At 52.8% G+C, this 225,400-nt stretch overlaps 5 protein-coding genes and 2 long non-coding RNA genes across 11 annotated transcripts; 4 read left to right on the top strand and 3 right to left on the bottom strand.

Annotated features, from left to right (window-relative positions):
• The first annotated feature begins 15,463 nt into the window (after window positions 1-15,463).
• MYO1H (myosin IH) lies at window positions 15,464-80,544 on the top strand. Its single transcript, XM_037156181.2, has 33 exons — window positions 15,464-16,028; window positions 24,643-24,741; window positions 45,759-45,920; window positions 46,606-46,721; window positions 48,059-48,257; window positions 49,171-49,251; window positions 52,096-52,275; window positions 54,557-54,655; window positions 55,672-55,785; window positions 56,090-56,161; window positions 56,999-57,118; window positions 58,118-58,185; window positions 58,972-59,077; window positions 59,374-59,454; window positions 61,442-61,533; window positions 63,052-63,146; window positions 64,541-64,587; window positions 66,433-66,513; window positions 67,172-67,277; window positions 67,983-68,100; window positions 68,713-68,826; window positions 70,974-71,050; window positions 72,407-72,475; window positions 73,803-73,887; window positions 74,754-74,913; window positions 75,419-75,502; window positions 76,274-76,367; window positions 76,567-76,622; window positions 77,354-77,489; window positions 77,803-77,873; window positions 77,994-78,091; window positions 79,056-79,155; window positions 79,851-80,544. Exons 3-33 carry the CDS (start codon window positions 45,795-45,797, stop codon window positions 79,872-79,874), a joined length of 3,069 nt encoding a protein of 1,022 aa, XP_037012076.2. The 5' UTR covers window positions 15,464-16,028; window positions 24,643-24,741; window positions 45,759-45,794; the 3' UTR covers window positions 79,875-80,544.
• On the bottom strand, window positions 41,716-43,883 carry LOC119057429 (uncharacterized). Its single transcript, XR_005084082.2, has 3 exons — window positions 43,661-43,883; window positions 43,010-43,149; window positions 41,716-41,913 (listed from the first exon to the last, which is right to left on the bottom strand). It is a non-coding gene; the product is annotated as an uncharacterized LOC119057429 (long non-coding RNA).
• Window positions 80,545-80,596: 52 nt separating the features above from the next.
• Window positions 80,597-105,689, bottom strand: KCTD10 (potassium channel tetramerization domain containing 10). 2 transcript variants are annotated; one of them, XM_053669829.1, is made up of 7 exons: window positions 105,613-105,689; window positions 98,496-98,709; window positions 88,622-88,791; window positions 85,776-85,865; window positions 85,425-85,477; window positions 83,957-84,152; window positions 80,597-83,228 (listed from the first exon to the last, which is right to left on the bottom strand). In XM_053669829.1, the coding sequence occupies exons 1-7, from the start codon at window positions 105,613-105,615 to the stop codon at window positions 83,004-83,006; spliced, it is 951 nt and encodes a 316-aa protein (XP_053525804.1). In that variant the 5' UTR covers window positions 105,616-105,689; the 3' UTR covers window positions 80,597-83,003. The 2 variants fall into 2 exon arrangements, with proteins under 2 accessions (XP_053525804.1, XP_053525805.1); XM_053669830.1 differs by having other exon boundaries at window positions 80,599-83,228; window positions 85,776-85,862.
• A 180-nt stretch (window positions 105,690-105,869) lies between these two features.
• UBE3B (ubiquitin protein ligase E3B) lies at window positions 105,870-150,994 on the top strand. Of its 4 annotated transcripts, none has more exons than XM_037156155.2 (28): window positions 105,870-106,047; window positions 109,682-109,784; window positions 110,868-111,049; window positions 111,198-111,318; window positions 112,690-112,749; window positions 112,928-113,032; window positions 114,894-114,990; window positions 116,306-116,391; window positions 117,274-117,356; window positions 118,124-118,229; window positions 118,529-118,649; window positions 119,519-119,696; window positions 121,214-121,380; window positions 122,722-122,889; window positions 126,609-126,780; window positions 128,197-128,315; window positions 129,105-129,219; window positions 130,518-130,617; window positions 133,125-133,244; window positions 137,041-137,217; window positions 137,348-137,458; window positions 139,216-139,353; window positions 139,713-139,778; window positions 141,607-141,665; window positions 144,645-144,827; window positions 145,246-145,357; window positions 148,006-148,098; window positions 148,928-150,994. In XM_037156155.2, exons 3-28 carry the CDS (start codon window positions 110,889-110,891, stop codon window positions 149,117-149,119), a joined length of 3,210 nt encoding a protein of 1,069 aa, XP_037012050.2. In that variant the 5' UTR covers window positions 105,870-106,047; window positions 109,682-109,784; window positions 110,868-110,888; the 3' UTR covers window positions 149,120-150,994. The 4 variants fall into 4 exon arrangements, with proteins under 4 accessions (XP_037012050.2, XP_037012049.2, XP_053525756.1 ...); XM_037156154.2 differs by having other exon boundaries at window positions 105,870-106,115; XM_053669781.1 differs by having other exon boundaries at window positions 105,870-106,130.
• A 9,961-nt stretch (window positions 150,995-160,955) lies between these two features.
• On the bottom strand, window positions 160,956-171,934 carry MMAB (metabolism of cobalamin associated B). The gene is made up of 9 exons (XM_037156141.2): window positions 171,760-171,934; window positions 170,573-170,634; window positions 168,755-168,848; window positions 168,538-168,595; window positions 166,404-166,476; window positions 166,052-166,149; window positions 165,660-165,724; window positions 163,911-163,970; window positions 160,956-161,390 (listed from the first exon to the last, which is right to left on the bottom strand). The coding sequence occupies exons 1-9, from the start codon at window positions 171,867-171,869 to the stop codon at window positions 161,297-161,299; spliced, it is 714 nt and encodes a 237-aa protein (XP_037012036.2). The 5' UTR covers window positions 171,870-171,934; the 3' UTR covers window positions 160,956-161,296.
• Window positions 171,935-172,068: 134 nt separating this feature from the next.
• MVK (mevalonate kinase) lies at window positions 172,069-191,247 on the top strand. Its single transcript, XM_037156139.2, has 11 exons — window positions 172,069-172,169; window positions 173,094-173,185; window positions 173,935-174,082; window positions 177,014-177,158; window positions 179,549-179,704; window positions 181,666-181,769; window positions 182,404-182,449; window positions 186,315-186,405; window positions 186,805-186,921; window positions 189,775-189,928; window positions 190,961-191,247. Exons 2-11 carry the CDS (start codon window positions 173,108-173,110, stop codon window positions 191,110-191,112), a joined length of 1,191 nt encoding a protein of 396 aa, XP_037012034.2. The 5' UTR covers window positions 172,069-172,169; window positions 173,094-173,107; the 3' UTR covers window positions 191,113-191,247.
• Window positions 191,248-198,445: 7,198 nt separating this feature from the next.
• LOC119057409 (uncharacterized) lies at window positions 198,446-216,810 on the top strand. Its single transcript, XR_005084078.2, has 4 exons — window positions 198,446-198,593; window positions 200,801-200,877; window positions 202,232-202,499; window positions 216,549-216,810. It is a non-coding gene; the product is annotated as an uncharacterized LOC119057409 (long non-coding RNA).
• Window positions 216,811-225,400: the final 8,590 nt, after the last annotated feature.

Raw genomic sequence — 225,400 nt, 5'->3', positions numbered from 1 at the left:
CCTGTCTTCTGTTCTCTTAATGCAGAAGTCCCCTCAGACATCGCCTGACCTCACCCTTTTACCCTTGGGGAAACTGAGGCTGGGAGAAGGGAAGCGGTTTGTTCCCAGTGTCGCAGGTCAGGAAAGGACCAGAGCTGGGGCTCCTGTGCAGCCACTTCCCAGCCTGGGAACTTCCTCTGGCCAGTCTTTGTCCCCCGGACTCCAAGCTTGGGGTGGCCCCCACATCCCGACTGCCCCCCGGGGTCACTGAGCCTGGCACGGCCATCTCTCTGCCCTTGCTTCACAGAGGGCTGGCCCTGCGCCCGCCACCACCCCGTGTCCCCGCACAGTCATGCTACTTAAACACCTGTTTGGGTGACCCCAGGCCACCAACACAGAGCACGACCGACGTGGGCTGTCATGGTTAGCACTTCTAGCACTCACAGAGCTGTCCTCTGCTCCCTGAGTTCTTGTGACAGCTTCAGGAGAGGGACAGGGAATATACGGCCCCACTTTACAGGTGGAAAAGCTGAGGCCGGAGAGGTCAAAGCAAAATCGTGACCGGGATTTGAACCTGGATCTGTCTGCTTCAGTACCGGGTTGTCCCCAGAGCACCACGGGCCGAGACACAGACATCCTCTGGGGGAGACACCCCTACCCCGAGTCTGGGGCTCTCAGCCAGGCCTGTGTCAACCAAACCTTCCCAAGAGCTGGGTGCAATGTGGAGTCCAAGGCCTAGCCCAGACCCTGAGTCCCATGCGTGGGCTGCAAGGCCCGGGAAGCTGAATTTTAATGCCTCCCAGGTGCCCTGTGTGTGGGGCAGGGGCTCAGGCATAGTTCAGGTGCTGACCAAACAAACCTTGGTGTGAGTGCTAGTGACTGTGTCTCTGTTTTTATATGTGTGTGTGCCCCCCCCCCCCCCCCCCGTCACTGTGTCCGAGGATCCCTGCCATAAAGTCCTGACCCTACTCTTCCTGCCTGGGGACATTAGATGTGCTTCTGAGCCTTCCTGAGCCTCAGTTTCCTCATCTGTAGAATGGGGGCAACAACAATGGAGGCACAGCCTTCTGCCATGGACACCGGGGCACCTCAGTCTCCTGGGCCCGTCCCCACCCCACACATCACTGTCTGGCGTCCCCACCGCCAGGCTGCCCACAGCCACCAAGTCTGGCCTTCTGAGGAGGAGGTCTGTACCTGCACTCAATGCGCCCCTCACCCCCAGCTGATTCCCACACAACTGGGGAGCTGTGGTCCCCACCGGGCTCAGGTGACCCCACGCTGTGACATGGGCGTGTAGCTGGCCTTGCAGTCCCAGGGGCACCGCAGGCCCCAGGTGGGGCTCAACCTTGACCACATCCCTCCATCACACCCCCACTGCGCCTTTGTCCATGCCTCGCATATTCTGTTCCTGCACCAAGGGTGCCTTTCATTCTTTCTCTCTGCACCTGGGGCGCCCCCGCCCTGAGCCCCCATTTCTCTGAGCCCCAGGGAGCACCGCAGTTGGACAAAGTTCCATCTTCCCCTGAGCCCAGCTAACATCCCCAGGTGGGCAGGGGCTGCCCCTCCAGGTCTTGGGGCCTCCCGGTCTGCAGGGAGGAGGCCAGGACGGGGCAGAGCTCACCGCTGGATGCAGGTGGCCCCAGCAGCTCCTGATGCTGAAGCGCCCCCCGAGGGAGGAGCCGTACCCTCAGAGCCCAACACAGGCGTCAGGTGGGTGCTCGGTGAGTTCCTCTAGGTCCAACAAATGAGCAAACAGCCCCAAGCTTCCCACGTGCCCCCCAATCCTCCCCAGGGTCAGGCAGGGTGAAAGCCTGCAGGCAAAGCCTGGGTGGGCGAGCCCTTTGTGTGTGGCCAGCCCTGAGCTCAAGTGGGCTGTGTGTTTGGTCTCGGGTCAAACTCACAAAAGCCCGATCAGGCAGCCCTGGTCGCCATCACTGCCTTCCCACTCGCCAGAGGGAGCCGCTGAGGCCAGGGAGGAGGTGGGCTTGTCTAGGAGGCCCCAGCGGAGACCAGGCCAGTTACGGCCACACTGCCCTTTCCGCCGCCCCACGAGGCATGGCTGCCGACATGTGCTCTCTGCATCCAGAAAATCCTAGCACCGTGCCAGCCAATAGGGAGCCACTAGCCACATGCGGCTATTTAAATTTAAAGGAATTAAACTTAAAACGACAGGCTCGGTTTCTGCGTCCCACCAGCCACATGGCAAGGGCTCGGTGGCCACGCATGGCCACTGGCAGCCATAGCGGATGGTGACGGAGGTTCTACTAGGTGGCAGTGCTCTGAAACATTCTTTTCAGTCTTCATGGAAAAAATCTGTGGTGTCTCTACATTGCTTTATCACGAGTATAAATCTGATTTAGGTTTGGAGAACTCAGATGGACCTCGGAGTGTTAGTGTGTTTCCCTAGAAAAGACACACCCCGGCCCACGCCCAGCAGGGAGGAAGGTGCAGGGAGGGGCTCTGCAAAGCTGGGGGCTCTGCGCTGAGGCGCTGCATAACGTAGTGAGCTCTCCGTTCCAGGAGCATTCAAGCAGCAGCCGAGGAACCTGGTGGGCCCCTGCTGGGTGAAAGAAGAACCCAGCCAGCCTCCAAGCTCCCTTTCAAAGCAAAGACCCTGGAATCGATGACAATAGGGTACAGTCACCCCCTAATTGCATTTCCAAAGTTTTAGTATGCTGGGCCAGCTCCTTTCCCTCCCTGGGCCTCAGTTTCCCCATCTGTAAAGCGGTGGTGGCCGAGTCAGGGTACCACTGGCACTAACTCTAGGAGGGCAGAGTAGCCCGTGGTTAGAAGCAGGTTTGAACCCCACGGCAGGCGGGCCTGAACGCTTCCCAGCTGTGTGACCTGGGGCAGGTAACTCAACTTCCCTGGGCCTCAGTTTCCCCATGTGTAAAATGGGAACAATAACGGCACCCACACTAAATTCGGCATCTAGCCTTTGGCTGAAAAAAGCAGGTCAAACTGTTAGTTCAGGGTTTCAAGAGTGACCCGTAACAAGGCATCTCTCTCTAAGTGGGGGGTTTGTCACCAACGGGGGGTCCTCATCAGTGAGCGGAGAGCTTTTGGGGGCAAAAAAAAATGAAGACCTATCTGGCACTTCCAAGCCTCCTCCTGAATTCAGCAGTTCACCCAGAGCTCCCCACTGCACCCTGGGGTGGGGGGCACTTCTTTCTCTTCCAAGCTCAGCCACACCCATCTTTCCCTTTTTAACACACATGTGGTCACCCGTAGGGGCATCATCACCCCCTTTCGCAGACAGGAAAGGTGAGGTCGAGCCAGGTGACCGTGCTTCTGCAGCCTCCTGGCAGCACTTCCCACCTGCCTGCCCTCTCCAGGCCTCAGTTTCCCCATCCGGGATGCAAGGGGTCGAGCCTCGTCTATCTCTGTGGGGCTGCCACTGGGACCCGCTGCCGGCAGGGCTACCCAGGGTGGGGACCGTAGGAGCGGGCAGCCCACCTCTGCTGGAAAATGGGGGGAAGCTGAAGGGTACGGCTCCGTTCTGGAAGGGTCGGAGCATGGAGTGTCCAGGGCGGGCGGGAGGGCGGTGCAGAGCCTGGGAAAGAGCAAGGTGGCGCCCTGGGAAAATCGCCGCCAGAATAACACCGTCATCAGCGTCATACCCCAGCTGCCCCTTTCCTCCAGCACTTCCCACGGGCTTACCACCACGCGGGCTTCCTGGGTGCCCTGGTGAGTTTTGCTCAGAAGGCTCTGGGCTGGTGAGGAGGCCAGACGACACCACACGCTGCGCCCGCCTCAGCTGGGGAGCGCAGGTGGCTCCCCTCATTGCTCTCTCTGTGGCATCTCAGTGCAGTGTCTGGGAGTATGGGCTCTGGGGTGCGCCTGGCCTGGGTTTGAATCCCACTCAGCCACGTAGTCCCTGGGGGGCTCCCTGTCTGCCTCTCTGAGCCTCCGTCTGTCCTACCGTAGAATGGGGGCGCCAACATGTTTACCCATCTCACAGGGCGTGTGTTTAAGGCCTGAGTGTGACAGTGCAGGTGGGTGTCCTGCTTGTGGGTCCTGCACTGAGTCTTAGAGCTTCACATCACCGCAAACATCCCCTGAGGAGGAGGGACTCAGCATCGAGTGGCCTCTGGGGCACGGCCACCAGCAGAGTGTCTGTCGCTCAGGAAGCATCTGCTTCATTCCACAGATATTTCCCGAACTTCTGCTTGCCAGGCCCCGTTCTGGGAAGGAGACAGAACGCCTTCCATCCGAAATCATTTTCTAACTGACCTGGGAACGCAGAGGAGGGAGAACCAGCCGTGGTGTGCCCACCTTCCAGCCCATCCTTAGTTCTACACCTTCTTCACCTCCCGACAGCCTGGTGGGGGTGGGCGCTACTCAACAAACCCATTTCACAGATGGGATCACCGAGGCCCAGAGAGGGGAGGAGATGCCCCTCGGTCACCAGGCATGTCAGCAAAGGAGCTGGGATTTTAAGCACCCACCCTGGGGTCTCTTCACTTGGCCACTCTGCCAGTTTGGCTGAAATAAGTCAAGCTGTGGGCAGGAAGGGCAAACCACTGTCATACTCTTTTTAGAAGAATCTGCCAGGTGCCTCCATGGTGACAGAGCCATGGTCAGGGGACCCTGTGGTGGCCCTGGGCAAAGGGAGACACCACAGCAATCCATAGCTGCCTCCCTACACTGACCCGGACACCCACCTGATGTTAATTAACAATGTCCTCGTTCAGTCGTGTTGCTGGGAGGATGGAAGATGAGCCAGGGGAGCAGGGCACCAGAGGGGTGAGCCCAGGGAGACCTGGATTCCAGGCCTGGCTCCACTCCTAGTGGTGGGCGGTGCAGCGTTCAGCTCAGGTGCCAGAGGGGTGTTTGTGAGACACCCAGCAGCCAGAGTGGCCTTTCAAAAGGGACACCAGAACCCGTCTCTGTCCTTAAAACCAATCAAGGGAGTAAGAGTCTGGCTCCTTGCCACGATGATCTAGCCCTTGGCTGTCTCCTCCCCTTCCTTCCTGTCCCCTCTGGTCTAGCAAACCTGTTTCTCTTTTAGCTCCTCAAACATTCACATGCTGTCTCTTTGCACATGCTGTCTGTTCCTTATGCTCAAAATGCTGTTCCAGGTTCCTGGCTGGCTTTTTCTCATGCTTCTGGTCTCAGCCTAAATGTCCCCTCCTCTGAGAGGATCTTCCTGGCCACCCCCAAACCCTAGCAGTCCTTCGTGTTGCAACAAGGTGTTCACGTCTACCTGTCTCCACTCCTTCACTCTAGGAGGGCAAGGATGGGAGGCCCTCGGTTTCATTCGGCACCCAGAACAAGGCCGGCAGCCTGTGGGCATTTGTTACCTACCTGCTGGAGAGAAAAGGAAAGAGGGATCCCCCACCCCAACTCCAACATATCTTGCATTCCCTGATCTCTTTCCATTATCTGCCCAGCTGAGATGCCACCGCCCCCAGGAAGCCCTCCCAGACCAGTCTGGCATCTCCCAGTCTATCATCCCCTAGACTAATTGGTGCTATCTGTGTCCACACAAAGCATGAGCCTCCAGGATCCCCCAGTACTTTTACTCCTGGAAGACAGGGATGATTTTGTCTTACACCCAAATACAGACTCAGTGACCAGTCTGGACTGTCATTCTTCCGTACGACAAACACTTGTCCACCCACGAGGAGCTGGACCCCACAGCCGCTGCCCTGTTTGCCAAGGTGAAGTGCGATGGTGTGCTTGTGAAAGAGCGTGGCTGCTGCGTGCACAGGACCACGCACATTTGCGGATGGGTCACAGTGTCCATGGGCATCTTTGCCTACAGAGCTAAGGTCTAGAGACCACACTGAACCCTTCATTTCTTGGGGTCCCTTAAAGTTGACATAGAACTGGGACAGTGGAAGGAACATCTGTTTGGGGTTCAAGTGCCATCTGAATCCCTTTCTAGCTGTGGGACCCTGGGCAAGTCACTTGGCCTCTCTGCACCCCAGCTTCCCCATCTGTAGCGTGGATTAATGATCATGATTCCTACCACAGAGGGTGGATCCCGTTATACATTGGGTGCTCAAACTGCGGTCTCTCCTCTTGCCTGATATGGTCACTGGGAGGGGTCTGGCCAGAAAGTATCATCGCTGGGGGGGTCAGATAACCACCCCAGCAGTGCAGGGGCACGTCTGGCCCTCCCTGGGATGTCGTGGCACCTCCCCTCTGGTCACGAGAGGAAGTTGCGCCTGCCTTCTCCAGATGTGGTTGGTAAGAAACTGTTACATCCCCACAGACTGTCCTTGTTTCTAATGCAGCCTTCACACAGAAGGGATTACGCATTTCTCCAACCCAACGTGTTTACTTGGCTAACATATATCTTTTGTAACCGTTTCCAGGACAAAAAAAAAAACAAAAGCAATCTAGCAAGCCTGATCAGCAGCTCCCAACTGGGCCAAGAGTGAGTCAGGCCCAGGGTCACAGTGAATGTGGGAAGGGCCATCTTCCCTGCCCAGCAGCTGGCACAGTGGGGCTGTCTGTGAATACGCGTTTTGCTGAGTGGAACCACGAGACCCCCAGGCTAGACCCCACAAAGGCTGCCTCTCCTCTCGGCCCGCGGGGCAGACTGAGGAGGTGTTCTGGCACCTCGAGGGTGAAGGATTGTCAGGATGTCGGGATGGTCACCGCCCCTGACAGATGGAGCCCCCAGTCCCCTGCAAGGAGGTTCCGACTGGTGGGCGGAGCCACGCTGACTTGGGGTGAAACGGTCCCCACACACAACTCAAGGGCAGGCTTGGAGGAAAGGCAGGTGGGGTCTGCCCGTCCTGGTCCGTGGGGCAGGATTTCATTCTTATTTGCACATACAGCCCCTGCATTTCCATGGACACGTCACATCTCGGGTGACATTCACCCAGCCGTCCCTCCACCCAACGAACATATTATCTGCTGTGTGTCCCACACTGTGGCTCACGGATGAGAGGACCACCGTCCAGAGAGGAGAACGGGTTTTGCCCAAGGTCACCTAATGTCTTAGAGGAGGGACGGAGGGTCTGGCACAAGGGTGGTGAGGAGAACCACTGAGCAGCGTGGCCCTGGGCGAAGGTGAGGGTGGGAGGAGCCGGCGGCCAGCCTGCGCCCGCCTCCCTGAGCCTCAGTTTCCCAATCTGTAACAGGAGATTACCGGACTTGGCCCCTAGAATAACTCCAGAAGCGGAGGCAGGTGGTTAAAACCTGCACTTCAGCCCCTTCCCGCATGTGTGCCTCTGGGCGGCTCACTGCACCCTTGTCTACAAAGCGTGGCAATGCCAGCACCTTCCTCACGGTTGTTCCCACAAAGACGAAGTGGGGTGGTGGCCCTGCCGAGGAGCTTAGCAGGTGCCTGGCACACAGCAGGTGCTTCGTAACTCTGTTTCTCAGCACTGCTAAGAGTGGGCTTCCCTGCAATCCCTTGAAATGGGGAATCAGCTAACCTGCATTGAGCACGAGCTGTTTGTCACTGTTTGCCGTTGGGAGGTCAGGGCTGCCCCGCCCCCTGGCCCCTGGCCACAGTGTCGCAGGCCGGCTGGGAGACTGCTGCCAGTTTGCTGTCTAGACCCAGCCACTGACTCCTGACAGCTCCCTGGGGACAGGGCAGCAGCCTCCAGATGCTGTCCACTCCCCCCACCTCCTGGAACACAGTCATTGAAAGTTAACGGCTAAACCCGGCCCCTGGGGATGGAAGGACAGGCGGCTGCGTGGAGGGCTGTGTGTGGGCTGGACCTGCAACCCGAGTGGTCCTTGGGAGCCGCTCTCTGAGGCATCAGGGGCGGGGGTGGGGGGGTGGGAAGTCCATAAACTTCTCCAGGGCTATGATACAGGGAGAAAAAAATGGGACTGGTTGCAAGCGGCGGGGGAGTTGCTGTACAATCATAGAAACTTCCCCTCCAAGTGCTCTGTCCCAAGCCTGGCTTAACACTGTGTCTAGCTGGAGGCTTAGAATCCCCCCAATAGCATGCAAATTGGGTTCTCTCATTGTTCCGTTACATAGATGGAGAAACTGAGGAGCAGAGAGGGACAGCGACTCGTCCAGGGTCACACAGCTGGGAGGTGGTAGCACCTGTGCTCCTCACCAGAGGGGCCTGGGAGGTGGCAGCCACAATACTCTCTAGGTGCAGTCACCTCAGGTTCAAATTCTCACTGTACCCAGACCTAGCTGTGCCATCTTGTGAAGCCATTTAATCTGGTTGAGGCTTGGTTTCCTCATCTGCCAAATGGGCGTAATAGTGCCACTCTGATGGCTGGTTGTGGAGCCAGTCATAACGGGTTGAGAAACCACCACTTATGATGATGATGATGATGATATTCTGCCTTCTGGACATGCTAGCTCTTTAACACAAGAGAACAGCCCTGAGCCCCTGTGCATAAGAAGGGTGGGCACCCACTTCCCCAGGATCCTACAACTGGCAAGGAGCAGAGCCAGAAATTGTTACTTAAATCTTGACAACATCTCCGTGTGGTGGGCGCCATTTCTCTCCCCGCTTTATGGGTGAGGCTTGGAGAGCTCCCCAGGCCAGAGCAGCTGGGATTCTGACTGACCGGTGGAGCCCAAGCCGCTAATCCTCAGGCTACCCCGCCGCCGCCTGCCATCAGCCTGGAGCGTCCAGCCTGCTGGCGTCTGTGGGCCACACACTAACGAGAACTGATGACTGATAAAAAGGTTTTATGTAAATTTGCGATTTTGTGTTGGGCCACATTCGTAGCCATCCCAGGCCGCGGGTGGAACACTCCTGACTGTCTTTCACCACTGGAGGGAAGTCCAGAGGTCTTTGGTTGTGTGATCTTGGGAAGCGCCATTTCATTTCTCTGAGCCTCAGTTCCCCCACCCGCACAATAGGACTGGTCAGAGCAGCCTCCCAGGCTGAGCTGAGGCGCTGGCATACAGTGGGCGCTCACAAATTGCTCTGTGCCTTGCCCACATCTGGGGTCCCAGCTCTGCGCACAGCAGGTTCTCAGCAAATATTTGTTTGAGTTTGTGCTTCCTCAGAGTCTCAGGAGGCAGCCTCCCTCTTACTGAGGTCTGCGGTGCTCCCCACAGGGCACTGGTGGGGGCGGGGGAGGGGGAGGGACTTCTCAGGCCAGCCCCTGTCCTGTTCCCACTCCATCCTTGGGGCTGTCCCCCAACCCGAGGACACGGTGCTTGCATGGGAGTGGGGCTGGGGACCAGGTCAGGCCTCCCAGGGCTCAAGGGAGAGAGCCTGGGAGGGGACCCCAAGCCCTTCCTTTTTTTCTCCTAATCCCTCCCACTTACTGTGTGACCTTGAACAAGCCCGTTCTCCTCTCTTGGCCTGTTTCCCCATCAGTAAAAGAAGGGGGCTGGACTAATTGACCCACGTCAGGGCCCTTCTAGTCTGAGGTCTGAAGACGAAAAGGTGAAGCCCTTCCCACCCACCCACTTGTATTTCACTTCATTTCTGTCTGAAGAAGTAATTTATTTTGGCCTAAGTCTCCATCTAATCTATTCTTCAAATACATGAGACCTAGAAGAGAACTTGAGACTGTCTAATTTGAGAGTATCACTGAACTGATAAGGAAATGAGGCCTAGAGAGGGCAAAGGACTTGCCCAAAGTCACACAGTCACGCTTGGAACCCAAAGGTTCACCCAAGGAGGATGAAGCCAACCACCCAAGTTTTGGGGGGCATTTCCTGGAGCACTATTAGGACCACTGGAGGGAAAGCAGTGGCTGCTTTTGTTGTCTTAGCATTCACCAGGATGCCCAGTCTCTAACTCAGGACAGGACTTCTCTTGGAAGGGACAAAAGACTGCAGGCATTTAGTGGCCCCACTGTCCCAGGCTACAGGCTGGACACCCTCAGAGAGACCAAGCTTGAGATCAAGACTTCCTAGCTCTCCTGCCAAGTCACAGAGTTTAATGGAACAATAGTTTTCAGACACCATAAACAGCACATCTCCACGGGAAACAATCATGAAATCTACCGTTCATCATTGCTGAAGCCCTCACCTGTATTCCTGGGGAGTGGGGTGGTGGCTTTGCCCCGAGTTTCGAACAATTCCTGACATTATGGACGAGATGTCACTTTCTATCATCTCCTTGGAGAAAAGACAAGCAGAAAACAAAGCTGCCATGAGCAACGGTGCGGGCAGGGCAGAGACCCACAGCTTTCCCACAGTTCAGAAGGATGGAGCTCAAACAACCCACAGTATACTTGGAAAAACAAAAAGGAAGAAAGAAAGAAAAGAAAAAAGTACTAGAGGATTCCTGAGTGTCACAGGTCACTTTCCCAGGGCAGTTCTACAGGGTTTGAGAAGCGAATGAAGAGAAAGGAATGAAATTCCAGGTTCTTTCGAATGAATGGGGGAAGGGCAGAGGAAGAATCTAGAATCTAAATGTCAAGGCGTAGACAATGTGGACTCGCAAAATAGAAATCAGAAAAACGTGGCTCCCTTCCAAGCCTAAGTTCAGCCGCAGCTCAGTTTTGATCACCTCACAAATAAAAAGCAAAAAGAGGGACGGTTTGGTGTGTCCTGCTTGTTTCCCTGGGGAAGCCAAATTCCCACTTGCAAAAGCAATGATCCCGCATGGCGCCCGCCCTGGAAATACCTTCAGAAGTGCCGCATGCCCTTGTCGGAAAACCCATCCAACCCCCACCCCACGGCCGCCACACACAACAACACAGCCTTAAAAAAAAAAGAAGTGTTCCCTAAGTTTCTCAAACTCCACGCCTGAAATGTACACAGAAACCCAGCAAAGACTCTCAGATCCGCCCCAGAAGTCATTCAGGGATTCCCGGGAAGGAAAAAAAAAAAAAAAATGGAGCAGAATAAGGCAGCCCCCGCAGCCTCTGCGCCCGGGTTTCCAGCCTGGTAATGGGATGCAGGGCACTTCCCCGGAGAAGGGAGGAGGGAGCAAAGCCGACCTTGCAAGGCGGTACCTGGAGCCGATCCTCGCCGGGCCGCCGCTACCCGCGCTCCCGGGGCGGGCGGGGGTTTCGGAGGGGGGACTCCCTCTCGCTCGCCCCTCGCGTTCTGCAATTTGGCCACCGTCGCAGCAAGAACCGTTTTTAAATTTCCCTCTCTGGAGCTGTCCAGCTCAGAGCATGCGCAGTAGCCGTGCGGGGGTCTTTTCCCCTAGGGTCAGTTACAGGGCAGGGTCAAGGGGATGGCTGCGGGCGTTTCCCAGCAGCAGCTGCAGCCTAGCACACCCCGGGGCTCCAGGTGGGGTGGGGCGCAGGCATAGCGACACCCCTCTTCAAACTTTGCCCACGGTGGCAGCAACTACGAGTCCGCAAGCCTACACTGAGGAGCAGTGGGAGGGCGATTTAGGCCAAAAGAATTAAATTGCAAAAGGATGCTGGGTCCATTAAAACTGGCAACCCGTTACTGCCCTTCGGGAAAGGAGGTGGGTGGGTGAAGAGATCTGTTGCGACCCCATCTATCCCCTAACCGGGGGGGACGGGCCAGGAGGCCAAGTCGGGCCCCAGGTAGACGCGGATTCCGGCCACCTGTCCCTTTAAGAAAGTTGCGCCCGCGCGGGCTGGCGCGCGGCGCGCGGCGGGAGGGGACAGCGGCCGGGAGCGCTCGCGCTGGGCGCCTCCACCTGCTGGGGCCGCAAAGGGGGGCCGGGCTGAGCGCCGCAGCCGGGCGCAGGGGGCGCCCCGGGTCTGCGCGCGGCGCCCCCCTGGCCCGCTTGGAGAGTGAGTCGGCCCTGGGCTGGCGCCTTGGGGCTCGCGGGCGGCCAGGACCCGCAGCTGCGGTAGAGGCTGCGGTGCTCCGGGTCCGGAGCCAGGATCCGAGCCAGCCGAGCCGTTTTGGGCTGCGGCCCGCTGGTGCGCTCCCGCTCCCGCCTTCCCGGCCGCAAGGCCCGCGCCGCCGCGGGGCGCCCCGCCCTGCCCGGCGGCCGCCGCGCGAAAGGTGGCGCGGATCGCGGGCGGCGGGCGGGGTTGGGCGCGGACAAAGGTCTCCGCAGCCCCAGTGGAAGGCCCGATTAGTTTGATCTCATGAGAAAAGTTTGCGTTTCTGGCCCCCGCAGTCTTGCACCTCTGTTGGAGTGATTTGCCGTGGTCACAACAAAAATGTCATAGTCTTTATTTATTTACATATTTATGCTGCCTCGTTTATTCTTCACACCAGCCCCTTAGGAGCTAGGATGGTCCCCTTTTTGCCGATGGAGAGATTGAAGCGCTAAGCCATAGTGAGTGGGCAAAGGGCGCAGGGCCATGAAGTGGCTGAAGGGGGTGGGGGGTGCGTCTCAACCGAATTTACAGCCCCTGCGCCTGCTGTGGACATCAGGCCCCAGCATCCAAGGTTTGTGGGGGCGTTGGAGGCTGTCCTCACGTCCTGTGTCCCCAAGCGGACAGGGGGACATGTCTCTGCATCTGTTCAAGTTCAGGCAGGAGTTGGGGCTGCTTGGGCCGGGTATACCTGGATTTCATTTTTCATCCAGGTGGCCCGTGCCTTTGGCGCTGGTCCCTGTCCGGAATGATTTTCTTGTAGCACCTGGGCGCCCTTCCTCCTTTCTTCTTGGCTAGGAGTAAATAGATCGGCTTGCATTCTCTAGGAGGGGTGGGGTGAGGGAAGTAATTTACAGATGTTAGTTAAGGTCATGGACACGAAACTTTCTCAGTTTTCCTCTCTCCGACCTGCATGTATTTAAATTTGTATTTTGATCCATTATAAAGGTAGTCTACAATGCTTCGAATGTCCCTGAAGGACCTATAATTAATTCACCGATGTAGTCGTACAGATTCAAAGCATGTGGATTTATTTCTTTTCATCTTTAATGGAGTTGTAAGTACATGGGGTGACTTGACAACCTCCCTTTGAAGTAACAGCCCTTTTCATTACGGGATCATTTTGTATCTTTAGAGTGGTTTGGAAAGAAAGTCTTTCTTCTGAAAGCCCGTGGATTCCATAAAGCTTTAGAAATAGAAGGCATTCTGTCCCTGAGTTCAGCAGACCCATGCGCCATGGAAAAGAAGAGCAAGGACCCTTCATTAAAAGACAATTTGAAAAAATAGAGAGGATGTTCCGGGCAGCCCTCAAAAGCCCCCTTTTTCCTGCGAACTTTCCTTCTCTGCATGGATTTTTGGCTGGCGAGTGTGATCATTTCATGAAACATTGAGATTTCTGAGTGCTTTGCTTTGGGGTTGGGTGGTGAAAATATTGCTACTCAACCATCTTCTGTTATTCAGAAAACCCAGCTATCTCAGCAGAAACCCTTCCTTTGTAGATTAATGTACTTCCCGCCTTTTATTGATGTATGGTGTTCTCAAGCGTGCTGAATTATAAGTTGACTGCGTGAAATCAGGACCCTAAAAGGGAAGAGCTGTGAATCCTCCTTTATTTCCTTATTTATTTCTCATTCACTTTGAGCGTTTGGTTGTATAGGAGTAGCTGGCTCAGATGTGAACTATCAATATCAAGAGGGAAATACACGAACTCCTTTTCTTTTTCTTTTTTGAAATGCAAAGGGTTTTTATTTTGTTCGAGCTTTTAGTAAGAGTAGGTCTAGAATTAGTACTTAGTAAATAATTTCAATAGTGTTACATTCATAAGTCTCTTGCTGCATAGTACCTTTTATATATTTTTTTCTTTTTAAAAAAATTTTTTATTGATTATGCTGTTACAGTTGTTCTATTCCCCCTTTCACTCCCCTCCACCCTACCCCCCCATCCCCACCATTACCCCCCCTTTAGTTTATGACCATGTGTCTCAAGTCCTTTAGATTCTATATTTCCCATGCTATTCTTGCCCCCCCATCTATTTTCTATCTACTGTCTATGCTACTTATTTTCTATACCTTCTGCCCCCTTCTCCTTCTCCCACTCCCCTGTTGCTACCCCTCCTTGAGATCTTCATTTCTATGTTTCCACTCCTGATCTAGCTGTCCTCTTAGGTTGCTTTTGTTTTAGGTGTGGTTGTTAATAACTGTGAGTTTGCTGTCCTTTCACTGTTCATGTTTCTTTAACTTCTTTTTCTTAGATAAGTCCCTTTAACATTTCATATAATAAGGGCTTGGTGATGATGAACTCCTTGAATTTGATCTTATCTGAGAAGCACTTTATCTGTCCTTCCATTCTAAATGAAAGCTTTGCTGGATAGAGCAATCTTGGTTGTAGGTCTTTGGATTTCATGACTGGGAATACCTCTTTCCAGCCCCTTCTTGCCTGTAAGGTCTCTTTTGAGAAATCCGCTGACAGTCTGATGGGGACTCCTTTGTAGGTGACTGTCCCCTTAGCTCTTGCTGCTTCTAGGATTCTCTCCTTCATTTTAATTTTGGCTAATGTAATGATCATGTGCCTTGGTGTGTTCCTTCTTGGGTCCAAGTTCTTTGGGACTCTCTGAGCTTCCTGGATTTCCTGGAAGTCTATTTCCTTTGCCAGATTGGGGAAATTCTCCTTTATTATTTGTTCAAATAAGTTTTCCACTGGTGGCTGTGCTTTTCCCCCTTCTGGTACCCCTATAATTCGGATGCTGGAGCATTTAAAGATGTCCTGGAGGTTCCTAAGACTCTCCTCATTTCTTTGAATTCTTGCTTCTTGACTCTTTTCTGTTTGGCCATTATTTGCTTTCTTCTGGTCCACTCCATTGATTTGAGTCCCAGTTTCCTTCTCATTGCTATTGGTTTCCTGTGCAATTCCATTCATTTCAATTAGTTTCGCCTTCATATATTTGTCTAATTTGTGGCTATAATCAACCAGTTCTGTGAGGATCCTGATCACCAGTGTTTTAAACTGTGCGTCTGAGAGTTTTGCTATTCCTTCATTGCTTAGATATATAGGTTCTGGGGCTTTTGAGATCTTCTTGAGCCATTTTTGTTCTGTTCGCGCCCTTTAAGTGTGAGAAGCGGCGCCTTGGACTCCCAGGTCGCTGGGTTGTGACGCTGTATGTGGGGGCGTGGTCAGAGCGGGGAAATGGCAACCCCCTCCGCTGTTTCTCACAACTGGGTGAGGAGCAGAGGCTTTGGTGGTTCACCTGGGCCAGGCCACTCAGAGTCACTGGGTTATGACGCTGCATGTGGAGGTAGGGTCAGAGCAGGGAAATGGCGGCGCTCTCCCTGCCGCTTGCTGCGGGGACCCACTGGGTCCCGGTCCAGTCGCCCACTCCCTCGCCTGTCCACCCGCGCACAAATGCGCGACCACAGTCAACATGCAGCCCCGCTCCTCTGCTGTCTCCCCCACAGTCGCTCGCCTGGTTGCTTGCTCGGTGGCTCACTAGGTCCAACCCTGCACCTGGACCCCGCGCGTCTGGATTCCGCACCTGAGTCCGTCTGACCGAGTTTTCCTGTGCAACCCCGCTTCACCAGCCGCTGGTTTCGCCCCTTACCGGTCAGGCTGAAGAATTTGTTGTTAACGGACTTCCGAAAAGTTCAATTTTCCGTGTTCTGCCTGTGTTTTCTGTTGCTAATATCTAGTTGTCTCTAAACTTGGTTGTGTGAGAAGGCCCGGCACATCCACCTATGCCTCCATCTTGGCGGAAGTCCACACGAACTCCTTTTCAAAGGTAGATTGATCAAAGCAATCAATCATCTCAAGTAAGAGACTTGAGCAAAAACATGGCAAAGTAAGAACATACAAACCCCTGCATGTTGTTTGGCAAATAACACTGTTTCCTGGTAGGAACTGGCGTGTAAAGTGAACTAATCCACGATTAGAAAAACAGCAATCGCTGTGAGAGGAACCAATAGAAAGGCACAAGATGCAACAATATATCACCTTCCAGAAATCCTGCAACTTCTACCTCCTGGTTTTCAACAAAAGAAACATCCCAACCTAGAGGGGATTTTTTTTATGAGTTTATCTGAGCCAAACTGACGACAATTGCTGGGAAGCAAGATCGCAGATGCATCACTGAGATCCATGGTTATTTAACGAGCCTGGGGGCACCCGTACCAGGTGATCTCCTTACTGAGCTAAAGATGGCCAATACCTTTATTTCTTTTTTAAATTAAAGAAGGTGAAGCCCGCCTGTTTCCTTAGCTAAATAGCACCTTAGCATTTGCTTCTAGCAAGGGAGAGGTTCGGATTGGTCCTGATTTGGGAGAAGCAGCTGCTTGCCTGCTCTCGAGATTTCCACAAGGCTGATAGAAACCCGGGTCATGAGACCTCTGCCAAAGGAAGCAAAAGCGGTAAGTGTATGGCTTTTTCTGTCTTACTCTGAGATTTGATGCAGTAGAAAATGCTCTAATCTGGGCCTGTGTTTCTGAAGTTCGGATTGCTGAGTGGGTTATCTGTCTGGTCTGCTCAGAGCTAGGCTGCCCGTGGTTTGGCAGGAAACATTTGTTTGTGATGCTGAGGATGAGCTTAAAGCAACTCAGTCATAAGCGGGAGGATCTCGTGTGCATTGTGTGGGCCCAGTGTGTCTATGGTCAGATGAAAAACTAGTATACTAACTCAGCAAGAGTTTCAAGTAGGTTTTGTTTGATTAAGAAGCTCGATTTTATCAGAGGCCAGAACCAATTCTTTTCCCTAAGTTCCTGACTTGCGCTTTGCTTACTATTCTGGTATTCTGGTAATGAGGAGGGAAGGGGGAGTGTGGTCAGGAATATATGATTTGTAGCAATAAACAAACAGCTCCTTTTCTTCCTCTCTGACCACTGGCCGGAACAGTGAACCGAAGGCCATGGCTCTGAAGCAGAAACAGCACAGTGCTTTTTCATGAATGGTTAGACTAGAACACCACAGCCTGCCGCCCTCCCCCCCCCGCCCCGGGGCTGTGTCTGGCTTACAGTAGATCCTCTGGAGATTAAGAGACTTAAAAATTTTTTTTGTTTTTGCTTTGTCAAGTGCTAAAAACCAGCCAAGTGGCATTTTCTTTTAAGAAAGTTCTTGATGGCAAACTTACCCAGTATCCACTCTCCGAGGTTCCGGCCACCCCTAAAAGTAATTTCTGATTCTGGTTTCATGACATGCAAGGGTCAGAGCACTGGAATGAGCCACCGTGTGGTGTCAGACTCAGCTTTGGAGGCGGGGGCGCGGAGTCGGTTTTTTTTCCTGTGGGGGAACATGAAAGGGTACTGGTCGCTGATCTGCTTTGCACGTTAGCATGACTGATGAGTGTATTAGGGTTCTCTTTGGGAGTGCGTTTGTAGAGGGACTGCCACTTATAATTGCCCTACATTTTATTTAATAAAAGGATGCTAAACCCTCGGATATTCCCCAGAAGGGAACACTGCCATGTCTGTGATTCTTGATGCCTACAGCCTCCACCCACACCCAGTTCAATGCTGTCTTGTCCTCTGAATGGTGGTTAGTGGGCTCATGAAATTAAACCTGTTAAAGAGTGTGGCCCATGAACGTGCGCCAAGCAAGTTGCAGGAGATTTTGGTTTTTTTTTCCAAATTGTCTTTCTCTGTCCATTTATAATGACCTCAATTTCATTGTCAGTTTTGGCAGTATGTCCCAGTATTTCTTTATGAAAAGGATTTTTTTCTTTTGAGAGTTTTTCTTCAGTATAAGAAGAATAAAAACCAGAGGCTTATTTTGGTCTGTGACTCCACAAGACAGAATTAAGACCACCATGTTGTAGATTCCAGGGCTGATTCTAGTCAATATAAGGAACGCCTTTCTAACCTTTAGAGCGGCCCCTCGTCTCCTTGGATGGCAGAAAGTGCCCTTGACGTGGCAGAGAATGGGCACCGACCGGTGCAGGGAGATTGACAAACCAGAGGCCAGATGGATTCCACCTCTGAGGCCCACCCAGTGTGGGGGTTCCCCGTCCTCTGCTTCTCATCCTTGAACTTCCATGTCAAGCCCATGTATATAAATAGCAAATTCTCTTTTTAAAAATTTCACATTTTAATTACACTTTGAAGTCAATATTTCATATTAGTTTCAGGTGTAAAAACAGTGATTAGACGTTTATATAATTTACGAAGTGACTCTACCCCCGCTCCCAATAATTCTAGTAACCAGGCACCATACATAGCTGTTACAATATTGCTGACTGTATTCCCTGTGCTGGATTTGCTGACTGTATTCCCTGTGCTGGATTTGACGTCCCCATGACTATTTTGTAACCAGCATTTTGTACTTCTAACCCCTTCACCTTTCTCACCCATCCCCCCAGCTCCCTCCCCTCTGACAACCATCAGTCAGTCTGTTCTCTGCATCTATGAATCTGTTTGTTTTGCTTGTGCATTAATTTTGTTCTTTAGATTCCACACATGAGTGAAATCATATACTATCTTTCTCTGACTTAGCATTATACCCTCTAGGTCCATCTTTGCAGCCATAAATGGTAAGATTTCATTATTTTTTATGGCCAAGTAATATTTATTTATATATGTGTATTAATAAATGTCCATGTTTATTTACATATGAGTATATGCATATGTTATATATGTATTTATATAAAAAATATATCACACCTTTATCCATTCATCTACTGATGGACACTTAGGTAGCTTCTATATCTTGGCTGTTGTAAATAATGCTGCAGTGAACATAGGGTAATATTATCTTTTTGAGTTAGTTCTATGGATTGCTTAGGATATAAACCCAGAAATGGAATTGTTGGGCCATCAGATAGCTCTAGCTTTAATTTTTTGAGGAACCAGCCAGGGTTCAAGCCTTAGCACCATCCCTCCCTTTCCTCTCCTCGGCCAAGGAGTTTTGGGCGAGTTGCTCCCCTCACCTGTTTTCTCATCCCTAGAAAAGGAATAACAACACGCATCTTTCAGGGCCGTGTGAGGCACGGGGGTAGCACCACCACGGGCTGTGTTTCAGGTGATTTTGTATTTCTAAAGGCTCTTCTTGCTGTTTTGGAAGTAGATTCTCCTGGAGAAAACAAGGAATCGATCCAGTTACTTTGGGAAGCTGTCTCAACCTTTCAAACCAGTAGAATCTGGGTTTACCAAACAGCTCTCTCGTCCTTGGGTGGGTTTGAGCTGGCCTTTTCCTGGCATCCAGGGAGAAGTCAGCTTATGCTCCCCTAAAACAATGGTGTTTTAGGTGTAATCAGTATTCAGGGTCCTTACCTTCTGCCCCAACCCACAGTCTCTTAATCTAAACCTTTACTTTCCTTTATCCACCAGGAAATGCCATTCAGCAATCAGTCTCGTACCTGAATCCGGTGATTGATTTAATCTGGCTACTGCGTGTACGGGCACCCCTGTGCTTTGCCTTTTCCTGCTTCATAGATGTTGCATGTTTTACAAGTTGAAGGCAAGACCCTTCACCTGCAAAAAAGAGCAGGGCCGGCTTTATGCAGAGCCTGTTGTTCGGCCTCTAGCTCCATGCCGGGGGCACAATGTATAATTCTGTGTCTAATCTGAGTCTGCATTATTAAGCAGAACAGTGATTATCAACCTATTCCATATTCTGCTTTCCTTGTATGTCTTTTTCTACTGGTTTCTTTTTCTTTTTTAATTGATGACAGAAAGAGATATTGGTCTGTTCCACTTATGGATGCCTTCATTGGTAGCTTCTTGTATGTGCTCTGATGAGGGATTGAACCTGCAGTGTTGGCGTAGCTAGATGATGCTCTAATGAACTGAGCTACCCAGCCAGGGCCTTTTTACTGCTGGTTTCTACCAGGAATCCTGAACCAGGAGTCTGCAGGCCACACACAGCCACAGACTAGCTTTGTTTGGCTCAAGGGCTTAAACAAACAAACGCCTTGAATTAGAAACCAGCATTTTAAAATCCTTCGAGCTTGGATTTCCACCTTTTTTTCCCCAAAACGTGAAAAGTTGCCGACCCCAGGCCTGCCATCCCATGAGGCAGCCGTCTGCTGGTGCCGAACGCAGCTGCTCCATTGGAGGGTCGGCCTGTGCCCCTCTGTTTGCGTGGGCCCCCCACTCCTTATCACTCAATCCCAGTGCCTTGGGCTCCACAAGTTTGTCCTTGAACACGTGTTCCATTGAACACTGTGTTCTTCCTATGACAGTGAAGACAGAAGTCAAGTTTTGAATGCCTTTGTTGCTATGGAAACCTCAGAAAGATCATCAGTAGCAGATAAAAATAATAACCATCCTTCCGGACAGTTTACTCTGCCCAACAGGGTGCTAAGTGCTTTGCACATCCCGCCGCCCAGTTCTCCTTCCCATGCTCAGAGGCTGGCAAGGCGGTGCCCCCTGGAGGGGGAGGAGACCGCTCCAACGCTGCTCCGGCTCTTTCTACCGGGTGGTGTCCGGGGTGGGGTGGGGGAGAGTGGTGTGGAGCGGGCCCCTCCCCGCTGCTTTTCTGCTCTGAGCGGTTTCACACAGGCGGGACACTTAAGGCTTGTGATACGTGGCTTGGGGCGAGGTAGGTCCCTCTGTTAAGGATGCCGCTCTATTCTGAGGAGTTTATGCTTCCCACACCGGCCTTACAGAAGTCACACATTTAGTTCCTGGGGTAGATTATAAGTGTAAAAATGGAGCTGAACAAAGGGGCTTGTGCAGACCCCCACTTTAAAACTCTTAGGTAACTGGATCCAGCATCTCAAGCATTTGATCCATAGAAGGGTGCATTCGAACCCCCCATAAAAAGGTTGGGCAAATAAAATTGCTGTATTTGTTTTAATCCAATAGTGAGGCTTCATTTTTAGTGAAGTAGATGAAATTGTCTTAGCGTTTGGTATCCTTTGTCATGGTTGGAGTAGATTTCAAGTAAAAATACTATTTTGGATGCTATGTTTTGAAATTCATACAGTTGAAACTTCTCATGATAGTGATATCTTCTGCGTCACAAACTAAGACGTGGGCCAAGAGTTTCTGAGGTGCTCTAAATCCCAGTGGCTGGCCTTGGGCGGGTAGCTTGGTTGCTTAGATTGTTGTCCTACACCCCAAGTTTGTGGGTTCTATCCCTGGTCAGGGCACATACAAGAATCAAATAATCAATGCATAAATAAGTGGAACAACAAATCCATTGACGTCTCTGTCACTCTGTCTCTCTCAAATCAATGAAAAAAATTTTTTTAAATTCCAATGGTTGGAGAGTGAAAGAGACAGAACAGTTAGCCTGTTAATAGCTGTAAACCAGCTCTGACAAAAGACCACTCACATTCCTGTAAATCTGTTGGAATTTGGGATTAACTTCCAGGTGGCTATTTCCGTGATTCCGAAAGAGAGAACAGCCAGGCGCTCTGGAAGCCCAGAAGCCTTCGCCACTCCCACCCCAGGAGCCTCCGCTTCTTATTTGCACATGAATTTTCTAATCTGCTGCCCACAGCGAATTCACAGGGGTGGACACCTTCTCTGCTGACTGTGTGCCTATCCTGGACCTGGCCCCACTGCTCCTTCTCTCAGCCCCTTTGTCTATAGCTAATGTAAATTCTTTCCAAATGGCTTACATCCCCGCCCGCCCGCCCCCACCCCTACCTGGGAGATGTATAAACATTCTCAACAATTCCAGGAAGACAGAGTCATTTTTTTTTTTACCTGACCATTGTTGCTGGTGGTTCAGGCTTCATCTCCTTGGACCTGAACTTTTCGTGCCTAATAAACTCTTTCTTTTAAAAAGAGACTTTCAGCCGTGGATGTTAATTTTTGTGTAACACAGGAAAATGAGGAATGCCTTATGATAAGGCATAAATTCTTTGCTTCAAGCCAGCATAGACTGGTTTGGGGGCCCCTCATTTGTCCACAAAAAGGCCTTGAACAGTTCTTTGGCCAACAAAGAATATGCACTGAGATTTTTTTCACTGCAAGCTGCTTTATCCTGCAAACCCCAGCTAACTAACTAACCAACCAACCAATGGGAAGGGCTTTCAAAACACTGCTCAGAGAACTGTTTTATCACTGTTGCATTTTGAGATCCTGTTCCCCAGTAACAAAAAGCAACTTGTTTGCTTCCTAAGACCCCTTCCGAAGTTCTAGACTGTTTTTTCTTTTTTTTTCCTATAAAACAGTAACACAAACGTATTTCAGTGCAACATTCCCTGGACACTTCCCCTTTGCGAGGTAACGAACCTGGCTGTTTGTTTTAGAAATGGTAATGTTGTATTATTGTAACAAATTATACTTAAAAATCATTCAGTGTGAAATTGCAGATTAATCCCATAGGGACAGGGTATTAACAATCAGCCAGCCTTTTGGAGCGTACAGATGGTGGATCTGGGACTCACAATAGGAGCAATCCCTGATTACATGCCTGGGTGTAACGGACGGGACAAAAAGACCTCCCCAACTTCAGCTGGAGAATACAGTGGAGGTCCTAGCGCCTGACTTGTTTGGGATGCTCTGGGCTCTAAGAATGCCTGCGTTTCATCACCTGCCCTACGTGAGATCTGTGTGCTTTGAAACCTACCACAGGGATACGCAGTAGTGTTCTCTCAGTGCACTTAGCTTAACCTTCCAAAATTCCACGAGAATTCGTTTCCAAGAACAGTGTCACGGTGGCGCAGGTAGTGGGGCCGATGTGCCCAGCAAAGAGACCTACTTACCAAAACCAGTATCTGTGTATCAAAACCAGTGACTTTAATCACCAGGAATAAAGTTAGTCGCTGGCCTGGAGGATGGAGAGGACTCTGCGAATTAGAAGTTAAATTGCACCTGAAATGAAAAGTACAACACCCCTGATTTTGAAACTGTCATTCCTAGAAGCCACAGACAGAAAACTCCACGCACGGCGTGCTCGACTTGAGAACGCAAACCGCACATTCGTACACACTGCCTCGAATTTAGACCATGTCGCAGCGAGCGTGTGCCTGGGACTCTGTATGAAGCAAATAAGACTTTATTTCTCTTTATATTTTTAAATAATCGTCCGCTGCAACTTTAAATCAAAGGATAGCCATTTCGATGGTGATTTCGATATATGTGCAACTTCTATGAACATCCAAATATCTCCCCCTGAATCAATGCCTTGATTTTAGACGTAAAGGTGAGAAGAAGTTGTCTCAAGATAGAACCGCAAGGCTGGGCTGTTTCAAGGAGTTTCACACACTTATCTTGGCTTTTTAGGGCATGTCTCTCAAAAGCAAAGTGATCTTTCAGTGAACCGTCGATCCCGAATATTCCTTTTCCACTCACTGTTTTGTTTTGGACTCACAAAAGCACAGCGGCCTGTCTGTCTGACTGAAGAAACTCTCACTTCAGGTGCATGCGCCCCACCCTGGTTTTGCTTTTCCCAAGCCCAGGGACTTGTGGCAGTGACGGGCCAGCTGCGTGATAATGATCGTGTTCTCTCTGTTGGACCAATTAGGTACCGCCTGAGAAGGACGTCACAGACCTGTCCTGAGGGGATGTGTGTAAACCTCTCAGGATTATTCTAGAGGTGGCTTGTGACTGGTCCTTATTTCTGCCTTGTCCCTCAGGTGTTGGGACATATATATATTCCAACTTGTTTATTTCTGCACTTGTGACTTTTTTTTTTGGTGTCAAATCCCCCCCAAAAAATTCATTGCTAAGACCCATGTCAAGGAGCTTATCCTCTTCCTTCCCTGCCCCCACCCAGGAGTTTTAAGGTTTCACATCTGATGTTCAAGTCTTTATCTATTTTGAGTTGATTTTTGTCTATGGTTAAGATAATGGTCCAGTTTCTTTTTTCTTTCTTTTTTTGCGTGTGGCTGTCTAGTTTCCCCAGCTCCATTCATTGAAGAGACTGTCCTTTATCCTTCCCTGTTATATATTCTTGTCTCCTTTGTCATATTATTGGGCTCCTTCGTTGTAAATTACTGTACGCATGAGTTTGTCTCTGGGCTCTCTGTTCTGTCCCAGTGATGCATGTGTCTGTTTTTACACCAATACCATCCTGATTTGATTACCATGGCTTTGTCATGTAGTTAGAAGTCAGGACGTGTGAGCCCTCCTGCTCTGTTTTTCTTTCTTGGTATTTGTTTGGCTATTCGAGGTCTTTTGTGGGTCCATACACATTTTATGATTGTTTTTTATATGTCTGTGAAAAATGCCTTTGGAATTTTGATAAGTGTTGCTTTGAATATCTAGATTGCTTTAGGTAGTATGGACATTTTAACAATATTAATTCTTCCAATCCATGGGTATGGAATAGCTTTCCACTTCTTTGTATCTTCAATTTCCCTCATCAATGCCATGTTTTTCAGGGTACAGATTTTTCACCTCCTTGTTTTGATTTATTAATGATTTTTTTTTAAGAATTGACCTTTTAATTTTTTAAAATATTTTATTTATTTATCTTTAGAGGGGAAGGGAAGGAGAGAGGGAGAGAAATATCAGTGTGTGGTTGCCTCATGTGCATCCCCTTCTGGGAACTGGCCTGCAGCCCAGGCATGTGCCCTGACTGGGAACTGAACCGAGATCCTTTGGTTCGCAGGCCCGCACTCAATCCACTGAGTTACGCCAGCCAGGGCTATTTTATTCTTTTGATGCAATTGTAAATGGGGTTTTTACTTTCTTTTTCTGATATATCATTGTTAAATTTTTTAATTTATTATTTTATTATTTTTAAAGCATGGCTTTCAGAGAGAGGAAGGGAGAGAGAGATGAATGTGTTGTTCTGCTTACCTATGCGTTCATTGGTTGATTCTTGTATGTGCCCTGACCTGGGGTCAAACCCACAGCCTTGGCGTAGCAGGACGGTGCTCTAACCAACCGAGCTACCCAACCAGACCTTAAACATTTAAAGTTTCAAAAGAAGACAAATAGAGATTTTTTGTGTGTGGATGAGTTCATTTTTTATGCTGGTAAAATATGCAAGACACAAAATTTGCTGTCTTAACCACGTTTAAACATGCGGTGTGTAGAATTAAGCCCACCTTGTTGGGATAGCCTCCCCACCACCCATTTCCAGAACCTTCTTATCTCTCCCACCTGAAACTCCGTGCCCTCTTCCGCCCAGTTCCGGTGATCACCGTTCTACGTTCTGCACCTGAAGAGGCTAATCAGACTCCTGGGGCGCAACCTGCCGGCCTGCCCGTACCTGTCCGTACCTGTCCAGGTGAGCGGGTCCACCCTTGTTCCGGTCACATTGCATGTCTCTGCATTGCTTCCTGCCACGTCCCTGTCCCCCCACTTCAATTCCATCCCGCAATCTCGGTCCCGCTCCCATTTCCAGGCTAATGAGTTTAGTTGACAGTCGCGTTCATTTCTTAGTTGAGACAAATGTGCCAGGTTATGTAAGACACACAAAGGAAACTGGCGGAAAGGGGTGTGGGATCTCCCTGTGCTGTCTCGGCAACTTTCCTGTAAGTCTAAAGTCATTGCAAATAAAAAGCGTGTGTACACACACATGCACGAAGTCAGCCACACCTCTTCTCAGTATCTTGTTAAACAACCGTTTAATGGTTACGGCCATTATTAAAAAGTGTTTAACAGTCATCAACACCCCGTTTGTCCAAGAGCGTGTATCTGAATGGTGTAAGCGGCTGCTGGGTGGACCTCGGGCGGGGTTACCCTACTTCCTTATTTAATAACTGGACTCCTAAGGGTATCTTAAGCCTGAGTGACCCGGGCTCTGTTGCCAGGCCTGTCTTGATGACCCTTCCAGGACCCCTGTCCCAACGCGTCCATCAGAGAAAAATGAATCTATTTCAGGAGCTATCAGTCCTCATTATCTCTAATTGGGTCTGGCGGCTGGAGACAGGCCTCATTATTTTTAATTGGGGCCCATCGTTCTAGAACAAAACACCACCCAGTTGCATGCAGATCATGCCTGGATATTTGCTTGCAAGTTCAAAGTGAAATCGCGTGGTAGCATTTCCAGGAAATCCCACTGCAGTCTCTGCTGGTGTTTCACCGAGCTTTATGGGTTATAGTCTTGGGTTATGAAAGCACAAATAATCATTGATTTGGGACTGTCCGTGTTTATGTCAAGGGCGCTTTTTAGCATGTGAGCAGTACTTGTATGCTTGTCTTTCCAAATGAATGACTATTATAACCCTGGACCTAATTTGACAGATTGCTCACTTCGGAATCATTTAAATGTGGTTTTGGCCATGGCGTTTGGCCATGGATAAATTTTTCTTATTTAAAGGGACTCATGTTTGCTCTGTATTCTAATTTACTCTAAAGTAGATAATCCTTCACATATCATATGCTTTTGTGTTTCTTTATCGTCAGCCTGCTGTTGCCAAATCATCAGCTAGTTGTTTCCTGCTTTCCCCAGTAGAAAATCCACTTTGGGAAATGCACTAGAGCGTCCATCTCTGCTATTGGTTTTTAGGATTTTGGGTCGTGCAGGATTTCATAAGGGAAGGCAGTTCCTCCTTTGATGACCCCGGATGCCTTGCGAGGCTTTTCAAGGCTGTTTCCACTCCAGCTGAGAATTCTGAGATCCAGCATGGATCACATCCTTTGGGAGAGTGTGCCCGCGTGGGGCGGGGTCTCCTCCGAGGACCTGTGTTGAGATGCAAAGCCCAGGCCCACTCAGAGCCAAGAGCTTGTCAGCAACGCAGAGCTTCCTGGAAGGAGGATTCTGGGAGCTGCCCTTACTTGCTTGGCCCCCTCAGAGATACTCTTTAGACTTTTCAGAAAAGAGAGAAAGGACCAGGGCAGGTGTTCCCTGGAACGTGAAAGGATCCACAGGTCGGGGGTCCGTTTCTTCAGCTCCCAGGCAAAGATGTCTCCCTCCCGCACTCAGCGTCACTCAGTGTTTTAAAGTTCAGTTTAGTGGGGCGACGTCGGTTGATGAGGGTGTCTAAGTTTCAAGTGTGCAAGTCTGTGTACATCATCTGTACACTGCACTGTGTACCCACCCCCCGGAGTCTAGTCTCCTGTCACCACATCCTTGACCCCCTGCGCCCTCTTCACCCTCCCTGCTAACGCTCTTTTCTCTGGGAACCACCATTCAGTTGTCCATGTTTGCGAGCATATTTGTTTGTTTGTTTGTTTTGTTCGTTCATGTGTGTTGTTGCTTTTGGTTTTATATCTCACATATGAGTGAAATCACACGGTTCTTGTCCTTTTCCATCTGAATTATTACATTTAGCTTGATATTCTCAAGATCATCCATGCTGCTACAAATGACAGTATTTCACCTTTTTTACGGCTAAGTAATATTCCATTATATAGGTATCACATGTTCTTTGCACTTAGGTTGTTTCCATGTCTTGGCTACATAGGGGTACAGTATATATATCTTTATGAATAAATGTTTTCAAATTTGGGGGGGTTGCACTCATTTTTATAATGTAGCTCCTGCATTAAACCTGGGGATCATTTGTTCTTTTTTTTTTTTAAGGCTTTATTTATTTTTAGACAGAGGAGAAGGCAGGGGGACAAGCATCAATGTGTGATTGCCTTTCATGTGCCCCCCTACTAGGGACCTGGCCCGCAACCCAGGTATGGGCCCTGACTGGGAATTGAACTGGCAACCCTTCGGTTTGCAGGCCGGCACTTAATCCACTGAGCCACACCAGCCAGGGCTGTTTCCTTTGCTCTTAATGCTTTCCTATGTAGTGTAGTTCTGTGGCATGCACACATTCCAGTAGGCATTTCCTGCCTGCCCCGCCCCCACTTTATCACTGTTTGTAGTTGGCTCACGATTTCTTCCAAGATATTTTTTTGCTGTTGTTTCTAGTCAATACGTTGGAATCAGTGCTGTCTTTCGATGACAGATTCACCACCTGCAGCATGGGGACTTGTCACAGATCTTCCCACGTTGCCCCTGAGCAGCTGTGACCTCCTTCCCCACCATTTCATTGAGAAGAGCGACGTGCCTGCGGCCCCCTCTGCCCTGGGGCTGCCCGGTGAGGAAGAGCAGAGGCGTGTTAGAGTGCAGGCCTTAGCTGTGGAACGTGGGCACCGTTGCCCTTCGGCGTGTGCAGGGCGTGTCTCTGGTCCCAAAATAAGCTCAGTGTGCCTCCTGACCCCTCTTGAAGAAGGCAGCTTGCCTTCTTATCGGGTGTTTAGGCCTGCGCCTTTGACCTCATAAACCCTCCTGCCAACTTGGTTCATTGTGTATTGGGGGGCAGAGAGAATGGGGGGGACAATAGGGTTTATGTTGTATTGTGTATGTGTATGTGTATAGGAGGCTTTCGAAATCTTGTATGTTTTTCTGTAAAAGAGTGGTTTGTTCATTAACACATCATGCTGTCTGTAAATTTTCAGGGGAAAGAAGTCAGCCACTTGCCCATCCCCCTGCAGCCAACAGCGGGCACAGTTGGGATACTAACCAGCCAATGGGTTCTTAACCATGACCTCAGCACAGAAGCAGGCCCACGCTGGGGGCCTGTGGCTTATACAGGGAGGGGTGGGTGGCTAAGGGGCTGGGGAGAGAAAGAATCAAACTGACAAGTATGAATTGGTTCCTGTTCTGGAAGGGGCCAGCTCTGGGCCTCCTGCTGTTGCATTGCCTCCAATAGACTTCAAGTTGTGTTTTGTTTTAACTTACTGATTTTAGAAAGAGAGGAAGGAGAAAGGGAGGGAGGGAGAGACAGAGAGACAGAATCATCGATTTGTTGTTCCACTTACTGATGCCTTCGTTGGTTGCCTCTTACATGTGCCCTGACCAGGGATTGAACCCACAACCTCGGGGATGAAATTCTAACCAACTGAGCTACCCAGCCAGGACACGTAATTTTTTAATGACCAAGAACACATGTGCTATTTTTGCACCTGACAATGAACAATAATGAAGTGAAAATGAAGGAAACCTGGGAAAGCCAGAGTCTTTATATTGTGAACCTTGGAGTTGCCAGTCGATTTGCTTTCTTGGAGTTTGAGGAAGTTTTCCAAACGGGCCCAAAAGATGATTCCCGAGAGGAAGTTGCTGGAGCCGGATCTGGGCTGAGGGGTGAAGACAGTCTCTCCTTTCTGTGCGTGGCCGAAGGAGGGACGGCGGGTCCCGGCTTTAAATAGATGGCGACTGGTGGTGAGTGTGACTAATCAAAGATCAGCAGTGGCTGTAACGTTATCTCCAGGGAGGTCCGGTTTCCAGTTCTTATCGCTCCCAAGCAGCCCCGGGTGCCCGCAGGTGGGAGGCCATAGGATGCAGTCACTGCCTCCCGGGATGAATTTTTAATGCTGTCCCGCCCAGCGGGCTAGAATCGCCTCACACCTTGCTGCTGAGTGCCCGCCATCGCGGGAGCAGAAGCCAGTGAGAAGCAGCTTTTAAAGGGCTCAGGTGGAATCATTATTAGCAGCACACTCGCCCTCCGTGTGTGTGATGGCATCCAAGGTAATGTGACTCGGAGGTGGCCTCTCTCGGACACCTTCTCTTCTCCCTGGAGCCTCTGAGTGACCCTGATAACTGAGCCACCGGGAGGCACAGACAGAGACCGGGGTTCGTGGATGGGATTCTGAATTTGGTGACAATTTTACTTTAGGCGATCTTTAGACGCTCCCCCCTTTGATTGGCTGGGGGCAGTGTGACCTTTCAGAACCAAAGAGTGGGGTGTGCACAGTTCATTTCGAGTCAGCTTTCTGTGATTCTGCTCTGTCTTCTCAATGCCCAGTGCAGTAGCTGCAGGACACGTGTGACTATCGGGTGCTTGACATGTGGCTAGGGAGGCTGGGGACTGAATTGTAAGTTTTACCTAATTGTCCTTCATCAAAACAGCTCCATGTGGCCCGTGGCTACGGTGCTTGGTGGCGCAGGCAGAACCTTAAATAATAGATGGTAACCTAATGGTGAGGAAAACGGTAGATAATTTTTGCCCTTAGATTAAGACTATTTGTAAATTGCCTTTAAAAACAAAATCCCAGCTAGAGCGTGTTTACTTTTTGATGTTGCACCTTGGAATTGGCCCTGGTAAAGATCAGACCTTAGGAAGCCGACCTAGAGGTATATTCACAGGCTTGTAGACAATGACAGAATTCTCGGGGGCGACGGAAGACAGAGTCTGAGTGTCACAGCTCTTGTCCTTTTCCAGGAGCTACTTAAAGGCATAGCGATGGGGGAACTTGTCCTGTTGATTTACTTGTATGTTTTGTATAACCATCTCGTGGGTTGTCTATTGAGAAGACATTAGCTGAAGGGCTCTCTCTCCTGCTCTGGACAGCCGAGAGGGCCCGAAGCATTTATGCACGTTGGTGTCAGAACAGTGCAGTCGGCCGCAGGAACCGCCTGCACCGCAGAGAAACTCTAGCTACGGCGTGTCATCGATCCAGGGAGGCAATTATCCATTTCTATAGCACCTTGGCAACGGGCACCTGCCAGTGGCCTTGCCCTTGACCGAATGCACTGCAACACCCAGAGGTCCAGGTTGTACTTGCCATTCCTGCGTTACATCCCCAAACAGTGACTCCGGGAAGCGTGCTTCACTGGGAGAAGTGACTCGGTTGGTTGGCAGAGAGGAAGTAGTCCTGTGGCCCCTGTCTCGCAGAAGAAATGCAACAGGTAGGCCTGGCCTCTGGCAAGGTCTCACGTGGCGTTTTCTGTCGTCATGGCAACATGTAATTTATGTGGAAGTGTGCACGCAGCCTTATCTGTATGTTATTATACTTTTTTAAAAATGAAGGGAGCTGTTCTTCCTTAAGTTGTGAATTTATTCCCAGACTCCCTTGGTAAGATATTATTTGAATGGAACTCTAGAATGTAAAAGAACAAACTATAGATATACCTAGCTACGTGGAAGGAAGAATGTCAAGGGCACTGTGTTCGTGACGAAAGGCAACCTCCGAAGGTTATATTCTGTATGACTCCCTATGATTACAGAGCTAGAGAGCAGGTCCCAGGAGTTAGAGGGGGTTGGTGAGGCTAGAAAAGGGAGCATCCTTAGGGGCGGTGGGACGGTTCTGCATCTCGGCTCGATTGCCACGGCGGTCACGTGAGTCTGTACATGTGCTAAAATTACATGGACACACACACACAAGTGTGTAAACCAGTGAGAGCAGAATCAAGTCTGGAGGTTGTCCCAGTGTCCATCTCCTGGACCACGAGTTGCGTTACTTTGGGGAGAAGCTGACTGAAGGGTACCTGGGGCCTCCCTGGACTATTTTTCCAGCTTCTTGTGAGCGTACAATTATTTCAAAATAAAAAGCTTTTTTAAAACCTCTGTTTAGACTTTCAGCCAAGACGAAGGCGTAGGTAGACACACTGTACCTTCTTGCACAACCAAAATAAGGACAACAGCAATTTAGAAACAAAATGACAAGCAGAACTGACAGAAAATTGAACTGTATGGAAGTCGGACAACGAAGGAGATAAAATAGACACGTTCATCCAGACCAGTATGGGAGGCAGAGTTGGGCAGCCAGGTGGAGAGGGGTCGAGGCAGAAAAAGCAGTGGCACCAGGCACCCAAGGCACTCTGGGCATGCAAGACGGCAGTGGGCGGACCCTGGGTGCGCAGGCGGCAGCTGGCAGACCCTAGGCACAGGGCGGCAACGGGCAGACCCAGCGAGGCGGTGGATTGTGGGGGGGCACAGCATGCAAGGTGGCTGGCTGACCAGGTGGTCTCACATTTTGATGCAGATAAACCAAGTGAAATTGGGGAGTGAAACAGCCCGAGAAATCCAGGGTCTTAGCACTGGGAAATTAAGCTTCAAAAGACCAATTGAAAGCACCTGTGGGGATTGAGGCACGGGGGAGACTCCCAGACTCACAGGAGAGTTTGTTGGAGAGACCCACAGGGTCCTAGAATGTACGCAAGCCCACCCACCCAGGAACCAGCACCAGAAGGGCCCAATTTGCTTGTGGGAAGTGGCAGAGGGGACTGAGATCTGAGAGAGAGCTGAGCAAGCACCATTGTTCCCTCTCTGACCCCACCCCTACATATAGCGTCACAACCCAGTGACTGGGTTCCCCTGCCCTGGTGAACACCCAAGGCTCCGCCCCCACAGGTGGGATAAGACAAAAAAAAAAAAAATGGCCCAAATGGAAGAACAGATCAAAGCTCCACAGCAAATACAACTAAGCAATGAAGAGATAGCCAACCTATCAGATGCACAGGTCAAAGCACTGGTGGTCAGGATGCTCACAGAATTGGTTGAATTTGGTCGCAAATTAGATGAAAAAATGAAGGCTACACCAAGTAAAATGAAGGAAAATGCACTGGGACCAGTAGTGATGGGAAGGAAACTGGGACTCAAATCAGTGGAGTGGACCAGAAGAAAGAAAGAAACAACCAAACAGAAAATAACGAAGAAACACAAATTCAAAAAAATGAGGAGAGGTTTAGGAACCTCCAGGACATCTTTAAATGTTCCAACATCTGAATTATAGGGGCACCAGAAGGGGAAGAGGAAGAGCAACGAGTGGAAAACTTATTTGAACAAATAATAAAGGAGAACTTCCCCAATCTGGCAAAGGAAATAGACTTCCAGAAAGTCCAGGAAGCTCAGAATCCCAAAGAAGATGGACCCAAGGAGGAACACACCAAGGCACATCATAATTACATTAGCCAAGATTAAAATGAAGGAGAGAATCCTAGAAGCAGCAAGAGCTAAGGGGACAGTCACCTGCAAAGGAGTGCCCATCAGACTGTCAGCTGATTTCTCAAAAGAGACCTTACAGGCAAGAAGGGGCTGGAAAGAAGTATTCCAAGTCATGAAATCCAAAGACCTACAACCAAGATTGCTCTATCCAACAAAGCTTTCATTTAGAATGGAAGGGCAGATAAAATGCTTCTCAGATAAGATCAAATTCAAGAAGTTCATCATCACCAAGCCCTTATTTTATGAAATGTTAAAGAGACTTATCTAAGAAAAAGATAAAAAACATGTATAGTAAAATGACAGCCAACTCACAGTTACTAACAACCACACCTAAAACAAAAACAGAAACAATCTAAGCAAACAACTAGAACAGAAACAGAACCTCAGAAATGGAGATCACTTGGAGGGTTAGCAACAGGGGAGTGGGAGAAGGAGAAGGGGGGAGAAGGTACAGAAAATAAGTAGCATAGATGGTAGGTAGAAAATAGAGGGAGGGCAAGAATAGTATGGGAAATGTAGAAGCTAAAGAACTTACGACACATGGACATGAACTAAAGGGGGGGAATGGTGGGAGGGAGTGGGTAGGGTGGAGGGGAATGAAGGGGGGCAAATGGGACAACTGTAGTAGCATAATCAATAAAGTATATTTTGAAAAAAGGAACCCTATTCAGAAATATCAGAGATGGAGCCATTTGGAAATGACCTTCAGAGGGAGCTGGGTTTGAGGAGTGAAGCAAAATGAAGAATGAAAGCTGCACAAATGGTGATGCTGATGCGAACTGAGTGCTTCCTGCCACTGGATTGGGCATCACCCACATGTTGGCAGAGACAGTTCATGGGCGGTTCATTCAAAAGCTCACTTTATGCGGATCATCGAGCATTTGCCCGTCTTCTGCAAGTGAGTCAGATGGCAGGGTCTTGGCCCGAATCAGGAAGTTCCCCTCTGAGATAACGAGGAAGAAACTCCTGATGTGTATCCATGTCCAGTGTTCCAGAGGGTGGCTCCTGCCAGGTTCCAAATAAGTCCTCTGCCATGGCTCAAACCTATTTTCATGACTTTCATTTGTTTTTGTGACTTTAGAACACATCAAAGAATCAAAATGCAGTCGGTAATTTAAAATGCTTTATTTTAAAATAAGTGTAGATTCAAAGAGCTGCAAAAATAGCATGGAGAGGCCCCACGACCCTTCACCCAGTGACCTTCAAAGGTTACGTCTTGCGTAGCCATGGTACAATAGTTGTGCCAGGACACGTGATGTCGCTGTGACAGGTGTGTGGTCCCACGCCAGTTTCTTGCATGTGTAGATTCACGAACAACTGCCATAGTTGAGGGTAATTATTTTTACCCTGAGCATCTTAAGTGCTGGTTAATTAAGCTCATTAAGCCTCTAATAGACTGATTCTCACATTTGGTGAGAAGGCAGTTTCACCAAATGTAGGCGAAGTGACTTTTAAGTCCTATATAGGGTGGCTTCAGGGAATAATTAGGTTAGATAAGCTGCCTCTTGGATCTCATTTCCAAGACCTTCATTTTTAATTTTGCAATTGATTTTGGTATGGCTGCTTATTTTTTTTAATCTTCACCCAAGGATATGTTTATTGATTCTAGAAAGAGAGGAAGTGGCAGGGGAGGGAAAAAAAAAAGACATTGATGTGAAAGAGAAATATTGATTGGTTGCCTTCCATACACACCCCAACCAGGGATTGAACCCGCAATTTAAGCATATGCCCTGCCCGGGGATTGAACCCACAACCTTTTGGTGTATAAGATGATGCTCCAACCAAGAGAGCCACCCTTCCAGGGCCAATCCTTTTATAATCAGTCAAAAAAAGAAGCAATACTATTTTAAAGAGCTATAGGCATGGAGAAAGACAAAACCTTTATGATCTTACTTATATAGGAACCTAAAAATGATCATTATAACCGAGCTCGTAAATAGAGGACAGGTTGATCGGCAGTTGCCAGAGGAGGCGATGGGGCAGGGTAGAGGCTGGGCAAATGGAATGAAGGGGATTCAAAGGTACAAAATTAGAGTGATAAAATGAATAAATTCCGGGGCTGTCATGGACAGCTTGGTGACTATAGTTAAGAATACTGTCCTGTATATTCAAAAGTTGGGAAGAGAGTAAATCTTAAAAGTTCTCACCACAAGAAAAAGAAATTTGTAATGATAATGGTGAGAGTTGTTAACTAGACTTATTGTGGAGATCATCTCACAAAATATACAAAAATGGAGTCATTGTGCTGTGCACCTGGAATGGATATAATGTTACAGGGTTGATTATATTGCAGTTTTTAAAAATATGTATGAGGGAGCCCTGCCTGGTGTGGCTCAGCGGCTTGAGAGCCGGCCTGCGAACCAAAGGGTTGAAGGTTTGATTCCCAGTCACGGCACAGGCCTGGGCTACAGGCCAGTTCCTAGTAGGGGGCGCATAAGAGGCAAGCACACACTGATGCTTCTGTCCTTTCTCCTTCCCTTCTCCTAAGAATAAATAAAATATTTTTTTAAAATAGATTTTATTTATTTATCTTTAGAGGGAAAGGGAAGGAGAGAGGGAGAGAAACATCAATGTATGGTTGCCTTTTGTGTGCCCCCCCGCTGGGAATTGGCCTGCAGGGAACTGGCCTGCAACCCAGGCATGTGCCCTGACTGGGAATCAAACCGCAATTGTCTGGTTCGCAGGCCCGTGCTCAATCCACTGAGCTACACCAGCCAGGGCTTAAAATCTTTTTTAAAATGTTTAAAAAATATGTATGAGGGGAGTAAGATCTTTTTTTCCTAACGTTTATTTATGTAACGTATTCGTTGTTGGGAAGCAGCGAGGGCTGCTTAGGCCTTGCGTTTAATAGTTTCTAGTCCCTACTTACACTGAAAAGTACAGCCGTGTAACTGTACATTTTTTTTCCTCCACATGCAACTCCCACAGGGCGTTTAAGGCACCGTGAACCGCTCTGAGTCTCATTAGGAGACCATCTAATCCCTGAGGTCGTTTAGCAGCTTCATTCTGTCAGTTGATATTCATAATTACACTCAACACAGCCGTGATTAAGAGGCTGCAGTCGGAAAATAAAACCCCAGCAGTCTCGCCGTCAAGTGGAAAGAGGGTCCCTCCGTGCGAGGGCTGAGCTGTCAGCGTTGGACAAATGAGACAGTTAAAAAACTTGCAATGTGATCACGCTCTCGTAGTTCAAGTTCGATCCCTGTCACTTCCACAGCCGAGACCCCGTAAGTCAAAGCAATCAGGCCACGCTTGCTTGCCTGAGGTACCTTTGGTTTAAATTGCAGCTGCCCCCCAAGCACTGTCCCAGAACTGGGGCTGGTACCTCGAAAAAAGCTTTCCTGGAGAGCCAGACATGCCTGGCTGTCTGTCTGTCTGTCTGTCTGTTTGTGGAGCAAGCACTGGTCAAGTTCTGCAGGGGAAACTGCTACCTGCTGTTCTCACAGTTCAGTTTTGGCTCGTGTCTGGTGAATGGGGAAGCAGCCACGGGTCTGGAAAGGGAACGTTCCCACACGAGTTCTGAGTGACCATATTTGTCAGCACTTAAGGATGCTGGGAATGAAGTCGATCTTAATGGAGAAGTATCCTGGCTTCAAAGTCAAGGGGTGCACCACACACCATTCGGGATTTCCTTGGAAAAGGTTATATTTGAAATTCCATTGTGTGTCTCTTGGGTGCAGGTGGGTTTTAAATAACATTGACCAGGAGTCTGGGCCCTTCGGAAAAGAGAAGTAGGTGCTAAACAGGAGGTCTCGTGGGGTCAGCACACCTTTTCTGTAGGGGTCCAGGTAGTGAGTCTTTTAGGTTTTGTTGGCCATGAGGCCTCTGTTGCGACTACCCATCCCTGCTGCAGTGGGAGAGCAGTGACAGACACACATAAATGACAGGCGTGGCTGGGGGCCGATAAGTATTTATGGACACAAATTTGAATATCACATTATTTTCTCATGTCACAAAATAAAATTAATATGACATTATAATATAGAATTGTAATAACATAATATCATGCATTCATATCCTACATTAATATATTTTTTTTCCTTGTAGCCAAAACAGGCAGGGCTATCGCTTGCTGTTCTGGGACATAGAACAGCAAAACTGTTCTGCGTGTAGCCCTGGCCAGTGTGGCTCAGTTGGTTGGGCATCATTCCACAAACTGAAAGGTGGTGGGTTCGATTCCCAGTCAGGGCACATTCCTGGGTTGTGGCTTCAGCTCTGGCCTGTGTCTGACTCTCACATCAGTGTTTTTTTCTCCCTCCTTTCCCCTCACTCTAAAATACTCATGGGTGAGGATTTTTAAAAAAAAACCTGTTTTGGTTTTAGAACCTCATTGACCACCGTCTGAGCTGCTACCCGTGGCTTCACTGTGAACTGTGTTTTCTGCCCGAGGACCCACTGTTCTCTCCCCACACCTTCTGCCCCGGGCACCGCGACACACCACGGTGTTCATCACAGTAGTCACAGCATGGTGGCCTAGGGGACCCTTCTTGAGAATCTGTGCGAGCCAGTGCCTATTTGTGATCACTGGTTTGCTCTTCAGCCAGGGTGTTCTGGAAGCATCTAGGTGGTGTGTACACTCTGCGTTACACAGGGTGCCGACTGGAAACCACACCAGCAGTGTTGACGTCTGAACGTACTTCAGCAGGATGACTCATGTCCGTTAATAACTGACTCCGGCCAGGCTTTCACGAACATCAGTCCCCCTCAGCACTTGAAGGAAGGAACCTCTGGTGGTAAACTGCTGTATTTTACCCTGTAGAGAACGTCTTCAGAAATGGCTCTAACAGGAGCTATTTCCTGATCTTTCCTGCTAATAGGCTTCCAGGTCTTTGGGTCTGAGTTTGAAGCTCAGTTTGAGCTCGTGGGCAGTAAAGGAATGTGCGTGGAGCCCACTGGTGTCGGCGTGGAGCACAGTTTCAAACCGTTGCTATTCAGGACGGCTTTCGGTGTCTGTGCCGAGAGGTGGCCTTCTGCTCCAGGAGGGTGGGGGGTGGCTGGGGAGCCGCCCCGAGGACTAACCGAACTGCGGGCCGGATTCCTGGCCTGAACCCAGACGTCTGAGATTCCTCCTGGCTCGCAGGGAACCTGACAGGCAATTGTGTTATGAAAGCTGACATGCTGAATGGGCCGCTTTTCACGATATTCTTTACCTGTCTCTTTGTGTTAAAGTGGGAACAAGCCGAGCAGCAGCGGAGAGAGCCGGCGAGGGCGGGAGGGAGGTGGCAGGTGGGATAAAATCCGCTGGCGGTTTCATGTGCGGAGCCGAGGGAGACCGCGTAACAAGAAAGGCTCGCACAGAACAAATCTCTTTTGTTCCCCGTCATCTTTAAATGAGTGTCAAAGTAGGCAGGGGGGCTTTGACCGTTAACCGCACAATTTAGCCGGCCTGTTGTGTGCTGCGGGCCCCACCTCCGCGGAGTTTCTCAGATTAGAAAAGAGGGCCCCGGCCCCTTATAAATGGGCCATCTCTTGTTCTTTGTGTCCAGACTGCCCAGTGTGAAATCCGCAGTGACGTTAAATGTTTTCTAATGAATAATTACTGAAAGGAAATGGAGGACTATATGTGTAATGGATTGTACCGCATTAAAGTGTTTTATTTTGGGCACAAAAATGTTGTCCTTCACAAGCACGGTGATTGTGGCCCAGAGGCCTTTGTGCCGCCCCGTTTCAATGGGCCGTCGGCAGCTCTCGCCTCCCCAGCAGGGCTCAAAGGCCGCCTTTGGCAAACTAATGTTTTTCAAGATGGCAGCCATGAGACACATGCAGTATTTCAAGTTGCGGGGTTTAAAGGAGTCTTTGGGCTCCGGAGATTTTCTCACTCACTTTGCCCCCTTTTGATTTGGGAAAGTGAAGCGGCTCCTGCCAACCTCTGCGCTGTCCCAGCGTCTGGAGGGTCAGCCTGTACCGCACTCCCGGAGCCTGTTTTCCTAGAAGTGATCAAGGGGTCCCAGGAACGGATGGTCCGCGCTTTCTCTTGGCTGAACTTCATCTTTTTTTTGGGGGGGGGGTCTGGATATGTGTGTGTATTAATGTGAGAGTGCAGAGAATTTCTAATGTCACCTTGCTGTGTGCCAGGGAGTGTTACCGGGAACACCGCTGGGATTTGAGAGGCTACTCAGTGTCTCGCTAAGGACCGAGACCCTTGGGTTTGTGTGCCGGCTCCCGTCAGTTTACGACGAAACAAACGGGGGTTTCTGTGCCTCTTGAATCCGTGTGGAGGTGTCAGCTTCAGAGTTCAAGGCTGTTTCGCTGCCAGGTAGATAGTCACTGCCACAGAGGTCTCTCCGTCTTTCTGTCTGTCTCCCTCACTAACCTCACTAATAATGTCAGGGACCCAGACACGAGAATGGCTGTGATTCACTGATGCTCTCAGGCTAAAATTTCCTGAAAGGCGTAGGTTCGAATTTTCACTTGTCTTTCCTTCATGGGTTAGAGGGGAGAAAGTGTCTTCCCTGGAAGATGGTCCTCATGGAAGATGTGTGAACTGTCACCAAAAATGTCCACAGTCTTGCTTTTTTTTTCCCATGGGGATAATCATATTGAAGTATTGCATTAAGAAAAAAAAAAAAACAGATAAGCGTTTCTCCTCTGTGAGTTAGAGACACGGACAGAGTAGGTCCTGCTCACCAGAGTTGGCCTGAAATCCCTGCTGGTTTTAAAGCTTTAGGCGTGAGACAGCTGCAGGATTCTGTGTTAGAGGGGAAACAAATGAAGATCACCACTTTATTTTTTTGATCCTCACCTAAGGATATGTTTATTGATTTTAGCGAAGGAGGGGAGAAGGGAGGGAGCGGGGAGAGACAGAGAAACATCGATGTGAGAGAGAAACACTGATCAGCTGTCTTCCCTCTGGGGTGGGTCAAACCTGCTACCTGGGTATGTGCCCTGACCGGGGATTGAACCCACAACCTTTTGGTGTACAGGATGATGCTCCAACCAAGAGAGCCACCCAAGCAGGACTGCATTTCTTGTTTCATTTCTCGTAACACACAGATTTCCTCACAGTTTTCTTTAACAGAGGTTTGATCAGATGCGGGATTGACTTGTTTGGGTGAAAAAAAACAACCTTCACAGACAGTGTAGTTTATGATGTCTGTCCGGAATAAGTCCAACCATTGTTAATATAGTAAGAACAGTTTGCATGAGATCAATGTAACCCGGCAGCCAAGGAGAGTGGACTGCAATGAACATGCGTGAACAATGATGACTTTGCCGTACTAGTCAGTGGGGGCGGTAGACACTGTTGAATGAGCATGTGTACTGTGTGGCCGTCACATTCAAAATGACTGAGCCAGTAGAGCAACAGTTCTGTGAAAAATTTTCATTAAGACTGAACAATACTCTGAGGAAACTATTCAGCTGATTCAGAAGGTCGCAGCCATGGGCAACTGGTGATTGGCAGCTTCATCCCAGCAACATGCCTGCTCACGCATGTCTCTTGCAGAGTTTTTTTATGAAACATCAAATCACCCAGATGATTCAGCCCCATTATGGCCCAGATTTGGTGCCCTGCACTTTCTGGCTTTTCCCAAAATTAAAATCACCTTTGAAAGGGAAGAGATTTCAGACCGTCGATGAGATTCAGGAAAATATGATGGGGCAGCTGATGGTGATTGGGAGAACTGTGTGAGGTCCAAAGGTGCCTACTTTGAAGGGGACTGAGGCGTCACTATCCCATGTACAATGTTTCTTATATCTCCTTCAATAAATATCTCTATTTTTCACATTACATGGCTGGATACCTTTGGGACAGACCTTGTACTTCTAGCAGGAGAGGGCTGGCCGTCTTTTCAAAATGTCAGTGTTCTTACACACATTTTCTTAGGAGTTTCCAAAAATGATAATATTCCATTTCTATCATTCTTTCTTCACACATTAGCTGGGACCTTTCTATTAAAAGAAACTTTCCTTAACACTTTGGTTGCCCTGAGATAGAGTTTGGAAAGGAAAGGCAGGATATGTGCTTAATTTACCAGAGTTGCTAACATAGTATCCTCTGAAGGTGACGAGTTTTTAATTTCATAATGAGCTCATAGATTTAAGTATATTTGATGTGCTTTATTCCGTGGTAGTTATTATCCTTATTGATACTCAAACTGTCCCATTTTTGGCCAGTGGGACCCTATTAAGTGGGGTTCTTGAGTCCTCTTCACATGGCCTTAATAGTCTTTGGTAGCTTCCTTCCTGATCAGGGTACCAAGCTGTCTGGGGCTTACCCTATACATTCTCAGCCTTGACCTTGAATCTGCCCAATGAGCCCTGATTACTTTCAGTGGGAAGGTGGTAGATACCACAGTGTGGCACTAGGGGGCGCTCATTACTACCGGGCTGGTCACGGTTTCTAAGCCTTTTGGTTGAGAGCTCACAAAAGTGTGTTTTATGGAATCATTTTCTTTATTCTTTCCCCAGATAATTTGCTGTTAATGCATAGAAATGTCGCTAACTTTCGTATGCTAACTTTGTATTTTGCAACTTTTTTATTGTGTTGATTAGATCTAACAGTTCTGGGGGGAGTCTAAGATTTTTCTCTACGTAACATCATATCAGCTGCAAATAGGACCTGGTCTTACATCTTCCTTTCCACCTCCGATGCCTTCTCTTCCTTTTCATTGCCTTATCGTTCTGGCTAGAACGTTCACTATGATGTAGAACAGGAGTGGGGAGAGCGGGCACACTTGCCTTGTTCTTGATTGTAAAGGAATCAGGAAGGTCGCCTTTAAATAAACTATACCATGAGTTTATTCTGACCCATCAATTCAAATATATAACTAAAGGGTTTATACTTAATCTTATTTTTCTTACCTCTTCCTTTTTCTCCTATCCAAAAACTCCAGTTCAATAACCCAGTCAGTTTTTCATTGGCTTAATTCCACACGGTAGTCTCTAAATAGCAATACCAGTCCTATTGCCAACATGATTATTGAGCACAGCTTGAAAGTTTTGAATTATTTGTCTTCAGAGTGTACGTCACTTGGGCAGCATAGGCACATTATGGTGTTTCTGAGCTCTCGTGAAATAGTTGATCTGTATGTAACTGTACCAGCAACTTGATACACACTTGGGTTCATTTCTTTCATTTTACTCCTTATTTTCAGGGATTAAATTTTATTTTATAATCATGTAAAATATTTAATGGTTTTAAAGAACAAAAGAGGACATCTTCGAAGAACTATTAGCTTTATTTCTGTCCTTTCTGCCCTACTCCCTTCTTCCTTCTGTAAATAGCCATTTAAAAATGTCTAAAGTGCTAAAATTGTTTCTTAAATATAAGCATATATACATAGAGATGTGTTTCCTTCCTTTTTAGGCAAACATTTGCACCCTGTACATACAATTTTCCACCTTGTCTTTTTACTGGGAAATCCATCCTGGACGTGACTTCAGAGTCATGTATAGCAACATTTCCTCATTCCTTTTTAGAGTTGCAAAGAGCTCTACTGTACATACCTATGGTGCTGTAATTATTTTATTACAGTTTCATAGCGGAAGATCTTAAACTAGCCTCTCTCAGAAACTGACAGGCAGCAACAGCAAAAACAAAAAATTGGTAGGACGTAGAAAATTTAGACAACACAATTGACTAATACAAGTAAAAATCTAGCACTCCACAGTCTCAGGGTTTATTTACATTTTGCCTCAAACACAAATCGACCATAGCCTGGGCTGTAAAGAGAATCTGAAATTTCAAAGGGTTTAAGCCATTCACAGCTGAATCCAGCTGGCAGGCTAGCCCTCCAGGACGACCTTCCGAGCTCAGGCAAGTGTTGCTTTGCCGTCCAACGCAGCAGCCACCACTCACATGCGTTGACCAGTGTCCAGGAAATCCAGGAGGAAAAAAGAACACATTAAATGACCCCATAAGAATGCAGTCAGAATCTAGAATGTGGGAAACTCTGTAGGACCGATTGTTCAATTTCTTCACCAAATAACTTCCAAAGGAAAAGGAAAGGAGAGTGAACCAACCTAGAGAACAAAAGACACTCGAGAGAGACATCAGCTAAATGCAATGTCTAGGCCTCCTTTTTTGGGTCCCGATGTGATTAAAGTGAGTATAAAAAGTATTGTCATTAGAGAAAATTTGATTTGGTATCATAACATCATGAAGTTCCCTATGTATGACAAGGGGGTTGTGTATGTATGTTTGAAAAAGGGTTCTTGTCCTTCAGAGATACCTGCTGAACTCTTAAAAAGTGATAGGATGTTGGTGACTGACCTTGAAGTGTGGGGAGGAAGGGAGCAAACCTGAACAAGGGACACCACAGCTTGATGCTTTTGAAGCCGAGTAACGAGTGCATTTGGTTTCTTATGCTCTTAATGCTTTCACGTGTGAACATTTTTCATAAAAAATATTTCACTAGATATAGTCATGGGGCAAATGCTACTTGAAGAAATACATGGCGTAAATAATGGTCCTGGTGGTCGCACAGGTCTGATTCTAAGTGTGGAGGAAATACTCAAATCGTGAAGTTTGGGAAACTTGAGTCAGGGATCGCTCGGTGGTTTTGCAAACTGTCTGTAACCAAGGGGTTCCCCAGACTCATCCGTGTGTCCACGGGCAGCCTGGTGAGATTTTCACCTTCCCTTTAATCAGGAAGGCTCTGCTTTCCTTAACTTTCTATATTGAAGTTTCTCATAGGATTTCATTGTTGCATTCCTTAATGTAGGGGGTTTTGTCAGCTCACTTTGGGCTGCAGGTCGCATAAGGCTGCAGCAGGGCGCTCACTCTCGGGAGCACATCACCCTGCCGTCCCCAGCACAGGGGAGAGAGAAGCGAGGTTCGTCTCTCCCTACCTACACCCTCCACCCACAGGCAGCCAACGTTACGGGTGAAGGTCTAGATACCATTCCAGACTCCAGCTTGTCACCAGTGGAGTCTTGCTGACTACTCACCGATAGATTTTTGCCGTATTATAGTCTTGTTTCTGATCATCGTATTATTAATAGGAAGCCAGAAGCAATTGCTTGCACCACCGACGTTGTGTCTGGCACTGTTCCGAGTGCTTTCCGTGGTTCTGTTCAGACCAACAACCCTGGGAAGTGGGTGCAATAGTTTCCATTTTACAAACAAGGAACAGAGCCAGGACGTGGACAGATGGAGAGACTTTGCCAAGGTTGCACCGCCAGGAAGAGACAGGCAGAAGTGAGAATTGAACCTGCACGAGCTTGTGCGCCAAAGTCCTTGTGTGCAATCACTGTGCCCTTCTGCCTCTCTTATAAAAACCAAACAGAACGAAACAAAACTTTACAATGAGGCTTTTGGAATCACTGAAACGTTGATCTAAATGCATCGTTTTCTACCTTAGATTGTTCTAGTTCACTTCGGCTAGTGTAGAGAGACACCTGGTGGCCACTCTGTTTTGTAAAAACAGTTACCGTGGGAAATTTCAATTATATACAAAGTAGACTGAATAGTATAATACATCCCTACCATACCCTGCTTCAACAGTCAACCCACCATTCTGTTTCCCTTAATACCTCCACCCACTCGCCACACCCTCCCCAGCTGATTATTTTTAGGCTCCTTTTTAAAACAAAGTTTACCTATCTCAAAAATGCACAGCATCATAACGTGCATCTCGACAAATAGATACACCCGTGCAACTCACAGCCCCATCGAGTTAGCGACCATTTCCGTTGCTCCAAAAAATGTCCTCTGCCAGACAATCCCCTGTAGCCGGGCGACGACTGTTCTGATTTTCACCGTAGATTAGTTTTGCTTGTCCCAGGGTTTATATAAACGGAATCGTACGGCATGCGGTCTTTTGTGTCTGAGTCCTTTCACTCGGCATAATGTCCGTGAGAGTCATCCGTGTCACGGTGCCTTCCAGTCCTTTCTTTTTATCGCTGCGCCCGTTCCATTGTGTCGATGGCCCACATCCATTCTCCAGCGGATGGAAAGCTGGACTGTTTCCAGTTTGGGGCCGCTCCAAATAAAGTGGGTGTGAACCTTTATGGTCAAGCCTCTCTTTGTGGGCACATGTTCACACTTGTCTTATGTAAACACCTAGGAATGGAGTTGCTGGATCAAAGGGGAGAGGCACGGTTAACTTCATTAGAAACTGCCAGACTCTCTTCCAAAGTGGTTCCGTCGCTCTGCGCTCCTGCAGCAGCACAAGAGTTTCATCTGCCCGCATCCTCGTTGCTGTTTATTCAATGCTGCCAGTCTGTTGCATTGAAACTGTTCTGGCGGCATCTCGCTGTGGCTTTAATTCACATTTTCCTGATGACTTATGACATTGAGCACTTTTCTATGTGCTTCTTGACCATGTGTCTGTCTTCCTTTGTGAACTATTCAGGTTTTTTGCCCGATTTTTAAAATTGATTTTGACTTATTATTGAGCTGAAGGTGCCTTTCATTCTGGACCCAGATCCTTTGCAGGTGTGTATTTTGTGAATATTTCATGCCAGCCCTGGAGTTGGCCTGTTTTTTTTTTAAGCAGTGTCTTTTGATGAGAAGTTATATATTTGGTGAAATCTAATTTCTAAGTTTTTTTTTCCCTGCGTTCTAAGAAAACTTTGCCTTCCTCTGGGTGCAAAGACATTTTGCCCTGTTTTCTCCTAATAGCTTTATATGGATTTTGCATTTGCATTCAGGTCTGAGATCCCTCTCAAGTTACTATATTAACTGTACATAATATAATATAAAATTACGTTATATAACTACTATATGTAATATGTTATATATCTCATATATATTATGTGTATAGTGCAAAGTGGGGGTTGAAATGCGGTTTTTTTTTTCTTATGGGTATGTACTTGTTCTCGCCCTATTGGTTGGAAAGGTTTTTCTTTTCTGCACTGAATTGTGTTGACAGTGGTTAGTTGTCAAAAATCAATTGACACACACTCTTGGTTACCTGAAGTGAAGGAGTGGGAGTCCCCTAACTTTGTTTTTCCTTTTCAAGGTTGTTTCAGCTATTCTAGAACCTTCACATAGCTGTGTGTGCCAACTGTTCATTTGTCCTCTTTCAAACCCAAATCCGCCCTTACTCTGCGATCATGAAGCCCCACCCAAGCATTTCTCCTTGATGTGAGAAGTGTCAGTAGAGGGCGCTGGAGGGCCGTGGCAGTAGCAGGAGGTTTCTCCTCTTGGCTCCCTGTGCTAATGTTTTGCTTTTCCTTGCTTTTCAGCTGCACAGTGGTGGGTGGGTGGGGGCACAGGCACTGACTGTGGGCCCAGAGCACAGTGTCCCTTGGAGACCTCATAGCCATGACCAGACATTGCTGACTACCTCGCCGCGGTCCTCCCAAAGTAGACATCACACACACCAGACCTCTTGCTATGGCTGTGACCCCACTCTGTCTGCACAAGCTCCAGCCTCAAGTGGCCCGAGTCCTGGACATCTGTTTCCCAGGGTCTTCCCAGCTCAAATGGTGCAGCGCCAGGTCTCCTGCCCAGCAGTGACCTGCCCCACTTTGCTCGTCTGTGCCCGGGAGAGTTGTTCTGCATGGTGACCACAGACCAGCTCTGGTCCCAGTAACCCCCAGAGATCCTCCGCCCTCCAGCAAGCTCTTAATGAGGATAGCATAACGCCATCTTGGCTCTCTACCAGCCCCAGGGCTTAGCATCTTGCTATTTCCACATTAGATGTGCAAATCAGAATGAATGAGCTGCTGAGGCCCGTTCTGTTTCCTGCAGAGAGAAGAAGTGCGGAGGAGGCACATCCGTCTGCACATGGAAGGCGCGCTGACCGCCCGGGACAGGGTCGGGGTGCAGGATTTCGTGCTGTTGGACGCGTACACCAGCGAATCTGCTTTTCTGGACAATCTTCGCAAGCGTTTCAGCGAGAACCTCATCTATGTAACGTAACCCATTTCTCGGTGTTCTCCTCCAGGGGTGGTTCCCTCCCTGCCTTCGCAGCTTCGCGTCTGTGAAGAGCATCGCTCACTCCGTCAGGTCAGCCAGTGAAAGGAGGTGTCCAGGGCCCCCCCGCCTGCTGCGCTCTGACCCATTTGGGCTGAGCCCTTCGTGGCGGCCAGTGACAGAAACCCAAATGAAACCGGTCTCAGCACCAAAAGGGTGTCTATCAACCTATGTAACTTTAAGGTCTACGGCTAGATCTAGGGTCTCAGGCCATGTCTTGGCCCCATTACCTCTTACCGATTGCCATTCTCCCCTCCATCACCAGTCTCCATGGCAGCCAGCCTGCCACGCCCTCCTTGCTGACTTTTTCAACTTTGTTCCTCATCCTTCAGGTCTTAGCTCAAAGGTCAGCTCCTTAAAGAAGGCTTCCCTTAGCCCACTGGCTGGGGTGGCCTTCCTTAGTCATTCTGTCTAATTACCCTGCTTACATCTTTCTTATTTATTCCTAATTGAAACAGTCTGGATCCCTTGGTGGCTTACGTACCCCTCCCTGCCTGTCTTGTTCATCATGTTATGTCACCCGCACCAAATGAACACGTGGGGCTCCTAGCACGTGACGGTCTCTTTCTGTGGCCATTCGCACTGCGGGGACCCTCACTAGTGCTTTGGCCCATTGCCCTAGACTTACATCGGCACCCTGCTCGTGTCTGTGAATCCGTACCAGGAGCTCGGCATCTACACCCTGAGCCAGATGGAACTTTATCAAGGGGTCAATTTCTTTGAACTGCCACCACATGTGTAAGTAGCACCCATCGGGTCATCAGCAGGGGTACTTCCCTGTTTCTTTCCTTTGTCTCTTCCCCCTCCTTTATTTACACCTACCCACCCACCCGTGCATTCATGCATCTGTCTGTCCTTCTATCCATTCACCCCTCATCCATGCACCCATCCACCCATCCACCCACCCACCCACCCATCCATCCATCCATCCATCCATCCATTCAACCAGATCCTTGATGCATACTCATTAGGTTCCCTAACTTGAACTGCTGCTGCCTTGCAAAATAAGTCTTTGAATGCAGTGGAAAACACTAGCAAATCATTGTCAAATCTCAGCTTAGATACAATGAGAGGTGGAATCTGTTGAAACAGCCGAGAAATCTACAAGAGGCCAGACAGGCATCTTCTCTGCAGAGTGGGCTGCCGCAGCTGCATTCCCCCCCCCCCATGCCTGGTATCACAGCTAAGAGAAGCCCCGTTGGTAGGAACTTACCAGGGCTGCAGACCCATTAAGACAAGCAATTTCCTGTATGATTTGGGCTTTGCTAAACTTCCCATTCTCCTTCCTGGTTGATTTCTGGGCTAATATTTATGTTCTCCCTCTATTTTTCTGGGTGACTCACCTCTTCACCTCCCAAGGCATTTAGAAACCTTTCTGCATCACTGGCACCAAAGATTTCTGAAATCGCTTGCAAAGTCAGCCACGTGCGAAGGTCATAAACTTGGGAGGCCTTCATGCTTTGGTTTCTGATCTTGGAGATAAATCACTTAGGAGTTTTAGCTGTTGTCCTAAAGATATCACAGAGGTTTTAAAATCTTTTTTGATTTCCTTTCTGTATACTTCTAATTCCCTAGGTTTTGAGAGAAACCGTGAGATTGATCTTATTATATCTGTTGAATTATTTAATATTTAGACAAGATGTTATTTCCATCTGCAACTAGTAGAACATCTCTTGGGGATGTAATTTGGTATCTGGCTTAATTTAGAAAAAATGTTGATAGATTATAAAAAATAAGTTTGTAAAATTAAGAAATTCTATGGCTGTTCCAGTTCTTCACTTGATCTCATATACTATTTGAGCTTTGCTGTCTTGTACACGTTAAGTGTGATCCATGGCCAGGTCATGGTGGGGTCTGACCTCCGTCTGAACTCACTGTCCTTGTACCACGGTCTGCATGTGGTACATGCAGGGTACCTTGCATGTACCTTCCCGGAGGTACCCTGCAGGGTACCTTGCATATACAAGGCACCCGGAGGCAGGGTGCCTTGTCCTTCTGTCCTTGTGAGCGTTGAGCCGAGGGCAGGAGCGTCACAGCCGCTTCCCACTCCCACCGCCTCCGTTCCGCCTCTCCAGCTACGCCATAGCTGACAACGCTTACCGCATGATGTGCTCGGAGCTAACTAACCACCTCATCCTCATTTCGGGAGAGAGCGGGGCAGGGAAGACGGAGGCCTCCAAGAAGATTCTCCAGTATTTTGCCATGACCTGTCCAATGACCGACTCCCTGGAAATAGCCCGGGACAGACTGCTGCTCTCCAATCCAGTGCTGGAGGTATGCAACCTTTCAGGGCCCGTGCGGGGGAGTTGCAGGGAGGTCGCTGAGTGAGAAGAGTCCTCTGTTTGAGCAGGTCGGTCACTCACTGTCTGGGAGGTCAGAAGAGGGGTCTCCAGGGTAGTATTGCGGGTAAGGCCATGACCTTGAAGTCCCGCAGACATGATCATGGTCCCAGGCAACCATGTGCCAGCAAGCTTCAGCGAGTCGTTTCCCACCCTGGGGCCTGTTTTTCCCCTCTGTGGACTGGGTCTGCTCACAGTGCCCACCTCTTAGGGGGCTTTGAGGATCGAACGGGATGAGTGCATTAAAAGCACACGACAAAATTCGGAAGCACTGAAATAATGTTCGATTGTTTGTTCGTGTTTTTATTATTAATTAAAATCATTTGGGTGGTTATTTCTGCTCTTGCAAGTCACCGACTTGCTGGATAATTTCAAACAAGTTATTTTCCCCTGCGGTTTTGTCGTCCTTTCTATAAAAGACGTTTAAGGTGGAAGGAATTTTCCCAGGGGACCTTTGGGCTGAATGGTTTGTCTCTGTGGTGTAAGAAGGGGGCTGGTGAGGGGGGCCGCCAGCGCTGCCTTCGAGAACAGCAGGGAAGGGCCGAGGGTCCCATATACCCTTCCTTAGGCCCTCGCTAATCTCTTCCAGGATTGGATTCCAGGGAGAAGATATTTCCCCCTTTTTTTCTTTAGTTCCAACCCTAGTAAATTAGCAGCAAATTCTCTGTAGTCAGTGATTTCTTCTTAGAAGATAAAGTATAGCTTTCATTCCTGGCTCCCCGCTCCCTGCTGTTTTTTTTTTTTAAATAATATGCATGTCATTTGGGGTCAGGACTATAGTGAGTTTAAATGACAGTGGGTGACAGTTTGGTTCAGCCATTCCCCTCTCCCCCACTTTGTATCCCAAGGCTTTTGGAAATGCCAAAACGCTCCGGAATGACAACTCCAGCCGATTTGGGAAATACATGGACATACAGTTTGACTTTAAGGTACTTGAAGCTCCTACTACTGGCTCATGGGCACCCCTTCACTTACCAGCAGCAGAAACCCAGTCCAAGTCGCCTTCAGGGAAGAAAGGCATTTATTGGCTCAAGTAGCTGAGAACTCCAGGATCAGTCCTCATTTTAGGAAATGCAAATAAAGACCACAGTGAAATACCATTTTATACCTGCTAGACGGGTAGAAGTGAGGAAGTCTGAGAATACCAGGTGTTGGCAAAGGTGCGGGTCACTAGGAACTCTCACAGGTAGCTGGTTGGGGGTACATGGGGGCAACCCATTTGGAAAACAATATCCAGGGTGGGGCATAATGAGGTTTGCAGATGTGCGTATGGATAGCAATACAGTAATTAAGAAATGACAAGCCCTGACTGGTGTAGCTCAGTGGATTGAGTGTGGGCCTGCGCACCAAAGGATCACGGTTTGATTCCTAGCCAGGGCACATGCCTGGGTTGCAGGCCAGTTCCCAGCAGGGGACCCAGGAAAGGCAACCAAATACTGATGTTTCTCTCCCTCTCTCCTTCCCTTTCCCTTTCCCTCTGAAGATAAATAAATAAAATCTCTTAAAATGTGCTATATCTTTATTTTAAAAAAGAAATAACAATACAAGAGTAAACTCTGTGTTTCGCGTATTCACAGCTGCAGACCTCCTTCTTCCCCCCCCCCCCCATATCATTGTGTGAAGTCGAAGTCACATAATCTAAGGTGGAGACGCTCCACCCCTGGAGCTGGTCCCGCAGACCTGCGAGCACACCCACAGCAGCTCTGCTCCTGCGGCAAAAGCGCTGGAAACAACCAGCACCACCGGCAAGGACTCAGTGTCCGCCAACGGGAGGATGGCTAGTTAAATTGGGGGGTGTTTCTGTAAGGAGGGGTTGGATGGGAGTGACAGCGAATGACCGACAGCCGCAGGTGGACCGGTCCCGGGACCGCGTGTCAGGGTGAGGCCGTTTCTTACGGAGCTGGGAAACATCCCCCAGGGAGCCGGATGTTCGGGCACACATCGTCACCTGGGCGGGCCAGCTCGTCTGCTGCACCCACTCACCTCTGCTGCCGTTGCAACGACAGTGGCCAGAGACGATCGTCGTGGCTGAGTGTGGCTGTGTTTTGCCCAGATTTAGACGGGGCTCAGGCAAGTGCGAAGGGTAGACCAGGTTCTCGAGGACGTGTAATTCCGAGTGACAACGTGACACTCATCCTGGAGAACAGGACCCCGCTGAGCGCTGAGTGTGGTGACGGGGACTGACCGTCTCCGGGTTTTCCAGAGGCTGGTGTTGAGACTTTGAAAAAACTTAATCGCTGTGTGTGTTTTCAAACTTGATGTTGAAATGTAACACACACCCTGGAAAGGATACCTGACTACAACTCAGGGAATGTTTACCCACGTCTCTACCTGTGTAACCGCCACTCAGGTCAAGATACAAAAATGTCACGTGCCCATACGTTTCTCCCAGACACTTCTCTGACAGTGCATGTCCCGCTTCCCGAGGGCGCTTCGCTGTTCTGGCTTCTACAGTCACATCACTTTTGCTGGTTCTTGGGCTTCATAAAAGCGGAATCAGATCGTACATTCTGTCTGCTGAGTTCACTCATGTTGCCGCACATGGCGGAAGTCCGTTTTCGACTGTACGACTTGGTCACCATTTAGCTGTTCTCCTGTTGATGGACCTTCGGACACACAGTGTCCTGGACACCCTTGTACACGTCTGTCGTAGACACGGGCATGCATTTGTGTTGGGCGTGTACCAGCAGGGGCATTGCTGGGTTCCTGCCAGCGATGCTCCGATGATTAATGACGGGCCCAGCGCTCCACACCTTTGCCACCATCTGGTGTGTCAGGCATCCGTCCTGGGGGGGGATGGTGCTCACTGTGATTTAAGTTTGTGTCTTCCCGGTTATCGATGAAGCTTTGGGAATTGGTATGTTGGTCCTTTCAATTTAGGGTATGGTGCTTTCTCACTGTGACTTAAGTTTGTGTCTTCCTGATTATTCATGAAGTTTTGTCATTGTTAGAGTCCTTTGCCCATGTTTATTTTATTTTTTATTCTTTAAAGATTTTATTTATCTGGAGGGGAAGGGAAGGAGAGAGGGAGAGAAATATCAGTGTATGGTTGCCTCTCGTGGGTCCCCCACTGGGAACTGGCCTGCAACCCAGGCACGTGCCCTGACTGGGAATCAAACCGCAATCCTTTGGTTCGCAGGCCTGGGCTCAATCCACTGAGCTACACCAGCCAGGGCTTTTGCCCATATTAATTTTGGGCTGGGTTTCTTTTCCCTCATTGATTTGCGAGAGTTCTATATATGTTCTGGAATACAAATCCTTCGTGGGATGTGGTATTAAAAATGATAATTAAGACAGTGTGGTATTGGCACAAGGGTATATAAACAGGCTGACGGACCAGAACAGAGTCCGGAAAGACCCCCGTGTACAGGTCACCCGACTTATGACAAAAGCGCCACAGTGGCTCAGCAGGGATAGGATTGTCTCTTTGGTAAATGGTGCCAATCAATTAAAAACTCATGTGGATAAAAAGCCCTTCGACCCCCTACCTCACTCAGTATACAAAAATTCAACGGTAATCACTTACAGTCCTAGACACGAACGGTAAAACGATCACGCTCCTAGACAAAAACATAGAAAACATCTTCATGACCTTGGGGGCAAAAATCTTTTTAAACAGAGCCCAGAAAAAAACCCCAGAAACCACCGTCCCCAGAAGATGGACAGGTCTGACGTCATTTGCCGTCAGCACTTCTGTTCCCTGGAAAGCAGCCCCCGTAGGACAGCGGCTTGGTCACTGCTGTGCTGCCGCATTGTTTTGTCCTGTTTTGAAGGGCATCCCCGTAGGAGGGCACATCATCAGTTACCTGATAGAAAAGTCTCGAGTTGTCTACCAGAACCAGGGGGAGCGGAATTTCCACATCTTCTACCAGCTTCTAGAAGGTGGCGAAGAGGAGCTCCTCGCTTCCCTGGGATTGGAGCGAGACCCCCAGCTGTACCGATACCTCTCACAGGTTGGAAGGACCAGCCCCTGGCTTGGGTGGCCCCATGGGGGGTGGGGCAGGGGTGTTTGCGGGGGCCTCTGTGGGAGGTGCCAAGGACTGTGTCAGCCAGTGCGGGAGGTGTGCTGCCGACTGGTTTCCCAACGCCTGTCAGAACCTGCTCCTCTTGCACCTGGCGGGTGTTGTCCCAGCAAACTCTCCAGTATCTGGACGAGTGGTTCTCAGCCCCGGTTGCGATTAGAACTGTCCAAGGAGCTTAAACAAAATTTTTTTAAATCCTTACCCAAGGATGATATATTTATTGATTTTTGGAGAGAGACAGACATCGATCAGCTGCCTCCCCAACCCGGATCAAACCAACCACCTTATGGTGCTCGGGATGATGCTCCCGCCAGGGGCGCCACCTGGCCAGGGAACCCAAGGAACTTTTTAAATGCCTGGGTCGAACCAGAGATTCAGGTTCAACTGGTCTGGGGTGGGACCTGGACATCAGGGTTGTATTAAACACTGCCCTGCGGCTATAAATGTGATCAGACGAACCCTGTGATGACTCTAAGGCCCAGCCAGGTGGGAACTCCTAGTCTAGGCCTGGCGGAGACTCGCTGACAGTCGGTGTCCACGACCGATGCCAAGTTGCCCGCTTCTAAATCTAGTGTAGAGAAGACTCCTTGCGCCTTCCTGCCTTCCATTCTGAGACTTGTTAGCTGCAGAATGAACACGCCCCCTCAAACCAGCTCAGGCCATTGCTCTCCGCAATCCTGAGATCTGGTGCTATGAACCCGACTCAGACTTTACCTTCCCAGCACTGACTCCAGCCAGCACTAGGATGCCTGAATGCCCAGAACGCGTAGCACCTGTCAGCACTTGCTGCCACTAGCGCCTTTTTGCCCCAAGATTTTTGGATCTTTGTCTCCTTAGAGGGCCTGGCTTTGACCGGAGGAGGTCACTGGCAGGAGGCATAAGGGATGTCATTTGAAAGAGTAAACATGGTCTTATAAGATGTTTCTCCAAAACAAGCAGCGGTAAATCATGGAGGAAAGGATGATAAAAATTTGGAAAAATAAATAATGAGGATAAAAGAGTCTTACGATCCTTTTAACAAGCCCGGCACTAATTCAAAGAATAAATTAAACAGTTATTTTTCCTTTTGAAGACCTAATTTTCCCAACAAAGCTGTGTGATGACATCACATTCAGTGTTGTGTAGCGTGATCACAGATCAATTTCCAAAAATATGTAAGGGTTTCATTCATTTTCCTAAGGGCTTCTCCCAACCTTCGATAATCCAGGTACTCTCTTCAGGAGTGTAGTATCACGCTCTATCCTTGTAAATTTGTCCTGACCAGGTTAGCTCAGCCAGCCCTTCATGCCACAGTGGCTCAGACGATTCAAGAGTTTGCATTATTTTCATTCATTTCACAATCTCTGTAACTTTGGCAAACTCTCTGGGTTTACTTTGCCATGTGTACCCATTGCTCCCAAACCTCCAGGTGCACTTGAAGGGCTGACTCCACAGGCCCAGGCCTTGGGGGTGGGGGATAGAGCAGAGGCTGCTGGGAATGTAGGAAGGGATGTTTGGGGGGGCTATAGATTTCACACTAGCCAGTTCCCTTTGCCACAAGGAAATTGTGTAAGCAAATGAATCTTCAGATAACCAGGAAACGAAGAATACCCGGTTCTCCAAGGCCAAAATAATCAAACCCTCATCTAGAATGTTTTCTCTTTAAATTGTGACATTGGTTGATCTGATACTTATTTAAAAGACCGAGCCTAGAGTTAGTGGGCAGGGTCTCATCACACTTCTGCTGTGATCGTTTTTCCACAGTCTGTGTTTCTCTCCAGTCGCCAAACTCTCCTGAAGCGATGGTCCCCTTGCATCGAGTTTTGGCTGGTGGTCGCTAAGTGTGTGCAGGTTGTTTTAAATCAAGCTGTCACTTCCCACTGTGTTTCAGCAGATACTTACTGAGACGTGTCTTTAATTTTTTTAAAGCAAAAATGGCAAGAAGATCTCTTTTTAGAAATACACAACAAGATATACCACTAATGGTAATTTTGCAAGTTTTCCCAGGACAAGGCTTTTTAAATAAACGTCCAAGTAAATCTGAATCAAGCGACAGTTGGCGAATCATCCTATGCCAGATAATCATAGCAAAATATATTTTTTCGCCATTCAGAACATTGTCTAGAACTGGCTCCTGCGTGCTCGTGCAGAGAGCCGTTCTCGGTCAGGGGCATGTGTTCCCGACTCACCGTCCTCCCAGCGGTGCCAGCAGCAACCCTGTTTTTGTCGACAGGGTCATGGTGCCAACGAGTCCTCTGTTAATGACAAGAACGACTGGCACACGGTCTCCAACGCGTTTTCCGTCATCGATTTCTCTGAAGATGACCTGGAGGTACAGGCCCAGAGGGCAGAAGTGCCGGGGAGGTCTGGGGTTGAGCGGGGAGTCCTGTTTGGTTTTGCTGTGTGTTCAAGGGATTCATTTATTTATTTGAGAAAAAGGGAAGGAGGGGAGAGAGAAACATCAGTTGGTCTCCCTTCATATGTGCCCTAACTAGGGACCGAACCTGCAGCCTAGGCCTGTGCCCCAACCAGGAATTGAACCTGCGGACTTTCAGTTTGCGGGACAGTGCCCAACCGAGTTCTGGGCTAATCCTGGTTCCTCGGTGATTGGGCGGTAGAGCCGCTCGATTCGGCCAACCACAACGCAGGATGCCTAGTTATGGTTTAACTTCAAATAAGCAATGACTGATTTTTTGGTTTTTTTAGTATCAGTGTATCCCAACGTGGCACAGGACCGATTTCCACTAAAACATTCCGCGTTGCTCATTTGAAATTCAGATGTTAACTGGGTGCTCTGCGTTTGGCAGCCCAGATTCTCCCAGTGTTGGCAAAAGGAAGAGGTGGTTGCTTCCTCCCCTCAAGTCCAGTCTCCCAGAATCTCATAGATAATGAATTCTCACAGAATTTACTCTGCTATTTTGAAACAAAGTGGAACAAATTGTAGGATGTGCAAACATTGCCTTTACATCGTTTGGCCTTTTTATTATTAAACGGTTGATCTTTCTAAGACAATAGGATTCATATATACATACATACATTTGGCTGGGACCATAGTGTTTGAACATTAAATGGTTCATTGGGTGGGGGCGATATAAAAATAAGAGTGTCCTGTGCAGGAGATTAAGAGACATCTGCCCCCCCCCCCCCCACCGGCCCATTCTGACGCACTGAGCTCTTTCCCCTGCTCTAGCCCCAGTAGCTGAAGTGAAGGAGAGAAATTTGGGTCTGTGAGCTCAGGGCCGGAAGTGGGGGGCGGTTTTCCCTCGGGTGTCGCCCCCCATGACATGCGTCAATTAGGTGGCTGTCGTCTTCTCTCCCTGTCCTCCTCGCCACTTCCCACGTTCCTAGAATCTCTTTGGAATTATTGCCAGCATCCTACACCTGGGCAACATCTGTTTTAGAGAGAACCACCGAGGCTGCGCGACCATTCCCGTCGTCCAGGAGATCAAGTGGATTGCCAAGGTGATGTTTGCTCTCAGAGGCAGCGGGGGTCGGGGACAGAGGGGAGCCAGACAGCTGGACGCTCACGTCCCCAAAGGACGTGGCTGGCACCACGGTCTTCCCGGTTAGGAGAGGTAAAGGGTGCAGGGGTAGCCGAGTGTGGGGAGGAGCCAGTTGGTGGAGGGAACTACGGTGGCCTGTTTGGTATTAAAGCACAATTATCCACCAGGGCAGACCACCCTGACCTTGGAAACTCCACGAGCTCTTCAGAAGCCGGTGAGGAAAATCAGGGCACTGACCAGCATTTTGGTTTTCATTCACGCAGCTCCTGGGGGTCCAGCCATCAGCCCTTCTGGAGGCCCTCACCCACAGAAAGATCGAGGCCAAAACTGAGGAGGTAACCGTGGCTCTGGGTGGGAGTGCGCCTGTTGTCCCCTCCGCTGCTGCCAGAAGGACGGTGGCCCCCGGGGGAGGGGGCAGCCCCCCCAACACTGCCCCCCTGGTCCCGCACGGCCCAGCTCCTGCCAGCGTCTCCTGCCTGAACTTCCCCATCCCCCGACATCCCGCCCGCACTCCATGCCTCACAGTCGCCAGGCCTTCCCGCCACAGCGTCTCGGCACCTGCCATCCCCTCTGCTGGACCACTCTTCCCTATGTCTCCTCTAGTCGACTCCCTGTCCCTCAGTCCCCAGGGCCATTTCCTGAAGGAGCCTTCGCTGTTTACCTCCCCCTTAGCCTCATCTGTATCTTCTTACAGCACCTGTCACTCTCAGCTTATGAACAACATGAGTCCTTTGTGTGACTTATTAAATGTCTCACCACCGTCCCAAAGGTGGGCCCAGCCCACAAAGGTTGGAACTGTTCGTCTCTTTCTTTGTTTTTTAGATTGAGAGAGAAACATCAATGTGTTGTTCCACTTATTTATGCATTCATTGTTTGCTTCTTGTTTGTGCCCTGACCGGGGATCAAACTCACAACCTTGGCCTGTAGGGACAGTGATCTAACCAGCTGAGCTACCCGGCCAGGGCAGAACTGTTTGTCTTGGTCGTGGTCGTATCTCATTAGCTCAGCACAGTGGCTGGCACCCAAGCATAGCTACTCGTGCACAGGTGACAGGGGGGAGGTGGCATCTTCCCTGGTGGTCATCATCGCAGGGTAATTAGAAAACTCAGGGGACTTAAAAAAAAACCCAAAACCAAAAACCTCTGTAATGATGCCCCCATTGTTGTTTCCAGGTTATGTGTCCACTGACGCTGGAGCTCTCTGTCTACGCTAGAGACGCAATGGCAAAGGCCGTGTACGGACGCACATTCACCTGGCTGGTCAACAAAGTCAACTCCTCCTTGGCGAGCAAGGTCAGCCCACACGCTCTGGATGACTTGCCCTCCCTGACATGGTAATGCTTTATAAACAGTTGGTGAGAATTGACCATAAGCTCCTGGTGGGCAGGCTCACAAAAATGCCCGCTAAATGCTTCTTCCAGCGTGCCCCAAAGCATTCGAAGCATGCCAGCCAGCTTTCAGTACACACAGAAACTCCTACTATTAACAGTAGTATATTTAACCCGGTCAGACAAAATAGGACTCCGCTGACGTCACCCTGCAGACACTCATTTCCTTTTGAAGTGGAATGATTTAAATAAAAAGGGAATTCATTCAAACCTAGACCTTAAAGAAGTGGCGCAAGGGCTGAAGTGACGTGAGTGTGGTTAAACTCCTGGAGAGCAGGTTTGGGAGACGCCCACTCAGCACAGGCGTCCTTGGAAATACTGCGGGTTTGATTCTAGGCCACGGCAGTAAAGCGGAGCAAGTCATAATCTTCTTGTAGGGGGAGGGTCTTGCCTTCGATCTGTAGAAACGCAACATCTGTGAAGTGTCATCATGCTGAGCACACAGCGTGAAGTGTGCCCGTCCATCACACATAACGTCAAATGGTGTCCCTTTTCAAAAATAGGCGTGTGCTCTCTTAAATGTCCATCCTTGCCTGACAGCACTTGGCCCTTTATTTAACATGATATCCGTACCACCTGCCTTCTCTGCTGGATAAACAGCCCCTTGGCTGGCTGGCTGGCTGTAGGGTCCCTCCCTGCCTTCTTTCCCACTTCTCTTCCTCCCTCCCAGATCGCGTGTGAGCTTGGGAGGCTTAGGGGAAGGTCTCTCGGCTCGGGTGATGGATATGGAAGCTGGATGGGAGTGGGCTGGGGAAATTGTTTCCACCCTACCTTTTTTCTGTGGGCCCTTATTAGAGAAAGGCATGAACTTTATAGCCAAGGCCCAGCTTGGGGGCGGCCACCAGGTTTTGTGTGTCCCAAAGTAAGAGAGCCAACGACGAACAGTGTGTGTTGTTTTGACCAGGAGTTCACCAAGAAAACTGTGATTGGGTTGCTGGATATCTACGGGTTCGAAGTCTTCGACAAGAACGGGTGAGGCCCTTTGTTCCTCCTTGAGACCCGAGTCTGGTGCTCTGCCAGATGCCCCTCTGGTCGTACTGGAGTTGACGTCCCCATTCCTAGAAAGTATCCAGGCTGGCACAGATTGTTTTAGAAGTCGAGCAACCATAAAAACGTCTTTGAGCTTGACTCTTGTGATCTGTTTAGTAACTTCTTTGCTTAATAAAGGTTTTGATTTTTTATGTTAAAAATCATCCTTTAAAAATGAGTGAATACAATGGAACTGGAAGCCACAAGTAACACGCACAAATCGGCAAACTTTACTGACACAGACAACAGTGTGGTGGTTACCAGCGGGGTCGGGGGTCAGGGAGGATGAGGAGGGCAAGGGGGCAAACGCATGGTGACGCAGAGGAGACTAGACTTCTAGTGCAGCGCGACACACAAAGGGTGTGTTATAGACTTGTGCGCTTGAACTTCAGTTATTAAACAGTGTTAACTCCAATACATTGAATTAAAAAAAATAAATAAATACAATTTAAGATATTTTATTTATTTTAGAGAGAGGGGAAGGGAGGGAGAAAGAGAGGGAGAGAAACATCGGTCCGTGGCCTCTTCCACGACCCCCCTGCCCGCACCCCAGGCCTCTGCGTCCGCACCAAGGATCAACCTGGAGACCTTTCCGTTGGCACTGACGGAAAGGAGTCACTCGCCCCACGGAGTCACACCAGCCAGGGCATTTAAAAAAAAGTAAATAGCATTTTTAAAAAATTGGTCTACTTGCATAGCTTTACTTATTTAAACCTTTTGCATCTCTAGTTTTGAACAGTTCTGTATAAATTACTGCAATGAAAAACTTCAGCAACTGTTAATTGAAAGCACCCTAAAGGCGGAACAGGCAGAATATGAAATGGAAGGGATAGAGGTAAACATTTTGATGTTTTCTCCTCGTTTGACTTCTTAGTCTAGTGAAATATTTACCTGAGAAATATGATTTCATTGGTGATTTTCCCTGATTAGTACTAAGAATTGTTTTTCACGCCTTCTCTGCTTATTTCCTGTGAAGTAATTTTGATACTCAGAAGGTATTATTTTTTTGCAATATTAGAGTTGAAAATCAGATTTTGGGGGAAAGAAACGTGGGAAAATCTATTTAAAAGAAATACGTTTTCTGTTCATCTAAATCCTTCTTGGAGAATGCTTCCCTCTTTGTCATTTTAGTGGGAGCCAATTCAGTATTTCAACAACAAGACCATCCTGGATTTGGTTGAAGAAAGACACAAGGGAATCATTTCTATTCTGGTGAGGACGTTAGTGTCGACCTTCGGGCCTATTCCTACGGTGTTCAGGGCGGGCGTGCGGCAGAGCTTTTCCCAGGATTAGAAAGGGCTGAGTGGAATTCGCTGGGATTGAAGTGTACAGACTGAGCCATTTCACTGAATTCTTGCTCGGAGCTTTAAGCTATGCTTTCCCCTCTCATTTCCATTCAGAGGCCTGCGTGATAGGCCACGGGGAGGTGGTGAGGAGAGGCCTCAGCAGTGAGAGCATGCGCGTCTATCTTCCGTAGACACGGCAGGGTGAGCCAGAAACCTGGGGACCCCGTGTGGGCAGGTGTCTGGCGGCAGCTGCGGAGCGGCTGCTTTTGTGCTTAGCATCGAGCAGGAAGCCGAGAAACACGAAGGAAGGCTTTATTTTAAAAAAATAAACGCATTGAGTCTGAGCCGAGGCTCCACGGGGCGGGCCTGTGACCTCGTTTTGGACTCGGGTTGTCTGAGAACGTCAGTGTCCTCAGATCCACAGTGGTTCTAATTTCCAAATATCAGATTTTAAAACAAATTCTAAGGGCCAATAAGAAACGACTTCCTTGCCTTGCTGTTCATTCGGGATCATCTACACCACTCTTTGCCTCCCTTTTCATGTAATAACTGGTTCCCTTCCCCCAGGCCTCACCCTCCACTGCCCACCCTGTTAGGGACCCAGCATGGAAGAGCCCAGCAGGGACTCCAGTGAGTGGTGACTCTGGTTGCCAGGAGCATGGGCACCACCTGGGTTCAAATCCCAGCCCTTTTGCTTGCTGCCTGTGTAACCTTAGCCAGGTGTCTTAACCTCTCTGAGCTCCAGTGTCGTCATCTGGAAATGGGTACAGAGCTTACCTCAGAGGGGCTGTAGGGACACGTTCAGCACGATGCTGTGTGCACAGGGCTCGGAGCTGTGCCTGTTCCGTGGCGAGCATTCCGACTGCATCCACTCAGCAAGCACCCATCGAATGCTCACTTTGTGCCATGGTCACGCCCTGTGCTTTGGGACACAGCAGCGCATGGAACAATCAGAACTCCCCGCACTTGGGAGGCTTTAAATGCTGGCGTGGAGAGGCCGACAGCACACAGGCGAACGGGCAGAATCTGGTGAAAAAAAGATAAGATCAGCTGCGCTGAGGAGGGGGCTCCATTTTACATCAGAGGGTCGAGGGAGGGCTCACTAAGGAGGTAACCTGCGAGCCGGGGCGCGAAGGAGCTGTGGCACCTGTCACGTGCACATCCGGGAAGCAGGCTCCAGGAAGCGTGGACGGGCGTGCGCTGGTCGAGCACACTCACTGCTCACACGGACTGCTAGACTAGCCTTTTACGATGTTTTAGTAAAAACTACTTCTTCCCGTTTGGTTTTGCATAGATGGAATCGGAAAGCATAGAGATGCTGCTTTGTACGCGTTCTCTCGCCAACTTCAACCAGCCTTTGGGTGGTGTTTTTATCGTTTTAATGAAAGCTACAGGGTCGATTCATCCTTAATTTTTTTAGGTGGTCAATGAAATGTCATCCGTGTTGGAGACCCGAAACAGGAAGTAGGAAGATGTAGCTTGAGAAATGCGGAAGCTTAGGCTTGGGGGGTTTACCGTGGGCTTCCGTGGAGGCTTTGCTCCGAGTAGAAGGGAACGTGTTCTTGACCAGCAGTGTGCAGTTGAGACGAGATGGGGCTGAGTGTCTATATCAGCCTCGTCTGGAAGCTGGGAGCCTCCTCTGAAGCCTTTGGAAACAAGCATCAGGTGAGCGGCAGAGTTGATTTTTTCCCCCCGTGGAGTTTCTAGTCTCTGGTTCCGTGGTGTCGCTGTCAAATCTGAGAAGCTGAGCACTTGTGATAGGTTAGCCAACCTACCCTGAAATGTTCATCTGAACCGGTGTGAGGTGACAGTGTGCTAGTCCAGGGCATCCTGCCACAGCTGGTGAAAGCAGTTCAACTTGGACTTGGGGGAATGTGGTGCTGTGGACCGAGGCTTCTCTGTTCCTTTTGAAGGATGAGGAATGTATTCGTCCTGGTCCCGCTACTGACTTGAGTTTCCTGGAGAAGCTGGAAGAGAAAGTGGGGAAGCATGCGCACTTCCAGACGTACGTATCTCATTGGACGAGCTGTCTCGTGGAGGAAGATGGGTACACGCCCATTTTCCTGGGGATGTGAGCAGGGCTCCGCAAGAGTCCAGCTCCATCTTCATAGTGGAAATTCGTTACAATGCACCATACTGGGCATAGCAGGTCTTTGAATACGATTGTGTTACAAGGTTGATGAGATGCCGCAGGAACTTGACTCTTGTTTACATCAATTTGCCTGCAGTGAAACTGGCTTTATTATACGTCACTTTGCTGTCATTCCCGGAACCTACTATGTTAGGTGAGGGCTTACTGTATACGCATACCTTTTGTTAGTAAAAATCAAACTCAGATTCCAAGTCAAGTTTAAAAAGATTTTTATATCTTGCTTTGTTCACGATCATTTCATCTGGGACATGTGCACTTGCATAGGAAATAGTCTTTTCTTTAAAAAAGGCCAGGTATGACATGACGCAGTGACGTGTGTAGGTCTGAAGTGTACCGCCTGGTGAGTGTTTGTGCCTGTGTGCACCCCACACAGACCGCGTTGTAGAGCATTTGCAGCACCCCAGGAAATCTGCCAGAAGTTAACTTAGTCTTTGAGATGAGGACAGCATTCGAGAACGGACACTCTGGAGTCACAAAAGCCTTGCTTTGAATCCCAGTTCAGCCATTCATTAGGACTTGACCTTGGGCAAGCAACACTCCTGCAGCTGGGCTTCCCGTTCTGCAAGTTGGGAATGCTAGTTATATAGCCTGTGGTAACATCGGTTTTATTGTACATTGTTTTGCTGCCATGTAGAATTAATTGTAAATGACCGTGTCAGTCACCTGATGCGGTTTCTGACCAGACAGAAGAATTCAGTAAACGGTAGTGGCTTTATCAAGCCTGTTGCAGAATATTGAAAGGATGCATCAATGGAACCGGATAAGTAAATGAGTCGAGAATGGAAAAATAAACTGGTATATTCACACATGGAGTGAAATGTGGCCATTAGAATGAACGGTCTCTCACTCCATGCAGTGGTGTGGAGAAGCCATGCACACAGAGGTCGGAGACACTGCCAAGCTGTGCACACTCAGGAGGTGTGTGCATGTCAGTGTGTATGTGTGGACATTTCAAGAAAAAGTCATTTAACAAGTATGAATAGCCAGAATCTGAAAAATGGTATTTCACGAGTATTTTCATCCCTCGACATCATAAACATGGAAGGTAGACTGTTTCTTTGTTGTCACCTGGAAGAATGGAACTTACTCCATTGTAAAAACACATATTTCTGTGGTTTGTGTATGGTTTTTATTCCTCAGTGCTTTTGAGGAGGGAGGCTGACTTTGCACCTTGGTCTCTAGCCGAGATGAGATGGGCAGCAAGGCTCCCTGGCCGCCGCCCCGTGGGTCAGCTTTCAGCGCTGGCCTGCGGTGATCGTCGGGGTCCCACGCGTCCCCCAGGGACTTCTCTCTCTCTGCCCTCCACACTGGTGCATTTTGTTGCCGCGAAGCAGGAAGGTTCAGCTCCCGTCTGTTTCCGTCCCTCTGCAGCCGGAAGCTGGCGGGTCCAATGGGCCGAAAGAGGATCGGCTGGATGGAGTTCCGCCTGTTCCACTACGCGGGAGAGGTCACCTACTGCACCAAAGGTGAGTGCCCCGGGGGCACAGGCGGCAGCCCCGAAGGTGCCTCTGTGTCCCCTGAAGAAATGCCACACACCCATCTCAGGTGTTCCCCGCCCCCCATGTAAGCATGCCATGTGAGGAATCTGTATTTACTGTATATATTACTACATATGTGTGTGTGTGTATCCACTTGGAGGTAATTCACATATCAAATGTCTCACCCACTCTAAGTGTGCAATTCTACAGGTGTTAGTGTGTTCACTTTGTAGCTGTGCAGCTACCACCACAGTTTTAGAATGTCCGTCACTGGCGGTCCCTCCCTTCCCCTGGGCCCCACCTCCTGCAGCCCTGGACGGCCAACGAGTCTGCTGTACTTTGTATCTCTCTGTGCTGCCCATGTCACATAAATGGGGTCACGCAACACGTCACCTTCTGTGTCTGGCTTCTGTCACTCAGTGCAGCGATTTTCAGCCCTTCTCAGCTCATGGCACACATGAACTAATTATTAAAGTTTTGATTAGAACTCTTGTCCAGTCTAAAATATATGTTTTGCCAGTCTGACCACAAAAATGTGAATGTACTTGATGCCACTGTACCGTGTACTTAAAAATAGTTAAAACGGTAAATTTTATGTTATGTATGTTCTATCCCAGTGAAAATGTTAGTTTGACACCTCCTAGCTGTTGTCTAAAAAGGTTGGATCTGAGACATTTCTGATGCATGTCTTGGCTTTATTACTGATGCGTGTCTTTTTAAGCTGGTTTTGGCTTGATAAGGACGCTTAGCTACTAATTTAATTATGAACTGACTGGATATTAAGTGACACATGCCAACTTTTAAAACCAGAAGTGGCCTGTCTTCCTGTGTGGGAAGGTGCCACTGGTCGCCACAGGCCCTGGCGTCTGGGTGTTGATGTTTCTCGGCGTTGGGGCTGATCTTCTCATCCACCTCCACAGTCTCCCCGGGCGGCCCTGGAAATTCAGCGCCCCCTCTGTTGTTCGTTGTTTGTGTTCTCTATGGCCAGGCCAGGGCACATGGGCAGGGTGGTGCATTCATGCAGCGCATCGGGACTCAGAGCGCAGCGCGTGTGAAAGCTGGGCTCCAAACACCAAGTTCTCCAGCTGTCTCCCCCGGGGGCCCCTGCCAATGCCCGGAGACGCACTTGATTGTCCCCACAGGAGAAGATGCTACTGGGTGGCATCCAGTGGGTAGAGGCCAGGATGTGGCTCAGTGTCCTACAATGTACCAGATGGTCCCCACAACAAAGAATTGTTCAGCCTCAAATGTCATAATGCCAAGGCCGAGAGCTCTTGTCTGATCATAAGAGATTATTTTTAGGATTTCCTTTTGCAGTCAAAGAGGATGAAATCATATTTTTAGGTAATTGATTCCAAAATCTTTTACTCAATATTTTGTAGGATTCTTGGAAAAAAACAATGATATCCTCTATAGACATCTGAAAGAGGTAAGTCTGAAACGTAGCCATACGTGTTTCTCATGGGGATGAGCCACCACCTGTGGCCCTCATTTCAGGTCGACTTGCTCTTCTGGATTCTCCTCTCTGGGCATCGTGTTGGGACTCCAGCCTGCCGTGGCTGGAGCAGACATTTGAGATGATCTGTGTGAACTCGTCACTTAATAAGCCCACCCAAGTGTGTGTGGCACCCCTCCTGTGTGCCAGGCACGGTGCTAGCTCTGGAGTTTCAGGGTGGGAGGCAGAACAGTGGCCAGGAATAAATATACGCACAGACAAAGAAGTTACCCATCAGTGGAAAGTGCTATGAAAAAAGTAAGCCAGGAACTGTGATTGAAGGGACATTTTTAATTGAGTTCAGAGGATCAGAGGAAACATCCCTGTGGAGGTGACTTTGAACTGCAACCTGAATGAGAATGATCTTGGCCATGGAAAGATCAGGGTTACTCTGGGTAGCGGGACCAGCATGTGCAAAGGCCCTGAGGCACAGACGGGCTCAGTGTGTTCGGTGAGTGGTAATGTTAACAGAGAGGGCCGAGAGCTCAGCAGGAGCAGAGATTTTGTTCAGGTGTCATGGCAATATACTAAGTGACATGAACTCTGGGGATGACGAAATGGAGACCCGTAGAAGTTGTCACTTGCCCCAGGTCACATCTTGAGGTGGGGCTAGAGCCAGGAGTAGCCCCCGGGGCTAAGTCCTAGTCTCCTTCCATATACCCTGCAAGTACGAGAACTCTCAGGTTTTTAAAGCTTTTCTTTATGAAATTGTTAACTGTTTTGTGTCAAAGTATATTTTATTTAATACAAAATAAATTGTATCTTATTTAATTAGCTTGTTTTATTAAAAAAACTTAGACTTTCAGCATGCACACAATATCTATATTTCAGGTGTCCAACTTTGTAACACAGTACCTGACACTCTAGTGTGCCCACCGCCTGAAGTCCAGTCTCCTTTCGTCATGTGGCCCCTTTACTCCCTTCCCCTCTGGTGACCAGCATTTGATTGTCTGTGTCTACAAGTTTGGTTTTTCGTTTGCTTTCTTCATTCATGTGCTGTTGTTTTGTTTGATACCCCACATATGAATGAAATCATAGGGTTCTCATCCTCCTCTGACTCATTTCCCCTAACACGAGACTCAGGATCCATCCGTGTCATTGCCGCATCTCATCGTAACAGGCACATACCGCCTCTTCTTTACCCACTCGTGGGTGGAGGACACTCAGGTCATTTTCCTGTCATGGCCACTGTGAATTAGGCTGCAGTGGACACAGGGGCACCTGCATCTTTACAAATAACTGTTTCCAATTTGTTTCAGACAGACACCCAGCAGGGGGATTGCTGGGTCACATGGTAGCTCTATTCTTACTTCTCTGAGGAACCTCCGCACCGATCCGCATCCCCACCAGCGGCGCGTGAGGTCCTTTATAGCACTTGGTATTTCTCATCTTGTTGATGACAACCATTCTGACCAGCGTGAGGTGGCATCTCATTGTGGTCCTGATCTGCATTTTCCTAACTAGTGTTGAGCATCTTCTCATGTGTCTGTTGGCCATCTGGACATCTTTGGAGATCCCTCTTAAAGAACCCACTTATTCTGGAGCAGCGGGTTGGATGGGAGCAACTATGGCTTCCTTGTGTCAGAGGAAAAACAGAGAATATACACATATAGTACTTGCACATTTCCTTCCACACTCGATTGTGGTTTTCCCCCTCTTCTCCAAGCGCTCCCGGAGCAAACAGCTCCGGTGCACCGCACGCACTGCCGTGCACCTTCCTGACGGCCCCTGGGTGGTTTCTGAAGCAGCACGTGGGGCACTCACTGTTCTTTGCTGCAGGTGCTGTGCAGTTCCAGAAACAGCATCCTGAAGGAGTGCTTCCTGGCTGCCGAGTTGGAAAACCGGCGACGGTCGCCAACGGTGGGTGGATACTCACCATTGAAAAGACACCCCCGTGAAGTCGGGAAGGCAGTGAAGGTCACCCAGAGGGTGCCTGCAGTTCCTCCCGGCCGCCCACCCTTTTTAAGTCCTCCTTTTTTTCTGGAAGTATCACCCTCCAGCGGGTTCTATTAGATACATATTTTCCAAGGTTAGCAAGCAGCATGGTCACTTACAGACATTTTCTGAGCACCTACCATGTCAGGCACTGGGCTGAGCACAAGGGAGTCAGCAGAACAAAACAGACAAGGTCCCTGAGCTCCTGGGGCTTGCGATCTAGTGGGGGAGGGTGTAGGAAAATGCCAGCTGAAGTGCTGTGAGTGTCCTAAAGGAAGCTCGAAATTGAGGGAATGGGAATGTGGGGGGGAGGCAGGCATGGCTCTGCCAGGCGCCAACTGCATACTTGCTGAGTGAGCAAAGCGCTCTGCATGCATGCTCATCTAGCCTCTGCTTAACCAGGCTGAGCCTGGGCTTCCCGGGCCAGGACCTCCAAAGCCCTCCCTTAGTAGGGGACAATGTAACTGGTGGAACAGTCTGTCGAGAGTTGGGTATAAAGGGCCAGAGTCTTGTGCCCTAACCCATCTCTTTGGTATTAATTGGGAGCAGCCATGTCTACTTAGCTTATTCTCCGTCCCCGCAGGTGGGAACACAGTTTAAGAACAGCCTGAGCAGCCTGCTGCAAATCCTCATCTCCAAGGAACCTTCGTACATCCGCTGCATCAAGCCCAATGAGAAGAAGCAACCCAGTGAGTTGTGAATCGTGCTGAACAGGAGCTCAGGGCCATGAGGCTGGGGGGGGGGGTGGGGAACTAAGATGGTGCTGGGTGAAAATCCCCAAAACACCACAGGCTCGTCCTTGGCCTGCGGACATAAATTGTTTTCATTTTTCGTGATAGGAGGTAAAGAAAAGGGGGGGGGTTTGATGGTTCTGGGTGAGCACTGCTCAGATTTTGGCCCATTTCAGGAGCTACGCAGCTGAGTAAGCTAGTGAATATGGCTTCCAAATGGTCTGTGACTGGGCTATTTTCTATACTGGTGCCACAGTTTCTAACAGAGTCACACAGTAAGAGGCTCACAGAGGCCAGGTAGGGAGAGCAAATGAGTGACGCAGACCGAGCATGAGGCAATAGGGAGTGGAGGGGACTGCGGCAAACTGCATAGAGCACACTGTGTTAAAGGGGCAGCACTCCTCCCTTCTAGCTGTTGTCGTCATGTGGATCTTTATGCCCAGAATGGCCAGATCTCATAGTTTTCCAAGAGAAACCCGAAGCCCAGATTTCCCTGTAAATCTCCCCCTAAATAAATCTCAGTCAGGGCCTAACAGAACCTGCCTGTGGCTAGGGCCAGCTCACAAGGTCATCAGCTTGCAGCCTCTCCTCTGGGCCCTCCTGGCTGAAATGGAGCCCTGGGGTGTGTCCTTTCCTGTTCCTCTCCCTTCTGTGTATCCACAGGCAAGTTCGACGACTTCCTCATAAGGCACCAGGTCAAGTACCTGGGGCTGATGGAGCACTTGAGGGTGAGACGGGCCGGCTTTGCGTACCGGCGCAAATATGAGCATTTCCTGCAAAGGTAAAGTATGTTTTGTTGCTCTGAAGCCAGTAAAGCCAAACACCTAGAGTTGTCCGCTCTCATCTGTGGAGGGTGCGTTCCAGGAACCCCAGCGGATGCCTGAACCCACACATAGTGCTGAACCCTACTTATACTATCCTTTTCCTAGTCATACATACGCATGATAAAGTTTAACTTACAAGTTAGGCACAGTGAGAGATTAACAATAACTAATAGTAAAATAGGACAGTTAGAACAATATACATAATAAGTTATGGGAATGTGGTTTCTCTCAAAATTCCTGATTATACCATACTCATCCTTCTCCTTGTGACGATGTGAGATGATGACATGCCTCAGTTAAGAATTCCCATGTTTTCACTTAAAGGAAGCGGTTCACGGCTTCTCCGTGAGACATCGGAATTGCCATCAGCATTAACCTTGTGCTCTGGGGCCGTTACCACGTAGCGTAAGGGTGACTTGAACACAAGCTCTGTGAAACCGTGACAGTGACCTGACAACTCAGAGGGCTCCTGAGTGGCTAACGGGCCAGCAGGGTGGACAGCGTGGGGGCGCTGGACAACAGGGGTGGTTCACAGCCTGGCCCTCGGGGTGTGCCTCTCCCCTCCGCAGGTACAAGTCCCTGTGCCCGGACACCTGGCCGCACTGGCACGGGCCTCCAGCAGAGGGCGTCGAGCGGCTGATCAAATACATTGGCTACAAACCAGAGGAGTACAAGTTAGGGAGGTAAGCGGCTGGCAAGTCACTGTCACAATATTTTGGCCACTGAGCCATAGCCATCTACAGCCCAGGGATTCATTTGTCAGGAAATTATGTAGATTTGCCAGCGGATTCGTCCATCCACTCAATTTAAATGCAGCTCTTTACAGGAAAAACTCTCCGGGGTGTCTCCTTCACTCTCAATGCTCGCCTCACGCAGCGCACCCCGTGGCACTCCTGACACCAGCAGGGTGTCCTGCGGTTTAAATCAGTTCTGCCACTGTCCACCTGGAGCTGGTGCCCGCCCACAGGCAAAGGCCCAGTCCTACAAGGCAGTTGCTTCCCCGCAGCAGAAGCTGGTCCCAAGTCCAGGCGACTCGTTCCCACAAGTCCCTCCTTGGGTTTGAATAACTTGCCAGAGCAGCTCACAGGACTCAGGAAAACATCTCACACAGTGGATTCCTGACATCTTACAAAGGGGTGTAACAAAGGAGCAGCCGGACAGAAGGGCTGCACAGAGCAAGGTGTGTGGGAAGGGGCGGAGCTTCCATGGCCTCTCCAGGTGCACCCAGTTCCTCTTCAAACCTTGTCCTCCTGGGGTTTTTATTACAAGTGTTTTACGAGCGGTGGCTGGTTTGGGACAAAGACCAAATATACATTTCTTGGAAACTCTAATATCATAGGCTCCAAGTGCTCAGATGGGCAATATTGTGGCCAGTTGGAGAAGATTTACACAGGAGCCCTGAGTTCTAAACCTCGCAGGGGCCTAGAATGAATCCATTTGCTTGTAAAATGAGGAGGGGACCAGGGTGGATCCTCTAACCTCTGTGTGTCTGGAGTCTTTCATCACTCAAATGTACACAGGACCTCTCAGAGGGGACATTAGGGCTCCTGGGATGTGACAGTTCCTTCAGCGGCAGTGGTCTCGAGCAGGACAGCTTTGGCATACATTGAAACCTTTGGAGCAAAATGCATCAGGGTGAGCCAGGAAGATTTGCGCCTGTTCTGTCAGTCACTTTGGTTAATTTGGTACCCAAGCCTGAAGGGGGCCCATTCCCAGGCTACTGAGATCCCAGCTTCAGGGGCCTCTCTGCCTTTGGACCTACCAATGGGCTTTCCCTGTCAGTGGCCACTCCCACTTGTACAAGGCCGTCTGGGGCCACTCTGGCCGCTCTCCACCCTCACACTTCTGTTCTGGGCCCTGCTCCAAGAGGCAGTTGTATTTCCAAGCCAGATCCCTGAGAGTCTGAGGGAGGCAGGCCAGGGAGGTCAGAGGGTGGGATCTGTCCCTGCTCCATTCATTACCTGGCATGAAGAGGAGGGATTCTGCGGCTTGGCGCACTGCTGCCCCCGGTGGCTGTTCTGGGAAGTTTTCCCCTAACAGTAGGTGGGTGGGATAGGCATTACAGGTCCCTATTTACAATTTCTCTCGGCTAATTAAATCCATATTCTCTGTCATCACTTTTTAAAGCCCAGGGAAGTAACCGCAGGTTAGGATGGTGCATTAGTTTTCTAGGGCCACATAAAAAATGCACACCGATTAGCTGGCTTGAACCAAAAGAAATTTATTCTCTCACACCGCACCCCGTGGCACTCCTGACACCAGCGGGGTGCCCTGCGGTTTAAATCAGCTCTGCCACTGTCCACCTGGAGCTGGTGCCCGCCCACAGGCAAAGGCCCAGTCCTACAAGGCAGTTCCTTCCCCGCAGCAGAAGCTGGTCCCAAGTCCAGGCGACTTGGGACATTAATGGTTCACAGGATCCTGGAGGAGCTTGTTGGCTGGTGGTGGGACCTGTCCCTCTAGAGGCTAAAGTCCAAAGTCAAGGTGTTGGCTCCCTCTGAGGCTGCTCCCTCTGAAGGCTTTATGGGAAGGTCCTTCCCTGCTTCTTTCAGCTCCCAGCGGCTCCTCACATTCCTTGGCTTGTGGTCACATCACTGCAGTCACTTGTCCCCATCTCCACATGGGGTTCTTTCCTGTCCCTTTAAGGACATGGCTGGATTTAGGGTCCACCCTAATGACCTCCTTACCTTGATTACATCTGCAAAGGCCATCTTTCCAAGTAAGAACCCTGCTCTGAAGTGACCAGTGGATGTGGGTTTGGGGGGAACACTATTCAAGCCACTACAGAGGTGACTGACCAGTTAATAATTAAAACACTTTTTTTCACTTCTAGAACCAAAATATTCATTCGTTTCCCCAGAATGCTGTTTGCTACAGAAGATGCCTTTGAATTTAGTAAACATCAATTAGGTATGATTTTTTTTCCTGGCCTTACTTCAATAGAAAGTGAAATGAATAAGCTTAGCTTGGGCTATATCTTAAATGTGGTGCTGGCTACAATGTTAGCAGCACCGGCTTTGGGAAGCAGGAACAAGATACGGGACACATGCATACGGTAACATGCATGTGAATTTATGCCGTGGTGTTTGGAGGTCGTCATAGACGCACATGGAAACAAACACTGTGGTGCCGCCCGACTCCAGTTTGGATCGAGCTCCGTTGTCCCTCGGGAGTCCACCCCCTTAAACGGAGTTAAAGTGTTTGTACAACTGCCCGATGTCGGACGGTGTAACTTCAAAGCCTACAGCCAAGGCGTTTGTTGCGAATGGTAGAGGAGAAAAGTGAGTGGCGGGAAAATGCAAATGATGGAAAATTACAACCATGCTGGGGAAGGGGGGGCGGGGCAGAGCTGCTTCCTTGAAACCGTCCTGCTGAGGACCATGCCACGAGAGTGGTCCGGGTGCCTGCTGTGTGCGCTGCGTCCTGAGTCCTCTGTGTTTGTCATCTCGTTCTGTCTCAGGATACACCCAGGGGGCCGAGTGTCACCTCCACTTCCCAGTCGGGGTCACTGGGGCCCAGCCATGTCGGTCAGTCACTGGGTGGCTACACAGCCAGTCGGCAGCAGAGCTGGGGTTTGAACGTGGGTCTCTGGCTTCAGGTCCTAGACTCTGAACTGCTGTGCTGAGTGGTCTCATTTTTTGACCCCTCCACAGCAGAGGGCACCGAACACTGGGGTCTGGTCAGTGGGTGGTTGCCGGCGCTGTGCAATGCCCGAGCCAGCGTTTCGCCCCAGCTCCCAGGGGATGGGACATTAATGGTTCGCAGGATCCTGGAGGAGCTTGGCTGGTGGTAGGACCTGTCCCTGGGAGGAGGAGGTGGATGGAGAAAGGAGAAGCTACAGGGGCAGGGCGTGTGCTCCCGCAGCCCTGGGGTCACACCCAGCCTCAGCAGCCGCCCTGCCTTGCAGCTAGCGAGTTAGCAAGTTTCTTTGCCACCTGACCTGCATGCTTGTTAGTAACACATGCTGGTGCCCGCCTCATGGGAGGCAGGGGGGAGGGCGTGAGGATGAAATGTCACTCCTGACACGGAACCAGGGTGCGGCCGCACCTCTAGATGGTGGCTCTGGCCCTGACCGGGGAACGCAGAGGAAGGAAGACAAAGCCTCGGTTGCTGGGCAGCTCTGAGAGCCAGGCCGAGCCTGACCCTGCTGCGTCGGCTTCCTGTCCCCTCGGTGCTCGTGTCACTTCTGGCATTCCCCCTCAAGGTCACACCTGCAGCGATGCACACAGGAGGGTCATTTTACCAAAACTTTCGTTTTGTTTTAAGTTGCGAGAATTCAAGCCACATACAGAGCCTGCCTAGAAAGGAGAGCCTATGTGAAGAAAAGACAAGCAGGTGAGAGCTCAATGCAGACTTGCCATCTGCAGCGGGCCCGTCCTGGACATGCGGGCTGCTGTGCGCATCCTCTCCCCCCAGGCCTGTCCGGAAACCTGGGTGCGGGGCGGCCTCCAGTTGTGGGGCCTGCTCTCATTTCTCCTCCACTGACCAGACAGCATGACGCAGTGGGCCTCATTTGTCCCATGGACGTGGTTTATGTGACCCACAATGTCTGCACGTTTAAAGAAAAACGTTTTAAAGGTCACTAACCCCATGAGTACCTCCAGGGTTCCTTTCCTCTGTCCCTCCCCAATGCCTTCTCACGCCCACCCCCAATCCTCTGAATTTTGCATTTATAATTCCCTCGGGTTTTAACCCTAGTTCTCCAGTGCATGCTTGCACCACTCGGTGTAATCAGGCTGGCGTGATTTGAACTTAATAAAGTGACACTGTATTTTTTGCAACATTTTTGCACTCCAAATTGTTTTGCAGATTCAATCAGTAAACGTTTGTAGTTACTCATTTTCATCGTTGCACAGCAGTCCACTATATCAAAGGTCCACAAAGTTTTTTTTCTTACAGGGACAGATAGTATTTGAGACCTGTGGGTCATACGGTTTCTCTGGCAGCTACTCAACTCTGCTGCTGTAGAGTGATGGTAGCTTTACACAAATACATGAATTAACGGGCACAGAAGTGCTGCAATTAAACTTTATTTATAAACAGGCGGCCAGCCCGAGGGCCGTATTCTGCTTTCCCCTGTGCTATTGGAGTATAAATGCTATCAGAGTCTACACAATTTAGCTGTTCTGTTGGTGGACACTTGGGTTGTTTCCAGTGGTTGTGGGTTTTTTTGGTAATGACATAAAAAATAAAAAGCATTAAAAAATCTGGATTAACTGAGAATAATATGAAAAGCATTTAAAAATTGGGAGATAAGCCAGAAATCTAATTTTTGTGTCCCAATTTGTTGATGTAGCCCCATTTTTAAATGTGGACAAAGTGAACACAGCAAAACAGATGGAACACGTCAGTAAGACAGACGTGTACCATCAGAAGTGCCAGCCATCTTATCCCTGAAAAGGATCTTGGGAAACTGTAGTTCCTTTGTGTAATTTTGGGGCTTCTCATAGCGCCCCGTGTTCCTCTGTCTCCCTAGTGCTGTGTCCCTCTGAGCGTCCCCCCCCTCCCAGTAAGAACTGATGATGTTCACCTGACTTCCATCTGGGGGGGGGCGGCTAGCTGAGTGCCCTTGCAGGCATGTGGATGACTAATTCTGAAAAAGCCTTTTGCATCTAAATATGATTGCGCCCCACCTTCTAATGCCGGCAGTGAACTCTTTCAGCCATCAAACTGGAGACCCACTGGCGTCGAGTCCTGGCTCGGAAGAAGGCCGAGAGGAGGAAGTGGGCTGTGTTCATTGTAAGGAGGTGAGTTCTCGGGGATGGAAGTGGGGAGGGGCTGCTCGGTGCTGGGGTGCTGCAGAGGTGGTCATGGACTGGGCTGAGTTTCTTGGATTCGTGCAGAAAGGTAACGTGCCTTTTGGGATGTCAACCCTTAGGAATTCAGTTCTCTTTCCTCTGAGCACCGTAACTTGATGCTGGTCACAGCTGAGGACATTTGTAGCTTCTCTGAGGCAAGTTCAGAAGGTCAGAGTCAAATGCCTTCTGATGCCAGGCAGGTAAAGGAAGTGAATCTGGTGAACTGGAACAAGACAGTAAGGCACGGCGGAGACTGCGGCAAACTGGAAAGCTCATTTCGCCTTGTATGACAGGCTGCTGCAGAGAAATGCCAGGCCAGCATTGCCAGACCTTTTGATTTTTCAAGGAAAGCTGAAAACCTGGCTTCCATGTAATACCGCCTCTTTGTTGTCATTGGCAACCGATTCAAGCTATTCCAAACGAAACAAAAATAGTGTGGGTGCAATGGAACCCATCCTTGGGGCAGATCTGGCCTGTGGGCGACATTCCTGGCTGTGGCCGACAAGACGGACTAAATCAGGGGTGTCCAACCTTTTGGCGTCTCTGGGTCACACGGGAGGAAGAGTTGTCTTGGGCCACACATGAAATACACAAACATTAATGACAACTGATGAGCAAGAAAAAGGGTTTTAAGTAAATTTGCGATTTTGTGTTGGGCCACATTCATAGCCATCCTCGCTGCATGCGGCCCACAGGCCACGGGTTGGACACACAGTCTCCACGGCGTCTGGCATCCTCCGAACCAGGTGAATGGAGACAGAGAGAGCCCTGTGAAGCAATAGGTCAGAAAACCAACAAACCACTTTCCCATTTAGGTTCATAAAGGGATTCATCCATCGAGACAGGCCTCTTTGTCCTGACAACGAGGAGTTTATCGTGTTCATGCGGAAGAATTACATCCTGAATCTTCGGTATCACGTCCCCAAGAATGTCTTGGACAAGAGCTGGCTGACGCCTCCTGGCATCTTGGAAAACGTGAGGACCCCACTGCGACTCAAGCTGCAAGTGACCCGGGCACGGGTGGGGCTTTGGTGTTTCTTTATGCTGCCTCCTTGGCTTGGAAGGGCTGCGTAACAAAGCACAGCCTTGCAAGGGTGTTGCGTGAGAAATTTCATTCCTTAGAATCCACAATCGCCTTATTGAAAGTATACAGCCATTGAAGGTCTGTTTATACAGAGCACTTTTAAATGGTGTCTGTCCTTCATGTGGCGTTCCAGGAGGGTTAGGTGACTGTCACCTCCAACATTTGTCTAAAGGATGGCCCGAGGACCCTCTGTGTACCATTTAAGATTCTTGAGCCCTGAGTCAGCATCGTAGGAGACTTGTTTCAGGCAGCTGCCGGGACTCAGATGCACTCAAGGCCCACTAGCTTAGCGGGAGCGAAGTAAGCTCACCAGGGGAACTGAACTCAGCTTTGCTTTCAAAGCTTCTGTTCTGGTGTGAGTGGGGCGGGTGGAAAAGCAGCGTGTCCTTCGCACAGGCATCAGAACTGCTCAGGAAAATGTGCACGAGGAACCTGGTGCGGAAGTACTGTCGCGGGATCACAGCTGAGAGGAAGGCGCTGGTAGGCTGTGAGGGCTGCGTGGGGAGGCTGGGGTGGGGGGTGGCGCTGGCCCGACAGCTGGACTGTTCATTAGCTGTCCTTGGCCGCCACTCCACCTGTAAGCCAGGAGTCACACTGGGCCCCCGCCTTGTGTACCGGCCGAGGATTCAGCACGCAGACCACTCAGCACAGAGCCCTGGTAAGGGGCAGCCGTTATCATCACTCACGCCGTTACCATGGGAATCAGTCCAGGCTGAGCCCAAGGGGCAAATGCAGGACCCCTCGGCTGGAGGTCTGCTTTTGTTTATGCTCATCCTGCAGGTCAGCAGACTTTTCCCAAAAAGGGCTAGAGAGTAAACGCTTTAGGCTTGGCGGGCCCCGGGACCCCTGGTACAGTTACTCAGCTCTGCTGCGACAGCCCCAGAGCAGCCAGAGACGACGTGTAACTGAATGCGTAGCCCTGCTCCAGGAAAACTTTATACAACCAGCGAGGAGGCTGGGTTGGGCCCGTGGGCTGCAGTTGGCCGATCGATCTCAGACCTAGGAGACACTGCTCCCTGAAATTATGACGGTTCCACTCCCAGGAAGCCAGTTGTAGGTGGACAAAACAGGCCCTAAATATCAACACCGTCTAATACTCTTCAGGGCACTGGCCAAAGCCAGGACTGTGTCCTGCTGTCTGGGGGGAAGTGTGACAAAGTCCCCACAGCTTGCCCAGGGAAGTGTGCAGCGCCTGCCCCTCGAACCCTGCTCCCACGGCCACCATTTCTGTCTCAACTTGTGTGTCACCAGATGCAGCAAAAGGTGGTCACCAGCGCCGTGTTCAGGGGGAAGAAGGAAGGCTACGCAGAGAGTTTAAATCAGCCCTTTGCCGACAGCCGGATAGGTGAGTGCATGTTTCCATCTGTGCGCTCACTTCCCTATTTAACAAGTCAGAGGAAAGTTTTCAGCTCCACAGCATTTCCCGAAGGCTCCTCCCCAGCTGAGGTCTTGGTCACAGAGGGACACAAGGCCAGCAGATGCCAGTGGCCCTCGCCCACGGTGGTACTTAGTGACGATCCACTGTGTCCTGGTTCCCTCCCTAGATGAAGGAGACATCAGTCCCAAAGTGCTGCAGCTGCTCAGCAAGGAGAAAATCCAGGTAAGTTGAGGGGGCGATAGGATTCCGTGGTGGCGTCTGGACAGGGTCTGCTTCCTGCGCGGAGTCTGGAAACGCTGAGCGTACGTGCTGGGGTGCCTGTGGGTGGGCTCTCGACTGTGATGCTGTGGGTACAGACTAAGAGTTGGGGACCATGACCATTGGATACTTGCTGCTGTTCATATGGTCCTTATCAGTCACCCTAGGAACTGTTCGGTCTTCTAGGAAGCTGAGGGAACTACGGCCATGAACTTAATCACTACACATGCCAGCGTAGTGAGCAGGGTGGCAGAGTGCCTGGGTGCTGCCTGGGCTTTGTGTGACTGAGCAGCTCTGCGATCCCGGCAGGTTCAAGCTCTCAGGTTCAGGGTGGCTCTCCTGGCTGCTCTGTCCCTTTTGGTCCCCTGCAGAACAGAAACCTGAGCAGACAGAGTGGATTGCTCCCCGGTTGAGGTCTTTCGAGCACACACAGCATTCCAGAGGTCATCTCTGCTGACCTGGCAGAGGAGACCTATGAGGCAGGTGGCTGACACCTTGCCTCCCTCAGCAGGGCAACACTGCAGGCAGAGCTAGGGATCAAAACCTGCCTGGGAGGGAGCCAGGGAGCCTGGAAAACCTGTTTATGCGAAACCTGGCTGAGCCTCCGTTTGGGGCTGAGTGGCCAGGAGCCCGGTGCTCTGCCCCGCCCCCCACGAAGTAACCCCCCCCTCGTAGTGACGGTAACCTCCTTGCAGTACGGCATCCCGGTCATTAAATACGACAGGAAAGGCTTCAAGGCGCGGCCCCGGCAGCTCCTCCTCACTCAGAAGGCAGCCTACGTGGTGGAGCTGGCCAAAATCAAGCAGAGGATTGAGTACTCGGCGCTCAGGGGTAGGCCGCAGGCGAGCCTCCGACAGCTTGCTGGGTGGGCTTGGGTCCTGGGCTCCCCCATTCTGGTGCAAGTGTCAGTGGTACCCCCGACCCTAGTCTGCAGGCTGGACAGTAGCGATCTTCTGCAGTGACCTGTTTTTTATCAGGATGCCCCCTCTGTAGCCCAGCAGCACGTGCAGACTGGGCCCAGCTGTGGCATGGTGGGGGGGGGAGTGTGGGGCTGGGGAGCCCCTAGGTAGGCGCACCTCCTCTTTCATCTGTATTAACGCCAAGCTGTCTGGTTCCTGGCTCCTAACTTTGAGTCTGTCTTAAGGCATCTCCACTAGCAACCTGAGGGACGGGATCTTAGTCATTCATGTGTCACCAGAAGCCAACAGGCAAAAGGTAATTGACGGCCACCAGGCTCCGCCCAGATGATCTGTGGACCACGGAGAAACGGCCGTGCTGGGGAGCATGCTCCTTCAAGTGGCCGCCCCTGAAGCTGCCCTGTCCTCTCCACCGCAGGGGGACGCCATCCTACAGTGTGAGCACGTATTCGAAGCGGTCACTAAACTCGCCATGCTGGTTAAAAAGGAGAACATCGTACACGTCATTCAAGGAAGGTAGGTGGCTTCACCTTCGGCCCAGGAAGTAGTTCAATGTTAGAATGTTTATTGACTTGTCAAGGAAGACGGGAATGTGAATCATTTCACCCACGCCTGCCTCCCAGCAGTCCCCCTGCCCTGCTGATAAGGAACTGCCTCCCTCACCCCTATGATTGGGGCGCCAGGGGAATGAAGAAGTCGGTGCTCACTCACCGACCTGCGGCAATGGGGGTCCCACCATCTGGTACTCAAAGGAGGGGCTCATGTGCCTGCGGGAAGCTGCTCTTGGGGCCAGAGGAGGTGACAGCCACACCTTGCTGTTGAAGCCTGTTTTGGGGGGACAGCTGGTTAAGCACAGTGGGCCTCAACTTTGCAGGCTGATCAGGGAAAAGCCCTACAATTTCTTTAGGACACGAAGGAAAGATACGGGACACATGGGTACTTAATGCAGTTCCCTCCGTAACTGAAGGAGGTGCCACCTTTGCCACAGGCACCAGGCGGTTAAGCAGCGTGCGGACTGTGGCACACCTGGTCAGGGACAGTGCGCGGCCTCCCTGAGCCACGCTCCTCCTCCTCAGGCCGGCACCTCGCCCCGGCCCTGCTCCTGGAGCCCCCCGGGAAAGCGGGCTGCTCCCTCGGGTTGCTGCTCCCACCACGTCCCGGCCTTTACAGCCCAAGGAGCAGATCCACCCAAGGGAGAGGTGGGCACACTGGGAAGTGTCGTTTCTGTGTGGCTGTTCCCCGGGGCACACCTAGCCCACTACAAGGGCTGTCGTGTAAGGATGGATAAGTGGTTCTTCAGCCCTGGAAGAACCGGCCCTGAAAGAACTGAATGTGCTGTATGGAGTAAAGCTCTGTAATACAACAGGAGTTCAATCCTGAACCTTGTACAACTTCCTTAATAAGTTTCTGCAGACCAGAGGCTGAGAGGAGAGGAAAGTAACTGACCACGTCAGTAATTCATCGTTCTGTGTCTTTTAAGTTTACAGTTTTATATCAGTCCTGGAAGAGAAGGCACCATAGTTTTCGACACTGGGCCAGAAGAACAAATCTACAAAGATAAGAACGGGCAGTTAACAGTGGTGAGTGGCCAGGCCCGGGAGCGAGGGCAGCACTTTGGACGAGAATAAAGACAAAAACCCCACCAGCTCCAGTCCTTCTAGAGACTGACTGAAGTCATAAGCTAGTTTACCTTTCTCCTCCTGATTCTACATCTGGAAAACAGGACAAGGCGATTCAAACAGTGAATGAAAAGGGGAAAAAGAGGTGACTGGGCACATTTAACGTGAACCAGAAGGTGGCATTCAACCCTCCTTGGTTTTCAGTGACAAAGCCCACTTGTCACTGGACGGCGAGGGTGTTATGCCTTGTCACCGCGGTTCTCAGACGCCAAACCAGAGTCCCCTGTGTTTGCGTCTCAGCCGGACACTGTGATGCGTGGGCTGGGGATGGGCCCTGGGCTGTGGAGTGGACGCAGTGACCGGTGTGAGGGGCAGGGGTTGGGAGCCACGGCTGTCTCAGGAAGAAGGCGAGGGCCTGTGCTCTGCCCTCCCGGGCACGTGGGACGCAGAGCTTGCTGACCCAAGCTCCAAGGTTGCGTCTGTCTGTCTGTCTGTCTGTCTCGGAGTCACACAGCCCAGCCTCTCCCTGACTGAAGAGGCCAAGGGGCCTCAGTGAGCCCATTTCTAAACATGGCTTCTCGAAGCTCCTCCGAACCTACCTGGATGAGGTTGGGGAGGGGAGAGGCCTCGAACCCTAAGCGCGGACTGCCTTCCAGGTGTCCGTCCGCACGAAGTCCTGAGAGAGGAGGACACCCGACAGAGGAGTAGACCCGGGAGGCGGGGTTTGATCCGGTAAGGTGACGGCAGCTCCAGGAGAACAAGGGCCTCCGCTCTGCAGACATGGAGTGGCAGCTGGAGCCGGCACCCAGCCCCAGCCTCTCGGGGCCCCGGGCACGGAACCACAACGCCCTCGTCAGGCAGTCAAGCCACCCGACAGGGTGGTTCGAAATGCCCCACAGGACATGGACTCGACGGGCACTTGACTGTGTCGCCGTAAGGTAGGCAACCGGTTCTCTACCTTTGTCGAGCCACCGCCAAGGCACAACGAAGTGTGACACATGGTCTGAGTAAATGAGATTTCCTAAGGCTGCAAAACTTGGATTTTGCCTTAAATAAGCGGAACTTAGAAATGCACCCGCTTCCTTACCATTTCTGCTGGGCACTTTAGGTTCCAGAGCGGGGGGCTGTGCCCCCCACGCCCTACCTCCCCAGCACTAAGTGGGGGGCACCGCCAGCTGACTGACTCTGCTTCTTCAGAAGCCCAGGACATCCCCTCAGTGTGCACCCAGGTGCCGCCATGCCGGCCTCGCCTTTGCCCTGGGCAGCTTCCAGGTGGTGAAGCGGGAGGCAGTGTCTCTGCCTCGTGCTCTTTGCTGAAAACTGCCCTTCAGCGGCGGGACTGTGCTCGGGAGTTTCTGAGAAGAGTCAGCGAACAGGTTTAGGTAGAAGCATCACGTAACTTTTATTTTACACGTGTCCACAAATGCTCGTACAACAACAACAACAGTGACTGCATCGAAAGTGTACAGCATCTTTTCAGCACAAGGAAACGGGTTAGTGACACGGGGGCGCGCAGTCCGGCCGAGGCCTCGCGCCCCGAATGGCCGCTGTGGGGGCGAGCACACCCGACTAGAGAGAGGGCGGAGCCCCTGCAGGAGGGCAACAGCAGCAGCTGCGCCAGGGACGGCACAGGCCCCGTCACCACCAGCAGGTGGCATGTTTGAGGAAACGTGATTATGGGGGACCAAAAGCGGTTCCACTCTATTTGTGAGCTATTACAATGTAATAAAGTTGTACTCTTTACCAAATCTTAGGCCAGTGCTTCCTGGGATGGTTCTTAAGTGTAATACTGACTTCCGTGCGCCACCCCCCGTGCCAACCTAGGAAAGACCGGTTCCTTGCAGAACATACCGGACGGCAGCGGGCCAGCCCGTGCTGTCGGCTCAAGGCTGGAGGCCACGTCCTTGACCTGGAATGTTTTCGGGACCACTCGTAGCCCAGGGAAGCAGAGACTCGAAACTGTAAGTGCAAAGTTGGAAGGAAAGCGAAGAGGGGGGGAGGGACTGCCAGAAACATTAGGTCGCGAGGAGCAGAAGCCCAAACAGATCAGATTGTTCCACGAACGGACTCTTCGTAAACATTTTTAAAAAACAAGATATTTGATGGCTTTTCCATTCCCACAGAAAACATCAGAACTGACATTCATTTTGACTTTCTAAAAAAGTTCAACCCAAACAGTATAAAATATTTAAGAAACGTTTTTTGCGTGCCCCTTTCCTTAGCAGGTAGGAAAACCCAAGTGGCCGCACGTGAAGGTTCCCCACAGAGCAGTTTAAAGGCACCTGCCCACTTTGGGTTCCGTCACGATTGTTTTAAAGGTTATTGGAGGCTTTGCTGCTGGGTACAAAAATAAAGGCATACAGCTGTCTCGAGGAGGGCAGAACGAACACAGTCGAAGCTGTAAAAACCATTTCAAAATATAAACTCGTTTTTTTGGAATACACTGTGTTGGCGGCTGCCCGTATTAATACCTTTGGTATGAACAGTAACACCTCCCTTGGAAAGCAGGCACGGTCCATCCACCACCACGTACACATTCCCTCACCTTGTAACTACTCTACCGAGTCTAGTCTCACCCTCGCGTGTTCGTCACAACTCATTCCTGTCCCGTGACAGGCGCAGAGGAGACTGGGAGGTAGGTAACCGAGAACGCCCACCCCGCCGAGCACCAGCGAGCTCCCCACGAGCACACATCCCCGTCACATTCACACACGTCCCTTAAACACCTGAACACCAACACTAACTGGACCCGAAGGGATCTGCACAGCCTCTCACTGGTGGCCACCCCGTGCTGTGTCCAAGTCAGAGGCAAAGACCAAAAGGTAATCAATTGCCAGGTGCCGGCTCCGTTTACAGCAGGCACACTGCCCTGAGGCTGCTGGTGGGAGTGGCAGGGCCACCCTGAGTTTCTGAGCAAAGGGCAGGACATCTCCTTGCAGCACTGAGCTCAGCTTGACAGGGAAGGAGGCTGAGGGAAAATGGGTCCCTCGGCTGGTCAGCTATGCTGGTAGCCAGGCCAGAGGGCCTTCCTGGAATGCAGTGAGTCTGCAAGGAGAGCAGTCGGAAGGGGGAGGAGCCAGGCATGGAGCTGAGCACTCACCCCCAGGGACAGCTCTGTCCTCCGCCAGATGCGTGGGGGCCCACCGAGCGCCAGAGCACAGACCAGCCGAGGCCGCCACAGGCTTGCCCCTCACACAGAGCCAGGCACCCGGAGCTACACAGGGACAACAGTGTGGAGGCACAAAGCACACCAGGTCCCGTCCGCACGGCTGCAGTTATTCACCAGCAAGCTCTGGGCACGAAATCCTGCTGCGGGACGGACTTCGAGCAAAGCCAGTCTGGAACCTGAGCCCGGCGCAGTGCACGGGACTCGGGGGCAGTGCGCCAGGCGGGAGGACGTGAAAGACGCAACCTGACGACGCCCCTGGTGGCCAGCAGCCGCAGGATCCCTCTCACAGCTGTCAACCGAACCCAAGAAGCTCAAACAGGTAGTCAACATCCACAAAAATAAATACTGCAAACAGAAGTTCTCACGTACACTTCACACTCATTCGCACTTTTCCTTTGAGAGCCCAGCTCCAAGGCTCCCACACAGAGCAGGACCCTGGGACACAGCTTGTCAGCAGCAGGGGAGCATCCACCTGGGTAAAAACCAATTCACCTTGTCGAAAAGTATCAAAATAATCATCTGGCTATTACAAAAGTATCTCTAGACTCCAGGGGGGAGTGGAAGGCGCCCGGAGCCCGCACAGGCTCTGAGTGTAGAGCAGGGGGGAGGATGGCGGGAGGGGGGTGCGCCGGCTGCCTGCTCACTGGTGCAGGTGGGCGCGGTCGTCAGGCCGCTTGATGTGGATCCGCCGCACGCGCTCGATGCGCTCCCGCTCCCGCTCCTCATCTTCGTCCAGGTGGTGGGAGCGCCCTGCCGCACCGCCTGTGGCCTCCAGGAGCGCATTGTCAGGTCCCCGCCCGTCCTGGGCCTCGTACAGCAGGATGTTCAGGGTCTCCTCATAAATCCGAGCTTCAGGGAACTCCACCTGCATCCCCCACCGAAATACAGGGCAGGTAAGTTAGCACCAAACACAGCCTACCGCCTGTACCGCAGCCCAGGGCAAATCAGGCCCCTGGGGCTCCCTTTAGGCCCCGGGAGAGGGAGCAAGCAGAAAATCTAATGGCAGTGCAGTTCCAATGACAGGGGACTGGGTCCATAATAGCACTTTACAGCATGACTGAGCTTCATGGAATGGCAGAGACAGAGCAGAGGGAGAGGTCAAGTGTATTGGTTTGGACCCACAGAACCCAGGTCACTCAAGGAGTCATGTGCTTGGAAGGACGCCAACAAGGGTGGGAGGGTCACTCCAGGTCAGTGGGTACGACGAGGGTGGTCAGATGGCAGTGACAGGCCATGACTAGAAAGCCAAGGTCAGGATCCTGAAGGCAGCACTGTCCCGGGACGGCCATGCTGGTGGAAAACAGTTGCATGGCGGCACGGAAGTACACAAGGGGGCATTAGATCACTGCAGGCAGGGAGATGCGGGCAGTCGGCTGCATGCGGATGCGAGGCCACACCTGAGCCAGCATTTGGGGCCGAGGAGCTGAGATGCAGTGTGACTGCCTCTCCTGGCCGGGCACCACCAGGGGAACGCCACTCTGGCTCTCTGAGACCTGCTAAGATCGGGACCTTACCAGGACCCGAAAGGTAACGGAAGCTACACGAGTACAAATGTCAGACTGGCCACCCAGAGCGTCCCCTCGAAGCCCTCACCTTGGTCTGTTTCTTCTCTGTGGCGTAGACGATGGAGGTGCAGCAGACTTCGGCGATCTTCCGGCCCTGGCCGTAGAAGGACCAGCAGCAGATCTCGTCCCCAATGACGTCCTTTATGAACAGGACCCTTCCGTTAAAGCGCAGAGAGAGCTTGTCAAAAAGTTCAATGTTTTTCAACATATTGTCGTCGGAGTTGCTGCAAGAGAGCATTTGATAAGGTGACCACAAGCCAGTAACAACTGTCCCCACGGACTGTTTCCACGTGCCAGCCCGTCACCTGCACTGTCGCATCCCAACCCCACACGGTCCCCATTGCTCAGAGAGGGAACGTGAAGGTTGGAGCAATCGGGTAACCGCCTGAGCCCCCTCCCCCCAAAAAAATGGCAGAGCTAAGACCACAAACCAGACCGCTCTAGCTGCTCAGCCGGCGTCCCCAAACCAGTGTGCTGGCGCAGCTGCTCTGTGGTGCACCAGCCAGAGACGGAAGGCTGGGGACACGGGGCCTGTGGGGCAGGGCTCCAGGCGGGGATAGGAGAGCCCCACAAGCCACAGAAGCAGCAGAAGGGAACTGCCAGAGGGGGAATTTTTATCCTGGTCAGATTATAGGTCTTCAGTAATCTTACCAAGTCTCCCTACATCCCTCAGATTCCTGACTTAAGAGCCAAAAATTCCCAAGAGTCACAAGGCATTCCACAAATCAGCAAATATTGCCGGTGGAAATGTAAACTGGTGCAGCCAGTATGGAAAACAGCTGGGCAGTTCCCCGGGTGACTGAAGCTAAGGTGACACGGGACTCGGCACTTCCATCCCCAGGTGTGCATCCGCAAGAAATAAAACCAGGTCCACACACGACCAGGTACGTGGATATGCACAGCAGCATGGTTCACGACGGCCACAAAAGGGAAGCAACCCTAACTGTCCGTCAGCTGGTGGATGGATAAAAAAGATTTGGTGTATGCATGCAATGGAGTGTTATTCAGGGGTAACAAAAGAATCAAACTCTGACCCAGGCTACGACAGGGTACACCTTGGAAACGCTGCACTGAGTGAGAGAAGCCAGGCACAGAGGGCCACACACTGCCTGATTAACTCACGTGAACTGTCGGTGCATGCGAATCCAGAGAGATGGAAAGCACACGGTGGTTGCCGAGGGCTGGGGTGGGGGGAATGAGGACCGACTGCTGATGGACATGGGGCTTTTTCGGAGATGGCAGAACATTCAAAAGCTTGGCGATGGCTGCACAACTCTGAAAACTACTGAGTCCTATACTCGACAAGGGCGAATCTCACGGTGCGTGTGGATTACATCTCCCATCTGTCACCTGCCTTTCTTCCCGCCCACCCGCATGGGCGTGATCGGGGGGCAGGGGGCCACCCTCATCTGAAGGGAAGGAGGGGAGCCGGCCTGGCTGGTGGGGCGGGAGGCTTTCTTAGCAAGCGCTGGTGTCTTTTCCAGCTGCTGCCTTACCTGGTGTAGGAGTATTTGTTGTTACTTCTGTTGTAGAGCAACTTCACGGCTGGCTGTGGGTTATTTCGGAAAAAGAAGAGGGTTTACTGGGAGTGCAGACGCAGTGAGCTGCTGGCTTCCCACGGGGCGGGGCCTGCCCCAGGCCCAACGAGCAGATGGCACAGCCTGCCGGCTGGGGTGGGGCTCCAGACAGAGATGGCCTGACCCCACAGCAGGGACATGACATGAGTCATGGGTTCCCCCTTAACCCCCCCTCAGGTCTTCCTCGGGTTTCCACTTCAAAGCTCACTCAGAAGGACCTCTTCCATCTCTGACTGCAGAAAGTATGCCACACGCCTGCCTCCAACATACCTTATTTGACGTCGCTATAAGTTTCTGTTCTTCTTTGGATGAGGTGATAACAGGAACTTTGCAGAAAGGCTCATAAGCATCTTTGTTCTGCTGGAACAAAACATGCTTTCAGCCTAGGAGGCGTGCCCCGCGCTGGATGGATTATTTAAACTGGCCTGCGGGGCAAGGACAGGCCCTGATGAGGGCAGGTGGGCAGGGAAGACCCTCACCACCGGCGAATTAGCATGGGGGGACGACCAGGAGTTGAGCCCCCCGATGTGCCAGGCGCTCAGTAAATACCAACAATGGGGACACATTTCCACAGCCTGGGGAGCCACTCAGAAATAGACCCTAAAGCCCTGACTGGTGTAGCTCGGTGGATTGCCCGCGGGCCTGCGAACCAGACAATCGCGGTTTGATTCCCAGTCAGGGCACATACTGGGGTTGCAGGCCAGTTCCCTGCAGGCCAGTTCCCAGCAGGGGACGCACGAAAGGCAACCATACATTGATGTTTCTCTCCCTCTCTCCTTCCTTTCCCCTTTAAAGATAAATAAATAAAATCTTAAAAAAAAAAGAAAGAAAGAAAGAAAGAAATAGACCCTAAATGTGGCAGATGAAATGAGACTGCATCAAGGCTCCAAACCCCGCGGTGATGACTAAGAAAAATAGAAAAATATAAGCCCATGAGGGCAAAAAAAAAAAAAAAAGGACGAGAGATGTGAAGTCAGAGACGAAAGATACTAAGAAATTGGAGGCTGGAGAAGAGGTGGAAGATGAGTGTCAGCCAAGGTGGAGGAGAAAGCTGGGACCTAAGCCAGCAGATGGGAAAGAAACCTGGAGATTTTCAAAGCACAGCCCCCAGGGCAGACAGGCACAGGGCGAAAAGAGAGGGTCACCTGCTGGGTGGCAGAAGCGCCAGAGAGACCCCCCAGCGGGACCCCCTTTCAGCCTGTCATTCGCCACTGAAGCCCACCGGAGGGCAAGGACCACCCACAAACAGCTTTTCAGAGCCTCACTCTAATTTCAACAAGCTGCGGTCATCGGATGATACGTGGAAAGCCTCCAAAACTGAGACCACACGGAGAGAGAGAAAGCAGGAGACAGGGTCACACAGCGAGGGCAGCGGAGAGAGGACGTCGGAGACCGGCAGCGCAGCATCAGGCAGGCCCGAGGGCAGACGCCGCGGCCTTTGGGACGGGACCGGCCCGCTCTACGGGAAGGGCCCTCGGAGAGCGAAGAGAGGCTCTGGGAAGTGAGAGCAGAAGCAGAAAACTCAGTGACTGAGGGCTGAAAAGATAAAACTGAGGGGAAAGAATAACAAACCTCTGAGAAACTGGGACGGGAAGGAAAAAAGCGATGGAAACTGGGAGGAGGTCAGTCCTGGAAGCTGAGCCTCAGAGTATTGGAAACCACAGGGAGGCAACCCAAAGGCTACGTCTCCAAGAGACGAATCACGGAGCCACTGACGTGTCCGGTCCCACCAACAGGGGCGTAAGATTAGGGACGTAGTAGGGACGTGTATTAGAAAACCAAGCAAACAAAACAATGAAGCAATCCCAAATTCTGGCAAACTGAAAAGTTACGAGAGAAAGCAAACAGATGCCCTGGCTGGTGTGGTTCAGAGGGCTGGACGTCATCCTGGGAACCGAAAGGTCACCGGTTTGATGCCCAGTCAGGGCACATGCCTGGTCTGCAGGCCAGATCCCCAGCTGGGGGTGTGTGAAAGGCAATGGACTGATGTTTCTCTCCCTCTCTGTCTCCCTCCCTTTCTCCTAAAAATAACTAAACAAAATCATGAGGGAAGGAGGGAAGGAGGGAGGGAGGGAGGGGTCCCTGTGTACTCTGTGGCTCAGTGGTTCACATCCCAATGCAAACCAAACTTGTGTTAACCTATGTTGAGAGAACAGGAGAGGAGAGAGGTGTGAGTCTGGTCGTGGCCGGGGAGTGGAGCGCAGAGCTAAAGTGTAAATGTTCTACAGTAACCCCGTAGGTAACGTAGAAGACGGATGTGTCAGTAGAGAGCAGTGTAATAATACGAGAGAAATGCTGAGACAGCAGAAGAGGCTGCCTGGGCGCAGCGGGTGAGGAGGAGAGGCACTCAGTGGTGTGTTCGATGATACCGTTACACACGACTTCTTCACTGAGGTACGTGTTTCCTGAACATACACGTGAAATGAAAACACTGCAGTAAAGGCCACGACACTGGGTCAGACGGACGGCCAGTTCACAGACTCTCAGGGGAGAGTGTGCAGAGTTCCCTGAGGAGCCAGGCATTGTGGGTACTGCTCCAGCCCAGGGGCAGACAGACATGTGGCTTGAGAGAGGCCCCAGTAAGAGCTTCAGGTACACAGAGCCAACTCCTGTGATGACCCAAAGGGACTCCTGTGACCCTCGGCCATGCCGGAGCTCCGATGTCGACGGCCACTGGCTATGTCTAGAAGCGTTTTGGTTTTATAGGGATTTGGTGCCATGAGACTGGACCCTGGTGTTCCTGCCCCAGCTCCAGCTGAGGGGGGAGGGGTGTCTGCGTCTACAGAGGTCACACTAGGCTCCCAGTGGCGACTCGTGGGGTGCGAGTGAGCCCCACAATGCATTCAGGAAACTGTTGCTCTGTGGTGACCCATGGTCCAGTACCAAAGGTCTCACTCCACACGTGCGGTGACCCAACACCATGGAGACTGAAGTCAGCCAGAAAGGAGGCAGGCGGCTTAAACAGGACAGAAAAGCCCCTCTGGGGTCACTGTGACCACAGGGGAGAGGCTCCAGGGTTAGCTCGTTCAGCCTCAGGAGGGGCCGGGAGGTGGGAAGCGCCCCCACTTGCAGAGGCGCCGAGGGGGAGGGGGGGGGAGAGAGCAGGTGGTGCCTACTTGCAGGGCTGCCTGGCACTCTTCCACCAGGCCCTGGACCAGGTAGTACTTGGCTTCTGCGAGCAGCTCCTCGATCTCCCGGCGGCTCTCGGGCAAGGGGACGGCCCCGTCACGAAGGTAGTTGAGTATCGTACCGAAGTGCTTCCCGCAGCGGTCAATGAGGATCCAGCCTGCAGCGGAGGGGGGAGGCGGGGAGGGCTCGTCACAGGGGCACGCCTCTCTCAAAAGGCCCCGAGGAGAACCGGGTGGCTCCTGTCTCCCCACCCCCGCGGAGAGGGGGACCACACAGAGTCACCAGCAAAGGGCCGACCAGGCCCGGCCTAGGCAGCGCTGTCACAGCCTCCAGACGCTGCGGCTGGAAGCCACTGCACCCCACATTCCCTGGTCTCAGGCTCTTTGGACACCGTGGCCCCCCGAGGCCTAAAGCATGTATGTAAAGTGCCCTCGAAAATCCCTTGGACGAGACCGTCCCAAGAGCAGCCCAGACTGCCACCACTGGATAAAATGCACCCAAATGACCCTGACGACAGGAAGAGGCCTCTGGAGGAAAACTACGTACCCCCTCTTTCTTCAAGACGTTTTCAGACTTTGAAGTCACAGCCATTTCTAAGGAAGCAGAAGGCTCCTCCCACAGACTTTCACCTCTGGGTCCTGAGTGTGACCTTTAAACACCAGCACCACCACGGGAAAGTTCACCCCAACCCCTCAAACGTGCACTAGCTGGCTAGGGACAGCGACCGGCTGGAGACAAAACGGTGACGGAGATGCGATCGGGAAGATGGGCCTGGCCCTCGAGCAGAGAAATGAACTTGCTTTTATGAAATAGGGAAACCCCGCTGCCCAGAACCAGGCACGGGAAGAAATTCTCAGGGGCAGGGCCAGGGAGACGAGCCTTTCCGCTGCTCGGTGCCCTCTCCACCGCAGCGCTGCCTGCCAGAAGTCCGCCAGGGACGCAGCGGGCCTTCAGAATTCCTCTCCTGAAAGGCAGGTGTCTGGGGGAGGAGACGGCACCCTCCGTGCCCCCGACCCGGCCCTGCCGAAACCCTCCGTGGTTTCAGTGGGCTAGTGGGTACTCTCTGCAAGGATCGCCAGGGGGGTTGCTAAGCCGGCCATCTCCACACACCCGTCCTGACACCACCCCTCGGCCCAAGCTTCCTGGGCCTGGGTCTCGTCTCTCCTGAGCCTTCTACTTTGCTCTGGCCTCCTAAGTGGGAGAATCAGCCCCCACAAGGGCAGACGCAATGCAGACCTGCAGCCTGCAGTCGAACCCTGGCTCGGAGGAAGGACAGGTATATTCCAAGGCCCTGACAGTGTCTGCTGGACACCGTCCCACCGCTTCTTCCTACAACCGAGACAACAAAGCATGGACTTGGTGTCCGTTATGTAGCTCAGATGCCTACGGGGCCTCGAGTGGGCCGGGGTGCTGGGGAAGGGTCTTCCCGCTCCAGCCCAGAGCGGCCAGACAGAAACGTGGGTGTGGGGCTGCGGGAGCCTCTGATGCTCCAAACAAAGGCAAAAATGTAAACTTTTGTGCAATCTCCTGGTTTTTAAAGAATGGTGAACTAATTTTTTAAGAACCTGTCCTGAGCCCACTCCGGGGCAACCAGGGCACAGCTGCGGGCTGCACCGGGCTGGCTGGCGGACCACCAGCCGCAGCCCCTGTGTGGCCCTGGGCCTCGTGCCGTCCCTCCCACAGCTAACAAGGTGTGGGAGGGCAGCATTACCTACCCACCCGTCCTCTGTGGGGGGTCTCGCCCACTGCGGTTTCCACAGACAGACGCAGAGGCTCAGAGAGGTTCGGCGACGTTCCCGAGTCGGGAAGGCAGAGCCAGACCACAAAGCGCAGGAAGAAACTTAAGAGAACTGCTTTCACGGAGGAGGAGAGACTGGAGAAGAGACGAGAGAAGCCCCCGTCTCCACACAGCTGCTCCGGGAGGAAAACGTCCACGTTCTGTCTCTGATGCACAGGCCGCTCAGCTGCCCGGAGGGAGCGGGGGCCCGCCAACTCACTCACTCGAGGGATCTCAACGACCCTGGCTCTCGCTGAGTTTCCATACCCGAGCGGGCGGGCCGTGACACTGGCTCCAGCTCAAGAATGCCGCCAGGAAATGCTTGTGGCGCAGGAATCATGCTTTGGACAAATAAGGGCAAAGGAGCCAGGCGAACTTTCCATGAGGTTTCAATTAGCACACAGACTTTAAAGTATTTCAGTTGCTTTCAAAGCAGGAATCGATCCCTTTGAAGCAGCTTTGCATATAGAAAAGCAGGTGAAGTTGAGCCCGTGGGGCGTCTTTCCTGCCGCCACGGAGCTTGTTTAGAAAAGCTGTACACGTCAGGGCAGTGGGACGGGTGCCGGGGGGGGTCCCTTTGACAAGGCTGGAGAGAACAGGCAGAGTGCAGACCAGAGGCTCAGGGACAGTGCGGGACATAGCACGGCGCAGGGGTTGAGAGCGTGGGCCCGCGCTGGAAACCCAGCTCTGCGTACCTGCTGGATGACGTTTGTCTTTCACTTAACCTGTGTCCGGCACTTCCCTCTTCTAAAGATGGTGCCTCCCAGGGCCGGCTAAAGGTACAGTGAGAGGATCACAGGAAGTAGCTGCAGCACAATGCTGAGTCTGTCCGTGGAACTCAAATTAGGTCTTTGACAGTGAACCCTTTGCACATTTCATCAACTCTGCTTGAGAAGAAAGCCGCGGCAGCATCCCAAGGAGACACATCCCAGCCCCCGGGAGGGAATCTGTGTGACTTGCAGGCACCTTGGAGGCTGCTCGCAGGGTCTGAGGGACTGGGCCACCGGGCTTGCCTTCTCTCCAACCCACCAGCACACCCGGTACTTCCTCTCCCTCCTTTTCCTCCCCCTCTTCCTACAGGGAGCCACCACTGGCCTCTCCTCGCCATACGGAGGTGTTTGCACTCTGCATTTTTGGGGCTCCCAAACTTGCCTGATGCTAAGTCATCTGAGGTACGTGTTACAAATTCAGATACTAGGAAGCGGCTTTGTTCCTGAATCAGAATCTCTAGGGCGGGATTTCTAAGCCTCGGCATTACTGACATTTTGGGTTAGACACATCTTTGTTATGAAGGGACTCTCCTGCACATTGTAGGGTATTCACCAACACCCCTGGCCCCTACCCACTGGATGCCAATGGCTCTCCCGCCCCCAAACTGTGACAACCAGAAATGTCCCCTGGGGATCCATGCCATCTCTGGGTGAACACCACCGAGGTAGCTAGGAGACCAAAATAAAAAAACAACAAAAGACGATGTAAACACCGAGGCACCATTATTAATAAAGCTGTAACAAGTCAAACTTATGCTGTTTATGTTAATGACACAAAAGCATGAAAGAATAAAATCCAAAATAGACACTTCTTTCTACAAAGCAAAAATGGGAAAACGCCTAAGTCAGATGCAGCCAGGCAGCTATGCGATGAAACTCGAATGCAAAAAGATGCTCAACCCACTGGAAACAAGGAAATGTTTCCTAAAATGACAGAGTACCACTGGCAACCACCAAACTGGCAACAATGACGAGGCGTGGCAGTGCCTCTGTGGGGACTGCAAATTGCCACAACTGTTAATATCCAATTGAGCTGAAGATGTTTCCCCAACCCCTCTCCTGGGAAGAAACTCCGGGACTGAGCTCCCAACGGCCTGTGAGACCTAACGCTGCAGCCGGAGGCAACCAGGCAGGGGCTGCAGAGTCCGAGGCCTGCCTTTGCCAAAGTGAAAATGTGATTTTCTGGGTGTGCCGCAGGTGATCAAGGCTGAGACGCACTGCCCTAGGGAAACACACACGCCAGGGTGTTTTCCAGAATGATTAATGCTCTTATCGGTGAACACCATCAACAGAACATGAATGCAAAGTCGGCAGTATCTTCCTAGAATGGAACATTCTGGGTCAGAGGACTGTTTGAAGTAGAACTATTTATTAATGGCTTGATCTTACCAGCAAGATACTAAGTAAAGCAAAAGCGGAAAGGTTACAAACAATGTAACACCATTTATATAATGTTTAAAAATACACCCACATGGAAAACATAGCAGGTTGCACAGAAACCAACAGAGGCAGCCAATGGGAACGACAGGAGAAAGCCCCAGACAAAGAAGTAAATGGAGGTAAGCAGTCTCCCAGACACAGGTTTGAAAACAGCAGTTAAAAGGATGTGCAAGAAACTCAGAGGAAAAAATGAACTCAGTGATAACTTCAACAAAAAGAGAGTAAGCATAAAAAAAAAAACAAAAACCATTTTTAAAAAGTCAAAAAAGAAGAATACAGTATCTGAAATGAAGAATACACCAGAAGGAAGCAACAGTGGATTAGAGGAAGCGGAGGACCGAATCAGCAATTTGGGAAACAAGGTAGCAGAAAACACCCAATCACAGCAGCAAAAAGAAAAAAAATTGAAAAAAAAAAGAGGATAATTTAAGGGACCTCTGGGTACCAGAAGAAGGGAGAAAGCAAGAGATTGAGAATCTATTTGAAGAATTAATGACTAAAAACTGCAATAATCTGGTGATGAAAAAAGGCACACAAGTCCAGGACGTGCAGAGTCCCACACAAGATGAAAAGGAACAGGCCCACACCAAGACACACCATCAGTAAAATGGCAAAGGTTAAAGACAGAGAATCTTCAAAGTAGCAAGAGAAAAAGACAGCTGCCCACAGGGAGCGCTCACAAGACTGTCAGCTGACTCATCAGAAACACTTCAGGCCAGAAGGGATTGGCACGAAATATTCAAAGTGATGAAAAAAGTGAGGACCTACAACCAAGGCTCTTCTTCCCACCAAGGCCGCCATTTACAATTGAAGGAGAAAAACTTCTCAGTTAAGGAAAAAAACTAAAGGAGTTCATTACCACCAAACCAGTGTTACAAGACAACCACTGTAAAAGGACTTATTTGGAAAATATATATAAATATGAATATAAGATGGCAATAAAAATGTACCTATCAATAATCATTTTAAGTGAAAATGGGTTAATGTTCTAATGAAAAGACACAGGACAGGTAAATGGACAAGAAAAGGAGACTCACATACTCATACACGCTGTCTACAAGCGACCCGTTTCAGACCAAAGGACAAACACAGACTGCAAGAACAGGGACGAAAATGATATTTCATGAAAATGCAAGTTAAAAAAAAAAAAAAAGCTGGGTAGCATCTCTTATACCAGACGAATGCACTTTAAAACAAAGGCGGCAATGAGAAACACAGAGGACACTACGTACTGAGAAGGGGGTCGACCCGACAGAAGGACCAGAGCCCCGTGGACATTTACGAACCCAGTGCAGGGACGCCCCTAAGCACGGGGCTGGTGGGCACGTTCACTAGATGTTTCCGCAGGACCACGGTTCCCGCAGCGCTCAGTGGTCTTTACCTTCGTTGGAAACCGTCTTGTTAAATTGTACCCTGGCAGCTGTCACATCAGCGTGCATTTTTTAAAAAACCTTATCAAAACTGGCAAATTTTTGTGCCGCCATTTTAATATGGAAGGTGGAAGGAAACATGCAACATTTTTGGCATATTATGCTTCATTATTTCAAAAAGGTGAAAATGCAACTGAAACGCGAAACAGCAGATTTGTGCAGTGTGTGGAGAAGGTGCTGTGACTGAGCGAAGGTGTCAGAAGTGGTGTGACGTCTTGTACTGGAGATTTTCCGCTGGAAGATGCTCCATGGTCGGTTTGGCCAGTTGAAGTTGATAGTTATTAGATCAAGATATTAACTGAGAACCATCAACATTCTGTCACGCAGGAGATATGCAAACCAATAAAGTGATGGGTGAAAATTACAAATCTGTCTTTTATTTTATGGAAAGAGCCACGTGGACGTTTTGGCCACCCTAATGTACAAAGCAAACACCGATGAGCACAAAGGGATCAACAGGGACACAGTTGTCGGGGGACTTGCACACCCACCGACAGAACATCGACAAGGAAAAAGGCCTCCGGTGACACACTAGATCACAAGGACCTAAGTGCTATTTTCAGAATATGTCACCCCAGAGCGGTCGACGATACGTTCTTCTTAAGTGCACACGGAACATGTTCCAGGACACACCACACTAGGCCACAAAACGAGTCACAATAAATTTAAAGAGAATGAAATCATAGGAAGCATTTTCTCTGACCACAATGGTATAAAAAATAGAAATCGGTTTCAAGAAAAGAACTGAGAAACACAGAAATACATGGAGACTAAATACTATATTACTAAATAAAGAATGGGGTAACAATGAGATTGAGGAAGTGACCAGAGGTACCTTGAGACCACGGAAAGGACAGCACAGCACCCCAGGATCTGCAGGACCCGGGAAATCGGTGTGAAGAGGGAGATCCACAGCAGCACAGGCCCGCCTCACGGAACACGTCAGAACCCCCCGGAGAGCCCTCACGCCCCAGCGCCCCCCCCAGCCTCCCCAGGGGCCGGACCCTGTGCCACCAGGGCTGAAACACTGCCTCCAGACCGGGAGTCAGGCCCGTGGTCGCCTGCGGCAGGGAGAGGGGCAAACAGAGAGGGGACAGAGGGGCCCTAGCAGCCCAGGTAACACTGTATTCCTTGTCTGAGTGGGGCGCAGGGCAGTTTGTTACATTATCCAAATTCTAAAGCTATCTGCATATTTCAGAACTGCATAAAAGGCAGGCGGCCTGGAGATCTCGGGGAACCCCCCTGTGTACTGCAGTTGTCAGAGCGCCCTGACGGCCCCACTGGTGTTCTGGGGAACATGGGCCAGTAAGGTTAACGATTCCATCTAGCTTCTTCTATCTAGCTTACACACCCCCTCATGCCAACATTAGCAAGAGCCTGGAGACAGTTTTGGGGGAAGTGCTGCACCAAGCAGGAGAGTTGACGCGGGCAGCACAGGTGAGAGCGACACAGGACTCTCATTCAGAAAAGCGACCCAGAGACCATGGCCGATGGAGACGCTGATGAGAGCGCAGGTAAAAGCCCGAGCTTGGTGAGAGCGGAGCCTTTCTGGGAAGGAGTCTGGCGGCGGCCAGCTTGTTGCCACAGTGTCCTCAGCTTCTCAAGAAAGCCACCCCCATGGGGCACCGTGGGACTGCAGCTCACACCCTCCTCAAGGCCAGGGTGACCATTGCTCCCCTACATGCTGCTAAGACCAGCTTTACCCCCGCTCCTCCCAGTCCTTGCCCCCCACCTCCGCACCCCACCCCACCCCACCCCAGGCAGGACTAAAGCCACAACGAACACTTCCCACTTGTCAAGTGTCCCAAGGTGACGGGCCCTCTATCAAGTGCTTTCTAATTTCCTCATTTAATCCCCATTGTAATCTGAAACTATTACCTAAATCACAACTCCCAGAGGAGGAAAAGGGGCTCAGACACAAACTGGCTCGCGCACTGTCCCATCACCACGAGCAGCAAGTCTGTCCGCACTACACAACTCTGGGTTCACAGAGGCCTCTCCAAGCGGGACAGCCGTACCCGCCGGCAGGGCTCAGACCCAGGCCCGCGTCTCTCCGACGCCCGGGCTCCTGTTTAGGAATGACGCACACACGGTGCCAAACTGAGACAGGCAGAAGGGCGCGGGCACCAGACAGTCTGCCAGCACCCTTGGCTCGTGGCCCCCGCCCCAGAGGAGACCGGTGTCTCAGGCATCCTTTAGAGATTTCTAGCAACAGAACACACGCTCCATTCCGTGCCTTCAGAGCCGCCTGTCCTTTAGCCAGAAGGCTCTACTGCTGGGTTCCCTTGTCCAGTCGAGCTGCACTTGGTGTTTCAGCCCGTCTGTGGCGAACTTCACTGCTGCTGCCAGCCTTCCCGGGTGAAGCTGCGAGATGCAGGGAGTTTCCCCAAACTGTGGACCCAATGGTGTTCTGGAGGCAACAGTTGGGCCCTGGGTCAGGCTGCGCCGTGTCCCAACAGGGACCGCTGTGCAGGCCGGAGGCCCCTATGCCCAGCCTGCCAGCCCAGGCCCTCACAGGGCGCCTAAAGGGCCGCAGCCCTAAGACAGCGGTTGAACCCAAAGGCTGCCACACTAAGGCGACCTGGACAGGGCTGTGGGACCACATCAGACCACAGAGAGCAGATGGTAAAGGCCAGCAAGTCCTGAGTTCAGGAGCTTTTGAAGAAGCATTTCCCATGAGAAGTGGACTTCTCACTTCTCAAGCTGTAACAACAGAATGGTACCCACCCCCCAAAGATTAAGGTGAGGAATGAAACAACACTAAATGCCACACTGGGGGCTTTTCATAAGGGGGTACATGCAGCTGGAGCCCCAGTGAAACGAAAACAGCTGAGGTTCGAGGTGTCGCAGACAGCGCCGCGCCCCCGGAGCGCTGGGTGTTCCAGGAAGCAAGGGGTCAGGACGTCCTCCAGCAGCGATGTAGAAGCCTTAGCAGCCCAGGCTGCCACTCCACGTTTGGGGACAGGGGCATCCGAGGACTCTGTCTCTCCTGGGACAAGTGTTAGGCCACCAAGGCGAGGGCTTTCAAGGAGACGGGGCTCCCTCTTTGCTCTTCCTGCGCCCCACCAGAGGCGGGGCAGGGCAGAAGAAAAGCCCCCGTAGTCCTGGGCTCTCAGATAAGGCCGGCTTCTTCCTGCAGCTGGGGCGCCATTGTCTTGATTTCCACAAACACTCCGGGCGGTGCTGGGCGTCGCTCAGCAAAGCAGATCCTCCCACTCACAGAAAGCTCTTATTTTCTGAGTCAGACAGAATGCGGTTCTGGAAAGCCCAGTTCAAGGGGAGCCCAAAGACGCAGAACTTCAGCCCTGCAGCCTGGCGTTCCCCAGGACGCAGAGAGGAACACCCCAGTGGTGGGCAGCCCTCCTAGGGCCACAGAATGCACTGTGCACACCGGGCTTAGTCACCCCAAGCCCACCCCGTGTCAAAACTCCCCCGCCCTCTCAGGAACCGCTGTCCCCGTGGAGGCAGGGGCTTTGGCACCGAGGCCGGCCTCGGAAGCAGCTCAGCTGGGTCAAGCCAGGTTATGGTCTGGCCTGGTCTCACACAATCTCAGGCTAAGGAATGCAGGACGGGGCCACTTTTAAACCTCAGGCAACCTGCCCCCTAAACCCAGCCAGTAAGAGCACTCCCCTTTCTCTGGGGGGTCTTTGTTGCAGGTGGGTAGGAAGTAGTCATGGTAACATGACTTTAAATACTGCTTTGCCTTTTACTGACATGACTTCCCACAAAAAAAGGGGGGCGGGAGCGGAAGTACCAAAAATACACGTACTGAATACCTACTACGTGCCAACAGCCCCACGAGGTAGGGATCACTGTGCCCACTTCACCAGCGGGGAAATGAGAATCGACAGGGTAAACACTTTGCTCAGGGTCACCAGCTACTGAATGGGGAGCTGTGACTCAGTCCCAGGGCTGTGACTCTTTGTTGGAACCCCATCCTAGGAGGCAAGTGACCAGAGAAAATGCTGTGACTCACACGAGTTTCACTGTGAGGTCAGAGGCTCACTGTGGAGAGAACAGGATGGGAACCCACCAGGGTGGCTAGTCCAGCCTCCATTTTACAGAGCTGAGGCCTGGAGCAGGAAGGTGACCTTCTCAGAGTTACACAGCCAATCAACGACTTTGAATGGCAAGAGCAACAAAGACAAGACTGTGAGTCCCTGTCCAGCTGGCTCCTAGTCATCTTTAGGTCTCAGCTTAAATGTCACTCACTCCAGGAAGCCCTCCTTGACCACACGGCCCAGACTAGACCCAGTCTCCCTGTTACTCATTCTCGAGACTCCCCGCACACCATGACAACGCTGAGCACAACAGGAGGTCTGCAGCTGCGGGGAAAGCTGCGCACTTCGCGGTGGTCTTCTGAGCTCGGTGAGGCCCCTGACCACAGCATGCCCCCCCAACCACAGCATGCCCCCCCAACCCTCCGCCTGGAGGGCGGGCGTACCTTCACTGTCGGTGAGCACTTCCATGCGCCCGCTGAACATGGCTTTCAGCATGGTGTCCTGCTTGGTCAGCGTCTGCATGGTGGTGTAGTAGAGGGCGCCGCCCACGTTCAGCTTCACATACTTGGAGCTGGGGCTTGCGCCCTTGAAGGAAGTGGTGCGGGTAGCAGCTGCTGGCACCGCTGAGCTCACCACACTTTCTCCTGACATCTCTTCCTGCCAGGGAGAAGACACGGGGTCACCAGGGTCATGGCACCAGGCCCGGTTTACTGCCTACAGCCACTGGGCTGAACCTGGCCTCTAGATGGCTTAGTCCAAGTGTACACTGCTTTTAAAACAAGCTTTACTTTCAATGTTGACAACTCGGGAAGAGTTCACCAAAAAATGTGGATTTCTGGCTTGTCTTAAAACCAGAGGCCAACTTGGCCAGCAGGGCAACAACTGGTGGGACCTGGGGTATAGGCTGTCCCTGGCAAGGGGCATGTTTTCTCCAATCGGCTCCAAACCCCGCCCAGATGGCCTCATACGCTGACCTCACCTACTGACCCTGCAGGGGCCACTTTGCCACTGACTCTTGTGCTAGGGGGACTTCCACGCCCCCACGCCCCACATAAACTGACACACTGGCTGCAGCCTGAAGCGCTGACCAGGCCTCTCTTTCCTTCCTGCCATGCACACGGAGCAGCCAAAAGTGCCACCTTGCAGCTGAGTGACAGATCACATAAGCGTTTATGAAGGTAAGATTCCAACTACCATTCCAAAAACTTGCTACAGGAAAGAAGTATTTCTGAGAACCAAAGAGCAGATGTAAAAACTCTTGGAAGCAAGCTATTGCAAAATCAGAGACTTCCTGTACCAGCACTGCCCCAAACGGCAAGATCTGGTAGCAGGCTCGCGCCGACACCGCAGCGGTGCCCGCTCTCTCGGGTGCGTCCGAGGAAGGAACGCAGCGCTCGGGCCGAGCCAGCGTGGCACAGACTGGTACCTGGCACCTGTGCACTCAGCACTCAGAAAACATTCCCCTTTTCTTTTTTTTCCTTTTTCTTTTTTTAAATCCTCACCAGCAGATATGTTTATTGATTTTAGAAGGAAGGGAAAAGGAGAGAGGGAGAAAGGAGAGAAGGAGGAGGAGGAGGAAGAAAGAAGGGGGGAGAGGGAGACAGACAGACAGACAGAGATTGGTTGCCTCTTGTATGTGCCCCGACTGGAATCAAACTCAGAATATTTTGGTGTCTGGGTTTGAACGACGATCCAACAAACTGAGCCATCCAGCCAGGGTGAAAAGCATTTCTTGACTTAGTAGAATTCTATAGCTGGAGAAGATGCCCAAGAGTGGGCTGAACCTTTACTGAATCTGGGCCACGGCACTGAGAAAGCCAGGCCTGGCCTGACATCACACGGACGTGGATGATTCCATGGCACAGACAAGGCCCCGCAGCTGCTGATGGATCAGACACAAGTAAGACGGCTCCATAATTGTCCGAACAAAGATGAGAAGAGCAACACTGTCCGAAACACAAAACCCACCAAGCATCCCCTTATCCTAGCCAACATCCTGCTGCCGCTTTACCGAGGAAAGCTTTAGCCCCATTCCATGCTTCCCGCCTTCAAACCGGGAACCACTGAGGCCCCGTCCCAGAACTAGCCCCGCTTCCCAACAGCATCCAACACAGGGCAGAACCCCATTCCCCAAACCGTTCCCAAAACCACTCAAGGCAAGTCGCAATCCTCCGCAATGCCCAGCAGCGGTCCCTTGACGCATCAAGGAAATAAACAACTCTGACTACAGGTGTGCTCCTTGTGGGACTGGATACAGCATGAAACTGAAAAAGTGCTGACATTACAAAAGAATTGTTTTTTACGAATAAGTTCTTCACGCCTGTCTTTTGTAGATCTCTCACAATGACCCAGGGTTACACTCACAGCTGTTAAAACACAGATGTCATTTTTCACTGGAGTAAGGAACTGCCTTTGACCAGCCGGAGCAGAGGTGGCGGCCGGTCCTCTCCACCTCGGTCCCCCCGAAGGACTGGCCTGGAAATCGCCCACAGGAGCCTCCCGTCAGAGCCTGGCGGCCTGGCAAAGCGTGGCCTCTGGAGGGACAAGTGGTACCTCAGGAAACAGTTTCTGCTTCATCCAGTAGAAACCTCACAGAAAGGTGAGTTTCCGGAAGCTCAGGGTGTCTGAGCTCGGCTCGCCTGGGTCTGTGGCCTGAGGCCAGACGTGAGAGAGGCCAGAGGCGGCGGTGCCCCCTCGCTGCTGGCTCCCCTTGGAAATCGGTCCCCAGGGACCAGACACTAGCAGTCATCACCAACCCCTCCCCGGAAAAACTCCTTGTCCATGGGACGACAGAAGTAACTTACCCCCCAAAAATAAGTTTTGGGGACATGGTCTAGCATTTTGTAAGGCACCTACCATGAAGTATAATTTATGTGTTTTTGCTCTCCAGGACCTTTTTATTTTATTTTTTGAATTTTATTTATTCATCTTTTACAGAGGAAGGAGAGGAGAGAAACATCAACGTATGGTTGCCTCTCATGCATCCCCTGCTGGGAACTGGCCTGCAACCCAGGCATGTGCCCTGACTGGGAATCGAACCGTGATCGTGTGGTTTGCAGGCCCGCGCTCAATCCGCTGAGCCAGGCCAGCCAGGGCTCTCCAGTACCTTTTTAAAGATAATCTGCGGCCCTGGCTGGTGTAGCTCAGTGGATTGAGCGTGGGCCTGTGAAGCAAAGGGTTCCCAGTTCGATTCCCAGTCAGGGCACATGCCTGGGTTGCAGGCCAGGTCCCCAGTAGGGGACACATGAGAGGCAATCACACATTGATGTTTCTCTCCCACTCTTTCTCCTTCCCTTCCCCTCTCTCTAAAAATAGATAAATGAAATATTTTTTAAAAAAAGATAATCTGTGTGGTCATGTGTATTTGGAGTATGCGGTTGCGTGAGTGTCAGTTACTGGCTGCATCTGCATCGGAGACTCCGCCCGCTCCAACCCAGAGAACATTTCTGCGGCTCCAGGGGACCCCTCCCTCACAGAAGGTACCACTGCTTTCATTTCTACCTCCATACACAACCGCTCAAAACCCCAACAGCGCCAGAACACAGCTATCGCAATTCCCACTTTGTGAGCTTGGATCCCGGCCCACAACTTGGTCACTTCCCAAAGTGAGTTTGAGACGAAGGGCGTGGGCCAGCCCTGCCTTGAGCCCAGGACTTTGTCTGTGGTCATGCTTGGTCTGTATGGAGCTATGGCAAAAAAACTGATGGGGGACGGGAGGTGGGGGACACCCCCTTCTTTTGCCCACCCCCTTCTTTATAAAGTCGGAACAAGCTCTGCAAAGCTGGGAGGCGATGTGTGGCTATGGGCTTGGGTCTGGAAGTCAGAGGGGAATTAAGCCCCCAGACTCACCATTTACCAGCTGGGGGAGCCTGGGAGAGTCACCTGCCTGAACTCAGTCCCATCTGTCAAACGGGGACGAGAGCAGCACAGGCCTCCAGGCCTGCTGTGAGGGACACCGCGGAGCACTCAGCTCAGTCCCTGGCTCGGCGCAGACACCCCAACATGGAACACGCGAATGATGACGACTTGAGAATGCTCTCAGAGTCTCAGGTTTTCCTCTCTTTGGAGACTGATCCCGTCTTGCTGACACCTGACTGAATTACCCAGAGATAAAGGCAGAAAGCAGCCTGATCTAGATGGAGACTCGGAACAGGCAAGCTCTGACCCTCTCCGGAGCCCACTCCTCTACAGGTCGGCCGCTTCATTGCTGGGAGGGGCCCTAAGGAGAAAAGACTCTGGCTCTTGTTCCTGTCCCAGAGCCCAGGTCACAGTGAGCTGAGGATACAAAGCAGGAGACAGTACGTCTCTCACAGCAAACCTCTCCGCAGAGGAGTCCCCAACCACCCTGCTTTCTAACTTGTTCCAAGGTTTGATTTCACTTTTCACGAGGTTAGGGAGGTAGGACAGGAGAGAGCAAAATCAGTTAAAAGGAAGAGAGATGATTGATAGTGGAAGTATTGGTTACTGGATTCCATTCAATCAGGAAAAGAAGTTTCTTCCAGTGAGATGGATGGCTAGGTCAAGGCTTCTCTCCTTTCCATCTCCCCTGTACAGTATAGTGTTGCCGATTCTAAACAGTGGCCCTCCCCTTGGTTGCCCATTAGAATCCCCTGGGGACTGAAAACAATGCTGTGCCTGGGTCCCAGCCATGGAAATTCTGATGTAACTGGTCTGGAGTTGCGGCATGGGCAACAGGACTTTTAGAAGTCCCCCAGGTAATTACAACGTTCAGCTAGGATAGCAACCCGCTGTTCTAAAAAGTTCAGTCTGCCTTAATTAGGCTATAATTAACATCGTGGCCTTGGAGAAGTTTCCGGACCTTTTGCTCTACGGACCCACCGCATTCCTGACCACGAATAAGAACAAAGCATCAAAAATAAAAACCCCTGCTTCACAGTTTCAGAGCCACAAACAGGAAGCAATTGTATGCATGCTTAACAAAATGAAAGTCGGCTGAAGGGGTTCAAATGCTGACTAGAGTCCTGGCTGGTGTGGCTCTATGGGTTGAGCACCAGCTTGTGGACCAAAAAGTTGCTGGTTCAAGTCCTGGTCAGGGCACGTGTTTCTCTCCCTCTCTTCCTCCCTTCCTTCTCCTCTCTCTAAAAATAAATAAATTTCTTTAAAGAATGCTGACTTGAAAGGAGTCCTAGGCAAGTACAGTAGGAGAAAAGGCACGGCATCCCTCACCCACTGATGTTTTCAGTACACCTCTCCGAAGAACTGCCTCCCTCATGCGTGTGCTGGGGGAGACGGTGCGGAAGGTTTGATCAGGAGTTTGGTCGACCTGGACTACAGCCCAGTTTCACTACTTCCTACTTGCTGCTCAGACAAGTTGTTTTACCCAGCCTCAGCTTCCTCACTTGTAAAAGAAAGATAAAGCCACACACTCATAATAACCCCCAAGGAACGGATGCTAAAGTACCCACCACCTAGTTCTTTCTCAATGTACTTTTCCTTCTGCCCCTCAAGGTTTCCCTAAAACCAGAGATCGCAGCCCTGGCTGTACTGGAAGCACCTGCAGATGCTTAGAAAGTATTAATGCCTGGGCTTTGTGCCAGAATAAGGCATCAAATTTGGAGAGGGGAAAGGAGGAGCGTGGCAGCTCAGAAACCAGAGTTTAAAAAAGCTCTTCAGTCCTAGCTGGCATAGCTCAGTGGGTTGAGGACCAGCCTGTAGACCAAAAGGTCATCAGTTCGATACCCAGTCAGGACACAGGCCTGGGTTGCTAGGCCAGGCCCCCAGCTGGGGGTGTGCAAGATGCAATCAATCAATGTTTCTCTCCCTCCTTCTCCCTTCTCTCTAAAAATAAACAAAACTGAAAAAGCTCCTCAGGTGATTCTAATGTGTGGTCAGAGCTGAGAACCACAAAGCTGCTTTTTTAACCAGCTAGATCTGAGTCACTGCCTGGGGGCTAATTATACAACTTCCCCTGAACCGAGGGCATTTCTACAAAAGCCTGTGATCCCACTGCAACCAAACTACCAGATTCTGCCATGTATAGTGTGCACCTTTGTGCCCAAATTTTTGAGGGAAAAATAAGGAGATGCATTACACATGGGCATAATGACCACATACCATCAGTATAATCCCGTGCATACTGCGCACAAAAACCATGGATACGTCTTATACTCGGGAGTGCATTATACACGGCAAAATACAGTAAATGCAATCAGCCACCTAAGTGTGGCATTATTTTGATGCAAAACCTACAGGACAGCTACTGCCATTTTCAAGTGTCCTGTGGAACAACATTCTCTTCCTGTGTTTAGCAGGCAAGTAACAGTCTAGTGAGGAAAATGTTGTCACCAATCCCACTTTTTAGGGGAGAAAATTAAGAGTCAGAACTATTAAGGTCCTCGGACTCCCACTCTCTCGTCCTTTTCATCATAGAGCCCAAATCAAAAATCATTGCTCTAATCCCCTGCAGGGCTTGTAAAACAGATTGCTGGGCCCCACCCCAGACTGATTCAACAGACATAGGACTTGAAAATTTGGCTGAAAAAATTCCATCTGATGCTGCTGGTCTGCGGGCCACAGTGTGAGAAGCACTGGTTTATGCCTTCTTCCCCTGAGGTGGTCCTGATTTCACACGAAATGGACCAGACCAAACTCAGATACAGGTTGGCTCCTTTTTCTTCAGCAGTGTCCCTGGGGTTGATCCTCCCTTCAAAGGCTGCACTTTGGAGGGAAGAGACACTGGCAGACAAGTAAAAAGAGGGTCTGGGCTGAACTTTGCTCATTCTTATCCAAGGATAAAGAGATGTTCAAGGAATAAATTTTTGAGGAACCCAAACACTCAGAAACTTTTCACAGCTGGGAGACTGTGAGACATCCACACCTCATTAGGTGCGGTTACCTCCGGCCTCAACAGAAGTGCCTAGATAGGTACCCAGGGCCAGATAAGGCGCTGGACTCCGGGGCGAAGGTACCCTGACCTCAGGCTCCTAGCATCCTTCCGCGGGAGTTCTAAGCACCGAACGCACACTCGCCGGCCGATGTCTTGTACACTTGCGTTAACTCGCCTGTGCCCAGAGGCACCTGGAGGCAAGCAGCTCCCCACTTCCCCGAAACCCAGCGAAACCTATTACAACTTCCAAAAACCCCAAACTCTTCGTCCCAAGGAATCCCACTTCGCCCCCTCCTAACCTACTCATTCTCTTTCACAACTCCCCAAACCCTAGTTTTCCACCCCAAAATGTCGGTATTCAGTGACATCTCTTTGTTCTTTTCACAATCACCAATTCCCATTTCTAACAAGCACTCGAGACTCACAGACACCCCCCCCGCCCCGTCCATCCACACACATATCTACTCTCCAAGCCCAAATGCCCTTTCCTGGATTCCCAACAGCCAGGGTTCCCCCCCGCGCCCTCAAATTCTCCACCTAATGCCCTTCCCCCACCCTCGGCCTCGCCCCCATCCTTTCCCCCAAATGCCTCTTCCCTATCGCGACAGCCACTATCGCACCCCCTCCTGTCGGTCCCTCCCCCTTCTACTTTGGCTGTGCCCTGCTCTCTCGGCCGCCCAGAAGCCCCGGTCGGTGGTAACCGCCCTCCCTACCATGAAAAGTTGGAGGACTCCGGAGTCTCCAAACCCGGACTGAAACAGGCAGGAAACACCCAGCTCGCGTGAGCCAGGGGCGGAGGCGGGGCAGGGGCGGAAACTTCCGCTGCCCATACCCCACTTCCGCCCCGCAGAGAGCACCTTCCTAAAGGGTCCGATGTACTCCTACATATTAGCCGCTTTCCTTCCAACATGCCTGGCTGGAATGGCTGCATATTTTCTCTTCTAGGTCAGGCATTTATTCAGCTCCGGTTTTCAGCTTCCAGATAGGAGGAAAAGATTCAAAGGTTGTCATTCCCGGGCGGAGAAGCTCTGCGGAACTGTCGTTGGCCGGAACTGGATAGTTGTTGCTCGGCGGATCTCTAAGAAGGAACACCCGGGGCAAGATGGCGGTGGAGTCTTGGTCGCTGCCCCGGGTCTATCAGCGCTCAGGTATATTCGGTTGAGGCGACAGTATCTGCGGCTCCGACCCCGAGCGCTGGGACCTCGAACGGGAAAAGGTCTACGTCCTACCGGTAGCGAGTGGGGCCAGGGTTGTGTATTCACTGGGTGTTGGGGCCGGGGACTTGAAGGGAGGTGGCCCTGGGCCCGGGTCCCTGCCTCACCTGGTCCGAGGGGCAGGTGACAGCGCTGGCTTTTACGCTTAAGGGTGTCTCTCCGTAGCCTTTTCCATCTCTTTTCATTTCTGGGCCTTCATAAACTTACCAGCGCTGGTTAGAAAAGACTTGTTATTGTGGCTCTTGGTGCCAAGGCAAGACGCTGGGTCTTAGGAGTCACCGAAACCGGGGTTCGAATCCTATTTTCTCGCTGTGTGACCTTGGGTGAGTTGCCTCACCTCTCTGAGGTTCAGTTTCCTCCTCTGTGAAATGGCGTAATTATCTCGTTTCACAGAGAATATCGTCTAATGCAAGTTTAAATACCGGGCCAGACACTCTGCTGTCAATAAAGGCAGCTGGACTTAGTGAAGCAGTAAAGAACAGCTTGTTCGAAATTTGACTGTAGCTTAGCTCCACGGGCAGCCTTACCTTCTCAGCTTTTCTTTGCTGTTCTGTGAGTGGGGGACTCTCTGGGTCTCATGCGTTTCGCTTACAAGGAAATAATTGCTATGAAGGTAGACTTGAGTTCAAATTCAGGAGCCTAGTGACCTCTGACGAGCCCTGTCCCCGTCTCTACATTTCATTTTCTTCCTGTGAAGGCGGCACTGGCACTGATAGTAGCACACACCTAGATGGAGGTAGTCGTTACACCTGACAGCCCACCTATTCCCATCACCTAGGAAGAATCCTTCTGGGCTCAGTCAGCAGTTGGTATGCATGTTGCTCCACCTTTGAACAATACTCTTTGGATTCTCTTGCTCTTTCATTGTTCCCCATGAAGTTGGCCCCATCCAGAAAAGACTGATTTTTGAGCACGTCTTGTGGGAATATTTAAATGAAGGAGAGACTGAGTCCTGTCTGTTCGAATAAAAATCATGGCTCTGACCCTAACTAATGGTCTAACTTGGGTTATGGGAGACACCAAATGATCTCAAAGGGTTGCTATTCTTATTAGAGATCGCTTAGAAAGGACTTGGTGCGTGGTCGGTGCTCGAGCAACATGTTTTTCTTTTGCTTTTCACATGACCTTGGTCTTCTCCAGCCTCTTGTTTCCTAATCTTCCCACCTTTATCCCTGTTGTTTCCCCAAACTCGATTGTAAGCTGCTTAAGGACAGTACAGTAAAGCTTGCTAATGTATTCTTTGCTTCCAGATGCTTTTATTAATATTTTCTCATGTAATGCTAATTACAGTGTTATGATGACTAAATTGAGGTATAAGAAGGGTAAATCTTTCATTTAATTCTTAATTTAATCCTTGTGGCAACCCTAGGAAGTAGGTACATTATTAATATTATACTCAACTTACAGATAAGGAAACCGAGGCCCAAACAGGGTAATTTGGCCAAACGAGGTAGAGTCAGAACTAAAAAGAACCAAGAGCTATTTTGTCTGATCCAAAGTTTTTTCTGTTACAGCCTTTTCTCTGATTCTCCCTGGTATTTAGCAAAGTAAGCACTTAAATATTTTATGATGTGTTTTATTTTATTGATGAGTTGTATTATAGTAGACATAATACAGGTAGAGGAGGTGTATAAGAATTAGAAAACTGCAGACTATAGACTCGTATGTGCTAAACAGAAACCAACATGTAATATTGCTGCAGGGAGGGTAATCTCAAGGAAAAGATCCTGTCCTGAGTGGTCCCCTGGGAGAAGTGAATGTCGAGATACAACAGGTCCTCAAAAAACTTTGTTTCATTCAGTGTTGATTCATTTTAACAGTGACGGGATGCTGTAGGATCTTAACTCTTGTTTATGTCAACTAGCCTGTGGTAAAATTTATTTCATTACTTGTGTTTTGTGCTGGCCCCAGTAACCTGCAGAAGATCTGAACCAAGGACTTGCTGTAGCCCTGCAGGCATTTACAGTGTGTGTGCAGCCTCCTGTTTTCCACTGGGATTAGGCCCCTGCTTCTCCTGCTTCGCCTCCCTCCCCCACATGTGAAGGGCTCTACGTGCTGAGGAAAAAGCAAACCACTCTGCTCATGGCACGGGCCCAGCTCTCTCGCAGTGTTCAGGAGCCTGAAGCCGCTAGCCAATCTCAACAGGGCCAGGGGTGCGTGGCCCACGTGACAGGACTGATGAATCTCAGTGCACCTGGGGACAGGGAAAAAAATCTCATCTGAGGAATGTGAGGGTCCCGACATTACTTCTTATTCCAAGAACCTTAGTGACAGATAGGAGCTTCTGCTGAAGACTTGTTTAAAAAAAAGAAAAACTTTGTAGCTATAGAAGTAACACATCAGACGTACTGACTGCGCCAGGTTGGCCACCTCCATAGGTACTTCTTGACTCATGTCAGCTTGTTTCAGCCTCATGGTCACCCTCAGGGCTCACAGCAGAGGAAGACAGAATGCAGAGAGAGGGCAGGTGCCTCTCAGTGCCATGTTGCCTGGCTGTCAGCTTTCTGTGCGAAACTTCGAGAACAGAGCGGTTACAGAGCCCAGTTCCCCACGACTCCCCTCTCCCGGAGCAGCCACTCATTTAACACGCTGGAGCTTCTCCCCCAGTGTTGGGTCTCTCTGTGCATGTGTGCTTTTCTTTCTTGTGTAGTCGAGGTCATATTGGTTCACAGGATTTCTTAGGTGTGAACATTTTTCCATATTGTTAAAAATGTTAAACATTATTATCAGTGGCTTTTTCACATTCTATCCTCTGTGTTATTGTTCACATCACAAAGCTTTAATCCAATAACTTCTTTGGCATTATAGTTGACCCTTGAACAGGCCCGGTTGCATCACTGACCACCCCTCGTGCAGTTGAGAATCTACATACAGGTTTTGATTCCCCCCAGACTGAACTACTGGTAGCCTGCTTGTTCACTGGAAACCTCACTGGAAACAGTTGATTAACATATTTTTGCATGTTTTATATACTGTCTTCCTACAATAAAGTAAGCTGGAGAAAAACATGTTGAGAAAATCCTAAGGAAGAGGAAATGTGTTTATAGTATTTATTGAAAAAAAGTTCATGTATAAGTAAGTGGACTATGCAGTTCAAACCCATGTTCAAGGTCAGCTGTATTTTAACCAGTTCCCTTAAACTGTGAAGCCTGTGGAGATAAAGTTTAACATTTAGACCAGACATTAACTAAAGAGAACAGTGTTGTTATTGTTTAAACCAGAGGCACTGTATTTACTACTTCTACTCAGGGAGGAAGATGTATGGTGCCCTAGCTGTAAAACTTAGCCCTCATCTTGGCCCGTGCCTGTTGGAGTATCCTGCCATACACTGAAAGGTCAAGGGTCAGTTCTCAGGGCAGAGTTCTCAGGTTTGGTTTGAGGACGGGCGCATAGAAGAGTCGACCCGTCTGTTTTTCTCTCACATTGATGTTCTCTCTCCCCATCACCCTTCTTCTCTCTCCCCATCACCCTTCTTCTCTCTCAAAAATCAATTATGATATCTGTTGGTGAGGATTAAAAAACAAAAAACTCTTACCCTAAATCTGGGTGTTTTCTTCCCCTTCTGCAGAGAAGAGAAGCTCCACTGAAGTGAGAAGCTGCCCCTGGCGGTGAGTCCCCTGCAAGACCACCGATGATCGCTTGGCACTTCCTCGACCCAGGCAGGCCCTCAGGTGCGCGCTCTGGGTGCCCACTGCCGGGTGGGAAGAGGGAGCGATTCAGAAGGCCTGTTGGTCTGCAGTCTTCTCGCCCACCTCCTGGGGTCGGGTGGACTCGGTCGATTTGTTTTGAGAACTGCTGACGAGAGGCGCGCGTGTTGGCAAAGACTTGTGTTCGACAGGCGTGAAGCAGTGTTGAAAGGAGCCGCAGAGGTCCCTCCATGTGCTGGCACGGGGGGGCCCCCATGGGCCTTTTACTGCGGGTGAGGTTTCCATGTGCTGCTGCTTTGAGCGAAGTAACTTAGTAAAGAAATCCTTTTCTAGAAGTTCGAACTTAGGAATAACATTTCAGTGCTTTTGCCAGCTGGACTGATAATATTTTCTGGATAGAATGACAAAGTCAATAAGCATCTAAAGAGATTATCTCAGCACCAGACATTCCCTGGACCAGCGCTGTGTGCTCCAGGCTGGTAGCCAGTGCCATCCCTGTGGGAAAAGAGTTACCGGTGATTGAGGTAAAAGTGCGCGATGGGTAATTCAGAGCCTCTCCCCACAAGTACCAGTCAGTGGGTGGGAGCAGACCAGTTCTGCTCTGAAGGCTTCATTGCTCCTTGAAGAGTAGGATCAGAAGAACAATGGAATAAGTTACGCATAAAACAAAACCTGTTCAGTTCAGTGCAGGGGTGTCAAATGCAGTGTCACTGGGCGCCACATCCGACTCACCATTGCCTTCAAAGGGCTGAAATAATTTTAGGACTGTATAAACGTAACTCCTCCTTAACAGTTACGGAGTTGAACAGAGGCCTCAAGTCATGCTTTGTTTGTTAGACAGTTAGAGAGCCCATACCCTGTGCTGGGTGCAGTGCTCTTTCTCTTAAGAAAATGTGATTATTTAATATGGGAAAAAAAATCTCTGCTTTTGGTGAGTTGCATGAAAAGAGCAGCTGGGACTTGTGCCAGGAGAGCTATTAGCACTTTGGAAGGTGCTGGAGGCCTGAGCAGCTCTCTGCCGCCGCCGCCCGCATCCCTGCCCACCCGTTGCCACTTTGTGTGTTTCCTACAATGATCTGCACCAACCAGTCGCCATCTTCCTTGCAGGGTTTGTGCAAGTGTGCAGACATGTTCACCGTTTCTCAGACCTCGAGAGCGTGGTTCATCGACAGAGCCCGTCAGGCTCGCGAGGAGAGGCTTGTGCAGAAGGAGCGGGAGCGTGCAGCCGTCGGGATTCAGGCCCATGTCCGGAGTTTTCTCTGTCGGAGTCGACTGCAGAGAGAAATCAGGTGGGAGCTGGCACCCTCAGCATGTTTTCTCTCGCTCCCAGTTTACAGCAAGAAAAGGTGGTGTTTCCTCTTACGGTGCTTACAAAGCCTTCCAGCTGCTGTGAGCTCCTAATTAAAAATGTCCTTTTTTTACCCTTCCCTCCCTTAGGAGAGAGATCGATGAGTTTTTTAAAGCAGATGATTCTGGGGCCAGTAAAAGAAGTGCACTGTGTATATTTAAGATTGCCAGGAAACTGCTGTTCTTGTTCAGAATTAAAGAGGATAATGAGGTAAAATAATAATAGCAAATATACGTTGTACTTACTGTCTGCCAGGTGTTTTATAAATATGAAGTCATTCGGTCCGTAAAGCAACTCGCTGAGCTAGCAGCTCCCTGGTATTCCCACACCCTGCCCTTCTGTCTTCTCGGGGCCTGTGTTGCAGGGTTTACACCCTCTGCCTCTGGGCCTCCTCACAGTTCTCTTTTCACCAAGTGTCACAATGGCACCTGGTGGACTCAGCTGCACACAGGAGCCAGGCAAGTTAGGTAAATGAGTGAAAGAAGCCGTTTACGAGACAACACGTAGTACCAGCTGTCACAGCTGGAAGTGCACAGTGTCGGTGAGGACATCAGAGGGCTCGATGGTGTCTGGGCACCTGAAGGGGACGCCTCCGCTCGGCTTCAGCCAGTGGCGGGCTCTGATTCGTTCAGGAGATGCTGGACTTCTTTATGCTCAGTTTTCTAATTTGTAAAAATTGCTAGTTAATTTCAAATTTCTTTTAAATCCTGCAAACCAAACAAAACATGTTGGTTATATGTTTGGGATTAGAATTGGCCCAGAAAATACGATTCCAGGAAACAGCTAGTTACCGGTAATGGTACTTACGGTACCACTGAGGCATGCCTCTGGTTGATCGGGGTGATGCCTTCATCATCACCGAGTCTCCCATTGTGCCAGACCCTCTGCTAGGCCCTGGGGCTCCAGAGGGCAACGGGGTGGGCAAGGTCTCGTCTCTAGAGAGCTCGGAGCCCAGCAGGAGAGGGAGGAGGTTGCTGGCCGGGAATACCCGGTCACGTAGGTGAGGACGAACAGGCTCAGGGAGTGGGCCCCTGTTTACAGAGGAAGAAACTATGGTTGACAGCCACGGGGGCATCCACGCAGGACCACACCACGTTTAAAGAGTGGATTCAGGACTGGCGTCGCCACAGTGTAGTCTGGCGTCCAGCTTCCCCTTTTCTCTTGCATTTTGAGGTAAGAAGTGATGCTACAACAGTCGGAGGCAAAAGTCAGTGTCCATGAATCTCTCAAAAGGGCAAACAACAGCCCGCTTCAGGAGATCACTGCTGGTCCACAGGAGTGCAAGTTGCCAGACTAATTTCGTTTTCTAAAGGAGCCCCAATCTGGGTTTTTATAGGAAATATACCAGTTCCCAAAACAAACGTAGGGCTCATCAGGCCACTGAGCTGCCAGTTTGAAAACCTTTCTTTAGCCTCTCTGACCCTCAGTCCCCATGTCTGTGAGGAGGGATTTAAAATGGTCACAGGTGTAAGTCTTCTGGCATAACAGGCGTGCCTCTGCCAGGCGTCCGCCAGACACTTGCTGCTTTCCCGTTGTTCACCGGCTCCAGGAACTTAAAACCCCCATTTTGCCTCTTTGCAGAGATTTGAAAAGTTGTGTCGCTGCATCCTGAGCAGTATGGATGCTGAGAATGAACCCAAAGTAAGTGGGATGGGTTGAGTGTTAAAATAAATAAGTCTTGCTGGCTGCTTGTTTGTCTATCAATCCTCACTGCCTTACCTGGCACCGAACCAAGCTGACTGGTCCCATGCCAGTAGCCAGAACAGACTCGCTTGACCCCTGTAACCTCCCGTGGCATTTCTCTTTGCCCTCCCTGCAGGTGTGGTATGTGTCCCTGGCTCTTTCCAAGGATCTCACCCTCTTGTGGATTAAACAGATCAAGGACATTCTCTGGTATTGCTGTGAGTTTCTTAAGCAGCTCAAGGTAAAAGTGAAACACCGGAAATGTGTCCTTCCTATCTGGGGCCTTTTGTGTGTGTTTTCAGAGTCCTGATGCTTCCCTCCTAGGTTACACCTGTGGAGATTTATCAGCGAGAATCCAGGAAAGAATGATCAGAGCCCCTGTTCTGGGAGAAAGCGAGTTAGATTCCATGATCAGTCTCAGCTCTCCTTTCACTGATGTGTTTTAAACACCGACCTGTGCTTGCCACAGTGTCAATGCCGGGGAGTCTGTCATCTTCCTCCCCATACTTCTGATGTAATGGATACTTTATCGTTTATATTACTACCCTAGTTAGGCTACTTTTATAAGTGCAGAAATCCAACAAGAGCACAGCAAATAATATACCAAACCTAAGGAAGAAAGAGAATCTTTTGCCAGAGAGTATGTTCTGTAACATGGCAGCTGGGGATGACCAGAGCTGAGGCTGCTGGGTTCCCCCCTCATTCTTTTCTCTCATCTCTGGAGCCTTTTGGAGTTACCTTGGCTGCTTCTACTGTGATCCTGGCAGCCAGCAGTTCTGGCCTCATATTCTCTCTTGACCAAAGAGAAAAGGGTCACTTCCCCACCCGTTAAAAATCTGGGAGACCTCAGTGACCCGGTGGGGTCCCGGTCTCAACCCTTAACTGGTCACAGTAGTGAGTGGGATGGGGTACTGCCACTGGTCCAGCCTGGTCTTGTGCCCACCTTTGTGCTGGGAGAAGGGGGACAGAGGTGTGAGTAAATGCAAACAGCAGCCACGTCCACCTAGCATATAAGGAGGGGGAAGTTTCAGGGACAGAGGCTTTGCAAGGGCTCAGGTAGCAGCTGAGCAAAGGAGCAACGGTCCACAGATGTCTCAGGGGTCCCTTCGAGGCCATCTCTCTCGAGGCCTTGCTCACCAGCCCTCCTGGCCTTGTCCCAGCAGCAAGCCACAAGCCGGCCTGCTGGGTGAGGAAGCCATTGTGCACAGAGCAGTGGTCGTCTCACCTGTCTACTCTCCGTGTTCGCACACCACCGCAGACTGCTCTTTGAGAAGAAGTTCTTCTGCTTTGGAGAAAAATTTCTTCAAGTTTATGCAGATACACCCATTCAGAGAAAAGAACACTAGATCTAGATCCAGGAAGATCTAAATGTAGTCCTGATTCTGCTGCTGATTTCTCATGTGGCCTTGAACAAGTCACTTGCCCTCTCATTCTCTGTGAGCTCAGGAGCTGGAAGTGGGTGGTCTCCAGGCCCCCTTGCAGGAGTATGTGCTGAAAGGTCTCTGAGCGGAGAAAAGAATCGGGCCTTTTCCCCAGCCCACTCCTGTGAAAGATGTATGATAATACCAGTGTTAACGGAGTTATCTTTGTGCGGGGTGCTGTTCTTAGTGTTTTATGTACGTGAGTGGTTTATTCTTACAACAACCATATTATCTGTGGTCAACAGATGGGGAAACTGAGGCACAAAGGTTAAGAAACTTGTGCAGGGTCACGTAGCCAGTAAGTGGTAATGGCAGCAGCCTGAACCCAGCGTCCCTGTTAGGGTCAATTGCAATCCCACTCAGTCGCTCCAGTGTGCGTACGAACATTCACGTAGTCCTCAGTGCATACAAAACTGGCAAGCCAGCGCTGGACATCTTATTTCCTAGAATTCTCAGTTCTCCATTCCCAGAAGTACTTCAGATTCTGTAGTCAGTGACTAGTGGGTCGAAATCCCTGTCATTTAACTCCTAAAAGTGGTCATTCCCCAAGAGAAAAAATACTTGCTTGTTTCGCTGACTCACTTATTCAAGCCAAGTACGCTCAGGCAAGTTATACAATGTCGCTTCACTGTCTGGGACTGGAGGGTGTATATCTTACCTTACTCTCTTCATTGTTTCCAGCCTGAAATCTTACAAGACTCCAAACTCGTCACACTGTACCTCACGATGCTTGTCACCTTCACAGACACTTCAACATGGAAAATTTTCCGGGGAAAAGGTCTGTGGGACTTGCTTCAAAATCTTTTCTAAGGGCAGAGCTTGGGCACCTTTTCATCTTTAATTTTTTTTTAAGTTTTTTAATTTATTCATTTAGAGAGAGACGTTGATTTGTTCCACTTATTAATGCATTCTTTGGTTGATTCTTGTATGTGCCTTGACCAGAGATTGAACCCATAACCTTGGCAAATCAGGATGATTCTCTAACCAACTGAGCTACCCAGCCAGGGCCCTTTCCACATTTTTAAGAAGCAGTTTTGCCATCGAGAGCCTCAGGGGAGGCCCGAGACCATACAGGCAAAGGCGCCCTTCGCCCTGCCCAGCAGGTTGCACTGTGGCATCCAGAATGTGTTCAGTATCGTATGTTATAGTCTCCTTTTTGGGAATTTAAAGCTGTGACCCCTCTTATTTTTTGTTATTCCTGCGGCACCCAGTGACAATATTTGTTTATATTAAGCCTTGTCATTTCATTTGGCGAATCATTCAGCAGCAAATAATTCTCTTTTGCATTGTAAAGCTGCCTACTTCCCCGAATATCGTACTGAGCTTTATGCTGCTTGTTCAGCCACTTCACCCATCCGTTCAGCAAACAGCCTGCTCTGTGCCACACGCTGTGCAGACACTGCTCTATGGCCACTCTGGCTCAGACCTGAGAGCCTCGTGGGGGAGACAAGTCACATGTGTGTCCTATGTCCTGGTGCTCGGAAGGAAGAGCATAAGAGAAGTGGGAGTTGAGTTGGGGAGGGACAGCCTTGCCTCACTCTGTCAGGGCCCAGGCTTCCCTGGGGGAGTGCCGTCTGAGCTTGGGGCAGGCGGGAGAGTTAGAGTCGCAGAGTGAAGAGGAGGGACAGCTCTGAAAGCAGAGGAAGCCAGCATTCAGAGGCCCCGGGTCAGGAGGAGGGTTTATTTAAGGCGCTATCCTGGGTTCCAGGCAGGATTTAACGTACAGTGAGCCCTGGGTCCTGCCAGGGAGCTTCGGTCTTGTTGGAGAGAGGAGGCAGTGCAGAGTAGACAGTGCCAGGCCCTTGGCGGAGAGAAGTAGAAAAGGTGCTACAGGAGCTCAGAGCCTGGGGACGTCACTTCTGGCTGGGGGATGATGGGCCCCGTCACCTGAGGATGACACTCGAGCAGGGAGAGGGTCCCGGACATACAGTGTCTCTGTGAACCCCGGTCCCAGGCCTCAGGGAGCAGGAAGACCAGCCAGAAAGTGCCTTGTTTCCTGGGGCCCCGGACGTGGGGTGTGGCTTTCTGTCCCACCTAAACAGTTCATGTAGGGTCAGATTTTTTTCTTGTCTCAGACTTTTTTCTTTGTTTAGGTGAGAGTCTTCGACCAGCCATGAACCACATTTGTGCAAATATAATGGGACATCTCAACCAGCGAGGGTTTTATTCTGTGCTGCAGGTCTGTGACCCAATCCCCAATATGTGGCCCTACTCCCCAAACCTGAACTTGGATTTTTATATTTGATTTTGGCATATCCAGTGCCCTCCTCACAGAAACACTTTACCGAAAGAGTTGAATGCTCAGTGTCCTCTCCTCTCTCCCGCTGCCACAGGTCACTCGGGTCACTTGTGGTTTGGGTGAAGGGAGGCAATGGCACTGGGATCCCTTTAATGTGCCGAGTCTTCAGCTCCAGATGTAATCCAGTCACTTGAAATTGAAACTCGGGGGGCGGGAGGAGGTCTCAGAGCTGGTTCCCTCTGGCGCCTTCTCTGTTGGCGTCTGGAATTAACTTGGTGGCTCTGTGTCCTCAAAAGCCTCTGTCCACACTGCACCTTCTGTGCCAGCCCGTGTAGCTGGGCAGTGGTCAGAAACCTAGATGGCTGTTTAGAAGCGACACTTTGGGAGTCCTCAGTGTGAGAAGTGGTGTGGGCAGGCGCCACTGTCTGTGCCTGGCACCCGGACGGGCTCCGTGGGGACGTGGCCTCGCTCTCTCCGCACAGCAGCCCTCGGGGGCAGCGGGGCGGCCAGAGCTCCCCAGCAAGGAGGCCTCTGCGTGACCTCGTAACTGGAGGCTGCTTTTCTTCAAACTTTAAGTCTGGTGTATTTGTCACCTGTTAATTTTTTAACTGTCTATTATTTTAAAAGTTAAACACACCATTTAAAGGTGAGGGAGGGTATAATGAATCTCTATACCCATCACTTTTCTCTCCTTTCATTTTCAAAAACATTCCAACTTAGTTTTTTATCTGAGATACTCATTTTAATGTCTCTCTTTTTTTCAATGAACAAGTGAATACGGAGTTGGCATCATTCCCTGACCAGTTAAAACGTTCCTTTCAGATACTGTTAACCCGTGGTCTGGCGAGATCCCGGCCTTGTCTGTCCAAAAGCACTTTAACTGCAGCCTTTTCTCTCGCGTTGCGGTGAGTAGGGAAAGTGGAGGGGCTGGCCTGCCTCCAAGGGCTTCGCCCTCTCGCTTCTCTTTCCTCTGGTTGCTCCTGTTGGGTCCGGGATCGCCCCCTTCGTCAGCAGGAAGTGTTGGTCTGGGGGGCAGGGGGGAGCAGGGGAGTGTCTGTGACCATTCTTTTTCTTACCTTCTGTCTGTAGCCCTGCAGGTGTTTGTTCTCAGTCAGCCACTGGTCAAGATAAAATCCCTTCTCCTTTTGAGCTTTTAGTTGATAAAGGAAACCTATGAGCTGGAGGAGGGCCAGCAGAGGGTGGCATAACGGATGGAATAGTGTTATAAACTCGAGTTTAGAATGTTTGGGAGGCCAGCCCTGACCGGTGTGGTGCAGCTGGTTGGGCGTCGTCCGCAAAGGGGGCAGGTCGCCGGTTCCCGGTCAGGGCACATGCCTTCCAAAATCCCTTATTTCCCTCCAAATCACTACCCCCTCCCCTCTCCCCATGTAGTTTTTTATTCTGCCTTTTTTTTTTTTTTTAAGTTTACCGTGTACCTTGAGCATTTTCTCACGTCAGTTAAACTTCAAAACTGATTTCTCATAGCTGTGTCGTACGGCTGTACTGTCCTCGGCTCAACTGTTCCTCTAGTGGATGTCCTCATTCTCAGTTTTTAGTTTTTCTGGAAGTCCAGTGGAGCATGATTCCAAGGGGCTTGTGGGCGTCGGGAGGGCTGCTCTTTTGTCCAGGCTCGCAGGCAGACCTCCGAGTGAGGTGACCTGTCTGCGTCTAGCCCTGTGGTTGCCGCACAGTTCTCAGACAACCTGATCCGGCCGTTCCTCATACACATCATGTCTGTGCCTGCTCTCGTGACCCACCTTGGCACAGTGACCCCTGAGGTAAGCGGGCTCTGCGTTCCCCCCGATTTCACTGTTGCCTCTCTTCTTAGAAATTAGAGCGTAAAAGGTTTTCTCTGTTAATTCTCACCTCTTCCCGAGTCGTCTTCTAGATCAGTAGCCACTGTGGGCACACTTTTGTTAATAGCCCAAAGAACAGGTTCTCATCTTTGTTGCTTTTATTTTTAGCAATCAATAGCATGTTTGGCTACTAGGGGGTGACCTGCAGGTGGTCAGGTTCATGCTCTTGTGGGAAATTCTTCCCATCAGCTTTCACTTTAACAGTCTGCACTTGTTTGCAGCGCCTCACGGTTTTGGAATCGCACGATTTGCTCCGTAAATTCATCACGTTTTTAAGAGATAAAGATCGATGCCGTGATGTCTGTGAAAGTTTGGAAGGATGCCACACGCTTTGTCTGATGGGTGAGTATCTGTGGTTGGAATGTGACTGTGTTCTGGACATCGGGAAAATGAGCTGGCGGTGCTCGCAGTGAGAACACGCAATCAGAGAGACAGTTAAAGCAGACACGTGAACCTGAAATCACATAGGAAATGTATCAGCTCGGCAAACTGGCTGAGTGACTACTGTACACGAATGTGCCAGCCCAGGGGAAATTGAAAACGTGATGAGCTGCCTAGAAAATTCCCGTCTTGGGAGAAGGGGAGGGCCCCGAGTAGGGCTCTGAGTAGGGTCTGCATCGTCTGCTTGACTATGTTTTCATTGTAGACAAAAGGGTTTGTGGATGGAAGCATTAAAAAGCAGCAGAGGTACATAATTTTCATTGCCTGATTTATTGTACATAGAAAAAGGTTCTTGGGGCTAAGTTTTAAGGGAGTCCTCAAACAAGGCATGTTAAAATAACTTTGGTGCACTTTGAATAATTGATTTCCAGGAATTTTAGATATTCTACAAGAGATTATTTCTTATGTTAGGCTCTGGTTTTAACACCTTAGCATAATGTTAAAATGTCACACTAGTTAAATATCTCATACCTCTGTGTGCTAGATGTTCTATGTGTCGTACAGTCGTCAGGTCAGGGGTGGGGGGTCGATATTCCAGTCTTTTTGATGAGGAAACAGGGTTTGAGAGGTGGGTGGAGGGTCACATGGCCGGTCTGCGGCAGAGCCGGGACCGGAAGCCGGGTTGGCCTGCTTCTGAGCCCTACGTGGCTCCGCAGCACCAGCGCTGACAAGCGTCCTCTGTGTGGGACTGCTCCCTGCGCACCGGTGTGGCTGCCCAAGCGCCCGGCAGAGGGCAGGGCTGGGAGCTGACTGCACACATCTGTCTGTAGGCAACCTCCTGCACTTGGGCTCCCTCAGCCCCAGGGTGCTGGAGGAGGAGGCGGACGGGTTTGTGAGCTTGCTCACCCAGATGCTGTGCTACTGCCAGAAGTACGTGTCCCAGAAGAAATCCAACCTGACGCACTGGCACCCTGTCCTTGGCTGGTTCTCCCAATCCGTGGACTATGGGTGAGTCCCAGAGGCAGATCGCTCTCTCTCCTGCTGCCTCCTGCCTCTCTCCCGTTACCTCTGCCTTCTTTCTTTATTGTGGCTTACGTTGTTTTGTTTCCTAGTACAGAAGTAGTGTATGTTCAGTGTGTACAGTACAGGTAAGAACAGAAGAGCATGAAAACCGTCTCCCGATGCCGCTGCCCGGAAACAGCCCGTGTGCAGGCCCTCTCAGTCTCGCCCTCCGAGCCGTTCCCAGAAACGAGACCGCGGCGGTTCGTCTTTTGTTCTGTTCACGGAGTGTCTGTAAATGCTCTCTTTTCTTCTCCAACATCACTCTCTTGATTGTCTGGCTGCCATATTTTGGATTTACTAAAATCAGACACGTGATTCAAAGGGAATTGAAGTCCCTCCAGATGCTTTTCAAGAGGTGGAATGTAAATTTTTAAAGTTTTAATCAAGAACTTAAAGATGTTTTTTAAGAAGTACCACTGGGCTGGAAGATAGAGGTTAAGTGAGATGGTGGCACACATTTGAAAGGTGTGTCCTGGGCCGGGCTGTAGCGGGTCTCAGGCCTGAGGCAGCCGTGCTGCTCAGCCCTGTTCCCAGGGCCCCTGGTAGGTGCTCTTGAGATAGAAAACTGAGAGCCAGGGAAGGAAATCCCCAGGTTTTCTCCCTTTCCCTTGTACCTGAGTGACATCCAGTTGAAAAAATCTGATTGCCAGCCAACGACCAGGCCGCTGCCCCACACCGAAGAGGGCGGAGGAGCGTGTGCTGGGCATCGGGCTGTCATGGGCAGAGTGCGCGGCGGAAAGCACAGTGGTGAACAGCCCGGTCTCTGGGGGGACCTTGGACAAGTCTCTTCACTTCCCTTTGTTCATCTGGAACGTGGGGGGGGGGGGTGTCTCTGAGGACTGACAGACAAGGCACCAGTGCCCGCATCTGGCCCAGCCCATGCCCAGCGGGCAATGGCTGTTGCCGCCGTGGCGCTGGAAGGCAGTGAGAGCCAGCGCAGGGTCTCAGGCAGGGAGGCAGTGGAGGCGGATTTCAGGGTGCGAGTCCGATGCTGGGGTTGTGGCGCAGAGTGGAGAAAGCAGCACCTGCAGGCAGTGAGACTCCCAGGAGGCTGGAGAGTCGGTGAGGGCTGTGGCCCGGGCCTGAGGGCTGGCTGGGAAGGGGAGGCAGCACAGCAGGCATGAGACGGCTCTCGTCATCTTAGTGGGAAACAGAATGAACTGAGAGGAAGGGAGGTGAAGGCTGTCTGGGAGATGGCGGTGACGCGAGGAGCCTGGGGACCTGGGGAGGGCAGTGGTGCTGTTGGCAGCACAGGAAGTCTGGGGGGACCGACAGGGAAGGTGGGGAGGTCAGTGACTTCTGCATCCAGGCCTCAGTAGGGATTTGTGGAGCCCCCTTTTTAAATTACCTTTATCTCATTGACCGCGTTGAACGGCAGATCCTAGCCACACCTCCAAGTGGAAAGCCCTCCCTGGCCATTCGCCAGGTGGAACTGACACACCTGGTCTCCTTCTCTCTCCCAGCCTTAACGAGTCGATGCCCTTGATCACCAAACAGCTGCAGTTCCTGTGGGGGGTGCCTCTGATCCGGATCTTCTTCAGTGACATCCTGAGCAAGAAGCTGCTGGAGAACCAGGAGCTGGCGGCCCACGTGCAGCCGACATCCCCGCAGAACGTGCTTCCCATGAAGAGTGAGTGGCTGGAGCGGGCCGGCCGTGCCTCTCCCGGGCTGAGTGCTCCTTCTGGGCGTTCCAGGGTGCCTGTACCCCTCTGTTGTGTGATGGCCTGCTTCTCCCACAGAGACTTGGAGACTGCTGAGTCAGTTTTACATTTAGCAAAATGGTGGAAAAAATCCTTAGCAATAGAATACAGGACCTGGGAAATAGACATGGGTGAGGAAAATCAAGGTCGTGCCTAGAGAATGTCCACTGATACGTGTTCCATGGGGTGGCCGTGGTTTTCTCAGACCTTCCATTTGGCCCTGAATTTCCAGTAGGCAAGATGAAAAGGGGCTTGCGACCCTTTCTTCCCATAAATAGGAAGACCTGTTTCTGAGGGGAGGTAGAACTCTTCTGCGGGGCTAATCACAAAAGAAATCTCCTGGGTAGGGCTCCCGATAAAGAGGACTCTTGGTCACCAGCATAGCGGTGTCCCCTTGCAGGGTCAGTGACGGGTTCTGTGGAGAGGTTTCTCATCGCCGCGCCGATAAAAGTTAAGGAAATGCCACCAACACATAAATCAGTGGAATTGCCTGCTTGCAGCAGATTTGCAGGGTCAGGGTGGCTCTTCCTTTGCCACCTGCGTGCTGCAGAGTCCCATCTTGTAGCTGTCAGTGAGCATGGGCTCAGTGACTGTCACTGCATCAGGATACAGATGGGAAGGCTTGAAACAAAAGTAGTTACAGCCCCAAGCTGAACATCAGTGCTGGAGGCCTACACCCCTTCCTCCATCCGAAAGCACAGAATGTTGGGGATCGGTCCCCCATCTTTTCCCCCTTTCCCCTAATATAGTCTTTGGAATTTTTACCTTTGTGAATTCTGAAGTTAAGTGGTACATGAAAGGATCTCACATAAGAATTATATTGTCTGGCTTCTGAGAAATTTTCTGATTCTGAAGCTGTCTTTGGGTTTTACCTAAAATCCTCTTGTTAACGTATTTCTGCGTCATTCCAAAGAGATGACTTAAGTCAAGCAGCAGCTGCACTGTCAAGTTGTGGCTGTAAATTAGGAACTTGAGCCCTGGCTGGTGTAGCTCAGTGGATTGAGTACGGGCCTGCGAACCAAAGGATCACAGTTCAATTCCCAGTCAGGGCACATGCCTGGGTTGCAGGCCAGTTCCCAGCAGGGGACGCACGAGAGGCAACCATACATTGATATTTCTCTCCTTCTCTCCTTCCCTTCCTTTCTAAAGATAAATAAATAAAAGCTTTAAAACATTAGGAACTTGATTGAAATGCTCTTTTAGTTACTGCCAGGATGGGACTTGGCAGACGGCTGAGCTTCTGCCCACACGCTCCCTCTCTCCACCGCCAGATCTCCTGAAGCGCGCGTTTCAGAAGTCTGCGTCAGTGCGGAACATTCTCAAGCCCGTCGGGGGTAAGCGCGTCGACTCTGCGGAGGTACAGAAGGTCTGCAGCATCTGCGTCCTCTACCAGACCTCGCTGACAACTCTGACGCAGATCCGCCTGCAGATTCTCACAGGTTCGGGAGCCTGGGGCGTCCTGTCTCTCACACTGGGCTGGCGGTTTTGCTCGGAACAAGTTGATTTTCTTCTGGCTGCTTTGAAGAGGAGTAGGATGTTTTTGAGCCATTTTAGAGGCCGGTTAGTTAAACAGCTGGAACTGACCTCCATCCTAGCACTTCCAGTTTGTCCCTGTGACATGGCCCTTTGTTTTAATTAAGAAGGACAGTTTGCTTTTTAAAAGTTACTACTCTTTCTGAACGGAAAACTAGGAAAGACAAGGAAGCAGGAAAGCAACAACTTAAGCCACTCTTCATCCCACGGTCCTGACATAGCTCCCTGTGCCTGAGTGGGCCCTTGTGTGTGTGTTTAGATGGAAACACGCTTTTATCCTTCCCTTCCCGTTAGTCACCTTGTGAGCATTTGATCACGTCAGAAATTCTTCAGACACCTCATTTATGTCGGCTGTGGAATGTCCTTGCGTGGACGTGCCCAACACTTAGTAGCTGAGCGAGGAAGAGAGTCCCCTCTGTGAGCAGAGTTGGGTGCCCAGGACTTCGGGGTGGCGGTGCCGGAGTTAGTGTAGATGGGTATTATGAGGACAGGCCGTCCGTAAGCTCTGACACCGTTTGCTACATAAAGGGTGAAGAACCTCTCCGATGCATTTTGTATTTTTTAAATCATAAACTGCTGCTGCCTCCCCCTGTCACACGCACTACTTCACCTTCAGTGTTCACAGTGCACCTGTGATGGCCCAGCCCCGAGGGTGTGCGGTGAGTTAGAGGGCCATGGTCTGTGTTCCCAAGGGTTTACATTCTGGTGGGGGAGACCAGTAAGAAACAAGGGGGAGGTGTGTTCCGGGTGGTGGTGGGCACTGTGGCAGTGACAGTAACGAGAGACAGTGCCGGCTCGGGCTGGAGCACAGTTTCTGAGCCTCAGCACGGTTGACCGGTTGGCAGTTCGGTCCAGGTAATGCTTTGCTGTGGAAGCCACCCTGTCCTTGCAGGATGTTTAGCAGGCCCTGGCCCCCGACCCATTGATGCCAGGAGCACCTTCCCCTGCACCCTAGTTATGACAGCCATTCCCGTCTCCACACATTACTGAATGCTCCTGGGGGACAGAGTCCCCCCGGTTGAGGACATCTGAGCTGGGGTAGTGATGGAGATGGAAGCAGGGGGATGTGTGATCTGTTTCAGAGGTAGATTGGTGTTGGGGGGTGGGGCCTAAATTTCAAAGATAGTGCCAGAAATTTTGGCCCAAGCAGCAGTGTGGGTGATGGGGCTAGTTGTCACGCTGGAACTGGCTGAGGGTCGGGCTAATGGGGCGTCCAGAGCTCCGTTTCTCCTGTGGTGAGTGTAGTCTGCGGGGCGTGGACAGAGAGGTGGCCCATGAAGCCTTGGGCCTGGGGCAGGCTCTCCGAGGAGAGTGTGGGGGAGAAGGGAGGGGGCCCAGCCCAAGCCTGGGCAGCCCAGCACCTAATGTGAGGGTTTGCACGGCGCACTGAGGGGATGATTTTGCTGCCTGTCTTCAGCTTGATGAGTGATCACAACGTGAAGCATCCCCCCCATTGTCCCAAAGAATCCAAAAAAGTTTTTTGGCCAACTTGATAATGTATACTTACAAGAATGAAGATAATCTAGTTTAAAAGTGTCTATAATATCTAGTCTACTAGTGCTGTGCACATTAGATTATGGAAAATACACTAATTTTAAAAATACTGCTGTTTCTTTACTCTCACATTTTGCAAAGCACTGTTGTTTGTGCTCCTCGTGAGTGCACGACGGTCCTGCACGACGGTCCTGCAGCCCCGTACCCCCGCCCCCACAAGGCTCTTCTGAGCACAGCACCTCAGTTTCTGTCTCGGGGGCTCAGGGTGCGGCCCCTGTTGAACCGAGTGGGTGCTGTTTGCTGTCAGTGAGTGCCCGCACTCTGTGAAGGTGGTTGCCTTCCCAGTTTGTGCTGTGGGCGTGTGTTTATGATCACCACAACATAACTACCTATTCTGTTTCTTTTTTCCCCTCTCTTTTTTGGGGGGGTTCTTTTTTAGCTTAGTTTTAAATTGTGAGATTGCTGCATTTTATAACCACACCCCCTGGCCCTGGAAAGCTGGGTCGGACTGTAGGGACGATGCCTCCTTTACGGTCAGCCTTCAGTTCGCCCTCTGAACACCCGTCAGTAGCGTTGATGGTCGCCCCGCCCCCATCCTGGGCTTATGTTTTCCCAGATAGTTCTGTTTGAGATGAAGTAATGCTGTAAAATGAGAGGCATTGTGAGGACTCAGATATAAGGGGGCTCCTCCTCCTCTGAGGAGCAAGGTGACGAACGCGCCATTATCACATGTTCAGTGACACGTGGTACTTCAGAGCCAGACCTTCCAACTCAGCAGCGTAGTTGATAGACATAAACGTGACTGTGACGTGGCCTGTGTGTCTGAGCCTTATAGCCATCGGGAAGCCGACTCACACCGCTGTCACCCAAGGACTCTGCCACGAGGGCGTCTCTGCCACGAGCAGTCCTCGCTCTCCCATTTTTTTCGGAGTAGTGGAAGCAGACGGGGAGGAAAGCTTTGCTAGATGTGGGTGAGCCCGCAAGGCAGTTTGAACTAGGGCTTGATACGCTGCCGCCCAAGGGCCAGGTCAGGCCCGCCACCTGCTTTTGTAAATACAGTTTTATTTGCACAAAGCCACATTCACATTGTCTATAGCTGCCTTTGTGCTACAGTGGTTGCATTGAGTGCTTGTGACAGAGACTGACCCACAAAGTCTGCAAGGACTGACTCTCTGGCCCTTTTTTTTTCTGGACCAGAAAAAGAGGTGCTGATCTCTGACTTAAAACATAAACGCCAAGTCAGACAGACCTGGGTTTTATTATTGGTTTTGACATTTGTTGGCTGTGTGATTTTGAACCAGTTAACCTCTCTGGTCTTCAGTTCCTCACTCTAAAAATGGAGATGACATTGGGTTTCACATGGGGAAGGAGATGCTCATGCATGTCAGCTAGCAGCTTGGCCAGATGGTCATTAGTTTTTTATGTAAAATAAAAGACATGTTTCCTTTCCACCAATAACTACTGATTTGGATATTTTGAGTATGTCAGCTCTCTCGTGTGGTAGAACGCTGACTGTTCTCAGTTAATGTCTTGATTTGATGGCTGTCACCTTCAACTGGTCCACCCAACCATGGAGCATCATCCAGAGAGAAATCTCCAGCATTAAACTTTGCAGACCACTTTTGACACATACCATCAGTCACAGCACCTTCTCCATGCACTACACAAATCTTTTTGTGCATTTCAGTTGTAGAAGTTATAAAGCATAATAGGCTAAACATGTCACTTATATTCCTGCATCTTCAATGTTAAAATGGCCACACAAAAATTCCCCAATTTTGATGTTTTTATTAATGCACACTGATGTAACAGCTGTCAATACAATTTAACGAATTGCTTTGAACAAAGGTAAAGTCAACCAAGGGCTGCCAGAGCCATCCTGCAGAGAAAACCAAGCGAACTTGTTGGCCAGCCCAGTACTTGGAATAGTATCTGGCATATAGTAAGCACCCATTAAACATTAGCCACTGGTATTTTCACAGTGATAATGATTTTTCTTGGAAATTACACCTGCTTTCTGTTGTGCACATTAAGTTCACTAGCAGGTTTCTTTTGTCTCCCTAATGGACAGAGAGATGATGGGCCAGACGGAGCCCCCGTCTGAGGCTTGGGTTTCTCTGGCTTCTTCCAGGTCTCACCTACCTTGATGACCTGCTGCCCAAACTGTGGGCGTTCATCTGCGAGCTGGGGCCCCATGGAGGGTTAAAGCTCTTCTTGGAATGCCTCAACAACGACACTGAAGAGTCGAAGCAGCTCTTGGCCATGCTGATGCTGTTCTGTGACTGCTCCCGGCACCTCGTCACGTAGGTGGACTGCGTGGTCCTGAATTCCTTTCCTGGAATGTGGGGGGTCCAGAGCATGGTGCCAGGGAGGAAGCAGTTGTTGATGTGATAACTGCCAATTTTCGGGCGGCAGCACCCACCACTTGATTTTTTAAGGAACATTTTAGAAGTGGCTGAGGAAACACTGACCAGGTGGGGGGTGCGTGATAGGGGTTCAGCAGTTGTTAGTTGCCATCCTTTCAGGGGAGCTGGGTCAGTACCACTGAATGCGGGGGCTGGGGTTTCCTGGATCTGGGTCCAGATTACTTTGGCCATTTACTCCCTGTGCCAGATGGTTTACTAGAAAATTTCAGAGCTAGGGAGCCCCGGTGCAAGACTGAGATACCCTGGGCAGCGGGGCAGGAGGCCGCGCCTCTCTGAGCCTCGGTTCCCACATCAGTAGATTGGAGACAGCATCACCAGTGTGACAGGAAGCAGATGAGAAAAGGACTGTCAGGTCCTTAGTACAGTGGCTGACAGCGAGGGACTAACAAGTGTTGGTCCTGTTCAGTTCCTTTGTTCCTTAGGCTTACATGTCTACTTGTGTGCTTGGTGTTCTCTTAATTCCCCTCTTCCCCCAAAAGGTTGAAGAGTCATAAGATAGAACAGGCCTCAGGCAGTCATGTTCAGGCCAGAAGACATGGCCAGAAGGCATCAGGGCCTTGTAGCTGGCAGGTTGGGCAGGAATCGTGGAGGGAAGGGCTTGGTGAGTGGCGGAGGCAGGAGCGTAGTCTGTAGCTGCTGGTGCAGGTGCCCTGAGTCGCTGGGTCAGGGGTGACCCGTGAGTGAGGCGGATTCTGAGGTCAGTGGAGCCGTGTTGGCTTTGTCAGATAGAGATAATGTTAAAGAGTTCATCTGTCCGTCCATGTTCTTCCAGACATTCTTTGTTCACTCCCGAGCGCCTCTCCAGTACCTGCTCGGTGCTGCTAGCACCTGTTGTAGATGCAGAAACAGAGTCACAGCCCTCCTCGGGGGGGCAGACTCTCAGGACACTCAGGCATGACTTCAGGCGTGAGTTAGGAAGTGCCACAGTCAAACCCTCATGAGTAAGGAAACAGAGTGGAGCTTGCTGTTTTTCACAGCTGTGCTTTGAACTCTTCACTCTGGACAGTTCGAGTCAATTGAAAGCATAGAGAATACAGCGCAGTGAGCCCTGTGTGTCCATCACCGTCCTCAGCAGTGACCCACGGCCAGTCCTGCACCCTCTGTCCCCCCACATCCCCACTCCTCTCCCTCGTCCTTCGGGAGCCCGGCCTAGACTCTTGCCACCTTACCTGTAAATTTCACAGGAGTGTCTCCGAAGGACAGGGCCAGTTTCTGACCTTACTGTGTCTTTTCGGAAGTGTAGCTCTCATTCTTTCCCTCTTCTCAGTGGGAATGATTTTCTGTTTGACGTAGGATTCTTGATGACATTGAAGTTTATGAAGAGCAAATCTCATTCAAACTGGAAGAGCTGGTCACCATCTCCTCCTTTCTGAACTCCTTCGTGTTCAAGATGATCTGGGATGGAATCGTAGGTGAGGCAAAGGCGGCAACGGCCGGAGTCGCTGGCAGCAGCTGACTCTCAGCCTCATGGTCTGTTGGCGTGGACTGAACGTGCACGGTTCTCCACCTGGTTACAAGTGCTGTTTCTTCATGTTCTGTCTGTGACTTCTTCAGATAGTGCTGTGGTTAAAGAAGTCTTGTTCTCCCACGTGTTTTTCAAGATTTGCTTGTGTGTGTCAAGAATTATTATTATTTGTAAAGATTTTATTTATTTTTAGAAAGAGGGAAGAGAGGGGAAAAGGGAGAGAAACATCGGTGTGTGGTTGCCTCTTGCACGCCCCCTGAAGGGGATCAGGCCCACAAGCCAGGCACATGCCCTGACTGGGACTCAAACTGGCAACCCTTGCAAACTGGCAAGCCTGGTTCTCAGACCAGCACTCAATCCACTGAGCCACACCAGCCAGGGCATATGTCAAGAATTATTTTATCTTCGATTAGTTTGATTTTATCGTTGAGAAAATAGAATGTGGGCCAGAGTGCCCCCAGCTCCCCGTGGTCCATCACAGAGCTGCTCAGGTTAGAAAGGTCCTGGGGTGACACAGCAGCGGGAGGCAGCGGGAGCCACTGTGTCTGCGACAGTGCGGGTCCTCCAGACACGAGGAGCCCGTGCAGGGTGCCCTTTAGTCCTGTCGGCTCCACGGGGAAGTCGGAGTGAGGAGAGGAAGACCTTCATGGGGCTTGGTGACAGGAGCTGTCCTCCCAGCTCCTGTCCAGTTGTGATCAGCATCGTGAGTACGACTCTCTCCCTTGTGCGCCCCCAGAGAACGCCAAGGGCGAGGCCCTGGAGCTGTTCCAGTCTGTCCACGGGTGGCTGATGGTGCTGTACGAGCGGGACTGTCGGCGGCGCTTCGCCTCCGAGGACCACTGGTTGCGCAAGTGAGCGCGGGGGTGGGGATGTGGGTTTACGGGCCCAGAGTCCCTTTGTCAGGCCGCCCTCAGCAGAGCTGCGGTGTGCTCGGTGCTCGTGTCCCAGGGCGGAGGGGAACTGGTCGCTCTCCTTGATCTTGTATCTGCACGAGGAGAGCCGGCGTTGCGGTGAAGCAGCTGTCAGGATGGATCCATCACCTGGCCGTTGCTCCTGTTAAAATGTGCCTACACTGAAGAGAGGAGACCTCGTTGTAGCAGCAGAGCCAGGCGACCCTGATTGGCTTGGCCAAAAAGTCCATGCGGTTTTTTTCCTTAAAAGACACATTCTTTACGTTTTTATCAGTAACTTTACTGATTTAGATACTTCGAGTATGTCAGCTATCTCTGTCTATTGGCTTCTAGTGGGCAGAGGCCAGGGGTGCTGCTAAATATCTTCCAATGCATAAGACGGCCCCACAGCAAAGAGTTATTTGGCAGAAGTCTCAGTAGGACCAAGAAGCTTTGTAAATCACTTTTGACACAGAACTTTCTCCACACACTGCATTAATCTTTTCGTGTGTTTCAGTTGTGTTTTTACCTTTCTCGAATAATAGAGCATAATGTGCTGAAATGTTATGTATTTTTTTCCATCTTCAATATTAAAAGGGCTGCACAAAAATTCACCAATTTTGATTTTTTTTTTGTAAATGCATGCTGATATGACAGCTGTCACAATACAGTCTAACAGAATTGTTTTGAATGAAGTTAAAGACAACTAAGTACTGCTAGAGCCATCGTAGGGAGAATCTAAAAACTTTTTTGGCCAACCCAGTAGCAAATGTTTCTTATCCACACGGAGAAGAAGAAAAGTTTTCAGCTGAAGTGGGCAACAGGTTATGTTAGTTCAGTGGCAGTTTTTCAAAACGAGAATCAGGGTAAAAAGTACAGCCAGGTCTTTGCGGGGACAGGGTCGGGGAACCCTCATGCAACAACTAAACGCGAGATCAGGTCCACGTTTTTTTTCAATGACCTGTCAACTCCCGTGTAACTCTTGAAGTCGGGGCACTGGAGCAGGGCTGGCACGGTTTTTCTGCGAAGGGCCAGGTGGTAAATATTTTAGGCTTTGCAGACTAGACTGTCTCTTGTAGCTGCTCAGCTCTGCTGTTGCAGTGTGAAAACAGCCAAAGACAGCGATGAGTCAGTGCGGCTGTGTTCCATCAAACCTTCATTTACAAAAACGGGCAGCAGGCCGGATTTGGCCCACAGGGTGTAGTTTGCCAAGAATGGATTTTTTTGTTTTATTTATTCCAAACCTGTGTCTTTTTAAGGGATCTCAAACCTAGTGTGCTCTTCCAAGAACTGGACAAGGACCGAAAACGGGCACAGCTGATCCTGCAGTACATCCCTCACGTCATTCCACACAAAAACGTGAGTCGCCCTCAGCTGTTCCACCACGTGGTTCCCAAATTTCCATCTCTGCTACAGAGACTGGAAGTAAACAAATGGGATCAGTCACTCAGCCAACACAGATCTGATTGGTTCTTACTCCGCGTCGCGTACAAAGCTAAGTAATGGGGCACAGAGCTCGAGGGCGATGTGAACCGGCAGTTCTGCTAGAGTGGGATGTGTGTCGCAGGGGTGGGTGCTGCGGGATGGCAGCAGGAGTTCAGGGGCACGGGCAGCGGTGGGCAGTGCTCACAGGCCTCGGGCGAGAGTGAGTGCAGTGCTCTCGGGAGAGGACACGAGGAGGAAGTGGAGAAGCTAAGGGGGCCTGTGGGAATTGGAGCGGGACGGGCCTTGTCCGCCAAGGGCAGGAACTTGGATTCTGTCCAAAGCCATTGGAGAGCTTTCAGCTTTGGGGGCACCTGGCGAGAGCTGTTTCCAAAAGTCCTTGTGGGTGTTGTGTGAAGCCCTGGCTAGAGGCAGTCTGGTCGGGAGTCGGTGGGGCCACAGCAGTCGGAAGACGATAAAGTCAGGAGTCCTCACTGCAGGCCGTGGAGAACAGCGACATTCGGAGGAGCAGGGAGGGGGGAGCTCAGATGATGCTGGCGTGTCTGGTTCGGGTGCCTGGGGCGGTCTTCCCTAAGGTAGGAACCTGGCAACAGCAGGTCTGGGAAGTGCTGGCCAGGTCAGCCTGGAGCAGGTAGCACGGGAGGTGTCTGACTCCTCAAGGACAGTGGACAAATCACATTTTTACAAATTAAATCTCACTTCTCAGAGACACTGCCTCCTCACGGCTCTCTGACATGGTTTTGACCTTGATGGTAACCCTGAATGTTAGTCATTCCTTACCATCCAGCAGTGGTTCACAAGTGCACGTTCCTGTTTAAATTCATATCGCACTTGACAGCAGAGCCTCTCAGAGGTGAGGGACCTTGTGGAGATGACGTCGCCACACGTGCGCTCTGTGAGCGAGCCCTCTAGCAGTCTCCCTGCCCTTGACCAGAGAGAGCTCACAGCTGTCCGAGGCAGCCCTTCTGTTGCCGTCCCTGCCCAGGGATGGGGCCCTCTTCCTCGCCTTCAGCTGGCCGACTTCTCTGTAATTTCTCCCCCTTGGCTGCTAAGGGTGGAATCCCCTCTCTTCTGAGATTTGTCTTCTGGGCCACCTGTTGTCAGGGGTTAGCCGCCTTCCCCAACTACTGTTCCTCGTTGAAGTGGTTTTCAGCCTTTGTCCCCTGGGCCCAGCCCGGTTTGTAGAGTCTGACTTCACACGCAGGGCGGTAGCCAGGGCCCGTGTGTCTGGGAAGGCAGCCCTGGGCTGTGGCGTTCCCGTGCCGTGCAGCCGGGGTCCCCACTCTGTCTGTGGCTCACAGACCGTGTGCGGGGCAGCCGGGTTGTCACAGGAGGTTGTAAGTTTTCTGGGGACACAGTGAAGTCCGTTGTACTCACTATATAGGAAGTGCCAGCTCCAGACCACAGTTCAGCACTTTTCAGTGATGTCAGGCTTGCTAAGCTGGCTTTTAAAAATGAAATTTAAAAATCTATTTTAATACATGTGTATTTTTAAAATACAGCTTTTAATTTCTTAGCACACAAATGCACATAAACAGTTAAGTGGTTAACTACGTGGAACTGCAAGGACTGCTTGTGGCCTGGGAGCTGAGCCATTAGGGCGCCTCTGAGAGTCTGGGCTGTGGCTGGTGAGTCCAGGCTGTGTCCCAGTCCTCACCAGGCTTTTTTCCTTTTGGGAATTCTGCTTAAGATTGCCATTAAGTCTCTTTGTTCTTGCCTCATAAAATCCCTCTTTTCCCCCATTGGGAAAATATGGCCCTCCCCATCATTGTTTGAACACTCTTACAGCAGCAATTCTCAAAACCAGGATGGGGCAGAGGGTTAGTGCTCTCCAAAAGGGGCTTGTGGGAACCTTGAGAAAGGAGAGAGAAGGTGTTTTTCACTTGGTAATTGAGAGATGTCACCAATGGGACCGGGATGTGGTTGAGGGCACAGGGGAAGCAGATAAAAGGTCAGGAGCATTTATTCTGTAGGATCGTTTTTGAAGAGTTCTGACAGTGAAAAAAAATTACCTTTGAAATGTTTCTGTTTTTTGAATTTATAATATTGATTCCCTTTAAAGCAGGCATGGCTGTATAAAGCCACCTCTGCAACTTGTCTGGCTGCCAGATTGTTAGGGTGGATTATTGACTGAACAGGAGGTGATTCCTGCTCAACTCTCTTTAACTGGGCCCGAGCTGCAGCCGGGTCACTCTTCCTGGAACCACTATTCCTTGCCATGAGTTCAGCCATCGTTCCGATTCGCAGTCGTGTTTTGGGGAACGTTTTCTGTTCCCCCAACGCACTTCTGACCGGCAGCCCATGTGGAAGCGCTTCGTTCCGGGTTCACCTCATGTGACTCACACTTCGTTAGGTGTGTGCATTGTGCTGTAGGGAGGCCTTGGCTTTGACCCTGTTTCTGGTCTTCCCTTTGTTTGTTGCAGAGGGTTCTCCTGTTCCGCAACATGGTTACCAAGGAGAAGGAGAAACTGGGGCTTGTGGAAACCAGCTCTGCCTCCCCTCACGTCACTCACATTACTATCCGCCGGTCCCGGATGTTGGAGGTGAGAAGCCCCCAAAGAATTGTGCTCTATGACATGTAGGAGCGTTGGTGGTTGATCTGCCTCTGAACTGTTCTTGTCACTCCCTGATCTAATGACACTGAAATCAAGGCTCTGGGGGCAGGGAGGTGGCCGTTTGTCTTGCTTGTGCACCAAGAGCTGCTTGATTAAGCCCGTCCTCAGTGCTGGGGGCCGCAGTGTAGCATTTCTTCACCTTTTCACGGGAGGGCCCCTGGGTTAGAGTGTCAGACACCTCGTGCCTCTCTGAAATGAGGGCAGGAGGTGCATTATGCAGGTACTCTCACTTCTCTGCAGACACCATTTGTCCCCGGGACTCTGCCCAGCCCCAGCCGTGAGTGTGGGAGGAGTTAGGGTGGCTGAGCCTTACTGGGAAATGCACGTCACAGAGCTGGGAGTTCCTCGTAGACATAAAGTTATGAGATGCCAGGGAGTGGCCCACTGTAGCCAAAGCCAGTGTCCAGGATTACCGCTTTGTGGCAACTTCATGTGAATTAGAAATAGGTGCCTGTCCTCCAAACACTTCACTTCCATGCCTCAGAAAATTGTCATAACATATTGATCTTGTTGGCACAAAACCCTGGCTACCGTCGGCCGGAACAGTGTCACAGTGAGTGTGTGTACCTGTCTGCCTTGTGCGTGCCACACCCCCCGGAGCCCAGGGTTTTGCCTGCAGGTGCCGGTCCTGCCAGCCCTGGGATTGGTGACCGAGCCCCAAGGACCCATTCCCAGGGACGACTGGCCTGATCCATTCGCCCCCGCCTGCTCCTTAGACCTTTCATCACACTCCAGCCTCAGTTCCTCATTCGAAGGCTGGGCAGTGTCGGGCCATCTCGGGATCCCAGGACAGCTGGCGGGCAGATGGCCAGCAGATGGCCACGGCTGCAGCCTTCCCGCCCTGTGGCTTTCATTTTCTCCCTTGCAGGGTCTTTCCTGCAAGAGCTTGCCTTAGTTCCCCTGGCCACTGGTGACAGACACCGAGGTCTGCCGGGGAGAAGGAGACAGATGAGATGGGATAAACAGACGAGATGCCTGACATTGTTAAAAGCAGCGACAAGAAATGCAAGTGCCCACAGGCCCCCTGTGGGCCACAGGAATGTGTAAAGCTGGCTCAGCGCAGGAGCACCTTGTTCGCATGCTAAACAAATGGAAATAGCCTTCCCTTCCACTGCTCTGTCCTGGTTTTCTTGAAACACAGCCCTCGGTCTAGGTGAGGCCACCTAAGAGAGGCCTCCTCACAAACGAGCTGATGGATGACAACAGGTGTCCTGTTGTCACCTGGGAGTGACAGAGTCCCTAACCCCCTTCTCAAGTGTCTGCTTATTGGAAAGTCGATTGACATCCTGGTTACCTGAGCCAGCTTCTTAAACACATCACTCAGGGACATCAGAGGAGGGGCGTCTGTCTTTACATCCCATTAGAAGGATCTTGTCATGACACTGACCAGTGGTGTTCCCATTGAATTAGGAACAGGAAGAGGGTCGTTTATTCAGTTATTGGTGGTATGACCTGGTGGTTTATTAGAACAGGAGCCCAGTGGCCTTTGCTTGATTTGGACACAAGGGGGCATCCAAGAGCTGATGTTGGAGTCGTGATATCCAAGGCTTTTTTCCTGTTTCCTTTTCTCTGGTTGGGGTCCAGGTGTTAGTCCTGCGGGAAGGCACCCCTCACAGAGGGTGGACTGGGCCCGGAACGTTAGCATTTCAGAACTGGGAGGAGCCATAGACATGCTCTTGCCCTACCCCTTCCCCTCACCCTGTTGGTGGCAGAATGAAAGCCAGAGAAGTTCAGATTCTCCATCAGGGTCACTCGGACATTGGGCCTTGAAGATAAAACCAGCTCTCCCGCCCCCAGGTCAGGGTTCTGCGTCCGCTCCTTGAGAGGCAGCAGAGAAGAGGAATACCTCACTCCCGCTTACCTTCCCGGGGGGCAAGTTCTGATCCTCACTCCACCACACCTGTTCCAACCACTCGGTGTAGGCAAAGGGAAATGCGTCAGAGGAGGCCGGTGGCCAATTCCTCTTTACGACTTTTCAAGGAGGAGGCTGATGGGGGTCTGATGGAGTCAGATGGAAATTTGAGTCCAGCAAACATTCCGTGCGCCCTGCCGTGTGCTGCTCTGCGTGCTGAGCACTTTCACCAACACCTTGTCGGTGAACCGCGTAGCCCGAGCTCCTGCCCACGTGTGTGAAGGTCAGGGCGGCGGCATTTTACAGCAGAATGGAGAAGATCCTGCAGGCAAGCAGGACACGTCTGTGTTCTCCACCGGTCCCCAATTCAGTGCCAGAACGATGATCTTACATTTAGGCAGAACAGTTTAAATGCAGCAGCTGCGCGGCGACTTCCTGTTGTTCCCTTCTTTTCATCTAACTTAATGGTAGTCAAACTTCATGTCCATAAGAGTACTTTTCAGGACTGTGCAGTCGAAATCGTGTTCCTGTGCCCTCAGGTGACTTAGGAGAGTTCAGAGGTGCCTCTTTGCAGGCTCACTAGCTTTGGAGCCCAGCCCTGAATAAGACTGGGTGCCACGATAGGACAGGCTTTTGGATCACCAGGTGAGCACGCGAGAACTGTGATCAGCAGGAAGCCAGCAAGGGTTCCCCCAAACAGGTCTTGCCAGACTGGCCTCATTTGCTTTGTGAAAAGGGGCCAGAGTGGCAGATGGGTGGAGGCTTGGAGATGGTGGCTCTTATGTCAACAAAACATCTGAGAGCACCGCAGCTGGGACTGAGGGAGAAACACGGGGCGGCCTCAGTAGGATGTTGTGGTTGATGTGCCGCTTACGTGACAGCATCTGAAGACGTAGGTTTTACCCTGGTGAGTGGGCCTCATGTTGGGCAGAAGGACTCCTCCCTGGGTCCTGTCCCGTTCGGGTGCTGTGTTTTCCAATCCCTGACATGAAGACCTAAGCAGCTGCTCATCGGCATGCACGCGCCAGAAGTATGTACGTCTGATGACAGACTCGGGAGCCAGGAAGACCTCAGCGGACTGTAATCCAGAGACAGACTAAGTGAAATGATTTAGCAGAACTCTGGAGTTGTGTTGAGGGTTCCAGACGGGGGAGATGTGCTGCATGGTTGCATGTGTTGAGACAGCTGGACGTGAGCCGGAGGTGTGCTGAGGCTTCTCCCCCTGCTCCTGCCCTCGTCCAGGCCCGGCGTCACTCCCGCACCCTGTCTCCCTACTTTCTGCCTTGTCCCTGCCCTCCATCTGATCTGCTGCCGGCAGAAAGACCCTTCTAAGATGGAAAGCCAACCCTGTTGCTCCTTGCATAAATGCTGCTTTAACTCCCCATTGCCCTTGGGATTGATTGAAATTCCTCAGCATGAGTCACAAGGCCTCTCCTGATCTGGGGAAAGGTACTAGGAGTTGAGGGTGGAGGGTATTTTTAGTTTTCATCTTCTAACAGCCTGTAAGTGTGATTGATTGATTGATTGATTGATTGGTTTTTACTGTGAGCTGAAAGATACTCTCAGTGTTAAAATAGAGGGGTGGGATCTTGTCCTGGTTTCATCCCGTCTGATGACAAGAGCTTATCATGACTTGTCCAGTTTCCTGTCTCACTGCCCTGCGTCCTCTCAAGGGCAGCCCCCCTTGCCAAAGGGTGGGAAAGTCACGTCCCCATGGGCGGACTTTCTTTTTACCAGGCTGTCGTTTCAAAGGTGAGGTCTGCTCTTCTGCACCCCTGCGTCCTGGCTCGCACGTTTGGTGCACCTGCGGAGGGCGCCCTGTGTCGGACAGTGGGCCTCGGGTTCTAATGGGCTGTCATTCTGCCCCGGCAGGACGGCTACGAGCAGCTCCGGCAGCTCTCCCAGCACGCCATGAAGGGCGTGATCCGCGTGAAGTTCGTCAATGACCTGGGGGTGGATGAGGCGGGAATTGACCAGGACGGCGTTTTCAAGGAGTTCTTGGAAGAGATCATCAAGAGGGTGTTTGACCCGGCACTCAACCTGTTCAAGGTATTTAAGGGGAGCGAGAGCAGCACTGACAGCAGCCAAATGTGAGGCGACAGATGAGAAGCAAAGGCTTGTGTTTGCTCGTTACAAGGCCCTTAACGTCTCTGCCTCTGTCCGTTTTTCTGCCTTGCAGACCACCAACGGGGACGAGAGACTCTACCCTTCGCCCACATCTTACATTCACGAGAATTACCTGCAGCTCTTTGAGTTTGTGGGCAAGATGCTGGGGAAGGCTGTGTATGAGGTAGGCACGTGAAGGGGCCCTGGAGCGGAAGGGAAGGTACGGCGTGAGAAGTGCTGTGGGCTTGTGTGCATTTATGTGGCCGGGCCCACCCGTGTCAACCACCTTTCACTGGGACAAAACCAAGGAAAGAGGGGCAGGACCAAGATCACCGTGTGGAAACACTCGGTGCTTTCTGTCTATTGTTCAGTCCTCTCAGTGCTCCTGGGGCTCGGCGGCAGCTGTCCTGTTTCTACACGGACAGAGGACGGTGGCTTCAGAGTCACTTGTCCAGAGTCTCACCGCTAGTTAGTGGTAGAATTCAGATTTGACCCAGGCCAGCCTGGGTCCCAAACCAGCCGTCTGCCTCCCTGAGGGGCGGGAGTGGTGTGCCAGGGCCAGGGCTCCACGGTGATAGGTGAGCGCATTTTGTGGTGTTTGACGGTTGTTACAGTTGTTTAAAAATCTGTTATTTGAGTGAGTGCTTCAGAGGGAAATGCCTGAGGGCTAGAGCGTGGAGGCAGGACGTAGCCCACGGCGGCTGGTCCAGCCTGGTCTCCCCACCCGCTGCAGGACTGCGCGTTTCTTTACGTTGCCGTTCTCACAGTAAAGTGCGGTTAACAGAAGCTGCGTTATTGGGTTATTGTAGGTGGCAAATGAGGTAATACAGGTAAAACACCTGTGTTGCCTGGTACCTGGCCATGGGGAGTGGGGAGCTGCCATCCGTGCTGTTATTCAGAGGAAGGGCATCTGGGCTTCCTCTTCTCGGTGCCACGGGCCCTGCTGATGCCCAGCCCCTCCACTGTGAGCTGAGCTGCAGCGCTCTGTCTGGCGGCCCTTGACCCTGAGCCCTGTGAGTCCTGCTCCTCGGAGGGAATGGAGCTGCAGCAGGAGCCTGTCAGTGGCCCGTCTCCGTGGCCTTCACTGTGGGCTCAAGCAACAGTAATGATAATAGTGCAGATGAAAGAAACCGGGGCATGCTGGGTCCGAGTGAGGAGCAGCACCCGTTAGCTCACCAACCTTCCTGCTCCGCTGTGACAGGCCATGGTGGAGCCTCACTGACTGTCCCCTCGAAGCCCCCCAGTGCACACACCTCTCTCCCCCCTTTCAGCCACTGCCCTGGTACGCAATGTGGGCAGTTTTCCTGACGTCCTACAAATGCGGCACCTCTCTGCTGAGAGCCCCCCAGCACTCCCTGCCGCTCTCAGGACGAAATCCAGACTCTAGGAGGCTTAGGAGGCCCTTTCCGATCTGGCCCTGCCTGCCGCTCTGGCCTCATCCCTCCCCCATCCCTCTCACACGGTGCTGTGACCACAGACCCGTGTTCCTGCCTGTGGACCTCCTATGGAAGGCCTTGTGCTCCGTGGGTCTCCCTGGGGCGTCTGCTCTTCCTGGGCTTCCTCCACTCTGCCTCTGGGTGAGAGCCTTGTCATCTGTGCTACCCACACCCTGCCCCTTTAATTCTTACAGTGGCTGCACTATTACCTATTTAGAGGGAAAACCCGAGGCCCCATGGCCAGGCAGCAGCAGAGCTGGGGTTTGATCCCTGAGCTGTGTAGCTCGAAAGGCTGTGCCCTTAACCGGCACACCCTCATGTCCCCGAGAGTTACTCGGTTGTGTTTGATATGTGGTGGGGAGGTATCGTCCAGATTGAAAATTTAGGGAGGGCCCCGGGGTGCTCTTGGCGCCCGCTGCAGCCTGAGCTGGCCTGGTGCGGTTATTGAGACAGAAGTCCGGGCAGACGGCAATGGCGAGCCTCGGTCTCCTCTCCTCCCGCCCAGGGAATTGTGGTGGACGTGCCCTTCGCGTCCTTCTTCCTGAGCCAGCTGCTCGGGCACCACCACAGCGTCTTCTACAGCTCTGTGGACGAGCTGCCGTCCCTGGACTCCGAGTTCTACAAGAACCTCACTTCCATTAAGGTCAGTGTGCAAAGGCCAGGGGGTTGGCGGGGTGCTGCGGGGTGCTGGCACGGAAGTGACACGGAAGTGAACCCCGCAGGGAGCGGTGTGGCAACAGGAGGTTTCCTGCCGTGGGAAAGACGCCCACTTTGTGGCCCCCGAGTGTCCCCGCAGGCCCCCGTGTGCCTTCTGGGAGCTGCCTGCAGGACCGATGCCCCAGCATCCTTCCTCGAGGTGGTCAGTGTGGCCTTTGCCTTCACTTCCGGCCGCACAGCAGCCACGGCAGTCAGCACACACGTGGACTCGGTGGGCCCGAGTGTTCACTTCTGCAAGGACATGGCCCTCGTGGGCCCTAAGGCTTCCCTTCTCTCTCGTCTTAGCGCTACGATGGGGACATCGCGGACCTGGGCCTGACGCTGTCCTACGATGAGGACGTCATGGGACAGGTGGGTCGGCCTCCGTCGGGGCTCCTCGTTCTCCCTCTGTAGGCCTCCTGAGGCCTGCCCTGCTCCCGGTGCCGTCCCCTGCAGGTCCGCAGATGCAGGGCCTGTCTGAGCGGCCTCTCTTCCCTCTGCCTCTCGTGCCCACCCCTTCCCCCTTGCCCCACCTTGCCGGGAGGGAGGGCATTCCTCCTCCTGCCCCCAAGCCCAGCTGACTTGGCCATCACCTGCCCAGCCCTCTCTCTGCTGAGATCTCTCGGGAGGTCGCACTCTGGGTCATTCCTGATGGAAGCCGCACTTCCCTGTTTGTAACACTGCTTTTCGTTACCATGGTGTGGATCAGGGGTCACACAGGGAGGACTGGGACTTAGAAAGGGGCAGGAAGGCACTGAGCAGAAGTGCCCCTAACAGAATTCTGTCTGTTCCAACTGGTCATGAAGAGCAGAGCAGAAAGAAGAGACCCTTGGAAGCAGGCGGCAGAGCTGTTGCCTCCCGAGGTTGCCGTTCACCTCTTCTCACACGTGCCCCACGGCCCTTCCCGTTGGGTCCCAGTGGACACCTGCACAGGGTCTGTGCATGAGGCTTAAGGGCTGCTCTGGAGAGACCACGCCGTGAGCTCGTAGTGCCAGGCTGGCTTCCTGGAGCCCTGCCTGGCACCCGAGAGAGGTCACTGGGTCTCCCTAAGCCATAGTTCCCTTACCTCAGAGAAGTACTAGTGGCCGAATGTGAGTCCTTGATGGACCAGTGTCCCCAGATGCTCTGTAAATGCCTGTGCGCCCCACCGTCCTGCTGAAGAGCCAGCACGCACGCTGGCCTGAGGGCTCCGAGAAGCCTAGTATCCTTACGTAACCTCGGCTTTTGCAGCTCGTTGATCACAGAACCCCTGGCACAGAACCAGTCTGAAGGTCACAGCTCACAGACAGAGTGTTCCCAGGAACCCTTTATGGGAAACACCAGGCCGGGCGACTCCTAAGGGCCCTTTTAGCTTTCAGGTCGTCCCGCGTGCCCCATGGTGTACACAGCAGTGGCACTAGGGGTCGCTGTTTCTCAAGTTCTCTGCATCTTTAGAGTTACAGTAATAGAATTCTATTAAAATGAGCTTTGAAACAGTGAATTCACTCTTTGAGTTTTTCAGGTGACCCACAGAAGTCCTTGAAGATGAGGAAAGCAGTTGATTCTGTAGAGTTCCCAAATCTTTAATCAGATTTTGAGTCTTCCTCCTGACATCCTTAATTTTCCTTCCTAACTGTAAAATTCATGCAAACTTCTAATGAAATATCAGCTATAACATGAGCATAAAGATGAAAATGAAAACCACCTGTAATGCTGGTGGTGCCCAGACAGTGCCACTGTTACCGGGCTGTGTCCTTCCGGATTCTTCTCCCTGGGCACACTCGTTTGTTTGTTTGTTTGTTTGTTTGTTTGTTGTGGAAGTAAAACAATGCCATGCACACTCTCCCCTCCTCCTCCACCTTTTCAATCTATACACTTTCATCACATTTCTTAACAGCTGCCCAGGATTCCAGGGTGTGAGTGCACCAGCGTTCATTTAGTTATCCTACTGTGCTCCTCAGTGCTAACACCTTCCCGCACACCATCCCAGAGCCTCAATGCGCGCGTTTGAACGAGGCTCAGGCGGGGAGGAGCCTCTCATATCGATCACGCAGGGCCGGCTTGCTGGCGCGCACGTCCAGGCTTCCGTGAAAGTGAGGGTCAGCACACGTGTCCCGTCTTCACCCTGCCGTGATCGTGGGTGTCGGCCCTCTCGTCTGGAGGGAGCTTTCTTCCCCCTTTAGAGTTCTCCCAAGTAATTGTTCCCCATCTTCTCCCCCAGCTCGTTTGCCATGAACTGGTTCCTGGGGGGAAGACCATTCCTGTTACAAATGAAAATAAGTGAGTATAGCACTTGATTTTTAAGATCACCACTTGAAAAGACTTCATTCTGGCTCTCCGGGCTTACTTTGAAAATTTATTAAGATAGATTGAAGTAGAAAGAGGCCATAAATATCATAATGGAATTTACTGGTTACAGTCCATAGGCCAAAATTGTATTAAATTCGATTTGCAAAATAAGAATTGACAATTTATTTTTTGGAGCAGCACTTCTAAGGTCAGAGGCAGCCAGGCCGCAGTGATCCCAGGGACTTAATGGCGGCTCCAGATGCGGACGGGTGGGTTCTGAGCCGTGCAGGCGTGCTGTCCTGATCCCAGGGGGGCCCCGCCCCGAGGCAGAGAGACAGCGTAGAGGGGCGGATCCCTCTGGAATGGCAGCGGGTGGCAGTCGTACGAAACACTGTTCCTGGGAAAGCATCGCGATGGACTCAAACGCAGCTGGCTGATTCCTTAGACTCGGGGAGATTCTGAGGTCCTGCAGCTGTCGTCAGAGATAACTGGCTCTTAGGAATCTACCACAAGCGTCAGCTGCTTTGGCACCTAGAAGCAAAACCCTTCCTTGTGCTGCCTCCCCCGGCCCTGTTCTCACCTAGTTAAAACAGTAGAACCTGGCTCGAGCAGTGGGTATCGCCCTTTCCTTGGTCTTCTCCTACCGCCAGGCTCTGCTGCGCATCTGATCTGTACTCCAAGTGTCAGGTGCTCTCTCCAATGACAAGCCAGAGCTCAGCCCCACCCAGTGGGTCCCTGGGATCAGATGCGCGTGACAGCCCCGTGCTCCTGAGCACCCTGTCTCTCTCGGGTCAGGTGGTTCGGTCAGTCTGGCTGCTTGGGAGCTTTTATTCAGACTGAATAGTCAGAAAAGGCAAACACGTAGTGAGGGCTGGCAGTTCTTATCAGGATCAAAATAGGCCAGTTTGACTCTCAGCCCTGGAGTGTCAGTTTGACAACTGAGAGAACAGAGAGCCCGCTTGGGAGGAGCTGACTGAAGGCGGCAGAGCCAGTGGGTCCTGTTCTGCCAGCCATGCGCCCGCCAGCCAGCCCTTCGGAGGGCTTCCTGTGAGATGAGGCGTGTGAAACACCTCCCGGGAAGTCTGGCTCAAAGGAGGGCCTTAAGGAATGAGAGCGCTGGTTGTCACTACCATCAAATACATGACCCACCCTGCGCAGCCAGCCACCCTGGGCTTGGCATTATTTGCCAGATGTGATGGCACGGTGATGGTAGGAGCTGTGTGTGTGGAAGCTGGAGGGAGCAGGTCGGTGCGGCCTATGTTGAGTGAGGCTCTCGCCCTGCCTGGAAGCCCTCTGTGCAGAAACTCTTACACGGTCTCAGCATGGAGCCTCAGTATAAGAGCAAGGGTGCGCAGCTCTGCGGACTATCTTAAAAAGCCTGGCAATGCCAGTTTCTCCCTCCTTCAGGGTGGTACTTGATCTTGTACTTTCTAGGTGTTAAATGGGGCAGTCCCTCATGTTCTTTTGGTAAAATGGAACAGTATTAGCAACCGGTCTCAGTGTGAGAAAGGAATAACGACAATAGAAGAAGTCATATTGAATTGTATTAATGTACAAGTTTGCTGCTGGACAGTTTTTTACAATAGGGATATTTTCGAGGTCAGTAACTCAGATCCAAGTGCTGCGGGGTACAACATTTATCGGGACTGTACTGACTCGGAATTGCGAGAGTTGCACCTGGACTGGGCTCAGGCTTTTTCATCTCCAGGAATAGATGGTTCGCCAAGAAATCAGCGATGCTGGCACGTCTATGGGAATGTACTCAACCCGGTCCAAAGAATGGCGGTGCAGTGCACAGTTGTAGGTGCGACCGCTGTGTTCACAGCACAGACCCAGAAGACTCTCTGCGTGGAGCTGTCCCTAGTGCCCCGCCTTCCCAGCTGCACTTGACCTGGACTTGCTGCAGGCTGGCCTATTCACGGCCTGGACGCTTGGTCCAGATTAGCAAGCTTTGATTGAAGTTTCAACATGAAGCACTTTTTCTCGGCTTTAAAGCTTTTTGGAGGACTGAATTATATTTTAATTGTTCTACAAGGGGGTACCCCCCAAAATACGAAATTATCTTCCAGAATGGGGGGCCCCTTGTAGTATAGGCTTCCCTGCTAGGTGAGTGTTCTGGGAACCCATCTGTGTCAGTGTACCAGCTGGCATTGTGAGAGGCTGCTTTCGGCTTCAGTGAATTTTTTTGAAGACTATTTTAACGTATTTGCCTTTAATGATTTAAAAGTGCACCTGCCCACACTGCACTGAGTGTTCAGCAGTTTTTGACCCAAAACAGAATGAACCCTGTGCCCCATCCTCCATATTCACCCAATCTCACCCCAGGCAACACTTTTTTATTTCCCTGGTTGAAAAAAGTCCTCAAAGGGAAATGTTTTGCTGATGTGGAAGAGGTGACATAAAAAACAGAAGCACTAAAAGGCATCAAAATCGAAGAGTTCAGGAATTGCTTTGAGCAATGGAGAGAATATCTCGATAGGTGTACTGCCTCACATGAAGAGCCTTTGAAGGTGACCAAAGTTTAAATGTGTAACAATAACTACACAGTTTTTTTATAAAAATAAATTTTGGGGGGAGTTGGGGTCCCCCTTTATATGCCCAAAAGGATGAAATTAAATACAAGTCCAAAAAATACCGTTTGTATCATGAAGAGCCTTCTCCTTACCTGGAGAATGTCCTGCTTTGATTCTTGACACGGGGGTGTTGTCCTGATGTATGACCCACTGTGTTTTTCATTTTCAAGGAGTGAATGAGGTAATGACCTTGAAGGTTTAACGCCTCCACGGCGGTACCCAGTGTACTGCTGTTCAGGAGAGCTTTCGTCATGATCATTTGCATTGTTCTAGTGAAATGTTCTGGTACTGTTTGTGTTTTGCAGTGGTTCAGAAATGTCTGGACTCATCTTGCAGCCGGCTGGGAACAGCCTGCCCTGTCCTGTTAATTTCTATTGTTTTCTTTTCTTGGCAACAGAATTAGCTACATCCATCTGATGGCGCATTTTCGAATGCACACGCAAATCAAAAACCAGACAGCTGCCCTCATTAGCGGATTCCGTTCTATTATCAAACCCGAGTGGATCCGGATGTTCTCAACCCCTGAGCTACAGCGTCTCATCTCCGGTGACAATGCTGAGATTGATCTGGAAGATTTAAAGTAAGGAGTGAGTGAGGGGGCAAGGGTGAAATTCTTAGTCTGCCTTCAAAGCAGGCTGCTCCCTTGCTGGGTTCCTTTTGGAAAGTCATTTCAGGAGCCCATCTCTACATGCACTCCTTTCTGATCACGGGGCGAGGTGCTTAGGAACAAAAGTTCAACCATTTGTCTGCCTAGAGACTGAAGTGGAAGCAGCTCTGGAGGATCGCAGGGCTTTCCAAAGGGTTAGGAAATAGTTTGCAGGGTCTTCTGTTGAGAACAGCGCAGCCAGCTCTTGAATTCTCTGCCCATGTAGCTTCCGGGGACGTAAGGCGTGAACTCCCAGCCATAGGGGAACTGAGCAGTTTGTGGTGCTGCCCATCCGAGTTGGGTGCTCGCCTGCGTCTGTGGGTGGCTGAACCGTGGTCTGGATTGTTTTCAGGAAGCACACGGTGTACTACGGCGGTTTCCATGGGAGTCACAGGGTCATCATCTGGCTCTGGGACATTCTGGCCTCCGACTTCACGCCCAGCGAGCGAGCCATGTTTCTGAAGGTATTGCATGTGTTACCTATACATACGTTCATGCGTGCACAGACAGCCTCATGAATCTGGAAGGCCAGCAATGCAATAATTTACACTGGAAAAATTAAATTATCCAGAGGACCGCATATCATCAACATGATGATACGCCCTGTCCCATGGGTAGACCTACGTGTTAGGTCAGGTGGAAATCAGAGAGGGCCTCAGGCGCGTGGGGCTGAGCCTGGTGAGCCTGCTGCTCACCCTCCGTGGGGACAGGCCTGCTTGTAGGGCTCCGCGCTCACCCGGCCCCTCCGCTGGGGCTGGCCTCGCTAAGAATACCTCTTCCTTTCTTTCCTTTTGTTAAAGAAGTAAACAGTGTTTGCTACTTTAAGAAAATAGAGACAAACAAACTTAATCTCTGTTTCCATTGTGTGGGATTTAAAGAATCTCCATTCCTACTCGCCAGGGACTACCTCTGTGTGCTGCCCTTTTCCTCATGAATGTGAACATCAGTTCCACAAACACAGTGACCCGATAAAATACACACAATCAAGTAGGCGGATATTAATGTATCTTTTGCAGATACATTGACCAGGACCCCTGGGTGGTATCTTTAAAGTCGAAATGTTCCCGCAGTGCCCACTGTGCTGTTTGGTACTGACACCAGCGAAGTGTTCCCAGGACACTGGACGGCACACTGTCTCTGTGTGTTGTATACGTGTTTGCTTTTGTAACAGTGGAATCAGATCGCCTGACCATCTGCTCTTCTGTATGCTGTTTCATCGCTGACGTTTTGCCATATTCTGGGGGTAAATTTAAGTGCCTTGACATATTCTCCTTTGGACAACATCTGGGTTTCTGGAGTGGTCTCACGCGACCTCATGGGTGAAATCGTCACCAGTGGCAGTGGCAGTGGGATTTCTTTCTCCTTGATTTGTCGTTCCAAGCAGAGGCTGTTCTCCTAGGGGAGGCTATGACTTCAGTCCACAGAGGCAGACACGCTCTGGTCACCCTACTGATCTCAGGGGACTCGGAGGGGGGGCAGGGGGCAGGTGGACATAATTCCTGAAGTTGAATCTCAAGAGAATTGACTTGTTTTTCCAGCGGTGCCTCTTGTGAGCAAAAGTGTCTCCACCTCGCCTAGAAAGAGGAAAGCCAGTGTCTCCTAACCGCGCAGTCCGGCCCCCTGCAGTGGGCGGGTGGTGTCTTTGGAGAGCCTGCGCCCAAGCCTGCAGTCCCTGTTGAACGGCAGTGGGTGCGACTGTGCTTTCTTTCAATGTGACGATGGCATATCCGAGTGCTTCCCGGGCCCTCTACTACCCCTCCTGTCCAGGGGGGGAAGGGCGCCCCTCCCTCCTGCCAGCCCCAGGGTGGGGCAGGCAGCAGGCCTGCACACCTGAACTGAGATGTGCAGGTGCCTTCAGGTCTGTCTCCTCAAACCAGGCCGAATCACACAGCATCACAGGTGAGGGGATGAGGCTGGGTTCACCAAGCACTTGGCCGTGCGGATGCTCAGCGGTGCTTTCTAAGTGGGAGCCGTTCTACGGATTTTGTGGTGGGAAAGAAAACCCGTTAGGACAGCAGTCTGTCTCGTTGATCCCTTTCGTAAAAACCTGGTTCTGAAGCGTGACCCACACACTGCCTTTGGATGGTCTCAGGAATCGCACACCCAGTTACAACACTGCTTAAATGGTCATGTTCGTTTTAAGACCCATGCACTGAACCCGCCACGGGATTTTGAAGCAGCTTGTTGTAGGTCTCAGGTCCCTGTATCCTCCGGAGAAGGGAGAGCAGTTTCGGCTAATGCGAATTAGCCAAAGGAATTAGTAAAGGAAGCGAATGGCTGGTTAGGACTCCCCTGCGTCGGTTATCATTTGGACTTCTGGGTTGGTCAGGTGCCTCTGCCCAGGCTCAGGCTAGCAGCGTGTGTAGGACAGTGGCACAGGTGCTGCCACCGGGAGGATGTGAGGAGTTCCAGGACTGTGGCAGGGGAGTGTGGCTGGCTGTGCCCAGCACCCGGCCTGCCCCCTGCCTCGCTGACCCGAGGCCTGGTTTTGGTCAGCATGCTGAGAGCAGGTTAGTTGGTCAGAGGGTCCCCCGGAGCCGAGCTCACGGAGACTGCTCTGTGAACCAGCAGGCCGGGGCCCGGTGCACACTCCTGCGTGTCCTCCTACAGGGCCAAGAGGCTGAATGGAAGCCAGGTGCAAAGCGGGGTGACCCACAGCAGGGCTCCCTGCACCCCAGCTCTGGGCCCCCAGCCCTCTGTCCCTCACCGTAGCTTCTCCCCACGTCTCCTCTCTGGGGCCCTCGTGGCTGGCGTCTCTGAGGAAGGCTGTCAGCAGGGAGCCCTGCCGCCAGCATGACCGTTGTCCTGGAGCTGCTCCCCCAGTGGGAGTTGGCGTTATTCTCCGGTGCTTCGGCTGCGGGTTCTCCTCCAGACTCCCACAGGTGACTAGTCATGTCTGCTGGTGTGGCATTCACGTGCCTTAGCGCCGGTGAGCAGCCCTGCAGAGAGATGTCAGGTGTGTCCCCGTTTCTGAGCCATGTGTGCCTCTGTGACCCTCCCTCCCGCCAGCCAGGCAGCAGTTAATGATTCCGTGACTGGAGAAAGAAGAAATTGCAGCCGACTGTGGGGCCCCGTGAGCCCCGCTGCCCCCTGACCCCGCCTTGTGTTGCAGTTTGTGACCAGCTGCTCCAGACCCCCGCTCCTGGGCTTTGCCTACCTCAAGCCTCCTTTCTCCATTCGCTGTGTCGAAGTGTCAGATGACCAGGTACCTCTGCTGGGGGGGTGGGGCGCTGTCTGCTGGGCCCATCCCGCAGGTCAGCGGTAGCCAGCTGGGAGAGCAGGTCGGCCCTGCCTGCTCAGCTCTCAGTCTCTCTCTCCTCACTCCCTCAGGGAGGAGTGGCTGGGGGCGTTTGAGTAGCTCCTAGTCTGGCCAGGGCTCCAGGTCAGGGGTAGTGTGGAGGCAGAGGTGAGGACATGGGCCTGAGGACTGAGCAGGCACCGGCCCCAGGGCCACACCCACCACCTGTGGGCGTCCGTCTGGGCAGCCACTCTGATCCCTGGTTGGTCAAGGAAGAGTGAGCACCGTAGGGCTGGTGTGCTCGGTGGGGCTGGTGCTCAAACAGCAGTCAGTCCCTGTTAAAACCGTCTCCCCCCCCCCCCACCGGTAACAGCCTGGTGGCCTCTGAGCGTCGCTACAGCCTGGGACCCAGGTCCCTAGGATACTTGCTTCAGGAAGGCTGCCCAGATTACAGTCTGCCACAGGCCGCCATACCAGCAAGGTCGGGGGGGATGTCAGGCTGCACTCAGAAACGTCTTGAGACCTAACACATTTTTATGGTGTTCTGGTTCTGAACTCGATAATTGGTGGCTAACCGGAAGGTCCCGTTTCCTAGTGCATACGTGACACAGGATTCCCCGAGCAGGGCCCGGGGGTTGGGGTTGTCGCTGTCCCCGGGGGTCGGAGCTTGTCCTCAGTTTGGGGGCCGGCCTGGGTGGTGGTGTGCGTGCCCATACGCCCAGGCCTCCCGTTTGGGCGCCTGCCCGGGCTCGCAGGCTGGGCATCTCCCAACCCAGGCTGTGGTGTGCGCTTGCAGGACACCGGGGACACCCTGGGCAGCGTCCTGCGGGGCTTCTTCACCATCCGCAAGCGGGAGCCTGGGGGCCGTCTGCCCACCTCCTCCACCTGCTTCAACCTGCTCAAGCTGCCCAACTACAGCAAGAAAAGCGTCCTCCGAGAGAAGCTGCGCTATGCCATCAGCATGAACACGGGCTTCGAGCTGTCCTAGCTCCCGGCCCTGGCCGCCTGCCCTCACGGACCCCTGGCCTCCCCAGGACCTTCGGCTCCAGGAGGCGGCATTCCCCTGGGAGTGTCCGTGACACTGGGTGGCCCCCAGACCTTGTCTATAGCCATGAGACGCCCCTGTGGCCTCAGGAACTTTGGATGCACATGTGGACGCTGCACAACACTCTCCAGGTGACGCTAATGGGCAGGGGTGTCGGAGATAAACCTCCAGGTTCCGCCATCTTGGGTCCTTTCCTCCCACATCCCGGCCTGAAGCCCAGGCCTGTGACTGCAGAGGGGCCTGTCTTTTGGTAGTTGGGTCTTTTGTGAGTCTCTCTTTCCTCAACTTCCTGAGTGAGCTGTGTGTGGACCAGGCCCAGGCGCTCCAAGGCTCCGGGGTGGTTTCCATGACGGGCCTGAGGGCACGAAGCCTGGTTTGCGTGAGACACTCTCCTTCCCTCTCTGAAAACTACTCAGGTAAGGCCTTGCCCAGCCTCTATGCACCCAGCACAGCCTCTGCCTCCGCCCCACCCCCAGCAGCCTCTCTCCAGCTGGCCAAGTCCACCCGCTCCCCAGGGAAGCCGAGGCGCCAGCAGGGGAGGCCAGGAGCACAGGAAGCCACAGGCAGCCCCTCCCCAGCTCTCGCCTCGGAGACCCTGAGCCCTCAGCAGGCCCGGCTGCCAGGAGCCTCCCCTGGCTCATTCCGCGTGCTCACGCTGGCACCCTGGGTTTGCCAGGGGAGACCTGCTGGCCCTCAGAGCAGCTGCGCTTCTAGAAGGCGCTGTCTGTTCCCGAGGAGCAGCTAGCTGCCTTCCCCCTGCCCGTTCGCCCCTGGTTACCTAGGGAGGAACAAACGTTAGCTGAAGGCACCCGTCCCGTCTCCATAGACTGTACAATCCCGAGAGCCTTGGCCTCGCACCCGCCCTTCCTCAGCACAGGGGCCCCCGAGCCCTTTGCACTGACTCAGCTCATGAGGCTCAGGAAACTCATGGCCCTCTGAGTTGGTTTTCTTTGTCGTGGTGGTTTTTCTCATGTTTACTTCACTTTACCTGTCTACCCATTGTGCTCCCCTGTCCTCGTTCTCCACCTTCACCAGAGGACTTGACTCCAGGGCATTGAGGCAGAGGCCGTGTTAGTGGCCTGTGTTGACAACCCATCACCCCACCCAGCTCATCACGCCCTTCAGCCTCCCACCACGGAGCCTGAAGCCGGGGGAAGCTCCATGGAGCCGCCCTCTCCCAAGCAGCTGAGCACCTTCCAGCAGGAGCCGTCCTGTGTCTGTGGCCCCTGTAAGAGGGCGGGTGCCGGGTGCCAGGGTCCGTCTGCACCCGAGCCTGGCTGTGTGAGTGCCCCTGGCTTCTGGAGAATAGACTGCGTGTTTTTATTTTGGTGACAAGACAGCAAGGAATTTAAGGACAGGCGGGAATTTACTATTTAAGAGTTATTAGTAACCTCTGATTTTGTGATTTGCTGCTCTCTATAAATGCCCAGTGCCTCCTGCGCTCGCGTGTGTGTGCGCCACGCAGGTTTGCGCGTGCACGTGGAGCCTGTGTGACCGTCGGCCTGCGCACGGAGACGCGGTCCCGTCCCGAGTCTCGGTGCCTGGGAGCCGCCTGTGGGGCTGGGGAGACTGGTTTTGGAGCACCGACACCCACCGGCTTTGTTTTTTTGACGAGGGGGGCAGTTTGTGATTTCATTTAAGTTCTTCAGCAGCTGGAAACATTGCACTACTTAAAACACTAAATCTGTAGTCTCACAGCTGGTGTTCCGCAAAACCCGACGGCTCTTGATGGCGCTAAAAAGTCGTGGGGTTTCTGTTTTCACAGATAACTTACAGGCTAAACGCGATCAAAGGCTTTATTAAATTTGTACTTCAGCACCCAGTGGTTTTGTTCTGCTCTTTACCCCAAGGCGTGCGTCCCGACCCCGTGCCTCCAGGGCTCCGTCTGGGGCGCAGTGGAGAGAAGACACAAAGGGCGATGTGCCTGTCGGCTCCGAGTCTCGCTGTCCAACCAGAGTTGGGGTGGCCGACAGTTTGCCACATTCGCGTGCAGTTTTGTTGTGAGAAGTCACACATTTCAGATAAAGCTCAAGTCACCTCTGTGCCATCCACGCTCCCGCCCTTTGCCCCACTTCCCAGTGGCAGCCACAGCCCCTCAGTGCACGTTTTAGGGCGTCACGTGTAAGGGTGTTAGAGGTGTCTGTTGCAAAGGACCCCGGCCGTTCACACGTGCACGGGATAAATCCTGCAGCTTTGTCGGGACGCGCTCAGCCCTTCTCCAGTAGTGAGGGTCGGGTTGCGGGATAAGGGAGTCTCATTCTGTTAAACACACCCAGCTCTGCACTCAACAGAAAACCCATCTCAACTGCCCGCCTTCCCAGCTCCACTGTGGGTGGCGTTTCCCTCCTCTGGGAGCTCTCGCTGCACCACCCCCACCAGCCTGGGGGCACCTGAGGGTCGGAGCAGGACACTGGCCTGGAAACCCAGGGATTCGGGACAGAGGTGTTGAGAGCCTGACAGGCCCTTTTGTAGCAGTTGGGACCCAGCCGGGGCACCCAGGAGGGACTCATGCACGGCGGGCTTCGTATATAGAGTGTCCATAACCCACTGAAGGAAAACGTGCTGTGGGGTCCCCAAAATACATCGGTAGCGTCTGGTGTGAGACACGCCCACCTAAAAATCTAAAGCCTCATCCTCTGATATTGTGGCTTTTAATTACAAGTTACTGTCCAAAGTTTATAACTAGGAAAAAAACGTAATTATGAAAATGACAATTTTAACACTGACAACTTGCAAGGGCCTCGGAACATTTGGGTGGAGCACAGCTGGAGGAACACTGGTCTCACTGTTTCTGCCCACACTGAGGCCGTCAGCCTGCCTTTGTCCCGGTGATCTAGCAGCTGTCACCTGCTGGAGAGTGTGACAGCATGTGGCCAGGTAGATTATCTCTTGAGTTTGGCTAATGTGTAGATCCAGAACTCCTTCAGGCCTCAGACACATTTCCTGGAACTTTCCTAAACTGGCGAGAGCGACCGAAGTACTGTGGGAAGTAGGCTGTTTTGTGCACTGGGCCCTGGAACTGGACACAGGCTCCGAGGTCCTGTCCCCACAGGGACTGGCCCCTCTGACTCTCCCCAACCTGCTGGTGTCCCACTCAGGGGAGCTAGCTAGGGAAGGGAGCCTCACCCTGTGTGGGGCAGAGAGGGGCCGCGTGGAGTCTGCCGTGCAGCCTGGATGGCTTTGTCACTATCACAGATGGTGCCAGATGGGCCTGGCAGCTGGCAGGTGTCCCAGCCAGAGCTGGCCCAGAAAGCCAGACTGCCAGGAAGTTAAGGCTCACATCCTTGCATCCAGCAGATAGGCATGCAGGAGCCACCTATGTCTACAGACTGGGTGCGGGGTACAAAGGGAAGGATGTGCACGCCGCCCTGCCCTACGGAGCTCATTGTGGGGCGGGGAGAGGGGGAGCGGCAGAACTAATCCAAGGAGACCTGTGGTCACATGCTGATCACTTGCCCCCAGTGCCTACTGCCACACTGATGGGACAGCCCCTTCGTGGCTGGGGAAACTGAAGTTCCCAGATGGGAAGCCCCCTATCCAAGGTCCCAGGGTCTGTACACCGAGGCTAAGATCCGCACCCTTGCCTGCACACTCCAGAGCCTTCCCCAGCACCAGCAGGCAGGAGAGGGCTGGGAGAACCTTCCAGGGAAAGGGGCCAAACTGGAGCAAAGCCCCCGGGGCTGCTCTGGCCCTTGTTCAGAGCCTGCTGTGCGTGCTGCTCTTCCCTGTCCCATCGCACTCACTTCGCCAACAAGGCCCTGCCGCATTCTTAAGGCCCTGCCGCATTCTTAAGGACCTGCCGAGGAACCCAGGCTCCATCTCCCCCGGTCTGGCAAAACCAGGAGAGGTGACAGACAGTCGGCAGAGCAGCACTGGTCCCCAGCTACAGAGCTAAAGAGCAGAGGGGGGTTGGGGAGGGGAAACCTGAGGAAGAGGTGCGGCTCTGCTCTATCATCATCACCCCACCTTACTGAGACTCCCCAGGTGGAAGGGGGCCGCAGGAGTTTCGGGACCTCCACCACTTCCACAGCTGTCCTAACAAGCAGCAGCCGCTCCCTCTCCCACCACCGAGGGACCCAGATGGGATGAGATCAGTGCCTGCTTGAGGAGCTGCTCCTTCATGCACTGGGAACAAGAGCCATTCGGGACTGCAGCATCTTCTTTATGAAGGCAACGGTGACAGTGAACTTGCCACTGCTTCCACAGTGGTGGCCAGAGTTCCTTGGTCATCCCTCTTGGTTTGCTCTAACAGTGGCCCCAGGTGAACAAGCTGGGTGGCTTGTCCCCAGCGTCCAACCTCCAAGTGACACTGGAAGGTTGGAAACTACCCAGCTCCAACCACCATTGTTGAGCCGTAAGCAGCCAAAGCCAGCCCTGCCTCACGGGGACAGGAAAGGAATTTACTAGCAGATACTGAGCACCGGCGGACCAGGCCTGAGGCAGGACTGGAGAGCGCCAGCGTCCTTGGATGCCGAGAAGGGCTGGGGTGCTGGAAGCCAAGCGTCCACGTTCAGGCTGCCCAGGACCAGCACTCGCAACAGCCGGCGGTCTCCAGCAGAACCAGCACCAGCCTCTCTATGGGCTTCTAGACATTGGGGGGGGGGGGCGGTGGCTTTGGCTGCAGGAGGGCACCCTCCTCTTGGCCACACACATCCCAAGGGACACAGACGATTTATTGCAGACAGGGAAAGAGCTGGTCAGGTCCTTCCCCAAATTTGACTGATGTTTATGACACAATAAGCCTTTGACAAATCCAACCCAAACTTATTGTTTTCCCCAAAAACGGAAAATATAAACAAAAAGTGGGAATTAAAACACCCCTAACCCCGTGACTTAGAGATAAGTATTGTTAACATGTGGAACGGCTCCATGCGTTGGCACATACACTCACATATACCTCTTACAGGGGTCGGATCCATTATGTACCGTTTTGTGTTACTTTTTGGAACTTTTTATTGTTCAATTACAGTTGTCCCTGTTTTCCCCCCATTACTGTCCTCTGCCCTTCCCACCCCAACGCCTACATTCAGTCCTCCCCCACGCCATTTTATAACTTGGTTTTTCTTTTCTTTTTTTTTTTAAGATTTTCTTTATTTTTAGAGGGGAAAGGAGGGAGAAAAAGAGGGAGAGAAACATCAACATGCAAGAGAAACATCAATTGGTTGCTCCCCCCACACCTCCAATGGGGGATCCAGGCCCGCAACCCAGGCACGTGCCCCAACCAGGAATCCCACCCGTGAGCTCTCCGTTTGCAGGTCGACACCATTCCACGGAGCCACACCAGTCAGAGCGAACTTGGTGTTCCTTTTTTTTTTACTTCATAGATTGTGAGTAATTTTCCATAGTAATCTACAGGCACTATCATTTTCTGGAGCTTTATGATATTTCTTATAGTCCCTTATTGTCAAATATTTACTTAATAACCAGCTCTTTATTGTTAAACAATTGTTTGCAAATTGTCAATGAACAGCACTGCACTGAAAAAAATCTTAACAGCTCCATCAATATATCTGTTTCCTTTGGGGAATTTCTCAGCCGTGGAAATGCTGGGCCGTAAGGACGCACATTTCTAGGACTCAGGTCTGCGTTGCCAGACTGCCCTCCTGGAAGGTCGTACCTACCTCCACCCCCTCCCCCACCCAGCAGTCACGAGTCAGCGTTTCTCTCCCTGCTGAAGTCTGCAGGGGGAGAGCCACAGGCTTGGAACACTCTCCAGCTGCTGGGTCCTGTGCAGGACCCCTGGGGGCATCGGAATCAAGTTCCTCCTCTCCCAGCCCCCACCCCGGAGTCCCCTGACAAGAGTCCATGCCAGGCGGGGGCAGGATCCCGGTGCCGCCTGGTGAGGCCACTGGCAGACCCCGACCTCGGTTCCCAGGCAGGCCCCTGGATGTCTTTTCTCGGGGCCTGCCGGCCACACCTCTGACGGGACAGCGAGCTTTTGAGTTATCATCAGCCTTATTTCCCTCTACAGCTCCTACGGAGTTAACAGATGTACGCACGTCTGAGGCAGTCATGCGGCAAGAGACTTTGGGGCCAGTCCTTCCCGTGTTGACAGTGTGTAATCGGGGTGAAGCCATAAATTTTATAAACAAGAATAAACGACCCTTAGCAACATATGTCTGTTCGACCCTTCCAAGGTGATCGTAAATAACGGCGCCTGCTCGTTGGGGAGGGGTGCGAGCTGAATCCTTCGGCTTGGGAGCCTCCGATGTGGGGGGAGAGGTCCCCCGGTCCCCCACCCAGGTCCTGGATGCCTTCCTGTTATTTATTTAAGCAGTTCTCCTGGCTGCCTCTGCTCCTGTGTCCCCCAAACTGACACCTGCTTCCCACCCCCTTCTCAGAGAGGTAGCTTGTGGTGGGGTCAGGAGGGCCCTACTGGGTTCATGGTACCCTCGTCTCGCCTACTTGTGAATTACATCTTCATCACCACTGTCCCAAGATGGCCACCCCCGTGGGACTCAGAAGACCAGCGTCCTTGTCCAAGTTCTGCTGTTGGCCACAGGGTGACGTTGAAGAGTCTGCATCACTGTGAAGAGGTAAGTGCTGGAGGTAGACAGACTCAAGTTCAAATCCAAGTCTGTTCTCTTTCTCACTGTGTTTGGCCAAGGTGCCGCCTCCCTGTGCCTCAGGATCTGTATCTGAAACAGACTGTAACATCCATCCGACGGGGCAACCCCCGTGTTGCCATGGTGACGCAGTTTGGAAAGCTCCGCACCTCCGAAGAGTTCATTCGATGTCAGCAGGTTATTACATCATCATAACCATCATCATCATCCCAGTGGACCCTGGGATTCTGAGCATGTGACTTCACCCCTCAGAACCTCAGTTTCCTCACCTGTGCAATGGGGAGAATACCTGTGCGTACCTCATAGGGTTCTGTAAACAAAGAAAACATAGAAACCCGGCATTGTGGTAACAGTGAAGCATGTAGTAGCTTAGTGTCCAGTAAACGCCAGTCATGGAGTTGGAGGCACAGGGCCTGGATTTAAGGCCTTGCTCCACCTCCTGGAGACCCATGACCTTGAGCAAGTTGGTTCTCCTCTCTGGGGCTCAGTTCCCGCATCTGTAAGCTGGGGATGATGATGATAACACCACCTTCACAGGCCGTTGGCAGAGTGAAATGAGCTGCCCCTGCATGGAAGGCATCCAAGGTGCCCGGACACAGCCAGTGGTCAAACTGTGGGCGTTACCGATACTTACTTCCCACCTCCTCCCCTCTCGGCCTCAGTACCCTCATCTGTAAAGTGGGGCGATGTCTCTGAGATCCCTGCCAGCACTCAAACTCGGTGACCGTCGCCTCTCCCTTTCACCTTGGCACGGAGTTCCTAGAGCCGTGTCCCCTGTCTGACCGGGACCGGGCCCCCTGGAGGCCACTTGCCTCCCCACCCTCAGCAAGTCCGGACAAACCGGAGGCACCGCTCACAGGCCTCCAGACTTCTGGGCCTGAGCCATTCAAAGTGCTTTGAAAAGGATAAAATGCGATTCAACAAGAGCTGCATTTTTTTGCAGCTGCTACCATGTGCCAGGCCCCTGGGCTTATGGCCTGAACCCTCGGAAGCTGGTAGCACGACCAGTTGTAGAAGGTGAGGACTGAGGCTCAGCGTGGTTAAACCATTTCCTCAAGGTGACTCAGCAAAGAAGGGGCAGGGCCAGAGCTTGAATTCTAATGATAGTGATAATAACTATAATAACGGCTGTTCCCGTGTGCTGTCCTTTAGGTGGCCTCACTGAGCTCCACATGTCCCGACTGGGTAGCATTACGGCAGTCGCCCCACCATGGTTTTGTTTCCCATGGTCTCAGTCACCCGTGGTCAACCACGATCCAGACATATTGAACGGAATATTCCAGATCCAATTCGTAAATTTCAAACTGCGCGTCATTCTGGGGGCGTGACGAAGTCGCGTGCCGTCTCGCTCTGTCCCACCCGGAGGGGCACCCACGCTGCAGACACTCGCCACCCAGCGGTCACTCAGTGGGCATCTCCGTGATCAGAGAGGGACTGTGTTCACGTCCCTTTTATCATAGGATGCTATTATACCTCTTACTGGTTATTGTTAATCTCATACTGTGCCTAGCTTTTTTTTTTTTAATTTATTTATTTATCTTTAGAGGGGAAGGAAAGGAGAGAGGGAGAGAAACATCAATGTATGGTTGCCTTTCGTGCGTCCCCTGCTGGGAACTGGCCTGCAGGGAACCAGCCTGCAACCCAGGCATGTGCCCTGACTGGGAATCGAACCTGCGATTGTCTGGTTCGCAGGCCCGAGCTCAATCCACTGAGCTACACCAGCCAGGGCCTCATACTGTGCCTAGCTTTTTTAAATTAACCTTTATCACAGACACACGTGCACTGGAAAAACCAGGCACACACAGGGCTCGGCACGCCCACGGTTTCAGGCACCCCCTGGGGGCTTGGAACATGTCTTCTGTGGATAAAAGGGGACAACTGTGTTACCATTCCCACTTCACAGGTGAGGAAGCAAGTCTGAGAAGGATGGGATGACTTGGCCAGAGACCAAAGCTCGGGAGGGGCAGAGCTGGGCTTGAACTGCCCGAGGCCATTGCTCACTGTTCTGCACAATCTTACAAGCACCAAAGGGCACCCACAGCCTCCCCTGCCAGCCCCAAATGCTCCTCACACTTCAAGGCCGAGCAGGCAGCCTTGTGAGTCTGATTCGCTCCTGAAGAGGGGCTGCCCTGGTTATTCTAGAACACGGATTCTTACCTGGGGCTTCCACGGACTTCCTCATTTTGTGTGTGAACTGTGGACATGTGTGCGCATCCCCCCAGGAAGGGCGTAGCCTTCATCAGAAGTTTCGGAGTCTGTGGAGTGGGAGAACCATGGGACCGACCTCCCCCAAGTTCCCGGGTGTCCCCAGCCCACCCGTTCCCTGCCTCTGCTTGGGCCCAACCACTGTCTTCCCTGAGATGCTCCTGGAGAAGACAAGCAACAGGCCAAGGCAAGTGGAAGCTGCACCCCAGCTGGGCTGCAAAGGTGAATTTGGTTCCCTCGGTATGGAAGACTGGACCAGCCTGGGTCCTGTCTTGCCAGCGAGGTTCCCGGGCCCGGTCTGAAGGGGGAGGTCAGCCACAAATCCTCCCAGGCACTGACATATGTAGCGTTCACGCAGAATTTATTATACGAAGAATCTTATTCAATTAAACTTGAAATGCGTCTGGATGCTTAAAGGTTCGGTAGTGATAACTGGGACAGGGCGATCATAAAACTGGATGGGCTGTCGGAAGGAGGTGTCAGGGAGGCGGCGAGGGTGACATTGCACCTGGTCGGGGATTTGGGACGGGAGACGTTTGTCATTGGGATGTTACAAGTTCAGGCCGTGAAAATTACTCAGTGATAAATGCGCATTAACAATAGCCATGAAAAATATCAGTTAAGGGAAACTAGGTTGAGAAATGAGACAGCAGAATCTATTAGTGCCTGACATTGTTCTCGGCAGCCCATGATTAAAGTGACTGTCACGGGGCGGAAGGGGGAGGCCAGGAGCACTGGGCCAGGGGTCCCAAGGCCACGGCCTGGGCCCACATCTTGGTGCCAACTCCCTGAGACAAGGGGGCTCCTCTCCCCTGAGCTTCAGTCTCTTCACCTGAAAAGCAAGAGTAGGTAGACGGGGGCCCCTCCATGGTTGCAGTGAGGCTGGGGCCTGGCCCGATGCTGGTGGGGTCTTCTCTCTGATGGGATGCCCGACCACCCGCTCACCTCTGAGGATGGTACCAAACGTGTTCCCGGGACCTGGGCCTGAGCCAGGGTGAGGCTGGGAGGCACTTTCTTGGGGGCAAAATGTACGGGAGTGCCCCAAACCCCAGTAGGCAAGATTAAGTAATATTTTCATGCAGTATTTAAAAAAATGTATGCAAAAAAATATGATCAACAAGGTACCCGTTTTAAATAAAAGCCTGCATTCCTCTCCCAACCTTGCTTTCCTAGGCAGCAGGGACGCTCATTCATGAGGGTTGACAGTGGCGTGCAAACTGCCTGGGCCACATGGGCTTTCTGGAGAGCCACGTGTTTTCACTGCAGAGCTCTCGTTAACTCTCCCGACCTGGGTTCAAGACCTGGGAGGGCATCTTGGTAAGTGTGCGAGGGGTGCACGTTTCCCTTTCGCCTCAGGCTCTGACACGGCTTCGTAAGGCACTGTGGGTGAGTAAAGGTTCAAGCCACCCCATGGTCCGGGCCCCCAGGGTAGGGTTCCTGTTTTCCCCAGGTTGGGGCACAAGGCACCCCTCCGGGGATGCCATGTCTGCCCTGCGCCTGGGCTGTCTCTGGGGGGACGTTTGCTGGTGGAGGGCAGGTGCAGAGGGCGTCCCGGGAACCGGGGTTAACGTCGAGCCTGTGACTGTCCCTCCCAGTAAGGGCTGGTGGGGATGGGATTTGGGGACAGGCAAACCGCCTTGTGTCAGAGGTCACTTTAGGACTCTGTGTTCAGCCAGAGAGCTTCTCTTGTCCTCTGTGGGGTGTGTTTCACGATGGCTTGGAACTCGGTGTGGGACAGTTGTTTCACTATATTCGTCCAGCTCCTTCCCGGAAGATTCAGAGGAGTGGGCAGGGCTGAGAGCAAGGAGCCGTTTGGGGCAAGCTCTGGGGACAGAGTCCTCCACGGGGCGGCCTGAGTGCCCGCACGGTGGGGCAGTCCACCCTGTGGGCCTCCCCGGAAATGTCCCTGCTTTCCCCGTTCTCAGTTCTGCTCTCAGACACTGCGCCCCTGCCGAGCTCCAGACCTGGCGCTCACCACGGGCGGGGGAGCAGCCAGACGGGGCTGCGTCCTGGACGGCTTTCGCTTTCACTCACCGGCCACGGCAGCCAGCTGGTAACAAAAGGACCCAGAAGGGACGGTGTGTGCCCGTCCCTCCAGCAAAATTAGCAGGTGAGGCGGTGAGAAGGAAAGCCAGTGAGAGCAAAAACATGCACATGACTGATGGTTTCAGCACCGGCTGATATGCCAGCCCAAAGGACTGCGGAGTGACCAGCCCCGCTGCTGCCTGGCTGCTGCCCCACGCTAACCGGGCAGTCGGTAAGTACAGGTCGGCTGCCTGGAGCTCACCGGGCACTTGGGCAGACAGTGAGCCCTTCTGAAGTCATTTCCTACAGTTAGCAGCGTGGGACCTTCAGGGTCTCAGGGCCGTCTCCTTGCGCTTCATAAATATCCCCTTTCCCAAGGACACAGCTGGCACTGGCAGCAACGTGTCCTAGCAGGAGGAAGCAGTGGTGACAAGCAAGATAAAATACAGCCGTGGCACGGAACTCAGGCGTAAACCAGCCAAGTGCAGCATCAGGGAAGGAAGGCTCATCTGTGTCGGCCTCGCTGCAAACTCAAGATCTCAGCGTCTCAAGCTGACGATGTCCCACCTCCGCCTCTTGCCCCCATCTGCCTGGGCAGGACACGCCCTCATTTGGGCAGTGGTGCTTCTCTGTCCGGGGCCTTCCTTCCCGGGTGGAGGAAGGCACCCCTTTGAGAGGGGTCTCCAGGCTGCACCCCCACTGCGCGCTTCGGCCCATGCAGAGTGTTTGCAAGGCCGCACCTGTCGATCTGCAGCTGTCCCCCCCACATTTAGGCAGTGACAGGTGGCTCAGAGGTCACTCAACTCCCCAATCCTGTCTGCCTTCCTCTTTATAAATGTGACATTTAAAGACCCTTTGGCACAGGTAAGTCACAATTACATTTCCAAGGGCCTCGGGTCCCGCTCCAAATCCTCCGACAAGCTGAGTTGGCAGTGGAAGGGCCCCCCCCCCACACACACACACACACACACACACACACACGTACAAACCTGCCCCACTTTTATTCTTTTTTCTGGGCAGCTCCTTCTCGTTACAGTGACCACTTTACCTCTCTTCCCTGCAATACAGAATTCAGTCCTACTCCCTCTAAGACCAAGGAGAGCCGGGGCTTGGGGGTGCAGATTGGCCAGCAGCCACAGCTCCCGGAGGGCAGTGGCAGGGGGTCTGAAAGGCAGCTGAGCTTGGACAGAAGCCTAGCTCCCAGCCCCTCTGGGAGAGATCTTCCAGAGCCAGAACACGAAGGGCAAACTCTTCTTTTCCCGAGAGTCACCACCGAAGGGTTTATACAGGCTCCCTCTTTCCATGATTTCCGAGTGCCTCAGATTCAGTTTGATGGGTCGTTTTTCTTGTATATTTTTTCTCGGTTCCCCTCCTTCATGGCTGCGTATCTGGCTAAGGTGAAGAGATAGTCGCTGAGCCTGGAGGGGCAGAGAGAAGCAGGCGAATGATCTGAAAGCAGCAATCAATGCTAACTGGGTCCTTCCCCTATTAGCCTTCAAGGAGGAAGTATAAATCACGGCCCCAGGAGCAGCGGCCGGCTTGGACTTGATGGATGGCACTTGGGGACAGCTTCTGTAAGCACCGGGCACCCGGCTCTGGCGCCAGGGCTGGGGGCTCCCACAGGACAAGGCCACTGCCCCCGCCCAACCTCATAGGGCTGGTGACTTTGGACCACTCCCTGGGCTGCTTTCTGCACTTTCCAGTGACCAGGACCTGTGCCTCCCGAACTGGAGTGTGTGCACAGGTCCCTAGGGGTGCTGGTGACCTGCAGACTCCGCCTCGGGGCAGCCGGGCCAGGCCTGGGACTCTGCCGGTGGAACCCATGCCAGGGGACGCTGGCGCTGCGTCTAGACCAGGGTTCTCAACCTCGGCACTACGGACTTCCCAAATTACTCTGTGCTGGGGAGAGGGGGCTGTCCTGTGCGCTGTGGGACACTGGGCAGCGTCCTTGGCCTCCACCCGGCCGTCCCAACTAAACAGGACCCCAGACACTGCCAGGTGTCCCGGCCGAGAAGCACTGGCCCAGAGCGCTCTAGTGGCTGGACCCTAGTCCCTCTCCCCCTTCTTTCTTTGAACCCCCAGGGATGGGGCCTCAGCGCAAAAGTTGGGGTGGAGAAAACCACAAGAGGAGACCCCTTTAGAGCGCTGGCAGTGAGTTCAGAAGCTGCCCACCTCTGAGCCTCCTGCACTTCTTGTTTTCATGCAGAGTGGGCAGCGCCTTCTCCATCTCTCCCTGCCTCTCCCTGCCCCACTCCTACCCCCCGAGGCCGGCTCCACGCCAGGCCCTGCAAGAACCTCCCCTCCCCACCCCGGCAGCCCCGCTGTGTTTGTTTCTTGCTGAGGGAATGGACGGACTCAGCCCTCAAAACACTACAGGGCTGTCAGGGGGAGGCACGAAAGTAAGAAGCTAGGAAGATTCCTTGGCCAGTGGAATGAGGAAAACTGAAACAAATAATTCAGCCAGACCAGGAAAAGAAGTAAATAAATATACAAGGCTACACAATTAACAACCTGCTAATGAATGGCAGGATCTTATCTTCGGAACCAAGGACACTTAGGAGCAGATGGTTTACCCCTCTCCTCCCCAGCCAGAGAGTAGCCTAAACCGCCCTCGTCACGGAGACAGATAGTAGAGGGCTGGTAGGTGCCATGAGCGCTGGCCAAACCCCAGAACGGATGAAGCCAGGGGAACGAGTAACAAAAAAGCCGTCAGAACCAGACAAGTCCAAGACAGAAGCAAAGCGGACCAGAGAGCGACGTGAAACTCCCAGACGTGACGCAACCATCTGGACACATCTGCACACGGAAGGACACACCTGGAAAGCTGCTGGAGACTCTGTTGAGACCCTGCCCTGGCACCTCCCCTAAAACACCTGCTTTTAGAAAACGGGTAAAATCCCTTAGGACAAAGGCTGCCAGCCCCCTTCCCTCAGGTGTGTACTTTTGCTTTCCTTCTCCTAAGCTGTAAGGGGCCCCCCAGTACCTGCAACCAGGGGAGCAGCGGCAGCTCCTCCCGGGCTCACCCCCGGCACTTGTCTCCAGGGGCTCTCCTTTGCCTCCGTAACTCGCATCCTGAGTCCACGCCGCCCAGCGGGGCTCACCTCTGTCACTTGTGCTGTCCTTTCCCAAGTCCACGTGGCTCCGCCTGGCCTCGTTCCCCTTGCTGTGATCTTGCCTCCTCTGTCTTAAGCCTTTTCTTTGTTTCACTGACCCCAACTTTAATAAATCCACCCTCAACATCACCCGGAAAATCTTTCCTGCATGAAGCCAAGAGCCCACACATTCCAGACGCTGCTGGGCAGACCTGCCTTGGTCCAGGTCCCTTTCCAGTGACACGGGCTCCCCCACAGTTGCTGCTGTGACCAGGAATGCCACCTGCCTCACCCTGCTGAGGCCCACCCCCTCACAAGAGGAAAGGAGTGGGTCCGGACCCATCAAAGCCCAGGCCATGTCCCTGTGGGAGGAGTGACCACAATTAAGGGGCCAGATCCTGGCTGTGAGGCCACTTACTGGACACCTAGGCCAGCTCCCAGGGGTCCCCAGCTCTTGTCCTGACCCTGGGCACTGCCCTTGCTCATGCTAACACTGCGGGAGCCCAGGCGGGAGTGGAACCCAGTGGGGCAGGCCTTGGGCCAGCTGCAGCCCTGGCTGTGGAGGCCAAGTGCGGGCCTACAGGGGCCCTCCCTGGGCCAGCCGGTGCACCGGGCCCTGTGCCGGGGCCCTGAGCCTGGGTGCTTCTGGGCTCGCTGTGCCTGGCTGTCTCCTCTCAGCTCACACTGCCCGGGGGGCCTTGTGGGGAGGGGACTGGCTGTGAGAGGGTCCTCAGGGGAAGGAAACGGATGAAATGCAATGGAATGAAATGGCAGGAACTCCATCCCATCGCTGTCACTTCCCATAGTGTGTCCTGCTTTTCACAGCTCGGAACTCCATCCAAGTACCTGTTTAAGAACTTGGCCACGTTTGCATCCGTGTCACCCATCCGGACGAGAGGCACCACCCTGGAAAGTGAGGACACACAGCGTCACGAGGGGTCAGTACACTGCAGGACCCAGGGCTGCGTCCCAAGCCAGCCTGTCGCAGCCACTACAGTTGGCCTGCTGTCCTTGCCAGTCTGTGTGGATGTTCTGGACGGTGCATTGCTGCCTGCTGAGCCCCGGTGACCGCGAAGGCCCTCCGAGCACGTTAAGTCTGCTGCGTAACCCTTCCCAGGAGACCTGTCCCCAAACTGAGGTTTGTGTCCCCTGCCCAGGGGGCTTTTCACCTGGTGGTGTCCCACGTGCACGCCTCCTGCCTGGTGGACTGGGAACCCCCCCTCTGCTCAGCCCTTCCCCACGCTGGGGCTTTGGGTCGTCTCCAGTTATCTGCTACTCTGAGCATGGCTGAGGTGGGGCTTTGTACGAATGGCCGCTTTCTCCTTATGAAGCCAAAGCTCTTTGTTACCCAGGACCCCTGTCGGAGCGGTGTGGGCCCAGAGCCTTCCAGGAGGGATGAAAGCTTCGTGATGGAGGGCTGTGCACAGAGCTCGGGTTTGGGCCAGGCACACCTGGGCCCCACTCCACACTCCTGCCACGAACCACTCGGGGGACCCGGGCCCTCATGTCACCTCTCTGAGCCCCAATTTCCTGGCCCCTGTAAAGGGGGGCTGCCTCCACCCCTCTCCCAGGGTCATCACAAGGAACCAATGAAAGAATGACTTAGGTGTCAGGCATGGCCCTGGCTGTTGTCTCACAGTAGGGCTTCCATTTCTCTGTGAAGCCCAGTGGCAGCTGGTCTAGGGGTCGTGTCAGCGAGATTTTGTAATAACCTTTAGTTTCACTGAAAAGGCTGCCAGTAGCTCTGGAAGGTCCCTCCTCTCCCAGGCTCTGAGTTCAGGGGTTGGGGTGGCAGGTGGCTGGTCTGTTCAGAGCTTCCACCGTACCCCCCACAGCCATGTGGGTCCCCCTGGGCCCTTCTCTACCCAGCAAGGTCCCTTCATGTCACCCCTCGGCCTAAATAAAACCCACCAGTGGCTTCCTGTTGCTCCCAGGATAAAGGCAGGCCCCTATGGGACCACAAGGCCCCGCCTGGCCCGGCCTCGGCTCAGCCGCTGGCCTCCCTGAGCCCCTCACTCTGGTTCAGACGCCTGGCCGCCTTTCTGTGCTTTCAGTGCCGACTGCTGCCTCTGCCCGTGCTGTCCCCTTGCCCTGGACTCTCTGGCTCACCCACCAGCCCTTCCGCTCGTGGCCCCCACAGCATGACTGAGAGGGACCCTCCCTGTGCCCAGGCTGGTCGCCCAGTGCCCCACAGCCTCCTGCACAGCCCCTACCACGGTGTGGGCCCGGCAGCCACTTCTGCTCAGCTCAGACCACCCCCCTAGAGTGGCCCCCCAGGAATGGGGCAGCTGGGCGCAGGAGGGAATGGTCGCTGAATGCCCTTTGGAATGTCATACCACGTGAGTGCTATAATAAATGACCCACTAAACCCATGAGGACTGCCGCCCCCAAACTGCTTGTTTCTCTGCGGTGACCTGGCCGTCTCACAGATCCTCGTCTGCCCTCCACGATGTAGGGCTCTGAGGGCAGGGACCTGCTCTGGCCTGTGTCCACCCGGCACCGCGAAGGAGCCAGGAGGTCTGCTGATGGGTGTCTGCGTAGCATGGAGGTCACCCCACCGGCCTGCCTCCCGCTCCCGCTCCCCGGGCCCCTTACCGTCTCTCAGCTCGGCGACACACCGCCCGGCAGAAATGCAGCGCAGAGCTGCTCTTGCCCCCCGACTGAAAGGAGAAGGGGTGTTGGCTGGAGCAGGGGGCTGGGCGGGTGTGCCCGCTGCTGACAGGGAGCTCCTTGGGCAGGGAGGTGGCCCTGCGTCCCAGCAGACAGCGATCTGCATGCAGGGTGCCCTGCCAGGGCCAGCCACCTCCCCGAGAGTGGACAGAGCTGGGAGGGACCAGAGAGGGTCTGCAGGGGACCTGGGAGAGAGCTGTCACTACAAAGCATTAAAGAGGGGGGCTTATTCAATGCCCACGTGTTTCTGTCAGGACACTTGGCCTGCAGCCCACACCTCCCCCCACTCCCCTGGGCTGAGGCTGCCCTGTACCTACAGGCAGAATGAAAGCCGTGAGAGGGGGCAGCTGGCTGGAGTATCTGTCGATCCACTGCTCCAGCTCCAGGATGGGGCCCGTCCCAAACGCGGTGTGCTCTGGGAGTCGAGGAGTAGGACATGGCCCGCCGTGAGGCCCGTGGCCTGCCAGATGGTCAGAGAGCCCACCCCCCACTCATGCATCTGCCCGGTGCCCCCCAAGCCACTCCCGTGATCTCCGAAGGCTCCTTTCCGCTCAGGGGCTGCGGGCCAGGCTAACCAGGGTCCCAGGTGACACCCGGGAGAGCTTTTGCCCTCTGCCCCAGTCCCCATGGGGCCCTCTGAGCGCACACAAGGGGTCCAGACAGAATTACTTAAGTGGGCCTCCCTGGCCGAGGAGCGCGGGGTCGCCAGGGCGGAGCCGATGTCCTGCAGGGAGCACTGGATCTGGGGGGGCGACAGAGGGCGTGAATGAGGCCTGACATTGGGGGCCGAGCACAGACCACGCGGTTCCCTGTGCAAAGGCGCCACCTGACTGAGCAAGGCGTGCGGGGGCTGGCCTGCTGGGGCCCGTCGGAACCTTTAATTAACTGGCATTTAAAGGCTAGTTAGCAAACTGTCTGGACACCAGCCCTGCTGGCAGGGGACCTGGCTCCCTCGGGGACAGCTGGGTAATGCTGGGTTCCAAAGACAATGAGCGCCAGGGGCCCAGAGGTGGGCAACCGGGATCTTCTCACCCTGACCCTCGTGTCTCCCAGGAGCCTGGGCCCTGTGACGTTTGTTTTTCTTTTCTCTAAAGTGACAGCTTTTTCTAACCTTTTACAGCTGAGCCAAGAGACCATGCCCGACAGTGCTTTCTCAGTCATGAAGGACAGGGCCACCAAGAACGTGGTCCATGGAGGTGTGTGGGGTGCTTCAGGGGCAGGAGGCACGGCTGGGCAAGGCCTGTCTCCAAGGGGTGGTGGGGGGCGGGGTGGGCTGCGTACAACAGAGGTGGCCCACTGAGCTCTGCTGAAAGGGCTCCAGGCTCCTGTGCTGATGAGACCCACATACGCCCCTCTGACTGTGCCTGGCCAGGGTCCACTCAAGCTCTGTGGTGGTGGGCTGTGGGGCGCGGAGCTCTGTGACCTCTGGTAAGATGACCACTGTGACAGGGTGACAGGAGCAGGACCCCCCCAGCAGTGGACTGGACACTCCTGGGCTGCCGATCAGCAGACCCTGGGTGCATCGTGGGCTGCCTGCCACTGGTGGTTTTGGTGGGCAGGGAGCAACAGTACTGGCCATGGGCTGGCGACTGCAGTGATTACCCCAGGGAATGCTGGGGAGGCTGGCCTGGCGTGGGGGTCGGATCCTGGCTTCACTGATCTCTGGCTGTGGGGTCTTGGGCAAGTCGCCCTTTCTGGGATCCTGCGAGGATCAAGTGGGATCCAGTCTGCTGGCCACCTCCCACAGGTCCGGTCGGCAGCCCCTGCAGGTGAGAACGGGTCGCAGGTGCCCTAGCTGGGAGCAGGCGGTTTGACACTCCTGGTGACGTCTGCCATTCGAGGGGAGGCATGGGGGCTGTGGAAACCCGGAAGAGGTGCCCAGCCCAGCTGGAGGCAGAGGGGATGGGGGCGGGGGCATTGGGTGCAGTGACGTTGGAGCTGTGACTCAAAGGACAGGAGCCTAAAGCCTGGGGGGCTCTCATCACATTGCAGCTCAGCTCTCCCTCTGGCAACCCGGCTCAGAGATGTGCACAGCGGGCAGAAATGACCACTGGGGACATGAACAGTTCCCATAACGAGGCTGAAAATGCCCCTCCATCACACAGGAGATGCCTCGTTCACAGAATGTTCCAGCAGTCGAGGCCTCCCATCTTTCTGCAGCCTCCTCCCTCCCCCTGCCACCCCATCTGCTCCAACCTGGCCCAGAGGACTGACCGGGCTGAGGGCTGACCGTCTCAGGAGCAGTTTCTAAAGGTACAAGTCAGCATGTGGTTGAAACCTGGGATCGTCCTGTGTGTTCCAGGGTGGGCATCCCTGTCTCCATTTCTGAATTCCTCTCTGTGGATCAGAGCCTCCCGTGCCCGAGGAGCAGAACGGTTATGCTAATGACCATGAGCTCCCCTGGAGCAGGGCTCCCCTTTCTCAACCTCCGTGCTACCAACATTTGTGTCATTCTTTGTGGTGGGGACTGTCCTGTGCACTGTAAGATGTCTAGTGGCATCCCTGGCCTCTATCCACCAGAACATCCGCCTCCAGTTGCAACAACCAAACATGTCTCCAGACATGGCCAAGTGTTCCCTGCGGGGCAGAGACCACTAGCCTTTCCATTGCTCTTTCTTCTCCGGGAGGGAGTTTCTCCATCTGTGTCCCCATTTTCCAGATGGAGAAACTGAGGCTCAAAGGAAGAGCGACTAGTCCCAGTGACACAAAGAGAAGGCAATAATCCAATGGCAAATCCGGTTACAGTCACCAGGCCTCAGGGATAATAAAAAATCCCACCTTGTGGGGAGACAATGTTACTCACTTTCTCGAGCTCTTCAGCAAATGGGTGGCCCTTTTCCGCAATTAATTCCATGGCAAACCTATGAGGAAAAAGGAAGAAGAATTTGCCTCCCCAGCTTTGTCTTGCTTGTCAAGGGTCGGCCTCCTTGGAGACCAGCCAGCAATCTCAGGGCTACATGACAATCACATCCAGGGCTGCCCAGTCCAAATTCACCTCAGGACCAACCCATCCACCTTACCCAATAGCTGAACTTAATTCGTCTGTAGTTCCCAAAGCTTCAAACACTTGGTCATCTTTGGACCTCCTTTCTCCAGTGAAGGTGCTGGAAAACCCTGTGAAAACCATGTTTAGCTGCCTTAAAACAGGACATTTTTCCTGCTATGCACTTTTCGGAAAATTTCCCATTTCCGGTATAACATATATACAGAAGAGTGCTCAGATCACAAGTGTCCAAGTTGCTGGACTGCTGCTAACTGAATACACCTCTGTGATGGGCACTCATGTCAGGAAGGAGAACGTGACCAGCACCCCAGAAGTCCACTTGTACCCCCTTTCAGGGGTGGTTACCACTCAAGGGTAACCATTATCCTCACTTCTGTCTTGATGTGCTTTTAAACTTAACAGTCATGTACTAACCATCCTGCTAAAGAAATAAGACACATAGATGCATGTTACATATACAATTATATTTTACATGAAATTAAAGGGCGCTGTATCTCTGACCAGGTCACATTTCCCACCTTTCTCCCCCAGGCACCAGGGAAGACAAAACCAGCTCCCGACAGCCAGGAGCTGGACTGGCAACATCAGATAGGCTTTGGCGCTGCCAGGTGCCTGCCTGGCACTCAGGGGTAGGCTGCGGTGTTCTCTGGTTGAACAGAACACCATCAGATGGGTCGCCCTGTGATTACGACAGATCAAGACCAAAACGGGATGCTGGCCATCATGTGTTAGCAGGAACCCTGTCTGAACTGCCAAGAGGACCAAGCATCCCCCTCTCCTGGCTAATGTGACGGTCACTTCTTTGTCAGTTACCGCTTGGTCCCTTTTTGCCCCTTTCCCTTCTAGACAGAAAGGATTAAGACACCTAGTCATAGAATTATCCTTGCTTCTGACATCACCCAACCCAGAGCAAAGCCCAGCCTGCGTGCACTCTCCCCAAAATCACCGAACAGGAGCCCCGTCCTGAAGTCCTTTCCAGCTTCCTGTTACCGAGCTGCCCGAAGTTCCCATGGTGTGCCCCATCCCCGGCTGCAATGAGCTAACTGACCCACTTTTTCTGATCAGATTGTCCCCGAGGACCCTGGAGAGCATCAACACTAACTACCTTCTTTGTCATTCCTATGCATATTTTTTTAATTGTGGTAACATATACATAATATAAAATTTGCCATTTTAAGCATTTTAAGGGTACAGTTCATTGGCATTAAGCACATCCTATGCTTTGTCTTAGACCTTTACTGCATAAGTACACAGCAAGTTCTCACTTAACATAGCGGATAGGTTCTTGACACTGAGGAAACGATGTATAACGAAACCAATTTCACCATAGGCTAATTAATCTATACAAGAGTTAAGGTCCACTGCATCTCATCAACCTAATTAATGACACTGAACGAAACACCGGTATTGGAGAACCTGCTGTGTATACACAAAAACAATGTATACTAGTGATCTGCATGGCTTTAAGTATAGGAAATGGTATTATACTGATACATTCTATACAACAATATGTTCTGGTAGTTCTTATATCATCAAAGTGATAGTATGCTTGTTAGAGGAAAATAATGGCATAAAAGTAGGTAAACAATGAAAGCCCTTCTGCCCATCCCCCGCTCCCACAACTCAATCCTCTCCCAATAATTCTGAGTGTTTGGATTGTTCTGCAACTTGCTTTTATCACTGGGTGCATTTGGGGCCTCTTTTCCTATCACCTTACATTTTGGTGTTGTGTTCTGAGATCTGCCACATACTTTTTAACCGCTGCAAAGGATTTGAAAGAACTTTAAAATGGAGTCTTCTGAGTCTCTGCATTTCCAACCTGTCCCCACCCTACCTTTATCTCCTGTTTTGGTGTAAATCTTGGGGATCTTGGGTGTCTTCGAGGAAGGCTGTGGCCTAATGAGAAGACAGGCATCAAGAGGAGGTGAGTGGGGATGGTTTATACAGTGGGGCACCTCCCTCTGTGGGTCCCAGCTTGTTGCTCGTAGCTTCAGAGGCAACACTTACTGCCCGTGAGGGGGAGTTTACACCATGTTTACCCCATGCTTAATTCCCCTGTTGACATCTGTCCCCTCCAATCCCTTAGTTGTAAGGCCTTTGTGTGGGCAAGACACAGATCTTGCCCACATCCATATCTGCAGAGCAGATGATATAGTTCCTTGTTCAAAGCAGAAGCTCAGTAAATATTCACTGGAAGAATTTACCAATTAGTTCTCCACAATCCCTGCACAGTGCTAAACACATTACGGGCATTATCTCCTGAAATTACCCTGTCTTTCCACAACCCAAAGGTAGGCACTACCTATGATCTTCATTTTACCATTAACAGTAGCTCACAAGCCGACATCCATCTTCCTAGGTCACCCGGGGGGGGGGGGCTGGGACTCATGCCCAAGACCATCTTACTTCGGACCCTAAACTGGCTTCTACTCTACCCAAACTCTTATCCTCTATTCCACCAAGTCAGGGCCTCTTGATGAAACTTCAAGATATTCAGGAGTAAAGAATTACCATAACAAGGTTCAAAAACTGGCATTTTCAAGTAGAAGAAATTCCGAGTTCAACATTATATGACATTACAAGATTACTCAAAGGTTAAATTAGTGGATCTATGAGTAATGTATGACTCTATTATTAATTCACGGTACTCTACAGGTTCTGAATGGGGTGCAAGTTTCAATGTGTATGATGACAGCCATGTTTAGATCACGTGGTGCATCTCCGTGTCTGTAAGTATAAACTGCTTTGGGGAAAGATGAAAATCGGAATTGAGGGCCCTCCTTACTGTGAAACCCGGCAAGAGGGCCTTCCTGGCCCACATGGGATATGCTCTGGGCTTAGATCGGACTTTTCTTGTGCAATGAAATCTTGTTCTCTGGCTTCTAGGTGCCTACACTGCCACGGTGAAGTCAGGACGGAGGCTGTCACCTGGCAGGTGCCCTGTGACCCCACATTGGTGTGATGTAATTATGGTGAACACAATTCCAGGTGTTCAAGTTACCCTCCCAGCCAGGCACTTACCTGTCCCCGTCTTCCGTGCCCGGGGAACCAAGGCTCTGGAAACGGGGACAAAGTAGCCTGCCGGCCCCGAGGCACCCGAGAAGGCCAAGGCGGCCTCCCAGGGCCCACATAGCCAAGTGTCAAGCCCCTCTGCCGGGGGTTGATCCCGCCAGGCTTCCGTCCGGGTCCCGGGGTGACTCCGCCTACTGTCGGACACGCCACCTCTCAAGCATCATTTTCCATTGGTCCGTGGCACTCAGCCGAGGGTGGAACACTCCCGGGGTCTCGTTTCCCATTGGTTTACGGAAGGAGCGGAGCGGGGCAACTCAGGACGCTCTGATTGGCTGGGCGGAAGGAAGAAGCTTGTATTCTCGGGGGTGGAGTACTGGAGTTGCTCGGACTTGGAAACTGAGTGCCTGAGGAGGAGGCAGGTGAGAGACCGGGGGTGCGGGGCTGGGATGTGAAAACCCCTAGCCGACGCTTAGGATGACCCTAAGCCGGGCTCCCAGCGTCTCTGGCTGTCCCCCCAACTCTGGGAATCCGTCCTGAGGGGTCGGGACCTCGAATCTGAGAAACGTGGTTTTGAGCTTCGGAAAAAGCAGTAGGTTTCCCCGCTCAGCCTCAGTTTCCCCTGCCAAGAAACGGAAATTACGGTAGTACTTAGCTCATAGTGAGGTTCAGGTCTTATTATACCGAGGTAATTACTGCATGTAAAGCCTTAGAATAGAGGGTAATTTTGCATTATTTATAAGACTCTAAAATACGCACACCTGTAGACCCAGCCAGTCACTTTCTCGGACTGTTGTAGAGATCCTTGCTTCCGAGTGCAAAAGGGGGCATAATAGCTGTTTTCTGCAGCCTCTTTATGGTTGTGATACATTGCAAATGGCCTGAATGTCCAGGAAAGAGTTCTTTCTGTCCCTGACTTCACTTAAATCTCTGCCTCTAATCGCAGTACTAATAAAACCTGGGACCATGGACAGCCAGTAATAGATAGTTGTCAGTAATTAAGTGATTACGAATTGCCAGACCCTGCTAAGTGTTTCCCTGGCATTATTTACTTTAACCTCCCCCAAACTTACTGGGATAAGTACATTTCTTGTCCCTGTGTAGCATATCGGGAAGCTGAGGTTCAAAGTCATTTCAGTGAGTTAGCTGTGATGACGTCCCTGGGGAGCAGAAGAGCTGGGGTTTGATCCCAGATCTTTCTGAGGAGTCCAGGTAATAGTTAGCTAGTGCACTGCAGCTGCCTCTAGTATTGTTGTTAGTATTAGTATAATGATGAGATTGAACTAGGCATTTTTATAAGATCTCTACCATCTGGGAACCACCCATCCTCTGGCTGGCCCTTTCAGGATTCCCAGGAGCCATGTTGTCGCAAGTCCTGCTGGTGTCCGCTCCAGGGAAGGTCATCCTTCACGGAGAGCATGCCGTGGTCCATGGAAAGGTAAAAGGCCCCCACAGCCCCCGAGGATTGGGCAGCGTTTTTCCCTGATACTCATCTTAAAAGCTGAAAGGAAGCCTTCAGGCTCAGCCTGATAGCAGATCAGAGAGAAGGCCAGTTTTCCCGCAGCCAGGCAAGGACAAGATGGGTCTCGTGCCCACCAAAGGCTTCTCTGGCTCACTCAGCGAGAGAGCAAAAAGATGACGTGTAGAGCCCTGCATGTGGGATAAGATCACTCAAGCATTATCTCCTAGGACTCTCACGGTTTCCTTGCGGGGTCAGACTTTTATTGTCCTGTTTTACCAGCGTGGAAGCTGAGGCTCAGGAGAGGATTGGCAACTTGGCCAAGGTCCCATATACCCTGGTAGAGCAGGGAATGCACCTAAGTCCATCTGAACCCAAAGCTCGTGCTTTTTCCATCCCTCATTGTCACTTTTTATGTTCTTAGCTTTGAAAACATGGTACTTATGGGGAAGCCATTCCTTGGTGTTGCGAACCTCTGAAGGTTTACATGGGGAAGGCAAATGTATAAGTAGATGTCAAGTCCTAATTGATTGGTGGCGGTTGTGCCCAGGCTCAGTAGGAGGTCGTGCCAGGGTTGATTAGCAGTGTCTGCCAAGGGCCTGGGTGGGAGTGGCCTGTATGGTGCTCTCTCTTCTCAGTGTGTGACATTATCTCCTTTTCCCTAAGACAGGAGCCATGGTTGTTGCCACCCACCCTCAGGCTCATTGCCTTTGCCCTTTGTTCTACAGGTAGCTCTGGCCGTGGCCTTGAACTTGAGAACATTTCTCCGGCTTCAACCCCACAGCAATGGGAAAGTGGGCCTCAACTTACCAAACATTGGCATCAAGAAGGTCTGGGATGTGGCCAGACTTCAGCTGCTAGACACGAACAGTCTGGGTAAGTGCAGGGAGGAGGAACCAGGGGTGGGTAGAACCTGGGGCCTTCCGGGAGGAGGAAAGAAGAGGCTGGGCAGTTATTCTAAGCTGTTCTGAGGGAGCCAGAGACCAGCCACTTTGGGGGTGTTTTCTCTCCAGACCCCATAACCTAGCGTCACCTATTAATTTTTTTTTAATTCGAAAGTATAAAAGGATGCACTAACTAGATCTCTGTGGGCTGTTATGGACAGATCATCAGGGCCTGCCATCCAGTGAAAAAACACAGTGACAGCAGTAGGTACGGCGTGATGAGGATGGGCACAGGTTAGGTATCGGTAGGCATGGGAGTGCGTAGGCAAAGGCTGGGAGGATGTCCATCCAACTGACAGTGGTGATTGGTCACCTTTAGGGGGGTCTTAAGGTCCAGGAGTGGATGGTGTTGTTTTAACAAGGAGAAGGTATTGGCATTTTGTACAATTGAAAGTCACTTAAACAAACAAAAAACAGTCACTTAAGAGTCACTTAGGCTTATTATTGGGAAGTACAGTCAATCCTGGAACACTGCAAGTAAAAAAAAAAGTCTATTATCACTACCCCTCTGTGACAGCTTAAGCATTTTGGTGTTAATCCCTCTGGATTATTTTCTGTTGATCTTTAAATTGATTGAGATAGGGAGGCATCTTGTTTTTTAGCTAAAATTGGATCAGGCCGTATCAACTCGGTCTTTTCTTCTTCGGTGAATCGGGACTGTGTCCGGGTACATACCAGCCTCTGTGCTGACCTCTGTGAGCCGGGGCAACGTCATGTCCACTCGGGTGCAGGCAGGGTTTTCTCATCTGCAGGGTCTCCACTTGCGTCAGCGCTGGGGCGTGTGTTCTGTCCTCAGTTTGCCATCTCTTCTCTGGACTGAGGCCTTGTTTGGGACAGTGTCTCAGCCAGAGTGGGGCAAATGAGAATCCTCCGGGGGTTCACCCCAAATACCCCAAACTGCTTTTGTCCCCCATCAGCATCAGTCCCCAGCTAGCCTCTCAGCCATTCTCAGATACCGGAGGGAGATGGAGTAAGAGATGAAAACCCCCATTTCTGAGCAACTGTTTCCAACCTCAGTCCTGCCTGGAGAGGTGTGTGTATTTTGAAAGGGGCTCCTGGGGGTGGTCTCAGGGACACTGTGTCCCTCCTCAATGAAGAGGCACTGTTGGGAGCATGCCTCAGAAACCAGCCGTCCAGGTGCACAGTGCCACCCAGCTGAGCTGGAAATGTCCCTCGAGAACTGGCTGCTCCTTCTCTGTGTCTGCAGCAGGGACAGAAGCAGCCAGGTGTGATGGAACACATCTCAGACGCTTCCGACTCCCTGGGCAGGTCACTGAACGCTCTGAGCAGACTCTGGTTGGTGCCTGGGAGGGCTGCAGCAGACACCAGAGGGTGAGGATGCAGCAGGATCAGAGGGGCCTGGGGCTGTGGTACAGAGTGCAGAGTGCAGTGCAGTGCGTACAGGAGGGCTTGTTGTTAGTTCAATCTCCAAGGAGATGAAGGGAATCTGAGCCTTTCTACTTGGCTGCAAGGGTCCGCCACTGGTTTTCTTGCAGCGTTCTTTTTTTTTTTTTAATTTATCTTTAGAGGGGAAGGGAAGGAGAGAGGGAGAGAAACATCAATGTATGGTTGCCTTTCATGTGTCCCCTGCTGGGAACCTGCCTGCAACCCCAGTACCTGCCTGCAACCCCAGTATGTGCCCTGACTGGGAATTGAACCGTGATTGTCTGGTTCGCAGGCCCATGGTCAATCCACTGAACTACACCAGCCAGGGCTCTTGCAGTGTTCTTTAGTTCCCTCCTAATGGTAATAAACACAGTGAGCGTGTATTGGGCCTGCATGTGTACCAGGCATGGAACAAGGCATGCTAGCGCTCTTAGAATCCAAGCCTTCCCTGGAAGCGTGTGCAGTTATTCATCCCCATTTGATGGATGAGAACCCTGAGGTTCAGGGGCCGAGTTGCTCAGGTCACACAGCTTGTCAGTGATACGGAAAGGATTCAGGCCCAGATCTTCCTACAGTCTGAAGCCCGGGCTCTTAATGAACATTTCTTCTCCATCCCAGAGCTCAGAAGTGCCTGGGCTTTCAGTGACACTGTCACGGGCCTGGCTGCCTTTAATCTGTAATTAACTCAGTCACCATGCAGCACTTAATACTGCCCTACCCTGAGGTTTCCTGACACAGGCACACCCAGCTGGGTTTCGGGCCCCCCGAGAGGCTGACTCACACACAGGGAGTGATTTGTCGAGGTGAGCCCGTGGGACTCGCTCTGCATCCTCAGTGTCTCCCGTGCAAGTGCCCCAGCCGCTTACAGGCACGGGGGGAGCCGCCACGAGGCCTTTCCCTCCTGCCCAAGCAAATCTCCATATTTTGTGTTCTTGGGTTTTATCCGAGTGTCCTAGTCTCACTAATTATGTTTTGGTAGAGGGAACTAGTTTGGGAATAATGTAATATTGCCTTTGGGACTGGCTTTGTACACTAGAGGTCAAATCCAGGCCTTTGAGTGAACGAGCTAGCTTTCACTTTTCGTCTGTACGTGTGTTTTAAAACTACAATTAATGAAGCACTTACTATGTGCCGGAAGCTGTGGACCTTAAGGAGTTTATGGACCTTTTTTACTTTATTTCATGACGATCTTGTGCAGGGGTTCTGTTGTTTTCCCTGTTCACCAAGGAGGGAAACTGAGGTGCAGGGAGGTTAAGTCCCAGAAAGCCAGGCGGGGTCACGATCACGACCCAAACCCAGTCTTCCTGCCTCCGAAGCCTGAAGCCCGGTGGCAGGCTCACTGTGGTGCTCGGATCGCGAATCCGCATCCGTGCGGATTGGGGCCACTGTGACCGCGTGGTTCTCTGTGTCCTGTGGTCTCTGAAAGCACCTGTGGCTTTCTGACCTGTCTGTGTGTACTGGTCTGCCCTTGGCACAGAGCAAGGGGGCATCGTGGCGCCCACACCAGAGACACTGGAGAAGCTGAAGGAGGTGGCAGACTTCCCTGCGGACTGTACCAACCACGAGTGTCTGGCCGTGCTGACCTTCCTCTTCCTGTACCTGTCCATCTGCCGGAAGCAGAGGTGCGTGCGTGGCCTGGGGAAGGAGTCCTGGGTCAGCTTCCCCCGGAAGATGGGTGAGGGTTTCTCCAGTTTGGGCTGCTGGCGAATGCACGCATTCCCTTCCAGGTTTCTAATCACAGCGGCCACCAGCTGCCCCACTATGTGCCAAGCACTGTGCTAGACATGGTCTGCTTTTAATATCCATAGCAACCCCGAGAGAGAGGCCCTGTCTTCATTTTGCACAGGAGAAGCAAACTCAGAGAGATGAGTCACTTAAGGCCATGCAGCTAGTTAGTAAGTGGTAGAGCTGGGGTTCAACTCAGTTCACTTTAATCCTGATGCTGGATTGAAAAACAAAAAGAAGATGGCCCTGGCTCGTGTAGCTCAGTGGATTGAGTACGGGCCTGTGAACCAGAGTATGATGGTTCAATTCCCAGCTAGGGCACATGCCTGGGTTGCAGGCCGGTTCCCTGCAGGCCAGTTCCCAGCAGGGGATACATGAAAGGCAACCATACATTGATATTTCTCTCCCTCTCTCCTTCCCTTCCCCTCTAAAGATAAGTAAATAATTAAAAAAAAAAAAAGAATTGCATTTATAATCTTTAAAAAAAAAAAGAAAAACAAAAAGAAGAGCCCTGGCCAGTGTGAGCACCAGCCTGAGAAACCAAAGGTCGCTGGTTGGATTCCTGGTCAGGGCACACACGTGGGTTATGGGCCAGGTTCCCAGTTGGGAGCGTGCAAGAGGCAGCTGATTGATGTTTCTCTCCCTCTCTTTGTCCCTCCTTTCCCCCCTCTCTCGCTCTAAAGGTAAATAAATAAGATCTTTATTTCAAAAAAGGACTTTTAAAAAAATCTTTGTTTAAGAAGATTTTATTTATTTATTTTTAGAGAGAGGGAAAGGGAAGGAGAAGGAGAGAAGCGTAAATGTGATCTATCAGTTGCCTCTCACACACCCGCAGCTGGGGACCTGGCCCGCAGCCCAGGTACGTGCCCTGACCAGGAATCGAACCTCCACTTTTCAGTTCACAGGCCGGAGCTCAGTCCACTGAGCCACACCGGCCAGGCCGCTGGTGCTGACATTCTTAGCCCCATACTGCCTTCTCTGCCCTCCTCAATTCAGTAGAACCCAACCCAGACTCCATTCTCGGGTCCACTGCGTGGCTCTTCCCACACTGTGTCTACAGGGACACCCCTGCCCCACGGCCTGCAGGCTCCAGGGACACACTGGGGTTGGCGGGGTGAAGCCCGTACCCACCGTGCACTGTGCAATGAGGTCTGGGTTATGTGCCCTTGGGGAAGCCCGCTCCTAGACGGTGACAGTCCTGTCGAGGTGTCACATGGTGATAGGGAGCACGGACTGAGTCAGGCTGCGAGGGTTCAGATTCCAGCATGGCCACCTAGGGGTTTGCTTGAGGTTCTTACCCATTCCGAGTCTCGGTTTTTTCATCTGTAAAATGGGGTAGTAATAAGTATCCACCTCGTAGGGTTCTCGGGAGGTTACATGAGTCGATGTATCTAAAGGGCCTAACACAGTTGCCGGGGAACTGTTGGCCATTATAATAACAGTTACTATTCTTATTTTCCTCAGAAAACTGTTGGAGCGTTAGAAATACTATACAGCTGACCCTGAGCAACCTGGGTTTGAACTATGCAGGTCCACTTACACATGGGTTTTGTTTTTTTTTTTCAATAAATATAAAGTCAGTTCTCAGGCTTCAAGTACACGGATGCAGAGGGCAAACCTAGTTGACAGGCTGATTTTCAGCTGCTCGGCGTCAGAGCCCCGAACCCTCTCACTGTCCAGCGGTTGACTGCAGATGAAGGGGACTGGCGTGGGACCTGGTGCACAGCGAGTTGTCACACTAATTTTTTTGGTCCGGAACCATCCTTCAGTTATGCAGCTTAAGTGGCCCTGGCTGGCCCTGGGTGCCAGGCAACGTGCTGAGGACACGTTTAGAAAGGTCTCAGCACGTGCTGTCCATTGTTGTATTTTCACCTGAAGGGGGCCTGTCCCCTTCCGAAGAGAGAGAGCGCCTTTCAGAGGCTCCAGGTGAGGCAGGGCGGCCCTGTGCAGTCTGAAAGGGCAGATGGAGGCTGACCCCTGGGTGTCCTTCCGGGGGAGCTTCCCAGTGGGAACGTCATCTGAGAAGGGCCTTGCGGGACGGGTGGGAATCTCCGTGGGGGCGAGGTGCACAGCTGCCACAGGGGGCAGGGGGCCAGTCTGTTCTGCCAGCAGGGCCACGGAAGAGCTCCCCCAGGGCTTGCGATGGGAGCAGGAAAGAGTTCAGAGGAATGGTTGGTGGTCCATGAGGCACTTTTAGGAAGAGCTCCGGTGGGACAACGTAGCGGTTTAAATGAATCTTGTGTCCGGCCGCTTGAGAGTCACGCGGTGCACCCTGCTGTGTTTTCAGGGCCCTGCCCAGCCTGGACATCACTGTGTGGTCGGAGCTGCCCGCCGGGGCTGGCTTGGGCTCCAGTGCCGCCTACTCCTCGTGCCTGGCGGCTGCCCTCCTGACCTTGTGCGAGGAGATTCCAAACCCGCTGAAGGATGGGGAGGCCACCAACAGGTATTCATGGCCCTCTCCCTGCTCGTTGTCCTTCCCGTGGTCCCTGTCCTGAGCATGGGTTCTCCCGCCAAGAGCTCACTGCCACCCTGTGAGGTGAGAGGTGTCACATGGCATTTTACCGAAGCTGAGGGACAGAGAAGCCAAACAGAGGCTGGCCCGGGCCACACAGCTAGTGGCAGCAGAGTGGGATCTGAACCCAGGCATTCTAAGTGCAGAGCCTGAGCTCTTTGCCCCAACCCCTGCCCCTCACCCAACTGCCTCTTTTGGGTCCCAGGAAGAACCAGAGCCCAGGTGTAGCGGGCACTGGGGTAGATGAGGCATCGGGCCGCCCCTGCCACGGACTCGCAGTGGGACCTTGGCCAGGCCGTGGCACCCCTTGCCACCTCAGTGCCCTCCTCTGTCAGTGGTAGTACTGATGCCGAGGCAGGCGGCACCAGGCCACATCAGGCGGGTGTGGAAAATGTGACAGTGTGTCAAGAAATAAGCACAGGAGGTGTGCCTGTCAGATGAGGGCATCTCTCTTCCTGCAGGTCCTTGACCTTGTCTCTGCAGAGGTGTGTCATCTCTCTCATTGTGTGTCCATGAGGCTTGTCGGGACAGGGCCACCGCAGACACTTCTGTGCTTGGGGACTGTGCCCCAAGAAACTGCCTTAGCACAGGGGTGATGTAGTTTGCCCTGGCCCTCACCCCGGGATTTGGGGACACAACCCCAGAAGCCAGCTCGGCAGCTTCTTTTTGAGGCTTGTCCCTGGACCTAGAAGTCCCTGTCCCTGGGGCATGAGGGAGCCCTCCCACTAGCGGGCCTCCAGTCCCAGCCCTGGGGACCCAGCTGCACCCTGTCGGGCGTCCTGCTGGCCGCGTTCGTCTCTGGGGCAGCAAGCAGGAGAGAAGGCCGCTCTGCAGGACTGGCTGCCAGGGTGGACACAGCTGGCTCTGCCCACCCAGAGCCGAGCTCACGTGCCCTCTGTGCCAGACATGGCGTGCTGCCCTTCCTGAGTCTGGCTTTGAATTGAGGTCGTCTTCCTCTGCTCTGAAAACACGTGCCTGTTTGAGTTCCGTCACGGCCAGTAATTCCTCTTCTGAGACAGGGAGGTTAAAATGTAGGTGAATTCAGACTGAGCCAAGATTGCTTTGGTCCTCACAGCCACCGTGGAGCTGGGGGCTGCTGATGTCTCATCTCTGCCAGCATCTCCCAGAGTCCCATGGGGTGGTCCCTACATGTGGGGAGAAGGGGGATGGGGGCTGGGTAGCAGCGCCTGTCTGTCCAGGGAAGAATCCAGCAGGAAATGAGGCGTGGCACCTGTAGGTACCAGGAAGTGGTTTTCTAGAATGACAGTATGGTTTATCTGCTACCTCACTGATGGCCGTGGGCAACCCCTTTTTCTCTCCGGGGCTCTGTTCCCTTATCTGAAAGTGTGGGGTCGCTCCGGATGATCCCCTGGGGGACCTTTCAGCCTTCACATTCAGTGGTCCTGCAGTAAGATCACAATTCGGGACAGCGGCTTTGAGAAAGCTGATCAGGACAGTGTGTAAACTGATTATAGCCCTGGTCAGTGAAGGCCTGGCTGCCCTGGGCCCCCTGCATAACACCTGCCCACAGGCCACAGACTGGGAGGTGGCTTGTGTGTGTCGTGTGTCTGTGTAATTGTTGGGGGCTGCAGGTGAGGAGAGGGAGGCCCAGAGTCACTTAGCTAGTAGGAGGCGAAGTAAGACTGTGTGAACCCCACCCTGGGGCTCTCTGCCACGCTGGGCAGGAGGGTTTTGCAGGGAAGGGAAGGGAGGGCGTGTGCTTTAGCTGGAGAGGTTCTGAGCGATTTTTCTTTTTTCTGAGTTCAAGGGCCCGCCCTTTTTGTCTGTCGGTCTCCACCAAACCCAGCCTGTGGCCCCACCTCTGCTGCCCGCAGAGACCCCTGGCCCCCACTCATCACTGTGTTAAAGATGAACTTCTGTGCCTTCTTCAGGTGGACAGCGGAGGATTTGGAATTAATTAACAAGTGGGCCTTCCAGGGGGAGAGGGTGATTCACGGGAACCCCTCTGGAGTGGACAATGCTGTCAGCACCCGGGGTAGGTGCCGCCTTGGGCTTTTTTTATTTACTTATATCCTTTTTAAACATATCCATGGCAATTGTAGATGCCCAGAGTCTGTCAGTTTGGAATGAATACAGTCAGTGGGTTGTGGGGAAGAATAGCATTTTCCTGTTTTGAAGGGAATGGATTTCAGCCTCACGCCTCCTGGATGCAGATCTCAGGGCGGGGGCGGGGGGGGGGCGGCTGGGGGCTAGGAAACTCCCGCTCCAGTGGAGTCCCCAGGGGCGTCCGAAGTTAAAGCTGCAGAGCCATAGCAACAGAGTTTACAGAGCACTCGAACTGAGCTCCCCTCTGGCGAGGATGCTTGTTTATGGGACCTAGACACAGTCGTGGGCCCCACCTTCATCATGTCACCTCGAGGCCGTCAGAGTGGAGTTGGGCACCCTGGGGGTGAGGGAGTGACCTTGCTGCCCAGGGCCGGGCACGAGCTGCCTGGCAGGGCCTGGGGTGCCTTCGTGCCCTCCTGGGCCTCTGGAGCTGAGCTGAGCTGGTAGTTACGGCGTTCAGTCTGTTCCCTGGATGAGGCAAAACTGAAATCCACCCCCCGAATCTAACATTTTCCCCAAGAAGCAAAGATCTGCTTTTCTGACCTGTTGGTTTTTCTCTCTAGGAGGAGCGCTCCGATATCAAAAGGGAAAGATTTCATCCTTGAAGAGGTAATTCTGGGGTGGAACAGCACCGTGGGGCCTGGCTGTCCAGTGGGGGGGCCCCTGTTTCTTTGTTATGTGCTGTGTATCGCAGGTGGCCCTGGGCTGTCCCTTCCCCCGGTGGCCCTTGAAGGCCATCACCGTGAGAAAGGCCTGCTTTTTCGAATCAGCTGTTAAATTGCCAAGAGATCAAAGGGGAGGTCATGCGCGGCTGTGCCATTCACCTTCCAGAAGGGGCTGCTCATTTAGTTACTCGTTCACTCAGCAAACAAGAATTGATATCTTCCGTGTCCTGCTGGGAACGAGCATATAAAGATGAATCAGGGACACAGTTTTGGGCTGGCGGGGACAGACATGCACACAAAAGCCACCGCAAGACGACGTGAGAGTTGCCGTAATGAGGGCATGCCAGGGGCAGCCAGGGCGGGAGCAAGAGGGTCGCTCCTGAGGGGCTTAGGGCAGAGGTGCCACTTGGCAGCTCTCAGCCTGTTTTGTATGCTTCTTTCTACCCTTCTTCTGGAGTAGCTGAAATTACAAACATGCACATTAAATTTCCACGTCCTCTGTTCTGCTTGCACTTAGTGGCAATGTGAGGAGCAGGCGATGTAGTTTGGGGCAAGCCGGAGCGGGTGCTCTGCGGCTGTTCCCCGAGCCCTCGAAAGTCGGGTGGGGTGTTAGTCCCCGGGCCGTGAGGGTCCCAGGGCTGGCTCTCACCTTCTTTACCCAGGGCTGTCTTCTTTGTAGACGGGCAGCAGGTCCCGGACCCCTGCCCTAGCCAGCTGGGCTACTCCGTTAGTGGCACAATGACCTGGGGTGACAAGGGGCTGCTCTCCTGCACCTCTGGGATCTTCCTGTTAAGCCGTGTTGGCTTCCGGGAGCCCAGCCTGCCTTCTGAGACCCTGCACTGGGGTTTCTGAACCCCACACTGTTGATGTCGTGGGCTGGATAGTTCTTTTTTAATCTTCACCCCAGGGCATGCTTATTGACTTTAGAAAGGGAAGGGAAAGAGAGAGAGAGAAATGTCCACTGGTTGCATCTCACACACACCCTGACCAGGGACCGTACCTGCAACCCAGGCACATGCCTTGACCAGCAATCAAACCTGCAACCCACACAGGTGCTCTGACCAGCAGTTGAACTTGTGACCTTTATGGGATGGTGCTCCAACCAACTGAGCCACACTGGCCAGGGCTTGATAATTCTTTATAGCCGAGCTGCCCTGTGCGTGTAGGGTGTTGAGCAGCAACCCTGGGCTCCACCTGCTAGATGCCAGTAGCACCTCCCCCATCTCCCAGTGGTGACAACCAAAAACATTTCCTGACATTGCCACATGTCCCCTGGAGGGCAAAATCCCCCTGGTGACTGCCTCTGCTCTACACTGAGAGCAGGAAACAGCTTGTGCCGGCTGCTTGTGGGATCCTGGTAATGGGTCCTCCAGCCCGCCGGGCCGGCTCTGCCGGGCCTGCTGGGTCCACGTGCAGTGAGAGCAGGGTCGAGCCTGGACGCGGAGGCGTCTGGGCCCTGCTTCCCCGTTCAGGGCTGGCAGTCCCTCGGAGGAGGCAGTCTCGTCCGTAATCTTTAGAACGAAGGCATCCAGAGGGTTCTCTGACTGCGGTGGGTGACAGCGAGGGTTGTGATAAGTCAGGCTTTGGGCTTGGGGTCCTTCACGGAGGCAGTGGCGTTGTATCCCCTCAGTGTCTCTGCCCCAGGGATAGAAAACCAATTAAGAGTGGTCTGCGTACGTGCACAGTCTCCTGGGGGGAAACAGGAGGTGAGGGGCGGAGTGTTTCCAAGGCAGGGGGCGCGGCCCCGGCGGGCTCAGGGCCCGTTGGCGGTGGTGAGGGGGATGAGGCTCTGGGGTCCGAAGGCCTGGGTGGGACCTACCTCCGCCACTTCTTAGCCAGGTGCCCTTGGCTGAGTCTCGTCTCCCGAGGCCTTCAACTCCTCATTTATATGGTGGATCCTGAGCATGACATCAGAAACAGTATCTGTAAAGTTCTCAGCTCCTTCCTGACCAAAGTTGTGCGTTCGCTCCACACATCTTTATGGAGCCGTTCCTGTGCTGGGTGCTGGGCCGTCAGCAGGAATAAAAGGTCCTGCCTTCAGGGAGCTCACATTTTGTGGGAGGACACAGCCTACGAACAGATCAGGAGGTCCTAGGAGCCTTTGGGAAACAGAGAGCAGGGCAGGGGGCTCGAGGTGAAGGAGGAAGCTGGAGCACGGGATGCTCGGCAGGCCTCTGATGAGATGACGTCCAAGCAGATACAAGCGTGAGTCACAGGGCTCTCGAGGACGGGGAAGGTCTCTGGCAGGGGAATCACAAGTGCAAAGGCCCTACAGCAGGATGGAGTGTGCCTGGGCTGTTGAGCAGCAGCCCGGGGACCGGCGTGGCCGCGTGGAGTGAGCAGCCAGGGAGGGCAGAGATGAGACGATACGAGGCCGGGGAGGCAGCCAGGCCAAGGACGCACAAGCACTACAGGGCGTAGCCCCAGGTGTGGTCACAGATTCCATGGGAGCCCTGAGTTTTGGGGGGCTGGTGGGAGACTGTTTATAGAGGACTTATCTGAGAAAGATGGAAGGCAGTACCTGAACTCCTCCCACCCGGATGGATGGGGCCTCAGAGCAAACTGACCTTCGCTGCCGGCCGTAGAGCGCCGTGGTGAGCAGATGGCTGACTCTTTAAGCAGCAGAGGGGCCAGACCACATTAATCCCGCGATGGCTTATAGAGAAGCCCTTTGCACCAAACCACGCGTGGCACTTCTCCATAGGAAAAAAAACGCATTGTTTGCGAAGTGGATCGAGATGCGGCTTCCCAGAATGCTGCCCCTGTGAGGAACGGCTTGTCTTTGAAGGGAAGAGAAAAGCCAAATAGAATGTTCATCTTTTGTAAAGTTAAAAAATAAATAAAAGAGCCAGCCTCCAAGGCTGAGAATCGATATTAATTTCATGGGCTTATGAGCGGTGAGATCCAGCAGGTTTCTGGCAGCCTTTTCCACCCCTATTGGATTTTTACGGTCTTGGACTGTGAAAAGAAAAGTGAATAAAGGTATCAAGGGGTCTGCCCATCTCCAGCTGTCTCGGCCGGAGCTCATCCAGCTTCTCCGCCCGCTGTCTCTGGGCAGCAGCGCTCCAAAAGGCAGGTTAGGGTGACAAGGAGGGGGCGCTCGGGTCCCCAGAGTCAGCTCACCACAAGGACAATTGGGATTGTGGCTTTAGGGGGGATTAGAAAGCTTAGAGAACGGGTGAGGACAGCAGGGTCATGCTGGAGAGCCAGCTGACTCAGGGCAGATGGGGGGGCGCGGCTGACACCCCTCAGCACATCCAGTTTTGGGGCAGGGCAAGGGTGGGCTCTGCAGGCCCGAACCACCACCTCCGCAAGCCCGTGCGCCCTCGCACCCTCGTGTGGACTGAACCAGCTAACGGGGCTCCTTCCTTCCATGCTGCCCTCCGTGCACCCCAGTGGCCCAGGATCTGTCACTTTTTCTTTCTAAAGCTCCAGCACCCTCCACCCCAGCTCCCTGGAACAGCTCACATGACGGAACCATGGCCCCTTCTTGTACCCTCCACTGTAGAAACTCTGAACTGACTCAGTGGCTGTGCCACGCTTTACCACCTCCAGGCCGGGCTAGGAGTCGAATGAATGAATGAGCGAGTGATGAGCCAAGGGAAGTCCCCGGGCTGAAGCGAAGGTGCAGCTGCAGGGGGTTGCAGGCACATCGGGCTGGGAGTCGGGAGCTTGTGCTCCCCGTGCTGTGGATGTCACCTCCGGGGCCCCTAATTCCTCCTGTGTATGGGGCAAGGGGGGAGCCCAAGATTGTTCCCAGCCCCGACCCCTCCATCCTGAGCTCATTGTGGACCCTCTTTACCCCGCAGGCCGCCGGCTCTGAAGATCCTGCTGACCAACACCAAAGTCCCTCGCAGCACCAAGGCTCTCGTGCTCAGTGTCAGGGACAGAATGCTCAAGGTGCGTCTCGTTCCACCCACGGGCAGGGGTCCAGCAGGGCCTCGGCAGTCACGTTTATGTGTCAGAGCTCTCCCTCCGCCTCATGGGTTAATGGGGGAGGAGGAGCAGGACGATGGGGACTTAGGAAGGCAGTTGTGGCAGAAAAGGAAGAGCTGCCTATTCACACTCCAGCTGGGGGGTGGGACAGGGACCGCCCGTCATGTTGGCTTTGCCACGAGAATCCCCCGTGTATACCGGGCACCTGGGCGAGGCTGAGACTGGGCCGGCAGGGCAGGAGGATTCCTCAGAGGGTCGGTGTGGGCTGTGGGGACACCGCCTCCCTCTGCCCTGTTGCCGGGGCAGCCGTCCAGTGCCTGCTGGCCCGTGCACCTCACAGGCCGTTGCTTCCTTTCTCTCCAGTTCCCGGAGATCGTGGGCCCCCTCCTGACCTCCATTGACGCTATTTCCCTGGAGTGCGAGCGGGTGCTGGGAGAGATGGCGGCGGCCCCGGCCCCAGAGCACTACCTCATGCTGGAAGTAAGAACCTGTTTGCGGGATCCAGGGCCACTCACGCACTCTACTGTCTTAGGCAGGGGCTCCCCGGTATGACTGTGTTCAGAATCCCCAGGGGCCAGGTCTGGGCCCGGGGGCCTGTGTGTGCATGTGCCAGCCAGCTCGCCTCGTGTTTCAGACCTCCTCCCCGGTGGCTGGAATAATGAAGTGAGGGGATTCGCAGAAAACGCTGAGGGCAGTGCCTGGTGCGGGCTAAACGCAACGGGCCAGGTTTACATAAGGAGCACCGGGATTTTTCTGACCAGTCGGTGGATCCAGAAGAGAGTTCTTCCCTGGCTGCCTCTTTCCTGCTATTTTTGTAACTGCATCAGTTCATTCGATTGCTCGTTATCACCTGCGTGCTTGGGATCAGACAAAGTCTGACATTGTTGTTTGGTCATTGTTACCCCAGCCCACCGCCTTGTGCATAATTCCAGTGTAGAGGTTAAGACCTCACGCTTTGGATTTAATCAGGCTTGGGTCTGAAGCCCGGCCCCACCCCCTGGAGTGTCTGAAGAATGCACTGAGTTTTCATGGGCGATGCACAAGGACAATGCCTAGTGAGCCACCAGCTCAGTAAGCCAGAGGGCCAGGGCTCCTCCTCAGACATGGCCATCTGGCCTGGTGTGTGCAGGCTGGCACTAAAACCCATCTGGCTTCATTGAAGAACCGCAGGATCAGACAGCGCCAGCTGATGTGGTTAGAGGCGCAGAAGGGGCCCCCTGTGGGTGTCCATTTCTCCGCAGTCCCCACCACTCCCCACGTGTGCCCACAGCCACTGTAGTCTGCCTGGTGCCCGCCTGTCCTACTCTAAGCACTAGAGTCTACAGCCCCTGTGACGCATGGAAGCTGCTACTCCATAAGTCTTTTCACAAATGATTTCTCATTGGATCCCTACAGCACCCTACCTGTAAAGGAGGTGCGTTGCCCCATTTCACAGGTATAAAAACTGAGGCCTGAAGAGAGCAACTTCCTCCAAGCTTTTCCAGCTAGTGTGTGGCTGAGCCAGGGGTCACACTGACTTCATTATTTCTTTAGTCAACAGATCTTTAATGAGCACCTACTCTGTGCCAGGCACACAACTCCACCTGCCTACTGTGCTCTTGCCCTCATTTCCCGAGCCTTTGCCTGGCTGACTCAATTCCTTTCACGCAGAAAGGAGGGAACACAGTCCTCCTGAGTGGGAAATTCATAATGATAGAGTGCTGCCTAAAATACACCCCACCGAGCCCCTGGAGAATGCCCCAGAACAGCACAGCACGTTGATTATACACTGTGTGTATTTTTGGCTGTGGCAGCCGCTGAACTGTGTCGCTCGGCTCCCGGACAGCTTTGCGCTCAAACCAGTGAGCTGTTCTCCTGTGTCACAACCTGTCATCCAGCCCTTGACAGATTTTGGATCAGAATGTGACAGGTGCCTGGAACCTGCCTCAGCAACATGACGCCTGGAGCTCAGGCGCAGAGAGGGGCCCCCTCTCACTTCCAGCCCTTGGGCCCCGTAAAAGGCACCCACCGGGCTGCCACCCAGCCATCATGCCCGTCTGCTGCTCTGTCAGAAGTGCTGGGGCCTGTGAGGGGGGGCTGGTGGGGCGGGGGGGCTGGTCCCACCCTGCTGGACAGCTCTGGGCAGGAGAACCAGGTGGGTCTCCACGGACGGCGCCTGGTACCCTGGAGCAGAGCTGTGTGCTCAAGCCACACGCTGCGAGTGGGTGGCAGCAGGACCGTGAGGGCACTCGTCCAGGCAGGGCAGGCATGGGCTTTGTGTCAGGCCAGCTCAGTGCCTTCCTAGCTCAGTGACCCCAGGCAGGTCACCTTCCTCTCTGGGCCTCAGTTTGCCCCCTTCGGAAAATGGGGGTGACAGTGCTATAAGTGTAAAAATACTGATGGCTGCTGATGTTTGCTGAGCACTGACCTCAGGCCAGGTGTCGTCTGAAAGTCTCACCTCCTCTCTTCCCCACGGCAACGAGGCAGCCCCTCTTCCCACCTTGTTGCAGAAGGAAAACTGGGGCTCAGAGTGAAAGACCTCACCCAAGCACACACGACCATGAAGTGGCAGAGCTGACACTCAGACCAGGCCCACCCAACTGCAGCTTCCATATTGTAACTCCCGGCAGCAGTGAAGGAGGTGGTGCTCATTCAGGGAGCCCAGCACCCAGCATGGAGCCTGGCACACTGTGGGTCGAATACTTTGGAGTGAATGGCATGTAATAAGGGCTACCTGGGCAGTGGCGGCTGGGAGTTTTGTTATTTCCTCATCCCACACCTCCTTTGATCCTCTCGAGAAAAGGAACTTTAGCATGCATAATCCAAGAGAGCGGAACTGCTTCCCCCACTGTGTGAGGCCTGCTGAAAGTGCCTACCAGGTTTTATTCTGAACATCAGTATCTGAGGCAGCTGTAGGGTGGCAAACTACTTGAGACTTCTGTAAAGGACAGAAATTCATTTCAATTAGGCTTTAGCAGAAAAGGAGTTTTTATTGGCTTATGACTGAGAGCACCACGGTGAGCAGCTTCAGGTACAGCTGGATCCAGGGGCCAAGCAACCTGGTTGGAAATCTCTCTTCCATGTAATCTCTGACCATGTGCAGGGTGGGTAACTTTGGTGGCCTGCCTCTGAAATCAGTGAGTTTTAGCAGTTCTGGTGGAAAGAGGCAGAGGAAACCTTGGGAAGGCCGAGACGTCCGTGGCCAGGCCTGGGACATGCTCCCTACCAGCTCCATCCCAGCCCCAGGGGAAGTCCTGCAGGGAGGAGAAGCTCCTTTACCAGCAAAGGGGGACTGTGTGCTGGGTAGGCAAAGCCATGTGGCCATGTGGGAACAGACTCAATCTTCTCCTCCAGGAGCTCATTGATATGAACCAGCACCATCTGAATGCCCTCGGTGTGGGCCACAGCTCACTGGACCAGCTCTGCCAGGTGACCATGGCCCATGGACTACACAGCAAACTCACTGGTGCCGGTGGCGGTGGCTGTGGCATCACACTCCTCAGGCCAGGTACTGGGGTCAGGCAGGGTTGTCAGCTGGGCTCACACAAAGGTTCTACCTGGGCTTTTCCCTTGGGAGGAAGGCGAGGTCTCTAAATAAATCTCACCTCTGCTGTGTGGCCTTTGGCAAGTTAATTAACCTCTCTGGGCTTTTGTTTTCATATTGGTTAACTAAGGATGCTAATATCTAGTTTGTAAGATTCCAGGAAAGAATGCATTTAGAAAGCCTGGCTCCGGACCCGGCTCACGTTGTGATGGCTGTTTCTCCCGCCTTCTGACCTGTGAGGCCCCCCACAAGCTTGAGCAATAACCAGGACACTGTCACCACCCATGTCAGCCTTACACTCCCCCCAACAGCACCTCTGGATGTGGCTGTTATGGCAATGACCTTGCTACAAACAAAGGGGTTTCTTTCCCCTTAGTCTTTGGGGAAAGAGCAAGGCCAGTACTGGGTTTGCTGAAGCCCTCGTGCTAGTGACCAGGCTGGCAGGGGGCTCCTGGTGCTGCTCAGTCACCCACACACCACACTGACCTCAGGACCCGGAACCGAATGCTCTCACCCGCCTCCATTTCCTGTGCCCTTTGCCAGCTCCCGTTGGTCTCCCCCTTAGTGTCTCCTTTCTTTCTCTTTCCTTGTCTTGCCCTCCTTGCTTTGTAGTAAGCCCACAGTTACCATCAGTGGGACTCCCAGGCCTTGGGAGGCCACCAGGTCCTAACCAGCAGACCTTGCTGGTTGGTTCCTTGTTCAGGGTTGATGATGGTGGTGAGAGAGAATGTTTCTTGCATTTGGATGGTACCAGGTGCTGTGCCAGGCACTTTACCTGCATTATCCCATGGAAGCCTCACCATGACCCCTTGAGGACTAGGTATTATTAGCACCCTTAGCAGACGAGGAGACAGGCTCGGGGGGAGTCACATCCAACACAGGACCAGGCCGGGTCTGTGTGCTCCGAAAGCCTGCCTTTTTCTTGGATGGGGCAGGCTTTCTCCAAGCAGGCAGACAGTTGTTTCAGAGGTGACCTGCTGCTTTCCCTCCCCTCAGATCTGGAGGAGCCGGAGGTGGAGGCCACGAAGCAGGCGCTGATCGGCTGTGGGTTCGACTGCTGGGAAACCAGCATCGGTGGCCCTGGCATCTCCATCCACTCGGCCGCCTCCCTGGACGCCCCGGTCCTGCGGGCCCTGGATGGCCTCTGAGAGGAGCCCATGCTGCCACAGCCCCGCCGAGAAGCCCCCTTCCTGTACTGTTCTGGGGGCTGGAGTTGGCCTCTGTGCCAGCCAGTGGGCGCCCAGCTCCTGACACTGACAGAGAGGCCTCCAGCCCTCTGTGATGTCCCTTCCGCTGGCTGTACCTCTGCAGTCCTGCCCGTGGGACTGGGGACCGCAGTGGACTGGGCTGCCCAGATGCGGTCCGCGTTCTGCATTCCCGCGAGCCAGCTGGTCAGGGGGGCTGCGCACGGCCCTCTGACTGCTGGCCCGCGATGTTAGGTGCTCTTTCTGGTTCTTCCCGGGGCTCTCCCAGACCTCTCTGCTTTGGGCCTCTGCTCTCACCTCAAGTTCCCCGGTGGAACGCTCGTGTTCAGAGGTCTGGCTCCCGGAGCAGCGTGCCTTGCCCCTCTTCCACGTCTGCATGCCCACCTGTCCCTCAGGGCCAGGCCCTGCCCTCCTCCTCCAGGAAGCCTTCCCTGACCGCTGGCAGGGTGACCCTCGTCTCCTCCCTCTTTTTACACCCTCAGTCTTTTTAGACCTGCAGCACTTCGTGAGGCCTGCTCCCCATTCCAGCTAGACTGTGGGCTCCCCTAGGGAGTGTCCAGGTGGTGGTCTTTGTCTTCTGCCCTGCAGCCCAGGGGCTGCCCCAAGGCAGGGTCAGTGTGCAGTTTCTTCCTGTCTGTACCCAAGGGTCTTGCAGAAAAGATGGCAAAGGTGGAATAAAAGGGTTTTGTGTAAACAGTGCTTCAGTCTGTGTCCAGAAGCAAGGGCGAGGCTCCAGTAGTCTCCAGCCCACCCACACCCGCCTCCCCCATCCCCGCCTCTTCTCCAGGCGCCTTCCCAGGAGAGCTCTTTAGAAGCTGAAGGAAGAAGGGCTCTGGGTCGCCTGGTTGGGAATCTAGGGGGGCGGGGTGGTCGGACGGGGTGGACACCAGGACATTGGGCTCTGTCCACTGGCACAGGCCCGGTCTGCTTTCCCAAAACGGGGAAGTTTAAACTTCCTAGATCCCAGAATCACGAGCACCTGCTAATTCACCGGCTTTTGTAAGTTGGAAACAGACCTGCTGTAGGTCCTGGAATATTTCTTTCTTTCTAAAATTAACTGGGCGGGGAAAACAGACAAGGGCTTACAGCCTGGCACCTACTTGGCCGAATTTGAACTTTATAGTACCAGTCCAGGCTCTTTCTGAAATGGCAGAATCCATCAAAACTCCATGTAGCTAGCGCATTGCCACCAGAGAAGCTCCAGGAGTCCCAGACCTGAGAGAGAGACTCTGCAGGAAAGGGGGGCCTAGGGCAAGAAGGGGGTGTCTATCACAGGATTTGGTGAAAATGGCTCAGTGTGCTTCTGCCCTCAGCCACTAGGGGGCAGCTGGTGCCTTTTCCCTGCGGTTGCACAGAGGGTGAGTGAGCTAGCCTGAAAGTAGAATCTGAGCTTCCCTTCCTCACCCCCATGCCAGGCTTCTGTGGGCTCTGCCAGGAATGTAAGGGTGATAGGAAAGACGCCTGCCCCAGCTTAACTTGCAAAAATGGCCCCAGCATCACTGAGGGGGAGTTTCCTGCCCCCACCCTTTAAAATAATGCATAAAACGATAATATGAATACTGAACACTTACTATGTGGTAGGCAGTGCTGTGAGCACAGTACACACATCATCTTTTTGGATCTGCACCAGCCTTGGATTGTAGTTGCTAGTCTCAGCCCCATTTTACAGATGAGGAAACTGAAGCTCAGAGAGGTTGAGTGACTATTGCAAGGCCACACAGCGCTAATCAGCATCAGAGGGGACTCTGACTCAGACACCGACTCCAGCACCTGCCCTCCGCCCCTGTGTGCTTCTGCCTGGAGGCAAGTTTGTTGCCATTCTTACTCCAGCTCGTTGCTTTCTCCACTCCAGCTCCTTACTTCCTCTGGCTTCTGATACATTTGTTTAGAATGGGTCGTGGGCCTGGGTGTTTTTTCTAAAGTTCCCCACATGATTTGAATGAGCAGCCAGGGCTGAAAGGTGCTTTCTCGGGGACGGTGCTGGTTGATGGTGTTTCCAGCCTGTTGGAGGTAGGCCTGGGAGCCTCCCTGGGGCTCCCGGAGGCACCCACACAGCTGAAGAACCCAGGGCGGGGGGTGTCCAGAAGCTCAGGCCCCCAGAACCTATCCGCTCACCGAGATTCCCTTCCTGTGTCCCTGGGCACTGGGTGTCACTCCTGGAGCAGAGGCCAACCCATTACCTTGCCCAGTAAAGCAGCCACCTGCACGCCTTGGCCAGCGGAGTCACTCGGGCTAGCCACTGCCATTGGCCACCTGTCTGTGATAGTACATTTGCAGATGCCTTTGCAGCACCGCCCCTTCTCATTGGCTGCCCCAGTGGTCCCCACCCCCAGCTGCACATCAGAACCACCCATCCATGCCTGGCCCCACCCCAGACTGTCTGATTTACCTGATCTCAGCAGGACTCCTGGCTCGCAGGTGATTCTAGTGTGCAGCCAGGGCTGAGGACACTGAGCTAGGGGAGCCCGAAGGTCGTTTCTGCATGTCGTTACAGTGCTTCAGTGCTCACCCCTGCCTGGGCTCTCATTCAGCTCTGCCACCCACTGCCCATGTGACCTTGGGCAAGCCAGTCCACCCCTGGAGGCTGAAGTCTCTACATCTGAAGATGGGGATAATGATACCACCTGCCTTATAGAGATTTCATGAAGATTAAGTAAGAAAATGCACGTAAGGCCCTTGGCACAGTGCCTGGTATATAATAAGTACTCGATAGATGCTTAGTTTTATGACTGTCCTGTGCTGAAAAATTACATGTCCGAGAGCCCAGAAATTTCAGGATGGTCACAAAGCCAGTTAGAAGTACCCAGCCTGGTTTGTCTAAACCCCCTGGGTTGGGATCCCTAAGGTCAATCAGTATCTGAGAAACACAGCTAACACTGACTAGCTCTCCAGCCTCCCAGCTCCCTCTCCGAAGAGGTGGCCACGTAGCTCCGGTGGCCTCTTTGCCAGCCGGACGACAGCTGTTCCTCTGGTCGGCATTCAGAGCCGCCCCCAGCCTCTGCAGTCCGTAGTGGATTGAGCAGCCACGCTCGTGGCCTGAAGTCCACAGAAGATGTCCCTGGTCTGTCAGAGGCTCAGGTTAGGGGCAGGCAGCGAGAATTGTGGTGCACACCAGAGTGGCTGCCGTCGTCACACCACTGTTCCTCCTGTGGGCGAGGACTTTTTCCCTCCAAGAATGCCCCCGTGGACCGCTGGCTGCAGGTCAGAGGGCGTGGCCAAGGCCCAGCCCTGCCAGGCTTCCAGCTGATTTTGGACCAGCTCCTTGGCTGTCTCAGCACCTACTGTAATGCCAGGCCCAGCCATCATCTTAGATGAGGGGCCTGAGGCCCAGAGAGGGCAAGCAACGTGCCTGTGATAGGTTTCACGTGTAATGTCCAGGACGCCATCGGGTCCCACCTCACTTGTCCCCGCAATGTCCAGAATCTCGATCGGGGCCTTAGGGCTGGCTTTCATACCCTGATTCTCTTTGAACCGTGCACAGCAGCCCTACACATATATGCGCTCACACACCTTTTTTCCTCCATCACGTGGCTTCCTCAAGGGGCCTGGCCAGCCACCCTGCAGAACGAGCTCTCTTCCGTGCTGCTCGTTCATCCAGACCCTGCCCGTGGCTTTGCCAGCCCTCACGTTGCTAACCTGCACAGCGTGGCCCTGAGTGTCTTCTCCCTGTGAAGGTGCTCAGTTCAGTGAGATGAGTATCGTTTCGATGCCCATTCTGTTGATGAGTAAACCGAGGCCCAGGGAAGGGACTCACCTAAGGTCACAAGGCAAGTAAGCGGCAGAGTGGGATTTGAACCCAGGCCTGTGTGACGGCAAAGCCCTGCTCCCAGTCACTATTTTGTACTGTTTGGGGGGTGGCTGGTGACTCCCAAAGCCCCCTCTCCAATCTCTGCCTATTTCTCATAAGCGAATTGCCACATCCATCCCGGGGCACCTGCCCAGCCCACCCTGCCAGCCCCCTCCATCCTCACTGCTGCCCACACCTTGCACCCCCATGGCCCTGCCAGCACAACAGACGGCAGCTGGTTGAACTGCCCAAGACCACAGACCGCCTGGGCCATCGTCTTCCCACTTCAAAGGAAAACCTCAGTGCTGGGTCGGACAAGCCCCACACCCCACGTCTCCTCAAAACTGAGACAGACAAGGGCAGTGTCTCCAGAGCCAACCAGACAGATGTTTCAGTTGCTTGTAATTAGAATCCAACAGGGCCAGGGCCAGGGTCAGGGGCACCCTTGCAAATCACATAGTCCAATGTCTCATTTGCTGCTAATGAGGAAACTGAGGCCCAGAGAGGTCACACAGCCTAAGGTCACGTAACAAGCTACCTCTGGGTTTTCTCACAGCCAAGGTGTCACAGAGAGAGCACTGCACTCTGTCCACAGACCCATCTCAGAGCTCGGCTTCTGCACCTGCGGAATTCCCTCTGGGCCTCAGTTTCCTCAAGTGAATAGTGCCGGGCAGGGTGCTTGAGACCTCAGGTGTTGTCACGGTCAGTCCCTGTAGCAGCTCTGGGGCAGGTAGGACAGAACCACAGGTAGGTGAAACTCGGGGCTGGCTATGGTCTGGAATTCGGCAGTTTGCAGCTTTAGGGCTGGAGACCCTGTGTTTTCCGGGGCAGCACCAGCCCAGACTCTGCGGCGAAAGGTGTAAAGATTGTGCACGTGGTGTGACCGCCTGTGTTTCGTTTGCCGCCAAGTGCATTTTGCTGCCAAGCTTCTGGGTTTCAGAGGGTCGTGGACTGCGGCCTGAGTGGTTGGCCCCACTGCACAGAGAAACAGACCAAGGCTGCTCAGGGACTCGTCCAAGACCACAGAGCTAAGACGGGGTGAAGCCCAGGCTTGAACCCCAGCCAGCAGGCTGGGCACAACCTCCCATGCTGCTGGGGCTGCCCGGGGCCTGCTTTTGCCCATTGGGGGGGAAGGCTCTGCACCCGCACTCGGGCCTGGACGCTGTCCTACACGGTGCAGGCGGAAGGCAAGGGGCCCCGGTACACTGCCTCAGGCTGGGAAGTCAACTCGGAATCACCCGTCTTGTTTATTTCTTTTCCAGCCGTAAAACTTGTCATGTGGCAAGACTTCAGGAAAATGGCCCAGTGATTCCCCCACACCTCCAGCTACTGGACCCTCTTGGGGGTTTTCAGCTTCTCTCTGAAAACTGGGGCAGGTGTGGGAAGCCTCAGCCCGGGGTGGGGAGAGAGAGGGGCCTCCCTCTCCTCCTGCCTGCCCCCGCTCCCTCAGAGCAGCCAGAAGGGATGGTGAGCCCCAGTGCACTAATTTTCACTGTATTCGTGGGTGCACAGGAGGGGCAGTTGCCTAATGACACACTCACACAGAAGAGATGGAATGGGCCTCTGTCAGTCTGCTCTACCAACCCCCCGGCCCAGGAGATTAGCTGGGTCTGTTCTCACACAGTGTTTGAATCTGATAAGGAAAACATCCATTTCCAGGCATTTGCATAATGCACTGGCGGAGGCCAAGGTACCCCTTGAATGCTGACGGGCACAGAGGCTTTGCTGCCATGCACGAGGCCCGCTGGGGCCTCCTGAGTGTCCTGCCTGCACAGGGAGAAAGGGGCTGCTGTCCTCCTCCCCGCGATCACCAAGGGCTGCAGGCAGGTCCTGGCCCCTCAGCTCATGGTCACCATTCACTCAGCAAATATTAAATGTGTGACGACTACGTACCAGGACCTGGGCTGGACCCTGGGGAGCTGAGCCGAGTGGTGGGGTATGTTTACCCTGTGGGCTCACCGGCCTGTGCTCTGGATGCTTCCATATTCCTTCGCTCTCCCCGCACTTGCAGCCACCCGTGAGGAACGTGTGGTCAGCCCTGTTCGACGGGTGAGGAAGCCAAAGCCCAGAGGGAAGTCCCTGCCCCAGCAGCCAGCAGGTGCGGATGCCAGGCCCTGCGACGGGTCTCTGGACCCCAAGTAGAGTGTTGTCCACGTGGCATCTGGACTCTGAGGAGAAAACCAAAAGGCATCTTCCTGTGCAACATTAGGCAAGTCTCTCGCCCTCTCTGGGCCTTGGTTTCCCCATCCATAGAAATGCTGGTGCCGTTTGCTGTGCCGGAAGCTTGCCCTTGTGCCCTCATTTCCTCTTCCCTGTCATCACTGTGGTGTGTGTTTTGGGGTCCGAGCCAGGATGGGAAGACAGTGGCGTCCGACCCCAAACCTGGGCTCCCTCCCCCTCTCAGCAGGCAGGGCTGGGTTTTGGGGACCCATCCATCGGGCCCGGGAGGGAGAAGATAGGGCAAGACTTGGGGTCGTGAGGTGGGTTAGGCTGGCTGCCTCAGATACTGGTCCCCAAGTGCCAGCCCCAGATCATCATGGGTCTGGGGCTGGGACCCTGGAGGAAAGAAGCTCCCCTGCAGCTGAGCACCGGCCTTCTGTTGCCAAGCTGGTCGCATCCGCAAGGGAGCTCTGGGGGCTCTCACTCACCCCCGGGTCCCCACGGGCTGCCACCTGCCTCAGCCCAGTCCTCCGTTTAAGAAGGGATGTCCTCTCATCAAGAGCATTCCCTGACAGTGCCATAAAGACCTGTGTTCTATAGATGGGGAAACCGAGGCACAGAGAAGGGCAGCGACCTGCCAGCGGTCACACAGCCTGTCTGCGGCAAAGCTGGGGTTCAGGCTCAGCCCTTGCGAGCAGCTGAGGAGCCTGGGTGCAGTCGGGGCACCCCAAGGCCAGGGAGGGAGGCGGGTCGCCACCGACCTGGACATGCCAGTGTGTCTGCAGCCGGCTCCCAGGGGGGTGAGGGCATTGCTGACGCTCCGATGCAGGAGAGGAGGGGAGGCCTGGCGGGGCCGGGGTCAGGCTGGGGGCAGGAGGAGGCAGGCCACGCCTCCCTCCAAAGCTCGGGCCAGTTGTTGCCCTATGGGGTGATAGGCCCCACTGTGCCCAACCTTTTCCTATCTGGTTTTAAAAGAGAATTCAGAAACCTGGGTATCTTGTTAAAATCCCGTGGTTTTTAAATACTGTCAACCAATTTTTAAAAATTCAATGTTTTAAAAAATGGCCAAATCAGGCTCTTCTGCAGACAGAAAACCGCCCAGGGTCGAGACCTCTTTCAGAGCCTGGCTGTCCGTCTCCCCGGCTCTGCAGTGAGCGTGGGAGTGGGGGCGCCACCCGTGGGAGGGCACCCCGCCCCGGGGAATCTGATTACCCCCCGGGCGCCCTGCCCCGGGCAGGGGCTGGTGGGGGTGGCGCCAGGGGTTGGGGCGAGAGCTCTTCCCCGTGAGGCACAGATGGTATTTTTTTTTTTTTTATCATTGTCAGCATTGGCTTCTTTCTGCTCTGATGAATACATTCTAAAGAGGCCGTGACATTATTCGAGATAACAGAGAACAGAGAAAGGGTCAGCGATGGAGAGAAAATGGCAGAGCCGGCAATGAAGGGGAGGCCGACGTGGGTGACGTGCCCTGCCTCAGGTGCGCCCCCAGCCCAGCTCCCTGTGGCAGGGGTGGGGGGTGCCCCCCGGGGCCAGGGCAGGGGAGGCCCGGACAGCTGCCCGCAGCACCTGCTCGCTCCGGCATCCCGCCTCCTTTTCTATTCGATTCAATTAGGCCTCCCGCTCTCGGAAGCTTGTCTCCTCTGATATCCAGTTTAACTGACAGGGGATTAGAGCTGTTTGTACTACACACACACTCTCAGGCTACTAACCTGCCAGCAGGGCCCAGGCGCCCACGTTATTTATGGAGCCCGCAGTACCAACCTTCTTGATCTGCTTCCTGTGGGAGGTGCAGGGGGCCCTGCTGTCTGCTGCACCCCCGCCCACCCTCCAACCCCACTTTGGCCCCGGGCAGTGGAGCAGAAGAGCCCAGAACACCCTAAGTTTGAATCCCGAGACTGCCGCTGTCTGGCTGTGTGACCATGGGCCAGTGACTTCACCTCTCTGAGCCTCAGTGTCTCCATTGGGAATGTGGAGACAACTAACTTGTAAGGGGATTATGGGAGGAAACAAATGCAGGGCACTTCCCACAGTGCCTGGGGATTCGTTTTGCCTCTTCACCCAACAAGTGGGACTGGGTCACCACCCCGTGCCAGGCACTGGTCTTGGTCACCGAGGAAGTGATGGGGACCCAGCAGACTTGGTGGCTGCCGTCAGTGCAGATGCTTACACTCCAGCGCAGGGGACAGAAGATAAGCAGGCCCCACTCGTGGTGCTGCGTCAGTAGGGGGTGCGGGGCAGATGAGGGCAGAGATGATGATGATGATGGCGACACCAGGCGCCTTTAGGTGCCGTCAAAGTGCGTTTGTCTCTGCTGCTCCTTCAGCCTGAAACAGCCTCCCCACCTCACCTTCCCTCTGTTTTATTCCCGACTGTGCAGGCATGTTTTGCTACATCACCTGTCTCCCCAGGAAACTGCCAGCCCCCCGAGGGCAGGCACCACGGTCGTCATCTTCACTGTGGCCTCTCCGGGGCTAGCACAGTGCCTGGCACATAAGAGCTTGAGGTTTTCTGAGCGAGTGAAAAAATGAGTGAGGAAGGAAGTTGATGAAAAGTGGCCCCTCCTGCCTGCACGATGGCCGCCCTGCTCAGCCCGGGAACCCTGGCTGACCCGAGCCCGCCTTGCTGGGCTTAGGAATGGTTGGGGGGTGGGAGTCTTAGAACACTGACCAAGAAGGGGAGTCTTTCCCTCCTTCCCTTAGAGAAAGAAAGGCCCCCCCCAGACCCTCCATCTCCCAGCAACCAGTGGGCCGGTGAGACAGAGGGTGTTTCCAGCGTCCTCTGAAGTGATGGCGGGAAGGCCCCAGGCAGAAGAAATGCCCTGTTGTTGGCAGAGGGTGTGGTGCTGCCGACACCCATCTGCACCCCCTCCTCCCTCCATTTGCCAGCCCTTGGGGGCCCCTAGGCCTGCGGGAGTGCAGGTCTGGACGTTCATAAAATTCAGTGCAATAAAATGACAGCCACTACTTAGTGCAGGGCCTGTTTGACTTTCCCCAGCCCATAAGGTGTGGAGCTGGGCCGGAGCCCAGGACCCTGAGCTTGAACACTGCTCGTGCGTCTCACACCTGCTCTGTGCCAGGCACCTTCGTGTACATTGCCCTTGACATCCTGAAAAGCGGGTATTCTGTCCCCCATTTTGCAAAAGGGGAAACTGTGACTCAGAGAGGTGACATGGCCAGCCCTCAGTCTCCGCCTGTTAAGAGGCAGAGTCGCATGGGAACACAGGTCTGCCTGGCCCCAAATCCAGCCGGCACACTCTGCCCTGCAGCTGGTCCCTCAGCTCAAGTGCCCAGATTGTCGCAAATTTTTATTGGGCCCTGGGTGGGCAGTGAGGGGTCAGATCACTCAACCAGCACTTGTGGGGGTCCCTCGAGAGCCCCTGAAGTATGACACAGTCCCTACTGGTAAGGGAGATGTCATTCAGGTGGGAGCTTGGTAGATTAATATGTAAAGAGTTACAAGAATTAAACAACAAACGGAAACCTGGAGCACTCTTGCAAGGTGGTTGTATGACCCACAGTTCTGAGAGGTTGGTCAGGGAAGCTGCCCTGGAAAGACACACGGGTTTTGAAAACAGAAATCCACATGATAACCATTACAATGAGTCGATCATCATTATAATGACAAAAACTGTTAATAATGACAAAAACTGTTCATAATGACTACAGTGAGACCCCCATGTTGTAGGTGTTGCTGTTCCCATTTCACAGATGAGGATGCTGAGGCCCAGAGAGATGAAGTGGTGTCCCAAGACCAGCCAGCTGGTAAGTGGGGCTCCAGCCCAGATCCCTTGCCCCCCACCCAAACCAGTTGTTCTTCCCGGACCCCAAGAGTGTGGTGAGCAGGAAACTGACTGGCCCAGGTCTAGGTGGCTGAGCCAGCATGTTTTTTCAGAGCTAGTTCCCTGGCCAAGGCCTGAGTTTGGCTGGGGCCAAGGTAGCAACTGAACATACTGCCTGAACTTGAACTCTGCACTGGGGTCACAGGTAAACAAAATCTGGCTCTGCCCTCCAGGGCTCGCAGGGCAGAGCTGGCTAAGCAAACGGACAATGGCAGTATAGAACTGCTGGTTCCGAGTTTCCGTGGGAGCCCAGGGAGTGGGTGGTGCATCTGCCAGCCTGGTGTGTAGGAAGGTAATCAGGGAAGGCTTCCCGGAGGAGGAAGTGCCTGGGTAGAATTTTGGCCGAGCCAGGAGGTAAATGGGGACATTCCAGGCAGCAAAGGCGCCGAGGTGAGCAATGCCGCAGCAGGTGCAGGGAAGCCACTGACGGCGCCTATTGTTTGGGGGGGAGCCTGGGCCGACATGAAACAAGGTTCATCCGGAGGGCCCTGGGGAGCCAGAGAGGGTGTTAGGCGCATGAGGACAGGTCACAATTGTGCTTGAGAAAGTCCTCAGACTGTGGCATGGTGGATGGAGGGGGAGGTGAGAGGCAGCAAGGGCTGGAATGGGGCGGCAGCACTAGGGACGGATGGAGAGAAGAAGGCAACAGGGCGGGGAGGGTTTGCAGGTGCCCAGGAGGGCCTTTCGGTTTTGGGGTCCAGCTTGTCTCCCCTGCTCAGGGACCAGGTGCGCTCCTTTCTCAGTGGTTCCTGCCAGGGGCGGGGCTTCTTGGTCGACTCCTTGGTGGGTGGGAAAGCCCTTGGATTAGTTCCTCAGGCTGCTGCAACATGGCACACAAGCCAGGAGACTCAACACGACAGGAACATCCCCCCTCACCGTCCCGGGGGCTAGAGGTCTGCAGTCGAAATACCAACAGTGCCATCCTGCATCTAAGACTGGGCGGAACCTCCCTTCCCCTTCCCGCCCCTGGTGGTGGCTGGCGGTCCTTGATGCCCCTTGGTTCGCAGCTGCATCCCTCCCGTCTCTGCCTGTCCCCACATGGCCACTTTCTCCTCCCGTGTCTCTGTCTTCACATTTCCTGTCCGTGTAAGTCACATTCGATCAGGGCCCACCCTCACGCCCCCATCTTCCCGTGCTGACGCCCACAGAGACCCTATTTCTGAATAAGGTCTCATTCTCAGGTACTAGGGGTTAGAATGTCCCCATCTCTTTTGCAGGGACACAACAGAACTCATAACACTCTGAAGGGTTTTCCTGGTGTGTTTCTGCCTCTGCAGCCCCAGCTCCGAGCCTGCCATCCGCCAGTCCTTGGAGGGGAGTCGCGGCATGAGCAAGGGAGCGGACCGAGCCCGGGCATCCTGCCTGCCCTCCACGGCTGACTCCGGCTGCCCTGACGACCGACCGTGGCCACCCCGGGCCCCAGTGGCATTTGGGCGAGGCAGGTCCCCAGGGCCGTCTGCCCTGCGGTTCTTCTCCGAAAGAAGTGGTGTTGATGTCAGCAGATGCCTGTCACTTCCCTTCCCCGGCACAATCTCAACTGTCAGAGTAAGTGAAATAGTCACTGCCTCTCCTTGCGTTTGAGATTTTATTGACAGTTTCATTGTCACCCAAAAAAACCTCCTCTCCTCTGCTGGCGTTTTCATCAGGCGAGTCTGGGGGCAGGGGGAGGATGCAGGGCTGGCTCCTGAAAACAGGTTTTGGCAGCCGGTGGGCACTGGTTCTGCTGGCCTGGGGCCGACAGCGGTGGAGACCCCGGGGGGAGCTCCCCCAGGCCTGGGCTCCCGCCCTGCTCTGCACTCCCTCCAGCGGGCAGGTGAGGACGGTAGGATGGTGGCCACGTGGGGCAGCCCAGGTCCTGCCCTGGATGCTCAGGCCCTTCTCCCACCCTCCCTGGTGGCCATTAGGGAGGCATCGGGGGGCCGCGATGAGAGCAGAAGCTGTAGAATCAGACCACCCGGGTGCAGTTCACAGCTCAGCAACATGCGCCTCGGGGCAGGTGCTTCACCCTGCAGAGCCTCAGTGATCCCATCTGTCAAATGGGGTGGTAGCAGGTAGCTTGCACTGGTCCAGGCTGCATCTGGGGAAGTGCCCATTTTCCTGGTCAGTCCTCATCGGAGCCCGGAGGCCTGGCTGAGAAGCTCCCTCGTAAGGTCTGTGGGAGAGCACAGGGGACAAAAAGTGTCACATGGCCCTAACGCATAAAGAGAAGCTGTCTGCTGCTGCTGCTGTGTTGTTGTTGGGACAGAGACCCTTGGCACCGCCCCCCACGCTGATCCCACGCACTCTCTAGACATCACAGAGGCCCCCGAGGGCAGGGAGTGGGCTAGGGTCGCACAGGGGCTGAGGGCCTGCTTGGGGGGGGTCCTGTCCTGCTCCCCGCCACAGCTTCCTCTGCACACTCCTTCCTGGCCCCCAGCGGGGCCGCCGGTGGGGCGCTGCGTTACCAAATGGGCAGGGGCAAGGCCCTCCGGTTACAGCGTCAGACTGAGGTGCGGCTTCAGCCCGTCCAAGCTGCACCGGCGGAGAACAAGGCCCTAGAGCCGCGCCTGCTCAGAGGAGCCGGGCTGCTGAGTACCCGAGTTCAGACCAGGGGTTCTGGTGCCAACAAGATCGCAGCTTGGGTTTTGGTGTGACCACAGCTGGCCTGTGACAAGTCATCGAACTAAGACTCACGGAGTCTCAGTTTCAGCCTCTGTTTGATGAGATGGTAAAAGAAGATCCCCCTCAGAGGGTCAAGGGGCTAAATGTGGAAAGTTCTAGAGCAACGTCCGACACAGGCAGAAAGAATGATGGCACATGAGCTCCTTAAAGGAGCTCATTAAAGGCCTCAAGCTCCTTAAAGGCACAAGCTCCTTAAAGGCCTCAGACTCTGCACCCCTCCAGACGCCCGGGAGGAAACTCAGGCCCAGAGAGGGGAAGGGCTTCCTCACTCCCCAGCCTCCGGACTCCTGGGGCCGTGCTCCGGCTGCCTCCCGCCGGCTGGTCTGATGAGCTCCCCCCGGTGCCTCGCCTGGCCTCTCCCCGTGTCTCTGGTCCCCCGCCGCTCCCAGCGCCAGAGCCCCGGGCCCCCAGCAAGGGATGCCGTTCTCCCTCTCCCTGGCACACGGAAGGTTTTGAAAGTTAAAGTATTACCGTCGGCTTTGTTGTTGCCTAACTACGACAGACAAATTGAGAACCAGTTGTCAAAATGTCAGCGCACAACAAATCAACATGCAAAACGAGTCGCAGCGTTCTGCGGCGTATAATTAAACAAAAAATCCCTTTTAGAAATTTCAGCGCGCGTTGGTTCCACTTTATATTTGTCTGTGTGATTAATAAAGGCAGCTAATTTTCAGACTTTAAAAACAGCTAGAAAATAGCTCCTAATTACATATTAGGTTCCTCGCGGCCCCCGCTGAGCTCCGCTGGCATTGGTGGGCCGGAGAGTTTGGCAGAGCCTTAATTGCATTCTGAGCATCATCTAATTTTAGTTAAATGTAATGTAATCAGCAGCAGATGTCTGAAATAAAATATGAATTATGAATATGATGAAATTTCATTCTTGAATAAAAAAGTAATTTGCTATTTAGTTCATTAAAGTCTTAGAGGTTTATTAGGAGCAGGTATGTACGGCCCGGCGAGGTGATACATTAAATGATACTTGGGAGAGGGGGAGAACCCCCAAAGGGACGGAAACTTTGTCCAGGGGTGCCCGGCTTTGATTCATTACGGTGGGGCCTTGGGGAAGGCCCTGGGGGCCCCGAGTCCACCCCAGCCCAAGACCTCCCTCGGGCCCTTCGAGGTAGACTCGGGGTTTGGGGTGAGGGCGCTTCCGGGGGAAGCCACAGTGCCACTGGGGCCTGCGCCATCCCTACCATTGCACCCCCCTTCCTTCCCACCCTGGGCTGGTGGCCCCTGGCTTCTGAAATGAGCACGTGAAGGGCTCGTTCCTGGCGACAGGGCTCTGTGCTGGGCCTGGTGACGCCCCGTGAGGAGGAGGCTGGCATCCAGGTGCTGAGCAGGGATTCAGTCACCGCCTCTGCCCGTCTGTGCGCCTTCCGTTCAGCGCCTCGGCTTCCCTTTCTACAGGGCGAGAATACGATGGCACCGTCCGGCTTGCGGAGCAGTACCTGGCACGTGGCAAAAGCCTCGTCCGGTGCTGGCTGTTGTTGTCGGGTTGCTCCCACCTGGCAGAGGCCCCGGTCAGTCAGTATTTCAATGTCTCCTTCTGTCCTGTGTTCAGAAGCAGCCAGTGGTGCAGAGATTGTCAGCTCTATTTTGTCTTTGATCTGAGGCACAGAGAAGTTCAACAACTCGCCCAAGGTTGCACAGCTAGTCATTGGGAGAGCTGGGGTTTGAACCGGGGACCAGCGTTTCCCCCTGCGTCCCCAGAGCAGCATGAGAACTGGCCTGGTGGGAGCCCTGGACCGAGGACACTGGAAGGGGCCTGGGCAGGGGGCAGGAGGAGGCAGGGCTCATCTGCCCTGGATTCCAGGAGGAGGGGGATGCACGAGGGTGGGAGGCAGGGCCGGGGCTCTGCCAGAAGCTGCTCCGGGCAGGTGGGGGACGGAGGCCGCCTCTCCATCCTCCCTTCACACCAACCAATAATTTCCTGCAATTATCTGGAAAAGATTAATTAGCAAAGTGTACCATATTGACTTGAACCTGCCCTGGCGATCGATAAACTTGGGAGGGTCTCCCAGGTGCCTGCGGAGAGGGCCAGAACTTGAAAGTGGGGGAGGAAGCCCAGCTTTGGCTGGTCTGAGCCTCGTTTTCCAGCCCTGAGGAAGGCCGGCCAGCTCCCTGGGTCAGGGCAGCTCTGCGTGACATCCTGTGGGCGTTGAGCGCATCCCTTCCCTCGCTGAGCCTCAGTTTCCCCGTATGTAAAATGCGGCTGGGCTGCCCTGGGCCAGGGATCTTCCTTCTGCTCCCACGAGCTCCAGGAGGACGGCAGCCTCCCTGGGGTTTGTGGGCCAGCGGGCAGCGCTGTGGAGGGAGCCCTCTTCTCTTGGGCTTGGCTGCCTCTGCCGATGTGGCAGCCTGCTGGGGGCTGAGGAAGTGCAAAGGATTCACCCCGGCTGCTTTTCAAGGGCAGAGAAGAACGTCTGTCCTTTCTCAAGTGTCATCGGCCCACGGCCCCACATTGCTCTCTGCTGGCGCTGGTTTCTGGTCAGGGCAAAGAGTTGAGTGTGCACAGCATGGGGGTTAAAACAATAGGCCTAGGGTCAGGCAAGCAAAGGTTCAAATCCCAACACAGCCCTCCTCCCCAGTGGGTGCCCTAGCTGGTCCCCTGACCTCTCTGAGCCTCACTGCTCTCCTCTGCAGGTGGTACATCCGCTGAGCGGTCGGGAGTTTCCAGTGGGCCTGCGGCCCAGCCCAGGGCAGGCACAGAGTGGTGGGGGGTGGGGGGGAGCGGAAGTTGCTGCCACAGTGAGCTCCTAGATTCCCACTCCACCCGCATCCATCAGCATCTTGAGGGACACAGCGTTCCACTGGAACGCTTCAGGTGAAGAGAGTTCAGGTAAGGGAGTTACAGAGAGGGGTAAGCCAGCCAGGGACCTTGCGCCCTGGACTGGGAGGGTCAGAAATGGCCCTAGGAGAGGCCAGTAATAGGGAACTTGGGAAGGGACCTCCAGGTGGGAGCCGTGGACTTGAAGGGACACTGGCTGCTGCTGGCAGTGCCACGGGGAGGCGGGCGGAGCCGGGCAGAGGTACCCCAGCCTCTCCCTTTCCTGCCCCAGCCTCCCACTGGACAGTCCCTTTGGAAGCCAAGGGGTGGGGCGGCTTGTGGAGGTCAGCTTCCCGGGGCACAGAGTTGGGCTGGAAGGTGAGGACTGGACAAGTGGTAGTAAAAGGGACAGACCGGCCACAGCCCCTCTTCCCAGGACTTTGGATCAGTAGGAGGGCAAGGGGAGGCTTCTCCGTGGGAGTGGGGGAAAGGGGGTCCTAAGCAGGCGTGGATTTCACCCCATGTCGCCAACCCCACATCAGTTCCCCACAAGCTTCTCCCCTCTCTTCATGGGGACTCACTCTGCCCATAAAAATCTCATTTTGCTTCCAGGGCCCCCCAGGGTCGCAGAGGACAGCCAGACAGGCCTGGGTTCACCAGTCCCCAACGTGCTTCTGTCCCGGACTTAGCAGCCTCACCTCTGAGATTAGACGAGGCCGTAACAGCAAAGCCCCTAGCACAGCGCTTGACACATAGTAGGTGCTTCATAAAGCACTTGCCTCCTCTCCTCCCCACCCTCTTTGTCACAAGCCGTCCGTGGCTCCACCCACTCATCTAATGGTGATTGGGCTCTTGCCACGTGCCAGGCCCGCGCCAGGCCCTGACCCAAGCGCAGTGGAACTGAGAATCATTTGTCCTACAGCAAAAACTGACAGAGCGTCCCCTCTGGGGACACAGCGGTGACACGACGGTGTCGGACTCCATTCTCGTGAGGTCCACAGTGTCTCAGGGAGGCAGACTTGAGGCTGGAGTTTCCAGAGGTTTGGGTGCTGTGGCGAGGGGGGACCCAGAAGGCTGCAGGGTGAACACGCGCCCCCTCCTGTATTCTTAGCTCAGGACCCGGGAAGCTCTCTCCTCTGTAAGGGGCGCAAAGCCCTGGAAGGTGGGGCCACGGAGCCTTAAGTCCTGGACACGGGGGAGCCGGGAAGGCTCCCGGGTCGCTCAGGTGCCCCCGTGTCCACTCTCGTCCTGGTCTCCCCGCAACCCCCCCCTCACTGCCTCACCTCCTGCCAGGCCCTGGGGCCACCTGCCTGTCACCCCCTGGCCACTCCCCTGGCTCAGGTCAGCCGCCCGTCCCTGCTCTATTCATCAAGGGCATGACAGCTAAAATTCATTTGAAGATGAAGAAAGTGCCCGCTAATCCGTTCTGCAAGACATTGATAGACTAGCAGCTCGGGGAGAATTGCACAGCAGTAATGAAATTAGGCTAAAACTGCTGGCGGATTGCAGATAATTGCCCTTGTCTGTCACTAGGAATAACATCTCCCAAATCCAACACAAGGATTTTTCAACTTGCAGGAATTTCTTTTCTTTCTTTTCTTTTCTTTTTTTTCCAAGAGAGGCAAAGCCAATCCGGGGCTTGGGATCTTTGTCCGGGTAGTGGCCTGGGGTGTAGGGGGAGCAGGTGTCACCATGGTGATGGCCTCCCCTGCTCCTGGAGGCACAGGAGCCACAGGCACAGCCAGAGAGATCAGGGGACAGGAGGAGGGGCTGGGCCACAGTCCTGGGACACACCCCCCATGGCACTTTGCGGGTCCTGCCCGGAGTTTTGACTTTTCCTCAATGTCCTTGCCCTCCACCAGCCTGTTCCTGCTGACAAGGCCCTGGACAGAGAGCGGGGAACAGGGGAATCTTAGTGAATCGGGACGACAGTAGTGATGCTCTGGATTCTTGGGGGGCAGGATCTGGTTAGAAAAGGGTCATAGGACTGTGTCGAAGCCACATTTGCCTTAGGTCAAGGCCACATCAACCCTTCATGTAAGAGACTTTGAGGGTGAGGGAAAGGTAAGGCTCCACCCACTCTGCCACTCTGTCCCCTCTGCCACTCTGTCTAAATTCCTAGAAAGGGGAGCTCTGAGAAGGGACGGTGCCAGAAGCTCCTCTGGGACTCGTAGTTTTTCCAGGCTTTGGCGCGTGACCCAGCACACAGCTGGCACTCAATTAACACTGATGTCCAAGGGCGTTCCGTGTCAGCAGCAGCACGTTTGAATGTCACACGATGGGTCTCTTCACATGTTAGCCCTAGACTGTCTGATGTCAATTTTGCTGGATGATGTCAGAGAGCATCCGAATGTCGACAAATGTCAGTGGACCAGAACGCTTGAATGTTTCTCTCCTAGGAAGTCAGAGTGTCAGTGTCATGGACTGTTAGTTTGTGACTAGCATTGACTCTTAGAATTTGGGAGCTGTAAGGAGTCTGAGAGATTGGTCCAAACCCTTCCGTCGATGGGTGAGGAAACTGAGGCCCAGAGAGGTTAAGTGATTTGCCAAAGGTAACACAGGAAGAAGGACCCCGAATGTAAGTTTCACCAAGGTCACTTATCTAGATCAGTCCTCAGAGAACTGGTAGCCCCTCCTCTCCTGCGGGCCCCACCTGTCCCAGTCCGCCAGGGGGCACTGGTCCCCGGCACTCAGATCTTGGGGTTATGCCCATGTTCTGGGGTCCATAGCAGGATCTCCCAGAATCCTCTGTCCTGCTAACCAACTAGCCATTGTCATCGATCAGCCACAGCCGTTGGCCAAGTCACACTTTCCATCTCATTCATCTGGACCCACCTAGCCCTGTTGAAGGCTGATTGTACCTGAGTCAGGGTGCTGGGCATGTGGTGAGGCTGTGGGGGTCCCTGAGGGGTCAGGAGCTGCAGAGGAAGGAGGCGGAGCCCTGCTCCGAGCTTCCGCTCAGGAAAGCCTCAGGAAGAAGTTGACTTGGAGCAGGGTTTTGAAGGAGCCGGAAAGTGTTCACTGCACCCTCGAGTGCAGTCGGGATTAGGGGAGGGGCTGAGCCTAGGGACGGGGACCTTTGTCCCTAAATGGGAGGAGGCCCTAGACGATGGAGGTAGAAGCGTGGCGGCCCCCAATGATGGAGGACAGTTTATTAAGGTCCTTTCACCCATCAGATTTCATCTGTGCCTTCCAGCGCCCCTGGGAATATCAAACTGCACCCAGGCGGTGGCTCTCAAACTGCACCCCACAGACCTCTGGGGGTCCCCAAGACCTTTGCAGGGTGTCAGGGAGGTTAACACCATTTCCACCATGACACTGACACGTGATCGGCCTCCTGCACTGTGGTGCCAAGGGGGTGAAAGTAACAGGTGAACGACGCTGCTGGTGTCTTTCGTGGCGTGAGCCTGGCAGAGGCTCCAAACCGTCACACAGGTGGCTGCATTCTTTGCCTTAAACATTCTCAGTGAAACATGTAAAAGCCAGTTCCACTTAAGGGAGTTCTTGATAAAAAGTAAAAATTATTAGTTATTTTAAAAAATATCACTCTATGGATACACGTCTTTTAACTATCTCGGGTAACCACATAGGAAGTGCCTACCTAACGGCCCTCAGCTGTACCATTCATTGGGTCAGAAAAGCCTCATGTGGCCCCGGCCGGGTAGTCCAGTCGGTCAGAGCGCCGTCCTGATACACCAAGATCCTGGGTTCGATCCCCAGTCAGGGCACGTACAGTCAGTGAATCCATAGACAAGTGGAAGAACAAATCGATATTCCTCATTCTCTCTCTCTCTGCCCATTCTTCTCTCTCTTTCAAATCCATGAACAATTTTTTTTTAAGAAAGAAAAGCACCGTGTGACTGAATTGCAAGCTGCACCAGCCACTCTCCAAGAAACACCGTTTCTACTTGAAATACCAACTGACGGGCTGGCAGTGCCTTTCAGCCTCGGCTACTGGCGGGTCTTCTCCCGAAAGCAACAAAGTTGCCTGTCAGCCGGCAGGAAGTGTCGCTGGTGATCACATCTGACTGGAGCAGAAGTTTGCATTTGGGGGAACTTGAATCTGCCACCGTGAGTGCGACAGCTTCCTACGGAGAGGCTTTCCTGAAGGGACCGGCAGTGATATTCGTGAAGGGGACTTTTTTTTTTTGATGTTGCATAATGAAATATGTCAACATTTGGAAGAGTTGCGTCGTACCTGAGTAAAGCAATGTTTTCCCAATGACCAGTGCATCATATTACAAAACGAGCAAAAGGTCCATTCAAAGTGCAAAACAGGCGGATGGGTTTTAAATGAACGGAGTGTGAAAGCTGATGGACGTGGTTCCAGGTGCCATGTTGTAGCTGTTAGCAAACTACCCAGTGGATTTGGGTTTGAAGTCACAGAGCACATCCATAGTGATCTGAAAAGGCGACTGGACTCTCTCCCTTTGTCTAGGGACTTGTTCGTGGGGTCTTATATTCTTCATCTACCTCAACCAAAACATGTCCCAACAGACTGAATGCAGAAGCAGGTGTGAGAATCCAGATGTCTTCTCTTAAGCCAGACACCAGAGAGATTTGCAAAAATGGAAAGCAGCGGATGCACCCCCGTTTTACAGATGCAGAAACTGAGGCTCAGACAGGCCTTGGACTCGATCTCCCCATCATCTGGTCACCTGCCTCCATGAATCTACTGGGCAAGGGTCTTGTCACGATCCCAGGCACCTGGGAAGCTGGGCGGGAACAAAGCCAGGCCTGGTCCCTCGGTTGCTTCTCTGCCTGCTGCACAGAGTAGGCGGGGCCAGGCCCCAGCGGCCGGTGGCTGGCCCCACACCCCGGGGGCTGGTGAGGAGGTGACCAGCACTGTTTGCCATTATGGATTGCGGCCGGGTGGTGGCCTGGTGAAGGAGTGCGCCGGCCGCGGCCTGTAATGCCTCACGCGCCAGCTCTGGCACGGGTAATTTACTGCCGCCGACAATAACATATTTCACTTCCCGTCGCCCCGATGAAGATTAGTTGTGTTTGAAAGTGGCTGAGTACACAGTCAATTCCGCTTAAACGTTTACAGCCAACTGAGCACAGATAATGCCCCCTCAGAACACGTGTCTGGGCCTCCTGCGGCTTGGGGCGGGGCTCGGAGCGGGGTCCTGGCCAGGGCGGGGCTGCAGCTGTGAAGAGGGAGGGATTCCGGAGCTAGGGGCTGGGCGGGGATATCTGGCTTCCTTCGGTCCCTCTTTTTAAAAAGGTTGTTTTGAAATATCCATTCAGTGAACGCTTCCCCAGGACTGGCTAAAGACGTCTGTGTCGCCTTTGGGGACAAGGAGAATTCAAAGCCACGATTAGATTAGATCCCCAGCAACATCCCAGGAAGTGGGTCTTATCTCCAGTTTGTTCAAAACAATGGAAACTAAGGCTCCGAGAGTCTCAGTAGCTTTCCAGAGGTCCCACAGCCAGTATCAGAGTCAGAATTTGAACCCAGGCCAGACAGAACCTCTGAGTCGCCAGCCCTTCCTGGTGACCCTGATTGGATGAGCTTGAGTCTCTGGCTGGATCGTAGGCTCAGTCCAGAGCTCAGCTTGTAATGCCTGGGTCCTTAGGCAGCCCTGTGTCAGGGTTGGGTGGCCACGAGCCTGGTGGGATTTAAGGCTGGAGAGAGCCCAGATCAGGGCGCAAACGGAAGCCCCAGCACCAGACCACCAGGACTTCCCTTCCCAACTCCGGCCAGTGGGAGGGTCTCACACACACATCGGACACCAGCCTGCTCGGCCAAGCTCAGTCCGTGCCAACGCCCTCCATGGCCACCCCTTGACCCCTGGGGCCTGGGGGTGCTCATGGGGATGGCAGGTTTCTCCTGGGAGAAAGGACCTCAGATGGACTCTGGGAAAGGATGCCCCGGCCTTGGAGTCGACTCAAGACTGTTGGAGGAGGGGATTCGGGATTCTGGCTTCCAGGGCGTGGACAGGACAGGCACGAGCTCCCCGGGGGCACATCCCTCTGGCCTGGGGAGATTCTTCCCCCTCCGGAAAGGGTCATGATATGCCGGCCGATGCCCTGGTCACTGTGTCTGTGGGGGTGACGTGATCCTAGTTACACTGTTTATTCATGACTGTAGGACACAGCTGCATGACTCCAAGTTGTGTGTGTGACGCCACCTATCTGTGTCTCGTGACACAGTCTGGGTGGCCTGGGCATGTCGCACGACACTGTCCACGTCCTGTGTCACTGTCTGCATGACCTGTGCATGTCTGTGTGACACTATCTCTCTGTTTCTTACGACCTGTTGGGTAACTTTGTAGTGCCCAGGAGGTGCTTCCCCCTGAGAGGGGCAGTATTAGAGGAGAAGGAACTTGGGACAGGATCTGTGAGCCTGACACTGATCCCTGGCTCTGTGACCGCAGAGATGTTATTGAATTCTCTGGGCTGAGACCGGAGATGACCTGAGAAGGGGCCAGATGGTTTGGGAGGGCAGCGGCGGCAGCAGGTAGCCTAGGTGGCGCGAAGCTATGCCGTGTTCCGAGCGCAGCCGCTGCCACCACTGGCGACAATGCAAAGGGCAACTCTGTCTCGGCACAGGCCCTGGGTCAGCGCTTGCATGCAGTTTCCTTGGAGGCAGGCTTTTCTTTTCTTTTATTCTGACTTTGCAGATGTGGAAACAGGCTCAGAGAGAGCAAACGACTTGCTCAAGGCCACACAGCATGAGCCTAATGGAGTTAGGACCAGATCCGTACCCAGAACAACCGCTGCATCCCTGTCATTGTCTCCAGTACAGATGAGGCATGACGGGAATGATTTCCCTTTTTACAGGGGGGCAGGGGGCGGGCAGAACGGAGGCTCAAAGCGGGCATGTGAGGTTCTGGGGTCTCCGGGCTCACTAGCCAGAGCTCTCTGCCAGCCCGCCCTGCTCTCTCTACCATTCTGAGTGCAAATCATGAGGCTGGGGCGGGGGAGGGCCGGGCAGGCGAAGAGAAAGAGCCCGTCTGGGACAAAGGGCTGCTGTGGCCACACAATGGTGACAGCCCAAGCCCGATGTCGGGCGCTGGGCTTCAGGAGCAGCTTGGAGCCCACCTGCAGCCTCCTGCAGACAAGGGGCAGCCTGTGCCGCAGGGAGGGGCACAACAGGCACCCTGTGTTTGGGGGCCTGCCCCTGCCTGCTCCACTCTGGGGACGAGAGATGGCCGTGGGAGCCAGTGCTCCGCTTAGGAGGGTCTGGGTGACGGGAGCCCACCCACATGGTAGGATTTGGATGGTCTCTCTCTCCTGGCCCCACTACTTCACCCTAGGTGTCCTGTAGCCATTCCTAAAAGTGTATAACTAGCTCTCTATTCCCTTGACTTTGGGCAAGCAACTTAAACACTTCAGAGCCTCAGTTTCTCCATCTGTAAAATGGAGACGATAGCTCTTGGTTGGCAGAGGTGCTATGAGAATTCCATGAGAGACCTAAGCTGATAGGTAGTAATGGCTTGAGATGCAATAGTTTGCTTGTTTTTTTTTTTCTGAATGGTTGGTGGATGGATGGATCAACAGATGAGTTGGAGGATGGGTGGGTGGGGGGATGAGTATGAGATGAGGGTCTGGGTAGCAGGTGGAAAGAGGGCTGAAGATGGGAGGAGGAATGGTGGCTGGTGTAGGCAGGGAAGGCTTCCAGGAGGAGGCAAGCTGCAGATGAGCAGAGAGAAGGATGCTGCGTGCTCCCCAAGGGCAGGCCGTGTGCATCTCTCAGCTCTGAACTCCCAGCTCCTGGCCTGAGTTCCCACACGGAGCAGGTGCTCAGGGACCCCTCTGCCCGGATCCCACACCTGTGCTGATCCAGGCCCCAGGGCGTTCTGTCCCTCATCAGCCTCTTCCAGTGGACAGGATGAGGGCTCCAGTCCTTCTCCATTCTTGGTGCAGGGGCCAAAGGCAGGAGACTTGGAGTCAGCTGGCCCTGGGTTTGAGTTCTAGCTCTGCCGCAGACCAGCTGTGTGACGTCAGGCCTGGCCCTTTCCCTCTCTGAGGCTCGGCTTCTCCGACTCTGTAAACTAAGCATCCTCGTCCTGACCCCTTGCTGGTATTGAGGGTGGTGCAACAGATGATGGAGCTGGAAGCCCTGACACACAGTAGGTGCACAGTAATGAGTCTGGCTGAAGCGTGGGGCAGGGGGGAGACAGGATGGCAGTGAGGGGGGCCCAGACACCCCCCTCAGGCCTGACCTGTGGCCTCATGAATTCTCATGTACCCCAACTCCCACCCTCGGCCCCTGAATCCCGAAGGGGCCGACAGAACAGTTCATAATTTAAAGAGAACAAGTGAGAGACTTACAAACCACAGCTGCCTCTTAATGGAATTACTGAAAAGGGCTTTTTAATTAAAAGCAAGAAGTTGGGGACAGGTTCATGTCCATAATTCAGGGCCCCAGCACAGTGGCTGCCCATGGTTTCATTTCCCTCTATTTACGTCTCTCTCTTGGCGTGATCTACGTTGTGAAACTCCTGCATGAAAAATGGGCCTGGCTTTTCCGGTGGACAGCGGTAAATATTTACCTGGCCCGACACAGGCCCCCCTGTCAGGGGGAGCTTAGGGGCTTTTAAATGCAGCTTAAGACATCCCAGAGATGACTCAGTCAGATTTAGCCTCGCCTTTCCGTCCGCTATGATTAAGGCTCACAGGGCACAGGAGAGGAGGAGTTGGGGGGACCCTCGCTATTTGGGGCCTTGGACACCCTCCTTTGTGGAGTATCAGGCACCGGGCCTGAGAAAGGCCAACAGGACAGGGCAGGTGGCCTGGAGTTGACTCTGCCTCTGGGAAGCGGATACTCGGAGGCCAGGCCTGGCCCTGTTGCCCCCCTCCCCTCTTCCCTTCCCAGCCCCCTCTTCACAGAGCGGGGGGGGGGGGGGGGGGCGTCCTGCATTCCTCCCTCCCTCCATCCTCCCTTTTCCCCTCTGAATATGCTACGCTCTCTTGAGTCTCCAGGCCTGCACATCCGATGCTCCCTCTGCCTGAAATACTTTTTGGCCCCAAGACACTTTATTTCTTCTCCTGAACTGGGTTAGGGCCCTGGCCCTCTGTTTGACCCAGTTGCAACTGGGCCGTCCTTTCTGCCTACTTGTCAGCCCCCCCCCCCCCATTGGTGGCTTTCTGGAGTTGGGGCATGTTTCTTGCTCCCACAGAGATGCCAGCTCCATCAAAGGGCCTGGAATGAATTTTGACTGGCAGCAAGGGTCGGGGTTGGTCTCCCCTGTGATACTTCCTGGGCTGGGCCATGTGGCTGTCATGGGGCTTCCGAAGGCCCAGGGGACCCCCACCCCCCGAGCTGCACTCTCCCTGCAGTGCAGGGGCTCAGAGTTGGCCACAGAGACTTACTCACCAGTATAGGCTGGTTTTTGTTTTCTGCAACAACTTCAGTGAGATGTAATTCACAGTCCATGTAATTCACACATTTGAAATGGATCACTCAGTGGCTTTTAGTATATTCAGAGTTTTGCAACCAGCACTGCAATTTTAGAACACTTCCATCATTTTCCTCCAAAAGGAAACCCCCTTCTCATTAGCATCCCCCCAACACACACACACACACACACACACAGCCCCTGGCAACCACTAATCTTTCTGTCTCATGGGTTTGTCTGTTCTGAGCATTTTATATGAATGGAATCACTCTGTGTGGGCTTTCGCGTCTGGCTTCTTTCACTTAGCGTGATGTTTTCGGAGTTTTTGCAGCATGTCTCACAGCTTTCTCCTTTGTAAAGCTGAATGATATTCCAGCGTATGGATGAACCACGTTTCGTTTATTCATTCCTCTGGTGACGTACATGAGCCGTCCACTTTAGAGGCCATTTGGAATAAGGTTGCAGTGAGCGTTCACTTATTAGGCTGGCTGTGGACGTATGTTTTCATTTCTCGAGGTAGACACCGAGGAGGGGAATTGCTGGGTCACATGCTCGTGTTTCGTGATGGCATTTTGGCGGTTTTCCTGGTTGGTGTGGGCGGGGCCTGTGCTGACAGACGGTGCCTGGGGTGGGAGGTGGGGGGAACAGTAGAGAAAGCAGCATTTCTGGGCCGCATGGCGCCTGGGCAAGTTGCCCCATCTCTGAACCTTGGCCTCCCCATCTGCCAATCAGGGACAACCTCCCAGAGCTGCTGGGGACCCACCTGAAAGGTCAAGGCTAGAGGGAGATGCACTAGGAATTTCTCTCCTTCCCTGGCAGTGCTGTGTCAGCCGCGAAACCCGCCGTTCCTGCCTGCAGGGTTGGAGTGAGAGGAGTCCAGCCGTCTGCGCACCGACTCTGTGGCCCTGGGAAGGAGCAGTTGTAAGGCACCCATTTTACAGGTGAGGAAACCGAGGCCTTGGGAAGCAAGGTTTCTTGCGGAGGTCACAGAGCCAGCCTGCAGTCTGTCAGATTGAGTCCCCTCCCTCAACCTGCTCCGAGCCTGGTCCTGTCTCCTCCTGGCTGCATGTATGAGAAGAAGAACAAGAAGCCAGATTCTGTGTGTGGGTGTCCGTCCTGCAAGGGCTGGGAATTTGTCCCTATTGTGCTTCAGTGTGGCCCCAGTTGAGAAATCAGCTGACAGTCTTATGGGAGCTCCCTGCTAGGTAGCTAACTGCTTTTTCTCTTGCTGCTCTTAAGAGTCTCCCTTTGTCTTTAACCTTTGGCATTTTGATTAGGCCCTGGCACAGAGCGGGTGCTCATAATTTTGCTGAAAGGGGGCATGACGAGGTGACTAAGGTTCCTCATCTGTGGGATGGGGGTCACAGCTGGTCCCTGGTGTTGGTAAAAGCCCAGGGCGCCTGGCCCGAGCTGCTCAGATGGAGTTCCTGCTTCTCTCTCATTCCCCATGGGCATGGTGTTGTGGGGGAGACCAGCCACCGCCCCAGGTCTGGGGTGACAGTCACAGTCGGTGACAGTTCCTAGCAGAGTTTGTGAGGGCACCTGGCCCTCTCCTACTGCCCTGTGCGTCTTCCCAGCCTCGATGCTGTCAATCAGCCCCCGCACACCTAACTGCGGCCCACAGCCCCGCCCGTCCAGGGGTGCCACGCAAGCGTCTCCTCTGCACAGAGATGCCCCCACTCATTTTCCACCTGATAGGGCCAACTAATGGTGTCAGGAGGTCCTCTCACCTGTGATTTTATGATGACAGCTGGATGTTAAAAGTCCAGTTATTAGGTGTTCAGCATCCCCCTTGCTCTCCCAGAAATGAGAGCACAGGGAAGGGTGTCCACAAGGTGGGGGTGCTCGGAGGCCTGCCTCAGAGGGGGCCATGGCTTCTCCCCCCCAACCCCCAGGGACTGCTCCACCAGGGACTGGCCCCCGCCCTCTGTGGGCTGTGGGCTGTGGGCTAGTGGGGGGGGGGGTGCAAAGCCTCCCCATCCCCAACCGCTGGCCTTTCCCTACACCAGCTCACACAGCCCTCACAGACAGCGTGGTTGATTGTGGCGCTGAAATTCCCCTGGGGCTGCAAGACCCAGAGCCCATGCTTTGTCAGCCTCGGTGACAGGTCACGGCTGTTACTGTGTCATTATTATTGTCAACGTCCCTACACAGGCACTTTGCAGATTGCTGCCCTGGTCAAGGAGTGGGAGGGAAGGGTCTGGGTCCCGGCCCCTATCTGCTGCGGTGGCCCGGTGACCTCGGCAAACCCCACCCCTCTGGGGCTTGAATTGTCATCTGCACAGTGGCCCTGGCCCAGGCCCAGCTAGGAGCCGGTTACCTGTTGTGCCTGTCACAGGCAGGGGACCTGGGACAGGTGACTTAAACCCTCAGAACCTCCATTCCCTCATCTGCAAAACGGGAGCAAAATAGCTGTTCCCCAGCTGGGTTGCAGGGAGGTTGTGTCAGGGTCGTGTGTACAGGGCCAGACTCAGAGCAGGGCCCCGAAAATAGGAGCAAATGTTTCCTTCAGCCTCGAGGCCCCTTGTGGGAGCCCAGGGAGGTGAAGGGGGAGCAGGGAATGAAACCACGGGGGACCCTGGCGCAGAGGTCGGGCAGGGCTGGTGCTCCTCCCCCACGGCCCCCTCGCCCGCGACAACCACACAGGTGTGTGTGCGTGGAGGGGTGGTCCACACATGTCACCAACGCTGCGGCGGAGCCACCGTTTGTGTCATTTTCTAATCTGCCAGGAGGAATCAAAGGCTCTGACGGGCCTGTTAGCGCCCATTCTCCGGGGATCACTCCGACAATTTCCCTGGCGCTGCGCGACAATGGGCCCTAATTAAGGTGTCAGCATATCATTTAGCCTTTTCAGCGCACAGCCCAGAGACAGGCTGGGCGATCTTCAGCCTCTTTAATGAGAGATGCGCAGAGACAGTGGGAGGGCGGGGGGCAGAGAGGTGTGCACAGGAGCGAGAGGTGGGAGTACAACCTGCAGAGGCGTCACCGGCCCAAGGGGCCAGACCCACCCTGCAGGCAGGTGGGTGATTGAGTGGCAGAGGTGGGCAGGAAACGAGACGTCCTGGGTGGTGGAGCGGGGCACGGAGGAGCACAGACACGCTGCGAGCCTCGGCCAAGCCCTCGTGAGGCTGCTCGGCCATGACCTGCCCAGCTTCCCTCTCCTTTCTCCACGGTGAGCTCCTTGAAGACAGGGGCTACGCTTGTCACCTTTGTCTCTGTGTCTCCAGTTCCCCGGGACAGAGCTTGGCAGAGAGTAGAGCTTAATAAATGCTTTAAAGATGCAAGAAAGCCCTGGCTGCTGTGGCTCGGTGGATTGAGCGCTGGACTGCGAAGCAGAGGGTCGCTGGTTCGATTCCCAGTCAGGGCACGTGCCCGGGTTGCAGGCCAGGTTCCCAGGTGTGGGGAGCCCAAGAAGCAACCACACATTGATGTTTCTCTCCCTCTTTCTTCATCCCTTCCCCTCTGTCTAAAAATAAATAAATAAAATCTTTTAAAAAAGATGCAAGAGAGAATGCAGAGAGAGACAGACAACGTAAGAGGTAACTGGAGGCCAACATTTCATAGGACAAGGAATCCCCATCATACCACTGTCATCCTGCATGAGAGCTGATAGAAGCCTGAGAGCCAGGCGCAGAGAAGATGTGTGCACGCTGTGGGTTGAATTGTGTCTCCCCTCCCACCAACCCAAAAGAGGAAACGTGAAGCCCTACCCCTACTACCTGTTCACCTGACCTTACCTGGAACCAGTCTTTGCAGGTGCAGCCAAGTCAAGATGAGGTCACCAGGGTGGGCCCTAATCCACCCTGAGCGTCATTCTCGCAAGAGGAGAAACACAGGAAAGGCCACGTGGTAACTGAGGCGGAGACGGGAGGGATGCAGCTGTAAGCCCAGCAATGCCACGGACTGCCACCTGCTCCAGAAGCTGGAAGAAGCGAGGAAGGGTTCCACCCAGTGTCTCGGAAGGAGGGTGGCTCTGCTGATGTGTTGACTTTGGACTTCTGATCTCCAGGACTGGGAGAGAACACGTGTCTGTTATTTTAAGCCTCCGAGTTGTGGTGCTTGGTACAGAAGGCCTAGAAAACTGAGATAGTGTGTGTACACAGATGTGAGTGTGAAAGAAGGAAGAATGATGAGAGAGGAGAAATGGAGGTGCAGAAACACAGTGGGTGCAGTGCACGGAACGGGGAGACCTGAGGCTTCAGCACAGTCTGGCCTAGGACGCTTACTGTGTTCAGAGACTCTTGTCTTCAGCAAAACATCTCCACAGCCATCATCACCACCACCATCATTACCATCATCATCACACCATCATCACCACCATCACCATCATCACCATCACCATCATCGCCATCATCATCACATCATCATCATCACACCATCATCAGTATCATCACCACCACCATCATCACCACCATCACCATCACACCATTATCACCATCATCACCAGCACCAGCACCACCATCATCATCACCATTGTCACCACCATCATCATCACCATTGTCACCACCAGCATCATCACCATTGTCACCACCAGCATCATCACCCTGACCACCACTGTGCGTGGAGGAGAAGCAAGGGCAGGGAAGAGCAGAGCCCCGGGGAACACCGCATGCAAGGGACCAACAGAAGAGGAGGAGGCTGCACATGCCGAAAACCAACCAGCGTGTTCAGGGAGGACTCCTGAGCTGGTGTGGACGAGGGAGGAGGCGTGGGGAAGCGTGGGCAGCAGGCTCGGTGGCACACAGCCTCTGGCCTGTGCCCCTCCCCCATGTCCTCTTAGCCCTCGGTCCTGCCTCACTTTCCTCCACCCCCAGGAGGTGCCCCGCTGCCACTCCTCCCCCTTGCAAAGCCTGTCCCTTCCGTGTCCACAGCTCGGAACACCTGACTCCCCTGTCTGGGAAAAGAACACATTTTAGCAGGAGCTACCAAGCACAGCGACGCGAACGTCAGGGTTTCGGGCACGTGTGGGCCCAGCTTCTGCCCTCCCACCCGCCCCACGCCCACCCGGGGTTCTGCAGGAAACAGACTGCGGCGTGGCGGTTCCAGATGTGACTGTTAGAGCTAATTTATGCTCTGTTCACACAGGCTCCAGATGTCACGGCCCCTCTGTGGATTTACCCCAATGCCAGGGAAGGAGGGGGGCAGGGAAGGGGGTGTGGCTGCAGCGCCCCCCCACCTGCCTCCTTTTCCTAGCCCAGCTTGAGGGCAGCATCCCAACAGGTGCTCTCCCCGCCCCCCAAACACTCACCTGCCTTGCTGAGCCCTGGCTCTCTGCCCCAAAGCTCCCACCGTGCATTCTGGCCGGTCATAGACTGTAAGCTCCGCGTGACCAGGAGCCCCATGTCTGGGCCGACTCTACGGGCAATGGGAGCTTATGAAAGTAACAGGATGGCAGGCAGTGTGACTGGCCACAGTGGGTAGCATCTCGTCCCCCTCAGAAAATGTCTGCTGGAGTCCTAACCTTGGTACCTGTGAGTGTGGCCTGTATTTGAAGAAAGGGGACTTTGCAGATGTGATCACATTAAGATGAGATCATACTGGACTAGAGTGGGTGCTAATCCAGTGACTGGTGTCCTTAATAAGCTGAGGGACATTGGGACATAGACACAGAGAGGAGAACGCCACACGGTGACAGGCACAGAGAGGGGTGCGTGCACGCACCAAGGGACAACAGCTAGAGCAGCCGCCAGAAACCAGGAGGAAGGCGGGCAGTGGTTCTGACCGCAGCACCTCCAAAAGGAAGCAAGTGTTGGCACCTTGGTTCCAGACTTCTGGCCTCTAGAACTTTGAGGCAATACATTTCTGTGGTAGTGTAAGTCACTCGCTTTGTGACACATCGCTATGGCAGCCCTGGACACTAATGCAGTGGCAGTGAGGGTGAGCGGTCCAGCTGGCCACTTCGGCCAAGGCTTCTTCCTTTGAGACCCCCAAGTCCTCTTCCCCCAGCCTCGGCCCCAGGCAGGCTTGCCACTGTCCCCTCCCCAGAGGACTGCACCAGCCCCTCCCCAGCCTCCTCGGCTCAGGCTTGTCCCCTCCATCTGTTCCCCGCTTAGCAAGCAGGGGAATCTTTCCAACTCCCAACCCGGTGCCCTCACTCCACGCCCACCTCCCATCCACTCCTCAGCCCACTGCAGTCTGCTGCGGCCCGCCACCCCCGAGAAGGACCTCCCCAACCCTGGACGTGCCCCAGCCCCGCCGCTGCGGGGCATCAGACGCTGTCCTGACTTCCTCGTTGCAGCCCTCTCGTCCCCTCGAGGCCGGGATTGGGCTGCCTTCTCTTCTCCTCCTCGGGGCAAGGTTATATGCTGGGGTGGGAAGGATGCAAGGGGCTCCAGATCATCTCATTGCACTTCATCCGATTTTGACCACGTCCTCGTGAGGGTGGTTTGTGTAAATATCATCCCCATTTTAGAGATGGTGAAACAGAGAGGCGGAGACCATACCGTTCACAGGCATCTGAGCCCGCGAGCCAGGTGCTCTGACACCCTTCTCTGTCCTTGTCTCACCTTACACCTGAGCAAGAAAAGGTGTACATGTGTGTACAACACATGTATATATGTGTGAACATCAATGAGTGTATAAAAGCACATGTGCACATGCATGTCTCTGTGTGAGCATGTGTGTGGACCCAGCGTCAAAATGTAGGAGCAAGGACCTCCTCTCTGGCTCCTGACCCAATCAGCAGGGCCACTGTGGGTCAGAGTCACCCATATTGAGCACCTACTGTGTATCAGGTCAGCGTGTTCACTGTCACCCACTCACTCATGCAATTGAACAGGCCATTTCTTAAGCATCTTCTATAGGCCAGGCCCCACATCAGGCAATGGGGACAGGAGAGGGGTGAGACACAGTCCCTGTCCCCAAGGTGCTCACTGTCCGGTGGGGCAAGGACAGCCAAGCTTGGCCACAAGCGGTGGTGGTGGGCATCCTAGGAAGTTAAGGGCGGCCTCCCTGGGAGACAGGTTTTCTGGCAGAGGTGGCGTTTGGGGATCCGCTCCCTGAACACAGGGACTGTGTCTGCCTGGCTCACGTGGAGCCCCCACTCCCAGCAGTGAGAGGCGCACCACAGTTGTGCCACACACGTTTGTTGAGTGACACATGGGTGGGGGACGTGGATAGCTGTCTTCTCGGAGGGTCCGGAGGCACAGAGGGAAGCACTGAGATACTCAGGGAAACAGGTCTTTGAGGAGGTGACCGAGAGGCGTGTCCCTGAGAATGAGACAGGCCTGGGGAAGTCCCGGCTGCACACTCGGGCGTTTGCTGGGTGAGTCTAGGCAGCTTTCTTAACCTCTCTGATTCTCCGCAGCCTCGTCCCCAGAATGGATCCCCGAATAACCTACGTTGGTGGAGAGGGGGTCTTGGAGGATTTTTTTTCCTTCTTTTTATTATGGAAACTTCAAACACATGAAGAAGTGGAAAGTCTAGAATCATGAACTTCCAGGAGCCCGTCATCCACCCTCACCCACATTTCGCCATTCAGGTTTGATGGGAGTTAAAACGGTGACTGAACCCAGTCTCTGAGGGAAGACACCAGGAAGAGCTGTGACCAAGTTAGAGCCGTAACAGCCCCACCAGAACTGCCCCCTGGCCTGGGGGGGGGGGCTGGAGGGAACTGGTGTGAAGAGGCAGCACTCCAGGGCTTCCCCCGCAGAGCCTGTTTTAGTGAATCCAGTGAGGACCCAAGACCCTGCTCTTTCTTTTCAGCTCCCAAGCCCATTCTGATCGTTCCCCAGGTGCGTCGCCCGCTGTCTGCAGGCTGCTGCTTGTAAGGGTGTGAGCCGTAGGGTGCAGGGCCTGGGAACGGAAGTTTGAGAGGGCGACTGACCAGGGGCCTCTGCCTCCCTGAAAGTGGCCGCTTCTCCACTTCCAGGCCTGACGGGGATGCCGGCTGCCGCCTCTGTCCCCTTCCCTCCGCCCGGGCTGCTGCCAGCGAGTGCGGCTCTGCTGGTGAAGTCTTTATCGGGAATGTCGCCTAATGCATTCATATCAAACAATAGCGCCTCATACATCATCCCTGCCAGAGGCCACCTCCACGGGACAAGCACAGTCCATTACCCTGACGGGCGCAGGCCGTGTGCAAAACAGATAACGGTCCCGGCTGTGTGTGTGTGGGAGGGGGGCGTGGGGCAGGGGGTTGTCACAGGCCCCAGGGGGCACCAAGGGGGCCCTGGGCGGCTGCCACCTCAGGGAAGTTGAGACAAAGGGCATCTGAGGTCCCAACCTGAGGTCCCTACTGCCTGAGGGCAGTAGATTGAATGTTGGTGGAGAGCCTGGCTCTGCGCCCTCAGGGAAGTGACTCAACTTCTCTGAGCCTCATTTCCCCATCCGTAAGAGGGAGCTAAGAATAGTACCTGCTCCACCTTAGAGTTGCTGGCAAGGCTTAAGCAGAGGAAACGTTTTATCAATGGGAGCTACGGTTACTGCTTTATTACCGGCTCCCCGTTCACACTGGCCTGCCCCTTTCCCGGGACGGTCTCCAGCAGTCTTCATTATCCCCAGGCTGCAAGGAAGGACTAGTCATCTATTTCCAGCTGCTGATTTCCCGGCAGCAAACCCTGGGACAAGGATTTGAGTGCAAGTCCGCAGGCAACCGGTTTCGGAGGGGAAGCTCACCCCCAGGAGGAGAGGGGCGGGGCAGTGAGGCAAGGAGGGGGGCAGCCAGCGAAAGGAACAGGCTGCAGCTCAAGGTGCTGGCGTCGGGGTACTCCCAGACTGACTCTCACTACCACTGGGGCTGGCCCAGGGCGTGAATCCCAGTTCGGGTGCAGGAGGCAAAGCTGGCTTCAGAGGGAGCCCTCGGGCAGAGAGAAGTAGGTGCTGGCAGCTAGAGGCTGGACTCCTGTGTACCGAGCTGCTGGGGGTCCAAAGACAGGAGTGGGGCACCATGAGGGGCTGAACTGTGTCCCCCTTCAAATTCATGACAAAGTGTTGACGTCCTAACCCCCAGCACCTCAGAGTGTGACAGCATAGGGAGACAGTCTTTAACAAGGTAACTAGGGGGGAATGCGTAATATGGGCGGGGCCCACTCCAATACGACTGGGTCCTTACAAGAAGGACTAGAACAGAGACGTGCCAAGCGGGGAACCCGTGGGAAGACACAGGGAGGAGAGGACTGCTGTCTACCAGCCAAGGAGAGAAATTCCAAAAAACCCAAACTTGCCAACTTGGACTTCCAGCCTCCAGAGTTGTGAGGAAAATATTTAGTATGTTTCTGTTGCTTAAGCCAGCCAGCCCGTTATATTATGGTAGGGCGGCCTGAGCAGACTAATGTAGGCACCGCAGAGTATGCCACGCCAGCCACCCCCTCCTTTCTCTTATTCTGGGCCTTTCGCCTTTTTTTCTGGCAAGAATCATGAGACCAGTCCAAGGGACAATGGACTGTACTTGTCCCCTGCTCTTAGTCCAGCTGCCCCAGCCACCTCTTGGTTCTCCACGCTCCCCTTGGTCCTTTCCACCCCGAGATCTTTGCTGTTCCTTCCACCTGGAGTGCTGTCCCTCCGATCTCCCCGGGGCTGGCTTCTCATCTCGCATGTCTCCACGCACCGGTCCTCTGCTGGCTGGGGTCCTTCCTGACCCCTTCTTCACTCTGCCACGTAGAGCTGTTGGGAAGGCTTGGGAAGAGGAAACTAGGAAAGCGTTTTGTCTTCTTTTGTGCCCAGCACTGGTCCGT

The sequence above is a fragment of the Artibeus jamaicensis genome, unplaced genomic scaffold (genome assembly GCF_021234435.1).
Source record: "Artibeus jamaicensis isolate MK-2021 breed Jamaican fruit bat unplaced genomic scaffold, CSHL_Jam_final contig_525, whole genome shotgun sequence".
Lineage (NCBI taxonomy): Eukaryota > Metazoa > Chordata > Mammalia > Chiroptera > Phyllostomidae > Artibeus > Artibeus jamaicensis.
This window is presented reverse-complemented; position numbering and strand designations above follow the sequence as displayed.

Coding starts and splice junctions, on each gene's coding strand:
- KCTD10 (XM_053669829.1), bottom strand. Junction 88,792..98,495: donor AGTGCTCACCGACAGTGAAG/GTACGCCCGCCC, acceptor CCTCCGCTGCAG/GCTGGATCCTCATTGACCGC. Junction 83,229..83,956: donor CAGAGAAGAAACAGACCAAG/GTGAGGGCTTCG, acceptor TGGGGGATGCAG/GTGGAGTTCCCTGAAGCTCG.
- MYO1H (XM_037156181.2), top strand. CDS start 45,795: ATGGAAGGCGCGCTGACCGCCCGGGACAGGGTCGGGGTGCAGGATTTC. Junction 48,258..49,170: donor TCTCCAATCCAGTGCTGGAG/GTATGCAACCTT, acceptor TTGTATCCCAAG/GCTTTTGGAAATGCCAAAAC. Junction 54,656..55,671: donor TCTCTGAAGATGACCTGGAG/GTACAGGCCCAG, acceptor CCACGTTCCTAG/AATCTCTTTGGAATTATTGC.
- MVK (XM_037156139.2), top strand. CDS start 173,108: ATGTTGTCGCAAGTCCTGCTGGTGTCCGCTCCAGGGAAGGTCATCCTT. Junction 173,186..173,934: donor ATGCCGTGGTCCATGGAAAG/GTAAAAGGCCCC, acceptor TTTGTTCTACAG/GTAGCTCTGGCCGTGGCCTT. Junction 186,922..189,774: donor AGCACTACCTCATGCTGGAA/GTAAGAACCTGT, acceptor CTTCTCCTCCAG/GAGCTCATTGATATGAACCA.
- UBE3B (XM_037156155.2), top strand. CDS start 110,889: ATGTTCACCGTTTCTCAGACCTCGAGAGCGTGGTTCATCGACAGAGCC. Junction 129,220..130,517: donor GAGGACCACTGGTTGCGCAA/GTGAGCGCGGGG, acceptor TGTCTTTTTAAG/GGATCTCAAACCTAGTGTGC. Junction 145,358..148,005: donor AGCGAGCCATGTTTCTGAAG/GTATTGCATGTG, acceptor CTTGTGTTGCAG/TTTGTGACCAGCTGCTCCAG.
- MMAB (XM_037156141.2), bottom strand. CDS start 171,869: ATGTGGGCCCTGGGAGGCCGCCTTGGCCTTCTCGGGTGCCTCGGGGCC. Junction 165,725..166,051: donor TCACGGCTTTCATTCTGCCT/GTAGGTACAGGG, acceptor TTCTCCTTTCAG/TCGGGGGGCAAGAGCAGCTC. Junction 161,391..163,910: donor GTGGCCAAGTTCTTAAACAG/GTACTTGGATGG, acceptor CTGCCCCTCCAG/GCTCAGCGACTATCTCTTCA.